The 288,358-nt window shown below is 38.3% G+C and overlaps 5 protein-coding genes across 10 annotated transcripts; 4 read left to right on the top strand and 1 right to left on the bottom strand.

Annotated features, from left to right (window-relative positions):
- Positions 1-35,062: 35,062 nt before the first annotated feature.
- On the top strand, positions 35,063-59,921 carry DAB2 (DAB adaptor protein 2). 2 transcript variants are annotated; one of them, XM_066338556.1, is made up of 14 exons: positions 35,063-35,225; positions 47,435-47,561; positions 48,727-48,866; positions 49,501-49,599; positions 49,910-50,041; positions 52,004-52,087; positions 52,619-52,666; positions 52,860-52,922; positions 53,695-54,324; positions 55,165-55,318; positions 55,937-56,458; positions 56,900-56,991; positions 57,843-57,907; positions 58,655-59,921. In XM_066338556.1, the coding sequence occupies exons 2-13, from the start codon at positions 47,468-47,470 to the stop codon at positions 57,900-57,902; spliced, it is 2,118 nt and encodes a 705-aa protein (XP_066194653.1). In that variant the 5' UTR covers positions 35,063-35,225; positions 47,435-47,467; the 3' UTR covers positions 57,903-57,907; positions 58,655-59,921. The 2 variants fall into 2 exon arrangements, with proteins under 2 accessions (XP_066194653.1, XP_066194652.1); XM_066338555.1 differs by having other exon boundaries at positions 57,840-57,907.
- A 2,026-nt stretch (positions 59,922-61,947) lies between these two features.
- On the top strand, positions 61,948-86,105 carry C9 (complement C9). 2 transcript variants are annotated; one of them, XM_066339844.1, is made up of 12 exons: positions 61,948-62,061; positions 67,524-67,641; positions 68,316-68,463; positions 69,723-69,870; positions 71,529-71,667; positions 73,143-73,361; positions 76,295-76,535; positions 77,823-77,951; positions 82,398-82,576; positions 82,785-83,013; positions 83,773-83,952; positions 85,950-86,105. In XM_066339844.1, the coding sequence occupies exons 1-11, from the start codon at positions 61,976-61,978 to the stop codon at positions 83,931-83,933; spliced, it is 1,797 nt and encodes a 598-aa protein (XP_066195941.1). In that variant the 5' UTR covers positions 61,948-61,975; the 3' UTR covers positions 83,934-83,952; positions 85,950-86,105. The 2 variants fall into 2 exon arrangements, with proteins under 2 accessions (XP_066195941.1, XP_066195942.1); XM_066339845.1 differs by lacking the exon at positions 85,950-86,105 and adding an exon at positions 85,574-85,853.
- A 31,600-nt stretch (positions 86,106-117,705) lies between these two features.
- FYB1 (FYN binding protein 1) lies at positions 117,706-156,488 on the top strand. Its single transcript, XM_066338561.1, has 18 exons — positions 117,706-118,834; positions 131,991-132,171; positions 133,807-133,856; positions 134,950-134,969; positions 135,773-135,819; positions 137,204-137,318; positions 139,575-139,731; positions 141,837-141,981; positions 144,251-144,279; positions 145,435-145,498; positions 146,023-146,163; positions 146,837-146,868; positions 147,998-148,064; positions 149,349-149,454; positions 149,757-149,919; positions 153,076-153,109; positions 154,216-154,247; positions 154,363-156,488. The coding sequence occupies exons 1-18, from the start codon at positions 117,730-117,732 to the stop codon at positions 154,401-154,403; spliced, it is 2,529 nt and encodes an 842-aa protein (XP_066194658.1). The 5' UTR covers positions 117,706-117,729; the 3' UTR covers positions 154,404-156,488.
- A 10,814-nt stretch (positions 156,489-167,302) lies between these two features.
- RICTOR (RPTOR independent companion of MTOR complex 2) lies at positions 167,303-242,950 on the top strand. 2 transcript variants are annotated; one of them, XM_066338684.1, is made up of 38 exons: positions 167,303-167,378; positions 167,533-167,580; positions 187,246-187,343; positions 195,801-195,865; positions 198,013-198,144; positions 199,105-199,168; positions 202,899-203,025; positions 203,884-204,053; positions 204,297-204,364; positions 205,419-205,486; positions 206,754-206,836; positions 207,397-207,484; positions 208,331-208,421; positions 208,565-208,631; positions 208,736-208,816; positions 210,141-210,241; positions 211,746-211,908; positions 212,306-212,407; positions 213,713-213,759; positions 215,830-215,965; positions 216,502-216,701; positions 217,689-217,815; positions 219,024-219,188; positions 219,610-219,686; positions 219,803-219,881; positions 220,727-220,836; positions 223,941-224,028; positions 224,764-224,856; positions 225,696-225,802; positions 226,432-226,661; positions 227,476-228,505; positions 231,986-232,163; positions 233,371-233,455; positions 234,738-234,971; positions 236,142-236,204; positions 236,923-237,046; positions 237,904-238,042; positions 238,192-242,950. In XM_066338684.1, the coding sequence occupies exons 1-38, from the start codon at positions 167,330-167,332 to the stop codon at positions 238,264-238,266; spliced, it is 5,052 nt and encodes a 1,683-aa protein (XP_066194781.1). In that variant the 5' UTR covers positions 167,303-167,329; the 3' UTR covers positions 238,267-242,950. The 2 variants fall into 2 exon arrangements, with proteins under 2 accessions (XP_066194781.1, XP_066194780.1); XM_066338683.1 differs by having other exon boundaries at positions 236,052-236,204.
- Positions 242,951-243,846: 896 nt separating this feature from the next.
- Positions 243,847-274,478, bottom strand: LOC136373720 (oncostatin-M-specific receptor subunit beta-like). Of its 3 annotated transcripts, none has more exons than XM_066338685.1 (19): positions 274,226-274,478; positions 272,162-272,316; positions 268,864-268,960; positions 264,350-264,513; positions 262,566-262,725; positions 260,750-261,022; positions 260,033-260,159; positions 258,621-258,778; positions 256,559-256,695; positions 255,146-255,299; positions 254,538-254,614; positions 253,910-254,132; positions 253,166-253,348; positions 251,845-251,946; positions 251,222-251,401; positions 249,392-249,556; positions 247,809-247,887; positions 247,450-247,522; positions 243,847-246,411 (listed from the first exon to the last, which is right to left on the bottom strand). In XM_066338685.1, the coding sequence occupies exons 3-19, from the start codon at positions 268,934-268,936 to the stop codon at positions 245,956-245,958; spliced, it is 2,784 nt and encodes a 927-aa protein (XP_066194782.1). In that variant the 5' UTR covers positions 268,937-268,960; positions 272,162-272,316; positions 274,226-274,478; the 3' UTR covers positions 243,847-245,955. The 3 variants fall into 3 exon arrangements, with proteins under 3 accessions (XP_066194782.1, XP_066194783.1, XP_066194784.1); XM_066338686.1 differs by having other exon boundaries at positions 272,162-272,281; XM_066338687.1 differs by lacking the exon at positions 272,162-272,316.
- Positions 274,479-288,358: the final 13,880 nt, after the last annotated feature.

Genomic DNA, 288,358 nt, shown 5'->3' with positions numbered 1-288,358 from the left:
GTCATTCTACACTGTGAAGGAAGATCTACTCACTCTGGGATCATTCTGTTCTCACTGTGCAACAGGGACAAGGAATCACTTGGAAGAAGGTACAAACAGGTGCTGGAAAATGGCAGCTCATTTGTGTTTCCCATCTGCAGCACTGTCTTTTTTCATCTCCAAGGAGACTGATTGACCCTCTCTGCCAATGCACCAGCGGCACAGAAATCCATTGCAGTGAAGCCTCGACTCAGAGATCCTCAATACAGCTTGAACTGTTAAAGAGCCAAGGATCAATACACTCTGCTGAGGAAACAAAACCAAGCACACCAACAATTGCTGCAATCAAACCATTATTTTTTTTTACTAGTATTACAAGTTCTTTACTTAAGATTTTGTGCTTGTTTGGAATAAGTAATGTTGTCCATTCAGGATGTTTCTCCCCTGTACTCTGTATGTATTTGATTGCAAAAAACAGTTTAGAGATCCTATTACCTTACAGTAGAATTGTGTCCTCAGATGTTTTTATACTTCTCTTGGGTTCTGCTGCCTGAACTCCACCAAATAGTCTAATAAGTTCCATATGCCCATTTTTTTGAAGAGCACATTTTCAAAGCAGCAAATGTTTTGACGGATTGGCTCACAGAGAGCCTGAATGCTGTTATACACATCGTTTAGCATTCCACAAGGCCCCCACTGTTAAATTCTGGGAATGTGGCCAGAGTGACCTACCTAATACTGCATTAACTAGCTTAAAAAAAAAAAAAAAAAAAAAAAAAAAAAAAAAAAAAAAAAAAGAAAAAAAAAGAAAATAAGACATTCTTAACCATTTTGCTTTACTAAAACATATTTGGGATTTGAATGTGTATTTTCTGCCCTCGTAATTTGTGTCTGAGGTGTGTGGGAATGAAGCTGACACATATCTGGACTCACAAAAAGAATGCTTTGCATAAAAATAAAAATATTTTTCAAAGCAGCTCACACCTATCATCTAAAGCAAGAGCTGGGGCCCCTGTCTTGCAAGAAGTTAAACACCACCTGAGTGTCTGAGGCTCCCACACACAGGGAATCCAGGCAAACACAAACCTATCCAACACTATCTAGAGAAAAAAAACAATTCATTAGAGTGCTCGACACTTCATTCAGAGCAAAGCCAAAAATATTTGTGAGCATGCATGAAACAAATATTTACTGTAATTAAACTATATATTACGGGTGCATACAGGATTGGGAAACAAAAACTAAAATTTATTTTGATTAAAGAAGTATTCCAATTTTTTTTTTAAAGACAAAAAACCCAGTTTTAATTTTTCCATATCTTTTTGCCATTGGAAACTTTGTATTTCTCTCTTCATATACAACCCTCAGGTCAAAACATTCAGAAAAGCTGGTGTGATTCTACCAAATTTTTTACATGTTAAAGAGAAGACACTTAAGCAGACTGAGAAAAAATGACCAGTTTGGTACTGCAGCCACTTATCTCCTATGGTGAAGCCAAATGATGCTTACTTCTTCTTCGGGCAATAAAGAAAGGAATTACAATGCATTTTTTTATTTGAAAAGAGAAACTTCCTGACCTAGCACACTTATTCTGTGTATATAATCCAGAAAAAAAATCAGTATCTAACATTAGGCCAAGGAGAGACGAGAGAAAACAGTGAGGAGGACAGATATATATGGATGAAAGATATTCTGTGTCTCCGCACACATGATGAAAAGCAAGGCAGGGTTCATGACTCAGGAGAGTTCACCAAGATCTAAATTTGATAGCAGCAGTTACTAGACATATTCACTAACTGGTGTGGGAATCAGACATGTAGTTATCACAAGCCCTACATGACGTAATTTCTTTCACTCAAGCCATTTGGATACAAATACAGTAAGAATGAAGTGTATTGTATATGTTTGTGTGCAAGCCTGAGTACATAAAAGCAACAATTTAATGTAGGAATATACGTACCTACAATAGTAAACTGGATTTCATGATCTATGCCACTGTTCCTCCACTATATTAGTGTCACGCCTCTAGACTTACTTGTTGAGGACAGCTTTCATTAATGCAATGCTTGGTCCAACAAGAGGCGCTACAGAAAGGAAATAATAGACTGTATGGCCACAGTAGACTGAATGGCTCACACAAAGTCTGGTAACATTTTATGGGCTGACCCTAATATCTGCTCTGTTTCAAATACAGATTTCTGTTGTCACCAGCAGCTATGCTGACTTGTTACCCCAGAGTGTGGAATGCTGATAGCTCTGCCTGTCACCAAGATGCAGAAGGACTGGGCAAAAATGAGACCTTTACAAGCTGCAAGCAGTCTATAATGACAAATAGACCTTGTCTGGGACACACTGTCAAAAATAAGACACCAGCTCTGGACAAAGATCAGTGGGACATATATTTCTGCTAAAGTGCAAAGGTATAAATGATGTTGAAACAATGTATTTAAATACACACAACAGCTACAAACTGGAAGAGGGAAAATGAGCAAAACCAATTAACTGGCAATACAACAACTGTTTTTTTGTAAGATCTTCTTTACGTTCTGCATGCTACCTTGCGCCTGAGCGCCTCATACAATTTACTGTGTGGGTAGAAAGGACAAAGTCAAACTTTTATCTTTTAAAAGATGAAGTCGTTGTCATCACTGCCAATCTAAGAAGATACTCATATCCTTCCCATATATTTCTGATTCTCACCCTTTGCCACTCTCCTCTGTTGTGCTGGCACAGCTGTTTGTGCAGCAGTGTCATAAGGCACTGTGAAACAGCTTGCAAACAGATCTCATTTTTAGAAACACTCCCAAAAACCTATGTTTTCTGAAACTGGTGATATCCTCAGTCTGATTCATCAACAGCTGCACAAACTATGCTGTTGGAACATCTGAAGGAGTGATGCATTAACTGGTATAATTAAATGAGGATAATTGCCAAATACTTCATTTTCTGAAGTCACAGCCTGCTTTCTATGTGTATTATAAGCTTTGTTTTCCTAAGAAACTTATTAGTATTTCTCCTTTGAGAACTGTCTGGAAATTACTAACTCAAAATATAGATCATTCTACATATGTGCAAATAAATTTATTTAGTGTCATGGATATTATTGTACTATCATTGCTCTCTTGAAATTCCTGAAAGATACAACTACTGTTGCAGCAGAAACACAGGGTTTAGAAACAATATCTTCTCTGAATCACTGGTCACCAAGAGATGCAACATACAGAATATTTGGCAATGTCAAGAAAAATAAATATAGGGATTATTCTAGAATTAAATTTAGGATGAAAAAATAGTACTGAGTTGCTCTGACCTCATTAAGCCAAATGAGTAGCAAACATTGATTTTCGGTTGGTTTTGCTGCTCCTGCTGCCATCATCCCTTCAGAATTATTCTGCTTAGAAAAGTTTAAGGAATAACTTTGAAATTGTTGTTGAATCTGTTCTGCATTTTTTCAGAACACTTGTTTTTAGAAGAAAAAGAAATCTGAACAGTGTATTTAAATAATCCACATTTCAAAAGCAAGTATTGCTTCAGGAAAATTTTTAATTATCCAAATGATATGTGATCCCAAATTGTTTGGATTTATTATGTTCAGAGTTAGGTGCAGTGGAAAGAAGCTTAATTACATGGTTTTTTTCATTCAGTAATCTATTCAGTCATTTACAGCAATGAACATTTTTTTAGATCATCTCTTAAAAGGCAGTTTTCTGTAAGGAGAAGATCAGAACAAAGTTATTCTTATGTAATTACAAGAAAAGACTTAGAATGTTTTTTTCATGCGTACAGACTGCACACATAATGCTCTGTATTTTAGATTTCTGGCTTTGGCTTTATCTGACCTCTATCATAAAATACTTGTTTATTTAAGTCCTGCATGCCACTGCTTTTTTAGTTGTATTTTGCATTTAGTAACCAGAGGTCTCCTTAATCACTGTGAAACCTTGAAAAATGACAGATTATGGTCTGTATAATCCTGGGATTCATGAACTGCCTCAAGATGAAATCCCCAGGAACCCAGCTCTTACTGAGGCTTGGGATTTTCTTTGTTACCTCACCTTTGGCCAAAGTCAAAGCCTTTCCCAGCACTAAGAGGGTGCAAGAAGAAAAAAGATAATTCCCCGCTGAGTATGGACAATGCCTGTATGTTACATAACATAACTTAAAGGGCAGTTTATCACAGTCCCCTGTAAGGTCCTACACTGTCTGACAAAACCTTCATCATGGAATATACTTTGCCTAAGTCCAGTTCTGATTTTTTCAGCTTGGTTATCAAGTTAGTCCTCTACAACAGGCCCTCCTAAGAGATGAAAGAAGGGGCAGGGATGCTATTTACATACACACTGCTGTCCATCAAGGTTCTGCCAGTAAAGGGCCAGCTAAGACCCTCAGTTCACACCATGTGCTCTAGATTGCCACTGATCTGGGGACTTTTAGCAGGTCCATGGTTATGCAGCTGGTGCCAGTGCTTCTGCGATCCTTGCTCTTAGTTTTGCTCAACAGAGGTGAAAATGTGGTACAAGTTTAGTAACCATGCATGAAAGAGTACAAGATTAAATACTTCTTTTTTAAAAAACTAAATTAATTCAGGATGCAAAAATGTAATTACGAGACATTTGAGTATTACTAGAGGACATGCATGGAGCAATTATTTGTTTAAAGAAAAGAACTCCACAAGATATTTAATTGCAAAATCTACAGGACTTAATTTTGCCACAACAAGGCCTATTATTCCTTCAGCAAATGCTTTTGCCATTCTAGAAAGTCCTCATCACCTTTGCTGTTGTTTCTTGCAGTTTTTTGGAACAAGCCATAACATTATTAACAGTCAGTGGGCTACAGAGAAGTAATGCTTAAATCTTCACTGTCTCCTCTATCTGGGAACAAGTATTTCCTCTTAAAATAATTTCAGGCATTAATTTGATCTTGTCTGGGTTTTTAAAATGTCATTTGCACGTAGAAAGAATGGTATATTTCTAAATATCTTGTACAGCAAAGAGAGCCTGAAAGAAAAAAGCAAGGAGGCTCTGTGTCCTCCACGACCTGATTTATCAGGGTGTTCACTTGGTCAAAATTTAATGTAAATAATGGTGGCTTCCTTTTGCTGACAGTCTGAGTTGTTTTGCTGGAGCAGCACTAATATGGAAAAGGGTAAGAGAAAGATTAAATGACCAGGCAACAAAGGAAAATTATGTGCAACAATGCAGTGCAGCAAGGACCTACTATCAGGAGTAGTATTTGCTTATTTCTTGAGTCTATTTAGCACTGATGTGATCTTGGAAATGAAAGCACATTGAATTAGATGCACTTCTCAGCTAACAGTCTATTAAATTGCCACATAGTGATTCCAACTGGGAGATAATTTTGAAGTGCAGAGAATGGGAAGGAAGGAGGACCACACTAACCAAGTCCTTCTGGAGGGCCTTCAAGCAGGGGGATCTGTTGGCTGAAGGGCCTGAGATAGCAGGACAAGGTGTTGGGCCCTGGAGGTTGATGGCTTGTTGTGCTTCTGCCTGGAAACCCAGAACTTCAGAGGGCAACAGCAAGGAAAATTGTGTTCCTATGTGCACCAGGAATCATTCCTGGGAGGAGTCAGGTTAGCAAGGTTCACGCACATGCAAGCATTTGCAGTCATTCAGACTTCATCCTGGGGGCTTTGACTCTTATAAGATGAAGACACTGGTCATAAGCCAGTTTCAAGCACAGCATAATACTTCATTTTCCCACTGCAGGGTAACAGTCAATCATAGTATCTAAGTTTGTGTAAAGTAAGCCTGAAACACCCACAATTTGTCTTTATACCAGAGGTGGCAGTGTTTAATTTTTCTGTAGCAGCAAGACACATGCTAGGTAAGGGAGCTTTGGGATGGTATGTGGTACCACAACTGATATGTGGTGAGTTCTGATGAGAAAAATGGTCTAGAAGGGATCAATATTTTTGAAGAGGCTGTCAAAACCTGAAGTCCCCTCCCCTACCATGACATACTTCTGCCTGCATGCTAGTGCTTCTGCTTTTAAATTATAAAGTCATCTAAGATAATTAAAGGACACTAGGATATGGATGAAAATATTTTTCTGGACATAGGGAAAGTACCTCACTTATCCAAAGAATCTGCTCAGATCTGCACACACAAATATGAACAGGTTCTCTTTCATGTGTTAAGTACATATCGATCAGAACTTTGCAAAGCAAGGTAAGACATGTACCAAGGCACCAGGTTCAAAATGTAATGATTTGTGACAGGGGCTGAGAAAAGCCTGTGTTCTAGAACCCCTCCCCAGAGGCCAGGTGGCTGAGACCTCTTACCATGTACAGGTATATCCAGCCAAGAAAAGCTTTGCACACAGGAGATCAAGACAGAGAAAAGGTAGGCTGCTACCTGCTTATGTAGGGGATGTGGTGAGAGGATGGACTGCGAGACTACTTTCAGAGCTTAAATTCCCTCACAGCCCCTTCTCCCAGCACAGTCCATAGCCCTTCCAAGCTCCTGTGTCTCCTGGGCTCCTTCCACCTCCTGAGGACTCTCCTACTGCCCAACTCCTGCCAGTAGTCTGGCACTTAGTTCTTCCAGTCACTACCCCCACAAGCCTGCCAGGACCTCACCTTGACTGGTGGCAATGGAAATAGAAAACACAGACAGATTTTCTGATACTCATCACCTCCCTCCCTTGGTGAAGGTAACTATCTTTGCTGAACCCAAATGCTGATGACTGGATGATATGGCTACCACTTTCCCATTCTTTTCTCCTTCCTTGTCTTTCTCTTACTGAGGACATCACAGGCTGCTCTGATTCCAGTCCACAATACAAGCCATATCTGTCAGAGAACCCCATGATGAGAAAAAAGTGCTAAATTATATATATTTTAGTATTTCATTTACATTTCCCAGCTTGTCATCCAACAATCATTTGCCCTTGGTGCTAACAATCGAACCCCTGTATTCTTACAGCTCACTAGCAAATGCCATGGGACCTGGATAGCAGAGCCAGTCACACAGCTCCAGCAAATCTTGGCAGGAATATTCAGCTGGCTCTCTTGCTTGTCTTTTCCTCCTCCACCTCCCTGCCCTGACTCCTCTTTTGTTAGTTTTGGACACACTCATTGACATATGTGAACATGCCACAGAAATCGATAGTGAAATTCCTCAGGGTTCTGCAGGACCTGGAAAGAACTCGTAGTGGTGCTAGGATGGGCAGCGTTACCCAATCCCATCCCCCTAGGGCTAATTGCAGAAAAATATAAAGCCAGCTCCGTCCAAAGAACGGGGCTTGAGCCAGAGCCATCATTCTCACTCCTCACCAGTCCCACTGTCCAATCCACCCCAAACACTGAGTCATCAAACTCGCTTTTAGCCTTCTTCACTGCTGGCAAACAAGCCAGATGTAACCAGGATATTGCAACACTTCCAGGACTTCATACTGCAGTCATCCAATCAGTGGAAGATGACAGGAATGAAGAAGCAATCATGCTTCTTTTTTGCTAAATAACATTTCCATTTAAAGTGACAGAAAGCAGGTACTGGTATTGCCTAGTGCTGAAAAAGGTTTTGAGGTTACTACAGTGATGTGGAACATTTTCAGTAGGAGGGAAAGTAAAAAGTATCTGGCCAAAATAACAAAACAGAAGTGCAGAAGGAAACTCACTGGCCTAAGCCTCCTCTTATTTACACTGACAGAAAGGTTTGCACTGTTTTCTGCAAGGGGGGTGTTATTACAACAGGCATGAAATGTCTAAAACACCCTTAGATCTCATAAAACAAAGGAGACTTCATAGTTTGTGATGAGCCAGAATAAATCCTGAGTCATAAAACATGGACAGCAGAAAGGGTAAGGCATTTCCATTTTTCCATTTCCATTTTGTGCCTGCAAAGTGAAGTGTGAGAGCAGCCCAGGAGCTAGCAGATCTCCCTGCCTGATTCCTTCACCCTGATGGAGACAGGATGAAGGAATGCTGTTCAGCTTGGCAACACGTGGTCACCCTTGCAGTACACAGCACTCTCCCAGCACACTGCAAGGCACACAAGGAAGCAAGTGCTTTGCTCCTCTTCCTTCCTGGCAAGAGCAGGACACAGACATTACCTCAAGAGATGTCTCTCACAGCAGGGTGAGCTCCTGGTTTAGTATGATTTTGACGAAACAGAGGCAACCAAGAGGTTAGAGCTGGAATGCTATCTGGAGGCTCTAAAATGAGAAATAAATTTATATATCTTCCCAGGGACACCATAATTTAATCATACATTTAAAGACAGAGGATTCAAAAGCTCCCAGGACTTTCTTTTGTTCATCTGTAGCAGTGTAACTTAACAGAAGAGAAGAACAGGTACTGAAAGACTTAAGCAGATATTTTTCTAAGGGAGATACCATTAGTATTTTTTCTAAAACTGAAAAAAATTTACATTGATCTCTGCAGTCATTTCCTCTTAAAAACAGCAGTTCACACCTTGTTATTTTGCTGCTTTTTCTGTTTGCTGATTCTGCAAGGAATTTTTCACTTTATGTACACAATCCTTAAGGATTAATAAACAGCTAACATTAGAAAAACCTATCAAAAATACAGATAGTCATCGGCTAGACACATTATTTTAAATGAGTAAAAAGATTTTTATAAAATGCCTTTGCTGTCATGAAAAGGATCCTATGACTCAGGCAAAGGCGTGCGAGACAGGGATATTTGTCTTATTTCATTTGATGTTATTCAGCCACATCATTATGTTGGCTGCTGAAAAATAACAAGGAAAGTCTTAGAAGAGCTGGCACAACATGCCCTGTAGACAGTGTTCTTCCTCCTGTCTACTGGAAAGAATCCCTGTTTAAATATTTAGAAGAACAAATCTTGTATTATTAACAGCTGTAGTTAAGCCAGCCCCAAGAGGGAAGGGGAGAGCAAAAAGGGGAAAGATACAAAGATGGATAGAACAAAGGATAAAAAATAAAAACAAGAAAACATTAAAAAAAGAGAAAAAAGTTAAAATAAGATCAAGATTGCTTCAGATAATGCAACCAGTATGGGTTTTCTCACATTTTAAAGTGCTTCTCAATAACGTGATGGTGAAAAAGTCATCTGGGATGCAGACAACTTTACAATACAAATCATTCACATCTCAGGAGAAATAATTTAAGAACAGGAGAGAAATGGTTCAAGACCTGAGAAAAACAAGGCTGGTGCTTCAAACAGCAACATGATTACAGTAATGTTCTGTGACTATGCCAGGCTTCGGGTCTATACTTGGGAGGCAGGAAATGCTCTCAGTGATGTGCTCACATTAGTCTTCGGGTAATTTAATTGATCTTCCTCCATTTTTCCATTTGTGAAATTGAAATAATTTTACTTGTCTCCTTTCAAATATCATTTTGTATTTAAAAGATGAAGAGTTTATACCTGATGTCAACAGAATTCCTCTCTGCAGCCTGAATAAAAACACAATTTTCACAAGGGCAGAAATTGCAGCAGATTTTTGGAAATCCATGGCTGAATGAGATGGAGCTGATTCACACTGTAAGTGTAGCTCCATATGTTTCCATTAGTACTGTCACAAAATAAACCCTTTCCAGAGTTATCTGTGGTTCAACAAGTATTTGTTATATCTATGGGTACAATATGTTTCATTAAAATATGCTTCATGTTGACAGATTTTTGTTCCCAAACATACAATACCAAACATACAATGGTGGGGAACTGTATAAAATGTAAAATGGTTATGTTAGGGGTTTTTTTCTGTATTTAAGACAGTGCTACAGAGATCCCACAGGAGATAAGGCAGAATGAAGCCTTTAAAGGCTAATCCATACTTAGTTTCTGTACAAGTCTTCAACCAGTTTTCTTTTATATTTGCATTCCTATAAATGCCTTAATTCCTGTAGTATATATCCATTGTATCCTGCTGTTAACCTAAACTGTGACTGCCTTCTTAGTTCCCTTCTTCCATAAACCCTTTTTCTAAATTGCATGTAATTAAGGGCAACAGGGCTGATGGCTGAATACAGTTGCTTACAGATGTGATGCAAGAACATGAATCTTTAGCAGGCTTGGGCCCTTGTTTGGTGGTGTTAGAATGGGTATCCATGATGGTGTCTCAAGGGAAGGAGTGTTTCAAAGACTAGGGATAGCCTGAGATGCTCAGCCCACAGAGTGCCCTCCACACCCACGAGTAAGAGAAAAGCTGCTGTGGTTCCATCTGAGTTCCACGTTCAGGGTCCAGCTCTCCATTTCAAGGAATGTCTGCCTCCACAGACTGCAAAAACTTACGGAGGCTGCAGACACTAAAGTGGGGTTGGCCCTAGAAAATGCCCCTCAGGCAGGCACTTGGAGCTGTAAAACCCCAGAGCACAGCAAGAGTTCTCTCCATCTGTACATCATGCTCCACCACTTGTAGAAAAATAAAGCTGGCAGAACAATAATCATATTACTAATGAAGCCTTCTTATTACAAACCTGTAGCATGCACTTGGAGAGCCATTGTAAATAAGCTCTCCAAATATTCTTTAAAATCACAAAAGGATACCTCACCACAGCATTTCAATAAAAAGGAGATTTTAAATTTACTCTTGTCAGTAATAGTATGTTTTTAGAAGATACTGAACAGACATTGGCTTAACACGAGTGAATAATTATTAAGGTTTATAGATTAAAAAGTAAATATTAGTGCAGGATGAAGGCAAGGTTAATTTTTGCCCCAAGGGACAATGAATTTTGGTGACTGACAAAAATCCAATTTAGCCAAGGCATCTAAAACTCCAGGTTAGTGGTATTAATACATTACCAGTCCGTGACGTAAACACAGTTTGTACCAATTTGAAAAGAAACTTATGTTAGTTTTAATGTCTTTTTCCTCAAAACAATTGCCTGATATCATGGGTATAATTTTTGAACTCTTAAAATCCTTAGTCTTATAGTAGGTTTCATTATATAGAAAGAGAAAATATGGAAGTAGATCTACTACAGTGTGACATGACTGAAGAAGCAATGCAATGAAATGTCTTTTTCCATTCTGAGATATCAACCAAAATGAAATACGTTAATTTGTAGCCCAAGTGAAATAAACAACTTAATAGTTTGAATAAACAAAACTTGCATTGAATTTTTATATGATTGTGCCTTGAGAATAATCCCAGAAATCTCATGTAAAAAAAAAAGTAGAATTGTAATTTTGAAGAGCTTTCCATCTGGCCTTTTTTAACTCATGACTAGTGATAATTTTACTTGCATTAGTATAAATGGAGATCTGTTATGATTAGGCAATCTGATTAGCTATTTTTTTACTTCAATGCCATATGGATAATTTCAACAGAATTAAACTAGCAAAACAATGGGAAAATACCATTGCAAATGAAGCAGGCTCAACTCTTTTCTGAAGTTTGTTTTTCTGCCAGAAACAACCTCCAGGTCATGTGACATAACCCCTAATTTCACAAAACAAAACAAAGCAGAAGAAAAAACCCAACCCAAACACTTTAAATGTCCTTTCAAGACTTTCTCAGAAGCAGGGATTTCCCATCATCAATGCATCAGGTTCTTGTGCAAAGGGCAGCCACGGAGGATTCTTGCAACATCAAAAACAAAGCCATCCTTGAGGGATCTTTAAAGCATTTCAAAATATGTTCTCATCAAAACAAGCAGCACACACATGGCAGAACCATTTTATTGTCACTTCTCAGCCATCAGGCATTTCTGTGTGTAAATGATTTCTTACACTGTTATTCTACTACCTGAATGTTATGGTGCTCTCCTCAGTTCCTGAAAAGATGTAAAAGAGGGTTTATTATGTCCCTTTCTTTACATGTGAGACTGATAACTTGATAAGGATTTTGCAATCGCTTTTCCAAGGACAAACAAGGAAGAAAAAACATCCAAATTCACATCACCAACGTGTATGGAGGACTTTGACACCAAACTAGTTTGCCCGACGAGTAACCTCAAAAGGCACAGCATTAGAATGAGAAAAACATAGTTATGAAAGTATATTATGTTGGTGTTGGCAATGAGTATTGCTGAACTGCTGAGAAACACAGGATGCTTCTCTGTTTCCTTTTTGAAGAATACATTTGTTTTTGGAAGGGTTCTTTCAAGGTGTTTTCTGCAAATATAAACTACCTGATGTAAATGGGTTCTTCTACTGGTTTGATTATTTATTACAAATAATTTTTTTTACTGATTCAGGAGTAATTCTGTTTGACAAGGGCATATTAAAAGTTTCAAGAAATCATGAAGGCGTTTGTTGGTTTTATTAAAATCACAAAAATTTAAGTAGTTTGTATTTGTGTATAGAAATTCAAACAGCTTGGGCCCATATCCACGTAACCTTTACCTAATATTTATTTATCCCAACAGACAATCATGTGGAAATATTCTGAGCTGAATTCATAATTCACGCTTTTACTTTTGGAAGGAATTTGTCCAGTCCAAACCAGAACTTGTACAGAACTGATCTAGAACTCACTGGTAATATTTTGCTAATGACAATGATAATTGGAAGGAATGAATAGACCATACTGAGTTCTAATTATTGGATGGTTTTAGTAGTTTGAGTCTAGCAGCCAGTCTTAAAATAGCCCAGCAGTGTATTTCTCTATGGAATAACTTGAATGGAAAAATGTCATGGAACTCTGTACTGAAGTGAACTTAAGCCTTGCCAAAGACTGTTAGTTCATGACAACTGCAAACATTTGTAGTTTTGTAGCACCTTTGTAACAAAGCGAACTTAAAATGCCTGAATTACCTCTGCAGCTGGCAGACTGGCTGACAGAATCTACAGATTTTTTGTATTTACCTCATCTGCGTGGCACATAAACTCTGGATGCACACACATAGCTTGTGCAGACCAACCAGACAGCAAGCTGACAGGGCACAGCTGACACCTGAGTTACTTCTCACACACCAACAAAAGCCCTGGACCTATGTTCCAGGAGGTGCCAGACCACCTCTGTGCTCCCCACACAACTGGCATGAGCCTGGTGTCCCAAGACAAGGGCAGCAATCAGAGAAGTTTGACAGGAAACAGTCACACTTACCAACAAAACTAAAAAGTGCCACTTCCCCTTCCCCTTTTTTCCTGAGCTTTGCAAGGGTCTTCACAAAATGTGGGACTCACTGTGCACATTCTACTGTGCCCATAAACAAAAAACAATTTGGAAACTCCCAAAGAGAGTGTGGCAGCCCTGTATAAAAATTTTTGAGTCAGCTTCCAATGTGCCAGCTGTATGTGAGAAGCCAGAGTGAAGCCACTAGCTAATGTGAAGGAAGTCTGCTTTGCACTTTCTTCTCTGCAGAGAGGACCTCCAATGCCAAAACTGGTTTCCTCAAAATCCATATTTAGTTGCTGCCAAAAGAAGAACTATCTAAAATCTGTAGTTAATCTAGTTTCTCACACTGATCATGTGTGAGAATTAGAGTTCTGCTTTTCAACATGTCTAAAAACACTTATCTCAGCCAGCCTGAGTAATTCAGCACACTACCTTCCCCATGAGCATATATTTCTTTCATGCACAGACACTAAGTTAGTCGTCTCTCAACGCAGCAGCAAATCAGAGTCTGCATAATAAATGGTCAGAAAGATACTGGACAGAGGTTCACTTTCAGCCAGAGGATCCAAGAGTGACCTGGCAGGAGCCTGACAGCAGATTCCTCCTCTGGACCTGGGAAATCAAAATACTAAACCTATCTTTTCCACAGCAGACAGAAACTCTTTCTGCCAACCTAGAGATTTAAGTGCCCCTACTTCTCCCAGGAATTTCATGTTTCCACAGTGGGTGGAAGAATTTCATTAGAAGGCATTAAACCTGATCTCTCCCTTTTTCTCCACTGAACAGTCCCTCCTCCTCTACTGAAAACATGTTCCTGTGACAAAAGAGGGGACTGATGCCTGAAACATACCTGCATGTCGACCACCCAGGTGAAAGCACTGCCTAATTTCAGGGAGGATGGATGACATTATCTCCTCTCCAGGGGCATTTTTATAAGAAATAAAGAAAGCAACACAACCCACCAACCAAACAGAAAGAACCAACCCTGCAGAAGAGCTGTCTATCTTTATAAGATGGGAATCCCAAGGCAGTTGCATGTGAAGGAAGGAATTTTGTGGCAATCCAGCACAACTATGCCCTAAAGAAAAGTGGCATTCAGTTCTTGAACACTTTATTCCCAAGTAATTTACTGAAAAATCACTTAACATGTTTTAGCTTCATTAGAAATATTAAGACCACTTGCAGGGGAAAAAGCAAGTTAACACAAAAGAGCACTGAGGATACAAATTCATGAGAAGCCCTGAAGGAGCTCAGAAGCAGAGGGCTTTCAGACCTGTTCACCTTCCCATTGTCACCCTGGGAGCACTATTCTGTCACTCTTTAAGGATAGCTGTCTCTCAGAAACCTCTGCCCTGCCGCTAATGCAGACAATGGGTCTTTGGCAACACATGAATTGAAACCTCAAAATTGGCTATTGTCTACCTACTACACCAGTCAATGGAAACATGACACTAATTTCAATTTGTCTTTCACTTTCTGAGTCAGAATCCTCTCTAGACAGAGGAATAGACTACACACAGCAATTTAAAGTTTCAGACAGTTTCAGTTTCATCAAAAGAGAGCTGAGGCATTTAAGGAAAACAAATATTGAGACAAAGATGAAAATTTCGTTTTTAAAACTGAAGTTGCTTTCATTTTCTGTAAATCACTATTTGTTATACTGTACATGTGATACACCTCATTATAATTTTATCTTATCTAATTTGGCCCTGTAGAATAAACCTTAGAATTTCAAGACTCCTAAAGTCTTTTATAGTCAGACTTATATGCATAAGCTCTTCTATTATAAATAATAAAAAGATTTCTCCAAAAACAAACTAACTGAGGCAGTAACAGTGTAACACCAAGTTCTCCAGGGCAGATTGGGCTATTTAGACACACGTTTGCATTGCTGAAGTACGGACATGTCTGATCCATTCCAGAGATATCTGAAAGAGATTGTGTATCAGAGAATACAAACATACCATGACAGATTGATTTATGCCATATATTCTGACTAAAGAAAACTGCTGTGTCACAATTGATATGGGACAATGATGTGTAAAAATAAACAATTATCGTAGGTGAGTTTTTTGGCTTTTCTGATTTATATTCTCTTCTATGAAAACACTTTAATTGTAGTTGGATACTGGAGCTCAAAGCAGGGGCATAGGCTTTCAGAGAAATAGGAACTTGAGTCTACAGTTACCATATACAGGCTGGTCATTTACAATGCAAACAGACATTTAACTAACAACAGGCTGGCACAAACTGCTGGAGAGATACTTTTATCTTTTCTTTAATTTTAACTAGAGTGGAGCTTTTCTGGTATCTCAAAAAACTCTGGTGGGATGGTCATTATTTAACACCATCTGAAAATAAAGAGACATACTCAAGGCAGATGTAGGAAGGTGATTTTGTATGAAAATCACAATCTCAGGTGTGATTATACAAAAATAGTCACATATATCATGTCTATGACTGCCTCATAACAAAAAAAAGGCCAGGTGATAAAGCCCTGAAACACAACCCTTCTTGTCTTATCATCCTTGTGCATTTTTACTTATCATTACATTAATTTTTGGAAAAGCATACAAAGGCCTTCAGTGTATACCACCATTTAATGGTGAATCCACACTAACTGAAAGACAGAATTCTTACTGTCTAAGAATTTCTTGTGCTTTAGCTGATGGTGTGTTTGGTGGCTTTTATTCATGTGGTATACTGGCCAATCATTTTGTGTTGCATGACTAGCAATAACGTAAATATCTTAGCTTCACGGAAAAGATGAGGTTTTGATGTTTGAAGGGTTTTGTTTCTGTAGTGAAATAAAGCCTAGAGGTTTTGGAAAATTTCTATGGAAGCACTAAGAAAGAAAAATTCTACAAGGGATGAAGTTGGTAACTTTTGCAGCTCAGCTGTAGAGGGAGATTTAGGAGGAGAAAGAGGCTGCTTGATATTTTCTATTTCCCAGTCTCTTCTCTGTCTGCGTTTTGCAACCTGCTGTCCCTGGTGGTGTGGTCATTTCTGGTCTATCAGACCCCTGTGCATAACATGGTTTAATCAGTAGTCTGAGTTACTCTTTTACTGTAGCAATGAAAGAAAAGCAAACAGTTAACAAGTGACTAGGAGTCTTTATAATTGCTGACCTTCAATAGTCTATATAATGTGACTTTAGGCCACTGAGTAATAAATAGACTAGTGTAATATTTACAGACATGTCTGGAATGCAGTAAGTTCCTCTCTTCTCTTTCACGAAGTCATTAATGGCTCTGTGAGGAATCAGACTACTGCTGTTCCTGTTCCCCCAAAAACACTCTTTATCTCTTGACAGTTTATGCTGACCTTTCTACTTTGTTTTGATTTGTTGTTCACGGATCCATTTCCCAAGTCCTGGAGTTCACAAACCTTTGCAAGGCGTTAAACATTTTCAGGAAATCCTTCTGTGCATTCAGTTCTAACCATGGATTCCCCAGCTCAGAGATCAGAAGACCACTTAGAGACAGTGTTTCTCAATCCATTCCTTTCAGGTGGAAAGGACCACGTTGTTTGTACGAATAGAATTTTTCCTGCTGAAAGTACACAACTCTCTCTCCTTCCCGAACCAGCAGTCAGTTTCCACTGCTTTGAAATTCTGAACACTGAGACAAACCTAGAAAAATATGAAATGTGTATGGAGAGAAGAAATGAAAACATATTGGAGAACAGTTTTTTGCTTCCCTTTTTACTTGCCTCTAAGACAAAGTCTGAACATAACAGTGTCTTCTTAAAAGTCCAGCTTTGCAGAAAGAAACTGTGGTCTCTGGTCTCTGAGAAAAATTGGGTACACAGGATTTACTTATAAGAAGAGGGTAGGGATTATTTCCAAATAATAAAAATCAGTGCTTTTGAAGAAGTATACTAGAATCATAACATTGTAAAATTCCATTAAAAAGTTCAGTAATTGTTTGCAGCTGCCCATTAAATCTATTTCCTTTAAATCCCATGGCACTGAAGGCAGGAAAAGTATTTATGCCAATTTTCATGCATGCTAGTGTTGGATATAAACCCCCCCCACTGTGATCTCCAAACCATTTTTGGTTTGTTTCTGTTTTATTCCAGATATAGACAATACACATTGTCACTTCATGTTCCAAACCAAAAATAAAATAATGAAGATGTAAGGGAATGTACAGAAAATATATTCAAGTCTTTACAAAAAACCAGAAAAGTAGTTGGAAGTCCTGAGTATTGTACAGTTCATTAAATGCTCAATCTGTATCTGCATTAGGTCATGTCTATTTTACAAAGGTAGAACTAAGTTTGGGTAGACTCCTTGACATAAAATACACACTCAGAGTCAAATCTGGTATTTATTGTTCACAGAGATTTTCATTCTAGCTTGTAGTTTGCTTTTATTTTAAATATGTGTTTTGTTGCACTATGACTCAGCGATTAATTTTTCCCATGGGTGTATTAAAGATGTTGCCCTCAGCTAAACTCATTTGCTTTGTAATATTTACATTGTGGAGTTAAGTTTGGCTTTCAGTACAATGCTTTTACCTTTCACACAATTATTCCATGGCCTAATTACCCATCTGAACCTTACCTCCTTGGAAAACAACAGCATTAGTTAGGTAAAAGCCTAAGGCATATTTAACACCACTCAGAGGTGATAAACCTAAACAGTATTTATTTTCCAAGCACTATTTGGAATGAAGACTGAATTAAAATTTTTTTGAAGGAATTTCTCTGTGAGGTTAGTATGAAAACAATTGCCAATATTCAGTCATTTTTGCACAATATCAAATAAGGAAATATGAGAAATCTGTCTCACATTATCATCTTCCTCTGATATTGGAAAAGATATTCTTGGATTTGTTCAGCAATCTCTTTCCCTTCCATTCCTACCCCCTCCATTTCTGCATATGTGCAAAAACCATCTGTGTTAAAGCAATGATACGTTTCTCACTTTGGACCCATTACTTTCCCTTTTTAGGGAGAGCTGCTAGAGTCCTCTCTAGAGGACTCAACAAGTGGCAGCATGTTAGTATTTATTTTCAATTAATATAGAAAACCCAAATTTTCAGCACTAAAATATCACTGTTTAGACAAGAGTATGAGATGCAGAGAGGACTCAGACTACAGCAAAGGTAATTTCCATTCTTGTTACTTTGCCAAATATTCATGTTACTTTGCCAAATATTTTTGTCTGACAGAACCACTACAAATGATTCAAGTGAGGAGGAAAAGAGCAAGCAGATACATCTGATGCAAAGATATCTCCATCAGGAAGGAAGGGAATGAGCTGGAGTCTCCTCAAAGTACTGTGTTGTTTGTTGGACTAGTCAATGCACTTTGAGTAGATTTCGCTGATGCAGTGATTGGGATGACACCAACAGTAGAGACTCGTTTAAATAAATTTTTCAGAAAAAGAGTTTACCACTGTGTCCCACACAGTCTGTGCAATCTTGTTTGATAACGGCTTCTGTCATGCCCAGAATGAATCAATCTTTTCATTTCAGGTTATCCTACAGTGCTCTCATTTCCATGTTACATTTTATTGCAATATCCCAAATTTAAAAATATTAGCACAGGCATTTGTAAATAAGAAGCAGATACAATCCAGCTTCTGTCTCCCATAGACAAAGAGGTTGCTTTTACTACACAGTCTAGTGTTTTCCCGTGAAATATTTTTATTTCCTTTATTACAAATACTACTATAAAAATAAAAAAAATTCCTTTTTCTAATACACCAGTAAGGAAATGAGTAGTTCACAATGTAATTGCTTGCACAACCCAAAGAGACAGAGTGCATGAGACAGAAAAGCCATGTAAACAATAAAAGTAGAGAAGCAAGAGAATAATTATGGGAAACTGACAAAACGAGAAGCAAAATATAAGCCAAGGTTTACATGGCTTCCAGTCTATTTCTACTTTGCAAAATGTATTTGCTTTTCCCTTTAGCTATTTTATTTCTTCTTAGGCTTTCCTTTGCTACTTTCTTCCTCTTTAGCAGGGTAGATGAAGGGATCTTCTGCAGTCTGTGTCTTTTCTTTGTGGTAGGTATCTGCCCATTGGCTGAAAGCATTTTTTTCATGGGCACAGATGGTTGAAGCTGCGTCTCCATTTCCCTGTCATAGTCCTACAATGAGCTCTTTTTTTTTTTTTTTTTTTTTTTTTTTTTTTTTTTTTTTTTTTTTTTCTGCAACCCCCAAAGCTTCTTGCTCATTTGCTCTTTTTTTGCATATTCTCCTTTTACCTGCATCATCTGTAGGAGCACAAGGGCTTCCTTCTGGAGCTGAGCCACCAGGACTTCATTCTGTTCACTTCAAATCTGATTATTGCTTTTTCAAGGTGACAATGCTTTGAATATTTTTATTAAATAACCCTTGGCTGTCTTGTGTTCTTTCTCTTCAAACCACAGAACATTAACACTTAATGCACAAGTACACCCAAAATCAACAGATGACTGCCTTTAATCTAGTCCAGACCTTTCATATGCTGTCAGTTGATAGAATATAAGATGGAAAATTGGGATCATTTGAGATCAGTTTAAGAAATCTGGCTTGCAGATTTGTACTGTTTCACTGTTCACGGTGATAGTTGAAAAATATCTCTATTTCTTGGTTTGCTTTCCACATTTCTTGCCTTTCTTTTTTAAACACTTGTAATCAGAAATTGCATCTTCAGTTGGTTCTCCAAAGTGTTTTGCCAATTCTATCTTTTTGAAAAGGATTTTTGAACACTCTCACAAAATTCCTTCCTCTTTCACTTGTTTGACTTAGGAAACACTGAAGCTGAAGTCTGATCTGCAATCTGCTAGACAAAGACATTTCTAGAGCTACCACAGTGCTTTTCGTATGCTAAAATCAAATAGTTTTCACAACGAAACAAATATTCTAAAATTTCAGATCATCTTTGTAAATCATGCAAAAATGCATACTTCACAACTGTCTCCTCAAAAAAAAAAAAAAAAATGTAGGAAAAGCAAGAGAAGTGATCAGGCTCCCAGGATCCTTTTTTTACCACATAAACCATTTACCCCACCATTATCACAAGAATAATCCTGAAGGTCTTGCCATCCTGTCTCCAACAGTAGCATTAAGTAGATGGTGAGGAAGTGCATAAAAGAACAAGTGTAAAGTATCACCCAGTATGACCCTCCAAGCTTCCCATGATTTCACCTCAGGATCTTCCTAAGCTGGATGTAGTTTTCACATACTTGGTTATACTTTCTGTATCCTTCCACCCTGAATTTTCAGTCATCCCTTGAGCATAGGTGATCTCCTACCTACCACACATACCATGCCTTGGTCAAGTGCTCTCTATTGTAAAGAGCCACTCCTCTGAGTCATGACTTCTGTCATTTTATAGACCACTTGAATATTGCCCCCAGGCATCTCTTTTCCACACAAAAGAATGGTGGATTGCTAAGAAATTGTTGGTTTTTGACAAGAGATCTTGGTTTTTGACAAGAGATACTCATACCTTTTAGTACTGAGTAGCCTACAAGCCTGGGAATGGTGTTTGTCCATGTAAATGCTCCGCAGCTACTTGTGGAAGTTCATCACTTTTGCCCTCTGACTCCGGAATATTTATATTCAATTTCCTTTGCCCAGTGTGCATACTTATAATTGGTCTACAAGTATCTGTGTTTGCTCCTAAAGCCTTACTGAATAAATACACTTACAGTTTTCTAGAAGTCAAATAAAAAAAAAAAAAAAAAAAAAAACTGTTCTGTGGTTTTAGTGTAAATTAGCTTTATTTACAATTAAGCATTTTATGCTCGAAAATAAACAATCTCACCAACAATTTCCAGGATACCCGAATACAGTGCATCTCATGACCCACATTAATTCACAATCAGCAGTTTCTTATATGCACAGGCAGATTGATTTGACACTCTACAGAAAGCAAATACCTCCAAAATTACATCATTACAGCCTCACAGAATAACATTCTGACTGAGGACAAAATTTCTGCTGTGTTCAAATGGTGGGCCTTCTGGTTGAAGGAGAACTACACCCAAATGTAGAAGGGCTAAATTAGACACTTCTTTCCTGCAGGCAGCAAACTGGACTCCACACTAGTCCTGCAGCTGTGCTTGCCAACACCACCCCAGGCAAACAGCTTTTTAGTATCAGGAAGTACTGCATTGCAAAACTTTCTCTTACCATGTTTTCTTTTAGTAAGGTAAGAAATTGCATGTAGTAGTCTAAATAACCCAGATTCTTGGCAAGCAGAGAATTATCTGTTCCATCTATACACCCTAGATGACACATTTTTATCTAGCTATAGAAACAGCTGCAACTTTGGAATCATTCCAAGTATTATCTGATTCGCCCAGTTGTATTCATCAGGATCTATTTCTCACAAAGGCTATCTCTCATCTACTTTTGAAAACTACTCAGATGATGGCTGGTACTGTCACCGTCCAGGCTGCATGGCACTTGCAGATAAATATTTCTTAGTACCTGAGAGACTCCTCAAAGAGAATGCTATGTGTGCCATATGACACCTGCCCCTTTATACAGTAAAAATAACAAGGTCTTAAAAATAGTCATTACTGTCTTTTTCAACATAGCCTTGACATCAAGGTTGGGGTGCAGCTGAAGGTACCCACCACACTGCTGTTGCAGAAGACATTTTTCTACCTGCCATTGCTCACAGAGGGTTACTTCATGGGCTGTGACACAACTGCAAACCCTCCAGACAGCCGGGAAATTCAGTCTGCTGCAAAAGCAGATGGATTTGCAGCAATATCTAGTCTAAGGAGCTGGATTTATCATCCTATACTGAGAGAAAAATTTTCAAAAGATCCCAAACATGCCAAGAAAACCTGAATATTTGCAGCCTTTCCGTCACAGTCTTGCAAATCCCAGCTATCTGTGAAGCAGGTTCCAGGAGCTTCCACAGGCATGAAAGGCCCAGAACAAGCCACGGGTAAGCCGGTGGCATGCTAATACTGCATCACTGTGGTCATGAAGGATAAATAGGTCCACCCCTGCTTTCAGGAGCACAGCTCAGTTAGGCACACCCTCCAGCTGAGTCAGACCCTCCACAGACTGCAATAGGTTCCCCTCTTCTTCCCAAGCTATAGATGGCTTTAACCCTTCCTTTAGGACAAATGTGCCAATTGTCTTCAATTGCAAAGATTTTGTGGAGAGACACTGAAACAGTAAAGCCCTGACCCAGAAAAAAAAAATAAAAAAAGAAGTTGTAAAGATGGCACTCTCTAAGTCTAACTTGTGTTTAAGCATTGAGAATCATCACTTTATTGGCAGACAAGAGCAGAAGACATAAATGGATAACAACATCTGTCCTAACTCCATTCACGTTTGATCAGTAGTGATTTTTTTTCCTTCGGCATCACAGCACACACCAATTAATTTTTATGAGGTCTATTTATGCAACTTCTGCATTATTTTCCAATTACATAATATTATAACAGGATTTCCTTGAAAATACTGCCAATTACTCCTATGCTTGCATGATTACCTGAATGCAGATTAGATCTTCATTGTCATTCAAATGAAAGATCAGACACTGACCAGTGTCCACAATGAATAACACAATTAACAAATTAGAATAAAATATCAAATTAAAAGTAATATCTGTGGTTACTGATGCAATTAAATGAAAAACACGAATTAGAATGTATCTTGGTTGTCACAAAATTTCACTCATTAGGTTTTGAATTTCAGTCACTAATTAAATACATTAGAAAAATTGCTTTACTAATATGCAGGTAGAAGTATCCAAATGAGAACACTGTTTCTTATTAAAATATACTATCAAATATATCTTCATTGTATATCTATACTAACTTGTCTTTTTTTATATCTGTAAGGTCTCTTCTATAGGTCTCTTCATTCACATGAATTCATGTATACTTGTACTTAACCAAATCACTTTTAGTAGTATGAGCTTAAAAGCATATAGTTACTTTCTTTGGGCCCCTTTTTCTTTTCCTTATTAAGAATGCACTTGTTAAGAATGCACTCTTACACAAACAGAAAAGCAGCAGAAATGGGATTTGCAACACACTGAAAATAGCCAGTCTAAAATCTATATAGTCTATTTGTCTTGAAAGAAAAGAAAAATTTAATGTATAATTTAATTAATTAAATGATTCACAAATTCAAAGCACTAAGTTCCCCATATTGCCACAGCTGCAATGTCAACAATAGCTGTTAATGAACAAATATACTTGTGTCATCATTATCTTGCTCAGTTTTCACTTCTTCATGAGACAAGCTTAGTCTCAGTCCTGGAAGTGGTGCATGAGTCACTCTGCACTTTCCAGGGCCAGTTGCATTCATAAAACTGCAAATTTGTGTGGCATCTAAGTAGCCTGAACCAAAATCTGAGGTCTGTCCTCACTGCTGCAGGGAAATATTCAAGGAGGACTTTGAATGTAGCTGCTGGACGGTAACAATGTGGCAGCAAAAGTCTATGAGGAGTTAACCCATGCTCATTATCTTACCTGGTAGATTCTGGTGGTCCTCCAGTTCCCCAACAGAGAGATTCTGCCATACACATACCATCCATGAAACCCAGAAAAAGGGTAGGCCAAAGAGGAAAGTGTGCTGAGAAGGTCTGGATGGGGCCCCCAGAAACCAGAGAAACAGACATTGGAGTCCCACAAAGCAAATTCTGGTCCCTCAACAAAATCAGATGGCTGGAGAACATAGAAATTATGTAGAATTAGCAAAATAATGGAAAAAATCCTCCTTGCCCCTACCCACTGCCTCCCCTCACCCCAGCTATAGCCAGTTTAATGATTTCACAATACTTTGTGGTACTGCAGTATTTTTCTTGGTATTGCTTTCGAAAAGAATTCAAGTATATCACTCATCACAACTATGTACTGATTTAGCAGAAAATCAACACAGAGTCTCACTGAACTTCAACGTCCCTACATAAACAAGCCATGAGACCCCAGAATTTGTACCCTTGGTGGAATTAATTACTAAATAATTTAATAAAAAGTTAAGGTTTTAAAGTTAAGACTTTTTAAAGAGTTGAGCAGCAGTAGAGAAGATGGAATGTTTCTCTCAAAACTGTATTCTGGAAAGAAATTAGTAGGGATAGTAAAAGGAAGGACATGGTACTCCTCATTTCTTTTTTCTGTTTAATTCTGACATGGGCTAGGGTAGATGCAAAATTGTTATGTAATGAAGGATCTTGCTCGTCTAACCTGACACTCAAGGAGGAAGCAGGCAGAAGTGGGCAGGAAGAGCAGGAAGAGATGGGCTGCTCCTGACTCAGTTCCACTGTGTGAATTTGAAATCTAGTTGGATTACACACTTCTCTTTCTTACCCGTTATTATACTTCTGAACATTTTGCCGTATATATGGAGTAGGAATCCTGTCAACTGCCATTCCAAGGTCTCCATTTCAGATACATACTCCTGTTTGCACAGGCTGGTGATTGGGTTCCAGGATATTTTTGCTGCATTGAACTTGGATGCTTTTTTCACCTTCTGGAAATAAACTGGAATCCTTCAATACTCTTTGAAACATATTTTTGTTTTATGTTGCATATTCATGCTTCAAGTGTCAACCAAAATGTGCATTATTTACAGAGCAAATACACTTAGATCTTTTAGCACAAACTGCATGTGTACATCACCCCTTACCAGGAGGAGTGATGCTGTCATCATGGTCTTCTCATCGTCCTACCTGAGGAACTAAGCTGACTAGGGCTAATTTTCATAGAAATTTGGGGTGTACCTATTAGACTGGTTATAGTGTTTGCCATGCAGACCTCACAGCTGACAGCAGCAATGACAGGCAGCTTTCAAGAAGGATCTTTTGGTAGTCTGAGTCTGAGCTGGCCCAGCACATCTGCAGTGTATCTCCAGCGAGCACCAAGAGCAGGTGTCTGATCCTGAACACGGTTCCCAGGCTGGGAGCTGCCCTAGACCAGACATCTATCAGCTGTTTTCACAGCAGCTCAATCTAAGTTTACACAGCTGTGCTCAATCAAAGCTGACCTTGAATGAATCTTCCTAGGGTGAAAAAAATCACTATTTTTCTATAAAGGCTACATTCATTTTCCCAGACAACAGGAAAAGGGTTCTCAAACAACACAAGGGGGAAAAAAAAAAAAAAAAAAACCCCACCATGGTAATGTAAAAAATAGTTTACAAACCTCTCCTTCTCCTGGTACTGTTTGTTAAGAATAATGCAGATAGACTGTATTCCATGATCAGCATGGAAACTGACAAGGAAGATGTTTTCTAAGCTCCAGACACTCTGAACAGTATACCCTCTTGGGACTTAAGCAGCAAGGAGCTGGACAGCTTGTAAGAGCTAGTGCTGTCTTGTATTCAGTTTCTTTGATTGTATCGTGAAACTTCAGGGCACAGAGAGGGTTGGAAAGAAGAAATAAAAACATGGGATGTATGGGAAGACAGGGTATTACAGCACACAGTTGCCAGCTTTTATGGAGCAGTACACAGTGAGGTGTGCATGGACACTGGGGGAAGATGCAGCACAGGATCAATAGGTTCAAAATGGAGCTTAAGATAAAGATTGTATCAGAAAAGCAACAGAGCCATTCCTACTGTGGCCCTTCTAACAGCCACTGGGAATATTAGTGTGCACTATCACTTGTTAGCAGCCCACAGACTTAAAAGATGTTCCTTATAGCAGCTTTATCAGTAGACTCTAAGCTACCTTGTTATGAATTTTCAAGTTCTGCTTACCGAATTTCTCCAAATTATGGGGAAATTCCATCCTTATAGAAGATGGACAGGCTTAAAAATGTTTGTCCTGTCACTAGTTGTGTGTAGGATACTGTTGCAGCACACTCTTCGTGCCCTTCATAATTTCCTGTGCTCTGATTCACAAGCCTGTTGGCTTTGTGAGATCTTGAAAACAGAGGATTTTGGTATTGGTACTAGGTGGTCTGATGTAAGATGATGGCTCATTATAAATCAGTGGAAGTCAAGTTCTTCTTTATAAAATTTTTGTATTAATTTGAATTTTTGAATATTATGGGTTTGTCTCCTTTGAAAAGGGATTTTAAAAAAAAAAGTTATTTAAAATCTGAATTTGCACATTTTCTAGCCCATAACCAAGACTGATTAGTTTGTACCTTCCAGACTTGGGGAGTCTCAAAGCTGAAGTGGCAGAGCCCGCCATTAAATCTTGTGAAAGGGCAACGCAACACAAGAAAAAATAATGGCTGCTGTATTTATAAGGGTCTACATGCAGCAACCTCAGCAGGGGAACACATGTCACCCTTGAGATCAACTCTATTGTGAAAGAAAGCAGTTTCCAGAAACACAGTGCTGGCAAGGACCATAAGTCCAGGCTCATACAGTCACAGACAACAATGTAAAAGACTTCTTCAGTCCAGAAGTGTCCCCACAAACCACAAAATACTTCCCAACACCCCATAACAAGCCTACAACCTATGGTGCAAAACACCAAAAGCCACAAAGACTCCAGTGTGGCACAGGAAGAGGGAAGGAAAGCTTCAGCTCACCCCCACCACCTTTGGCCTTAACAAAAGCAAAGCCCTGGGATAAGGAATATTTTTTTGAATTTACCTTTGGTAGTACCTTTTTGATCTGATAATTTTTAGTCAGAAAAATTTCCAATTGTGGTGTAAAATGCATCAAAATAGTATATGTAATTGAGAGAAAACCGCACACTCATGAGTCCCTAAAACTATTTGCCGTTTCACTCAGTTTTGTTAACTGGTGCTGTTTCTTCCCAGAGAGACTGTGTTAGTGAACATTAAATACCGAACAGTTTATACTGAAGTGTCCTTCCCTGTAAGCAGAAACTGAAGACAGCATTCCTCAGCCTTTTTTGCCAACTGCATTTGTGAAAACAATCAGAAAAAGTATTCAAGACACAAACCTGTGATTTTCCTTTTTCTATTTTAGAGCTCTCAGATTTGGAGTGAAGCCCAAATTTGGATTTTGCCCTCTCAAAATAACCTGTGAGGATGTAGTTGGGCTGGTGGTTGGTTTGTTCTGTGCTTTCTACATGATAAGTTATATTGATGGTCACATGTGACCTAACACATGTTTTTACTGCATTTTCAAAAGAAAGGCCATAACAACAGCAGCAAAAGTTTCATTCCAGAGAGATGTAGAGGCAGCTTGGACTTGGCAAGCAAATGTTGCTTTAAACATGGCTTGACAGACCTCCCAAAACATAATGAATATGGCATCAGAATATGCTGAAATGGGAACTTTGGTTTGTTACAAAATTAGCGTGTATTATTTTTCCTTCATTGCAGCTTTGCTGTCTAGTATATAGACTATTTTCTTCAAAAACTCAGAATCCTGCTGTTCTCAGTGGGAGTTGCATATTATAGCAGTGCTGTTGGAAGTCTTACTTAGAATGATTGAAATGGTTTTGCAGGGTGTCAACTTCCAAGTCATCATTAATGTTTACAGTTTCAATAGCAGTTTGCATTGCTATAGTAACTCTTAAAGGAATATTTCTAAAATAAAACTAAAAGAAAAGGAAGCCACATTTTTACCAAACACTCATAACATAGGTATTGTTCCTGGGATATTTCAGTAATTTGTACTTTAAACAAATGAGACCTAAAGAAAAAGAGGGCCTCTGGTACTAGCAAATCATTTTTCTGTATTGCCAAGTGATGGAATGTGACAGAACTTGGATAGATACCCTCTCAAAAAAATATAACTTCTGTCTGCTCTGATTGAAGTAAGTATGGGAAAGAGGTTAAGGAAAGTGAGGCTTCTTGTCAGCAGTTCTCTTGTGTGTGTTGAATTATATGGCTATTATTAAAAAAAAACAAAAAAAAACCACCCAAACAAACAAACTCTACCATGATTTTTGTATTTACTTCTAGGCCAATTTATAGACAACAAAGCTGTATTTTGAGTAATTAGTGCCATGCAATGTGGAGTGCATTGATATGGTAGTTTATGCCCTATAATGTCAATTCCTCAGCATGAGCTAGAGTATATGCAACAATAATTTTCCCAAGAAGAAGCAAATTGTGTTTAGCTCCGTATGTTTTATAGTTGGATTTACATAAACGAATTTGTTCCATGTTTCTCTAATATTTTACACTATCAAAATCCCAGTTTCTTTCATAGATCAGTAACTAGTAATCTGCATTTATTAGAAATGTCCTGAATCCATTTAGTAAACCATCTGTCTTCTAGTAATGACAGTGTGTTCTTATCTTCCAGATTGCTTGGAATGCTACAGCTGGGGAGAGGCAATAAGATTTGAATGCTCTCAGGTTTTCAAAGCATAATCATCTTATGACATTGTGAATGTTTCTCAACATTTTTTATAGCAGTTAATACAAAAAGAAGCACAAAGTGTAATTTGACTTGCAAAATATCACTCTGAAAAACAGCAAGAGAAAGCTTTTCAGAAGAAAAAATTTTGCAAACAGGAAGTTTGCAGGAATGAGCAAAGTCCAAGAAGTAAGAGTCATATCCTAACGCTGATCTTACAAGTACCCTACAAACTTTATTTAGTTTAAAATTACTCAATGGCCTTGCCCTAAATGGCCTTTCCTCCTAGTCTGAGTAAAGCAAAGACAAATTGATGTGGTCAGGACCACAAACTAAGCATCAAAACTCCAAGACCTCAGTTGTCTACAATAAAACATTCAGATTAAACAGGAATCATAGTCTGTTAAAGCTCACTACCCTAAAGATAAGTCATAAAAGATCAGTTCAGGCTTTCAACAGCTCAAATAATTGTTTTTCTCTTAGAGGAGAAGCACCAAAAGCTGAGTCTCCATTTTCTTGTATAGACTAGGAACACATAATAGGAGGTTGCATAAATGATCCTCTGTGCCCCTTTCTGATAACTAAAACAAAAAATATTAACCCTGGGTGAAACACAAACAATTTCAGATACCAGTAAGGATGAGTCAACCTGAAAAAAATATTATTAGCCAGACTTTGCAAATTTAGGATAGATTAAAAGATCCATAGAATGGAAGGAATGGGTCCATTTAGATGGTCCCAAATTTATCATTCTCGTTGAATTGGAGATGTATCAGCTCACAAATGCTGGTAGGATGAGCAGATGCCAGAGGCTGACAAAAAAAAAAAAAAAAAAAAAAAAAAAAAAAAAAAAAAAGAACAGAAAAGGAAGAGGGAGCAGTTTTGCTATATTCCTCATGATGTTCTATTTACAAGATAGAAAAGGAAGATCCTAAAGTAGGAGTTGACAATTATACTACTGAGCTACTGAGAAGAAGCTGTTCTAGAAAATTCCTTGTTCTAGGATCAAGGACAAATGGGCAATCCTAGCTGAAGATCCAAAGATTTAGAGAAACAAGAACCAGGCAACAAGCAAAGGTAGTATGTACTGCCTTATGTGAACAGTGCAGGGATAGCTCTAAGGAATGCTGAGAAACTAAAGTGAAAAGAAAAGCTTAATAAAAAATAAAGGACACAAAGAGGGTTGATTCTTTTCCATAGACAACATATCACATGACCAGCATCTAAATACTGTAAACACCCTGTTAATTTTATAGAAGTTATCACCTCTGTTGCCTTGAGGATGTTAAATAGGATTAAAAGTATAGAAGAACAAAATTTAGCCTGGGCACTGTTAGCAAACAAGTGAAGGCGTTTGTTTAAGCAGGTTAAATTCAGTACTTTTATAGGAGATTTGAGCTATATTCTATTTTGAATGTAAAGTGCCTCTGTGGCATGAACTACACCTCTGAAATCCACTCTATTTAATCTCAGTTAATAAAAGCAATTTACTTGCAAAGGGTTTTATGAATACATAATAAAAATGTTGCATTCTATGTTGAGAGGTTTACAAAAATACATTTCATTATGTTACATGTTTCTGACTTAGAGGAGAAAGGTACATGGATCAAGAGAAAAAAGATGAGCAGATAAAGAAGCGTTTAAGTCATATCGGTCCAAAGACCTGCACGGCATATTTTCATCCAAAGATGTTTTTGAAAGTATTTATGCTACTTTTTGAGTATTCTTACAGAAATATATGAGGGCTGGCCCCTCAGAGCAGTATGCTCCTTGAGCATGCACTGACTGAATCAGGGTGAAATAACCTACACAGTAAACACCATTTGAGGAAGATTTCTGAAAGTACATGAGCACTGAAAGGCTGTAATCAAAGCAGCTTCTGTAAAAAGAATAAAAGAAAGAACCAAGTGTGTTTCTTCTTTTGGATGACTGATCCCAGCAGTGTTGTTTCCTGGCCTTTACTATTTATGAGCTAAACACAAAAATAAGATCACAGTCTCATGTAGATTAAGCTGACACCTTTAGGCACTAGTTTGTACTTGTTTGGGCTCCTCAGTTACTTGTTCATTTAGTTGGATTAATTCAAAGACGAGGCTTAGTTCCTGGAATTTCAGATAAATTTATATAATCTCAGATTTCCTTCTGCTCAGCTTATATACTTCATAACTACAGAAGTAATCTTCAAAAATGAAACAGAACCCATATTGTCAAGGATGTCTACACCTGATTGTTATGTCAAATAAGACTCTGTGGATTTTAATACATTTTTCTAGATTTGGTTAGATCTAAATTGAGTATAATGCCAAATTTATGCAACTTTGCTTCAAAAACCACAGGAGTTGAGGACGAGCTTTCAGACTGACACATATAAATAAGGAATCGTGCAGAACAACAAATACAGATTTCAACTAACTGAAAGGAGCAAGACCAGATTTGTAAGAGCAGTTTGTGAAACTATCTAGATGATCAAGAATCAAAAAATTTTAACCAGAATTTGCAAACACAGCTAAAAAGTCAGCTGCCAAACTCCATTTAACAGGTTAGAAATAATGAGCTAGATCCCAGAAAAGATTCACATGTTCGGATGCTAAATATTATGAAGCCCAAAAGTCAAGCACCAGCTGTGGACTCAAGAAACAGAGCCAGAATATGTAAAACAAAAAACCAGAAGGAGCTGCAGCCAGCCAATGAAAAACACTGCCAAGAAGAATGGTCTGAAATTCTCCCTCTCTTCTGGACAAAACACCTCTCCAGGGAAGAAGCACACCATGGCCAAGATCCCTTCATGAATGCAGGAATGTATGTGCACACATACTGTCAACGAGGCCACAGATTCTGGCCATGCTTTGTCAAGAGAGAAAGAGGTCGTCTCCCACTATTTACAGGGTAGCCTCACAGTCAGAGGATGTAGCTTAGGTATTGGCTTTTCTTGATCTTGATGGCTGCCAAACAAAATACTGTGATTATTTATCTAACCTGGGTCGGGGTAATGTACTCTTTCAAATGAGATAGTATTGCCTACCAATGTATTTTCTCCCTGGACAAATTCATGGTACTACGGAAAAGCACGGCTGCAGATGAGAGGATATATATAAAACTGCTGAACAACTCAATGTGTCTCTTGTTTTGAAGAGCTGGAGGGCTGCAGCACTGGCAAAGGATTTGCTTCTAGTCCTAAAATTCACCATCTCCTCCTCAAGTATTCCTGCCTGAAGCAAGTCAGATAGTAAACTAGCGCTGGAAATTGTCCACTCTCAGCCACACAGTAGTCATCAGCTGAGTGAGCTGCAAGGTTCACCTGTTAGCAAATACCACTGAAAGCAATCTAAAGTAATTGGGTTTACCTCAGTGGTTAAGAAACTGACTAAGAGCAATTTCACCTTATTTGAGTCTCAACAGATCTTACACTTTTCCAACTCAATCACTTCTGAATGGCTGAACATATTACCAGTTTAAATCCCTATGGCAGTCTGAGTCTGAAACACCCAGGTTTGGGCCTCAAGAAGCAAGCCTTCAATTAAATTATTATTCAAGTCTATCCTTGATTCTGGGATAAAATATTTTCAAGACAAGTTTGAGTTCTTTTTGTGAACCAGCATTTGAGTACTAAGGTTATCAGCATGCATTTCCTGGAGATATGCCTAGAGTTGTACTAAAATGAACTATAGATTGTAATTTCAGATTTTAAAATAGCAAGGATGCTTTTTGCTTCAGATATTGCGTGAACTTTATCTTCAACTGAATTTATAAAAAGAAGTGGCCAGCAAGTCCAAGTCACATGAGAAACTTGGCTGAGAAGCCCAAAGGCTGAAGTACAAATTCTTCCTTCATGTTTCCTTTGTCATACTTTGCCTTTTCCAGTTGTCAGCAGTGAAGCTTCACTGAAAATGTACTTTCTAGGGCAGTTTTCCATTAACTTTTTCCCCCCATACTCCAAAGTGAGAATACTCTAGGGATAAGATGAGCATCTGAACAACTACTTAATTCCTGTCAGCTTTTCTTTAAAGGTAAGACAAAAGCTTGCACATTTTCTTACATTCAGTCATTTATTGTATGTCTGCAACATCTGTAGCAGTGCAGGGAAGTGTATGGGAGCAGACAGTTTACCTTATGGCAAATTCCAAGGAAGTATTTAAAGTTCAAATGAAATTCCTGCATTCAAAGTGGGAGGTTTAAGGAAAAAAAAGTCCCAGGTCTGTCAGTGAAAAGTTTAATTATGGACAAGATGACACACACACATAGTCAAGCACACAAAGGCAAAAACATCTCTGTGGAAGCACATTCCAATAAAATCTTAAAAGATTACTCTAATAATAAACCATGCATTCCTGAGCAAGCCATCGCAAGATTAGCTACCAGATTGCTTTGCTGCAAGCAGATTTTTCACAAACTGTTATTGATACCACTTTCGAGGCATTCATGAAAGCTGATGTCTCCAAAAGTCTCTGCACTTCGATGGGGTTTTTCATGCTGCTACCACAGTTTCCACCCAGACTGGAATCCTGGTGATCCTAATGACAGGCTGTGGTTTGGGTAGAGTTAACATCCGGAAAGCTACAGAAAAACTCACGGAGGTGAAGGGTTCCAGCTGCAACTTCAAGATTATTTTAGACCTGCTGAAAAATGGCTTGTGTTTGGAAAGTGCTGGGGCTGATATTGTTCTGCACAAAACCCAGTTAACTTACACAAAAAAATCCTTATGTGGGGGCTGAGCCTATGCCAGCAGTAGTAAAATCAGACACAAAAAAAAGGAAGAGAAAAGTCATTATCTTGAGAAACAGCACTCCCTCCCTACTATAGCTTTTAAATGGTCACTCCTAAACTCATAAAACCCTTTGTACATTTGATTTGGGATTTGCTGTAGAGAAACAGAAATAATTTTACTTTTCATAAAGTGCAAAACATGTCCTCATGCAGTGCAGTACAGATGAAATAACTGAATTCCTGTGGGGCTTTTGGCCTGGATTCCTCCCGCATTCAGAAGGCAAGGCAATCCTGTTACATACATTTAATGTAATAGTTCTGAATTTTAGCACAGCAATATGGGAGATCAGGGGAGATGCTCTTAGCCAATTTACAAAAAAAAAAAAATAAAATAGTGCATTCCTTCAAGTCTTGAGACATTTTTTATTTTTAAAGAAAACTGTAATTTTTCAAGTTAGTTAACCACTTTTCAGTTTAAAAAGAAGTTTTCTGGTGAAGCTGTTAGTGATGTTCTAAGTGCTGGTGTATATTGAAGAACCTCTTGCCATTTCTGTACTATATATAATTTCACTGGACCTAAAAAGGCCTCTTAAACTGCTCAATTTAGCAAATTAAAAGCATTTTCCTTTCTTCAAAATTCAACAACAAATAGTATAAATTGTATCTGTAATCACTATTGTGACTAGTCAAGGTATTTTCATGAAATGTGCCTGGAGTTGTTTGGGCAAAACACAGATGATAATCCTGCTTATGCCAGCTCTGGGCTGGCCTATTTCATAGAAGTTGCTTTGTTACTGCACCATGTTTAAAGTAGGCACAATATCAACCTTCATGTCAGGCAGCCTGTGTGACTCACAAACGACGCTGAGCTAAGTATTATTCTTTAAAACACGTACTGCCCCAGGACCAAGAAGCTCCAGTCCTGCTGGTGAGTGTTTAGCACAAGGTGTTCAAAACACTGTACAGTGCATTGCCAGCTGTACAAAATCAACATTGTTAAACATGAATATAACTGTGTCCCAAGGAGTTCAGATCTAATCCTGCAAATACCGACGTATGTATAGCCAGCAACCTTAATTTTAGCAAAAGCTTCCTTTACTTCTGCGGCATGCACTTCCTTCCGTGTACACTAGGCTAGAGTATAAAAAGACGTTTCTCATGTCCTTTTTGGTTAGAATTAGCCCTTCTCAAATTAAAGGCTGATACAGACAAGTGAGACACAACGGTCAGCTCCTAGTCACCCCAGTTACACGGAGGAATAGCAGGCTTTAGGTATTCATGAAAAAAAAAAAATAGTATCGCGCTGTATCTAGGAAAAGTGTTGTATCGTTTTGCAGCTTTGAATGAGGATATTTGCCAAATGCATCCACTGACTTTAAACCTTGAACTTCCCGGTGGTAAAATAAGTTTGTGTTAAATATTTCTACCTTTTGAACACGTTGAAATATCTAACAAATGTATTTAACCAACAGGGAAAAAAAAAAAAAAAAAAGACTTTTTTTTTTTCCTTTTTTTTTTTTTTTTTTTTTTTTTTAAATTGGGTATTGGTGCAGAGCAAAATGCACAGTTTTGAATAGGGGAAAAAAAAAGGTTAAGCTAGGTTTACAGTCTTGAAAATAAAAAGCATATTCTGCTACAAGGACAAAAATACGATTTTTTAAATTTTTCTTTTTAATCGGAGGTTCTTTCATACAAGTCGGAAAACAGCTGTACTACTCCGGGAAAAAAAACAAAACCAAAAACAAACAACAAACAAACAAAAATCTCAACAGGATAGTGGTTTGAATAAAGATGAGTGAGAGATACAAAGGTCAGGTCTGGATGTCACCCAGAAACTGAATTGCACTGACCCAACATTTCGGTTCCGCTGGCCACAGACTTGAGGAGGTGGAGAACGGAGAGTGTGGTACAATCTGTGGATGCCACACGATCCCGTGCCCCCGCAGGGTCCGCCTGTGTCCCCCCACTGCCCTCCTCGCGTGTCCCCCGTGGACTCCGTGTCCCCCGTGAGAGGCTGTCCGGGCTCAGCGCCCTCCCGCCCCCCTCAGCAGCGGCCCGAGCGGCGGCTCGCAAGGGGTTAAACTTGTGAGCGCCGACACGTTGAGGGGGAGTAGCCAAGACCGAGCAGCAAAAACATCACCGCGCATTCCTGGGTAGTCCTCAGCTGCCAGCATCTGATTAAAACCATATCACTCGCTGTGAGTGGCTAACTAATCTGAAGGCGAGAGTGCAACCGAGTATTTAACCGGGGCCCCGGTCCCAGCCAGGCAAGAGCTACGGTCTCCAGATCATGCACGCAGCGGCTCGGCTCTAGCTCGTAAGCAGCTTTGCGAGCTGGGTTCGGCTCTCGCACAGCCGTGGACGGGGGCGATGCGGGGGTGAGGGAGCTGTCACCGCGGGAAGAAGCTTTTTCTGCCGCGACGTGACAGTCGGTTCCTGCGGCGGGTCCCGCTGCGGCCAGGGCGCGGGGCCGGGGGCCGTGCGGGCCGGGGGCCGGGCGGGCTGGGGCCGGGGGCCGGGCGGGGCCGGGCGGGCCGGGGGCCGTGCGGGGCCGGGCGGGCCGGGGGCCGTGCGGGCTGGGGCCGGGGGCCGGGCGGGGCCGGGCGGGCCGGGGGCCGGGCGGGGCCGGGCGGGCCGGGGGCCGGGCGGGCCGGGGGCCGTGCGGGGCCGGGCGGGCCGGGGGCCGTGCGGGGCCGTGCGGGCCGGGGGCCGTGCGGGGCCGTGCGGGCCGGGGGCCGTGCGGGGCCGTGCGGGCCGGGGGCCGTGCGGGGCCGGGAGGGCCGGGGGCCGTGCGGGGCCGGGCGGGCCGGGGGCCGTGCGGGGCCGGGGCCGGGGCCGGGGGCCGTGCGGGCTGGGGCCGGGGGCCGTGCGGGCTGGGGCCGGGGGCCGTGCGGGCTGGGGCCGGGGGCCGTGCGGGCTGGGGCCGGGGGCCGTGCGGGCTGGGGCCGGGGGCCGTGCGGGGCCGGGCGGGCCGGGGGCCGTGCGGGCTGGGGCCGGGGGCCGTGCGGGGCCGGGCGGGCCGGGGCCGCGCTGAGCGCCGCTCCACAGCCCCGGACCGGAGGCGCCGCGGGGGCCGCGCTGGGCTGGGAGGCGGCGGCGCCGGCGTGGCCCCGTCCCACGGGGGTCTCGGCGCTGCCCGAGCCGGGCTGCGGGGACCGTGTCCGGCGAGGTGGGGTAGAAGCCGCCCGCATCCCGCTCCGGACTCCGGCGAGGCGAGCGAGTGGGGGAAGCATGAGAACAAGGCAGTATAAACTCGCGTTTTCGGTTTTGTGTGCGGAGAGGATGGGGTTAAGATAATTAAATAGATTAACTTTATGAACACTAAATTTGCTATTTCCTATAACTAGTTAGTTATAATAAATAAATAATATGAAAGAATCTCTCTAACAGCAGAGATGAGAACACACGTTAGGATTCTGTGAAGCAGGAGTAGAGTTTTGTTCTGGTTTTGGAGGAGTGTCCTTCCTATTTTTGATGGAGCACTCCTCTGTCTGACAATGACTTTCTGCATGCTGTTTCAGTCTGGGGGTAAGCTGTAGATGTTGACAATGATGTCTGGAATTTGTCGTCTGCTTTGAGAGAGAAACTGACTTCGCAGGTGATGAAAAGGTCTAGTGTCCGTTAAAAGGTGACACTTGATGTTGGGATGGTGCCAGTGCAGTGAGCCATAAGATAAATGCAGGTGTTGCCAACACAGACCGATTTCCTCAGCTGGACTTCTCTGTAAAGAGCTTTTACCCCTCAAAAATGTTGAGACTGGTTACTCAAATGTGTACTACAAATTCACTGGTAAGGCTGATGATTTTATTGAGAGTCAGGAATTTTTAAGTCTTCTCCTAATTAGCTAGTTTGCCTTCAAAAGGGTATGCTTTTTTCCTTCACAAGTCTTCTGTAACTTCCATAAACAAGGCTGCCCAAAATTAACTGAATCTGAGAGCATGAAGGCTTGGATTTGCACTCTGTGTTCAAGAATAGTCATAGGTATGCTCTAGGATAGCAACATCTCTGTAAACAGACAAAATTAAAGATGCAGATTCAATTAGAGAAAATTAATTATGATGGTGTGTGTTCTTGTTTCCTGTGAGGATTTGACAGACAATGTTAAATTGAAAGGATGTCATTGGGTCTGACAGTGACCTGCTAAGCAATTATAATGCTAGCAGGTCTTTGTGTCAGCTTCCATTAGGACCTTCCTGGAGGCAGGTGAGGCTGGACATGTGAAGTGTAATCCAAAGAAAATCTTTCCAGTTGAGCATTGCCTGAGGGAGTCACCCACCACATCTGTTGAAAGAATCACTGCAGTTGTATCCAGCAGTGGTATCCAATATTTCTTAAGATATAATCACCTTTTCAAAATTCCTGGATATGGTGTGAGGATGTGGTCGAGTATAAAGCAGAAATTTTTATTGAAAGTTTGCATTAGAAGGAGGATAACTAAATGGCAACAAAGGTAAGGAGGATGAGGGTGCTAAATTAAAGTCAGGTGAGCCATCAGAACAGACGGTTAACTAGCAATCATGTTTTGGTGCATAGGAAAGCTCAATGTAAAATAGAGTGAGTGCTGAGTCCTTCAAGCTTTATGTAGTTTCTTTTTGTGAAGGTCAAGGTGAGTCTTGCCTACCATATGTCTTCTACAATGCTGCTTAGTACCTCTACACAATCTATTTTCTCATTGAGAAGATCATTACTTGTTCAACTACCTGCACACTGCAGATCAGTAGCTGCTATGGATATACTTCTTACACATCTTCCTAAAGGCCTCTATTTCTCAAGCAGATATGAGAAGAGACACTTAAGCACTAACCACTGTAGGTGATTATAATGTACGGAAAGGGTAGTTGTTTTTTTTTTTTTTTAACTCTGCGGGAAAGCAAATAAATGCACTTAATGTCAAGGAAGGGTGAACCCAGGTGTGGATGCTCAAAAATCAAAGTAGAAAAGCCATAGCTTGAGATATGGTGTAAAAGTCCACCAATATACTGTACTTATTGGGTGCCAATCCTGCTGATTTTTCTCTCCTTTCCTAGTTAAACCTCACACTTACAGATAATTTGTGTGACTAGCTGGGTTAACACTGGGAATGCTTGTGGAGTTTAGTTGTCAACGATAGCAATATAAGACACTACAGAAGCATGAATTTGCCTGTACAAAGCAATAAATTCCACATCTAGAGAAAGCCAGCTTAATCTGGAAAAAGTGCTGATACAAATCCTGCTTTTTGGCTAGATTCTGTCAAAATAAATGATGAAGCAGCGTGAAGGTAACTTGTAGTCTGCAAGGATTTTGGAGAAAAACTTTAGATCTTGCATGTAGACTAATGGACTGTTGTTAGAATCATGATGATACCATTGGGATGGGGGATTGCCAAGAGGTCTTAATGAGCTTCTGCTGTAAAACACAAACAGGCATAAGATACTACTTGCTACCTCATCATGGACCCCACAGTAGTACACCCTGGGGTTGTGTTGAAGAGGTAAAATAGAGTAAGGTGTCTAAGGATTGTAACTGAAAAGAAAAACTGTCATTAGAAACCTGATTCTGAGACTGTGCCTGGGTTCAAGGGTCTCAGGGTTATAAAGAACCTGGATGAAGCACAGTGACAGGCCTAGTCAATAAACAAGAACTACCAGTTTCAACAGGATTACATTGTTTATACAAGCTAGGCAGTTGAATGCTGAAAAAAGCATCCTCTCCCATCCAGGTATTCTCAGCCCTGGCTGATGGAGACATAGACCATTCTGGTCTTCCCTCTTCTGAAAGACTGTGCCTTGCATATGCTCTGGAGTGCTTGAGGGTGAAGTGTCTCAGGTGAAATACCCTGTAGATCTTTACCCCTAATTATTTGTATGGGGTTTAAATTAGTTTTAAAAGTTTTTAATATAGCTTCATGGCTGGTGTATGTCCCCTTAAATCTAGAAGCTCTGATATTGCAGAGCCAGTTAAGGACAGATTATTGGCCTGGGAGCTGAATTTCCTGCTATTCTGTCAGTTCATGTTGCATCCTTAAGCAATAAGGTAAGGATTATCTCTTCAGCAGAAAAACTAGGTCTAAGAGACAGGATAATAGACCTTAACCTTGACAGTCAGGAGGCTCCATGACAATGTCAGCTAGGAAGTTTTGCCTCTGGTGAAGTCTGTGCAAATCCTAATGCTGATGTGCCATACACCTGATAACTTTAGCCCTATGGCAAAAATGCCTATGGATGAAACTTTCCTCTTAAGGGGGGGACAAAAGAAGTTGGGAGGACTAAGGATGTAGTTTTAATATTACAACCTGTTTTTCTACCTTACAGATCTTTTCTGTGCCCTGTCAGAATACAGTCATTTGTGCTTTGAGGCAAGGGTCAAAGGTCACTGTAGGAATAAGCACTAGTTTTCTAGTAGCTTGAATCACAGATCTGTCTGCAAACAATGGCTACCCTGGTTAATGGAAGGTAAACTCTAGATCTGACACTACTCCTTGTATGCTTTTGAGGGATGGGGACATCCCTAAAATATGCTATCAAGATTATCATATAGATGAGAATTTAGAGAGACCCTGGTCAAGATTGCTTTATGGTCTGGATTTACAAATAACAGTGAAAACTTCCTCTAATATCTGTAATTATAATTACTGGTAGGGAAACTTACTGTAGAACAGTCATCTGTGAAACTCTATTAGCTGTTCAGATGATATCTACTGTAAGAGCTGTAGTGGAAGTCTAAAATTCCTGGTTAATGCTTTGTAACCTCTGGTATAGCACTTTCTGTAACACCTTTTTAGATTTGTGAGTTGTGTGTAGTTGTTCATTGCCTTCCTTGCTTCATATAGAAGGGAGAGCTGGGGGCCTGGGTAATAACTAATCTTGAAGGCAAGTGTAACACTTAAATTAAGCAGTATGTTTTGTTACTTCCTAACAAGACTGGAACTGCTGTAGAGAAGCCTATAACAAGTAGGCTCTGTAAGCAAAATTTTCATCAGACTTCTCAGAATACATAATGAACATAATTTGCATCTCTTACAAGAGGCAGGATGGAGTGACTCCTGTGACGGTATCTGCTACAACAATTTGTGTATTGAGAGGTACAGTATCTGGGGGGTAGGTGGAATGCTCTTCAATTTCTGCTGAAATTGATGTTTAATGACAGGCTTTTGGCTGCTCATGGGATAACAAGGCTGGGTAAGCAAACTGCAGTACTCAACAACCTGGCCAGGATTACAAGGGGTTTAGGCTGTGTGAACGCAAGAATAATACAGGAAAATCCTATTTCTAATACAGATAAATTTGTGAACTGGTAGAGAACACAACTGAGAGTAAACTCTGCAGAGCATATGCAATCTCTCTCAGTACAGCTTGCATATAAGCAAACTGCAGAGAAGGATAACTGTGCCAGCAGCAGACAGTTAACTGTATGCAGCTGACATAACCTATGATAACAGCTTCAATATGTGTCAAGTTCCTGCTCTGAGAAGGAGGGGGGAAAAGCATGGTTATTGGCAAGAGTCCTTCACTATACTAACAAGCAAGAAGATCAGAACCAGGCCTTCTAGGCAGGAGGGCTTTAGGAGTACAGTTGGAAATGAAGTGTTTGATTTGTTGTTCAGTTCAAACTCAGTTGCATCTGAGTAAACACTAGATGCTTTGATTAACAACTGCTTTGCTTCCATGTTGTTTGGTATATCCAGTGAGTCTCAACAAGGAATATTGATAAAAGGTTGAGCTGTAGGCACTGCAGCCATATTGCTTGAGATTGCTCGTCCCATGGGCAGGTGATGCTTTCCTTAGCAATAACTACAGCAGACACCTGAGCTCTTGCTCAGGTGCCACTGATTGGTCAGGCTTCAGAACTGGAAACTCGAGAGGGGTATAGAGGAGTGCTCCTTTAATAGGCTGCAAAACATGCTGTCTTTCTTGAAGACTGATAGGAGGAAAATTCTTTAGAGTAATTTAAATATATAACCTAATTAGTCTCTGTTTCCAACGTAATAGCTTTCTATCAATTTGAGGTAGACTAACTAGATATCTGGGCACTACGTTTTTGATACTGAAGTTCCTGGCTGAAAAAATAGCTCTGTCAAACACCATGACAGTGCTAGTTTCCTTCATCTTGTGATCAAGTCTTCAGGGAACCAGATAGCACTAGCTCATTAAGTGCTTTTCTCTCATTAATTTATGTTACTCCATATGTTCATCAGGTACAGCTTATTTAAACTGGCCATTACTTCTCTTGAGCCCACTGCTTTAATCTTCTTGCAAAGATTTATTTCCATGAAAGGTGGAAGAAAAATCCAAAATAGAGTCACTGCTGTAGCTGGGTTGACAAGTAACTAATAGTCTTATCAGAAATCATGTGCTTAAAAGCATAGTAGAATGATAGAAAAGTACCAATCCAGTTGCAACACTTGAAGTGTGTGACCTGTTCAGTCCCGGCTGCTGGCTTTGTGATATTCTCTTGGCTGTGATTCAAGTGTGTATGAAACACTTTTGGGAACTAGGTTTGAATTTCTGTGTTCTTGCTAAAAGCCAGGAGGTTCAGAGGAGACTTGATGTGATGAGAACAGACTGTTCTGTTCAACTGATGAAATAGCAGCTGCAAGTTGGCTGAACGGTGAGATGTCTGTGTGGTTTCACAGGCATGGTCCTGCACCAGCAGTGGTACATGCCAACATCTGTAGCTGATATGGCTAATGAGTGCACTAAGACCTATATCTACTTGGTAGTTGGTACTAGGGAGGGGAGCAGCACAAAGGAGGCAGTCCCTGATGTGTCCAGTGCTGTACTTTTATCCTACTATTCAGATAAAAGTCACCCTTCCCTGTTTCTCATTTCTGGTTGTATATGATGAAGATAGCTGGACTGTGTTCCACATCCTGCAATATGTAAGTACTGTTGCAGTTTATTTCAAACTGGAATTTGTGTTGACAGAGGAAGTCCTTAGAATAAATCTGCCTCTAATACCTCAACAAAGTATCAATGCACTTATTGGATAAGAAAACAAAACATCAAACAGGGCTTGAAAAGCAAGTTGCGTACAAGAAGTTCTCTAGAGTAAAATCCTGTTATTCTAGAGATACCTGGTCCAACAGGTAAGTGCCTGGTTTATCTAAAGTCACAGTAGCAAGCAAATGATCTCTTGAACACAAAGCACATTACCAATCTGCAGCCTAAGCAGGACAGGTCAACAGGATTTTTGAACTGAGTGGTGGGTGCATTGCTAATCTATGCCTTGCTGAATTGTAGGAATGACAGTTAGTGGCACTTGCCAGGCAGTGTAGTTTAATATCATTTTCAGCTGTCTCTCTTACAAGACCAACCACAGGACCTTTGGTCATACTCTGCAGTATCTCTCTATGTATACAGTCATCTTTTTGACAAGTAATACTGCTCTTGCATTCCAGACATGGCTAAAACTGGAGGTAAATAGTTCCCAAGCTGTCTGTGAACTTTCTTCTACCACTTGCCTTCAAGCAGGTATTTGACATGTAAAAGTGTGAATACATAAGGTATAAGCTACTTGTAGGCGAGACACAATTACTTCTCAAGAGTATTAATTGCTGGATATGCTGGTTCATAACAGAATAGTTGGGGAGAAAACAGACTAATGTTAATGCTTGCATCAGAGCAAGCATCTGAAATGTTCCATCTAAATCATTGTAATCTCTTGTGTCATGTTACAGAAGGTTTATTAAACTTGAACTCTTTAGACACTGTCAGATACCAGAGCAGTGGGTGTTCTAGCAATGAAAAAAAAACATTTAAGAATATACTTTGACTCTTCAGCATGAGTGGTCCTGTTTAAAAAGAGAAAGTCTGATTAGCACTTTTATGGTTTTGATTTATTAATGCATGCCTATAGCTTCTCAAGGCTACTACCTTTGAAGCAGGAGCTAAGCAAAAAATGTGATAATCAGATGGGGAGTTGTTAGATGTAAATGTCAGTCAGCCCTACAGGCCCTCACACAAATGCACTATTATACTCCTGATGTGAGCAGAAGGCTGCCAGTCAAGATAATTTACTGACAACAGACTATCTGGCTTTACAACTTTGACTCTTGCTAGTCATTGTGTGAATTGCTGTTTAGCCTTTAGTCTATTTTCTTAGCTTGAAAACAAAAGTCTTGAATTCCAAAACACAGCCTTCTCACCAGAAGAACCTGACTAACCCTTCAAGAACAGTGGAGGAGGAAAAAACCTGCCCCAGAAGCATGTTCAGCAGTTGAACTGTTGCTGGGCTTCCTGTTACTATTTCATCCTAACAGGCTTTCACTTGGCAGTTAAAGCTTCTCTTGTCCTCTCCTGGCCTTGTAGATTCTAATTCAAGGTTAATATTTACATGTGTTAGCTCTTTAAACTGAATCATGTACTTGTAGGGACAAAGGAGAAGAGACTGTGAAGAGAACAAAGTATTGGGCTGCTGAGCAGATATTATCATTAAATTATTCTCAGATAATTTCTCATCCACTTGGAGACTTTTGGTGAGGATTCTGTTCAGTCCTTAATTCTATGACCATAATGAGTTCTATGACAGCCATAATGAAGGTTTTCAGTTCACTTGTGCACAGGACAAAAACATAATCATTAGAGATATCTATCATGTCACCACATCTTTCTCAAATAAAAGATATCTGTAAAAGCATTTCTAAGGGAAACTATATGTTGCTCAACAAAATTGTCCAGCATTTTCTTCCAAGTCTTGCTAAGAAACAGGTATTACAGGATGACTTGTCATTACTGGCAGCCCTTTCTGCAGAAGACACCAAGAGCACAGTGTGCCAAAAGTTATAACACTGACTTTCCCAAGGTAACTGTGTAGAAATGAAGTACAAGTCTTGAATGGAGAGTAGTCTGACTTGAGACAGTAGGTAACAAATTGTATATCAAGAACTGTGTGTTGAGGACCTGACTTGGTGTTTGTCTGAGGAGTCATCAGCATCTGTCTGCTCTTCACAGGATAGTCCCTGAAGGAAAGGAGGAAGATGCTGCTAATGGTCTCTTTACAAGCCCTGTCTGGAGTAAATTGAAAAGTGGGTGAGAAAAATGTGTGATATGTATGGTGATACAGCCAGAGTATTGTGCATTTCTCCCAAGGTGGCTGCATCTGTAAATCTTTGTATTTTTTGTATCTGTAGTCTTTGGATTTTTGAAACAGTGCATTAAGCATAATGCACTGTTTAATAATAAAGATGGGCCATACAACTGATCAGTGAGTAATTAAAGTATGGTAATACCAATCAATGGACTCATATATATGGACAAGATTCAAAATGCTTTAAACCTAGTTGCTGGGGGAATGATCTTGTTCTTTACTATGCCAGTATATCTGAAGGCTCAACTGTCCTTTCAACCCTTGCATAAAAGCATATTCATCTCTAACCTTGCCATGCTTGCTGGCTGATTCTTCTGAGATGACCTCAAAATTCAAGTGTAAGAGATTCTAATTTTAGTCTTGTTGCCTTCCACCTGCAGTTGCAGTAAGGAAATTCTAAGAGGCTGCGTACTGTAAAAGGAAGCCCCCAAGAAACAAATGGAAGATTTTAACTTTAGTTACTTCCATGTTAAGCACAATAGCACTTTCCATTAAGACAACACAAACTGAAGTGCGATGAAGACCTTGCTGAGCTTTAGCTTGAGTATGAAGCCCGGAATCCATATTTACTTGTGGTTGAGGCTCTTCTATAGTGAGGAGAATAGATTACTGCTAGCTCCAGCTATGTGTTTCCCCCCAGCCCCAGCAAAATTTTAAGGTGAAGCCAGAGACACTTTAGTTTTAGACATGTGGCTTCACTCAGGTTTCAAGAAGTAGTTATTCAAAATACGAACCCTTATTAAGGTTGCTTTTGTCTATCACTACATTATTAGCTTTGCTAATTTTCTTGTTTCTGAGGTGATTTTCAAAGACACCAAGTTCTCCAAAGGCATGATAAATGACCATCATGTACTGTGAAATCTCACCAGGGAACATGAGTTTTTCCAGATCTCAGATATAAGTAGGTCCTGTAAAGTAGCCAGAAGGTCCTCACTAACCTGAAATTGATTGCTAACAATAAAAATGAAGTTTTCCATAGTAACACAGGGTATTTGCACACACTTGTGTGCATCCCTGCCCATCTTCTTCCACTGTGGGTTTTTTTTTCTATCTGGTTCTATAAAAATTTGTGGTCTGACTTCCCATACAATGGAGGCAGATGTCAATGATGACCGGAGATGCCTTGAATTCAAAGATGGCAGCTGCACATACAGACCATTTTACAATTGCCAAAGTGAGGTCTTGCTTGTGCATATTTGCTCTCCCCGAAGTTATTTCTTTTTTATTGCCTCTCAATATTACTTCAGTCTGTGATACAAGTTGTATAACACCACAGCTGGATGTAGCTCTACTAATTAGAGGAGCAAAGATCACTGACAGGCAGGATTCAGTGCCTTGAGGTTCTTATTTCTTCTTTCCGGAATGGAGCTAGGCAGAATGTCTTAAAGCTTTAACTCAGCTTCTTGAGAGCAAGTCTTATTTCTCTTTTCTGGGTCTTTTCCTCTATTCTGTCAAAAGAAATCTTCCATATTGCAGTTAGTGTTTAACTAATGATCCAACTTTAATTCTTTTTCCTTTGTTATTTCTGTAGGTCTTGATAAATCTAGGTAGGAGTTTCTTATCCTTTTATCTGAAAGCTGTCTCCACCCAAAACTATACTATTAGGCCAACTAGCTTAGCTACTCTGAGAGAAGAATTCAGTTGACTTCGTTTTATCTGATTAAAATGTGGATTTCAATAGGCACAATCTGTTTTAACACTGCAGCAAGTATTTTGCAAAATCTCTGCAGGCTTAATAGCTTTCCCCTTGACCCTTTGTCAGTATGGATATACAAGCTGCTCTCTCAGTGGTAACATTTCTTAAATAACCAGGGCTTGCTAAACAAACTCTTCCTCTGACATCAATTTCTACTAAGAACCACCACTTTGAAACTTTCACAGCAATACCTTTGTTCTATTGCATCAAATGTTCCCTAACTGTGGCCAGATAAGTTGCTTACAGAGGAGAACAGGTACCATGGACTGTTCTTTCCCATTTGAGCACCCTTATCTCTGTTGATTTACTTGACCAATGCTTAATGCAATTTCCGAACCATCTGGTAAGAAGACAGGTCTAACGTTGCTTAGATTAGCTAGTTCCCTAAAGGCTTTCCTCCTGGTTAAGTGGAAATTAAGGCTTTCAGGGTGAAATTCTCTAAGATCTAGGAATTTGGTTTCTTCCTGGGTTAAGAGTCTGTTAAGAATTTATATCCATTACTCAGTTAGGGGCATGCTGGTTGAGTCAGTTTAGTTATTGACTTAGCAGTAAATCGGGGGAGGAGGAGAAGGCAGGAGTGAGAGCAAAACCCTGAAAGTACATTTCAAGTAATGGGTAAAGCATCAGCTATTACTAATGAGGAATTGGCTATTGAGAAGAACAAATTTCTAATGCAAGGAGCTATGCAATGCTTCACCACATGCATCTACATACAAATTGTGTCTCAAATGCTGGATAAAAGGGGTGGCGTTATCTGTAGCAGCTTGCCTGGATGTAGGGGGAATTGGAGGGGAGCCCAATCATTTAATCACCTAAACAATTTCTTGACTTTATTTCTTAGCCTAAAATTAGAAAGACTAATTGTGCAGCCATTGCAGTATCCCAGATAGAAGATTGGTTTCTGTAGCAGTTGTGGAGATCCAGGTCTTTCTGGCTTGATTTAGATCTTAACTCTACAAAGCTGCCCTGAGTACCTCTGTTTGGTAAGAGTGAATGCTTCAGTCATGTTGGAGCAAAGAATCATGACTAAATTATTTTCTAAATTTGTGTCTCAGAGGCAAAAAGATTGCCTGGCACAGAGGTGAGTCCTAAAAGTCCATAGTTTTTTGCCAATTTGCAGGGTTTTTGAAAATATTAAGGTTACTTCATTACTGTTAAGACAAGTGTGTGGAGGTTTGGCTTGAAGTTCTGTTGTGTTTTTACTGGAACAGTCTGCAGCCTGAAGAAATTATTTGCTTTTACCTGTTGGGTAGTATAACCTCTGACTTTGCTCATTATAGAAACATTGATAATATCTACTGGCATCTTTTGACTGTCTTGGTGTCATCCTCATGGGTGTTTGGAGCAAATCCTAGCAAATGTTTCTTTTCTCTCCTGTGCTACTTTAGAGGTGCAGCTGGCAGTGCTGAACAAGAAAAGACCAAAATACCTGAGGTTGTATAAATAGCCTTAAAAGGTAAAGAAAGCTAAAGAATGACAGGTTAAAAGATGTTGGTGCAAGTGCAGCCTGTTGATGTAGATCAGTGTGCCCTACTGCTTAAGTATTACTGAGGTGAAGGTTCATCACCTCCTGGCTGTAACTTCATGCTCTGCATAGTCTGACTTTGAGTCACACTTTCCATGTTATCACTCCTTACACTTTCAGGCTTTGTCAGGCATCAGTGCTCAGTGGAACTCAAATGGACTAAGAGCTCTAATAAGAATATTTCTTCTTCAAGGTAAAATATTATGTCTGTCTTCTAACTGTTATTTGGATTTTTAAGTCTACAGTGAACATAGCTGGCTACAATCCCATCATGTCTACTGAAGCTGAAACTGCTGCTACCAACAGCCATCCTGAACAACAGGCTCCACCAAAGGCACAATCTTCAAAGAAAGAAAAAAAGAAAGGTAAGAAATACTTACCACTTGAACCCTTCTCTATTCTGTGTCCTTAATCTTTTGCATTTGCCTAAACTAAGATCACCCTCCCACTACTGCTGGAATTTCCAGCTTTCTGAGTTTTTCAGCTGACCTAGAAGAGTGAGTAAATATGCCAGTATAATAAACTTAACCAAAAGGTAGGCTTTTGTTTTTAAAAGCTTTTTTCCTAGCCTTAAGTTCTAAAGCTGTCTGTTCCACTGTTAAGTTGTTTGCTGAGCCTGAGAGGTAAGCAAGAGCCCAGTGAAGTGAGAGCCTTCTGAGGTGACCAGACCCTGCACCATCATGGTAGCTGTTAGTCTGAACTAACCTGACTCCTACCCACCTCCAGAAAGAAGATTTGTGCTAGGTACAAGTTCTAGTCCAGGGAAGCTAGAAAACTCCTTCCATGAGAATTACTGTATATCAGATAATAGATTTTTTTGATAGATTAGATCATGTAAATACAATTACTGCACATAAAAATACATACCTAGGTACATACTTCAGCTATGTTCAGCATGCAGAGAAGAAAAGCAAGCAGTTCCTACTAGCAGAAACAGTAGAAATAACAAATTAGTTAAAATCCCAAATGTGCAGAAGGATGAGAGTACTAGGACTCATTGTAGAAATCATGGTGCTGATATCGGATTCTGGCATGGGAACTAGGAGATTATTTTTGCACAGCAAGAAGATATCTGCCTACCTCAGAATGTAGGGATAATAGCTAAAGGCATTACTGAGCACCCTGTATGGCCATGGGAAGTACCATTTCTGCATGGTGTCCGTTCTTAGCACCAGCATCTACTTGAATGCTGCTTATCCACATTTTAATCTTTTAAATCACAAACAATTGTTCTGAAGCCCCCAGACATTAAGTACTGGGGTCCACTCTGAACTGAGGTCACATTCTGCAATAGTACTGTGACCTTAAAGGAGTCTTGTAGTGCACACGGATTCTTAGTCGGCTGTACTCAAGAGACAGTTTTAACATGTACTTGGTGTATCCATATGTGTTCTATATTTTTTTTAAAGATCACAAATCTTCACATAGCCATTTCTATAATAATAAACAAACAAAAAACACCAATTCACCCAAATGTAAAAATAACCTCAAAAAACAAACAGACCCATCAGACCTTTTCTCTGTCTCCAGGTCCAGAAAAAACACATGAATCTCTCTTGGCTAGATTTAAAGATGATGGTGTAAAATACAAGGCTAAGCTGATTGGCATAGATGATGTTCCTGAGGCAAGAGGAGACAAAATGAGTCAGGATTCAATGATGAAGCTGAAGGTAAGGGCTTGATCTGTCAGACAAGAACAATCCCTGGTTAGCCTTCAAAAAGCAGATCAGACAGCCACTTTGGCAAAACTTCAAACACAGCTGGATGGTAACGTACTTACAGCAGAGTCTAGATGGATGTTGCTTCCTAAACTGGAACCTCTGTCTCAAAGGACATTTTTCTGAAAGTCTGGGAACATTCCTTTGGGTCTGTGGGCATCCAGTATATGAATGCTGGCAGTATGAATTTCATCACAAATGATGGGCTTGGTTTTAGAGGAGAAGGGCGGATTGCACGGATTGCAATTTAACACTGACCTCAAAGCATAAGCTGGCATCCTGTGTCAATTGTGACACTGAGAGATACAAACAAATTAAAAAATAATCTCTGCAGCAACAAAGAACATTATTTCTGTAGTACAGAGCATTCACATTCCTTCAATCAGACCGGAAAAGCAGGTAAAGATGCTGCTACTGCAGCAGTATTGTGGACTAAAATCTGTTTCAAAGCTCTAGAACATTTACAGAGGCAACAGTCTAGATCTGTCGTATCACTTTAAGCCTAAACAGTAATATGTTACAAAAAACAAGTTAAAGCTAAATCCAACAGAGGTCTCCTCAATAGTTTGGCATTCATTCTCTTTAGGGAATGGCAGCAGCAGCCCGTTCCCAGGGTCAACACAAGCAGAAGATCTGGGTAAACATCTCCCTCTCTGGTATCAAGATAGTAGATGAAAAAACTGGGGTAAGATATAACTTATTTTTTTAATGTGATTCTTAAAGCTAGTGAGGCACCTGGAAGTTAGACCAATATGAAATATAGATTCCTATTTGGGCACTATATCCCATATCCACATAGAAAAATTCACTTGTGAAATGTTTGTAGTGCTGAAGACTCCTGTTAGACAGCTGCATCCTGTTGTGGTTAGTCAAAAGCTGATAGATCTGAGGTTTGGACTGAAGACTTTTAACAATCTCAATCATTATAACTACAGAGAATAGCAGCTATTATATTTCCAGGAATTTAAACCAATGGGGTTTTTTCCCAATTCCAGGTTATTGAGCATGAACATCCAGTGAACAAAATCTCCTTTATTGCTCGGGATGTAACAGACAATCGTGCCTTTGGCTATATTTGTGGAGGAGAAGGCCAGCACCAATTTTTTGCCATAAAAACAGCCCAACAGGTATGAATCAGACACTTTCCTTCCCATGCTATGGATAATGCTGTTGTGTAAACATTTTAACGTGTGATAAGGGTCTAGTGTTTTGCTGGTAATCCTACAAAATTCCTTTGGAGAATACCAGCATGCATGGATAGATTTTACTGAAAGAAAAATAGGAATTGATTGTGTCATCACGGGCTTCTGTCTTGTACAGGTTTTTTGTAGCCCAGAATAAAAGCACCGAAGTAGTCTTGGTTACTGTGATTAACAATGCTTAACTTGTCTATGTACCATGAAAGTCATTAGTGAGATGAACGGAGCCATTAGCACAAGCTTCCCACTGTGAAAGTACTAATTCTTAGTAAAATAGCTGGAGCTTTGCTCTGAATTAACTGAATTAAGGAATATAGAACTACATTAGTCTAGTTCATGTGATGCTTTGCCTTGTGCAGCAGGGAAATCACTTATTCAATTGCAACAATGATTCTAGGCCCTGTAAATGGCAGGTCTGGTTCTCCTAGGACCTCCTAACCCTAACCTGCTGGGAGGTATTCTGATCTTTCTGTGGTAAGTTCCTCACATGAAGAAATCCTGTGTACAAGGTTAATCTTTGAGGGGAATCTGTACATAAGCACCACTGGAAAAAGCTACTTAAAAGTAATACTAGGAATTATGCCGCTTCACAAAATTAGGTATTTTTTATTTATTAGCTTGTCTTTATAATGATTTTATAATAGTTTCTATAATGACTTGATGAGCCCAGATTTCAAGGCTACACATTTTCCCCTGTTCTGCCTGCTCTCCTCAAGAAACTGTTGGCAGTTTTGTACCCACTACAGGTGGGACTGAGGAGCTCCATGTTGGAGCACATTACTACTTTAGCAACAGCTATAAGGCCTTCTTGTAAGTCTTTTATTATTTGTCAACATTCTGACCAATAATTGACTTCAGTGGAATTGTGAGTTAAGCACAAAAGACTCTTGTATGTACTCTGGAGTCTATTCCTTCATTTCACCACAGGATGCTGCTTGCCAGCCTCTAAGCTTAGCCAGGCCTTAGGATAGCTCTTGACTTGCTGCTGGGCATTTTGGTCAAAAACTTGTCTAGCTCAGAAGTAGGGACTACTGCAGCTCTAGTCTGCTTCAGCTGTACTCCTTGTTAAAGTTGGTAATTCTTGAAATTGCTCTTCCTGCAGCTGCGTGTTCTAAACTCTCCTTGATTAGGAGAGGATGCTGCTCAGGTGTAAGCAATGAGATCTGTTCAAAGGATTCTCTGCTTGTGCCAATGGTAATGGCTGAAGATGGGGGTGTGTCCTACTCTAGGCACTGGCAAGCTGCTGACACAAGTTTTCCAAAGCAGTGTAGCTGAACTCACCACCATCTCAACAACATTCTTGTTGATAAATGTATGGGGCACACTGATCCTTTCTATTCACATTAAACTGTCATGTCACAGATCTCATTTAAAGCTGGTCTGTACTTGACACATTTGGGGTGATGATAATTTTACCTTATGCTCACCTTGCTCATTTGCTATTTGTATACTCTTTAAAATAGAAATAGTAATATATATAGAAGCTTTCTCCACATTCAGTGCTAAAGGTGGTAGCAAATAGACAAATGAAAAATGTTCTACCTCTCAGGATACTACCAGAAAGCTTGGATAAATTCTGCACTTCTAGGACTTGCCATGTACTTAAGAAGTATTGCTACCAGCTTTTTATCAAAAACATAGCAGATTAGCACAAATTCATGTACAGCCAGTTCTGTAGAGTTAACAACAGTTCTACACTTGCTTGTGTCCCTTCCCCTTGGATTCTGCATATGCAGAGTCTTGTATGAAGACTAAACAGGTCTTTAGACTCTTGTTTTTCCTGTTATCTCAACCTAAGTTTCGCACCATTTAGGGAAGTTTAGTTTGCTGCCCAGATTGCAACAGTAGAAGTCCAGGTAAAAATGGCCTAAAATCTACATTCTTTTCCAGGCCGAGCCTCTGGTTTCTGATCTTAAGGACCTCTTCCAACTAATTTATAATATGAAGAAGAAGGAAGAAGAAGAGAAGAAAAAGGTGAGGAAAACTATAGAAACTGCATGACTCAGCATAAACCTTGTTTCAATTTTGGCTGAGTTTTGGGCTCTTTTAAGACTTGATACTAAGCTCTGCCTAAATCAAAAAACACTGGAAGCTATCGGTTGGCAGTTGTGCCAGCTGTCTGACTGCCTAGGTCTGATAAGCTCCTCCAAAGTGAGAGACTTCTGATATTCTACATGATGTTTAAGTATTAAAAGTCGCCTTTTTCCTTTAGAGTGAAAAAGCCAGTCAGACTGAGTTAGGTCACTCCCACTGATAATCTCTTGATTAGGTATGCTGCTGTGCCACATCTAACTTTGCTGGCAGCATAAAGAATGTCATTATGAAGGCAATGTCAGTTGTCCAATTACATTGAAATGGAAGTGAAAGGGGCCTATGAAACTAATACTGAGTAGTGATCTCTCTCATGCTTCCCTTCTCCATTGTTTGCTTTTTAAAGCATTTGCCTTAACTAAGGCAGATTTTGAAATTCCAAGTATTTCTGAAACTGTTATCTATCTATTACAGAATGGCGGTGAAGAACCACCTGCTGATCAAGCTGAAAAAGTGAAACTGGTAGGCTAAATTTTAAGGCTTTGTTGATGCTTTTATAGAGTTTGTGACTGACTGTCTCAATGTTGTGTAGGAAATGTAGTGTTTTATAGATAGTATTTACTGCAGATTTTACAGTAAATCTGCATGATGCTTAATTCTTTTTCTTGTGAGAGCTCTAACAGATACCAGTTCTTTCAATATTTCTGCCCTCAAGGGAGTTGACCAGATGGACTTGTTTGGGGATATGTCAACACCCCCTGATATGAGCAGTCCCACAGTAAGTAGAGTCTAGCTTACTTCCCTTGGATTTTTCTTTGAAAGCAAATTTAGTCCTATTAATAATACTGGTTTTACTAAGACATCTGCCTAGCAGTCATCACTGTACTAGTAGGCTAGGGCTATAGAAATATCCACTTAATCACTAGATATCACTCTATTATTTAATTCTACTAATGTCATTCCAGTAGCTCTAGCTCAAAATTTGGCCTAATTGCACAAAAGTGTGCATAAACCTCATCATAGCTCAGTATGACCCCAAAAATACTATGATTTTTAATCTGACACTATAAGCCACCATCAGTGCAATGCAGTTGGTGCTGTCAGCCCAGCCAGTGACCAAGTCTTACCCTCACCATGCTTGGTGGAGAATTAGCATGTTCCCTTCCACCGGCAAACAGCTCTTCAGCATTATTCTGAAGCTGAGACTGCAACTTAAAGTCATACTAAGGCAGTGTGATTTCACAACTTGTCAAAACTCAAACCGGGGTCTTTAATTCAAGTGAAAGTCTAGTTTTAATTAGTTCTTACTCTACAGTCACTAGATTGAAGAACAAGGATCTGATATTTAATTATGGGATCTGAAAACTGATGTTTCAGAAACCAAATAGCTGTCATTTGGCTAGAGACAGCAGTGTTTGCCTGTATGATTTTGAGTATTTACTGGTATAATGTATTGGATTCCTTCTTTTGCAACTATTTTCCTTGAGCTTTTTCACTATGTAGCAAAATCTGTGTATAACTAACTTCATTTTTCTCTCTGAAAAAAATAGGAAACTAAAGAGATTCTGTTAGTGGATTTTAATTCTGAAATTGAGACCAAACAAACCTTTGCAAAAGAGGATCTCTTCTTGAATGACATCACAGCCTCTCTTCCACAACCAAACGCACAGACACTCTTCTTGCCTGAGAGTCCTTTCTGTCCCAATCTCAGCTTCTTTCCTACACCTAATCCAGACCCTTTCAGTGATGATCCTTTCACACAGACAACCCAATCTGCACCACCTTCACTTGATTGTCTAAAATCTGATCAGAAGGGAAGTCTGAGTACCTTGAAATCAGCGGGTGATGATGCTTCAAATGGGGATATTGACTACTTTGATAAACAGTTTGACCAGATTTCTAACAGAACTGGCAAACAAGAAGCACTAACATCCCTGTGGCCACTTGAGAGTAAGTCACCTGCAGCAAGAATTCCCAATGTGATACCAGAGACAGAACGGAATGGTTTTCTTGAAGTCCCAACAAGCCTGTTTGTGGAAGGTGCTTCCAAAGGAACATCTTTGCAGAATGGAGTAAAGCTGAATTCTGAAAGCAATATCCAATTCATGCCACATGAGCCTATAACAATTAGCCCACCACCACAGAGTACCAAGCCAGGAAGAGGAAGGAGATCTGTCAAGGTGAACAGTGTTCAAGTAATTTATAGTGATATGCATGATTTTACTTGGAGAAGCTGGGTGAAGGAAGCTTTTTTTTTTTTACTGTGTAATTGGCTACCTAGCTTCACAACACATCTACTGCCTTGCCTACTCACACTAATCTCTCTGCAGTCATGGTACCTTCTAATATCTATGAATGCTTCACAGTAGCTATGGTCACTAAATTCTATACTCTCTTCTTTAATGCTGCCATATGCCTGAAAAGGTCTGGTAAGTATGCTGCTATGCAAATTAACACTTGATATAATGCCAGAATCTGTTATGATAGCAGTGTAACCTTTTATGATAGCAGTGTGCCCATCAACCTAGGGTTTCATAACAATACAATACTAGTATAACTTACCAAAACCCTTGTGGTTTCTCAGTATTTGCCTACTGAAGGGAATTTCAATGACTTGCCTGATAAGGCAGAGGATGGCTCTGGATCAGCTTCATTTGTTTTATACTCAAATTATGCAAAACTCTGCTGGCCTTGCCACAACCACAGGGGTTTCTGCAGACTAAGCAGTAGTGTTTAAAGGGGTAGAGTGCAGAGGGAAGCTCACTTGTAGCAAATAATTCAGCCATTTTAAGTCCTGCTCCTCTGCTATTGACTTGTGATTACTATATATTTTACATGTTTAATGATATGTATCTCCATAAGCATGAACAAAAGGGTGATATTTGAAACTTATACTCTCAATGATACATCAAAACTCCCTCTGCTATAGATGACAAAGTCTCCTAGCTCTGGACTAGGGAGCCCTAATGCTAGCATGTGTTCTGCCATGGCATCTCACTGGTTTTTTTAATTCTTTCTAGGCTGCATTGGATGACTTATTCAGGTCAGACTTCTTTGTGTCATCTCCAGAGAGCCTTGGCTTGAGCTCAAGGATACAAACAGGAGCTCTGCCAACTAGTCCACTGGACCTCTTCCAAACAAGTTCTACCACAGCTACTCCATTGGCTGGTCTAGGTTAGTTTACAAAAGTAAAGGTCTTATTCCACCCCATGCTAGCACCAAAACATGAAATCTAGTTTTTCTTTACTTGGGTAGTTCTATACCCTTGAATCCATGTGCTGTTTGCCCTAACTATTAAGTTCTGTGACTAGAGGGATAAACTCTGCATCCTTAAGTGAATCAAGACTAAAGCAATGAGCTGCTTTAACTTTGAGCGCAGATTCCTGCTTCAGGTACACAAGGCTTAAGTGAGCCAAGCACAACTTGTGAGGTTATGTTAAAATTGCTGCACACTGTCTTAATAATCATGTAAACAGAAGTAACTATATGGCAAATCCACTTGTCACTTCTGTGCTTGAATTAAGTATGTTCCTCCTTCCCTTACAACAACCTCAATTTTGTCCTTGCAACACTGAAATGCAGCAAAGTAAAACTTTGTAAAAAGTAGAAGTAAAAAAATAAACCATTTCTTCACCCCCTTTCCCCCAAATGGTTTGATTTGTATGTGCAAACCAAGAGGTTTTTTCAAACAGTACATGAAAATCTTTCACTGGTACCCTTTATGGAATTGATGTGTTCCTGCTTGTGGTCTTCAGATGACTGAAGTGCTTTCTAACAACAATCTCCCCCCAGGTGGCTTGCCATTAACTTCAACATCATGGTCCCCACAAACAGTTTCCTTCACTCAGGGTACATCAGTCTTTCACGGGTCTGTGATGCCTGCTCAGCCTCCAGGATTTACTCCACCACTTGGCTTTGGTAGTCAAGCAATGCAAAGCTGGAACCAATCTTCATCTTTTGGTGCCACTCAGTCTTCTGGTGTCTGGTCACAGTCAGCACAAGTGTCATCTAGTTCTTGGGCACAGCCAATCTGTCCTGTAAATCCCTTCCAGAGCAGTGTGTTCACATCTCCAACGCTACCCGCTCAGACAGCCTCAGCACTGCCCTCCATGTCAACAACGGCTAGCCCACCTCAGCTGCCACCCAGAACTACACTTCAGAAGGAGCTGTCCAAGAAAGAGAGTGATGCATTCATTGCTCTGGATCCACTTGGGGATAAAGAAATGAAGGATATCAAGGAAATGTTCAAAGACTTCCAGCTGACAAAGCCACCTGCAGTACCAGCAAGGAGAGGAGAACAGCAAAGCCTTTCAGGTGCTTCTGTAGTTTTCAGCAGTTATTTTAATAGTAAAGTAGGCATTTCTAAAGATAGTACGGATCATAATGAAATGGGAGCTAGCAAGCTGTCTGCCAAAATCACTTTGAAGTTAATGAGTACTGAAATAGAGGGTTGAAGGGCTATCTCAGCCAACAAATTGAAAACTTAATCAGTGGCAGTGGCTGAACACTGACACCTAGTGCCCAAATTACTTGACTAGAAAGAGTTAAACTTAAGTCTGTACAACAATGTTAGAATTTCCATCTGATTTAAGCTTAGCAAAGGATAAACAGGAGTTAATTTTGTGGCTCAAAGCCACTCCAAGCAACTTCCATGTAATTTTTTTGTGTGTTTCTAATTAGATGAGCTGCGGTGTTGCTATACAAACAGACCTGACTTCTTGTTTAATCTGTCAAGTGATTATGTCTCTTTTTTAGAACCACCAAAGCCTGTTCCTCAACAAAGTGCACTGGCAGCTGATGGCCTGTTTGAAAGTGAAGATAAAACAGACCCTTTCAGTGCCTCAACTGTAAGTAGCAAAAGCCGAGCAAAATAAATAAAAAACAACAAAACAAAAAACAAACTACAAACAAAAATAAACCCAAACACCAAAAGCCCCAAATGACATTACCACCGCAAAAAAAAAGCTATCAAAACTCATTTTTTTTTCTCCTTAACTGCTGTGCCTTTGTTTGAGCACTACTTTAATTCTGGCTTTAGAGGCTATACAGCAAAAACCTTTTGCGTCTTTGAGGCTAATATGTAATCCAGCAGAGGGTATCTGTTGCAAGAAGGTTAACAAAGCATTTTGTTAACCATTTGGCTTGGCTCCACAACCAGTTTCCCAAGGTGCAAAGTTCTGTACTATTGGGACCCTTTACAAAAGAGTATCAAATAATGTAGCCGCAGAAATACTCCATTTTGGTTATATATAACCCTCTTTAGAGCAGACTGAGCAGTGTGGATTGTGAAGCTCTCTAGCTGAACATGTTCAGGACTCTGTGGGGGAGAAAGTGGCTTGACTAGATCACTCCATTTGGGACAGAGCACTTGAAGCCCTCAGTGAAAATCCTGGGCCAATTCCAGAATGCTGGCATAAAGCTTCCAGCATTTAACTAAAAGATATCATGACTACTGGCTCCAAAGGCATGCTCAGTAGCAAACATTTTCTGTAAAATACCTTGCCTTGGACTAGCATAACTGCTAACACATCTTAGAGCCCCCTTCTTTTGTTAAAGCAGTACAAAAAATGTGTGTTTAGTAGGAACTCTGAAGTATTCTTTCTGGGTGTTTGAACAGGAAATAGTTCATAGAGCCATGCAGTGTAAATCCAGTGAAAACTGAAAATCCATTAACAGCTTATTTGTCTTTCCTTAGAAGGAATCTCCGAATCCACCTTCTGGTCCTTTTGGTGATCAATTTGGCAACCCATTTGCATAGATCAGGTAAGTCTTCCACTAAGCCAGCCTACTTCATCCTCTGAAATTTGCTGAGGAAATGTTTGGTAAAGAGACAGATCGCTAAAACCTGCAGTAGCTTACCACTAATGCTCTCTGAAATACAGCAAACAGTGCTTGGAATAATGTTTGCTAAAGTTACTCTAACAGACTTGTATGTAGCTCTATTCTGTCTAAGCCTAGTCAGCTTCACTTTCTTAGAAATAAAGACTTTATTCTTCCACAGACTTAAATCCCAAGCCCACAATAGATCTACCTTTCCTTGAGGAAAATTGATGACTAAATATTTTTTCCAGAATTCAGAGGGGCTGAGTTCTTTAATACCTTCAGATATCTGTGGGAGAATGTTAGCACAGTGTGCCTTGTATACAGCATATAGCTTTCTGAAGTTTAATCACCTCAACACCTGCAGTTTTGGGTTCTGGGTAAATTGAGATAACACTAGAACAAGGCTATTAGACTCTTACTCTGATTTTAATCAAAAGCTGTTACAAGTGCTTTTGTTGCTGAAAACTTACGTGATTTGAAATGTCATACCATTGGCTGAAGAGCATGATCTACAGATTCAGCAAATCTTCTGCCATAACTTTCAGCCTTCCCCTGAAATACTGTCTGGCTTCTGATAGAAGATAAGTGTTGGTATTTATTGCTTTAGTTTTGTTCTCGGTGGCTCTCTTTAAGCAATAAAGCTCAACTGATAACCATCCTAACACTAATTCCTTTCTGTCATATTAGGTGTAACCAGAAAAGTACAAATGGAATAACTGGACCTCTTCTCAACATGATTTTTCTACGTGTTTTACTTTGCTGTCTGCTATTCTTGCTGTTGTTTCATGATGTCTGCAATCTAAAATATATCCAGGTGGATTGAAGCATGGACCGTCAAAGAACATGCTGTGAAGATGATAATTCAGGGCAAAGCAAATGGGGATATTGACTCGCACTGAAAACCCAAATTCAAATTGGTGGATGTTACCTTTACTTTAGTTCTTTGCACACTTCTACAGAGAGGTTGGCAGCACTGAGTAATGTGTCTTGTACCATTTCCCCTTTGCATAGCACTTACTGTCCCAAATAGAGGAACTTAATGTACCTAGGGGAGAAGTGTTGCTTTTACATGGGGGTAGTGAATTGGTAGCTAAAACTCCAGAGCTTAAACAACTAGGTCAGTTGCCCGTTATGACAGCAACAGCCAGTTGTAAAGTTAAGTGGAAAGTGGATGCTACTCAGTTCTAACTGGTGATTGGACAGATAACTTGGTCTGTTAGGCATAAAAATGTAACTATGTGTAGAGGGAAATAATCTAATATTAGTCTATTTAATGAAAAGTAAAACTATCATTCCACCATAAATCTGTATTAAGGGACTGTGGAGTCTGTAACAGCACTGCTGAAGCCCTGAGTACTAGAGGCCTACGCTGTAAGCTGAAAAACTTCTTGCAGAATATTTAGGTAGTTGTGGACACTAACCATTGTCTTGGTGCTAATATGGCAGTTTTCAGGGAGGGAAATCTACTAGGATTACTTTTCTATTAAAGGTGGCTTGGCAAACAAATGAAACAAGCCGATAGGGTTCTTGCTTTTATCTCAGTGAATCCCTGATGTGCTCAGTTTGAGTTGTCACATGGTGTAGTAGGATATGTTTCCAGCATGCTGGAAAACAAAAACATGAGAATGCCTTCACTCCATGCCTAGTCTCCTTGTGAACAGGTGCATGTCTTCTGTGCCATTAATGTATGGTAGTACTCTATCTCTTGGAAAACGTTCCTTTTCTTGAGAGCCTCTTTACTAACAGGTTTTTTAAACAGTTACAGCTGATTGTAACAGCTACATTCTTGGCCAGTGGTGATGACTGATGTGTCAGAAGTTTTTCTCTTGCTAAACTGGAGAGCTAAGAAAGTCAACTTGAATTCAGCCTTAGTATCCAATTCAGCCGGTCATGCAATTATTCTTGTATACAAACTTCTCTTGCACTTTCTGTAATGAAAAATAAAAATCACAAATCTAAGTATTTGTCTCAAACTGGAAATGTAGAAATTTATTGATGTTACACTGTTAAATAAAACTGTAGTATCTGTTACTTAATGAATTAAAAAGAAGAAACTCTTCATATCAAATGCACATCAGTGTCGCTGTTAATTCTGTCCTCTGTAGCTCAGCCTGGTGCTCTAGTTGCCGTTAGAAGTTCAAACCCTGCCGAGAATTGTTCCTCACAGGTTCTGTAGCTGTCTGATGGCAATGTGTCTTTCTGCAACTTCTTGCATTGGGCCTGTTCAAGAAATGCTGTGCTATATTAAAAATAAAATCTCCAAATTATTTAGTAAAACCTGTCACTAGAACTTTTTCCCTTTGGCTTCTCAGCCTGAGCTTGTTGCTGCTGAAGATGCTTTCTTGCTTCTTTCTGCATGAACATGGGAGCTGAGTGCTTAAGTTGCATTGCACTCAGAAGTTTCAGTATTTCAGCTTGTGTATTCCAACTCTCCAGGACATCTAAACTGATGCTGAGAAATCTCAGTTACAACATGTTCTCGTGTTCAGAAGAAATTATATAACTCCTTTAACAGAGATAGTCCAAAACAGCAGCTTACTAACAGGTTTATTATTTTTTTAAACTATTTGGCTTATTTCTAATATTGTTTGATAGTTATGGGGTTAAAAGCAGCTCATTGCAAGAGATATGTTATCCATCTTGAAATATGGGTCTTAAAGGGGGGCGTTACATAATCACAGTGGGGCTTTTTTGGTTGGTCTGGGGGGGAGGGGGTAGTTTGTATTTGGGGGTTCTGTTTTGTTTGCTTTTTTGCTTTTGAGTTTTTTGGTTTTTCTCTTCTTGACTGCATGGCAACATATAATTTAGTATTAAAACTAAAAGGACAACTGACTGCCCATATGAAGAAATATGTTTACCAGCATTTGAGTTAAGAATTTAAATCACTGCTGTTCAGATTTTGAAATGGTCATCAGGATGTTCATTTAAAGCAGGGCCTTCTACAAGCTGGCCAAAGATGGTTGCTGGTCTGCTAGCTAACTTTGAATAGGTGTTTTCTCTGAGTCTCTGTCTTAAAGAACCGTGATAGCAGTTTTGATGAAAGAATACAATATTATAAGTGTCTGTGTCTTGCATTTTTGCCTAATAAATTAGTTTATTGTAACTAGACTCATCAAGCTGGACTGAGGCTACAGCAGATGAAGTTTTTTTAAAATGAAATAATCCAAATCAAGGCTTGAGCAGGGGAGAAATTTACCTGCCTAACATTACACACATCTGTCACCCTGCTGCAAAAAGCAGGGAACAGGAAAAAATAAAACTACCTTTTATTTCTATTATGGTAATAATTCATGATAATTTGGAATATCTTTACCCTGGATCATTATTTTAAGACTGTAGCCAGATATGGAATTGTTAACAGTAGGCTGTTTATGAGTGACTTGTGTCCAACACATGATGCCTTAAATCTGGATTACAGCAAACTACTGAAAAGGAATGCTCTTCTAAAGAGCTGGCTTGTGGTTTGGGTTTTTGTGACAGTGAAAGCTAAAAGAGTTTTAGTCTCATTCAAACCCACACAAAATAATGTGTTGTTCTTTTATATTGGAGGAGGAATTAAAAAAAGAATCTTGGGACTTTAGTCCTCTAGTATTCCAAATGAGGATTCCAAAGCTGTTATACTGAACTTGCTCTTGTAAAAATCTCTGCTTTAGGAACTGTTTGTTCTTTACATGAGTCACTGTTACAACAGCTTTTTTACTAGGCAGTTAACGGTTCTCTTAAATCAATACATCATGGTTTTTTCCCTATATTCAATAGACACTGTTAAAACAATTTTGTTTATTTTTAACCTTGCAAGTGCTTCACAGTATTTTCCCTTTCAGGGAAAAAGTGGAATTTTCTGGAAAGTGGACTTTAGAGTACTTACCGTAAGGCAGTTTTGGCCAGTTACTGGCATTCTTCAGCACACACTGCTTTTTGTTTGTTCTCTTGGTAATAAATAACAAAAGGAACATATAAATAAATTACAATTTCAGTCACGACAAGTCTAGTCTGTTCACCTACAAAATGAGAATCATGCATGTTATTCTGCAGCTTATAGTCATACTATGTACTGTTGAGACTGTTGCCTCAGTCTGGGGGGAAAGCAGAAGGTAAGTGCTCTTTTTCTTCTGCAGCTGTCTCCACTGTTTTGTTTCTCTAACACAGAGCATAAACATTCAGTGTGGACATTTTTAACAGTACCTTGCCCAGACAATCCTATGAAAAAGAAAACTACTTCATGCTATATTTCAAGGAGGCAGATAACAATGATATATTTGTTTATTTTGGATCTATGTGACACAATAAAGGTGCCTGATAGCAGTTAAAGGCATATTTTTGCAGGCAGGTGAAGCTCAGATTCCTTTTTTCTGTTGTGTGCTCTATGAAAATCCCTAATCTCAATCTATTTCTTTCTGAAACTGCCGAATTTTATGCTGACAATGCTTCTCTTAATATTTAAAATCTCCTAGACAGATTAGTTCTAATCCTTGGAAATACAGCCTTTGTGTTTTCACTGCAAGTATCACTAGGAGGACAACAAAGGCCTAGTCCCTACCAAACGCTTATGTGAAAACAACTAAAGAGCTGCGCTTCCAGAAATGTGTAATTCACAAGAATGGTCAAAACTAAATGATGAAAAAATGTGAGCCTTATAATAGATATATGTTGAAGCAAGTCCAGGGGAAGCCATTACATTAATTAGAAGACTAATGGAACTCCCCTATAAAAACAACAACAACAACTGAGAAATCTGGGGCTGTTCAGCCTGGAGAAGGTTGTGTGGAACCTTTATAGTCCCCAGACCTTCCAGTATCTGAAGGTGCCTACAGGGAACCTGGAGCTGTTCTCTTCATCAGGAACTACAGTGATAGGAGGAGAATTAATGGGTGCACTGAACCCATTACTGAAGGGAGAAATATGGTTAAATATTAGGAACAGGTTCTTTACTGTGGGGGTGGTGAGACACTGGAACAGGTTGCCCAGGGAAGCTACGGATTACCAACACTGGGAGTGTTAAATGCCAGGTTGGGTTAAACTTGGAGCAACCTGGTCTGGTGGGAGGTGTCTGCACACAGCAGGAAGGTAGGGACAAGATGGTCATGAAGGTCCCAGCTAGGCAGAGGGACCCTTTTCACTAGACCAAGTTGCTCAGAGCTCCATCCAGTCTGGCCCTAAACACTTCCATGGATGGGGCATACACAACTCCTCTGGGCAAGCTGTACCAATTCCTGACTATCCTCACAACAAAGAACTTCCTCCTGATACCTAATCTGTAGCTACTCTCTTTTAATCTGTTCTCCTTTATCCAGTCACTCCATGCTCTTGTAAAAAGCCCCTCTGCATCTTTCTTGTAGGCTCTCTTCAGGTATGGGATGGCTGTAGTTAGGTCACCCCTAAACTGCCTCTTTTCCAGGTTGAACAATCCCAACTCTCTCATCCTTTCCTCACAGGAGAAGTGCTCCATCCCTCTGATCATCTTAGTGGCTTCCCCTGGACTCTCTGACAGGTGCCTGTCCCCCTGTGCTGGGACCCCAGCTCTGGATGCAGAGCTCTGGGTGGGTCTCACCAGAGCAGAGCAGAGGGGCAGAGGAGAGGAGCCCCTCCCTCCCCTGCTGCCCACGGGGCTCTGGATGCAGCCCAGGACACATTTGGCTCTCTGGGCTGTCAATGCCATGGCCGGGGCATGTCCAGCCTCTCACCCACCAGCACCCCCAAGTCCTTCTGGGCAGGGCTGCTCTGGCTCTGGTCATGCCCAGCCTGTGCTGACACCAGGGGTTATCCCTGCCCAGGTGCAGCACCAGCACTTGGCCTTGTTAAACCTCATCAGATTCCCAAGGGTCACTTCTTGAGCTTGTCCAGGCCCCTCTGGATGGCATCCCACCCTTCAGGAGTGTCAACACTCAACCACTCAGCTTGGTGTCATCTGTAATTTGCTGAGGGTGCACTCAATTCCTTCATTTGTGTCATTAATGAAGATACCAAAAAACACTCAGTACAGACCCCTGAGGGATATCATTTGTCACTGATGTCCATTGGGACTCTGAGCCATTGACCTTTAACCTCTGCATGTGACCATCCAACAGCTTTCTTATCCATCTCTCAGTATGGAACTGTATCCATCTCTCTCCATTTCAGAGAGAAGAATATGGTGAGGGACCATGTCAAAGGCCATACAGAAGTCCAGATAAATGACATCTACAGCCCTTCTCTTGTCCACTGATGGAAGCAGTCCATCATAGAAGGCCACTAGATTGGGCAAGCACTTGCTTCTTATGTTTTGACGGTTATTACTGTTTTAACATTCAGATCCAATTAAAGCACAGGTCTAGCATGTTCAGTTAGAAATGGTCCAGACAGAGGATATAACTATCAGAGATAATCCATAGCAGGCAACATTGGCTAGGAGCTTGGCTCCGCAGCATACCAAAGGCTGTACAGCTTGAAGATGGTGCTAGCAACTACAGTTGGCAAATAGCATATGCTCTCATGTGAAGCTAACGTGTTCAAGAGAGATGTGCCTTATTTCTTTGACAGTGATAATTATAAAATCAAGACCTTTTTTTGAGTCATCCATTTTGTAACTGATGAAGTCAATAGCTCTCTATTCTGAAGTATGACTCAACAACTAATCACCAGAGCCATGTGGCTAGAGGGTGTATAGAGTGCAATCCAAGACAAGGTGCAATCCGTTCTGTGTACTGATTGTGAAATGGCTTTTGCTTTCCAAAGAGTACTCTTCTGTCCCTGAAACCTCTCAATAAAGGACAGCAGAGAAGGTGTTTTGATTTCCATGCCCACCTTTGAAGTTTGTGCTCTCAACTGTCACCTTCAGTGATGCTCTTCAGTTTTTACCTGAACTGTTTTTACCTTCTCTACTATTTCATTTGTGTGACATAGCATCTGTTTCAATGTGGTTTTTCAGTAACACTTTTTCTTCAAATTTAATGTGGAGGTGACAAGTTTGCAATTTTTTGTATCTTGATTATTTTAAACATTGTTGTTGAATATATGTGCCTTTGATTTCCCATATAATCTGAATAGTGGATGCATTAGTGTTGTTTCAAAGTTTATAGATAATTTGCAATGAGATTTTTCTGATTTTTATTTTTATTTCCCTGTGCTGAAGTAAATTCAAAACCCTAACCCTGAATCTGCAGCAAATCATGTCAACCTCATACACTACACTGGAGAAGGCCCATGGGTGTGTGTAGACCACCCAATAAATATTCTTGCAAAAGTTGGTAAACTTTTATTATCAAAAAATAATATAATCACTTAAGTTGGAAAAGATCTTTAATTATGTTCTTTCCTGAAAGTCAGTCAGAGACTACCATCAGCTCTTGTTTGCAGACAGTGTGTGGCAGGACTTCCATTTGCATTGGAGACATCAGTATCTTCTGCGTATGATTTTTACTTAGAATGTAAATAATGCTTTACAACCACCTCTGGGAGAATCTTTAGGACCTGAAGTAGCTTGATTCTAATCGTTTCTTTAGGCACAAGTCTGCTTTCCATGATTAATCCTTATTGCCTTTAAGGGTTTTTGGCTCTATATTTACAGCAATAATTTAACGGTTAAGAAATACATTTCAATGTAAATGTGTCTAACATCAGAATACTTTGTAATTGGTAGGAATAAGATAACTTCCAGACATTCCATCAGATGCTACAATATATCTTATGGGTCTAGCATGTAAGGGTTCTCACTTCTACTGTCTTTAAGGACAGTCTGTCTGCCTTCAACCCAAGATGCCAGAATAGATGTTGTTACTCAGAGGTTTGCAGTCTTCCATTAGTAAGAAGATGGAAAGGCATCCTGCAGATGCAGTACAAGCTGATCCTCATCCATTTACCAGAGCAGGAGATTTTAATTTTTTCCCACTGTTGATTCTACTGTCATGCTGAGTGGTGGGAAACACATAGAAAACTACAAGAACTTTTTAAGGATTACTTGCTTAGTATGAGGTACCTGTAAGATGAGCTACTTACAAATGGCAGAGTTGATTTTGAAGAGGCTAGGGAGCTACATCAAATTTCAAATACAATACTTGTCAGAATTTTGGAGAACTGCTGAATACATTGAAAAGTCTAGGTTAAAAGGAACTTCTGGAGATCTTCTGTTCAAAACAGGGCTTTTGATTAGGCTAGCCAGGGGTCCTGACAGTAGACTGGCATACTTCCAGGGAAGGACAGTCTACCATTTCCCTGGGTAACCTATTTCTGTGTTTAATAGTTGCCATGGCAAAATCTTGGGCAAGTCTGAGATCCCTGAGTTAGTTAAGGCTTGATAGCTTTGATAAGAAGTTGGTTTATTTTCTCAATAAAAACTTAGTACATATGTAAACTTAACATAGAATAAATGGCACCAGAGACTTGGATGAACTGCTGTCTTTGTTGGCCAAACTGCAGATTTCTTCATCTTATGGAATCAGGTTACATTTGTTTGGACACCTGCAGTATTTGTACTGTGTATGGGGGTCAAAGAGCTGAGAGCAGAGCCCTGCCTGCAGTGAAAACCCATAGGTACCTCCCACTGCAGGAGCTGCAGATCTGCCAAACAGCTGGGCTCAGCAAAGGTCCCATTGTACAGCAGGGGCAAGAGCATTAACTTGGAGAGATGCAGAGAGAGAATTGCTTCACAGGGAATGAATACTCATCATATAAGGCCGAATTGGAGTAAGTTACTGAGGGTAAAAAAAAAAGCAAGTCAGACTTCAATGCTCCTTTATTCCTCTGCTACTTACCATTGAAGATAAAGTCACCAGTAAGCTACCAGCCTTGGCTTTTAAACTTGATAGTCATTCCATAATGCATCAGTTTTTAAAATCTGCCAGTGGGTGCTTTAAAGAAACCTGATTTCTATTAAGTAATGGCCTTACATGTACTGCAGACTGGAAGTCTGATGATATTTAAAACTGAGCATCAAAATGAAAAGTCATTCTAAAAAAAAAAAAAAAAAAAAAAGGCCTAACTGCAAGAGTATTCAACTTGGCAAGCTGAAGAACAGTGAGATAGCTAAACATGTCTGTTTTTTCTAGCAATGAAAATTATCCTCTTACCAAGTAATACCTTTATTTATGAGTCTTCTTTCAGCTCTGGAAGGCAAATATGCTTTTATCCAGGGTTAAGAGCAGCACCATCAAAGTCAATTAGCTAAAATCACAGAGACATATTGAAGTGCTTCATGCATTTGATATGTGCTGCTGTGTGTTAGTCTTTAGCTTTACTCATTGGGGAGCACAACCACTATCTGAATGTAGGTGTTCTTTGTGTATTATTGTTTCATTCTCTTCAATAACATGACCCACCATAAGAGCATTTGTGTGCACAAAGATCTAAAAAAGAGGAAAACACCTGGCTTATTAAGTCTTCAAAGTTGTTTTTAATGTAATTTTCAACCACCAAAGAATTTAATATTAGGCAGCTGTTGATACAACTAAGTACTGCTATGAAAGTGAAACAGAAATCAGGTTGAAGATGCTTTCACAATATTGGTCTATGGTTTAAATATAAACTCACATGTGATTTTAGTATACTGCCCAGGACTGTACTGGAATGTTTTGTTTGACAGCTCTTCAGAAAAAGCTGTCCACAGGGAAACAAGGGAACTGAATGCCCCATCTCCAATACACTGCAAACTGAGCAGCTGGAGTTCATGGGGGCCCTGCGACCCATGCACCAATCAAATGGTAAGCTGTCCTTGAAAGTCTTTGTTCCAAAGTGACAAACAAAGGGCTATCTGTCTATCTGTAAGTTACGAGAAAGTGTCAGATTGCAGCTCCTAATACTTTATGTTCATGATTTGATGAATAATAATGTAAGATTTGAAGCCATAGAGTAAGACAATACTACATCCAGTAGTGCTCAAGTATACTCATTCAAAAAGTTTTCTTCATATAAAGTATCTGTTTTGGCCATATGTGTGTTTCTGTTTAAAATGTTATTTTTCAATATCTTTTTTCCTTTTTTAAATTAAAAAGACAAAAACCAAATAAACAACTAAACAACAACTAAAGAAAAACAACTAAACAAACAAACCCACGATTTCTTTCCCAAAGCAAATTTTTATTTTCTTAGGAGAGTTCTTTTAAGGCTTGAAAACATACAAAATATAAATGAGCCATTTCCACACTGGAGTGAAATAAAACAACAAAGTAAACTAAATAGTAAAAATTTAGCATATTTACATACTATCTAAGTATTATTAATAATAATTGTTAATTCAATGTTATTTTATCCATGAATTGTGCCTGTGGGTTTTCAAAATGTTTCGTTTTGAAAAGCTCTAAATTCAGCTGGAAACCCTGAAGTTCTGGTAGAGTTCTCTTTCCTCTCTGAGCAATATTAATATTTTTCTTCCAAGTTTCGCTCCAGACATGTTGAAAGATTTGGGCAGTTTGGTGGAAAAGCATGCCTGGATGCCTTAGGAGAGACACAAACCTGTAACCCCAGCGAACCCTGTCCTGAAGAACTCGAACCAGACTGTGGTGCAGACTTTCAGTGCAGTTCGGGTAGGTTTTTTTGAGCCATAGCAAGAAAACCAGTAACTCAGAAACCACATTTTAGTTCTGTGAATAAGTTACATTAGCCTCATGCTAGCATTTAAAAATAGTCCATGGACAGGTGAGTTCAAAGCCACAATGCCAAAATCACAGCAGCCAAACTGCTTAAGTAGGGGTACATTCCTCTCATCTTTCATTTTAATTTGCACCTAGTTTAAATTCTTCTGTAACTTCTACTCCATGGTAAGAAGCTGATCATACTGACCATATCCTTTCTTCTATCTTAACTGCCCCACTTGCCACTGAATCACTAGATTTTATGAAAAAACACCAGGAAAACAACTAAGACTGAAGGAATTTTAACAGAATGGATATGGATATTTACCATTCTAACTGGTATGATAGATGCTAGTTGGAGAGCAGCATGCATCTAGATCCAAAATAAGATATACATTGTAAAGAGATACAAGGCATATGAATGTAGTGCTCAAGATTCTTCATAAATTAAAATAAAGTAGGAAAAGTTAATAGTAGTAAATCTAGTAAAAACAAAACCAGAAAGATGAGATATGAATCTGAAGTTCTAAGCCATTTTTTATATTGCTTTTTACTCAAATACCGAAAAGTGCAAATAAGCAATTTAAAATTAGAAATTAGAGCTTTAACTACTAGTTCACAGGGATTGTGTGGCATTTACAGAGGAGATTGATGATATCAAAATGTTGCTTTATTATGCAACAGCTAATTTACCAAAGTCTTTAAATTCTGTAGGAAAGAAACTCTGAGTCTTTGTAAAACTTGTGATATGTAAGCTCAGAAAATTTACTGCTTCCTTGTTGCTTTGGAACACAAATCACTATATTTTAAGACACTACATGTCCATACACTACATATACATAACAACAATTTAAATTATTTAGAAATAATTTTTTGTTGATATTGAATTGATATTTCCCTGTATTCTCTTAATATAAATAAAAAAAATCAATCTACCTAACATTTGAAATCTACTATAGAAGTCTAGGATGCAACAATTTTCTTCAGATGAAAGCAGTCCTCCTGTCACTTTTCTCAGTCATCCTACTAACTTATATGTAACTGTAGTATGCAGGGTTTTTTCATTTGAAAGTGGCAGAGCATAGGACTTTAATCCCTCCTGACAACAGTAGAAATATACGTAGAGGAAGATCTTAAAGAGTAGCTGAGGGTGCCGTTTAAAGTTCATCTTGACAAAAATGCATTCAAGCAATGTTTTATTCCTTGATCAGGTCGATGTATAAAGCAAAGACTCGTGTGCAATGTAGATAATGACTGTGGAGACAATTCCGATGAAGATGACTGTGAATCTCCCCCACGATCACCATGCCGAAACCATGATATTGATGTGTCTGAAGTTGGCAGGACTGCAGGACAAGGGTAGGTAGTAAAAAGAAATATTGAGCCTAGTGAAGAGTTTGGGATTGTCTCAAAAGCCAGCTGAAAAACCTGGGGCACAGTAACATTCCCAAAAGAGGAATATGAATCATGGTAGCATTTGTATTCAGAAATGCTAAGTAGCATTTGCAAGAACACTTAACTAAGACTTTATTTTGTACACTTGTGAGGATAAAATATGCAGACTGCATAAATCAATCCTAATGTTAGTAAACAGAAACATACATACACGTCACATGAATAAACTTACATTTTATATAAATGTAAAGTTTATAAGTATACAGATTTGCTTCTAATGATATTTCACAACCAATCAGTAATTTTCAATTACTTTGCTAAAATGTATATATAAAAGGGAGAAAAATATCTCTTGACTATTTATACAACGGGATGCCTTACTTTAACAACACTTTATGTGCAGCTTTCTTCCAGTATTGCATTATCCACTTCCCAGATCTTTGTTGTTTACAGGAGCTTTCATCATTAATCTAAGTTAAAAATGAATCTTTCTGTTCTCAGACCCTGCTGGATTTCTTTCATCTCTAACAAAAAGAAAATGTGACATACTGTTTACCTACACATAGAGTTAGAAGGCAGCAATCCAAACCAAACAAAAAAGTATACCACAGCAGCACCGTATGTTTAACGAAAATCATACATCCTTCTCATTTCACTTCTTACTGTGCAAGAGGAAAAATGCTGCTTTTTTAGCACGAGGAAGTAAACCAAGTATATAGGCATTTTAGAAGTTTCTATGACAATTTGTTACTAATATCTTGCATGAGAAAACGTTTATTGTACAGGTACAGAAATGACACTGGTGACTTCGATGACTTGTTTGCCACTTTCTAGAGAAAGATACACATACATTTGCAAGATGTAAAGGGTAAAAATACTAAAAAGATATTGGAAACATCTGTAAATAGTGGAAATACTGAAGAGATTGAAATGTATGAAACAGTCACAAAAGGGCAAACAAATTATACAGAATCCTCTAAGGAGTTGTCTTTGGAAGTATTTTCTGTACATCAGTATATAGATGCATAGAGCTATACAGCTGATGTGCCTGCCTCTCTGGTTTTGTAATGGTTTAGGTTTCATCTCTTATTTTTGCTCCAGGAAATGCTGCTATTCCACTAGGTCACACACTGCTAGAAGAGACAATGCTGGAGTAGCATTTAGATTCCTTCTAAAGATTTAATGGATGTTGTATGCACTTGATAACCAAGTGCTTACCAGCAAACAAACTAATATAAGTTGTTAAAATATCTATATGGCTGTTGATATGTACATTTTAAATCTACAGGGAATGTCTTCTCACAGATGTACTTGTCAAGAACAAATATTCTTTCTCACAAATGCATTGGTCAAGGAAAAGTGCTTTTTACCTCCTTTTGTGCCTAAAGTTTTCACTGTGTTTGAGGCTTAATGCCTTTTATTTCTTTATTTTTTATACATGACCCTTCAAGAAGTTTACAAAAGATTTAACTATCTGCAGTACACAGATGAGAAACCACAAGAGATGAGTCAAGCTGCTTGGACGGAGCAGGATTCAGTTCCCCAGCTATAGTCTCCATCTCTGTCATGTGTGCTGACACCCCCTCTTTTGAAATATAACTTTTCTTGTATTTCTCTTGTAGAATCAATGTTTTAGGGATGCAGCCAATGGCGAGCCCATTTGACAATGAGTTTTTCAATGGTCTCTGTGACCGGGTGCGTGATGGGAACACGCGGACATACTACCGCAAGCCGTGGAATGTGGCTGTGCTCACTTACAATGTAAGTCTCAGTCCTTTGCAAGATAGGATGTGTTTAATTGAATTCCAACTCCTGGCACACTTTTGAAAGTATATCAGCATATCTTTTCAGTCAGGCAGCAGCTGATTAGGCTTTGCTACAGTCCAGAAGAAAAGATGTTGTTATCATATACTTTGGCAGTTAAGCTCAGTTATGCCAGAAAAACTCCCACACCTTCATGCTGCACCTGTGCACAATAAATTAAATTATCTTCCTGGAAAGCTTAAAATATCAGCAGAAGAAATGAACAGAAGATATACAGAAAGCATGACAATACCAAACTTCTGCTAGGTAGAAGAGCAAATAAGTTACATTTTCAAGGAAATAAAAAAGCCACTGATAAAAAGGCAGACATAATATTATAATATTGTGCTCCTTCTTGTTTTTTTCTTAACAGCAATGTTTTTCCCTGTCCCACTGGGAAAAAAATCATTAGGCTTTTAAGTTTCAGACTATGACTTTCACTGAGATTTGAACAAGAAAAATGTTAATGATTGTTGAAAAAAAGTCAGATGCTTTCTAGAAATCAAGCACAATTCTGTCTCCTAAATTACTGTAAGTAGGAACTTGATTAAACAAATACACTTTAAACGAGATCCCTACCAAAATGAGTACATCTGACCCAGAGATCTCTGGTTATGTTTATGCACTGTTAAGACAATTTTCAGTTGCTAAAATGTGATGTTCTACTAAAGTGTACTAAAATAAACACCACTTAAACAGGTATTCTGAATTAGTTATAGCTTGCTGTAAGAAGGCAGAGTCATAATTCTGACTTATTTCACAAGTCGGGAGCTTTTAGCAAATCTTAACTGTGTTTTAGGAAAGAGAAACTGTTATTCCTCACATAGAGTCTTAGAATCTCCCGAGCTGGAAGAACCATTGAGTCCAACTCCTGGCTCTGCACAGGACACTACAAGGGTCACACCTGAGACCATTGTCCAAACAGTTCTTTGAGCTCTGTCAGGGTGGTGCTGTGACCACCACCCTGGAGAGTCTGTTCCAGTGCCCAACCACCCTCTGGGTGAAGAAACTTTTCTAATATCCAAACTAAATCTCTCCTGACACAATTTCAGGCCATTCCCTCAGGTCCTGTCACTGGTAACCAGGGAGAAGAGATCAGTGCCTGCCCCTCCTCTTCCTCACGAGGAAGCTGTAGAGAGTGTAAAGAGGCTGTTGACACATATAAATTACCTTGACAGTGTTACATGTAGAGATTTAATATTCACTAAATTATTGTCATTGCAGTTTTCTGTTCACTTTTCAACCACTGAACTGATCCCTATGAGGCAGTTTGTGGATGGAGCGATATGTCCATTTGGTTTGGTTTAAAAGAAAAAAGAGCTGTTACAAAATATGTAGATATGCTCTGTAAAAAGTACAGTTTTAAAGTGCTATAGATTTTTCTACTACTATCTGTTGTTTTCTCATACAATCTTTTGTCTACCTTTTCTCAGACAAAAGCAGACAAAACTTTCTCATCTCTGTACTACCATGATCGTGTGAAAATGATACAAGAAGTTTACAGAGAAAAACAGAAATATTTCAGTGCTGGCTTGTCTGTGAAATACACACCTACTTATGGAATGAACAGAACTTCTTTAGAAGGAAATTTCAAATATGACTACAGAAAGAATCATACCTTTGCAAATATTCTGCAAATCTACGAAGAAAGGGTGAGAATAATTTTTTTAAGGTTTTAATGTAATTAAAATCATTATTTGTACTACAGTTTATGCAGTGCTAGAATTAGGCAATAATAATCTAAGTATTCTAGCCAGCTGCTACTTTTTTTTAAATTTTGTTTTTTTAAAAAATGAAATACTGGTGACAATAGCATTACAATTTCAGACACAGTCAAATGGCAACTCAAAGTATCTTGTTTTTCCCACTGTTTATCTTTGACAAGCAAGCACCTTCATCTTCATCAGGGGCTTGCTGTTAGAAAGGATCAAGACCTCTGGTCTCATGAGGATTAAAGAGCATTTCTGACCTAGTGTAATGTGGGCAGATTAGATCAAGCCTTGTGATCAAAAATTTTCACTGAGTAGGGCTAGAATACATAAACACAAAATAAATTTTAGGAATAATGACCAAAAGGTCAGATCTCAGACACTGCAGTACATCTGTATTAATAAACTACCCAGCACTATAAGGCATGAGCACTTTACTAGCATGCTGTCATGACTTTAGTCAGTTCAGTGCTAGTTCTCATAAGCAATGCCCATCCTGCACTTCCAAACAGTATGTTTGAAGGGAATGTTCCTGTAGACAGTCTGGAAAAAGCAAGCCCATTTTAGATTGCAGATAAGTCATACCTCTACCTGCCCTTTGAAACAGTGGGAAGACCCTACCCTATTTTATTCGATAGTAAAGAAACAGCCTTAGCATTTAGTGAGGTCAAAATTAGATAGACCACAAAAACCAATGCTAAACATGTTGTAGTTGCAGCAGACAAGCCCCAGGCAGCTGCTCCTTCACTCCCCCAGCAGCAGGCTTGGGAGAGAATGGGAAGCATAAAAACAAGAGAACTCATGAGTTGAGATAAAGACAGTTTAACAGGAAAGCAAAACCCATGCAGATGAGCAAAGCAAAATAAAGAATTCTGTCACTGCTTCCCACAGGAAGGCAGGTGCTCAGGCATCTCCAGGAAAACAGGGCTTTATCACATGTAACATTACTTGGGAGAACAAATGCCATCACTCCGAAAATCCTCCTTTCCTCCTTCTTCAATCCACTTTATATACAGAGACCAATGTCATACGGTATGGAAAATCTGTCACAGATGTGTCTCCCCCAACCTCCCAAGCACCCCAAATTTCCTTGCCAGCAGAGCAGTACAAAAATCAGAAAAGGCCTTGGCTGTATATAAGCAATGTTCACCAATAACAAAAACATCTCTGTATTATCAACCCTGTATTCAGCACAAAACCCAAACACAGTCCTGTGCTAGCCACTGTGAAGAAAATTAACCTTTCCCTCAGCCAAACTGAGCAGAACTGAGCATTATGGCCTAATCCAGAAGCTGTGTGCTAATGAAATTAACTGGTCAGGTCATATACCCTTTTCTACACTTTATGCCAAGGCCTGCAATTAAAATATGCCATCACATACAAAGCATATCAACTCCATAGAGCTGAAGTGCACCATGTGCAAGGAATACTGGGTTTGCCTCAACTAATTAAAACTTTCAAGTTTGTCACTCTTGTTGTCTAGGACCCATTCAGAGCTCTGAGGTGAAATAGATATAAGGGAAAGCTAAGATAAGTTTTATTAATGATTAATTAAAATAATGTTGAAGACAAAGATCTGCACTATAAAAATAAGCTGAATCCAGCATTGCCTTTGTACTGGTATAAGTTTTCTTGGGAGGGAAATAAATAATTTAAACCTCAAACCATGAATTTTCACAGACATAAAAGATCAAGTTCTATAACTCAGGGGGTCTTAATGTCTGCTTATAGTCTAGTGGCTTGTGACAGGAGTTTTGGACTCAAATTCTTGCTGAGAGATCATTTCAGAGAATGAGTCACAATCTGTCACAAGCAGAGTTCCATCACTGCAAAGTCAAGGAGCTGCAGGGTAGTGGAGTGACATGAGATCCCTCAAGGGCCCAAATGAAAGTTAAAATCAGTGTCCTGGAGGTGCCTGGAGAGAAACAATCTGTGTATGCTGGTTGGTAGGAATGTTGCACCTACAAAAATTTCCTCATAATGATTTCGTTGCCTGAAGATTTCTGCCAGTCTTAAGCAGACTCTGAGTCAGCAGTTTAAAATCCTTTAAATGGTTCTGGATAACGTGATGGTCTGGTGCTAGGTCCCTTTTACATTCCTCCTATTGGGCACTACTATTAAGGGAGTCACATAAATACAGCAGATAATAATGGTGTTTGGAAGAATAATGTGTTCCCTTAGAGTCTTAAGTGCAACTATTTCACAAGAATTTATTTTACAAGTTACAGCAGTAGCTACGTCTCAATTTAGAATATGATATAAAATCACCTGGAGAGTAACTTACAAAAGTATCAGTTGCTATACGTAAACTTACAATGTATGTATGGCTCAAATACATAATATGGAGCTTTTTCCTCATTAATTTTCCTTTATGGTGTTGGTTTGGGTTTGTTTTTTTTTTTTTTTTTTTTTAAATTGCAGCTGTGTCCTGACAATATGAGAATAACAGGGAAGTGAACCAAAAAGAGAGAGAAATTAGATCTGCTCTGATTATAAACAAAGAGGAAACTCCATCTGATGTGAGTGGGCAGCTTCTGCTATTTAGCAAGCCATGTAGAACTACTTTTCAACTTTATGAAAGTCAGAAAGCCACTTTTCAGTAGACATTGTGCTTCAAGAGACCTGTTGTCAAATAGATCACAAAAGTCTTGCTGAAATGAGTAAGGGAAGAGTTCTACCAAAATAGAACTAAAATAACTCTCTTGCTGCTTCCTCAGTTCAGATCAGAGAGCTTTTTAATTTTTATAAAACAAATTTGTCCCACTTCCATACTGCTAAATGGAATGCCATGTTGAAAAGTAGCTTCTTTACAGGTAAAATAGAATAGATTTTTATGCTTTTCATGCTCTCTTCTCTTTTCCTCTCCCTGCATTCAGAACCAAAGCTTTCTGCATGTAAAAGGACAGGTTCAGCTGGGAAGGTTCCAAATTCGGAGTCGTGATATCCGTCTCACAGACACCTTCCTTGATGATTTAAAACTTCTGCCTGCTGAATATGACAAGGGGGAGTATTTCAAATTCCTAGAAATTTATGGAACTCACTATGCAGTCTCTGGAACTGTAGGAGGAAAATACGAACTTGTTTACGTGTTGGATAATCATGCTATGTCTCAAGAAGGTATGTTTTCTGTTCCTATGACCAAGGTCCCAGACTTTCAGAGACGTGGTGGTAGATCTGCGTATGTGGAAAAATACTGAGAACAGCGCAGTTCAGTGCATGCTGCTTGTGGCACACCAGTAACCTTATAGAATTACATGAGTTAACAGAGAAAAGAGTCAACCTTTATAACTTACAGAACTATCTGAAATCTCTGGTTTAAATCTGTGACTGAAGGGCAAAAACACCTTAAATAAACCTCGTGAATACATTAGCAATAATTGCATTATTCACAAGAGATGTCCAAAGACAAGAAAACCTGCCTAAATCCTATTTGGAACTTTGTAGCATTTTGTGGCACAATCACTCTAAGAGCATGGAGGTGACAAAAAAAATAAAAAATTGAAGTCCTTTCTAGAAACCACATGGAGCACATGAGTGAGTTGAAATTGATTTCATAGCTTTTAACATTCACGCTGGAATATTCTGTGCCCTGATTAAAATAAGAAAGCTGAAATTTAATCTTCCCTCATGTGCAGTTTAGATATACACAGGTTTGTGCTGGATTAAAGTGATCATGCTGGAATAAAGCGAGAAAAAGCAATTCTCATATTGATTTTGGAGATCAGAAAATAAACACTTGTGGCTTGCAGCACCAATAACAATACTACTATCAAATATTCAGGCTATGAAAAGGGACATAGGACAAATTTCATTACCCACTACTAATCTGTTCAGCACCTGGAGATTGTAGTTCTGAATTTTTTAAGTCCCAATTTTAAGCAAAATTCTTTCTGAACACAGTGCTGGTTGCAGATGATATGTTTGGGTTCAATAAGGAGAAAAAGGAGGTGTTGGAAACAGCAGTGGGTAGAGGAGGGTTAGAATTAATGGAGAAAGAAGACTTTTAAGAGATCAGTGGCCTTAGAAGAGAGAGTGAAAGAATTCAGTACTTTAGTCTATAAAAAGATTAAATATTGAGCAACTGCAAAAGATAAAATTTCAATATAATAAAAGGAAAAATTGATTCCTAAAGGGAGACCTGCATGCAACGAGATAATGGAAAGCAGAAATTTATTTTTGATATTTTCCTAATCATCATAGATTTCACCTGCATCTGTTCAGGTACTTCAATCACAGTCATCCTCATATTCATTACCTAGACAAGGAAAAGTAAAAGGTAAAAAGTAAAGTAAAAGGTAAATGGGATCACAAACATTTCCAATAGCCCTGAAATGTATTCTGTAATAACAATGCCTTGTTATTTATGCTTATTCGGTCTATCTAACTACCTATTTCTAATTTCAGAATTCACTGTAGATGATGTGAAAAAATGCCTTGGCTATCACTTAGATGCCGGTCTTGCATATGAAGACATACATGGCAAGTTTAATCTTGATGGTGGTAAATGTGAACGTATTCATTCGAAGAACAATTGTAAGTATATCCTTGATTCACATTATATCTTCTGCTTAAGGAAAGATAATACCAGTAGCTTCCCTTGAATAATCAATTTAGTTATTGCTGTTAGGGAAAAGACAAATCCAGCAGAGAAATACATGTGAGATTCACATTCTTCCAAGTGCCCAAGTGAAGACAGCCTGAAAATGTGTTCTCAGCATGCACACATGAAGACACCAACATGATGCATACATACATACATATACTCATACACACATACACACATACATACATACATACATAAATACGTACATACACATATACACACATCACTGGCCACAAATAAATAGATGCAAAATACAGACAGTGCTCAGGCAAACACAAATGGCACAAGTGTGTTGGAGTCCAGGACATCCCCTTGGATGGCCTGGGACCTGAGGAAAGGAATTTGAGCCCTGGACAGGGGGGTGTGGAGCCGGTCCAGGGGGCTCGGAGACCTTGGCACAGAGCCCAGGAAAACACCGGGTTTGATTTTAATCCATGGGAAAAGCTTCCAACATTGCAAAAGGAATTACAAACCTCCAGGATGTGAAAATTGTAGTTTAGCACAGTAGATGATATAGAATTCAGTAGTTTTAGAATTCTTAGAATAGAAGTAAATGGGGACAAGATGGTGGAATTTAGGTGGTACCTCATGTGCTTCTCCTTCTTCCTCATCCTCCATTTTTTGGGGCGGTAATGGCACAAAGTAGTTAGAGTGGATTGGATTGAAATGGAATGTCATTTCTAGTGTGGGCACTGGGCACTGGCACAAAATAGTAAATAACCACTACATAGTTATCTGTATAAATGTTAGGGGACATCCCCCGAGGCGGGGAGTCACCTCGTGTCCCAGCTGCTGTCCGGATCTCGGATGGGGAGCAGAGAAAATTCTGAGATATCGAATAATAAACAACACGAGAAATCTGAAAACAGACCTTGAGGACTCTGCTTTTTTACACTGACACGACTCAGGGTTTTAGAGGGCCAAGGACTTTAAACCACCTAAAGCTCGGGTGAGGAAACCCCCCCAACAAAGTGGCTTCATCTTTTTCTCCTCTCCATCTGATCAGCGGGCAATATCACAGAATCACAGAATGGTTGAGGCTTGGGAGGGTCCTCTGGAAGCCACGTTGTCCAAGGCAATACAAGCCTCAGGTATTTCAGTCTCCCCATGATATTTATATATATTGGGTTAGTGTTATATATCTCTGTCCTGGTTTGGAATAAATTAGGGAAGAACCTGTAAAGGAGTCCCCTAAACCAAACCCTCCACCACCCCTCCCCCCAGCCCTGGGTTCACAAGGAAAAAATACCTTGGAGGAAAAGTGGAAAAAAACGGTTTATTGACAATGAAAAGAACACTCCCCAACACCAAAGTGGGAAAAGGAACTGTGTTACTGTCGGGAAGGGTACTCAGCTTCTCTTGCAGACCCAGGACTTCTCCAACTTCTCAGGTCAGGTCAGGTCCGGAGCCGGTTCAAACCTTGGGGGGGGGGGGGCGGGGGACGCGGAAGGGAAAAAGAAGGAAAAAAAACCAAACGGAAGCAGCGAGAGCCAGTGGCAGGGCAGGCCAGCAAACAGAGAGAGAGAGAGAGAGAGAGGAAGGAAAAAAAGAACAGAAGAAAGAGAAACAACAGGAAAAAAAAGGAAAATAAAAAACAAAACAGACCAAGCAATAGCAAAAGCAAGCAGCAGAGAGCAGAGAGCCAGAGCAAGCAAGCCAGCAGCAGCAAAAGTAAGAAGCCAGGAGGCCCCGCCAGAGAGGGAGGGGCAGCTGCCAGACACAACAATGTATCCAAGATATGGGACATACGGGATAGGAGGCAGGTCAACCCAGAACAATCTCTGTTAGTGAGAGAGATATATAACACCAGGCCCACAGCTCCACTCCCATTGCTGGTGCAGACTCTCTGATGCACACCAAGACACACACTGTTGATGTTTCCAGGAACTGGCCTTAGGTGCTCAGTTGGTCCAGAAATTGAACCTTAGATCTTCTTAACTCCAGTTGCCTTAGGCAGAAATGCACTCATATGCAAAGAGATCTCAGTCAAGCCTAGAATGTTGAGGTCTCTCCAGCATTTGGCCTAGAAACCCAGTATCCAGCTCCTCCACTTGTCTCACTCTGCAGACATAAAATCACAGAATGGTTCGGGTTGGAAGGGACCTTAGAGATCATCTAGTTCCAACACATCATTGAAAGGGATTCAACACACTAGATCAGGCTGTTCTAGATTAGCTGAACTAGTTCTAGCTAATCTAAATCTCTCCTCTTTAAAAGCACTCCTCCTTATTCTGTCACTATTTAACAAGTACAAATATTGCCCTCCTCTCTCTTTTTAAGATTCCTTTAAGTACTGGAGGACTGCAATGAGCCTTCTCTTTTCCAGGCTGAACAACCCCATCTCTCTCAGCATGTCCCTCATAGGAAAGGTTCTCCAGCATTCTGTCCATTTCTGTGGCCTCCTCTGGACTTTCTCCACAGGGTCCCCGTCTTCCTTGCACTTGAGACCCCTGAGCTGAATGCACGTGGGATCTCATGAAAGCAGAGTAGAGGGGCAAAATCTCTCCCCTTGCCCTACTGCCCACGGGGCTCTGGATGCAGCCCAGGACACGTTTGGCTCTCTGGGCTGTGAGCGCCATGGCTGGGCCATGTCCAACCTCTCACCCACCAGCACCCCCAAGTCCTTCAGGGCAGGGCTGCTCTCTGTGAGTTCTTCTCCTAGCCTGTGCTCAGGCCTGCTATTGCCTGACCCAAGTGCAGCACCACCACTTAGACCTCCTGAACTTCATGAGGTTTTTGTGGGCTCACTTCTCAAGTTTGTCTGGATGTTTCAGGATGGAACCCAATCCTTCTGTTGTGTTAATGGCTCAATTTTGTGTCATTTGGAAGCTTTCTGAGGGTGCACCTGACCCCACTCTCTATCACTGATAAAGATACTGATGAGCATTGGACCCAAATAGAGCCCTGAGGGACACATCCCTCACCAGCCTCCACCCAGACATAGAGCCATTGACCACAACCCTCTGGCTGTGCCAGTTTCTCGCCCACCAATAAGTCCACCATTTGGGTCCATATGTCCGTCTTCAGTTGGGAGATAAGGAAGTCATGTGGGACTGCATCAAAGGTCTTAAAGAAGGCCAGGTTGATGACATCTGTTGGTTGTCCCTTGCTGACTCTTGGTCACTGCATCACAGAAAGCCACTAGATTTAGGCTACAGGAATAGCTGCTCTGGTACTTGGTTCCCAAACCACTTATCCTATATTCACCTGCTAGTCATCACACAATGGAGTATGTATGGTCACTTGCTCCAGTTCTTAGACCACAAACACCAACTGCCTATTAGCCTTTTAAGCACGTGCTGCTTGCAGCACCAATAACAACACTACTATCAAATATTCAGGCTATGAAAAGGGACATGGGACAAATATGTTAATTTAATTTCCCATAATTAGCCGGTTCAGCAGCTCTAGCTGCTGCCACACAGGGCTCTATACACATGCATGCACACAGAATAGAGTCCTTTCAACCTAGGAAAGTTAGAATTAAATGTAATGGTAAGCCAGGACAGACTGCAAAGATGAATGACAGTACACAGCAGAGAAACTCACAGATCAGTAATTTTTCTACATGCAATCAGTCCACTTTTTTTTTTTTTTTTTTTTTACTTTATCCCTTTATATCCTCGAGTTTGTGCCTCCCAAAGCAAGGTTGAACCCCCCCCTTACCAATGGCCCTCCTGTAAATATATGCTAATTATTTAAATTTGTGTAATCCCAAAATGCCATGTTTTGCATCCAGAGAGCACTTCCACTGACACATCTTGCTGCTCCATCTTGCAGGGCTAATGGCTCCCCTGGAATAGGCTGGGGAGGAGTCAAAGCAGGGCCTCCCTTTCTCTGACTACTCTGTTTGTGTTCCCCTGCCTGTCATTGTTACCCTCTGCTCCTTTATGTGTCTAGACATGGGCTTTGTTCCACATGGAATAAAAATTGCAAAAGGGAAGGATATTTACTACTACGTGTGTAAGAGATAGTAATTTTCACTGTGTCATTTTCACTGCTTGTGTATTTTAGCTATGAAGCAAAAACTCCTACTCTTCTAATTCCTGCCCTATTTTGACTTAGCTCAGGGGATACAGTAGAATTACTCATTATCTTTTTCTTGTCATCAAAGGACTGTGATCTCTATAATGTCTTTCAGTTCGTCATATCCTTTCTTCTACTTTCATATCTAGGTTTTTTAATTTAATTGCAAAATACAAGATTTCCTTCCACATAAGAGGTATGAGCAAAGAGATATTGAATTCTCCTACAACCAACAGTTCTCTCTATAATCATTGTACAAAGACGGATTGGCTGCACTAGGAGAATAGCTGTTCTTCCAGATGCATGGACATTAAACACCCTTCTTCATCCTCTTTTATTTTTTTCTGCAGCAGAAATGAATGACGATGCTATCATTGATGATGTCCTTTCCTTAGTTGAGGGGGGGACGGTTGACTTTTCAGTTAAAATTAAAGAAATGTTACTTCGAGGATCCAAAGCAGTTGATGTAGAGGATTACGTACAGTGGGCTAAATCTTTGGTTGATGCTCCAGTGGTGATACAGCAAAGGGTGAGTACAGCTTCTTCAAAGCTGTGGCTTTTTACAGTTTGAAAGATTTTGTTCTAAGATGGAGGTGAGACTCCAAGTTTATCATGAACTTTCACACATTGTCTTTATCTTAACCATTCCTTCAGATTTCTATTCTAGTGATGGTTATATCAAAAGGATTCAGAACTTTGGAAAAGTGTGTTATGCATTGGCTTTTTTTCTTCTACAGCTTTCTCCAATACATACACTTGTTCCAGTTAAGATGAGAGATGCATATTTAAAGAAACAAAATTTGGAAAGAGCAATTGAAGACTATATTACCGAATACAGTGTGTGCAAATGTGAACCCTGTAAAAATGGAGGCACCCTTGTGCTGGTAGATGGAGTCTGTACATGCCTGTGCTCAAGTTATTTTAAGGGAATTGCTTGTCAAATTCCCAAATCTACATTAGTGAAAGGTTAGTAAATACTCCAAATAAACTAAAATTATCTTATCTCTTGTAACAATATGCTGACAAAATGAGCCTTTGTAAGACCAGAAACATTTCTTAGCACCTCCTTGTATCTATTGCTGTCATATCTCAAGGACAAGGTGTGGAAGTTAAGGTAAGTTACTGGGTTCTTTCTATAAAGAGGGTACTCTAATATGGAGTTCATTGTACCACATACATCACTGTGTCTTGGAATGACATGAAGTTCATTTAAGTACACCCGAGTATTATTGAAGCTTGGTGCAGTACAGGTAAACTCATTTCAGGCAAAAGCAATCTCACCATGTCTTAAACTATTTTTTCTTCAGTTTTCTGCAAAAGCTTGGTATCTGCTAGTACATAATCATGTTTCAAAATTACTGTGCTAGTTTAATATTAGGCTGGGGAAAAGGGAAAATGATGCAGTCCCGACAGCATAAAAAATTTACTGTGCAGTAAATTCATTCTCTATGGCCAGGTTTTTAACACAAAGGTGCCCAAAATGTGCCTTAGTGTTTGTTTCCTAGCATGATAAAAATGTTGAAAGCACAGGGCTCTTAAGCATTGCCACTGACAAATAGATTTTTAAAAGCCAAATCTTTGTGATGTGTTGGTTGAGACTGCATTGATCTGCACAATCACCATAACTGAGTTGAATCATGCTCCACCTTGAAAGAGGTAGATGGTCTAATCCTGATGTCTTAATGTCTGATGTCTAATGTCTGATATATGATGTCTTAATGCCAGTTGTGACTGATGGAGGCTGGAGCTGTTGGAGTGCCTGGTCCACCTGCATCAATGGAGAGAGCACTCGAACTCGCCAGTGTAATAATCCTGCACCAGGACCTGATGGCAGACCATGCCAGGGAGAAAGCATTGAAAAACGGCCCTGTGAAGAAGGGAAATAGTTATGCTCCTCAAAACCAAGTAAGCAGTGTCTTTAAATGTGTTAATGCGATTTAGAATGAATGCTCAGCCAACACTTGGAGGATTTCAGAAATGCAGTTGAGGAAGTGACAGGTACACATTTCACTTAAAATTCTGATTTGATGCCACCTTCAATCAACCACCGTGTATTGAATGATTATATTTGTATCTGAACATTTTGACAAGTAATGTTATATTAGAGAACTCAAGATTAGAATAGAATTCTGGATAAAAACAGACTAAAAATACAGTTCTCAAAAAACCCCCAGATTTCATCTTCAGTCAGACTACCCATCAAAAATCTTATGTCTTAAGCAAAGGGAAGAGACTTATTTTCCAGGAAAAAAATAGTAAGACAGTTTGGGAGACTGAAGTCTCTTACTTGAAAAATAGAAAGCTAAAATCCAACATACTTAGTGTTACAGCAGATTTAAAGTTTCAGCTTGAAGAAATGTATTTTTAAAAAATGTCTAAGTACATGGTTTTGTCACAGGATTTGGTGGTTTTTTTTGGTTGTTAGGGTTTATTAAATTATTATTGTTAAAATTATTATTATTTACTGAAAAGCAAAACAAAAACCAACATGAAACAGAAAACAAACAGAACAGTATTTTGAGAATGTATGCTCTGGTCTCCAAAACGGCAAGGCAGACCCAAATTTCTTCACTTGCTGAAAACAGTAGTAGTTTTTATGCCCAGAAAAAAAAGTGTTTGGGTTTTATGCTGAACGTGTTGTCATAAGAACCTTATCTTCTGAGAGGCCAAAAGAGGAAAAGTGGTGGAAAGACAGAGAAGTTGAATGTTTCCCCACTGAAACAGCTTGATAGTAAGTGTTGCAAGATGTTCTCTATCGGTACCAAATATATATAACAGAAGACTTTTACTGCCCTCTCAGCTTCAGCAGATCTCAGTTACATCTAGTATTTCACCTGTGAAGCACCTTGAAAAAATCATGGCCAGGAAGACTTAACAGCCCCATAAAAGGAAATTACAAACACCTTCCTACAGTATCACATCTCTAGACTGTTAACAGCTACTTATTCCATAAGTTATTCCACAGGTGTGAAAAATTAACATTGAGAGAAGGATATGATACAGATCTGGAAGACCAAGAGTAATATCACAAGAACAGGTATAAGTAGGGTAAATTAAATAAATCAGCAAGTGGTAGATTTTAAACAGACTGAAGACTCGTTCTTCACACAAGTAAATATGGATTTTAAAACCTCAACACAAAAAAACCTTAAGATTATTAAAGGTAGATAATTAGGGTCACTCAGAAAGTCTCTGAAGAATCAATTTTTGCAGGATTGGAAAGCATTCTGGGAATTGTATTTCTATCCATTCCCTAGGTCTGTGCTATTGCCCTCTTGTTAAATTCAGACTATGAAGTTAGCCTTTACTTGACTCAACAAAGCTGGTGTTATTAAAATAAAAACAAACTTCATAAGCAGCTTAATTTGATTCCTGCACTGTATTATTAACATGTTCCTCTTCAGCCATGACAGCAAGGACGATGATTGTTCATGACATGTACATATTCACCAATGTTTCCTCTGGTATGGCACAGAAAAAAAAAATATTAACCTAACTTTGGCTTCTGGTATTTATATGGTTTCAGACATGTGGAGTCCTCACTCTTGAAGCAGAAGTCTGATATTTAAGTCCTCTGAAAGTCTATGAAAGCCCTATGAGTTTTGATTCATCCTTCACAGAATCACACAGAGTCTCAGAATGGATCAGGCTGGAAGGGACCACACTGGGACATCAGGTCCAATCTGCCTGCTCAGGCAGGGTCATCCCAGAGCATGTAGCACATGATTGTCTCCGATTGGTTCTTCTTTAGAATTCTTTTACATCACAGTAAAATTTGGAACACAATAAAATCATGACCTTAGTGAGCTATGAGAGTAAAATTTCTTTTTAATTTTGACCAAATACATATGTTGTAGCTTCTATCTCCTATCACTTCTTTACTTTTTTTCATCTTTTTTTAGAAAACATTTATGGATTTCAGATCGGTTCCATGAATCACAGTTTCTGCTGGCCAGCTAGCTACACCAGAACGGCATCGAACGGCATGATTGAAAGTACCTGCAGCTTAATTGATCTATAATCAAAACAAAGTAATAAACTATAGCTATATTAACATAGATGTGTGATACAGTAGCTATGGTTGACGTTTTATTTGTCTGTGGCTGTCATTAGAACATGAATACTCCATCTTTGTTAGTCAATGGAGTGTTCCTTTATCAATATATTTTCATAATTATTTCTAACATGTTTTCAAACTGATTTTCAAGAACTCAAATCCAGCACAATTATGAGAATAATGTATATACATCATTTGGTTGATGGTACATTGTTACTGAAGAACTTTGAAGAGTTATAACCTTCAGCAAAATGCCTTTGGAGATTTATTTCAGCCCTATTTACATCTAATTCATGGCACAGATCACCAGGATGTTTATGAAGACATGAAGCTTCAATAGAGCTGTTACACTTGCTCCTTGCAGTATTTGCAGAATAGTCCATCACTGTATCTTGACTATGTCAATGAGTTAAAGATTTTATGTGAAATCAGAGGCACATTAAAAAGGAATAGAAGAATTTTCCTATTACCATCCATATTTTTAGAAGAACTTCCAAAACAAGGAAATGTAATTGATGTAATTTTGATGTCACTGAACCTACCTGTCTGTCTCCCTCAGTAACTTTTGAACCCAGCAGACAATTTCCAGAAAACTTGTTTAGAATGAAGAGGAAGGATAGTTCTTAATGAGATATCATTTTAAAAGGCAGGAAACTTGGGAAAACATAAATCAGTGTTGCCTTTGAGGAAAAGGTAACCATGTTAACTTAGCTATACTATTAGACATAAGAAGATTCCCTTGGAAGCAAGATATAAGGAAACAGTTAACAACAAAGATATATTTGGGCTTAGTGGTTTGGAAATACAGAAATAGTAGGTGCCATCAGATCAATGAGATCAGTCTCATATACAGTGGCAGTCCAGATCAGGAAGAGTCTCCTGGAACATTTTTTCCCCACACAAGTGGCTCTAAAGACTCTAAGTGCCCAAGATTAAACATCACAAAAGAAAGCAGGAGAGAAAACAGTGAACCACAAAATCTACTGTGCTACAAAAATTAAACCAAGAAAAGGCCTTTCATTGGTCCTGCCCCCATGAACAGTCCCTTCAGGCCACAGGAATGGCAACAGGTTTCCACCAAAAGGTTTCCACTAATTAATGTTCCTAAGTGCAAACAAGGGATATTCTCAATAGACAGAACACAAACGCACCTAGCATTCCTGCAGTCTTCCTGGGACATTTCAGAAAGACTCAAGCCTGACAGGCTTTTTACTCCACTGTGCACCTGCAATAAAGCACCTTTTGGTGAAGTTCTGGTGTCTCATTGTGGGAGCAGCAGAACTATCCACCAAGAGTAGAGCTATCAGATATTAGGAAACTTTTAAAAGACAGAGCAAATTTTAAAGAGATGGATATGAAAACATTTCTGCTTTAAAAAAGTACAAAGAGGATATACCTAGGGTAACCTACCATAATCTAAGGTTTAACACACAGTGTGACCAAGTTTCTTTCCACTACGGTTAGTAACCTATCTCTGACAAGCAGATTTTTTTTTCCTAACAGCAGAATTCTCTCTGTCCGGTTATTAATGTCTTTCCTAAACTACTCATGTAGCACATGCAAGCCTTACTGATCTCTGTCCTCCTCTGTGCTCTTTGGAAGATCATTTCTGAATATGAATTAATATAAATGAATATAAATGATAATATAATTCCCACTTTAAATGTAGTTACAACTTATTTAGACACATGTGATTTCAATTCCATATTTTTGGTATAAATACTCCTACTTCCCTGATACTTTGTCATAACTTTCCATCTTCACTTTCTTAAGTTACCCAAGGCAAGCTCTTTTCAGAAGTCAGGAAAGTCAGGAATTCCTACTCATATTGTAAGCCTTCACTTAGTCACTCAGTATAGCTGACCAGAGCTGCACACAAGACTAAACAAGCCCGTGTCAGTCCTTTACACAAATTCTTTTCCTGCCTCTCCCAAAAATCATTTGCCCAATCTGCACTCAAATTACATGTACTTTTCATATTTTTCACATGTGCATGTCATTTAAATGACTCATTGTCTCCCTGGCACAAAGCAAAAAAAAAAAAAAAAAAAAAAAAAAAAAAAAAAAAAAAAAAAAAAAAAATCTTTCTAGGCTTAAGTATATAACATTGTTATTAAAATTTGGTTGAGTTCTATCACTCCAATATACAAACTCTTCTCCTCCTTCCTGTATAACCACTTGATTCTCCCCAGGATGAGAACCACTCAGTTTAGGACACCCTCAGATAACATCAGTATAGGCCCAGCTCTTGAAACACATTCTTGACCCAAGTAATGGATCAGACAGGATCAGTCCCATGACCGATGCCTGCGGATCACTGTGAGTAATCCCAGTTAAACTCAGTAAGTCCCTTTCTGCTAAAGTGATGTAGCTATAACCATCTCCTTGTCTACCCTGCACTCTTTCTGAAAGGTCACATCTCCCAAATCCTGTCACTTAAAATTCAGCAAAGGACATCACATGAAATATCTGTTAAAGCCTAGACAAATAAAGTAAATTGTATTACCTTTGCCTTAAATGCCAGCAAAACTTTGCAAAATAGGTATTCATTTATTCATTAATTTATAATCCTACTTTAGTGAAACTACATTAGATGTAGCGACATATATGTACTGTTTTCTTATTCAAACAGTTTTTCCAAAATTGTTCTTAGAGTTACATAAGTTGTGCTCAAGAAAATAAGAATGGAGCTGCCCTAGTGATTTACTGGCTTCAGGAAGATATGTTTGCTAATTGCCCTTATAAGTATCTGTAGTTGTATTTGCTGTTATCTATATAATAGACAGTATTGATATCTTCTATTAAAAGTTTAATAGAAAGCAAATGATTTGGGACTTACAGCAATACAGTAATCTTTTCAGTGCTGTAGCACTGACATTTTAGGGAAATCCTGATTTCACCCCAGAATGCAGTTTAAACCTTGCTTCTGACACAGATATGGTATTTTCTGTTATTTTACCATCATATTTATTTATCCCTGCATTGATTCATACTGAGAAGACTCTTCACCGAAAACTCAACTGTTTTATATTTAGAAATTAGACATCACCAGTATATACCAAGACCCTCTTTCCTGTATAACCCAGGACTTCACTGCCCATCTTCCTTCTTTCACCCCTTTTCACTAAGCCCTTTGTTTTAGTTTTTCATTTTTTTCTAGATCTAAATCACTGAAGTTTATGGACATATGCCCCTTCTTCTTTTAATTTTTGTGCACAGGAATTCTGCAGCACTACAGAACTTTAATACCCTATCAGACAGGACAACCCTATTTTTCTGATAGTATCAGTTATGAAGAGCTGAATAATTAAAGGCTAATTGACAAAAATATAGTTCAGCCTATTAGAGATAGAAAATTCCTTCAGATATTAAATAGCCATGAAAGTCTAGGTCAGAAGGAGACATGCACAGCATTGATAGTGAAGTCTGATTATATGTAAATTCAGGAACTGTCTGAGTATGAAAAACAAAAGCAAACATTTGCCTTTTTAATTCAGTCAAGGATTACTGAAAAAAATAACTGTATAATTTTATCATAGGCATAGACCTGGTTTTCATTAAAATCTTGGAAGTAATTAAATAAAAGAATAAAACCTATTCATCTTTCACAGTGGTGCAATGTAACCCAAACAAATAATATTTAAAATTCCACGAGGTCTGTGATAACATGCAAAATAAGAATACTATTAATATCTTTTCTTGGGAAGCCTGCTAAACCACACACACTTTATAAAAAACTACAGTATTCACAGTGAAGAACAGAAAACATCTTATAAGCTCTCTGTTACAATGCATACTCTTTAGCAGGCCTATAAAACCAGAAAACCTGAAATTATGGTAAGTGCAGAACTTACTTTCATTTACTTTTTACTACATGATGCATTAGCACTAAAACTGCTGTGGATAGGAATGGTAAAAATTTTTATTTCTAACAGTTTTCAAATTAATCTAGCTTGAATCTGACTTTCTTCTTTTGAGGGCATGAGGAAACTTTTTATTTTTTTAGGTCCTTCATCATCCGAACTGGATTGTATATGATTTACTAATATTGGCATTCAAAATTAAGGAAAACAACTTCTTTTAAGGCCAAACTGACAAATTAGTTTGTGTACCCAGAGGAATCTGCAGTGAAGTGTCCATGTGACACTAACCAAGAAAAGGAAAGGGGTCACAGCTTCTAACTAGATTTTAAAAAAACAATTCCAATATCTTATTTTGATTCAGCAGGACTTTTTAACTAAAAAAATAAGGGAACTTATCTGTGTATCTTCAGTATAGTTGGATGGGGAGTGTGGCATGGTGTGTGTTTAGCAAACTGGTAGAATTTTTTGCCTTATAAAGTCAAAAACATATAAACTTCCTATATGCATCTCTTAATAAGTATTTTATTAATAAATCAAACTGATAATTTCAAGATTAGTGGTTTTACAGAGAAATGTTGAAAAGTGTGAAATCTACATAACTTTTCAGGCCATCTTTGCTCTTGGATATAATTTAGAACTCCTGGAGTACCTTGGATACATTTATCACAGTGCCCGTGTCCAAACAATCATCCTCCCTGAATGCAGTACTACTTAAAAAGTACTTACTTGAAACTGTCAATCCTGTTTCAGAAGAAGTTGCCTTGTGATACGTAGAGGTGGAAAAAGTTGCCTATTCCAAGTGTCACTTGAAAAATGCTATTGTGAAACAGATTGAAAAAAGAATGTGGTTCTCACTTAATACTGCTTCACAAAGTTCTGAGTGTTCTGCTTTACACTATGATTGAATTATTCCTGAATCCTAAGGGAAGTGTATACATAAGAGATAATTTTTGGTTTTAAAATATAAACTAGGTAATTTTACTTGGTTTATTTGTCGTAATCTCACTGTTAGAGTCAAGTACTAAAGGTCAAAATACTGAATTTGTTTACACCAATATTTCAAGCCACTTGACTTACTTTAGATTTACATATGAATAAACAGGATCTGAATAAAGACTACCAAAGTAGCATTTTGCAGTCTTAAAGGTATAGAACAAAACATACAGCACACACAGAACAGACGGTTGGGGATACAAGCATCATAGTCACTCCAGGACAAAAATCCTACATTAAAATTTGCACAACAAGCAGTCGGTCACTATTCTGGAATGATTCAAGTGCCTAGCTGCTTACACAAACAGGTTAATTTAGAAACAATACAATTGAGTTGATCACTGAATTTCTGCTGTTGTCCAATACAGCTTGAAAATATTAAAAAAATTACTGTTTAACTATTTTGATTAAAACTTTTCAAATTTCCAGGTTGTTTTCCCTGAATCCAAATATGAAAGACAATTCAAAGTAATGCAAACCATTAGTTCATTCCTTTAGTCTGTTTTCTTGACAATGCTATATAAAACTATGGGGAAGGAAGTGTTTTGATCTTGCATCACAGGCAACTCAAAAGCTTCACCAAGGAAGGGAATGACATGTTTTCGTCTTTGTTTTGATGCTGCAGAAGTGGAAATTTATATCACAGCAATATGAGAAGGGTTAAAAAAAAGAGAAAAAAAATTAGGGGGCAAGCAAAACAAGCAACAACAACAACAAAGGAGTGAGGAGCTCTCTAGGAAAGTTTGATTTGTGGCAGGTAGTTTTACACCAGAAAACAAACTTGTGAAAAAAAAGTATTCTTAGGAAAAAAAAAAAAAAAAAAGGAATAAACCTTTTGGACATGAAATTGGGTATAATCTGGTTTTAGTGCATACAGGAAGAGATGCAGGGAAGAAAGCTAGGCCTGCAGAGTCCAGAAATGAGGACAAATGAAATCCAAATGAGAACCAAAACATAAAATTCACTATTTCACTTCTGAATATCATCACAGAGGAAACTTTACACCAAAACACTAGTATATAATATCAGATGAAAAAAATACCAGAATTACAATAATAGCTTCAGACAGACAATACCGAAGTTTATTAACACAAAGGAAAAAAGTTGCATTTTCCTTTGATTTCAAGCCAGTATAGGCTGCATTGACTCCTGACCTAGAGAAATATACCTAAACATGTCTATCTTCTTGCAGTGATTCTGGTAATTCTCATACATTCTAAGAAGAAAAAAACTTTCCAGATATGTGAATTCAGTAATAAATATTCTGATGGAAATAAGGCCAGCCAAGGAACTTGATTGATCTATTTGGATTTACTCCTTGTTTAAAAACAAACAAACAAACAAACAAACAAACAAAAACAAAAAAAAAACCAAACCTACAGATACTGTACAAGAATACATTGTATTATAGACAATTATATGTTGGCTTTAAAATGGGCTGAATGTCTAAACACATTCAGAAGGAATCTTCTCCTAGGGACTCCATGTGAAGGGACTTCTACCTGCCAGCAAAAAAACTAAGATCACTGGATTTCTGATGCAGAAGACCAGCAGATCTTGCGTAACTGGGAACTCAGCCGACTTTTGAAACAGATTTGTGCAAAATACTCAAAAGCTCTCTGAAATAAGGACAATAAATTGTTCAGGATACTACCGCTTTTCTTAAACATTCACATGTTTTCTGTCTGTCAAGCTGAACTGAAGCAAAAGAAGTAGATATATATGCTACTTTCAAAAATTCTATAAAATTAATATCTGCCCCAATTAAATCCAAAAATACTTTTTTTACTCACTGTTTAAGAAAGTAGGAAAAGCACAATGATGGTAAAGCCAGACAAGCAGCAGATGTATTACCTGCAGCACTCAAAGACAGCTCTGCTCTGCGTATGCATAGTTCCCCCTGCTGGCACCAAGGAACACCAAGCAACAAGCTGAACTCAGAGCCTCACAAATACTCGCATCCTAGTTATCCTCTAGGGTCCTGCAGCCACTTCAGTGCCTCATCATATCGCTAAGGAAAACCATTGGCAAGCCAGGACTATTACTACATGTAACAGACAGTTCACACTAAAATCAGCCAGCGCATTTAAATATATATATATAAATGTAAATTATTTCAGCCTATTTAAGAGATTTTAAACTATTTAACCCAGCCTTCCCAACCGCTGTACTTAGCAACTTGGACAAAAGCACATTTCGAGACACCTCTGGAATACAGGACAATACCCTTCATATGATCTTTATTTGTTAAAGTTTTTCATATTTGTGGGGAATAGGGGGGAGAGAGGAGGAGGGAAAGCTAATATAGGAAAATGTGTTAGCTATGTAAATTAGGCAAAGACAAATCATATGCATAAAAACAAAGGTAAATATAATGCTGATACAGAACATATCATGTGATATTGTTAACATCTCCAGACAGCATAATGCAGATAATTCAAGGATATTTAAAGGTGCACTTTTAAATTTTTACTTTAAGTACAAGAGCAATTTTAGTGTTTATCAGTAAATCATCTGCACCTGAATCAACATTCTAGGATTAAGGACCTGCTGGGAACTGTGGATTCATTTCAACAGAAGTTCATCTTTCTAGATATTTTTTCTTACAAACTATGCATGCTAGTTTTTATCACAGTTAAGAAAAAAAAATAAAAGTAGTTCTTCAGCAGAGTTCAGGACTCTTTACAGGAAAAATATGAAATTAACAAAAAAAGCACCTGCCTTTGGCCACATCCCTCTGTGTAAAAGGTGAAGCATACAGAAAATTAGAAATGGAAAAATTACACAGAAACGTACAAAAACAACGCCACACCTATATTTCAGCACTGAAATTATGAACAATGGTCTCTCTACCTTGCAATATTCTCACTTGAAGATACTGAAAAGTGCTATAAACAGGCCAGGAGACCTGCTCCTTTGAAAAGCCTTTATTAGTCAGCTCTTTCAAGGGGGAACTCGAGGGGTCGCCTGTGCCGCCGCTGCTCCTGTCGCCGTTCTCGCTCCTGCCGCCGCTGAGGATCAGGTGTCAGGCGAATCTGCTGCTCTCGCCGCAGCAGAGTCGGGAGTTCCTGCCTCGCGGGAATCCCCAGGAACTCAACTGGGCTTGTGTGGTCTAGGGGCGTCACTTCTTCCCAGTCTCTTTGTGGTTATGGCGAGGCGGCAGAAGCAGAATTCGGTCTCTAGGTAGCTGAGGGTCTTCTCGGTGTCTCCCTTTTATCTGGATTTTGTGCTGGGTCCCGGCTTTTGGGTCCGCTTGCCGGCAACTGCACTTCGGTTTGGAGCGATGCACCATGGAAGTCCTTGGATTTTCCTATTAGGCGGGGCCAGCAGTTCGAGGAGCCGGCGGGGAATGGGGACAGCCTAGCCCGATGGAAGGGGAAGGGAACCCGGGGTTTTAGAGGGGGTATACAACTTGGAATAAGGTTTTGAGGGTACAAATTTTGGTACAAACAGCATAACTTTCTTAACAAATGACAGACTGTGTTCTTACATTTCATTCATTTCAGTCCCCCCTCTATTTCTTTGATCGGGCCTTTGCCCGCATCAATTGGCAGTTTTTGATTCATGGGAATATCTTTTATTTAGTTCTTCAGTTTGAGGTTCTAACTAAAGTAAAACTATTCTCTTATAGGGCACTTTCCAGTTAGGCGCTGCTTAAATGTTGCAGCATTTCATGCAATCTAATACTGCTTTATATCAAAACACGTGGGATTTACATGAGTGTGAACTCTTATAAGGGACTGCAGGTTCTCCCCGTCATAGATGGGATGGTGTGTATGTTTATTAATAGGACTATGATTAGTTCTCCCAAGAGTCCAGTATGAACCATTGTCTCAATCTCACCTGGTCTTGCCTCTTGGGTTGGGGAAGTGGGACAATAGCTCTTAGAGCATGCTCTTTTGATGTGTTTGCTCAATAGGACTATATTTTAGTCCTCCCAAGAGTCCAGTATGAACCATTGTCTCGATCTCACCTGGTCTTGCCTCTTGGGTTGGGGAAGGTATTTAGCTGGCCTTATGGAGTTCCTTTCAGTGTATTCCCACTTCTTTTTCAGTTTTTGATTAGCCTTTCTGTGGTGTGCCCTATGAGAGATCTGTAATGATACTATCAAAACTTTTTTAAAACAGCTTAACACTTCATGATAACTTACAGAGAACATTTTTAAATGACAGCTTTTGATAACAACTTGGAAAGATTTTGAACAACGGGTTTTTGTTGGGGTTTTTTTTGTTTGTTTGTTTGTTTGTTTCTAATTGGGCTTTGGTTGTCTTTTGAAGGTTATTTTAAGTGTGTCTGGGTCTCTAATGGTGGTCTATTTGGAGGGAGTCTTTGCTGGGGTACCAGAGTCACTGGGAAGTGGCAATGGTCTTTTTACTCGGGATAGTTGAGTATGGAAAGCCCCTATGTCTGACCTTGGTCGAACTCAGATTTTCAAGAGTGCTAGGGGCAGACATTTTAGCCAATTCATTCCAGTTTTTGTTATTAATTTAGTTAATACATTTTTGAAGGTTTTATTCATTCTCTCAACTCTTCTTGAGCTTTGAGGATGCCAGGGTGTATGTAACTGCCATTTCATCTTTAAGGCTTTAACAACATCATGCAGGACTTGTGCTACAAAGTGGGGGCCTCTGTCTGAAACGATGTTATTTACCAGTCTATATCGGGGGATGATGTGTTCTAGTAGTATCTTTATTACTACTTGTGCTGTTTCCCTTTTTGTAGGGAAGGCTTCCACCCAATGCGTTAAGTGATCAACTATAACCAAAAGATGCTTATGTCCCTGTACTGGAGGCATTTCTGTGAAGTTTGTTTGTATATTTTGAAAGGGTCTTAATGCTATTTGTCTTCCCCCTGGTGTGGGCTTTCTCATTACTTTTTGATTTACTTTTTGACAAATTAGGCATCTTTCAGTAACTGCTCTAGTCAGGTTATAGATTCCAACACATAGGTGCTCTCTCAGAAAATCATTACACAACTCTTGGGTGCCCCAGTGAGTTAAGTTGTGTATTTCTGCCAGCATTTTTCGAGCTATTGCCTTATTTAGGAATTTCTTTCCATCTGGGGCCAGCCATTCCCCTTGCTTCCTTTGGTGTAAACCTAACTTTTTTATTTTTTGTAATTAATTTTTATTATACATTCGTTTATTAATTTTGTCAGCTGGTATATCATTCAAGGTAAGAATTTTTATTGGTTCTCCCAGCTTTTGAGCTGCTAGTTTGGCTGCTTGATCAGCTACTTGGTTGCCCCTTCCTTCAAATGTGTCTCCTTTTTCATATCCTTTGACATGTACAATTGCTATTTCTTGGGGCTTTGTAAGAGATTCTAATATTAATTTAATTAATTTTTTATGTATCAGATCTTTCCCTTTTGAATTTAGGTAGCTTCTTTTTTCCCAGATCTTTCCAAATGTGTGTACTATTTTAAATACATATCGCGAGTTTGTGTAGATTGCACCTCGGTCTTGTTTTAATAAATCTAATCTCCTTTTGAGAGCATAGACTTCACAACACTGGGTAGACCAGTTTGGGGGTAGTTTTTCTTTTTCTGTAACTTTTAAATTGTTTCTTTTTCTACCTTTGACTATTGCATAGCCTGATATCCTTTTTCCTTCAGTCAGCCTAGATGATCCATCAATAAATAGCACCCTCCCATATGGTAGAGGTATATCTTCAAGATCCTCTCTTGCTTTTGTTTGTAAATCTATGATTTCTATGCAATTGTGCTGTAAGTTTGGTGTGGGTTCCCCTGAGAGGGACTGGGCAGGATTTAGACTTTTTGATGTAGTTAGCTCTAAATCACTGGTGCCGGTTAAAATCACTTCATATTTTAAAATTCTAGAGTCAGTCAGCCATTGTTGAGCTTTTTGGCTCAACACTGTCCTGAGATCATGGGGTGTGTGTGCAATGATTTTTCCTTGCAGTGTCAGCTTTTGTGCTTCCTCTACAAGAACAGCCGTGGCTGCTACAGCCTGGAGGCAAGCCGGCCACCCTCTTGCAACTGGATCCAGAAGTTTGGAAAGATATGCGACAGGCTTTTTGTGTCCTCCCTATTCTTGGGTTAATACCCCATAAGCTATTCTCCCTTCGGAGTTAATGAATAGGTTAAACTTTTTCTTAAGGTCTGGGAGACTCCGGACAGGGGCCGAAGACAATTTTGTCTTTAGGTCTTTCAACTGTTTTTCATCTCTATCTGTCCATTTCACAGGTTCAGGTTGGACTAATTTCTCATATAGAAATTTAATACTTTGGGAATTTTTTTTTTCCCCACAGCTTGCAATAACCAAATAGTCTTAATAATTTTCTTGTATCTTTCTTTGTGGTTGGAGCTGGGACTGAGAGCATACCTGAGATTCTCTCAGGGCTTAATTTCTTACACCCTTCCCCAATGAGGTGTCCGAAGCAGGTGACCCACGATTCTACAAACTGCAGTCTGTTCTTTGACACTTTGAGGCCTTTTTCCCCTAGAAAATTCAGTAGATTAATACTGGTTCCCTTCACTTCATCCTGCTTTTTCCCCGACATTAGGAGGTCATCTACATACTGCAGGATTTGCACACCGTTTTTAGGGATAAACTGTCTCAGTAACTCTTCTAGGGCTTGCCCGAAGAGGTTTGGGCTTTCAGTGGACTCCCAAGGAAGACGAGTCCATCTCAGTTGCTGCCCTCTCTTACTCTCAGGGCACTCCCACTCAAAAGCAAACCAATCTCGGCCCCCCTCTGCCAAAGGACAGGCCCAAAAAGCATCCCTTAGATCTATTACAGTAAACCAGGACTGCTCTCCAGGAATCCTGCTCAGGAGCAGGTAGAGGTTTTGTACCACCGGGTGCCTGGTAATTGTCTTTTTGTTCACTTCTCTTAGGTTTTGCACTGCCTTTTTTACAGCCAGAATAGGAGTGTTGTGGGGTGACATACAAGGTTTTAATATTCCTTCTGTGAGTAGATGGGTTATAATTGGGGTTAGTCCTTTTTTCCCTTCTAGAGAAATAGGATATTGCCTGACCCTTATAGGAGATGTCTTTTCTTGTATTTTTATTTCTATAGGTGGGATATCTAAATATCTATATTTTCTCTCCTCAGCCCAGACCTCTGGCCTGACTTCCCCTAAGTCTCTAACAGTCAGCCTCATGATTTGTAGCACCATTCTTCCTTCTCTAGGAAGAATCCTTACTCCTAACTGAACTTGCAGGTCCTTTCCCAGCAGGTTACTGTCTACTTTGGGTAGATATATTGAATTAGTGACACATCTTTTGGAATTTTCTTTAATTTCTACATTTTTTATAACTGAAGCCTTGAAAGGCTCCCCTTCTGCTCCTAGGACTTCACAAGTCTTTCTTCTAATCGCAATTCCAACTGGAAGTCGGTTAATACATGATTTATCTGCACCAGTATTCACTAAAAACTCAAACTCTTCATGTTGGGGACCTACTTCAAAATTTACTATGGGCCCTTCTTGATGTTTCATGGGGTCCCCTAACGCATAGAGCCCATGACACCCCCAATCCTCCTTGACCTCCTTCCTCAATAATTTCTCTAATGCCTCTTGTTCCCTCATGACAGTCTCATCAAATGACATTTTTTTGCAATGTTTCTTAAAGTGTCCTATTTCTCCACAATAAAAACAGGCTCGGGTCTCTCCTGGTCTCTGAAGAGTATCCCAAGGTGGTGGGTTCCTTTCTCTTACCTTTCCTGGTAAAGATTTTGTGTTTCTTTCATTCTTAGTATCCTTTTTGAGATCCTTTACACTTTCCCTGGCCACGGCTACCATAATCCTGGTTTTTGCCTTTGTTTTTTCTTCTTCTCTTCTAAGGTATACTCTTAGGGCTTCCCTTAATAATTCATTTATTTCTCGGTCTTGCCAGTCTTTCATCTTTTCAAGTTTTCTTTTGATATCTGGCCAGGATTTTGTGACAAACTGTAACTTTAATAATATCTGTCCCTCTGGGCTATCTGGATCCAAATTAGAATATTGCTGGAAATTCCATCTGAGCCTGCTCAGCCAGGCTGCTGGGGTTTCATCTTTCTCTTGCATCCTGTTAAAAGCTAATTTGGTGTTGCTACTCCGAGGAACTGATTCTTTAATACCTCTTATCATTAGGTTTCTATAATCTTCCATATTTCTCCTCCCTTCTCCTCTGTTTGGGTCCCACCCTGGGTCAGCTATTGGCAACTTCTGGTCACCGGGGGGGGCCCATTCGGTTTTCTCTTTCCCAGATGCGCATTCCTGCTGCCCTAACCAGCCGAAACTCGTCTGGATTGAATAGTGTATTTAAGATGGAGTTTAGTTCTCCCCATGTACAAATATTTGGGCCCAAAAACTGGTCAATCTGGTTGGCAATTCTCACTGGGTTTTCAACTAGATTCCCCAGCTCTTTCTTAAAACTTCTGACTTCTGACGCTGTTAAAGGTGTATTGACAAATCCTATTCTTCCAACTGCCCCACCCAATGGGACCTCCCTTAGGGGAAAGAGTTTGGTTTTTGACCTGGTGTTACTGTAAGGGTAACTTTCTGGGTTTTTTATTGCCTGACAGGATGCATTGTTAGGTGCCAGACCTAGCTCCCAGCTGTGAGGGGGTGCAGGGATTGTGGATGGTGAAGGAGAGGAGGTTAGACCAGTGTTAGGGAATGGCAGAGGGTAAGAGGGGTTATAAATTGGAGGGGGGTAAGCTGGGGAAGGAACAGGGATTACAGTTTGGGAAGGTATGATTTTTAGGTCAGGTTGGAGGATTACTTCGGGATAAACTGTAGGAGGAGGCAAATGTTCTAAGGGGTCCCAATTATGGCTAGCTTCTTTTTGGTTCTTCTGCTTTTCATTCCTTTGTTTCCCTTGCTGTAACTTACATATTTTTGTTGTTTTATTTTTGACTACTTGTTTTTGCCAACAGATAGCATAGAGCATCTGTTCAATACTTGAATCTCCTCGAGATTTCAAGTATTGAGTTAATTGTGAACACATCCAGGGGTGTCTAGTTCCACACCATGGCCATTTTGCAGGTAAATTTAGGTTAGGCCAAGCTTCTATGCAATAATGGATCATCTTGATTCTGTCTAAGCTTTTAGTGGCCTCATCAACCTCCCATAGTTCTAATATTTGTCCTAGTGGACTGTCTGGTGGAATATTTCTTATCTTTTTCTTTCTTTTGTCCTCAACTGGCTCCACTCTACTTATGTACGCCCCCATTTTCACTGGGTCTCAAATAAAAAACTACGGTGCTCTTACCCTGACAGAAACTTTACTTCAGGGCAACACAATGCAAAATTATCTGACTTTGTTTTAACTAAACTTCTTTAAGGTGCCCCTACACACACACAAGTTTAAAGGCGGGCAACCCAAATTTTAACTCTCACTCACTCTTTGAACACTCGTAAGTAGCCCCAGGGACCCTCTGTTAGGGTTTGGGCACTACCCCTGCCAGTGCTCGGAATGCTCCACAGGTAGCCTGGTGACCCGCCCTTAGGGCCTCAGCCACTACCCCTTGGCCAGCACTCCTTTTCTCTCCTGTATGTCAGGCAAATCCCCGTAAGCGGCCGGTCAACCAGGGCCCAGGGTTCCAGCCACCACCTACTGCCAGGATTTGGATATACAGCGTGCAATGTACTCACTCGCCCTACCTAAAAGTCCCTCGCACTCTGGGACTCCCCTAACTCTTACTCCTCTGCACCTGGACAGCGTACCTCTTCCCTGGGTACCTCTGACCAATGCAGACTCTTTTACCCCAGCACCCCGACAGCTACCCCAGCCAGTCTCCAAAGCACCCCGAAAGCAGCCTATCTTTGCTACCCCAGCCAGTACTCAGACATTCTGGGCCGTAGCCTCAGCCAGTGCTCTTTTTCTCTCCCCACACCCCGGTAGTTACCCCAGCCAGTGCCAACTCATAAGCCCTGAAAGTAGCCTGGGAAACCTGCCCTTAGGGTTCCAGCCGCTACCCCAGCCAGCGCTAGTCTCCTGTGACACTCCAGGCTATAACCTCAGCCAGTGTGGTGCGTGCTTCACACTGCTCGAGCCCTTTCGCACGCTTGAAATTGGCCCAAGCCTTTTCTGTCACCCACTGCTTTGACGTGCCACTCACTCTCTCCTCCGCACGTCCAGAGGGGGGCGCCTATGCCCCTGGAGACGCCTCAGTCTCTCTCAGTTCACTCGCTTCCTGCTTTGGGGGGTCCGAGCTGCCGGCCCCCCCTCCATTCACTCCACACTTGCTCGTCTCCACTCCCGCCACCGGTTGTTCTTACCGATGCTCCTCAGTGGCGTCCCACGAGGCTAGCGAGCGTCATTCTCTGGTCTGGGATGTCCAGCTGTCCTTCCTGTCCTGGTCCTCTTCTGGGCGTGGCTTAGATCCTGGCGAGCCCCCAAATTGTTATAAATGGGCCAGGAGACCTGCTCCTTTGAAAAGCCTTTATTAGTCAGCTCTTTCAAGGGGGAACTCGAGGGGTCGCCTGTGCTGCCGCTGCTCCTGTCGCCGTTCTCGCTCCTGTCGCCACTGAGGATCAGGTGTCAGGCGAATCTGCTGCTCTCGCCGCAGCAGAGTCGGGAGTTCCTGCCTCGCGGGAATCCCCAGGAACTCAACTGGGCTCGTGTGGTCTAGGGGCGTCACTTCTTCCCAGTCTCTTTGTGGTTATGGCGAGGTGGCAGAAGCAGAATTCGGTCTCTAGGTAGCTGAGGGTCTTCTCGGTGTCGTAGTGTCTCCCTTTTATCTGGATTTTGTGCTGGGTCCCGGCTTTTGGGTCCGCTTGCCGGCAACTGCACTTCGGTTTGGAGCGATGCACCATGGAAGTCCTTGGATTTTCCTATTAGGCGGGGCCAGCAGTTCGAGGAGCTGGTGGGGAATGGGGACAGCCTAGCCCGATGGAAGGGGAAGGGAACCCGGGGTTTTAGAGGGGGTATACAACTTGGAATAAGGTTTTGAGGGTACAAATTTTGGTACAAACAGTGTAACTTTCTTAACAGACAGGTTACAACTGGCATAACATTTTAAACAGCATAACTTTCTTAACAAATGACAGACTGTGTTCTTACATTTCATTCATTTCAAAAAGCATGAAAATTATTTATTGCACATTTAATAATGGACATGTAAGAAATTTGCCAAGTTCAGGCCATAATTATAGGCAAAATGATTTAATAATTTTATGGAGCACTTGTACCAGCATTTGATTTCCAACACTGTTCAAAGAAAAATAAAAGGGAAAAAACCAAAACAAAACAACCCTTAGAACTACCACCACAACAACAAAAGTAAACTAATTGGTATTTTGGTGGGTTTTTTTTTTTTTTGCATTGCTACCAGTGCCCTTTTTCACCTCCATTGCCTCTCACTCTGTCTGTGTGCATCTCTGAGATGACTATGACACATTCCATTAGACATTTGAAAACAGCAATAAGGTCTTTGCTTTGTCTACTTCTCTTAGTTTCTTGTCTGTCATGTGTCCTACTGTGCTCCCTACTGTGAGCACAGGGAATTGAGGTACTGCTGTTTTGTTTGCTCAGTGCCAGTCTGTGGCCTTGCCGAAGAGGCAGAAAAACGGTGGCTGCTTTCCTAACTTTAATCATGCAAATTTAGTTACTTACCAAGTCTGTTATTCGCGTTGTTACAGGTACTTGAACCTGCTGTTTAGACAATTTGTGTGAAGGAGAAGAGGAAATTCAGCAGTGTCTCCTCTCAGTTGTGCTGCTACCTCAGAGATGTTACAGGCCATGACAGATGGGGCAGCATATACCAGCTTTGTTTCTCTGGATGCTAAATTGTATGAAGAAAAAAAAATTCATTTTTTTGTTATTCAAGAACACACTGCCAGCCTTTTCCTGAGCACAGGCTAGATTGAAAGGAGGTAAGGTGAATCTACTGAGCATTCATCTAAGATTGGGCCATTGGATAGATCATCAATTGAACAGAGTATTTTTATTGTGGAGCACAGGACAGCTGCTTGGCTATAATAGGGAGAAGAGCAACAGGAAACAAAAATGCAGCAGTGGTCAGCTTGGAGAGGTCCATACTGCTAATTCTTGTGAGCTATTGCATAAATTTGATCCTGAACAACTTCGGTTATGGGATGATGAAAAGAGATTTGATAAAAAGCTCACCTCATGTGAGGAATATACTTGAATCTCTGGAAACTTTGGTGTGGAATGATGAATCAAAGACAGAGATTCAAAAGAAAATAAGATAAGACCACAGAAATCATAGAAACAGGACTGCTGAGGAATAAACACTTGAAGATATAAAATGCATTGACAAAAGGATTTTGAAAATAGTAAAAAAAATAATTACTAAGAGATGGAGAAGATCAAAGGTTGTACATAAATTGATGCTTTGAGAGCCTTTTTAGAAGAGAAGTAAGTGAGAGCCTGGAGACATGGTTTCTGGAAGTTTTTCTTCTCCAAAGACAAGAAAACAGGTGTCCCTACGACTCACCTTCAGAATCAAAATGCAGATGCCCTTAGAGAGGTTTAGAGAAGAATTGTGGTATTGTAGAGGTTGTGACACTTCTCTAAAACTTAGCTAAACAAGGGATTAATGGGAAGAAAAGCTGTTAGAGACTCGTCAACAGAAGTGAAAGGAACACCCAGCCATAGCTGCAAATACAAATTGCATAAGATCCTCTGATCCCTATTTCATTATTTGAAAATATTTAGAGCGTAATCAGATTTTCTACCCTTGCTCCCTACCTAAATGACGCTGGAAGGTTACGGTTTGTAACAGGAGAGGCTCCTCCATTAGAGGTCCCTGTTGTGCCAGCACCCGGGAAAGCGGGAAAGGCACCTGGGTTAGAAACAAGCAGGTGGTATTTGTACAGAGAGAACGCTGGGTGAGAGGGCTCCCTTCTGTGCAAAGATGAAAGGTGAGACCCATCTGACCGTAGGGAGGTGTGTGATGAAAGAGGGGACACACAGCTCGCTTGCCTCTCATTTCCCAGGTAGCACATTCCAAATACTGGATAAAATGGGGAAAAGTGAGGTTAGAAGAAGAGAGGAAAGTCTTAGAAAGAAACAGGAGAGTAGGATAGGAAATAAGAAATGTTCTTTTTTTAAAGAAACTCTTAGTATACCAGCAAGGCTTCAGAGTATGGGGTTTGTGTACACTCTCTAACTCTTAGCAGATGGAAAATTGAAGCTGGTTTTCTGCTGTGATTGCCAGAGGCACAGGTGGATGCATTCTCACCTTCTCCTTTCTTTTGTTGATGGATTTATACCACAGGCTAATCAGTCATTTTAAAGCCAGAAGGTGTTGTGACCAGCCTGAAACTAGCTGCTATAGAAAAGGGATCACAGATAGTCAAAGTTTTTTAAAGCATAAAGAATAGAGGCATAGAAAGGATGTCAGGCATTAAGCAAATACTAAGCAGAAGGACTTATGAAATTTTTCCTGAAACATTCTACTTAAAGAAGATTAAACTGTGTTTTCATTTTTAAACATTTTTGTCTTTGATTAAAACTGTTTCTGAAGTTACTTTGTGTTTTGAAAGGTTTATGTTGTGGGAGCATTCTCTTTGTAGTTTTTATTTAGGTCACATCATTGTCTTCCTTTTTTGTTTAAGGCTTCCCTTCCCCCATCTTGATTTAGAATATAAAAATAATAGCAGTAAAGCATACATGATTACTATAAAATTAAAATTTCAGCCCACAAGAGAACACTCTACAAGTATTAGATGTAGCCCTAATAAACAAGACTAATCACCACAGAAACACTAGGAAAGGATACAGAAGCAGAGTGGTGATAGATTACTGGCAACTGAGAATTTAATTTGAGCCTTAGCTTTCTCTTTCAGATGCGTTCAAATTTAGCCTCACTTGTGGCAGGTAACTTCTTGAGAGCACATAAAATACACAAAGGTGTAAATATGCATTCATTAAAGCTCACCCTTTTCTAAAGTTTTCTAGGGTTTGTTTGACTAATTGAACTTGACCATGAAAATCTGGAGATTTTGTTAGTTTGGGTTTTTTGAAGAAAATATCTTTAAAAAGCCAAAGCAGCATGACCCCTCTAATACAAATTGGGGAATAGCTAACAAACGTAGGTCTGATCTTCCACTCCTTAAAATGAAAAGATGGAAGAGCTATTGTTAAGAAATCATCTGACATTTAACAGACTTACTTAACTGCTCTCGCCCAAAACCTTTTATTTAAGGAGGCTACCTAGAAGGGTGAAGGCCCTTTATTACCCGCTTCTGAGCTAGGTGATACCTGAAGAGACACAGACGTCAGCTGCAAGTCCTCTCTGCCCCATTAAGCTGTTTGCAGAAGGCCAAACAGCTCAGAACAGAACCTTACCTGCAGCTTGGATGCTTTTTAGGAAATTCAAGCTTCTGTTTCGCTCCTCTGCAATAAAAGCAGGTGAGACGTCAAGAGCTGATGCATATTTAATATATGCAAGGGAAGGAAAGGAGATGGTAAATTTGTATATGAAAGCTTGGGGTGTCCCTGTCTCCCTCCCACAGGGTTTACACAACTCCTGGTGAGGTATTTGCATGGGGTTTTTGGACACCTTTTTGCTTTCCAGGAGGAGGCAGGGAGAGACATGTTGAAGAGAAGGGAAGTCAGGAGTGTTTTGCTAAAGCTGTCCCTGTTGCTTTCCCACTTCCTGCTGGTATCAGCAGCTGAGGGGAATGCCGAAGGGGAAGCCGGACCAGCTGATAACCCCCTGCCTAGCCATCCACATGAGGGTATTATAGGGTGAAAACTGAAGCAACTTCTTCCTTGAGAAAGTTTCCCTTCCTCTCTGAGGCCCCAGTTTGTGCTTCCCGCAGCTCAGGCTCCCTCCCTTCTCTCCCCGGCGCAGCTGCTGCCATCGCCGCCTCCGCGCTCTCAGGCCTGCAGCGGCTCCGTCCAGCGCCGGTCCCCCCGGGACGGCCGGGGCCCGGGCAGGGGGCACAGAGTCGGGGCTCGGTGAGCGGATGGTGTGGCAAGGCAGGGCACAGGCACAGCCATCCATGAAGGGCCCGAAGGAGGGAGACTGAGCGAGCAACACATCACCAGGGCAGACCCACCCCCCCCCCCCCCCCAGTGCCAGAGGTCCTTTCCCCACACAATCTGCTTCTGCGCAGCTCCCAGTAGTCCTGCCCTGCTCCTCTCTCCTCCCTCTCACCCCAATCTCTTCTGATTTCCTCTCATACACAGCTTCTAGCGAGTTCACAGCCAGCGGGTCTGCTTGCCTGCCAGGGTCTGAGCGGCTGGCTTGCCTTACCGAGATGGCCACCGGGTCCTCCCCAACTCCCCTTGCCTCAGACTAGGAGTAGCTGGTTGCCGCAAACTCAAGCCACCACAGCCACACTCACATCACCTGCAGTTTAGCTCCTTAAATCGTCTAACCACGCTGCCCCTGGTGATCAGTGGTGGCCCCCAGCGAGGCAGAGCTGTGGGGTGTGAGTGGCAATGGTGCACTGGCACACCCTGAGAGCTCCCTCTACCCGTGTTTCACGGGGCTGTGCCTGCATTCACCAGGGCTCTTCACCTCATAGTGAACTATCTGCGTCTCACAGGGTTTCCCTGTGGAAGGTTTAGCAAAAGCCTGGTGTTCCCATTTGGTCTGTCTGGAGTGTTTTCTGCTGAGGCAGTGTTCAGCTCCCCCTGAGCTGCTGATCCCAAGCAGACAGAGCGCGGGAGTGCCGACGTGAGCAGAACCCGCACAGTTTGCAGGGCAAAAAGCCTCGTTCAAAATCCACCTAATCTGAGAACCCCGTGTGGGTGAGCTCGGCAGCAAAAGGGGCAGAGAGCAGCCTGTGACACGGCCGTGGACGCTGAGGGTCAGCGCAGGGATAGGCGTGGAGAGGTGTGTAGGGCAGTGCAGGTGAATCCCTTGTCGAATATGACGGCTAATGCCTGAATATGAGCTTTGTGTTAAAATAAAAATTGCATGAGATTTGAGCACTCCTCAAGTCACAAGAAGGAGAAACTTTTGGTTTTTTGCATGAAAGGTTTTTCTTGTACAGCGAATGGTTTGCATCAGTTTCACCTGTCCCCAGGAAGGACTGTGATTTATTATAGTACATACACCCCAGTAGAAAATCAGGATCTTAACACACATTTGTTTGTGACGCCCTGGACTGTGCCGGGGTTTCCTTCGTGCCAAAAACGTGCCCTTCACAAGGCATAGTCAGGGGCAAAGGACACTGCCAGTGTTCTTTGACTTCTTGAGTTTTTCAGTCCTGCCTGTCTCTAGTGTAGAAAAATACAAGTAGCTGAAACAGATTTCTGCACTCCTTGTTCAGGCAAGTATAAATATATTAATAATAGGCAATGGTTATAAGATTATAGATATTGAATAACAGCAATTTAAAAGAGCCACAACATTGAGTTGAGGAGCTTCCAGGGAATCCTGTATGTCAGTAGTCCCCAAACAGCATCTGGAAAGCCATGTTGTTCCCATAAGTATGACACTGCATGTAGATAGATGCAAGGAAATGCTGTTAATTTGCTTCTGACCAAACTTCTGTCAGAAGCACTAAAGCTGCCTCCAAATGAGAATGCAATGGAAAGGCAGCAGCATGTTTGTGAGGAAGTCTAGCTCTATCTGCAGACACAAAGATAACACAGGCTGACGCTACCCTGAAATGTTGGTTCTCGTAGCGCGCTGCAGCAATTGCAGGCAGAAGCTTCTGCCAGTCCTCAGGAATATAAAGTTTATTCTGAAAATCAGGTAATTCCCAAAGTGATGTTGTAAAAGGATCACTGCCATAGCAAGATGGCACTTCAGCAAAGAACTCTGACACTGGGGAGTGGCATGGCATAGTGGAGCAGGACTGCTGGCTCTTTGCCTTGCCCTCTGATGAAGGTCATGTACTCAAAACGTTACCCCAGACGCATCATGAAACCAAGTAGTCTGAAACTTTCAGTACAAGTATGCACAAGGGATTATTGATAAATATGTTATTTTTGCTCCTGTGCCAAGTCTTCCCCCATGTCATTGAAAACTGGGAAATAAACTCTCCAACCAACTTGTTGAAGAAAAACATTATTTGCAACACTGGTTGCATGGGGAATTCTCCTGCTCTCTGTTCAGTAACCTAACAGACCAGATTATATTCCTGAAACTAACACACATTCATCATATTTCTTGAATACATATATATATTAATTGTTTCAGTTTTCTTATTTGGATGTAGTTGCAGATCTTCTGATGAAACTTTTCTCCTTGAGAGTGTCAGGTCATAATGTACTTCTCTTATCATTCTTACCTCTGACACACAATCCTTGTTCTCAAGACTAAGATATCAGCTAGTACATATTAATCACTGATAGAAGTAAACAAGGAAGCATTAGCTGGCGCAGGACTTATTAGTCACAGATGTAGGGAGTTAACACAAAGCCACATTAATCTCTGGTATTTGTACTAGGCCTGTATGGTACAAAACTAAGCATTAACCATGAATACAGGGATCACAGACTAACATGCTATAGTTAAAAGAATTTTCCAACATCTTCCCTCACTGCTGTGTAGACTACTTTTTACAGAAGTATAACCTGTTCAGTAACAAAAAACATCAAAAGCCCTGTGAGAGAGAGGAGGAAAAGGCAGGAAGCAAAGTTTCAGCAAAAAATGTTGCTAACGTTGACTTTCTCTTGCTCAGTGCTCCACATATTTGCATGTCTTATATATAACAGAGCAACACTATTCTGAATTAGGAAGGAGATTTTCAAACTATTTCAATGATATTAATGTACCTGTCCAAAGGTACATGTGTTCTCCCACATACTACCCCCCAGCCTTGTCTCCCCTTATATACACATGGTTTAAAGATTAGCTGCCCCAGGCAGTCATCTTTGCCTTTTTCTTCTCCCATCCTCCCTCACAACTAACTGTTTTGCAGTCTCTCCTTATTTGGGATTATATAATACACTTAGAATTAATGAAATGAAACTGGTTAAAAACAATGTCAAAATATAAACGTGGTTTGGGGGTTTTTTGGGATTTGGAGGTTTTTGTTGTTGTCGTTGTTTTGGTTTGGGATTTTTTTTGTGTGTGTGGTTTTTTGTTGCTGTTGTTTTGGGTTTGGTTTTTGGGTTTTGTTGTTGTTTTTCGGTTTTGGTGTGTTTTTTAGGTTTTGTGTGTGTGTGTGGTTTTTTGGGGTTTTTTTGTATCATGTTCCTTCAGTTTACAGCAACTTGAACAATAATAATGACACAACTGTGGAAGTGTCAAAATCCTGGACTAGGATATTCTTTGTGACCATTGAATTGGAAAGCAAGAGGTGTTCAGATGGAAGTGCTTGACTTTTCAAACCATTTTGGAGCAAAGAACATCAGTAGATGAAAGAAAAGTATCTTAAAAAGATGAACTAGCATTTACACAGAGACTCATAAAATCACAGAATCATTAGGGTTGGAAGGGAACTCTGGAGATTCCAGTCCAACCCTACTGATGTGTTTACACAGAAATATGTCCAGATGGGTTTTGAATATCTCCAGAGAGGGAGACTCTATGACTGCCCTGGAGGTGTTCCAGTGCTCTGCCACCCTCAATTGAAAGAAGTTCCTGCTCACATTGAGGTGGAACTTCTTGTGTTTAGTTTATGGACATTGCCCCTTGTCCCGTATCTGGTTACCACTGGAAGGAGCCTGGCACCATTTGCTGGGTGCCCACTTCTTAGATATTTTTATGCATTAGTAAGATCTCCTGGTAGTCTTTTCTTCTCCAGACTAAACACACCGAGCTCCCACAGTCTCTCCTGATAAGAGTGATGCTCCAGATCCTGAATCATCTTTCTGATCTTTGCTGCACTCTCTCCATTATCTCCTTTTCTTTCTTGTACTGTGTAGCCCAGAACTGGACACAGCACTCCAGATGTGGCCTCACTATAGCCAAGTAGAAGGGGAGGATTACCTCCCTTGGCCTGCTGTCCACACACCTCCAGAATGGACATGGTCCTGATTCTTTTTCTTCTCTTTCTTCTTTCCTTAATTTTTGACAAACTTAATTCCTAAGTAGACATTTTCCCAAAGTTACATGGAAACATCTTAATAAATGCTCTGATAAAAAATTATATTTAAGGTTGTAGTCATAACATTTCCACATAGGAGCAGTAACACAGCACTGGTGTGCTGGAATTTAGATGCTGGGTTTGGTCTATACAGAAAATATAACGGCATATGTATACATAAGAAGGCGTTATCATTATTAGTGTCCTTGTCTTGCTTGAATATGAACTAGTAATTTTGTTGCTGCTGCTCATGGTTTTGTGAAAAGTGAAAAAGGCAAAATAGGTTTACACTGCTTTCAGCCTTGCAGGTCCTGTTCCATAAAATATTAATTTATTCAGATTCTTCCTGTACCTAAAATAGCTAATTTCCCTATATCACTCACAACCTTCACAGAAATAAGCAGAAAAAAACAAAACAAAACAAAAAACCCAAAACAAAACACCAAAACTAAAACAACAAAACAAAAAAAACTGAGAGATTTCAGGAAGCTATTGCATGTGCAAATGTAAATGAGGCACATGGTGGATATTGCAGATGGGCAAGTTTCACAGAAATTTCACAGTGTAAACTTATTTTCATTGTGTTGGTTGCAATTCATATTCTCATCAGCATTCTGTCAGTTAGAGATGTACTTATTTGTGTATATTGGATGAAAAAGAAGACAACAGGAACTGCCTAGCATTCAGAGCTGTGAAGATAAGCTAGTTCTTTGATCATTGCATGATTTCTCTAGAGCTGATACTGCAAGCAAGCCCTTGCAGTGGTGTTTACCCATACAAAATGACTGTATGCTACAGTTAGCATCTTAAAACAGTCATGAGGGCTGCCTCACTTACAACAGCAAGTCACAAATTCTAATCTGCCATAGTGTTAATAATAAATGAATTATCATCTGTGATGATTTTTTCTTTTAACAAAAGAATAAAATATAACATATTTTATAAAATAATATAATATAATACAATATAAATGAAATAGTGTTTACCTCAATGAATAGCATAAAACACTGCATTTTTTCCACTGTTATATTACAAAATATTATCATTGGCATGCAGTAGTGTTTTTAACTTAAATAAGCTCCATCCAGCACCCTAATAAGCTTCTGAAGTAGCTAAGCTACAATTTTATGTGAAATTAAGCTAGAAATATCCAGCGCTTTCAATGTTTTACTTTAACACCCCAAAATATTTCAAAAATACTAAGAATTTTGTGCAGAAGGAGAATAGTAGACCATGAGGAAGATTCAGTTAACTTTTAATTAAGCTCAAAGACCCACAGCTTTTCTTCTGCCATCTCCTCCCCATGCTCTGCTCCAGCAAACTGAATGAGCTTTATTTTGTAGAGGGTTCCGCCTTTGTGGTTTTAGCACAAACACAAGTTTAGAATTTCTTATGAAGCTTTTTTACTCAGTATTGGCTTTTCTATCCTTCATTCTATTTCTATCCTATCATTCTTCAAAGTTGAACACACAGATGGAGGGACAGAAGAAATGTATGATCATAGGGTTTTTTAAAAAATATCTCCACATAACAGAAGTTTTTAAAAACTGGCCAGCAGGATCTCAAGATCCCGTCGCAAATTGTGAGGCAGCAAAGGAACCTGCTAGCTAATGCCTGAGAGTGGGCCATTGTATGCAGGGCTCTCAGTGGTAGCAGGGCACAGGACCTGTGGCCAGTCCACCTTTTTTGCCTGTCATTGCCACATGTGTCATTAGCAGCTGTTCTGTAAAGGCTCAGGCTTGTATGCACTGAGGCAGTCTCACAGGGCTATGCAATATGGGGTAAAGGCAATTCTTTTGGGTATCACATGGTGCTTACTGCTTGATGGAGGCAGCCAACCAGTCTGAACACGCTTTAGTTCCCTTTTCCTCCAGCATTTCTTGCCTAATATCCTGTGGAGAGCAGTTACTGTTCATGATAATGAAACCCACAAGTGTATCTAGTGAGAAGCAAGAACTCCTCTGTAAGAAGCAGAACTCCTCTTTAGCAAATAAGCCAGGCTGCTAAATTGATACACCCGTGGGTTGTTGCATTGAGGGAGCCAGTTTTTCTGCTTGTATCAAAATACCGGAGAGCTTTGGGATACCCAGGTAAACTGTTGTACATGTTTGTCTTAAAAATAAGCGTGGAAAGTTCCAGAAGAAATAGAATCAGTACAAGATATTGAATGTAACTTAATTGACTGAAAATCTAGTTGTAGATTTTACTTAGTATAGGAGCTGAAAAGATGCTATGCTGAAAAAATGGACTTTTCTCTCTCGGAGTTTTGTGCTTAGTTCTCTGAAATTTTACTAAAAGTGGTCCAAATTTAAGTGTACCTTTGCATTTTGAATAATAGCTGAAATTATTTCACTCAAGGACAATTATTTTTTAGCTATCCCCTTTGCATTATTTGTTGTCTGTTAAATTATTGGTAGGGTATCAATTAATATACCATACCCTGGATTGAGATGTCAGTGTATGTCTTTTGTTAGTAGTTGTTTATGGAAGATATTTTCCTTTCCAGCTATGAGTCAAAATGCTACTTAATGTCTTAAAATGGCACAAAATTTACTTTAAAATCATGTGGGATCCTGAAATTCTCAAAATAATGGCAGGAACTTTGCCATGACAGGAATTCAAATTTTTCTTCCTTGAGACTTGGAGCATTCATTTTAATGGTATAACCGGACTAATAAGACATTCATAAGACAGTGACTGTCTACACTGTATATAAATAGGATTCTGAGTGAAAAGAAATCTGTTTCATTTCTGGGCAAATCATGAGAAAATTTACATTAATCTCAAAGAAGTAATTTTTAAAGGGTATTGGAAAGCACATGAGAGAAACATAATTTTTAAAAGAAAGTTATTAAGTATCATGAAATCTTGTGTTTAAGTAAAACCATGTTACAAAAGTGCAATTGTTTTTCAGAAATGGATATTAACTACTCTCTTTATATCAGATACAAATTCTTGATGGATAAATTGCAGCCACCAGGCTTTTGTTGTTGAAGACCAAGTTGCCAGTGGTTGATAGTTCTTATTGTCAGTTAAATAGGTACCAAAAAAATCCATTACGAGAGAAACTTTATCATAAGCCTATTAGGACATAGGAGGAAGAGATGATCATACCTCCGTTAATAGTTTGACTTCATAGTCTTTTACAGAAACAATTTGGGAACAAGATGGGATATAATCTGGCTGTTCTGGTCAAGCTCTATGCCCTCACTTGTCGTGGTCTCAAACTCATCTGGAACTGTCCTTTAATTTTTCTGCAGTATAAGTAGCTGGTCTTAAATTAGATAGAAGGTGAATAAAAATGGCAGGAGAGAGATAAGAAAGGTGTTGAGGAATGCACAATGGAAAATACACAGAAACTACACTAGGCTGGAACTGCCTTGTCTAATTTTGACAACCATATGGGATCATGTGCATGCTGTTTTTTTCTTGCTGGTGTTAGGGGGATGTTTGAAATTATGCTCTCAGGGTAACATAGGGGCTATCAGCCTCTTACTGGCGAATCCCTTAGATTTCTCTTTATCCTCTCCATCCTAGAGGTCGGCCTTTCATAAAAAACACAGAAAGAACTATAGCCTGTCTCCTCATTCTTCAGTATTATCTGATGAGGGTTTATTTCTCTTTTATACCAACCATTGTATTAGCAAGTCTCGTATGAGCAAACAGTGTCTCTCTGTCTTTTTCGCATGCTTCTGCTGCACACATTCATAGGTGCAGAGCATTGCAGCATCTCTACTTTACCTTCCAAATGCTGCATTTACTCTTAGAGGGAGTCTTGAACTAGCAACTACAACTAGACTTAAGGGGAAGAAAAGCAATTTGGAAATCTTAGCTGGAAATAAGAAACTTGCACAATGATACTTCTGAGGTCTTTGGAAAATAAAGTAGTCAAGCAATAATTTATCACAAATCATAATAGCACTGCCATGTAAACAAAAAGCTAGACTGCCTCAAATCTACTAACTGCAGTAGAAGTTATATCAGACTCATATACAGTTGCAAAATAATTTTCAGATCTGTATTTTTCTATCATTCTCTGTGCAATTTCCCTTGTCATTTTTGTCCATTTTCTTATTCCTTAAATCCTGCCCATAGGTTAGAGCTCAATTCCCTTAGTGGTTATCAACTTCTCTGGTTATTTCACTATCACAGAACTCATGAGTAACCATAGTTTTCTTCCTAAAGGGATAGTTTTATAATCATTATTTTATTATTTTCTAGCAAACTCACCAAGATCTGATTTTGAGTTTTTAAAGGGTATATTTAAACTCCATCACTTGTGAATACAAATGTGAAAGTTACAATTAAGAAGAGAAAAGATGGGAGTTTTATCCTTTGTAAATCAGATCTGCATAAATTTTGAATTAATTCTTTGTGCAGTCAAAAGTTACATCTTTTTCATTTGCCTAATTAATGATCGTATGCACACACATCTGCTCTTCCGTTCACTGATCCAGTGTTGCTGTTTGAAGAAAGAGTGGCCTCAAGGGGAAGTTGAAATGAAATAATCTTTTGGCTTCAGCAAGACAGGAAAGTAAATAATAAAGTTATATTTATGCCAAGGCAAAAAAAAAAAAAAAAAGAAAAAAGAAAAACAAAACAAAACAAAACAAAAAAAAAACCCAAACAACCCAACCTCCCCTCTCAACCAAAAACAACAACCAGAAAACAAACCAACCAAACCAACCAACCCTTTTTGTTCTGTCTGCCAGTTCTGCCAGTTGAGACTGAAATATCCATACTAGACTCAGGAAGAATAAAACTGAATTTTTTTATATACTTTTTGTTCTCATTACAGTTTACTTCTGTACAGAAATGTGCAGCCATATTGTAAATGACAAAGAATTACACTTGTTAACATTGAGGTATAACTAAGATGTGGCTGTGGAACAGTTCTGTAGAAGGGTAACTTGGTATCTGTGTGAATCTCTGCTGAAGGTAGTGGAAGGCTGTGAAAGCTCTTTGTATAAAAATATATCTATTGCATGGGAGCTAAGACCTAGGTATTGATCTAGATTCAAGCAAACACGTCTGAATAATGCAACCGTCTTGTATCAAAGAAAATCTTACTGCACTTCTTGTGTGCTGCTTGCAATTCAGATCAAAAGTTGAAAAGCCAAAATATTTTGCTCTGGGTTTCCAATAGAGATCAAAGAGAAAGTTTAGAAAATAACCCAAATAGCTCTTGCATGAGACTCTTCTTTTGCACAGACACTTTGAACTTTAGAGGGGAAGGATAGGGGGAACTTAACCTCTTTTCAGAATCTTTTCAAGTTCCCATTTCATGATTTACAGCCTACTGTATGTAATAATGAAGTAGGTAACTGCTGTCGCTTCTGGGAAGTGAAGCACAGAAACTGTGGTGATTACTCTATGAGCAGGGCCACAGACAAAAAAATTTCTTTTTTCTCCAGTTCCCCTCTGTCTCCCTGACCAGTCAGGCTCTGCATTAGAATCTGCATGGCTCCTAATGTAGCACAGCTTATGAAGGCAGAAACTGGTGATGTACATTAAAGAGACGCAGAAAGATTACATAGAGTTTTATACTCTGTTTTGATTCTTTTTATTACCTTTACCAAGTAAATGAAAGAAGCTTTACTGTTAATTGTAAACTCTTCCACCTGTCCAGGTGCCTTTTCCTCTCGCTGAGTTTGTAAATATGCAAGACTAAGGCAAGGTTTATTCACAGTGTTGGGAAGAACTTTATATTAAAAAATTCATTGACACTCCTAATATGGCAGTAGTTGATAGTTCAGTGCATTTGAAAACATGTATGAATGTAATTAATGTAATCTTGCTATTGCAAGTGTAGAAAACCTCTCAAAAACCATACATCATAATAATAAAATTTTCTTCAAAGTCACATTCCCAGCTTCCTAAAGGTGTCTATACTGAATGCCTCTTGCTTGTAAAAGGTATTGCCATTTGCACAGTACATTTCCTTATATCTCAGAAGAAGTAGCAAAGAAATCAGTTTATTGGTATGACTTTCAAAAGAAATGAGTTGCTGAGTTGGCCAAGCAGCTGATCAAATCCTGACTTAGAAGGTCTGAAGATTTCAGACATAAGCTGTAATTACAGTATCGCTGGTGGTCTAGATTTTTTTGCAGACCTTAAAAAAAATCATGAATTAGTACCAAATCAAAAGAGATCAGAGACAAAAGGCTCAAACAAGTGGGTGAAACCAGTGCCTTGTGAGGTACTGTGGGACAAATCTTGAATGATTAGTGATTCATATACACACCTCTGCAATGTAATTGTGTGTATGTGAGTGTGTATGCATTAAACAGCAGTAGGTGGCTTAACCCTGATAATCTCCATAGTAAATGTGTTCTTCATCTCATCTCTATATGTGCAAAAATACCCAGCAGTGTGGTCTCTGGGTATAAGTTTCATTATGTCCATCTTGTTTTGGCTACATTTAATGTAAGTAATCTGTAGCTCAACACAATCAGTTTGGAAAGACTGAATTTCTTGGCAATGCCAAAATACTGGGATAGTTACCTTTAAGTTGAAGAAGTCTCTCTGTATATATAACTACTCTAACATAACAAGCCACTTATGTAATGAGATACAATCAAATGGAAGGCAAAAGGAGCAAAAGTCCAATTGAGAAGCTCTTGTTGAAGTAAAAAAGAAAATCACTGAGCACTTGCTGAACAATAGTAAGTTAAGACACTCATTCTTAAACCTCTAGGTTTTTTTAAAAACACCTATTTATTATGTTTAGTAGCAATACTCCTTTGTTTACAAACAGATGATTCAGAACTTTACCTAGTTATAACATTCCTGCTTTATACCATGAGTTTTACACAGGATTTCACACAAGAAATCCAGGTCCTACTTGCGAATTGTCTGTATCAGTGTATCTGCCATAGCATCACAACTGCTGTCATGTGGGAAGAGGACTTCTTGCTCCAGGGGGCTCCTAGAACCCAAAGGTGGCCCCTGCCCAGTGCAGCTCCCTGCCTTTTTCTCCCATCCTGAACTGTGATGTGCTTTATTTTTCCAGAATTCAAATGTATTAAACTTTTGGGTTCACTTCATAATTAAGACTGGTCCTGAAAGTTACTGAATTGGGCTGACTAATTAAACCATATATTTTTAAATGAAGCTGGGTTTTATTCTCTTGGAATTACACAGCTTCTTTTTTTACAAGAAAGTTAGTAACTTTGACAATATCTGGGGGTATTGATTGTAATTTATTTCAATTTTACTTCATATATCTTCATTTGCTACCCACACATGCACAGTTTTATTCAGATGCAAAATGGAGAAGAGAAACAAGGACAAAGTAAGGGTGGGGGAGCAGAAAATTTAAAAATTGCTGAGAAAGGAAAGAAAAATTGACACACACATACACCAAACAGAAGAATTTGTTTCGGCAGAGGAGCTTGCAGTTCTCCAGAGTTATCAGGAATAACATGAATCTGGTACATTTCCCCAGGTTCCAGTACTATCTATGCTTCTCATCACAGGACAATCAAATTTTTAGATATGTTGATTTTAAAGTCATATGTAATTTCTTACATTTATTATGTGTTCAGTTCACAGTTCCAGAAGTAAACAGAAGTTATAATATACCCTAAAGAACCTGAAGTGCCAGAAAGGCAGCATCTGAATAAAAATTTTAAAATATTGTATAAATGCTGCAAGGATACACCAAAATGCTCAGCTTCTCTTAACCCTACAGGAAGATGAGCTGTATCATCTCCTCAGCCAATCAGCAGTACTAAAGCCTCAGACCAGGAAACTCTTTACAGTATTGGTGAACATTGCAACAGAACTTTCCCATTGCTGTCTTTTTTTCTTTTTCTCTTCCTTATGTTTACAGAATAAAAGGACACGTGTGAAGTTACTAATGGAGAAATTTGAGAGATGTAACAGAAACGCAGAGGATGCCTCAAGCAGCCGACCTCTGAAAATGCCAAGACAAGATAGCCCTACAGGAATACAGACAAGGAAAGCAGCACTTGAGAAATTGGCAAGTCAAGGACTTGCTGTGTGTTCTTCAGGACCCAGCACCCTTCACAAACCTGGTCAGCCTAAGCCTCCTTCAGCAGTCAAGCCTTCAAGTGATGATAAAACAGAGAAAGATCCAAACCCACCTCATCTGAACCCAGTGGCACAAAGGTTTGGTGTTCAGCTTCAGCCTACTAAAAGGGGAAGAGATGAAAAAACTGGATGCACTAAACTCTCTGTCAAAACCAATGACCTGTCAAAAGAGGACCCAAAGCCTTCGAACCCAAAACCTGCACGGGACAAGTTCCTTGCTCCTCCAGATAAAGAAAAAAATCCTCTGGGACCAAAACCCAATTTTAATTTTGCATCACAAGAGAATGAGGCAAAACCAGAATTTTCAAGAGTAGCTGCAGTTAAGGAAAAATTACGGTCTGCAACACAAGAAAATGAGCCCAAGCCTTCTGTTTCTAAACCACCTCTTGCACAGAAATGTTCTCTAAACAAGGTATCTCAGAATGAAGACACTTCTAATAAAAGTGGTTTTCTGCAAAGACAGTCAGGAGGACCTAGAACAAATATACACAGACTCCAAGAAGCAAAGGAAATGGGTGAAAGTAGTAACTCTGCTGCAGAAGATGCAGGCAGTCATTTTCCTAAAATCACTCTGAAGCCTACTAGCCACAGGTCCAGCTTATCAAAAGTAACCAAAACTGTGGTGGATAACACTGAAGAAAAGGGAATGAGTGCTGCCAGGAACATCTTTGTCAACAAAATCATGCCGGAAGAAGCAGGGTCTTCTCGTAAATTCAATAAGACAAATACGACATTTGCTGCAGGAAGAACATCAGGTGAACCTCAAGAGAAAGCCAATGGGGACAAGGGTTCTGGAATGCCCAAGCGGATAATCTTGCCTGCAGTGTTCAAGCTGGACCAGCCCCCGCAAAAGCCCAGCAGACCCTCCACCGTGCACCTGGGAGCATTCCAGAGAAGCTGCCCAAAAAAGAGTAAGTCCACTCTGTTCTTGCTTCTTTGGGTATTAGCTTTTGATTCATTTAGAACCAGGTTTATTTCAGATGGATTATCTTATTCTGCTCAGAAATAACATTTCACTTGTGCATCAGAAAACCCCTTAAAGCTGTAACTTAGGCTTCTGTCTCTTCCATACAGGACAGAAATTAAAATTATATTCTCTATCTCTCAGCTATGAAGTTCAGGATGAATATTTATGTATTTGGTTCACCTGTTTCTCAAAACTACTCAGATACAGCTATAACTTGGGTCAGGGAGTATTTTCTCAATGAACATTTAAGTCCTAATTTAATGAAAGAGATTAATTTAGATTAGATTCTTCAGTTAGATTCTTCATTTTTAAGTGTAGTTAAGGAGAAAGGGTGTGATTCAGAGCTCTAAAGTTGCTGACGCTGGATGCTCTAACTCCACAGTGTGCACGTGTGGTACATCAGGTACATTCATAAGTTGGTTGATACATAAATTGTCCTTGTACCTTCTGTGTCTAGAATACAGCATGGCTTGAGTTTCAGCCGTTCTGAATACACATAAGGCTGGTCTTCCTGGGGCAGAAGAGGTTCAGAGAGGCTATGGCAGCATGAAAAAGCTCAGAGCTGATTTCTCTCAAGAGAAAAAGCCTCACTAAAGTCACATGCAGCAAATATGTTGTGTTACTATTAATTCCACTCAAAGATTAGGAGTGTATCAGTAATAAAAATGTACTTTCTTGTCAGCTGCTGTGTACTGGTTTTCCTCTGTTACCCTACAGTTAAGGAAATGTTCTCACAAATCGAAATCAGGACAAGATCCTCAAAAGATGCAAATTTGTATGTATCTTTAAAACAAATATGCCCATATACAATCTCAATACAGAAAGACAGCATTCTCAGCCAGCTGCACCAGTAAATGTTTTGGTTATATAAAAAGAGTAAGAGTTTAGCTAATTAAAAGTTTGAGAAGTCCTGACAAAGGCTGGAAATACAGGAAATGACAATTTATTTAAAATACATTCTTAAAATTTATTTTAGTGATTAGGGGCAGAATTTTTACTGTGTTGTTCTGCTCATTGTTTATTCAGATTTTTTTTTCCTGGTTCCCATTAAGTTATAGACACAAAGCATTTTTAATCCTCTCTTTAAAACTGAGCATAAGAAATATTTATCCTGTGCATTTTAAATTAACACTGTGAGCAGGGTTGTAAGAGTAATATCAGAATTTTTGTTAGAAGGAGAGTGTCCAGTTGTCATTAACTGGGGATAAGAGCAGCCACCACCCTGAAAGTCATGGGAACATGAGCTAAAGATGGAGCTGCTCAGCATGGTGGCACAGGTGGTTTTCCAGTTATGTTGCAAAACTCACACACAACTAAATAGAAATGAAGGATTAGACATGGTCTTCTCCATCTCAAAGTCATAGGGGCTGGTCAAGAGAGAAATATTTAGAAATCACATCCATGAGAAGCTGTCCATAGTGTCCCTGAACTTCTGCCTTCCCCCACAGAGCTGGCATATAGACCTTGATATTCTGTTTGGCTTTAATTAATGCATCCCATTTCTTTGTGGTCAGAAGTCCACACAGAACATTTCTGGTGGATATACAAGTTGTTGTTCTAGATTGAATCCTGAAAAAAATCCTTTTCAGCTCAACAGTTACTCATTGTGAATGGGTTTCTTGGAACAAAAATAACAAAATCTACCTGCTTTGTAAGGGCAGTTAAACTGAATTGTATTTTTTTTTCTTAACTGTCATTTCAAGAATCAAAGTCATATCAGGAAGATGCAAGCCTCACAGCACGATTCTTCCTGTTCATTACTGTGCCCTGTTGAACAGAAGCTTTCCATAGTTGTTAAATTTACTGCTGTGATTCAAGTGCTGAAAGTAAAGAAGACTAATCAAATTAAAATAATTTTTCCATGCAACAAAGCTTTCTGAGATCTAACCTTTGGAGCTTTTGGTAATAGGGCAAAAGTTAGGCTTTGTGTTGTCCTTTGAGAAGAGAAAACCTCAACACAGTGGTTTTTACACTTGTGTAAGGGGCATGTGCCTGCACTATAGAAAAGCTTGTATCACCTGATTTAAAGCAGAGTTTGAATTCTGCTTTCTCAGAAGTATCAATTCACACCTTTTTCTTTAGTTGGTATCCTTTCCCATGAAACCTGTTCTACTGGTTTTTGAAAATAAGTGTTCACTGAGCATGAAATGACCAGTAAGTACTTTTTAAACTTTAGAGACTGAAGGACTTAGCTTTGACACAGCAGTTTTAGTTGAGTGTGGGAGAAGGATTTAAATCATCCACTATGCCTGCATGAGTACTAAGGGATGTTAGTTTGATTTTGGCCTTGCTGCAGATTACAATTTTTCACCTAGTCCTGAAAAGCTTTTCATGATTAAACTTCTGTAGATACAAATGTCTTTTTCAGGAAAGTCTGACTATTAAAGTGCTATTTTTCAGTGAAAGCAGGCTTTAGGAAATTCTCGTCTGGGCCTGCAAATGCATGGCAGTATAGTAAATTCCTGTGTTATGTCCCATTACTGCAATTTTCCCTGACAGATCATATTTACCTCAGCTAAGAATCAATGAGATGCACATGCCTTCTTTGTTCAGGAAACAATACCAACTATATTGTTTTATAAATAAACACCCAAGGTCTTAGAAAAAAAAGAAGAGAAACAAAGTCATTTTGCTGACAGCTTTCCATGGGAGGCCACAACTGTAATGTTGCTTCCCGAGGAGAACCACACTCAGCACAGTGGGATTATGCAGGTACAGGTGGCCACACACACAAAGCCAGCCAGAGGCTGAGCCCCCTGAGCTCTACACACCTCTGCACAACTTCTGAACAACAAACACTAAGTCTTCAGTTTTTGAATGCATATGCTGCCAGTCTGCTTCAGTCAGGAGAAAATTCCTCAGAATTTTTAAGAGCCTCCACAACAAAGAATATTAAGGCTATGGAGGAAACCCTACCACTCTGGAGTTTTTGAAGCATTACCTTCAAAGGTCAAGGATTTGCCACATAATTCTGCTAAAATATGTGGACAAAACTGTACAGTAAACTACCAGTATGGCTTAAAACATTAAAAAAGATAAATAACTGCAATTTAAAAGTTAATTCAACCATCCTGAGAGAAATATGAATGAGAGACTTATGTGTCTTAGTTAGTTAGTTAGTTAATTAGTTAGTTAATCTGCCTAAGAAAACAGATCAACCAACACTGAGTGTTTCCTTGCAAGTGATTGCTTGGAGTACAACTTGCTGCTGTTGTGTATAAGGAAGCAAAAGTACACAAAACCCATTGCAAATTAATATTTAAACTCTATATGCTTGATTATTGTCTTAGCTACAACAGTCTGCAACATTTTCCAAATGTCTTAGCATCTGGTTTTATTTTTAAAGGAATAAATTGTATCAATTTAACATCATAAGACAGCTCTGCATAGTGAATTGTCAAAGCTTCTGCAATTGGCAGAAGATCTTCCCCTATGTATCTCGATTTTTGTTTGTTATGGCTTATGTGCCACACTTGTTTCCTTCAAGATTATCTGATTCTAGTAAATTAACAGTAAGATGTAAGTTGTTTGTATCACGGGATGGAGGCACTGAAATCTATTTTTCTCATGTGTACAATTGCTATAGTGTACACATGCATTCTGGAGTTGTTCCTGCAGCTGATTGCTCTAAATCCCATTGAGTCAGCTATAACCACTCCTGAGTGGAGGCTTCTGAAACTAAGATCAGAATTTAGGACTCAGAAGAGAAAGTGGACTCATGTGAGTGCACCTGTTAATTTTGGTAAAAAGTTTGACATGTAGTTTGAACTGCTTTGAGGCCCCTTCTGTTTTGAATCAAAGGATATGCATAACATAACTCAATAGGTCTGGTGCTCTGCAACGGCCTGAATGAAGCACGTGACGTGTTATGCTCTACTTGAAATCACTGCCCACCTTCCAACAGAGTCAGTGCTGAATGGATTTAACACAGTGCCTTGAGGATTATACTACATGCAAGGGAAGTCTTTGAGAAGAAATGCTAAGAGTAGTGATTAAAATGAAAATTCATAAGGATGAAGAAAAAAGACAGCCATGAGTTTCTCATGGGATTTGACAGAAAGGAAGCTGCTGGAGAAAAAAAAGTAAAACTGACGGAACTGAGTAATTCTTTTTGCTTAGTGAAATTTCCTCAATTTAATTTCTGGAATCTTGTTATTATGTACAAATATTTTGATCCACAAGAAGAAACACCTATTTATGCACCCTCATCATGTGGTTGCATTATATCAGTCACAACACAAAAGCATCTCTGCTATACCAATGCTTCAAGTGCTCTGACATCTGTCCAGATTCCAGAAAATTATGTGACCACTGAGCATATCAATAAATTTAATTTAGAGTTTGACAAAAGTGATAAGAACTGGCTGAAAGTTTCCCATTCTTTAAGTTGATACATATTTTACTTGAAGCCTACTTTACAATTATTTTTAGCAGGAGAGTGTATCAGCATATCACATTATTTTATAGAAACCTTTATGTCAAGTTGGAAAATATCTTGTTTGCCCTGATACGCAGAAGTACTGTGGTGGTGGAGTTCTGGACATGTTTCTGGTACTATTACTGGAGAATGCATCTTGAACCAAAAGGTGTCTAGCTTTAAAAAAAAGCTTTGTAGTCTGTTTACTTTAATTACAAGAATGATTAGCATATACTTCTCATGTTTGGAGTTTGATATGTACTGAAATTTCTCCCTAAGCTGAACATTCTAATTTCTCTCTACTCTTAAATATTTCTTCACCAGCTCACAGAGGTAAAACCTATGCAGTATGCATAATGTTTGAATTTGAAATAATCTGTGCCCTACTGGTGCAAGTATTTTCACCATGTAATTTTCTAGACATATTTTGGCTGACAGGGAAAAATGCTCATGATAGATCTTCATCATTTGGTAGGACTTACATGGGTAATAACACAGCAAAAATTGATAAGTTTCATTATAAAAATATATTTCATTATAAAAATATATTAAAATCATAGTTCATTGTAATTCTTATATAGAAAATTTCCAATCATTCTTGAAAGTTTTAATAATAAACACTACAATGAATATTTAGTATTAGTTGACACAAAAAATCCCTAGGCCTTTCATAGTAAAGCTTTTAGGAAGATTTTGAAATCATATCTAACAAATTTTTTTTTAATCCTAAAAGGTTCCTTTTAATAAAGAACATTCCTGAGGTCATTGGTTTCCTCTTGAAATTGAACCCTCCTCAGATATGTGCATTTGGAACAATGGTGTTCCTTATTTGCAAATTCTGAAGAGAAAATCTGCAAACTTCCACTATCCAAATGCAAGACTTTGCTGCATGGGAAATTTTTATGAAAATTATTTTTATATACCATGTTATGTATGATGCAATTATTTCTCACATTGAAAAAATTTAAAACCCCTCATGATTTTTTAGTTTAGGAAATAGTCACATTTTAAGAAAACTTTTCCAGTGCATTTTCTTTTAGTTGCCTTTGCATCATGGTAGACATTTTCTTTTGCCTTCTCTTTCAAATATAAATTAATGACAAAAGATTAGTTTTAAATTATTGCTATCTTACATGTCCTCCATCTCTGAATGCTTTCAATTTTTATTCTTTTTTCTTTCATGTGAAATGATACCATGCAACTTAAAATTAATTGACTCAGGTTTATAAATATTTTTAGTAGAACCAGAAGCAGTCATTAAGGCTTTTTAGCAGACAAATTAAAAGTTTGAACTGCAGTTCAATTTGGGATTAATTTTATGTTCCTCTTTAGACAAGGATAGACTTTTGTCTGTGATAACATATCTGCAGTTGGGAATAACTTTCTTTATGCCAGTCAGCACTGCCCAGGTGAAGAGTTAGGAATATCTAACCTCATATTTAGTCACCACAAGGCTCAGTCCTGTGCAACCTTTACGTAGCTTGAAGTACTTCGCGTGAAACTGTGAACCTTCTTTTGGGAGTTATACTATGTGCATGCTTAATATTTTTCAGCCATCAAACTTAAATGTAGATTTAGATGCTCATTTTCATGTGCTATATATTCTTCATCTCTTTGTCCCTACATTTATGCAAGGGGAAAAATCCCCTACCAGGTATGGGGCCTAGGACTTACTATGTCAACTCTATGCTATTTTTGAGAAAATAAGGGTTAGAATAGGTGTTAAACGTTATGTGAAACACTCTTAAGTAGTCTGTGCATCTCTTGTGGCAGGATTTTCCAGTTGAGACAAATGAGAAGTTTTACATAAAAAAGGACAGATTCTCCACCTGCTTTGATCATCTTTTTCATGATGTATGAGCAACCATCAGCAAAGTGATCTGTAAAAGTATGGAGACTTAGATCTTCATTTCCTGCTTTTTCCATTTAAGATTCCACCCTTTGGAGATGTAATTTTGTTTGCACACAGGAGGAAAAAAAAAAAAGCCTGACCACATAACTGTGAGGAGAATTAGGCGAGATGAGAACAAATTAAAATAAAAGAAAATTTATAAGAGACTGTACCTAGGCATTTTTAAAAGTAAGATCTGGACTCAAGGAGAGCAACAATCAGAAAATTTCTGTGCTCCTTGTTTTCAAGGTGTGAGCGGTGTTGCAACTGAACTTTGTTGCTACAGTATGTGTAACAACAGCATTATCAAAAGCCCTGAGCTTCAGCTCTGCTTTGAGTTTACCTGCTCACTCTAAGCAGCTCCAAAGCAGCATAATAGTGAAACCTGAAACCATGGCTTATATCTAAACGAAAATGTGGTTAGGGAAGCAGAGCAGAGCACAGCTCTCTGCATATTACCGATGAAGTAGGAAGTGGCTGATCAGCTGCTGCAGATACTGTTGCAGGTTCCTAGTAAACCCTCTGTAAAACCCAGAAAGCTTCCCAGGTCTTGCATGTAGAAGTGGTGAAGTGCTTTGCCGTAAAACTGAAAAGCATGTTGAATTTGCAGAGTAACTCAAAAGCACTTTGCATTGTAAAAGGATTCTTTTAAAGTGCAAGACTTTCTGATGTGTAACTGCTTTAAAAATCCTGAAGTAATTTTATGATGAAAAATATAAAAATTCACGAAGAATTTTAAAATTATAAGCCTTTTTTTCTTCAGAATATTTGAAATTTCCTTGTGGTACTTGCTCATTGTCAGGTTTTCTTAACATTACTAAAAGCAGGAGTCAATAACACACCAGGAACTCACTGCATGAGGGGTCAAAGGGAGTAAGGTCTCTCCAAATGCCATACTCTAGCCAAAGAAATAAAGTGTGTTTTTTTTAGAATGCAAAGTCAAGAATCAGTTTTTCCTTGCCTGTGCAAGGGATTGCATTGTTATAGAAAGGATTTTCTTAGATATGTGTGTGTATTTATGCTGTCTATTTATGGTAAAGCAGGTACGATGAGACCAGTCAAAATGGAACGTGCTTTGCTGTTCAGTTTCAGTTTTATTTATGATGTAGCCTTGGACCAGAAATTTCTGGATCGAGGCAATGGATCAGGTGAATGCTATAGCTGATACCTTAAACATCATTAACAGTTCAGTCTTTGTAGTTAAGTCTGGACTGTTTGCAGACTGGAGGCTAGACTAATGCATTTGCAAGAGTGTGTGTTGCAGATAAGATCAACACAGCTGCTGTGTGCTCTCTGGGCTTTCTGAAGTGCTGCCGACCTTGGGAACAGGTATACATTGCTGCTGCAGTCCAGCCAAGGGTGAGAAAAATATGAATGGCTGAAGCCAGACCACACTCTGCTAGAACGGAATACTTTCCTGTTTCAAGGGAGATTATCAATATTATTATCTGTCATTGTTGCCAATTAAAAGCTTTGTGCCAAATAAATACATTCTATTGCAGTACTGATTGTATTGAACTGATGTGTTTGTATCTTCAGCTGATAGACGTAGAACTGTGGGTGTGAGTACTAAAAAATATGTGAGTTTTTTTCTCTTTGACAGCTTCTATTCTTCTCAGGTTGATAATTGGATGTTCACCTTCTTCTGTGTGCCAATCTCTCACCCATACATCGAGATACCCTGGTATTTAGGGAGGCAATAAATGGAGACATGTCATTTAAGCTCTATTAGTACTGGAGCCAAAATCACTCTTGCACGTGGGTCCAATTAATTTTACAATTTTCTAAAACAGAGAACCATCTGTGACCAGAGGGCTGGTTCCCGTAAGATTCCCATCCCACCAAGTAATGTTCCAGGTGTACTCCATTATGGATTTTGGGCAATCCTAGAGCTTCCCTCCACTTTACCACATATTTATGGTGTTAGCATCTCAGGACACAGTGATAAAGTATCTCAGGACAGCACTGAAAGTTTTAGTAGGGTGATAATGGCTTTTTCTCATTCTGCCCTCAGTGCTTTTGCCCACAGAATTCATAAGTTCCAAAAGAGATGGAATTCTAATTTCTCTTTGAGTTCAGATGGGAGAGGCATAGAAATTATGCTCTTTTATGCAAGCTGATGTCATCTGCTGTTGAACACAATATCTGGACATGAAGGGAAGATGGGATCTTCCTCTAGATGTCATACTGGCTATCAAAGATGTATCAATGTTTCTCTTTCACAAGCCAAGAATGGCAAGGGTCAAAGTCACAAGTATTGCATCAAGACAACTTCAGTGTCCTTCACTTCTCAATAAACAAATATTCCCAAGAATCTAAGTGACTTTTTGGCCAGTGGGCATATGGAAGCTGTTTGAGAAGGTCCTCCAAGAACACAAGATAGATTTTTGCAGTGTTCTTCTGCATAGTTGTACTGTTAGTGCTGAGGATCTGGGCATGATTAAAGAAGTTTAATCCCACAAGCAGCAGTGGAATGGGATATTTGGGGCATTCTGTGGAGTTTTTATGGCAGGTTTCTCTATATACCTGCAGTCTCTTTTCTTCTGTTCTTTGGTTTCTTTTTGAAGAGCTTCAGTTCTGCCTCAGTTTTTTCACATGTTGTGCTGCACTGAATACACAGAGTCCTAAGAAGAGAGGAGAGCCTATTTGGAAACTGAGGTGTTAGCTGTCAAAGCTGTGACACTGTGACCACCCTTGACTGTTTACTGTGATGAGAGTGCATCAGGGGCATGTGAAGCCAGGATGTATTTTCCGTTTAATTTCTTGATCTGAATGTTTGCAGCTGACTGCTTTTCCACTACCTCCGCAGAGCTTTTGCATGCTTTTATAGTACCAAGTGTCCCAGAATAAAAAAAAAAAAAAAAAAAAAAAAAAAAAAAAAATAAAAAGTGCTGGATTCAAAATTAAATGCTCAATTAAAATAGGGAAAAAAACCCTATTTTTGAAATGTTATGATAGCTTTGGCTCAGCAGGCCTGATTATAACACCTTTTTTTCCAAACAGCCTTTCAGCATGTCTCTTTCCTACCTAAATCATTCCGCTATTTGTGGTATTAGAATTAAAGTATTTTACAGCTACATCTCTCTCAGTCATAAGTGTAACTAATTAAGCTACTTAAAACTCTAAAGGCAGAGAAGTGTCAATTATATTAGTTAGAAAATAAAAAAGCAGTACTTCCATGAATATGATGATCATTTAGTTACTGTTAGATTATAAAAAAACGACAAAAATAAAAAGGACAGGTTGTTCAGCCTTTATACTTAAAAATAAGCACTTAATCTAAAATGCATGTGGTGTCTTTTCCTGGCTCAGTTTCCTATTGCAAGGATTTGGCTCTCAAGAGACATCAGATGAAAGAAGTATTATGCACAGAGACTTAGGAAGAAATTTTACCTTAGTCCTACAAATTTATCACAAGAGGTAATACAGTATTATGACAAAAAGTTATATGCATGTTATGCACATACACAACATTTTGTTAGACCAATGTAGATATAACCACAGAAAAACTGATATATGATTCCCTAATAGGACACAAAAATAAATTTGAGAGTATCATTAATATCAATTAACATGGCTTTCAGGAAAACAAAACAAAACAGCAACAAAAAACCCCAACCAAGCAAACAAAAAACCAGACTTCTTTCCAGTTGCTTTCTTTGATTAGAATTTAGAATTCAGCTGGAGATACATGTTGTCAGTGGTACTCATCTTTATCAAAAGTTTTAGGGCAATGAGAAATTATAGCTCGTAGTCTGTGGATGAATAAAGACTGTGAAGAATTACATGCTAAGACATAATCTGCAGATACCCAGATACAACAATAGCACAGTCATGTAAGCTTGGCTCATTTAAGCAAAGTTTGCTTTTATTCAAATGCGATTGTACATGTATTATGAAGAAATGTAAGCTATACCTGTGAAACAAGGTTGTGTAATGATCTGGAAGAAATAAATCAAGTTATAAGCAACTGTACAATTGGGTAAGGAAAATGATGAGACATAAGAGTATAATGCATAAGGGTTATCAGCTTGTAACTCTAAATTCTTGGAGTTTTACCCTTAAAGAATTTTTATAGTTACAAAGTTTTCGAATAAAAGCTTTTTGCTCATGATCATTAGTTTAATAGTCAGGAGAGTGCACTTCCAAAACAGGAGAGATGACAATTGGAGAAAATACTGAAACTCCTTGGATGCAATCAGCAGAGATATGGCCAGATGAAGAATGACTTGCAATTTTCATCACTACAAGTGGCAGACAAGTGCATGCTCTGTAGAATTCCAGTGCCAGGTTTTCTACAGTGTTGGACAGGTTGGAGAGATAACAGCTGTGAATTAATTGCTGCATGGGGCGGGGGAAAGCGCTGATGGGGAAAGCACACCCTTAATAGAGATTTAAAAAGCTGAGTCTTTAAAGTCACTGAAAAGAAATCTGAGGTATGTATTAATTTCAGTGGTGTCAATACCTTTTGAATGCAAAACAGTGGTGATAAAAAGGCTTTTTTGACCCTGTGTGCAAAGGTTAAAAAAAAAAAAAAATAGAACCTGAAGCCTGAGGAACTTAGAAAACAGTAAGATGCAGATTTTAATAGCAAGCAAACTTAAACAAACAAGTACCACTACAAAAACTCTGTAGTATTCTTTTTCTTGTAAACACCCCTCAAACAAATGAAATACATATTTTAGCCAAAATGTTGTTTTAGTATAGCTCTGCTGTTGATCTCAATATAGCAGCAAATATTTCAAATGGGATGTAACACACAGGACAGCAATCAGAGGATGTCAGCATTTGATTGCAAAGGATATAAAGAAGTTATTTGTCACTATGTTGATATCCATCCCAATGTATAGGGTAAGAACAATTGTACTAGAACTTATTCATGCCATAAACTTATCCTACTTGTTCAACATGGACCCCAAGGCATGGAAATTCCATTTTCACTGCTAGAAAATGCCTCCTAAGAAATGTTGCTGGCCTTTAAACATGTTACCTATTGTCTCTTCACTGTGGAAAAGAAGAGGGGAAAAGTATAAATTATCTCCTTCTTCACTACCAGAGACTTAGATATTAATTTTATTCTACCTCAGTCTTACCATGTTTCCCTAAACAACCACCATTTGTTTAATATATTCAGGAATCCATGTGTTCTACACCTCATTCTCACTATTCTCCTTTGGGTAGTATCCAGCTGGCATATGCTAACCCTGCTATAGCCTCCTCAGTGCTATTTCACTTGACTTTTCGGCTATATTTTTTAGTAAAATGTTAGAAAGATAAGTGGTACAAATTTAATCTTGGCATATCTTAAATTGTAAGGATCTTCTTTTGTAAAATGCGCATTCCTTAATGCAGAAACCACAAAAGAATCCACCTGCACTATCATCCATGTTGGAACTATCAGTATTTTGATGTTTAAGTAATGGAGGAACTTAACAGGTTTAAAATGCATCATTGTTCATAATAGTCAGTCCAAGAATCCATGAAGAAATATTTCGCCATCAATTTTTGAGTTGTGTTGTAGTAAGTAGAAAAACTGTCAAGGCTTGATAATTCCACTTTGATTTCCATGTGGGATATGGAAAGGTTCATCCTATAGTCATTAATTCCCCTTCTCCTGTCTATCATAAGGACAGAATTCCAGACACCAAATAAGCTAAAAAAACTCTTTCAATAGCTTCTTGCAATTTTCAGTCTTGATATTAAACTTCAGAAAATATTCGTTGTTGTTCTGTGTTTTGAGCCACTTTTTTTCCGTGTGGTTGACATTTCCTTTAGCTGACAAGATTTTAATCTCTCACAGGTGTGAACTTAAATAACATCTCCAGAAGACAAAGGGTTTCTTCTCAGCTGTAATTGATTTTAATAGAACTCTGCATTTGTTTTTTCTCTCTGTTTTTCCTCTTCCTTGGGTTTTCCTTGATTTGTCTCCATACAGCTGGGGACAATTCTTTCTAGGTGGATTTTAGTCCACTAATGATACTTAAAAAAACAATGATACTCCAAAAACATCATGGCATCCAAACTCTGACTTAATTTGCTTGTGTAGAATAATTTCTCTCAACCCTCAGAGCAATGGTTGCTATGGTTTGGTTGTGGTTTGTGCAGGGAGCATGAATTCAGTGCAGCACACATGCACACCACCTCACTCATGTAATTGTGACTTCTGTGCCAGGTTCACAGCACCATTGGTTTTTAAGGCTACACATGACTGTTGAGGGTGTTGCTTCTGTGCAGCTTTGCAGGCTGAAGCTTTCCTATTCTGAGTTTGCTAGAAAATTAAGTCCAGACTTTTACAACTTACATTAAAAATGTATTTGAAGATGTTCAGAGACATTTACCTTTCTTTATAAACGCCTAAATGTATTTTCGTCTCTCATCCCTTCCCTTAAAATTCTTTCTCTGAGCAAGAAAAACTCAGCAAGACTACATCAGTGCTCATATGAAACTCTGCAGCTGGTCTTTTAAAGCAAATTGTGGAATTAAATTATATTTTTTTTAAAAACACAATTGTTAAAATATTATATATATGTGCTGGTTTTGTGTCTTGTTCATGACTTGGCAAAGACATTTTCGAGGCCTTCTACAGATAGGGCATTCTTGAATGCAGAGTCTCCTCTCCTTCTCTCTACTTCTTACTCTGATATCTAAGAGCAGGTTCAAGAAAATATACCTTCTTTGGGGTGTGTGCAGTACTGATATCTTACCCAATACTTCATCAAACACAGCAAAGTTCCTCCCTCAGATGTTTGCTTGATAAGCTTGACAAATACAGTCTGTTCTGCCTCGTTTCAGATCCTGAAAATGAAGATTCGAAACAGAAAGTGCCTTCCTCTGCAGCACTTGCCCCACCAGTACCTCCGTCACACTCTACTGTGCAGTTGCCACCTCTTCCACCAGCCTCTCACCCATCACTGCAGATGCCAGCAGCTCCCAGTCTGCCTCCTAGAAACGTCAAGCCTGTCTCTGAAACAATGTGAGTGAAGATAAGCCACAAGGTCTTTATTTGCTCCCCTTTCTCACCTATCACTGTATTTCCTCCTGCAGCAGCAGGCGAAGGCTGCATAAGTTCCAGGTTTCTGAGAGAGGGGTGTCTCACACTACTTTCCTTATCCCACCCTGTACTTGGCCCGTTTACAATTAGCTTTTATTAGTTTGAACCCTCCATCTATTCACTTGTTTCCCTGAATTGTCTTGTCTATAACTTTTTTTTGCCTTTGTTGCTGAGGGTAGGGGTTAGAGAACAGACTTTTTTATTCCAGAAAAATCCAAAGACTTTAAACACCGATAGAAAATCAGTTGCCTAAATAGCTGAAGGTTTTCCCTGAATTTTTCTGGGCAAAGAGGGTGAGGAGGGTGAAGGTCTATGAGCCAATAGCCCAGGAAGCAGCTTTGCAAGCTGGAGGAACTAAACTCAGCATTGGTTGGGAAACTGCACCGAGGCCATGTTGTGACCTTGTGTGATAACCCTGAGAAGCCATCCTTCTTTGAAGAGCTGCCTACAAAAGTGAAACTTCTGTTGACAGTTATAAGTACTTGAGGCCAGCATCAAAACTGACCAGAATGGAGCTGAGCCTGAATAATGAGCTGGTCTCTGGCCAGCAGGTACTGCAAAGAGCATCAAACAGCAGGCAGGGAGAGTTAGTGAGGCGTGTCTAGATCAGTGCTATGTGACAGCATCAGTCCTGCCTCACAGCCACAGTACCTGCAGCAGCCATGCTGGGTATCCTCCTCATTTACCAAGGCATGAGAGCCAAGTTTGACATCAGACACCTGTGAAATGTACCTCCAGATGCTCTGTCTGCTCTCCCATTCCCGTGTTCCCTGTAAACTCTTCCCTCTCCTGAAAATTTGTGCCTGGGTGCTGCCACCTTTGATTTCATCTGTCTCCATGCTTCCCCATCATGTCAATTACAGAACATCCCATTTTCCTTTCAAGTCCTTTTTTGATTGCACTTCTTTGATTGCTGTCAGCCCTTGTTTCCTTTCTGCTGTTACAAGGCCTTATAAAGTTAAAAATCCCTGATAATATTAGTTATATTCTTAATTCTATATTCAATTTCTTGTTTCTCTCATTTGGACAACATTTTAAATTTAAATTTAAATTAATTTGCACTGGTGACATTTTACCTACCTAGCCTTTACTCCATTGTTTCTCTTATGCATTGTTTAGTCTTTAAGCCCAACAAGTCAAAGTCTCAGAGCTATGTTTAGCATTGAACAAAAGTCTGACATTGTACTTTCACACTGTATGAGAAGCCTGCACCTGCAAAAAAATGGTTAAAAAGGCCAACAGATTATTTCCATTCAATTAGCCCATCTGCCTATAATATTTTTCATACCATGCTCATCTTCATGGTATCTTGAGTGCCTTTGCTTTACTTCAATGCTTTTTTACTCATGATCAAGGTGGCCCCATCTGAAACACTGAGTGACAGTCAGGGAGAACAATTTGGAAAATCTTGTGTACTTAGGTAGGATATAGGGCTCAACAGACTGTTCAGCCTTTCTGTAAAAGAGATAATAAAAAGCATCAGAAACATAGTGAATAAAATACAATCATAAAACCATCTTCACAGGTTTCACATGTCTTTTCTTTTCAAACTTACAGAAACCTGGATAATGAAGAAAATTATGATGATGTTGAATTTGTTTCACAAGGTAAGATGCATACATTTATACAGTTTAATTAATGGCTACTGTGAGAAGCTGTAAGCATGTTGTATTTATAAGAAAAAAAGTTTATTGTATTCACGAGTGATTTGTGTAACTAATTATACTGGTTCTGCAGATTTATGGGTGAAGATGGTTGTCTCATCCCACTAACAGATCTACTGTTCCGTGATTCTTCTTTTTTTCTTTCTTTTTGTTTTTGTTTGGTAAGAAATATGGTGGGACTTTAAATCATCAGATTTTCAAACCTGAACCAAAATGAATATTGCTCTTTCAGAGCTGACATTGTCTGGTTTGGTGGAGGAGACACTGTTTTATACTTGATAAAAAAAATTAGTTGACTGTACTTTTACTGTCACTTTGTGTTCTGAGGCAGTGAGCTGTACCAAGAGCAGCAGAAGCAGATTGCAGTACAAAGAATTTCAATCTGCCTTCTGATCCCTCCTTGGTGGCACTTGGTCTGTGCCAGGCACACTGTGCATCCTTTAGTGTGCAAACCATCCACAACTCACAGCGCTGCAAGCTGTGCAGCTGAAACAGAGCTTTTCTTACCTACCTGCCTGCAGAGTAAGGAGGAGACAGGAGATTCACAGAATATCTTCTCCTGCTGTCCAGAGCAGAGGCTGGATTAGGAAAAGAGCTTTTGGCCTACTTATTCAGTTGTTGGGTTGGTGCAAGCAAGTTCTTTGAGGTCTGTTTGGATTAATTGGGTTTTTTACAATTACTTTTTAATATGAATAGTGATTTTGTAAACAAATAGCATATGTAATTTCACCAGTGTTATAAGATATTTTTTAAAACAAATTTTCCACTTTTAAATACACACTAAATTTTAAATTTCGACTAAAATACACAGTGAAATATGCTGTTTGGTAGATACTTTTAGTTTACAGTGTCCTGCAAAAGCAACCTAGAAAAACTGAATTTCGCATTCATACCTTCATCAAGAAACAGAAGCCTGCAAATATTTCTAGTTAACATTACTGATGTTTAGGCAGTTTTAAATAGTTAATGCTAGAATGAATTGGTTTTTGTACAAGAAAAGAATAAATATCCTGGTTTTATTTTTTTGTACCTGTAGGTCATGGAAATACACAGACGGTAAGTACTATCCACCAACATAAACCTATCCTTTTTTAGCAAAAAATTTACAAATTTAGTAAAACTTCATCAAGACATTAGCCAATTACTTGCAGATTTAATCCAGTGTATTCACAGTAAGTTGTAGAAGCAATTATTTGTTGTGAAGGATAGAAATAAAATCAGGGAAGCAGAGTAAACTGGAACAAATTATCAAAGCTGGCTACATACCAAAAATTGATTAAAAAATAAATAAAATGCAAAACTATGCCTTCTATTTATTACCACTGACATTTCATTTCACTTGAATTTTCCAGAAATAATAGAAATAATGGCCCTGTTTCATTCTAGTAATAGAATATTTCAGTTAATCACAGAATTTTATCAGTATGTTCAAACCCCTGGCTATAGAAGGACTAAGACAATCTGTCAGATCCTAATCTGAGTCCCATTTAGATCCTTAGCATTCCAGTTTAAATGGGGCTAACCCTGATACCTTCATCATAGCAGTGCAATCATCAGTAATAATGAAGACTTTACAGGACACACTTTGCAATTAAAACATCCACTTTGAATTAAGAAATGTGCTCATGTGATTTTAACAATCCAAGTCTTTATAGGTGTGATATTGTAAAAAAAATAGCAGAAATAAAAGAATAGTGTGTTTGAATAATGGAGTAACTTGTTTTGGGAAGAATAAAGGTATTTGCATTTTGCTATAAATGTTTTTTATAAAATTTTTATAAAGCTTATATAGCAGACCAATTTTCTTCATGTTTTTTCCAATTGTACTTAGACCATTGAAAATAGATTATTTTTTATAGGGTCAAGAAAGTGATGGAGAGATGTATGAAGACATTAATGACATCAGGTAGTAATTTTAAACTCTTTAACCTATCGTATCTTTTCTATCTATCTAAGCTATCTTTTATAAGAAATGTATTTCATCTGGTACAAAACTGTCATTCCACTGCAGTCCCTGCCAGGGATTACTGTCTTCATTCATTTCACCCGGAGAAAGTTTGGTTGGTCACAAGTTCTTTCCCAGTTAGACTTGCCATGCCTTAGCATGGCAAAACTCCTGCAATTAAATAATGTATTTGTGATCAAGATAAGAGAATTCTGACTTCTGATCTAAGAAGTATGTCTGAACCACTGGTTGGAATTACAGCCTAGGAGGAAAAATAAGGTCAGTCCCAAGGTATTATGGTCCCAGACAGATCTTTTGTTGTGTTTTTTTAAAATTGCGTTTTAGATAAATGTCTTAGAACTCCTATGAGAGGATGGACTGACAACTTTCATTGCCTGAGTCAACTAGTCAACTAGTATAGCTACAGAGACAGAATACAAGATCTGCTTATTCTTATTCCATTTAAATCTTTCCTTTGATGACTCTCCTGTATAAATGTATGGGATTTATTGTATTACAGTAGCCAAAGAAAAACTCTAATTCCCTCTGAATAAATTGATGTAGAATATTTCAGCTGTATAACAATTTTCAGCAAAAATTTATTGTTGAATTTCCTTTGATTTCTAACCCAAGTGGTCCTCATTTCAGGCTTCTTTTTTAGCAATTTGAGCCCGTTGAGCAGAAGTATTTGAAAAAAAAAAAAAAAAAAAAAAAAAAAAAAAAAGCTCACTTAATCAATAATCAGTTCCATAGGGTTTCTACAACATAGATCTTCCAGCCAAATCGCAGAACTGGAGATCTAGTCCTGGTTCCATCCCAAGTTCTCAGAACCCAGTAATTTTCAATACATGAGGCACAGCATGCAGTGTACCCTGGTGTGAAGAAATGAGTGCAGAAGGCTGACTCATTTGTGTAGGCTGCTGGAATCGGTTGCAATCAGGTTTAAAAACACAGTCCAGTGGCTGCTCAGGCTTCAGGTCAGCCTGCATCAACTGCTGGCGGCCTGGGTAAATATTTAACAGCTGCATCAAGTACAACACCTAGACTGCTTCCAGTTCACAAGCATACTCAACAAAATTAGCTCAGAGACATTTGGACACACACATGTGGATCCAGATAACCCTTTCTGGTGTGTTGTCCTCATAGGGACAGAAACTTTAACTTAGGTATGTAATAAAGGGCTGCTTACTCTATCTGTTGCAGTTGCATTATGGTTTAGAATCTGTAGCTTTGTTATCCCTTGGAGAAGTATTTTTTCATCATCTGCAGTTTTATGTCAGCCTTGGATAAAGTAGCTCTAAGGAAGATTTGCTTCACACATTCTGTCCTTGCAATGCACTTTCAGATCAACAAGGCCAAAAGAAAAGTGGCAGAAAGAAGATAAGAGAAGAATGGAGCAAGAGAAGAAAGAACAAAAGGAAAAAGAAAAGAAAGAGCAGGAACTGAGGAAAAAGTTCAAAGTAAGCTTTTTATTTGGTAATGTGAACAAAGGTATGCAAGAAACATTATTTAGCATTGTCAAGTTCGAAATATAGTTTTCACCTGGCTACAAAACTATTTGTTATGGTAGGTAGTTTAAACACTTTCATAAATTCTGAATAAGAGTTTAAGCTACCTTTTTTTGTTTGCATTCATATGTTTGAATGCAAGCTCTGCACTCATGGATGACAAAGACTATGTGCTTACAGTTTTCATGAAATTACTTTCTCACGTTTTTTCTATGTAAGAAAGCCTTAAAATAATTTGTTTTCACTTTCCTGTTTCTAATAATTTATTTCATTAGAATAGCATCAAAAGCCCTTAATAAAAGTGGGAATTGAATCCCATACACATAGTGTTATTCATTCGCTTCATTGTAGTCAGACACAAAAGTATTTAGCCCTTTAAAGATTTCAAAATTGTATTGCAACACATTTCCCTTGCCTTGGTAGAAAGGGACATACAGTAAATTCCAGCCTAAATGAGGAGGAGGAAAATAAGTCTTGTATAGGAGAGCTACCATCTTTCTCTGGGGATAAATGATGAGACAGTTCTTTCTGTTTTATATAATTTTTGCATGGCTGGTGGTCAGCATGCTCTCACAGTTTAAAAGTCTGCCAGTCAGTTATTCTTAACTAATGCCCATTCACAATTCTCCATTCTGCTACTTTCAGTGTCACTGTACACAGTGGGCAGCTTTGTTTTTCTTCTTATTATGCTCTCTACACAGAAAGCCATAGTGATTCACATCATGGCCTTGGTATGCTGTGCAGAGCCTGACATGAGTTAAGAAGCACACTATGTGTGTTTCATACTAAAGGTACACATTGTTAATAATAGTGAGTTAGCTGGTGTTAATTAGGCACCAAGTCTATTTTTTAGACCATTCACAAGAAGCATAGGCATTAGTGCACAGAAAGCTTTTAGCTTATAGACTATTGCTACTGCAGCCATTAAGGTATTTTATTATTCTTAAACAAATATATTAGGGGACATTTTCTTTCCCATTTGTTGGCCACTTATACAGGATAGACATTCCTGAGTTAGTCTGTAATTGGCAAGAGCAATATGCCTCTGAAATACATATCTTAAAGTCACAAATACTAAACACCAAAATGGTTTCTTCATAACATAATGTAAAGGCCTCACAAAGTGAATCCTGAACATCAGTAAACTGTGATCATCTCCTGTGAGTACTTGCAAGATCATTTATAGAGTAGAATTGTAAACACAAAGCATTATGTGGCAGGCTCATTAACGTTAATGTTAATAAATATTTACTCATATTACTTGTGTCAGGAATAGTGTGGCCAGCAGGATGAGGGATTGTCTTATTGTCTCCCTGTACTTGGCACTGGTGAGGCCGCACCTCAAATCCCATGTCCAGTTTTGGGCCCCTTGTCATTCCAAGAAAGACACAGGGTCTGGAGTGAATCCAGAGAAGGGCAATGGACCTGGGGAATGGTCTGGAGGCTGAATCCTGTGAGGAGGAGCTGAGGGAGCTGGGTGTTTTTAGTCTGGAGAAAAGGTGGTTCAAGGGGGACCTTATCACACTGGCTGATAGGGAATTGTAACCAGGTGGTTACTGTCTCTTCTCTCAAGTGACAAGGGATAGGAAAAGAGGAAATGGCCACAAGTTGTTACAGGGGATGTTTAGTTTAGATATCAGGGAAAACTTCTTCATAGAAAGGGTTGTAAAGGATTGGCAGAGGGGCCTGGTGAAGTGGTAGAATCACTTTCCATGAAGGTATTTAAAACATGTGTAGATGTGGTGCTTAGGGACATGGTTTAGTTGAACTTGTCAGTGTTAGGTTAATGGTAGAGCTCAGTGATCTTAGAGGTCTTTTCCAACCTAAAAGATTCTATGATTTAATGAGCAGTTCTGCTGGAAATAAATGGAGACACCCATTGAAATTAAATACATCTCTTCTGTGAACTCATAAAAGGTGTTGTAGGCTAGTTTGTTGATTTTAATCACAGTTTTTCTGTGATTTTGCCAATCAGTTCTTCAATTGCTCTATCGCCATGCCATTCTCCTCTCTTTTAATCTCTGATTTTTAATTTAAACAGTATAATTGGGAGGGGAGGAAGCCTTTCTGTTTATTTACCCACACTCTTTTAAATATCAATGAAACAAATAACCATTATTATTATTATTATTATGTTTACTTTTTTCTGAATGTTGAGGAAAGAACTCCATTTTTCCACATCTGTGATATCTTCTGTTTTTTCTTCAGTTAACAGGACCCATCGAAGTCCTTCATCAGGCACGAGCTTGCACTGACCACAAGGGACGGAAGGGAGAACTGACTTTCAAACAGGGAGATAAAATAGAAATCATTCGACTCACAGACAACCCAGAAGGAAAATGGCTCGGAAGGATAAAAGGATGCTGTGAGTTCTATTTCTTCACTGTGCTCCTGAATGTTTTCACTGCATGACAGCAAACATGTGAGCATTACACCAAGGACTATCCCCTACCATGGCTGAGTCACTGGCCACCAAAGTAAATAATTACTCCAACTCACCCTTCCATCCTCAGCTGGCATATGAGGCATGGTTCATAGCAGGGAGTTATTGCAGAATACAGTATAGCACCTACAGGTGCTGGAATAGGTTAGGCACAGTATGCTGGGACCTTCACTGAAATACTAGGGTTAATTCCCTGTCAGCAGCCTTCAAAATAGCATCAGAACTCAACTCCTTGCAAGTAACAAGTATCAAATTCTTTCATGTCTTTGTAATAAACATAACATGAGTGTTCTTAAAACAGAATTAGAGAATGTAAGGGCGTGTTTAAAGTGGTTTTCTTGTTCATATTCTTATGGAAAGTTTCTCACTGAATTCTAGATTTTATTTTCTCTGAAATCCAAGATGTTTCTCCTATTGTATGAATACCATCAGTGGATCGTTGAGTATAAAGGAGTTGATGATCTGGCTCCTGGGTTATAAAAGGTTGATCTATAAAATCAATCAAAATTATTAAAAGCTTTTGCTTGATCTTTAGGGGGACTAAAATTATAAGAAAATTAGTAAGACAGTTCAGATATGTAGAATAGAGTTCTACCAAATTGTAGGTGATACCCGCTGATCCATTTGTAGTGATAGATATATACAGATAGTAAGGAACTGAGTGTATCTTCTACAAAGAGAATCTGAGAGAGCTAGGACTGTTCAGCCTGCTGAAAGGAAAACTAAGGGGTATCTTTTAATTGTTCATAAATACCTGGTGGGAGGATGTAAGGAAAACGGACCCACACTCTTTCCAGTTACCCAGTGACAGGCAACAGGCACACACTGAAACATATTCTATTCAAACAGCAGAAAACATGTTTTTTTTACTGTGAGGGTGACCAAGCAATGGAAAAGGTTGCTCAAAGAGGTGGTGGAGTCTTCATTTTTGGAGATCTTCAAAACCTGACAGGACACAGTCCTGGCCAACTTGCTCTAATGGAGGATCATGTTTGTTTAGAGGGATTGGCCAAGATGATCTCAAGAAGCTAGTTCCAATAAAAGATTTTCTATGATACCTTGAAGTTGTAAAAATAAGTCAACTACATAGATCATTTTGTACACAGAAAACCAAAACTTGGTGAGAGATGGGAGAATTTTCTATTATTTTCTAGAGCATGTGCAGTCCATTAATTAACTTGCCATGAATTAATTCTTGTGTCAGCAAAGCTTGAAGCTGTACAAGGCTTCTCATTGAAATGTTCCAATAATGCAGACCAATTCATTACACCAATGCTTTGGCCTTCCATGTTCACAGGCCAGGTCTGTGAAGAACACCAAACAGAAAAGGAAAACCAGTTCTTATCATCTGAGTAAGAGGAAAGATCAATGTCTTACATTTGAGAGGAAACACACTAAAAACTGCACTCATTTTCAAAGAAATGCATGAGCATTTTTCACATTGGAGAAATTCATTTGTGCACTCTTCTGTACAGGCAGTATACCTGTCTAAAATTATCCTCAGAAGAGACAGAGTTCCTCATCTCAAGTCAACTGCTTTGGTCAATGCAACTACAGTGTCTGTCAACCTCAAGAAAAATCAATGCACACGGTCCTCCTAATGACCTGTCAGGAACTTTATGGCATGGACTGCCCTAAAATATGCCACAGGCATGCAGCACTGTTACGAATGGATGCAAGGGTTTGTATAAGTCCTTGCCTTTTGCCCAGGCCCCTGGCAGCAGCCAGTAGCTTTATTGAGCCAGCACCTCAATGCCCACTCTTCATTTGTAAGTTCTTTTATAATGGCTGATTCAGTCTACTGTAGAATGAATTATTTATTCAATAGATAAAACTAACAGACAAAAAACTTAAACTAACACTACACAGGAATAAAAAAGACAACTAGTAGGTAAATACAGCATGAGGTTGAAGACACCTGTTAATGTTACAGACAGCAAAGAAATAATATAACTTAGGATTCAATACCTCTTGTTAAAGTCATTCCTTTATAATGACCCTTAAACTGCATGGTTTCATTTATTTAGATGGGTACATTAAAACAACCATGGTGGAGATTGATTACGATTCTTTAAAAAGAAAGCAAAAATCATCAACCAGAGCTGCTGTGAAACATACAGAGAGTGACCAAGAAACGTATGATGATGTTGGAAATCAGGACACTACTAGCAGGTATGTATAAGGAATGCATGAAAAGAAACAAGTGATTCACTTGGGTCAGGCTAGACAGGGGAAGTTTTACAGCAACAAACCCAACTCTCATCACAAAAATTTATATAAGAAATGTGTAACTATTATATGTAGCTGTTCAGATTGATGTGTTCAGAGGGTTTAAACAAATTTTGAAATCTAGCATCTGGAAGCACTCATATTTAGGAGGAACCTATACTATTGGAAGAGGATCTATTTCATTGAAATCCAAAGAAGAAAAAGTGCAAGCCATGCAGGATTACAAATCATCTGCAGACGTCCAATTCTCTTCCCTCTCTCTCTCTCTCTCTCTCTACTTCATCTGTCTTTTGGAACTACATGCTCCCTTTTCTAAGATGCAAGAATAAAAGATTATAAGAGCAATGGAAACACTGCACCAGGGAACTCCTGGTCACCCTCATTGATCTCATGAGCCTTAGCATGAGTCTTTAAGTCTTACTATGTCTTCCATTTCAACAAGAAGAGACTTCTGGAATCATGTCTAGGGTAACCCTTCAGAAAAGAGTATGGCTTATGAATTTAACCTTGAATAAAAGGCCTCTCAAATTCCATAAGATAGGTATGAGCTATATTTTTTTGACTTCATCAGAAGCTTCTCTATGGCACAGTCTCCATGCATTTGCAGTGCAGTGCTACATTGCAGATTATCTACTTCAACATGTCTTTTTCAAGTCAAATAGATCTGCAACTGGAGATCTGAAATATCCAGCAGCAGATCAGACATGCTGGCAGGGAAATACCTTAGTGGTCTTGTCACAAGAGCCAAAGCTATCACATAACCTAGCATGACAGTGGTACTTATGTTACCAGACTTCACAGGAAAATTTGCTTCTTATATTTGCTTCTTATATTCAACAAACTGTTCTCCATTAAATGTCCTGATGTGCAGAGAGGGATCCTGGGATTCAGATAAGAGATCTTCATATGGGTGTGAAGGATTTCAATATGTAGGACAACCATCTTGAAGCACTCAGCCATTACACAGCTCTTGCTTCTTCCCGTGAGGCTCCTTAGCTTAGAGGCCTACCTGGAATGAAACGACTGGAATAAAAGGACTGCAGCTGGCTGGCTGCAGCATGTGGAAAACTCAGCCTTCAGGCTGGCATTTTTCATGCAACCAATATAATTTTGTGTCTGATATTTTTCCAGGTTGCTCAGTATTAATTTTCCTCCCTGCACATTAGTCTCATAGCATCATGGCCTATCCATGAGAGCCATGTTAGTTGTTTCAGGTAATCTCAGCATTAGTTACTTCATTGCAGAAGTATCTTTGGCCAATTCTTTTCAGTAGGGTAAGCATTACAATTAGTCACCTCAATGCAAAGAATTTAGAAAGTGTACTGAATTCAAAAGTGAACAACTGCACTTACACTGTTGCATACTAAAATAACAGCATATTCCAAGGAACTTCGAAGGATGAATAATTGGCTCAGATTAATTAAATCCTTTAAGCTGTATTTTGACATTTTTATCTTCTCTAGTGATTAATAGCACTCTCTTCAGTTCATGAGCATGAATTGTTGAAAGGTCTGACATACATCAACATGTTTTGAAGCCACTGTAAAAATGTCATTCCAAAAAAAAAAAAAAATGCTCTTGACCAAATAGTATCATCTCGGTATCAGTAGTATTGCTAATATTCCAAAATTAATAACTGACTAGAGGTGTTGTATTTCAGTACTTCTTGGCACAAGAGTTAAACAAACTCTTTGGTTTATAATTTTAGCTAAGCCTTTGACCTGGAAATAATCTCACCTACTATGAACCTCTCAGGCTTTTTTCAACAACTGTTAGACCATTGAGATAACACAGAATCCTTTCATATGGTTAGAAACATACACTTATACCCACTGAAAGCTAGTTGAGCAATAAATTAACTCATTTACCATTTTGTTTCAAGAAAATTGCCTCATAAGAAATGAATATAAAGGGTCTGGATCTACTCTCCAATGCTCAGTCAGATTATAGTTTTTATTCCCATCAAGTCTGACTACATGATCTCCTGAGATCTCCTCCAACACAAATTATCCTATGATCCAAAATTATATTTCGTGGTTTAATTTAAAGATATCAACAGGAATATAAAATACATTCTAAATCTTTTTGGCCAAAATGTTTAGAATTAATAATTGGAGAAATTATGGGTGATCATGTTCATGAATGATCATGATCATTCTTTTTCTTACGGATGACTGCTTTTCTCTAAAATGTCTTTTTTTTGCTTTTCCAGTCAAAGTGGTGACCAAGGTGGAGATGGAAGTAAGTTCTACTTACATGTTTAGGAGGGAGCTGTTTCTGTATGTTTCTTACCCTCACATTCTGACTTCTGCAGCTTCCACATAATGCAGTAATTATCCATAAGCAAGTTAAATGTTAGCTAACAGGCAAGAAACAAGGAAGGGTAGTAGCCAATTTAACTTCCCCACCACCTGTGGGAACTTGAGTGAGACAGAACTTTTGTGTTCAGATAATGTAAATCACCAGCATGCCAGCTGTTCAAACTTTAACTTTTTATTTGTGTATGAAGGCAAATCATCCCACAAAACAGGACAGATATAACTGGAAAAAATACCAACATGAACAAGAGTTTTTTGTATGGGAGAAATCCAGTTCTGAAGCAGCCAGCACTACTATCAATTAAGGCTTCATTTTGCTGACATAGTTAAGGGGAACTTCAGTTACAGCTGCCCATTGGTGGCTCAACTGCAGCAGCTTCATGCTGTCAAGCTGACACAGTCAAACCCAGTTTCCCCTTTGTTAGCATATATATTTATGTAGCATTCTCTGTTAATCCCAAGAGCACAGCTCATCTTCCCAGCTTCAAGTTTAGATACTGGTCATGGCAGAAGCATTCCTTGGCAGTACTGAATGGAGCTTCTGCCAGCTGAGTACAGATTTCAGTGCCTACGCTGATCAGTGCCTAGAACTGGACATGCAAACCAAGCTAATCCTGCCCTGAAGGAGGTGGGGCACAAAGGTCAAAACTGAGACCAAATGGGGAGTTTATATTCCTCTTGTCTCTGATTTCTCTGGATGAAAACAAGAGACCTTGTGATGATTAGAGTGTTAGTCCGACATGTTCAATCATCTCTTGAGTCACATATGAAAACTTAAAAGTCATCATAAGGTCTGTGTCAAAATCAGCCATTTAGAATTTCATTGACTACAATGTAGAGACATTTGTTTTCAGTATCCATGCTCTTGTGATTGGCAGTGTCACATTTAAATGCTGTGGATGGCATTCTAAACTGGGATAAATGAAAAATTCTGTTTTAATAAAGGGTCTGGCTGGTTTTCAGAAGGAATTTTGCATAAACTGCATGCACATCTGATACAGTAAAGAAGCCTTTAATGAATACCTTAGTCAGCAGAATGAAATATAATTGCATTAATTCACTATTTGATCTTTTAAAGGCATGGTCCAATCTCCTCCTTCTGATCAAGACATTTATGATGAAATTGATGATAAAGATGCTAGGTATGTTTTTTATATATTTTAAATAATTTGTTTCTTTGACAGAATGGTTCCAGTTTTTAGTGGTTTTGAATCCAGCATAACAATTAGCAGGTACTAGGATGATCAGTAAGCGAGTATACATCAAAATGGATATGTGAAGCCAGAGAAAAGGGTTCTTCAGTTTTTTTAAGAAGTTTTGTTCTGTATTTTTGATATGTCAGCAAAAGCAGCTTGTAATCTATAAAATCTCCCAATCTCCAACTAGACAGAATAAGTCTGAAATGAAAATAACAAACTAAAATACTAGGTTGCTGAGTAACAACATGAAAACAGTAAGCCACTAGATTAATATCTATACTACAAATATATCTCGGTACCTACAAGTGGCCTAACACTCATATATCTAGTTTAGCATGTTAGCATTTGGGTAAGCAATTTCACTCTGGGAATTAATGATAATTATGTGCATCAATGGAGAATTTAACTGGGCCTTTTAAGAAGAACATTACATTTTACATTGTGATAATCACATGCATACTCCAAAGGTCTGTATCGCAGGATGAAGATAAGAATGGTATCTGGCCTTGGGGAATCTTGAAGAGGCTAAAGGTCAAAGATGACAAAAAGAAAAGTGTACGAGAAAAAACAGCCAAAGTCAATGAGGCAGAAGAAAATGAAAATTTGTTGTAAGAATCTGCGAGGAAATCAAAGTGCACATTAACTAATTCTAATAAAGCATTGATCACATGCTACTAACATATCCTTGCAGCAGTCTAATGAATCATGCATCAAATTGCAGCTCAGGATGATACTTTTCTGCAAAAACACTGAGCTTTCTTTTCACCTTCATAATTATTCTCTTAACAAGATGTATTTCTTGCAAAAGTCTGGTAATCAAAATATGCTGAATTCTTTTTTTGGTGAAAAGCACCAGAATAATCTATCATCTTTGTGCCACTGGTCATGTAAATTTGCTGCATACACTGTTAAAATTTACTTTTCTCACCAGTACAATGTAACTGATATAAACTGGTAAACCTAGACACATTAATCAAAATTTTAGGAATAACACGCCAAATAGAAAAATGCAAAGATTGTCTTCTATCCATCTTACCTAGAGAATAAGTCAGCAAGTGGTGTTTTTGCCACATTCTTCAGTCAAACTGGTTCTGAACCAGTTTATTTTAATTCAGTGATAAAAATATATTTAGTCCTTAAGTTCTGCTGGTGTCAGTGGCACTTCAAAATGTCTGGAGATTATTTGAAACCCTTGTGTTGCAAGTTTTTAAAATTATTTAGGTTACAAAAAAGGCTATTAATGTGATATAAATACTTAATGAGCTTTTTTTTTCCCTCCAGCATCTCTTCTTCAACAAAGCAGTCTGGAAAAGGTAATTAATAGCCTCTTTTTCAGTCTCCGTATTGATTCCTGATTCTTTTCTGTATACATTCCTGATTCTTTTCTGTATACTCTGTATCGTGCTAGTAGCAAAAATACATCCAAGGAATGAAACAGGACTTCCTATTGCTTACCTAGTTGCAGTAAATAAATTTCAAATATTGTGATATGATATGATATGATATGATATGATATGATATGATATGATATGATATGATATGATCTGGCTGCAGACAAGGTGATACATATACATTGCAAGCTCTCTGGTAAACAATTTAATGTATTTAATGTGATTTTTCTACCTGAGATTTACACTAGTGCATTTTATTTTGCATTAAATATGAACAGATACACCTGGAAAGAAGCACTCAGTGAAAGACCCCAGAAGTAAAGAGAAATTATTTTTTTCTATTTTTATCACTTGCAGTGTCTCTGTAAAAAAACATATAAGCATCAGCTCAGTTGTGGAATAAAAAGCAAGTTTTCAGAATTTCTGAGTCTGCTTCAACTGAGTTCTGAATTTTAAGTCCTGAGTTTAGAACTGAGTTCTAAACCTTCTGTATCCTGCTGATTTTTCTAGCCATTGGTTTGATGAGTCGAACAATTGCTTCCCCTCCACAAATATGCTGAACATGATTGAAAAAGTATTCTTGGGCTAAGAATTCTCTTCACAGCTTTGGCATTGCAAGATGGCCTAAAAACCAACATACCCATGATTCATATCCACTTCTAAGCAATGTTGCATTGACCAGGGGGCTACAGAAGGTATTGAATGTGCATTAAAATCAAACTCAACAAATGTACTTAGTACAATACAGTAGTAATTTGATTAATTAAAATTAAAGGCTATCTCATGGGCTAAATCTTGCTTCACCTTCAAAAGATTAAAATTTCAGTGAATATCTGTTATTATTAATAAAGAATCTTAATCTGAAAAGGTTAAGTGGTGTTGCACATGTTCTGAAAAACAGAACCCAGAGTTACCATAGGCAGTAAATGACTACAGTACTTGGCATAATTTCTTATCAATTTAGCTAAAATACCATACATTGTCACACAATGTATCCAGTTCTCGATTTTTACAAAATAATATTTCATTCTTTTAAACACTGTTGTTTCAGATTATGGAGATGATGTTTATGATGACGTAGATTCTTCAGACTTTCCTCCCCCCCCACTTGATCCCAGGCAAGTGAAAATATTACATCCCTGATTAAAAATCTAATATGCTGAGAGACATTTTTAAAGTATATACTAGAGGCAGATTTCCACTGATACCTGCTTTATTTGGTGTTGTCAGGTTTTTAGTTCTTATAAACCTACTACTGATAATAGCAGTTAGATGCTCTCGCTTCCATTATAGACTGAAATATTAATTAGACTATAGAGTAAGTAAGCATGTTTTGCATGCCAACATATTGAGTCCCTGATGGAAAAGAGGTAGAAAATCATGCATGGTCTAAAGGAACTTAATTACACATTGTACCTCTTGTTCTATCAAAATTTGGGGACTGTTAGGATAGATACTTTATCTCAGCTGCTGCAGTATTTTAAGAGAAAAGGAGGCAATGCCCGTGTTTAAAGTATGAAACGTATTTGGAGGTGTAAGTTCAACTTGAAAAAGTTATCCTGAACCAGAAAATTATGGTCATCTCTGGAGCGCAGTGTTATAGGCACAGTTGCATCTGTGAGGATGACTGTGACATGTCACATCCTATTGCCACTTACTCCACTCAGGTGGAGTGACAGTGCATTACAATAATGTAATCTGGAGACAAGAAAAGAGAGAGATCTCTTTGGACTGCGTATCCAAAGGAAAATATGTGGACCTTCTAAGCTAAATCTAGAGTAGGTCACACATGCATACATTCATCGTCAATGAAACTGTCATCCTGCCGAGATCAGCAAGGATCAAAAAGTAGAGTCAGACTTAACATTCCCAGCCACATGCTCAGAAAGGGCATGAAACCCTTTCGTGCTCTTTGGCAAAAGCTAGTGGTATCAGGGATGTGCAAAAAGAACCAGCACTTGAAATAGGTCATGTAATGCAGATTCCCTGGTGTAGCAAAGTGTACAGGCACATAGGACTAGCATACACAAGGCTAAGATGTTCCAGCTGCCTCCACAGTGTGACCTGTCATTCAGCTTATTGCCCAAAGCTGCACAGTCTTCACAAAAAGTTCTTCTTGCTGAGAGATTCTCCTACAGATAGATACTTAAAATTAATTTTCGATATTTGCTTTTGTGATAGATATTAGAGAGAAGTAGGAAAGACAGTCCCAACTTTTTTACTTCTTTTGAAGTCAAATCTGTATTTTATTATGTATTGTATTCTCAATATTAGTTTTTCAGAGCAAAGAAATATTATAAAAACACGTGAAGACAAATGCATTTTCTCCAAAATTATCAGAAAGCATGCCAGTGCTTCGGATGTGTTGCTAATTTTGTTTTATTTGTAACCTCTTGGTTTAGTCCATCAGCCTCAGGAAGCTTTGGAAAAACTAAGTCAGATGAAAAAGATGTACAAAAGCTCAAGAAGATGGAAAAAGAAGAGAAAGAGTTCAGAAAAAAGTTCAAAGTAAGTTTTGTTCAAAGTGTCTTCTTCACATAAATTATAAAAACAAAGTATCTGTCTTCTAATTTGTTCCCCATAACTTGCTTTTGAAAGGGAAAGTATTACTACAAGTGAAAATAATGATCTGAGCATCTCTAAGTCCAAATAGCAAGTATGGGCACATACATATTGTAGCATATACAAATAATTGTTAATTTGTTTATTTGTTAATTAATTTGTTAATTCCCATTTTTTAAAATGGGAATATTAATGGAAAAAATTAATGGATTTTAACCATAGTTTGTCGATGTTTTCCTCCTTTTCAGTTTGATGGTGAAATAAAAGTTCTTTACTCTACAACCACAGTCCAGGAATTGTCTCAGAAAAGATGGGGATATAAAGACTTACAAATTAAACCAGGGGAATCTCTTGACATTATTGAAAGTACAGATGATACCAAGGTCCTCTGCAGGAATGAAGAAGGAAAATGTAAGTTTTGTTGAAAAACTGTAGTACATATCAAATTGTCAGAGAATGGTTGAGTAGGATGTGTAAAACCTTTCTTCCCTGGTTTACCAAGGTTTACCTTGCATGGTGGTTGACAAGAGGCAATTTGTTTTTATCTTATTATTGTGTTTTAACACTGATTTGCCTTAAAAGAATCCAAAACACTTCCAATGGACAAGATATACTAAGTATTAGAAAAAAGGACCTTTTTTGGTACAGTTTTTCTTTGCAGCTAGGATCAACAGATGTTTCTTCTGTCTCTCTCCTATTGCCAAAAGGAGTGTAGCTATGATAACCCACTGAGTCTAGTAAAAGTAAAATCGTTGCTGCACCTCTGGATAGCACTAGCCCACTGATTGAAGCCAAGAGAAAAATCAGTAACAATATCCTAACTTTGGATTGGTAAGAGATGCAGTTTAATCTTTTCAACAGGCTGGGGGGAACATTTCTTAGGAGTCTTCCCCTCAGCTGCCAGCTAATCCAAGGCATATGTCCTTGCTGGCATATCTGTTTGTTCTGGGAGCTGCACGAGGTCTTTCAGTGTTTCTTTGAAGTCCTTGGCCAGGGTTTACACTGGCAGAAATTTTTAAATTTTTGGAGAAGTCCAAAACCATCTCCTGATGGTTTCAATTTCTTAATGAGCTTCTGTTACGACACTTTCCAAATCTAGTGAAAATTCACTTTGTGCTGGAACAGCCTGCTTTCAAAATAGCAGCATCCCCCTGCTCATCTTTCCTTTTTACCTCTGACCTATGTAGGAGACAGTCCAATGCTATAAACCTCCAAAGGGGATTCAGCTACCTTCCTTTTAGTTTTTCCTTCCTGAAATCAACTGTTACAGTCTGGAGTAGAGCCTTCTTCCTGGCAGGCCTGGAGGGTGAGGAAGAATTTCTTGCGTAACAACACATATGTTTTTCAAAATATGGATTGCACTAGTCCAGCTACTTCCCAAAAAAAAAAAAAAAAAAGAGCTTTCAAAGCCACATTTTTTGAATCAAACTAATAACAAAGTAGAAAGTAGTTCATGTTGGCTGTTTTCCTCTGGTAGTCTTCAAAGCCTCTCGAATAATGACAGGAGCTACTGCTTTGCTATGCATAAAAGAGCAAAACAAATAAAAATATCTTCCCTGAAAACCTCTGAATAGATCCCAGTCAATTTACACATTATTTAGCAAAGTTTGAATCCTACTTTAGTTAAGTGCATGACAGTTTTGTTTATTTGCTCCAGTTGTTACTCTGATCTTAAAGCTGTGATTTTACTTTCTGAAGGCTAGGTAGACTAAAAATCCACAGGTTTTGTTATTTCTTGCACATAAATTCTTTGATTTAATCATTAACTTATGAAGCAGTTCCATAGTTTCAAGCCTCTACCAACAGTTTAACAAAACCACAAATCATATTTCAACGTGTTCTCACCTTTTTAAGCAAGGGCTGATGATCTTAGGAACATATTATGCTATGGCTTATTTTAAATGTTATGAAATTATTTGAAATGTCAAAAGTGAAACAAAGAACTGATTTTCATCTACCATCTCAAAATCCTTCTTGGTCTGAACACGCGCATTTTGAAATACACAAAAGCTTTCAATTCAGCTTTGTAGATTTTGTTTAATCAGTAGGAAATAAATGGATTTCAGTGGCCCAAAGTTTAAGTTTTGACCTCTCTGAGCTTCCTTTACATTGTCAGTGAGCAGCTGGCAAGATTTGTTATAGCTTTCAGTGGTTTCTAAGTAATCAATGTGGAGGATGCTGACTTGCTAGCTTCTTCTTTATTTGGAAGCACTATAAAAACTAATAAATTATTTAGAAACTGAAATTTTGGACATGTAACTTTAGCTTAGTAAATGTGAAAGAGCGTGAAACCAGCAGGGGTTCTATCTCCCATGTATTTAAGGGCTCAGGATCATCAGAAGAACCAAGATAATGCTTTGCAATGGTAGAAGCATTGTCACAAGCACATGACTTCCAAGAACAAGGTGTTTGTATGCTCATGACTATCAGCAAAGAAGTTTTGCTTTTATGTATTTCACTTGAGAAAATTTTATGAACAAGCAGAGGAGCTTAGATTAGCCAAATGATTTTAAATTATTTCCTGGAGACTTCAAGAGTCATGGAAATTATTGGACTGCTCTAAAAACAATTTTGAAAAGACAATGTCTTTAAAAAAAAACTCAAAACATAATTTTCCATGTCTTTATTCCAGAAAATAAAAACTGGGGAAAGACAACTGAGCTAAGATATCATGAATAGAAACTGCTAATGATTAAAAGAAGGAAATATGCATAAAAATAATAATAATAAGACAAGATCACATTTATTCTTTAGAACTCTTCTAATTTTGTACCAGCGTGCTAGTGTTTACTAACAAACATGTAATTACTGTTATGGCTCTCTCTTTCTTTGTATTCATTATACCAATTGACAAGTATCTCTGTAGATGTCTTTGACCAAAGATAGGAAGTAATTTTTTAGGGTAATTATATACATTAAAAAAGAATATGTGTAGTTTTATCTGATTTCATTAGTAATGCACCAGACTAATTGAATAATAGTCAGTAGTCTTTCTAAGTTATTTCCATTATAATATCCATTATTGGTCTTATTAATGTCACAGTTAAAATTGTAAACAGTTACGGGTATTTAATTTAATTAATTTTAATAATTTAATTTAATAATTTAAATAATATTTATTTTGTACACATCCTGAAATAAATTTTTGTCTCTGTATGAAACTAAATATTTCTGTTACTTAATATTACTGCAAATATTACTATGTTGTTTTTATTATACTGCATTTTTGTGCTGTAGTTTGTGAATTGAACGACCTTTTTTGCTAATAACTGTTGTATCACACTCCTCTCATGCAACCAGGAAACTGAAATACAAGTTGAAAACATAATCTTCCAATCTTCCATTCTTCCCCTATTACTATTTAAGTAGGCAAATAAGAATAAGCAAAACATTGCACATAGCAAACTCTTCATCAACTAGGCATCCATTGTACATTGTTTTCTATCTATTATGTCTTTCTGTCTGAAGTATGTAAAAGAGAAAAGCTGCATTTCATTAATGCTAGCAACAGAGGTAATAACGAGTATTTCAATTTAAATTAAATACGTCTATATTTCACTTTTACAGATGGCTATGTTCTGAGAAGCAATTTAGTTCAGAAGTAAGTATAAAGGGATTTTTTTAAAAAATTTGTAACACTTAATTTTGTTCTAAATGGTCCGATATAAAAAGTGAAATATAATTATTTTAGTCTATCTTTCTAAACTTGCAAATTGACTTATTTTAAAGCAGTTAGAATTTGTCAAAAATTAATCACATACATCCATGCAGGAAATTTGCCAGAGCTTCATTCCTCATTGCTTAACCATAAACTCTGGTAAAACCCTGAAAAATCACATAAATTAAGCATTATTGGTGCTAGACTCTATTACTGAGCAGTAAGTTAATGTGATTAGGTGTATTGATGCCTTTTTCATATGTTTAACTGAAATGGACCCAATTTTCTTTAGGTTTGTTTGCACTTCAGTGTTAGTGGGATAGAAGTTTTGGCTCAGGTTTGCTCCAAGTAATTGCAGGGAACTCATTATTTTGGTTATAATCCAAAACTCCTGTCAGACAAAGCCGCTCCATTCCCTTCAAGAGGCCCTTTATATTAGACCCTTAAATATCAAATCAAATGTCCCTTTTAGAATTGTCACATTTATAAGCATTTAAAACTTACACACATTTGAATTATATATATAAGCAGTCTTACTGTCTTTCAAGGGCCTGTCCATGTATCTAAGTCATATATTTGAAAATTCCTTTTTATGGAGCATATACCTTTTATAGACATTACCTAAATTCATTACCTAAAAAATAACACCTCCAGAACTATTATGTAATTGTGGAGTAGAGAAATTTAAAAAATTTCAAATGCATGCTGATTGGATATCTGATGATCATTTTTTAAGAAAGATTAAGTATTTAATTTCTTTATGGAAATAACTTTAGGAGAATATCTATGTAAAAATGTAATAAATAAAACAGACTTTTAATAAAGCAACCCTTTCATGTTATGAAGAAATGTATCCAAGTCTACCCTTCCCTGAAAATACTTTGACCTGACCATCTTGCTCAACATAGTTCTGTTACCACAAAGATTCTTTTCCTAATTAGCAAGTTAATTATTTGATAGATTGCCTGCACCATACTGCTACTGTATTTTTTAATACATTTCTGATGTCTCAACTTTTAAATATATTATTTGTCTTTTTTAACTTACAGTGATGGAGAGATTTATGATGATATTGGAGATGGTACGTTGAACATTTGGAACAATACTTCTTTTATATTCAATTACAACAAATAACTTTGTCTTTGTGTTGAAGTACTACACAATGTTCATAGTTTGGCATTTTATTTCCATTTCAGATTGCATCTATGATAACGAGTCTGATGCTGAATTATCTTGAAATAACAACTTCATTGAAGATCAAACTCTAGTTTGGAATCCCACTTGTGAAAGACAGAAGCAAGAAGAGTCACGAACTCTGATTGCACATTAACTGGTTGCTTTTTAAAATGTACAATTAATCTTTTTTTCAGCTTTTTGTCCTCCAGTGCTTTGTACAAATTTGTATTCCCATTTATCTGAGCGTTTAAAATTCAGGTAATATGAGCCAAAGTCAGGGTTATAATTTTTCACTTCCTTTTAACATTTCTGACAGTCCATGTAAAAACACTTATTTAATTATCTATTGCTAAAGAGGCCAGTTCATATCTGTGAAGGGTACTGAGGACAACAATCCCTGGCAAGAGGTTACTCTGGCTTTCACTTATTAAACACCAAAGACAGTCATTCTGCATAGGACAGTATTCAAAAAAAGAAATGGTGATAGCATCCTGTTGTGAAAAGAAGAAATCAAAAGTGGGTGTCAGTGAAGGCAATACATCACTGACTTGCCATTCCAACTGCAATAATATTAGCTACACTGACATGGGAAACCATGTTCCACTATTGCAAAAGTCTCTTTTTCTTTGTTGTATTAATGATAGGATATCATTCTCTAAAATTTATCTGAAGTTTACTTTAGGGTATAGTGTTCTACTTTATATTGTAGTGTTGCTCAAAGTATACTCAGAACATTTAGGTTTAGATTTAATTTCTGTTTAGTTCGAAGTTAAGTTGCCAGTATAGCAGAAGGTATTATAAGCTATAAACTGATGATAAACTCTTTGGAAATCACTTCAAGGCTAAATATATAGGAGTATTTATCACTCTGTTTTGATAATATCTTTTTTTTCAAAGTCCCATAGTTTAATCCTAGATTTGGCTAAGAAAGAGTACAGAAATCAAACATTTCCATGCTTATCCATTTTAGAAATAACATTTATTCCTAAAGTTCATTTTTGATGCTGTTGACTGAATGATTAAGTTGCAAATAAAAGCAAAATCAACAGGTAGCTCATAATAATAAATATCAGTTTACATATTTAATATATTATTCTGATATATTATTAATATATCAGAAGTCACTGCAAATCAAAACATATTTAGAGTAAGCTCCCAAAAAAGAGGGTGAGCATGTTCAAAAAACAGAACATCTGTTGCTTTTGCTGTAGTACAGGTTAATCAAAAACCTGTAACAACCCATGTGGTTGGATCAGTGTAAGCAGCTCCTTTTGATGATCAAGTCTCATATAATCCTGAAGGGAAGCTAGGTACCTTGTGCAACACAGCAAGTTTTGTTTATAAACATAAAAACATCAGCTGTTAAGTCAGTGACTTTTGGTCTCACTTTCAATAGGGCTGAGATTCTGTCTTTTAAAAGTGTCTTTTATTGCTGCTTCACAATACAGGAAATTGCAAAGGAGGCATACTGGAGTGGGGATATCAAACATAAAATTAGGGAATAGTAGCCTATAAGCTATTTTGTACTGTATGTAAAATCACTGATAGTATACTGAAAAGCTGTATACAAACTTGACTTCCTCTTTCTATTTGCTATTTCTCTTATCTATTTGCTATTCAACCAAATACTAGGCAAATTCATCCAGGCATCAAATACCCATTCTATGTGTAAACATCAGCAGTAGCACCCAAATATAAAACATGATCATGCATATAAAGTGCAAGGAATATGTCTGACTATTTGACTGTGCCTGCTAATAGATTATTTATTTTTCAGTGGCATTCAAGAGGCTGTCTCCATTAAATTAGTGATATACCAAAGAATTAGGTCAGCATGCCGGAAACAACACAACTACACAGTTTTCCTATGTTCTTAGTATTAATGTGTGTTGGCACTGCAATTCTGTATCAATAATACTAAATTTGTCTTATGATACATTAAAAAAAAAAAAAGAAAAAATATACTTGTAGCTAAAACTCTATCCATTGCTTGTTCAAATAAAATAAAATGTGATTGCTGCTGGGATTTAAAATGAATCTGTATGGTTTTACTCACTGAAAAATAACTAGTGTTAACTTTGACCAATGCTGGATGCTTTTTTGTAGTTCTTCTGAATAAATGTTGGTTTTGTTTTGTTTTGTTTTTGACAAGCAGTGGCAGTACACTGTCTTCTGTCAAAACAGAACAATAGCTGAACGATAACTTCTGCAAATTATCACTGAGCAGCTAACAGAGTGAAGATCAACTTTATTACTGTTGCAAAGGCTGCAGAAACGCATCATGGCATTTATTAGTAACTGCTACCCAGAAAGTGAAATGTAAGCAGAAAATCTTCCAGACAGGAAAATCCATACATAAGCAGTCTATATTCTAAGGGTTTCTCACCTGTAATTTATTCTAGTACCTTTTAAAAGACCTTTAAAAGACCTCTAGTACCTTTTCTAAAGAAAGAAAAGGAAATCTGTTCACTTGATATTTTTCCACCTCCAAATTCTGTCTATAATTCTGCAGTGTTTGACTGTGCCTGCTAAAACAGTCAGCAGTGAAAACATCAAAATATTGACATAAAAATTAGGTTTCAGCATGAACATCCTAGTTAGGGTAAACAGAGCTGGTTTCCATCTGTGTTGTACCTCTGTGCTGTCCCAGTAAACAGGCTAAGCAAAACCAGAACTGGGAGGGCAAAAAAGACTTCTCTAATTCAGTAGCTTTACAACACTTCTCTGCTGTTACCGCAGGCTCTGGACTGAAGGAATGCAGCTGATCTCCTGCACATTCCTGTGTAAGAGGTTTATATTCTCGATCCACATAATTGCAGATCCCCTGGCTACCCGTCCCACAGTCGTAACAAAATTTCTTCTGTGTGTGATCACTTTGCATAATCCATTCTCCACTGTAAAGATCAGCACTTTAGTAAGAGCATGGAAATTCAGGGGTGGAATGTAGATTCTCTGTGTGAATTAGAACACCCCTTACCACTACATTACTTTACAGCAGACACTGTTGTAATCACATGTGTGCACCTGTTGTGTGTGAGTATACTTTATCTATATATTAAGGAAAATTCTGAGAAAACTAATGGACCCATAAAGGGTACCTTTATAATTTCTGTACAGCAGCCCCAGACCATCCTGCATGGAAAAGCTTTTACATCTACCAAAAAGAACTCAAATCCTCGGAGAGTCAATAGATGTGCTTGTATTTGGACAGCCTCTGTTCTGACTCCTCATGTGGATTCATCGTTAACTGTGTGCACCGTCTATAATTACATGATGGCTCAGTATTTTTTTCCACAGGATCCTCATCTCATTTAGTGCATGGGCTGGATGAGAATTAATAGAAAGGGCAGCTCATTCAGTTTCTGGCCACTCCTTCATTTAGTGCAAATCTTCCCAAGCTTATGCTGCATCCTGAATTAATAGTTTCTCATGGGATTCATCACAATGATATCACACATTCCCTTGAATAGGAATGGATTTATCTTGTGAGAGAGGAAAACATTTTATCCTCATTTTAATGTATGAAAAGAAGGCACAAACATAGAACAAATTGTGGCACATATCCATTAATCCCAGATATAAAACCAAACCACTGAAGCTAATTTTTTTTTTTTTGTACTTTCCTGCACTAGGACTCTCCCTATTTTATCTTCCTCTTCTTTGCCTCTGCTTATGATTACATAGAAAGATAAGAGAGACAACATCTTGTGTTTAAAAAGTATTATCAGCATGCAAAATTTGTACTGTAAATGGACTACAGAGTCAGAATCTTCAAATGCTTCTTGAATTCTGGCAGACTTGGTTCTGTGCCCACTTCTCTGGGAAGCTTGTTCCAATGCTCAACGAACCTCCGTGTGAAGAACCTTTTGCTAACATTTAAATCTTCCCTGACTCATCTTCACGGGATTCCCTCAGGTCCTGTCACTGATCACCACACAGAAGTGATCAGTTCTGCCCCTTTGCTTCCATTCATGAGGATGCTGTAACTGCAGTGAGGCCTCCCCTCAGTCTCCTCTGGTCCCGGCTGAACAGACCAAGTGACTTCACACGACTTCCCCTCCAGACCCTGCACCACCCTCATGGCCCTCCTTTGGACACTCTCTAATAGTTCAATGCCTTTCTTACACTGTGGCACCCAAACCTGCCCCCAGCCCTGGAGGTGAGGCCGCCCCAGCACAGAGCAGAGCAGGACAATCCCCTCCCTTGCCCGGCTGGCCAGTGCTGTCCCTGATGTCCCCAGGACAGGGCTGGCCCTCCTGGCTGCCAGGGCACTGCTGGCTCATGTTCAGCTTGCCATCGATCTGTACCCCTTTATGCAGTGCCGCTTTTTCCAGCATCTCATTCTCCAGTTTATCCAAGCATCCACAGTTGCCTCTTCCCAGGCACAGAATCTTCTCTGCCTTAGAGGGCAGAGGGAGCCAACAGCTCCTCCCAGTTTTGTATCATCTGTGAACTTGCTCAGTATTCATCCAGTCCTGAGTCCAAGTAATTTCTGAAGAGGTTGAAGAGCACAGGGCTGAGGATAGAGTCCTGGAGAACCCCACCAGTTACTGGTCACCAGCCTGATGTCACCCCAGTCACTTTAACCCTTTGTGTCTGACCCATAAGAATCTGCTCACCCATCACAGGATGTTTATCCAGCTGCGGGCTGGATATTTTGTCCAGAAGGATCCTGTGAGAGTATCAAAAGCTTTGCTGAAATCCAAAAGGATTATATCAACTGGCTTCTCTTGATCAACAAGGTGGGTTATCTTGTCATAACGGAAAATCAGATTTGAACTATGTTTACAGTAATAAAAAGGTAAGTAGATAGGGAATAGTGATTAAAATTTAATGTAAATAATAGGTTAGGCTATACTGTGAAACTAATGAAAAGTAAGAACTAACAGTAGAATTTAGTGGCCCACATTATTACACCTTATATAATTTGCTATCTTTCAGCTCCCATGTTGGCAGGCAGTTTGTTGGTATGGTTTTGAGTGATGTCTATGGCTCTCAGCAGAATTATACCATTATGTGTATATGGTCTGAGTATATCCATGGCTGAGACATCTAAACCAGTTCTGAAAGAGCTAACTTACCTACCCAGAAGCAATTCACTCAGGATAGCAGCACAACCCTACAAACCCTCCACCATGACTGCTTAGCCTGGCTAAGAAATAAGATGATAGTGCAGATGAAGGGTCATCTTAAGAAATTTCAAGAAGCCCACTTGGGTTCCCACTTGGGAACCATTTCAGTGCCATGGTACTGCAGAACGCCACCTAGCACATGTTCTAATCTTGTGCTAAGCAGCAGTGTGGTACCTCCCAGTCCTCTGGGTGCAGCAAAATACAATTGTCTCAGAGTTTTCCTTTTCTGTGTTTCATTCTAGATAGATGACTCGTGGACATACACAGAATTTGGTAAATCATTTCTATTTGCTGTCTTCAAAAACACTGTGAGAGAGAAGATTAACATGATAAAAATGTACAATGTTTCTTGCTGGAGGCTTTTTATATTGTGAGGCTTGCTACAAAAATATCTGCAAAACTGGGTATCTTTTCTCTTAACACACAGACACGTAAATATTGCTTGAATTTAAAATATTCAGTACTAGGCAGAAAGTAAGTGTTCAAAATGTCAATACAAACATGAATGAAATGTGAATTAGATGGATACCAAGGGTTTTAAGAAATATTATACTATTTGCATTACTTCAGTAATATCACTAAATCCTACTGCTCAGGCATGTAGATCATGAGACAAAGAAAGGGAAAATTAGCCCTGGCTTTTCCCCCTGCTTTTTAATTTTTTTTTCCTTTGGCCTGATTCCTGATTTTCAAGTTCTTAAGAGGAAAAGCTGCCTGATCCTTCATTTACGTGTGAGTGTGCTTCAGAAGGAAAATGTACACAAAACACAGACACAAAATACAGGGCTCTCATCCATTTTTGCTGCTGACAGAAGGGACACACTGCCAAGCTCTCTTCCCCTCTCCTGTGTCTCAGCTTCTTCCATGTTCTCCTGCCTTGGAAAATGTTGTCACACACCTTCCAGCTCACACAGGTAAGCCCAGTTTCTTCATCTGTATTGATCCAAAGAAATCCTGTATTTTATCATCATTACCTCCTTTCACTGCCTGAGATGTCCTCCATATTTTTTTACTCAATTACTTCCTGTTCCCCATAATTATTCCTCTTTTCCTTGATCATCTGACCATTGCATTCTGTTCTTTGCTTTTCTGCTTCCTTGTTCCTTTCTCTTTTCATCCTTTTAAGCTCTTCCCCTACTTCTGCACCTGCCACTTTCATTTTTATTTCATTTTGAGAATCTGTTTTGTTTAAATTCCTTTTTTTTTTTTTTTTTTTTTTTTTTTTTTTTTTTTTTTTTTTTGTGCAAGATTCCTAACTCTGTGGGTGACACCAGCAGAGGTTTAATTACTCAACAGGCTGAGAAGACTTATAATTCTTGTATTTTGAGTTCTAGGTTGTTTATCCCACAACATTTAAAACAGGTCAAACATACTTTCCTCTGCCCTCAGTATTTGGGGGAGTTTTCTTTAGTACTCAGGTTGGGATGTTATATATAACTAAACCATACAATTGCCAGTTTAAACTTTTTAAAAGTTTCTTTTCTGCATCTATATTCATAGTTAGCTACTTGCTACCATGTAAGAGACTGAAGCATATTCTAATGGCAGTCACTGGCTGCTGCAAATCTCCAATATAACAGCATTGCTGTTAAAATGTTAGCCAATGTTTGTCAGTCAGCACCCAAAGAAGATATTAATGGGCTTCTTCAGTTTTTAAAAAAAGACTGTGAGTCACAAAAAATAGTTTCTGCTGCCATATAGATTTTGTATCAGTAGATGATAAATTATCCCTACATAGAGCTTCAGCACTGTTACCAGAGTTTATTTGGACAGAAACAGCATCTGTGTTTTGTTAAAGTCTTTTCCTCAGGTGTAATTATTATGACAAACATACACAAACTAAACACCTGCTGCTTTTCACAGTTTCAATAGGATTATACAGTGTGGAATGCTGGGAAAAAATCTCACATGAACAGGTGCCTAAGTGTAAGGTTGTACTAATTAACAATCTAGTTAGCAACCTGCTCAGTTAATCAGGAAGACTTGTTGCATGACTTGACATTCTATTATTTTGCCACTGATTTTTATTGCTTTAGTACAATACTTACTGCTACTCTTGCTTAATTTTCTGATATGCCATTTATGTTAATTTTTAAAATTTCTTCTGTTATGGGGTACTGAAGAAATATTAACACTACAAAAAACTGCAATCAATTCTGATTTTTATTATTACCTTTTCTTTCTTTCTTTTTTTAAGTATACTATCTTTATGAATTAACTTATATTATGATGGATTCCAAAATCAGAGCAATTTTAGGAAAAAATAAAAAAAGAAATGTACTGAGCTAAAAAATTTGTTAGGTATTGGTCGTTAGGTATAGGGTCATTTATAGCCAATCATGTTACTTTTGACAACTACATTAGTGATACTTAAAATACTGCTTTTATAACTCATTTTCCATAACAATATATGTAGAAATATACCTAGCTAATTGTATTTGAAAAGGTTAGCAGAGGAATATAGTATATAAGCCAGAAGAGCATTCACACCCCAAAAAGCAAGCCCAGTAGAAGCAACTGCAAATTTCCTATTTATTTTTTCTCCAAGTTGGTTGGTGAACATGAGACTAAATTGGTCAAATCAAAAAATCGAACATATGGATCAAAAGCTCAGCAGAAAAATATTTAGCATCCACTTAAATTCCAGTACTTACACACTAAGGTCTTCCTTGCTTGACTTACTCTCTGCACTATGCCAGTCTGGGCAATTTGGCAACCCACACCTTGCCTATAACCAGATGCAGCCCATAGCTGCATCCACACTAGTAATTTAAAACTCTGCCAGGGAACATCCCTGGGCACTGGACCTTGATGGCCTTTGCTGTCACATTGCCTAAATCAGACAGTTTTGGCTCAAGACCAGTGCAAGGCTGTCCAAAGAACTCCCATCACATATTTGCAGGATATCCATGTCACCTCTTCTCTCCCCAGGTGACCCCACGAGCCAGATGTGTGTAAAATGCATTATCCCTGCTTTCATACTGCAATTTTGTTTCAAGACCTCTGTCCTTCCCAATATTCCAGATTCTGCTAGGTTTTCAACCCAGTTCTGGCCGCATTGAGTTCTTCTCAGATTCTCTGGTAGCACCCAAAGCAAAAAGACTGTTCCCAGGAGACAGATGAATTTACATTCTGGAGGAAGGACCCTTCTATTTCTGCTTGTTGCTGTACTATGGAGATACAGAACCAAATCTCAAGAACGGCACATTAAAGGACTTTGATTTTTGTAGATTGAGCTGCAGCTAATGGGGCCACCTTTTCCCCCTTGCTTCCTTCCTCACATCCTCTGAAGAAGAAGTGTTTTCAATCTTGAAGCACAACCCTTTCCCTAACAGGTCCTTCTGTTGCACAACAGGCACACAAGCCCAAAGCTGCAGCTGCATCTTCCCACACACTGCTCTGTATCTGGCTGGAGACGTAACATTCAGGCTTGTACCACTTTGTGCCAACTGTGAAGCACAGGGAGGTGGGAGAATTTCAGTGCATGGCTGCCCAGGGTCAGGCCTTGTGCAGGTCTGCTCTAGGATCTGTGTGCTGCTTCAGAATGACCACTGATTGTTCAGAGCTGACAATAATTTAATTTGATACTATACATTTGTCCAGCCGCTAAAAATGTGCTGATGAGGTGAATTTGATTTGGCTGAAACAGTGGAACCTCTTAACCAAAAGTCTACCAGGACCCATTCTTAGACTCACAGAATTGTTTAAGTTGGAAAAGAGATCTAAGATCATTGAGTTCAACTGTTAACCCAGCACTGCCAAGTCCACCACTACAGCGTGTCCCTAAACATCATGTCTAGACAGCTCTAAAATACCTCCAGGAGTGGTGATTCCACCAATCCTTTGGGCAGCTTGTTCCAACGCTTGACCAGCTTTTCAGTGAAGAAATCTTTCCTATTATCCATACTAAGTCTCCCCTGCTGAAACTTGAGGCCATTTCTTCTTGTCCTATTGCATGGGATAAGAGGCTGACCCCCATCTCACTAGATACAACCCCTGTCAGGAAGCTGTAGAGAGTGATAAGGTCTCTCCCAAGCCTCCTTTTCTCCAGGCCAACATGCCCAGCTCCCTCAGCTGCTCCTCACAGGACTCCAGACCCTTCCCTAGCTCCACTGCACTTCTTTGGACTCATTCAAGTACCTCAGTGTCTTTCTTGACATGATTCTGAGCTGCTGCTCAGACGGACATTTTTACAGACTGATATATAGATACAGATATACATATAAATATATATTTACAAAAGAAAAATCAGGTCAAATGATTTTTGTAATATTATATGGACAAACCAGTATCTGATAAACTTCTGAGATACTTCATTCAGCGATGGCTTCTTTATACCTTTCTATTTTATACCTCCATTGTCAGTATTTCTTAACTGCAGAGAACAGAGCTCATGTTTTATCATGTTCTATGCAGTTTGATGGGCTTCATATCAAGAATAAGACTAAAGAAATAGTGATTACAAAAAATCCTGCTAACAATATAGAAATAGTAAAGAAGGATGATTATTTTAACCTTTTGATCCCATTCACTAGATTTTCTCCTCTTCCTGTTTGTCTGATGTCATTCGGTATTTATCATTTATTTATAGCAAATTTTATGATATTGCAAATTAAGGAAGAGTATTACAAGTACATTAGCATAAGATAAAATGCTCTTGAGCTACAAAACACAGTAGCTCAGTTGAATTCAGTAAGTTAGCATCTTGTCTGCATGGCTTGATACAAGTTTATGTTTTTTCTTCTCCTACATTTATATGATGGACAGGCTGCAGCTGGTGTACACTGCATATTCATATTAATTTCTATGGAGTTTAAATGATTCAAGACTGTAAAGGCTCTGCCACTAACTTTCTTTATTCGACTCCAAACAACTAAAAAGTTTTTTTTGTTTTGTTTTTATTTTGGATTTTAATTCTTGAAGATCTTATAATTCACACAGTAGTATCTTCTACAGCATATGGCATATCCCTGTTCAGTATGTAAAAGGGCTGCCCCACACATGAGGGAGCAAAACAACAACTTTGTGATTGGAAAAGGAAGGAACAAAGCAGTTTCTTTTTGAGTCCTTTGCATGCATGCACAGAAATGTGACTCAAGTTTTAGAAGTCCCTCTCCAGTCCTTGAACATGTAGAAATGTTTTATCCTGTTTTCAAGACCAGCCTGCTTCTGCAAACTTCCAGGGGACACTAGAAGATTATTATGGTCTTATATGTCACGCTTTGCAGGGGGGAAACGAAATACACCAGCAGCTTACAGGAAAGCCTGCTTTCACGGTGTGCCCCTGTGTCTCCTTTTGGAGATTTACTATCTTTAGATAGAAAACTAAACTATATACTTTCACATAAAATTATAAAAGAAGAATTAAATTGAAGCTTTCTGATTCCCCATGTGGCCAATAATATATCTTTTCTCTGATTGGATTTATAGTGATTTGAAGTATTATGTTTTAGAGACTGAAGACAAAAAAAAAAAAAAAAAAAAAAAAAAAAAAAAAAGGAAAAAGGAAGAGGCTGCTATACACTGGATCCGCTGTAATCTATGACACACAAGCCAAGTGCAGAAGTTAATTTTCTCTTTGGTATTAATTTTCCCCTTCCAAATGGCAGGAAGAGATATTTTTTCCCTTCCATATTGCTCCTCTTTTGCACACTCAACAGCAATAGCAGTTGATAAAAGTGTGTTAAAAATTGAGAGGTAAGGAACCTTTAAGAATTTTTAAATAAACTTTTTTTATTCTTCCCCCACATTTGTGTGAAGACTAAAACATAGGAAAAGCTCCAAAAACGGATCCAAAAATGTTCTCCACTCTCCTAGGGTGACAACTTCTCATGCCAGTGATGACTACACATTTTAAGGCCCTGACTCTCCTTGCAGCCTTATGTATGGGGTATTGGTTCGTTGGTTGGTTTTGAGGGGATCTAAATTATAGTTCAGTTTAATGCATGCTCACTCTTTTCCATTTCACCATAATGAAAAATTAAAAATCTAATGTTTCTTTCCTTCTTATTTTTTTCCAGTTGTGGCAAATATTAATTATATCTCTAACTTCTTTTAACACAGTCTTGTGGGTTAGCACTTATAACTGCCATTATGACATTCTTTTATGTGTCATTATCAGAGACAACCTCAATTTTGCCTGCAGAATCCAAATATAATTAGGGCGAAGAAGACAGAAGAAACTGAAGCCCCCCAAGATAAATGTAATATTTTGATTATTAAAGAGTGTCTGCAGGAAAAAAGCTGTAAAATCTGGGATTAAAACATTACTCCTTTCTTATTCTTTCTTGTTGAAATACAGTGTCTGGGTTCTCTTGAAATACCTCACGTCTCCTAGACTTAGTATCTCTTGGGGAAGAAGCAAGTGCTGAATGGCAGAAGCATTTAGCATGAGTGTCCAAAGCACTTTACATAGAGAATATAAGTTCAAATCCAATCCAGACAGGGCCAATGTTTAGGGGTGAATCAAAGTTACGTAAAAATAATTAGACAAGACCAGAATTTGTAGTAAATAGGATGCAGCATTACTACCAACAGCAACAATTAATTTGGCACTTTCAGGAAGTCAGGGGTTCCCTGGACATGAAATCCTAAACTACAGCCCTGAGGCATATTGAAAACTGCTCAAGGAAGTTTGACCTGCTCTTGTGTCATGGACAGATGAGGTTTTATTGTTTAGAGCTTTTAATTTTCAGAATCTTTGGTTCCTCCAGACCATTAGCTTCATACTTAGCAAGCAAAATTATGATGCAGAAGTTTTTGAAAATAATATTTTAAATTAATTATACTTGATATAGCAAGATTCTTATATGTCTAGCATTAACTGATAGGCCAAAAAGGTTTTCCACTTCGCCTTACCAAATAGTTATTCTACTTTCCTAATATTTTAGAAGTGCACCCATAAGTGTTAAAAATTTGAGATGAAACTTAATGTTCATGAATATTTAAAACCACCTAATTTTTGTAAGTGATACTGAATCTGAATTGAAAGACCTCAAGAAAAGAGGGAAAATTCAGAATGGAAAATCCTTGACCAGAAATCAGGAAAACAGTTATCTAATCTTGCAGAGGTATTTTTATATGGCTGGCTACTTCCAGACATCAATTCATAATTATTTGCTGGATTTGGTAGGGAGAATTTGAGATGTCAGAATGCAAGGATTTGCCTTGTCTGTGGCTGTCCATAGCACCAGGGCCTGATGTGGAGTGCTATCAGCAAATTCAAACTTCTCCCTAAAGAGGAGCCAGTATGTCAGTGGATGATTTCTTGTAGTGGGACTTCTTTACCATTTACCACATTGGGAGGGAGTTGTTTTGTTTGGTTTGGGGTTTTGTGGGGTTTTTGTTTTGTTTTGCTTTAAAAAAAAATGCATTTATTAAGTAAGTTTCACAAATGTAAAAGCAGTAAGAAGTAGATTAGCATTTGAGCCTACAGAGAGGCCCGCTGCGCAAAAACCAAACAAGCGACGAAAAGCTATTTCTTTTTTCCTGTTTTTAATTACTTCACGCTTAAAAAAGCAGAAAACATCCGGCATACAAAGCCCACGGTCACGCCGCACCCACGTGAATTACCACCTCATCACAAGGACGAGAAACCGGGCGGGCAAATCCCGAAAGAAACAAAGAAACAAACAAAAATACAACAAAACCAAAACCAACCACCACCCCCGCGGCCAATAACAATAAAAGGGGGCGGGCGGAAGCGTGACCTCTGCCGTGAGGCCGCTCCCGCGCGCCCCGCGCCCGCCGTCAGGGGGGAGGTGCCGGGGGGGCGCCCTTCGCCTCGGCGGCTCCGCGCGCCTCCCCTCGCGAGAGCGGGCGAGGTTTCCGGTGTTGTGGCTGCGGGGCCGCAAACATGGCGGCGACGCTCCGCGCCCGTTCGCTGAGGCACCTCCGCATCCGAGGTGAGGAGCGTCCCGCGGGCCGCCCCGCCGGCTCCCGCCCGGCCGCGGTGCCCGCCGGCGCCCCCTCCCCCCACCTTTCCTCTCTTTCTCCTCCCTGTCTCCGGCTTCTTCCTCCCCGCCCGTCTAACGCGCTTCTCTCCCCCCGTCCCCGCAGGTCGGAACGACAGCGGCGAGGAGAACGTGTCCCTCGATCTCAGCCGAGGTAGGGGTGGGGCGGGGGAGCGGCCCGGGCCTCGCTGCGCCCGAGGCGGGCGGGGGGCGCGGCGGAGCGGAGCGGCCTGGTGGTGCCGTGGGGCGGGCGCGGGGGCCGGGGCCGCCGCCGGGGGCTGCGCGGAGCCGCCCGCGGGTGGGACCCGCTCCTCGGGTACCGCGGGGCCGCGCCGGGGCCGTGCCCGGGCCTCTTCGGGGCCGCGGGGCTCTCTTCTGCCCCGGTGTGCGTGCTGAGGCTGCTTGGCCGCCGCTCGGGCTGTCCTTGAAGCCCCTGTGGCTCGTAGACAGGGTCGTTCCCAGTGCCCGACCCTCCGGCCGATCGTGCCGGGCGCCTCCGAGAAGCACCTCGGCAGCGGCGACCGTTCCTGTCTCCGTCCCCTTTTTGTGTATCCTTGCCTGCCCTAGGCCGGCTGGCCACCCCGCTTGCCCTGAGCCTCTTGCTCCAAGAGCAGCAGCTACTCATCTCCCCTTTGCTTGTTAAATTGCTCGAAACATCCTCTCCTACTCTCAGATGTGTCTGTGTGTGTCTGGTGGGGGGGGAGGGGGCGGTTAAGAAGAAGGAAGCAACGCTGATACCTGCTACATGCAAAGTTTTGTCTCAGAGAAACAGGTACTCGTCCCCTACACACATGTATAGGGTACAAAATGTGATTTTGCCTTGCTGAGTACTGAGGTAAGGGTCCTCTCAAAGACGGGTCCTCTCCTTTTGAAGAGCCTCTCAAAGAGACGCGTAAAATTCAAAAAGCAAACTGGAATGTTATTGCTCTGGAAGCAGTGGGATTTCATGGGACAGAGGATTCTGGTCTGGGAAGGGAATGAAGTTGGTGCTGGTGTTCTGCTTCAGGAGATCCAGGACGGGTATTACGCTGAATAGATCCATTTTACGGGGAAGTAGGCAGGGAAATGACAGAATCAATGAGATAAAAGTGGCGTGTGAAATGGAAAGGAAGTAAAAATACCAGCAGTAGAAGTAGTGTTTTCATTTTGGAATTGTTGACACTGCATCATACTTTCTCTAATTCTCTTTTCTCACAAAGTAAGCTGTGTTTGGAATTATTGTATTGTGCAGTTTTGTCGTGGCCTGCAAGTTATCTCTGTGTATACTTATTTACAAGTATGTTTTAATAACCAGGAAAGCTGCACGGTTTTCCTCAGTTTAAAGAAACAGACTCTAATCATTCTATCTCCCAACAGAGAAATCATGATTGCTTTAGAGAAATGCTATCTTTAAAAATTAAAACATCACCAAAATGTGGAACAAAGATCTTAACAGTTTAAATGCATGACAAAGTTATTACTGTAAGGAATATTACCTGTTCATGAAATATACAGAATTAGAATTTTAATGAATGGGTTTAATTTTTTTATGTTCTGTAGCATACTGAAATGTTTTGAGATGACAGAAAAATACACAAAATCTAAATGCTGGAGTGGTAATTTTGAGATGTGGTCTATTTGAAGTCTTCTAATCAGAATTCGATAGGTGACTATCATTCTCATATTGATTTTTGGCATGAGGTGTTTTCAGCTGCCTGCTGATTCCAAGAGACCTGTAGTAGTAGCAGTACAACTATTACAGATGTATCGTGTTGTAAAAAGAGGTTCTTAAGTAAAATGCAAATCACATTTTTAACATGCGTTTTCATTACTTTAAAATAAAAAAAGGTATTTTGCACTGTGGCAATATATCCTCTATTAACAAATTAAAAATCATTGGGTAAATCAAATAAGCTGCTTTAAATTTGGATGCCAAAACCGGAGCGGTTTTGGTTTTTCTGTTAGAAAAACTACAGCTGACTGATCAGTAGCCATATAGTGCTGTATATCCATGGTAGATATGAAGTGCATTTTAAAGAGGAAACAAAAGTAAGGAGCTTAAAAGTCTCAGCAAGATATTAACTAAGCTAGATGATAACTTGATTTCCACGGTGAACACAATGAGTATTTGTTTTTCCAGCTGTTACAAGGGTTATGTAAGCAATTATTTTAAATATTTTGTCACCCTAATTTGGTACTAACAGCACAATGTTTTGTTTCACTGTGTTGTGCAGATCACTTAGTTTTCTACAGGACTCACATTTGCATTAGCTTAAAAGAATGTTCTAATGTTTTTTTGTTTCTGATGCAACTGAACTTTGTGTTGATTAATGTGAAATATCTGATTTGGGCAAAGTAGAGAATCACCATAAACAGAGCCTCAGCCATATGCTTTTAGTTACAGAGGCCTCTTTGTTACAAACACAAGAAATTATGTTGGCACTGACTTACTTTGAATAAGCTCCTGTTAGTAGTGGCATGACTTAGCATACAGGTTAGACCTTTACTTGTCCATACCTGTGGACTGTATAGTGACTACACTTTCCATGCAAGAGGCCAGTGCTGTTATTAAGAATTTCAAAACAAATAATAGATGTAGAGAGAGCACTCCAGTTTGTGCTGCTCTGGGTTCTGCTTCTTCCTGGCTTTTTGAGCAGTAAGGCTTGAGGAGTGCCTTGCTGCTTGCGAAGTGATCTACATTTCTCTGTATGTGTTTGGTTTTTTGTATGTGTATGCTCTTTTCTCTGGTCCTGTAGTTATAGGGTTGCTTATGTTTTTCCAGAAGACACCAAGCTTTTTACAAATTTTTACCATGGTTGCTATACTAGATTTACTTTTTGGAGCTCCTTTGTGCTTTGTTTTTTAAAAATGATACATTATGTTCATGAAAGCCATTTTGTATGATGGTGGATGCTGCGTTTTGTGTGTTTGTGTAGGTATGTGTGAGCTTTCTGTTTACACTTATTCGCCTGCTTAAAGATGATGATGTAAAGTAAGTATGTGGTTTGCTTTTTCTGGTTATTTTTTACTTTTTTGGTGGGGGTTGGTTCTTGAGGGGTTTTTGGTATGTTTTTTGTTTGATTGGGGTTTTTTTTAATTTGCTTTTTTTTGTTTGGTGTGCTTTTTTTTTATGTGTGTGTGTGTGTTTGTTTTGAGATTTTTGTATTTATTTTGTTTCTGTGCCCTGCCCATCTTCTAAGGGAATTTAGATAAATCTTTTTTAAGAAAAGCACTTTGCTAAAAGGCTGATCAACTCTGGTAAAATTGTCCTTAGGATAAACATTTTTGTGTATAATGTTGGTATAGTAATAAAAAATAGTGCAGATACAGAGTAGACTCATTGCTTTTGTCTACTTAAAATCATACGTCATGTATTCTGTTGATTACAAAATTGCGATTAATAATTGGGGTTTAGAACACTCCTGTTTTGGCCTTATGTTATATTACCTGCTCAGAATAGCGAAGGAAAAGGAGGACAGAGTCACCAATAGTACAACTCCCACTGCAGTCATCTGGAAGGATTTAGCAGTGGGATGAGAGAGATTGGTTTAATTAGGCTACTGAAATTAAGCTCGTAACTTCCTAAGGCCAGAAATGACAGTTGGAGGTAGCAGTCAGACTACTGCATTTGGTAGGAATTTTTCCACTAACTTTGTCCATGGTTGCATATATACCCATAATACAAATATTGTGCACCTTTTCTTTGTTTCTGACTCTTACGGGCTTTCAAAGCTGAATCACAGAAGCATATATACCTCCTGGAGCTCTGGGCACTATTAAAGGTGTGTGTAATCCACACTTCGTTTGCTCCTGAGTTTTTGCAGGGAGGTTGGACTAGGTGACCTTGAAAGGGCCTTCTCAACCCTAGCCATTCTGTGATTCTTTGCTCACCTCTGTAACTGAATCACTTTATGCTGGTGGGTGACCAGCACCTCTTCCTTTGTTGGAATTTTGGCTGTTGTCCTTGGGTCTTGAAGGCCTAAGTAGTTTGGAACTTGGTTAGTTGAGAGCAAATCTCATGTTCCTTATCTGTAGTCAGGCTTATCTTCCTTCAAGGGATCCATGTTTTTTTGGAATCCTGTAGCTTAGGGGTGGCTATTAGTAACTTTTCAGAGCTTGCTTGCTTACCAGTGCAGAGGTTCCAACTGCATACTGGAGCTGGGTAGAGTGCTGTTCGTGTCTGTATGTGTTCAGTTCCTCCTTTTTGAAGGCAGCAGTCTTCACTTGCTCATAGTGTACTATTTAAGAAACTGAAATGTACCTATCCCAAGTGTTAGTACTTTCATTTATTATTCAAAAACATGCATTACAAGATTCTGCTTTGGTTTATCAACTTCTCTTGTACAGCCAATTCTCTGTATTTTGTAGATGTTGATTCTTCTGACTAACACAGGACATACATGAACAAAGGAGCAGCTGAGAAAACTGGCTTTTTTTTCTCGCTGAGACTGATACCACAAAACTGACTAGTGTTACCCAAGAAAATACTCTTTTTCCTTTTTTGTCTTCATTTCCTTCTGCAATGTAGGTAGTAATAAAACATAAAGGAGTTCCATTTAACTTCATGAGGTCTAAATGGTGTTACTTTTCTTACTGTGCTTGCATAATTTTAAACCATGTAGTATTTGACTCCATGTTCCCACATGGTAAATCATAATGCATTGCATGCAGGGCAAACATCTCAGGATGCTATTTGCAGTTTACAGCCCACAGAAATGTCGGGCATTTTTAAGGGTTATTTGTGGGATAGTTAAAGAAGGCTGGATGAATTCTGTTTCCAAAATCAGCATGAGATTTGATGACCGTACTGTTTTCAGCTTTCTTCATCAGTGTGGAAGAAGCAGGGAGGAACAGAGCACACATCTGATACTGAACACTTGAATAGTTGGGGAAGGGAGAAAAAAGCCCTTTTGGATTTCTTGCAGCATGGCAGTAGGGAAACCACTGCAGAGGTGGCAGCTGGTGCATACTTTTTGATGGCTCAGAGGCAGTTCTTCCACTCTAATGGCAAGTCTGTTAAAAAAACCTTTAGGTGGTTCTCTGTATACTCGTGGGAAATGTAGCCTGGCTTGAAAATGTGGAGAAGTGGGGCTGCACCACGCCATAGAAACAGCATTTTTAAAATAGCCAAATAATCAGAATATGTGGACACTTTTCACCCTCACTTTCCCATGTGCCATCATTTTCATGGCGGGCTATAGCAGGATGTTGTGCTTGAGCAGGTCACACAGAGCAGTGACTGTTTTTTGCTCCCTTGTTTTCGAATCTGTAACAAAAACTGTAACAGTCATAAGAAGGTAATTAGTAACATTTTTTATTCAGTCTCCTGAGGCACTAAGTATGCAACAATGGGGCAAAAACTGTTGGAGAGACCGCTTACTGTGCTGACGAAGAAACGTCGTGCTGCATTATATTTGTGTGTGGAAGGTTTTTTTAATATAAGGGGAGCAAAGAGAAAGTGATCAGGGATGGTGGCCTGCTAGCTATTTTGGCAGTCTGTAAGCTTCTGATAGTTTTAAAAGTAAGAGAGTTAAAGTGCTGAATACATGCACTTCAGAATTACACTTAACTTTCCTGTCTGCACTTGTGCTTGCACTTGTGCTTTGGTTCACCGTTGTTTCGGAATTGTATAGTGCATTGTCCCAGTTAGAATAATAACACTTTTGTACCTTTGGCTTTGCTTCCTAAACACTGCTTTTGTAATCTTAAGACTTCTCAGAACTACTAAGATGTGTGTGCTTAAAATACTTCCACTTTCCATTTCTTCAAAACAGGAACAATATTTTTGATGAAGGAGAAATTTTAGCAAAAGACCACTTTAAAACCATATGGCTTGCTTATCTATTGTTAAAATTTCTCTAGGAATTGGGTACTACCATGTCTTTGAAGATCTGCACTCATATTTATCTTTAAAGTTTTTGTGTACAGCACCTCTAAATTTGTGTTTTTGCGTGGGTTCTTTGTTCTTGCTGCTGTGGTCAGAGAAGAAAATGACTATTCAAAGATCTTTTACTTTCTGTTACAAGAGATTATTCTGTGATTTGGGTCAGTATCAATATGCCAATCCAAACACTGTCTTAGATGTTTAAGCAATGCTGTGTTTTCACAACTTTGTTCAACATGCTTCCTTCCTCCCCGAGTGCTGAAGTATCAAAATCTCCTGCTGCCTTCTTGATATATTTGAGTTGTTGTCATAAACCTTATTCAGGCTTTTTTTTCTGTTTCCCAGCATCCCACATAAAGATTAGGGCAATGCTTAGTTTCAGCATTTTCTTCTGTTAAAGCCTATCCCGTATAGATGCTGTGTAAAGGAACACACCTCTCATCATAAGTACAGTAAACAAGGAAGCTGTGTCAACCGTCTTCTGTCCATAAAGAAATGCATTGCTTGCCCAAGCTGATGACCTTCATCTGTACTTTACCAGTTACCTAGCAGTCTCAGGAGTTTTACCCTAATGACATAGAAGAGACGTTTAACATCAGGTACAGTTAGTTTTCTTTAAAGTGGAAAGAAGTGAAATAGTCATGGTTAAAATTGCAGTTTTCCTACTCTTAATATCCATACAAATTCAGACACTGCAGAAAAGAGCAATGCTTAAGAGCATTTTACAGGACAGCTTAAGAGCTGGATGTTGAAATTATTACTGATTTGGGGAAATGTACTGAAAAATCAGGTAAGTTTTTCTTAACTTCTATACTAATAGAAACTCGTCCAGAGATTTCATTTTAAAAACAGTAAATGGCACAAGTCATCTACTTGTAATACTAACTACCTTCTTGCAACAAGACAAGAGCATGTGTCTTGGGGCTTAGATAACTACACAAAAGATCAGATAAAGTAAGAAGTTTGCTTTTCTTTGAAGGTGTTCTACCTGCATGCGGATAGACAGATGTTTATACAGGAGCAGAGGTGAATTTGCACACCGAGCAGTGCTCCTGTGAGTGGTTCTGATACAGAAGCATGGATGACATAACACTGCTACACTAGTGCTGGCTGGTATTTGTCAGATTTTTAACTAGGGCACTTGTAACTGTCACAATAAAATGTATTTATTCTAGTTTAAGAGTCTGTAATGTTGGTGTATTTGTATGTGTTGCAGAAATAACTTTTTTTCATTTTTCTATTATCTGGTGTGATGATGGAAAATTTTGGAAGCAGAATTTCAGAACATGGTTAGATTCATCAAATCTTTGCATCCGATGTAAAGGAGGAACACTAGTAAAGATGTGTAACTGAGAAAAAGTAGTGAAAGAAAAATTAAACCAAACAAAACCCAATCTCAGAGAAGAGAAAAAAAAATACTTACAGTTGTATTTTTTAGTTAATGTGACTGAATTTTACTGCCACAGTCATGAAAGCTTTCTAGCTGTCAGTGGTGGCCTGCATAAGTTTGGGTAAATAAATACAATGAGGAAATCTCTTCACCTAAATTTTGCTTAAACAGCACTACCCTTTGAATCAATGTTGCTCATTAAAAAATTAACCTGAGTGAAAGCCTTTATGAATGTTTTCCTAAAAGGGGAGCTCTTTTTTTTCTTAATTTACTGGTTTTGTTCTTCACTAGACTTCTCTAAGCTCATTTTAGTTAAACTGCTATTTGGTATCATGGTTTTGGTGAAATGGTTTGGGAAAATTCACTTAGGTGGTTGCTAAACGCAGTATAAAGTCTATTTATTTATTTGCTTGTTTACTAGAAATATGCTTATTGTCTGAGATGCAAAATGAAAAATTTTTATTCTGTTTCAAATGGAAAAATGGTTAGGGAACCATCATGCTTTTTATAAATGATACTTTCAGTAACCATTTAAGTCCAAGAGAAGAAGGGTGGCAAAATGGTAAATATTGTCCAATCCTTGCCATCTTTGAAATGGCTTGTGTGAGTTTGCAGTTGTTTGGCTGAAATGAAGTAAGTGCATCTCTGTGCCCTTTTGGCATAAGTGTTCATTGTGAAATGAACTGCCTCTGTTGATTTGAGAATATAGAATGATTGGTAGGAGATATTTATGCATACAGTTAAGGTATTTAAAGCAAAACAATATGGCCTTGATTTATGGAAAAATACACAATGATTTTAAGAGTAACAAAGAATAATTTCATTAGTCTCTTCATGTAAAGGTGTATGGTGAACATCACAGGGATTTTGTTTGGCTTTTTTTAGCTGCATAGAAGATTGTTTGAGGTGCACATAGACTATAAATAAATACATATATTTAAAAATAATTACTTCATAAGAATGGAGGACTATCAAGAACAGCTGTTGCCTAGAAATCACTTGTTTAAAAACAAATTATTAAATCTGTAAGTAATCTTATTCCTTTGTTACCTCATGAGCATCAGTGAAGTCAGAATTCAGTTTGAGCAACCTCATATCTAGAGAATTTAGGACATGTTCATCTCCTCTTTTATGCAAACCATATGTGTGTGTCATGGGTAGAGTTCTAGGTTTTTTTCATGAAGTACAAAAAACGAAATAGAAAAAAATCTTGCTGTTTCTATAAATGTGGCATTTGCAGCTCAGTTTTTAGCTTAGCCTGTAACTTCAGCAGGATAGGTTTTTCTAAGTTGAGATTGACCAACAGATTAGGTGTCTTCTGTCTTCAGAGAATTGTATTTAGATCTCATGAAATTTATAAATATGACTGACACTTCCTGTCCTTTTTCAGGAGAAAGAGTAGAAGTCTTAAATGGTTGCAGCAAAGTGACTGTATTACCTTTGTGACAAAAGGACATGTCCTATTCCTTGCTATGAGGGAATGAAGCTCACAAATATCAATCAGCACTGTTTTGAAATCTTCTGGTTATAGCATTTTAGGATGGGGAAATTAGCACATGACATTTACCGCAGTTTAAATGTTTCCTGCTGCAGTCAGTGCTGTTTGTGCATTACTTGTAGCTTAGAGTTGTGTCCCTGTGTTGATGTTTGAATTTGAGGATGTTGCTACGTTGGTGTTTCCATGTCATGCAAATTGCCCTTCATGTCTTGATTGGCAAACTGAGTGATCCTATGTCTGCTAGTGTTGGTGGACTTCTTACATGATACCCTATGTAACAGGATATTTCTGAGGACAGTGGCTAATTCCTGACAGCTTTGAGTTTATTAGTAAGAACCATGTAACATTTATGCTCTCAGGTTCTTGAACATATTAAAATGATGCTGAGAAGAATCAGAATGCTAATTGAGAAAATAGTCTTAGAATAGGATTATATTTCACTTTGATACTATTCGGAAAAATATGTTATCAAAATTCTCTTGAGTGATTTTGAAAGCAGATATCCCTGGTCCACTGTCCAAGTATTAGTTACAAGGTGTCAGAAAGGCACAGCATTTTGTTAAAACAACTGAAAATTACAACCATCCTGTTATTTTTACGTCTAGAAGTGGTGGCAGAAAGAAGAAAATGGTTTGGAAGAATGGATGATCATTTTATAAACCATTACAATACACTTCTGTTTACCATTGAGGTTTGTAGTTGATGTTCTGGGAAGTATTAATTTGATTTGTGTACTGACATAAGCATTTTTGTAAATCTGGGAAAGGCTTTTACTGGCTCTTGACCATAAGAACAGTTGTACTGGGTCACTCCAACCTTGGCAGTAGTTGACAATAGTTGCAGAGAAGAGAGCAGAAGAACAGGGCAAACAAATGCATAGTCACACAATTATGGAATGTTCGCCATCCTCCAGCATTTTGACCCTCTGTTTTTTGTCTCTTTTTTTTCTTTCTCGTTTAAGCGTCTGAACTTTTTTGAAAGTTTAGAGGAAGTTCTTACTGAATTTAACTGGATCCCAGAATAATTTATATTTCTGTATTGTTAAGTGGTCATGATAGAAATTTTAAGAGATTATTATTCCGGTTTGGTTTTAGTCGTGATAATATGCAGTAGTTATGCTTGCATATTTTGTAGTGCAGAGAGATGACACTGTGGTGGGATTTTTTTGAGGGGTGAGAGGCAGGGGAAGTTTGTAATTCACAATGACTCAGTACGTATCAAAAATCAAATATTGCTGTGGTTTTTGTTATCAACATCATGTCTTCCTGGGAGTTGAGGATATAACTGTAAATTTAAATGGAGGACTAAATTAAACATTTTCCCTCTATGAATAGACAAGGGTTTTTTAAATAACTGGTTTTTTAATATACCTTGGTACCTTACATAGTTTTAACTAATATCGTTTAATACTATTTTCATAATTGGTCTTCGGGGAAGCTTATGCTGGACACTAGATTTGTATTGCTATAAGGGGTTTAAACAACAATTTATTTGTCAAAAATTACTTGTAATTAATTTTCAAGTCAGCCTTGTACTTATCCTTTGGAATGGTTCTTCAGTTTTCTTTTTCTGTCCTGGGAAGACTCTTAACATTTCATCTATGAAACCCATTTTTTAGAAGTTTCAGCACTAAAGCAATGCTGTTTAGAAAGTTGCTATACAAGATCGCATATTAGGGATGATTAACATAATTCCAAGGATGTAAGAATAGCTTTTCTGCAGATATAATCTCAGTGTCTTGGTTAGAAAAATAATATTATAAGACAACATTTTGGAAAGTGGTCCATTTTGGAGCTGCTCTTCAAACTAACTGCAACATCACACTGTTTATTTCCTGTCCTTTAATTTACAACATTCATGCAGATCTGCAAAAGAGAAATCTGTACAATCACAGTAGGCATTTAGATTTTACTTACTTGTTTTCAGAATCACACCTGCACTAAAGTAATCCTTACATATAATTTCCTGTTTATCTGAAGTTCTAGTGATTCCTGGATCCTACCTTGAATATGCTGTCTTTTCCATTGATTCCTAGTTCATAGGCATTTTTGTATATGTGATGGTTAATATCTACCTGCGTGATATAGGAAGAATGGTTTTGTGACTTTCTTTGCTGACTGCTGACTGGAAGAGAGGATGTGTACTTTTTTCCATATTAGTGAGCCAGTTTCATATATTCATAGCTTTCTTAAACAACAAGGGTGAAAAGAGTCTGAGTTCTTAGGTTTTGTTCGCTTTCTGCTTTCATGAACATGAGTTATTGGAATTTACCTATGTTCAAAATAAAGTGCTCTTTATATGGCTCCCCCTGAAAGCTAGGGTAATCAAACTGAATAAATCTCTAGGTACGTTCTGCTGAAATCACTCTTTTAGTCATAGGTACTTTTGAAGGGGTTACTGTTAATTGTTAAAACTTGGTATGTGTATGGATTTTTTTAATCTAAAATTTTCAGTTCTTATTTGGCAAAACTTTTACAGTATTTCCCACCTAATGGCTTCAAGTGTAATAGCAGAATTTTAACTATGATCATAGAAGATATCTATCTGGCTTAGTATTCAGTCCGTTTTTCAGCATAGCTACATTAACTCGATACTAGTACATTAACATGATACTTCAGACAGACTGGTTTTTATGTTTTTACGCTATAAATTGAGACATACCATCAGCCTAAGCATGTGTTACTGTGTTTTTGAAAATCACACATTGAATATAAGTATTCACATGCTTATTAAGGAATACTTTAATATCAAGAAGCTTACACAATTGTCTGGGGGTTTTTTGCAATGAGTTGATAATGGTAGAATATGACTTAACATTGATGTCTCATTTCATTTTTAAAGGTCTTGATTAAAATGTGTTTTAGGAGGCTGATTACTTGTCATATAGTCTTATATAGGCATCTCTAAGTGATTTCTGATGTTTCACTGCTTTCAATAACTGATAAGTCATTGGTGTTTCAGTGGAAGTGGAGGACAGTGCATTAATGTTTCTAGTTGGTGTATTTCACTCAACTTCCTTCCTTTTGGCAGCATGTACTTTAATGAGCTATTAAGAACAGCTTAACATTACGCAACTGCATAGCATTTACACTTAAAAAAATCTAATAAATGTACAGGTGTATAGGAGGTTCACCAGAATTATCCAGTCATTACTGTGATTCTTTCAGTAAGAGGAAGATACCTCTCATGTTCTTAGTAAATGGTAAGATGCTTGACTGTAGTTAAGTTCAGCTCCCTTCTTTAAAGGAAGTATTTAGAAGTATTTAATCTTTTATTTCACTTTTTGGCCTTATGTTACACCCACTAGAATCATTAGCTTCTAGTGCAGTTGCTGGCTTGAGAGTTACTGCATATAAATTCATTGGCTACTGTGTACAGTACTGTGCTGTTTTAGCACCTACCAAGTGATGCATATAATACACACTCCTCAGTTTAACTCATGCCCGACTTTAGAGATACTGAATAATTTGTGTGCTAAAGCCTACCATTCTTTTTTTTGTTTCTTTTCCATTCATATGTGCATAACAGAACAGCAAATTGGCATGCTTCTAGCATACTGAATGTGGTCAAACAATGCTGCTAAATCTGTCAGGCAAAAGGAGTCGTCACTTGTGCTAATATAGCTATTGCTAGTCCTGTTTCATCCCTGCATTAGATGGAGCACTAGCTGTTTTGTGTAGCAGGACTTCTGTCGTGTTCTTTCACTCTGGAGAATGGGATCTGTCAGAATGCATCATGGTTCTCACTGGGAAAAAACAATGTCACAGTCCTGAAGGGGTGAAAAAATGAGTCAAGCCTTAAAAGGTCATGAGAGTTTAAAAACAACTCAACATTGGAGATTTTTAATATACAGTATCTGTGAATTACTTTTAGGCATAGAGAATCATGGAGTTCTTGAGGCTAGAATTTAAAAAAAAACCCAGCAGCTTGCTCTTTGCTAAAGATTATAATTTTAAGTACAGGGTGTTAGTGCAAAGAATTGTGGGTGAGAAACTGTGCTTAGTGTAACAGAAGTAAACAGAACAACTACTGCTACTTCAAAGCTTTGCTGTCCAACAAAGAGCAGACAGAAAATGAGAATAATCATGAGTAAACTAAGCTGTTGCTGCAGGACACAAATGGGCTGACTTGCAATTTTTATTTGTATCAACAAATTTCTTAATGACATTTGAGCGAAGTGACTTTGGTTATAATAATTAGGAAAACTTGCCAGTTAAAGTCCAGGTTTAAAAAAAAAAAAAAAGTTTCTTTTTTCTACCGGGTGTTACGTGGAACCGGTATGTTTTGCTTCCACCATTCTACCTGTGAATGGCTCAGTGGCGCAGGTACTTCTGAGTGTGTTTTGTAAGAATTGAGTACTCAGTTTGAGTCAGTAACTCAGTAGAGAACTGGCATAGTCAGAACAACAAAAGGATTCTGTTGAGATACTTGGCAGGATAATTTTATTGTGAATTTGAAGATGGGTACTGAAGTAATGTAAAGAATAAGAGTGGGACAGGAGAGGGAAGGAAAGTAAGGGAAGGGGTTGTGCATCTCTTGTCAGAAGAAAGCTGTAAGATTGGTTTAGTCATTTTGCACACCCTCAGAAGCACCATGGGGAAGATTGTGAAGATATTTGGTTGTTGCTGTGGCCAGCTGGAGACTACAGAATTGTTTTGGTTGGAATAGACCCTTAGTCATCCAGTTCAACTCTAAACCTGACATTGCCAAGTTCATCACTAAACTGTGTCCCTAAGTGCCATGTCTGTGCATCTTTTAACTACCTCAGGAGTGGTGACTCAACTACTTCCCTGGGCAGCTTGTTTCAGTGCTTGACAGTCCTTTTGGTGAAGATATTTCTCCCAATAAGAGTGAGCATATCAGTAATAAATGAAGTGAGTCAGGCAGGGGGGCCTGAGGGGGCCTTAAAATAATAAGTAGCTTCTCTTCTTGATTTTTTTAGTCACAGAACAGGAATTTCTGAGAAGCTAAAGAGTAAGAGCTAAGAAATCTCTGCAGAAGTGATATGGGCTGGGGTCCTTAAAACAACACATACAATACCAGTTAGCTTAATGGGCTAGAGCATGGTGCTAATAACACCAGGGTTTTGAGTTCAATCACTATATGATACTTCTACCGAAGAGTTAATCAGCAATTCTTGTGGGTCCCTTCCAATTTAGAATATTCTGTGAACCTGTGCAACACCAAAAACAGCCCCTTCCTCTCTCCTCACAACCCCCCAAAACAAAAAACTCCACCCCCAACAAACCCAAACAAGCAGAAAACCAAACAACAACAACAAAGTCTTTGTCAGCACTAAGATAAACTGTTAACCTTTACAATGAAATGTTAGGTCTGTGATACTTCTTTGGAAGATCAGTCTGTGATTTTGCACCATGCTTTTTGCTATTTCTGTGTTACTCAGTGTTTTATAGTGCCTTTGTAAGATTTTATGACAGGAAGATAGACTGTGATATGTGATTACAGGAAAGCCACATGGCTTAGTTTTTTGAATCCAGAATGTATTTAGTCTATTTCCAAGCCCATTTCAATATGAAGGACAAACCAGCAAATGACCAAATCGCCACTTGTTGGTGATATGAAGTCATATTGGTTTGTTTAAATTCTTTTGACGTGAAGTTTTCTTAGGCCTGCCTACCTTCCTTACTGGGTTTACTTATACTAAAAATGAGTAACACTTAAGTAATATAAGTTTTCTACATCTTTGTAATGTATGATGCATTTGCAGAAGAGGGAAAAAGATAGCCGGTCTTTCCTTGAAGTTAGTATGTCACAGTTATTTTGTTAAAATTTTTATAGGATACTTTCTGTGAGAAGGTTCAAAACAAGACTTCACCTGTTCTGGTATTTAAGTTCCTTCTGAGTTAATATACTGTGAGAGGGTCTTTATTTCTTTACTGTCTTGTTTTTCTGCAGCGGTATTGGTTTTGATACAATTGAAGAGTGAGACAGCTAACTTGCTCTGTATTTACACAGGATTTCACACAGACTCACTGGGTTAGAAAAGACTTTCAAGATCGAGTCCAGCCCGACCCTAACACCTCAGCTAGCCCATGGCACTGTGTGGCTTTTTATATACATGCAGGAATGGTGACTCCACCATCTCTGTGGGGAAACCATTCCAATACTTTATCACTCTCTCTGTAAAATACTTTTTCCTAATATCCAGCTTATGTTTCCCTTGGTGCAGCTTAAGACTGTGTGCTCTTGTTCTGTCAGTTGTTGATTGGTGAGGAGACGGACCCCACCTGACTACAGCCGCCTTTCAGGAGGCTGTAGAGAGTGATAAGGTCACTACTGAGTCTCCTTTTCTCCAGGCTAAACAGCCCCAGCTCCCTCAGTCGTTCCTGACAGAGTTTCTGTTCCCAGCCCCTCACCAGCCTTATTGCCTCCTCTGGACATGCTCAAGTGTCCCAATGTCCTTCCTAAACTGAGGTGCCAGAGCTGGACACAGCACTCCACGTGTGGCCTCACCACTGCCAAGTACAGGGGAAGAATGACCTCCCTGCTCCTGCTGGTCACACCATTTCTGATCCAGGCCGGGATGCCACTGGCCTTCTTGGCCACCCGGGCACAGCCTGGCTCATGTTCAGTCGGCTGTCACCAGCACCTCCAGATCCCCTTCTGGGCAATGTCCAGCCACACCATCCCCAGCCTGTAACATTGCAGGGAATTGTAACCAAAATGCAGTACTCAGCACTTGGACTTACTAAGCGTTGTCTTAGTGGATTCCACCCATTCATCCCGCTTAAGGTTCTCTACAGGTCTCTCTACAGAGCCCTCCTACCTTCCAACAGATTGACACACGCTTCCAGCTTAATGTCATCTGCAAATTTACTCATGAATGACTCAATACCCTCATTCATGTTGTCAGTAAAAATATTGAACAGAGTTGGTCCCAGCACAGACCACTGAGGGACACCAATAGAGAACGAAGGTTGCTCTTTCCCTTCTTTTTACCATTAATATATTTGTAAAAACATTTTTTTATTATCCTTTACAAAGTTGCCAAATTAAGTTTGAGTTGAGCTTTGGCCTCTGTACATGGCCTCCCTCCCCATTTTCTTCCTACATGCCCTAGCAAGCCCCTTAAATACTTCCTGAGAAACCTGACCCTCCTTCCAAAGATGATATGTCTTCCTTTTATTCCTAAGTTCATTCAAAGCCTCCTTGCCCATCCAGGCCAGACGTTTGCCTCATCAACTCATCTTTTGGCACAAAGGGACAGTCTGTTCCTGTGCCCTCAGGATCTCTGTTTTGAAGCAAGCCCACCTTTCCTGGACTCCTTTGTTTTTAAGGGCTGCTTCCCAAGGAACTGTCTGAATAAATCTCCTAAATAGTCAAAGTCTGCCTCCAGAGGTCTAACGTAAAAGTCTCATTGACGTTCCTCCCGATTTCACCAAATATCGAGAATTCTGCAATTTCATAGTCACTGTTCCTCAAGCAGCCTCCAACCATCACATCTCCCAGCAGCCCATCTCTGTTTGCAAACAGGTCTAACATCATCCCTCTCCTGGTGGCCTCACTCACCAGCTATGACAAAAAGTTATCCTCCACACACTCTAGAAACTTCCTGGACTGCCTGTTTTCTGCTTATTAAGTTCCCAGCTGATGCCTGGTGGGTTGAAGTCACCTGCAAGAACAAGGGCTGGTGATCCTGAAACATTCTCTAACTGCTTCTAGAATAAGTTGTCCACCTCTTCTTCCTGATTGGGTGGATGATAACAGACTTCCAGGAGGATTTCAGCCTTGTGGCCTTCCCCTTAATTCTTACCCATAGGAATTCAACTCCATCATCATTAGCTTCAATACCTATGGCATCAAAAGCTTCCTTAATATGAAAGGCCACCCCTCCACTTCTATCTCTTGTCTCTTCTGAAGAGCCTGTAGCCATCCAGTGCAGTGCTCCAGCTATGTGAGTTGTCCCACCGTGTTTCTGTGATGGTGACTACATCTTAGCTTTGCTGTAGTACCATGGCTTCCAGCTCCTCTTGTTTTATTATCAGTTCAGTAGTGGAGATGGCTGTCACGTTCAGAGTTTTCTCACAGTTTAGTAGCTTTGCTATGGAGTCCCCAGTTTGCTTTTAATTACTTACCTGCTAATAAAGCTTCTGAGAAATACCTGACTTAGCCCTGCTAAGCACCACGAACATATCTTTTCTCAAAATTTTCAGTCTCTAAAAATGAGTTTTCCTCAACTGAAAGAGGACACAGTGAGGAAAAGGTTGCTGAACCTGCAGTTTTTCATGCAAAAATAGAGGAAAATGGTTTTAGTGTACGTTTATTTAGGTGGCCTTATTTTACAGATAATAATTATGCTACAGAATTGTTAAATGGGAAACTGGTGTGTCATTGTGTCTTTATCTCTTCATATCCAAACTGGCTGCCTTTTTCCACAGGAAAACTTGGGCACTTCTGAGTTAATGCCAGCTTTATGAGATAGCCGAATAAGAATGTCCATTGCCATTGCACAGAGAGGTTTTCTGGGCTAGTCCCATGTTCTTTCCTGTCCACACGGCGAGCTTAGTTTTGGTAGGTGTTTATTGTGAATATGTAGCCATCTACACTGTCAAAACATACTTTCAGTCATTTTTGGAAGTTATATTGCTCTAAAACGGCTCACCTGGGAGCTTTCTTGTGGCATAACAGGTCCAAAAGTGTGAGTGGGAAATTCCCACACATTACCTGAGGCTGCCCAAAGCAGAACCAAACTGCATTTTCAATGAAACCAGATTATGAAGAAGTTATCCTCCTCTCCTGTTGCGTTGTCTTAAAATTAAGGGGCTATATGACGCAAACTATTTGTAGTGCCATAGCTAATCTGAACTACTTGCTTGTGGTGTGCCCCATCCCTGAAAGTGTTGTAGGCCAGGTTAGATGAGGCACTGAGCAATCTGGTTTAATGAAAGATTCCCTGCCCATGGTGAGGGGATTTGGACTAGGTGATTTTTAAGGTCCTTCCCAGTCCAAACTATCTCATTATTTTATGCTTGTGCTATTGCGAACTCTAAAACTGAGTTAAGCCCTGGAAAAGCAGGAATCCTAAACCTTGTATAGATCCAGTAAAATTCTCACTGTCTTTAATTTACATATTCATACCAAAGATTTCTTTTTTTTTTTTTTCCTAGGGATGCAAAATGGCCCATGCACATATTCCAATTTTAATTCAAAGTTATTAGATCTCTGGTTTTCCTGTGCATACTGTACAGCAGTGCTAGATAGCTGTGTCAATACTTGTTTGTCTGATGGTTGACTTTGTGTGTGCTGTGAGTAGATTTGTGAAAAAGGATCTTTCCCAGCAAGCTGGTGCTAGTAGAAATTGATGCCCACGTTTAAGAACTTACCTTGTCTTCCCAAAATCTCACTGATCCTTTCTTTTAAAATTGCCAGAACTATATGGTGTGAAAACAGCATATCTCTACATGTGTTGAAGTTTATTGTAAACACCATAGTCAATACAATCGATTTCTTACACTTGAATAGGCATCTAGGAGCTAATCAAGCTGATGGCATTTGATTTCATTGCCTGATAGACAAAATCTTCATTGACTGTAGTGGATTAACAGGTTTGTACACCTTAATTGGGTTGCCTACCTGTAAGTGTCATCATTTTAAATAATGTCTTGATTCCTGATGATGGTGCAAATACAGGTCTTGTCTATCCAAATACATTCTGGATATATCCTAGCAAGATTGCTACTTATGTTTGTTTTTTACATTTAAGTTTTTAAAGTACAGGGAGTGATGTAAAAGCATAGTTTGTAGAGAGGTAGTGAAGATGATGATTTAAGTCTCCAGTGCTTGATTTCCTTTGTGTAATGAAAAATGCACAAACACACTTTTACAAAGAACAGGAAGGTGAAAAACTGTATATACCACAGACTCAGCTGTAAGTGTTCCGTTCTGCAGTAGGAGGCAATTTTTTTTTACTCAAGTTAGTGTGGGACACCACACACAAAAGCTCTCTTAGCTGCTTTTTAGATGTCTGGTGTTTAGTCTTGTTCTAAAGACTTCATTTTATGTAGTGCAGTTATTTCTTCTTTTTGGTAATGTATTACTTTTAATAGTTTATGTCTTCAGGATAGCCTTGGTTTTTCATTTATCTCAACTGCTGATACCTACCTTCAGTGTCTAATCTAAACCTCCATGAGAATCCTATATCAAATACATCCCTTTAAAAACTGCCCTGCCACAGTACCACCAGGTACAGAACTTACTACAGTGTCTTCCTGTGCAGCTCCCTGGGCCCAGCCCCACTCTGTGCTTGCTGTTTGTTCCACTCTGCCTCAATTCCTCTGCCTTAATTCCAAAAGTGGGACAAGAGTGTCTCTTCTGGTCATGGTACTCATTTACTCTTTTGTGGCAGAATGCAGGGTCATCAGTTGGTGAGTGAATAGTGGTTTGTGGGTGGTGGTCTTTTTTTGTCTGCTTTTGTTGGGATGATGGACCTTTAAGAAGAAATAGGACATTCTTAAGCCTTTTGTTTACCTTGTAGTTCACTTCCTATTTCTCTGGAAAGGCCTAGCTGCAATGATTTAAAGAATCATTGTGGAAAGCAGTTTATGTGGAGAGCAGAAGAGAGGTCTCATCTTTCCAAAATCCCACCAACCCTTTGTCTGGAGGAAAAAAAAAAGAAATAATGTGGTGTGCCAGTAACATGTTATATTTTAACTTATGTTTTTCAGCTTACATTGTCTTTAAATTACAGGGGAATTAAAGGTAAAGTTGTTCACTTAAAAGATGTAGGGATTGGCATTTCAGACACTAAATGGATTTCTTTGTCTACTGCAAATCTAAATAGTGATGAAAATCTGCTTTAAAGTAGGAATATCTCTTTCATGGCCTTTGCCATTTATTATGCAGAGCTGAGGTATGCCTGGATTTGGTCTCTAACATAAAGCAGATTGATGCTTCTTGGAGCAAAAGTACTCTACATCCCTAACTGCGACCAGGAGGGTGTGTGTTATATTTGTGAAACTCCATGTTGAATGCATATTTAGATTTTTCTTCTTTTTTATTTTTCTTTTACTGTTATCTGCTAATACCCTCTTTTTTTTTTTTTTTGCAGACCCTTGTGATAATATGAGAGAAATTCTCCAAAATGTGGCCAAATTACAAGGCGTGTCAAATATGAGAAAACTAGGTCACTTGAATAATTTTACTAAGGTAAGAGCTCAAATAGTGTCGTAGAACAAGTGATTGTACAGGTAAAATGCTTTGTTTTTACTCAGACATTGGCTGGGATGTTGATAAAATTGCTTAATATCACAGAACAGTACTCAAAGCCTACATACTGTGGGAAAGGAAGGTATCAAATAAGGACAAGCAAATATGCGAATGCAGAGTTATGCTGATTGCATACCTGTCCTGCTGGCTGAATTTTTGTAGTATTTTAGTGCTTAGAAGATGGAAATACCTCCCAATTAATTGGTTAAGTTGCATAACTAGAGCTAAAGAATTGGTTCCTGCTGTTCAGAATTGAAATAAAAAATGTAAAATGCCAGACTTTCTGAATGTAAACTGATGGACTATGATGAATGGAGAGGACTGTATCAATGCACATTATGTGCAATGTTTTGGACACAAATAGAATAGGAACTGCAACTTTCACTGCAGTTTTAAAGGGTCCATTTCTGGAATATGTCTCTAATGATCATTTTAGTCTTCCAAATTGTGGACATGTGACAGGTACACACTGAAAATACAACAGATACATTGGAAGCTGTCATTGTGAGCTGATGAGGCAAGAATTGAAAACTTACTGCAGTTTGAGGGTGTTAAGCTGAAGAAGCAAACCCTGAAAGATGTTCAGAAGGACAGCAAGTACCATTTTTTCGCTAAAAGAGAAACCTGTGGAGAGAAGCTGAGACAACTAATGGGAAGTGGTCAGGGAATTAGGGAAAACCTGTTCATCATAGGATGGTGAGTGGTTTTGCTTTGACCAGTGTTCCATTTGTCAGTGTGAGGGAAACATGCATTGCAGTCAGTGAGGGCGGACACGCTGAAGCTTCAGTGTGAGCCTTAGCCAAACTGATGGACTGATATAGGGACGTGGTGTGTTTTACACCTTTCTGATAGAGATAGGGCAACACACCCGAAAATGAAAACTGAGTTCCCATGGCTGAGGATGGATCCTGCAACCAGCAGCAGCCAAGAAATAACACATGGGAGAATGTGGAGGATAAAGTAAGGTTTAAATTATGGTTGCAAATAAGTTTGTTACAAAAAATTGAGTAAGATTGCCAGGAGTTCAGTTGACATTTTTGAGCCAATCTTAAGTGAAAGAGTGAATACTCAAGGGAAGGTGTGGGGAACCAGCTGATATGAGAAGGACAAACATGCATGATAACCTTTGAAGTACGCACCTTGGCTGCTAAAGGCACTCCTTGTGAGATTAACCACTTCAGTGGTGATGTGTAAGATTGACTAAACAGGAGGGTGTGTACTGAGAACAAAATTACAGTAACAAATGAATTCAACTTTTAATGCATTAATAGCAAACCTGTAAGTGCTCAATTTTCTAGGTTGGTTCGGAACACCTGTAGGTGCATAGCATTCACTAAAGAACGGAATTTCACACTGAAAAATCTTCATTGGCCTATTGCCTTGTGTCTTTGAGACATCAGCTGTTGACAAAATGCTGCTGTTTTCACTAGAATTCATAAACGTGTTGCAGGAAAGCTGTTTATACTGCTAGAAAAGTCCGACGTATAGCTAGGTTTCCTTTTTGTGATAATCAGGAATTTTTGAAATGTGAATGCTTCCAAATTCTCTAGTTGTCTTAAAATTAAAGAGCTGAGTTAGGTTTGTAGATGCATGATTTGTGGTGAAAAGTCAATATTTGAAACTACAGATCTTAAAACAGGTTCAATTTGCTATTGAAAATCAGATCTTAAGCATCCATAACTGTGTTAAATGAATAAATATGCATGTTGAAATTTAAAGATGAACTATTTTTGAGATATTGCATAATTCTATAGTCGAATATTTGAAGAATATTTGGGGGTTTTGTTAAACCCAGTATTGAAAATGGAAAATACTTACAGAAATGGAAGTACAATTTTCAAAAATTGGACTTAAGACTGGCAGGAAATTATGAGTTTGCGAAAAGCAACTTAAGGAAATTAAATATGATGTTTGAAGATGGAGACTGTATTTCATAACTTGATTTTGATTCTAAATCAGAATCACCCTGCATTAGGGAACCATACTATTCAATTTAATTTTGAACACTTGTTCTTATATTCATCCCCTGGAATATGTACTTTGTAAGTGTATAACTTAGTGCATTTGTTTTAAAAACAGTTCCTATTTTTGTTTGTACTGTAAATGTAGTTATGAGAATAGAATAAAAGTTGCAAGTAGTACTGTATTGTCTGCATTGTGGTTGGAACAATTCTGTGTTTTTCATTCCAGCGGTTAAAAGTGAAAGCCTGGAGCTTGGCGAGATGGTTTTATTTCCTTTTAGCACACTGTTCTTCTACCATGAGTTGGTATAGTCTCAGTTCCTCCTTTGCGAGACAGGAGTGTGAGTAAGATTGATATGCTAAGGGCTGAGAGTGTTTGTATCCTGTCTTGGAATCACAGTGAATCTGAACTTGATTTATTTATAAATTGTTGCAGTTTTGTTCCATTTTTGAAGGGCTACTTGTTGTCTGGGATATTTGTACTATGGACAGGGAAAGGACCTTTGAAAATTTCTATTTCAGATAGAAAAATACGGAAAATCTATTATTCTCTTGCTAGAAATATTATTATGCTTTAAAGAAAATATCTGAACTAGTCTAAGCAGTTGCTTCCAACTACTTTGCATTTTTCCTTCAAAGACTGTGAATCTTACTGTTTTAGTTCTTCAGTCAGGGAAAGCAAAATGTTTGTATCACATGGAAACAAGTAATGTTATTTACTCCAAATATGGAGTTTCCCAGTAAGGGTCATGATAGACACCAAATTTTGTATTATTTTCAGGATATCTGAGGTGTGTTACTTCGGGGTTTCTTTACTTGTTATGTCTGGGTTTCTTTACTGGACTGGATTTTTAAGGCGATACCTGTTCCACTCGCCTCCATTTTTTAAGGAGCAGGAACATAGTCATCCTTTTATGAATTACTGAACTAGTACTGAACTAGGCTCCTGGGCTTTAAGTAGTAGTTAAATTCTTCAAGGGTTTTTTGGGGTTCTTTTAATAATCGTGATCAGAAGTCAACATGAGTTACTAGTTCATCTGCAGGAATGAGACAGTAGATACTTTATATGATACTTTATACTTGTGTGCTTAGGTGCTGTAACTCCTGTTTAATTGCTGCTTCCCTTAAAGAGAAATGTAAAGTAGTCGCATTCAGGTTTCCAAAGAACCCACTGCTACTGTGCAAAGTATGCTTTATACATGATATTCTACAAAAACTTGCATTTCATTTATCAAATTTTTGCTAGTACTACCTATTAGCAAGTCATTAGTGTCTGAGTTTTTTGCCCTTTATCTGCAGAACATAAGTTGTTCTTACTCAACAGATGGTCGAAGTTTTCTGTTCCAGAAAATTAGCACTCCCAGTCTGGTGATGCACATAAAGGTATGCTTAGTTCTGAACTGCAGCAGCATCAGACTTAGAAATTTTATCTGCTTTGAATGAGAGCACACTCCTCCTGTGCTTCTCATAACCTAGTAAATGAAGCTGCAGTTTTGTGGGCAAAAACTTTTATGAAATACTGCCTCAATCTATATTACTTTCAAGCCACCCTATTTAAGCTAACTGATATTCTGACCTGAAAACTGTTCAAGGATTTGACCTCCGGTAAATGGTCAGTGCCACTTGCACTGTCACAAGCAGTTCACACGTTTGATATATGGATTTAGCTCCAGTAAGTCAAGTAGGATTACCCATCCTTAATTTATATGGCTACCTACATAAGGCAAGCACTTTAGATTTTCCCAGCTTCTGCTGATTAGTACCATCACAGTTACATCTTTTGGGTTTTCCCCATCCCCGTGCAAAGTTGTAAGTGATAAATCACTGAAAACTGGAAGAAACTGTACAATTGCATTTACCTGGATGAAAATATCTTGGTGATTTGAAGTACTTATTTATAATCCTCTGTTATAGGAGGTTTATCTCACTGGGAACTTCTGAGAGGTCGTTCATTCCTTTGTAAAACTAATAGGGTATTTTAATAACAAGCTGAAAAAAATCCACAGATATTGTAGGAATTTCTTACTTTCTTTCAAAGAGAAAGGTACTTCTTAAAAGACAAAATCAAGCAATAAATTTTAGATATGAACTTGGCAATGGAACATGTTCAGTCATATAGTGATATGGAAAATTATGTTTTCAGTCTGTTTGAAACGAATTGACATTATTTAAGCGCGACTGTGCTGCTCTATATATCTCTTAGCTTTTTACCATGCTGCTGCTGCATGACTTTCACTAGGACAACATACATTGAGTGGCTTGGATATGGCCATAGAGGCTTTCCTGTGTCTCTGATTCATAGTCTGTCATTTTAGAGTGTGTTTTGCAAAACCCAGATATGTTAGACTGAATGTACTGCCTGACTGTAACATTCATGCAAGTAGAGAAACCACTGGCAAAACCTGAAATCTCAGAATGATGTAGCAGATAGGAACAGAACATACACTTAGAGCCATTCAGCTGTGTAACAAATGTGTCTAAATCCAGAGTCCACAGTTTCAGTAGGAGATTCTCTTAAGACTAGGATCTGCAAAGTAGTCTTTGCTTAAATGTTACCAGTGGTGGCTCAAGCTGTATTTCCAAAGTTATAATGCAATAATTACATCCTGAATGCACAGAATAATATAATATTTTTATCTAGTAATTGCTGTGGCTATTTTGCTAAGTATAAATTTGAATGGTCTCAAATGTGCATTCCACTTGTGCATGCTGTTGACCTCCTATGGTTTTGTTGTTCTGAGCTACTGTTTCCAAGACATGTTGATATGTTACTCATATTGCTGTGACTCATCTGAGTAGTATGAAAAACTCATAGCTGACAGTAAACATGAAAAAACCCTTCACTGTAAGTTAGTCACTGTCTGGCCTAATGTACGTAGCATTTTGTCCTAATATTTAATCTTACCCTCAGAGAGTCTTTGCTATGCCCAGTCACTTTATATTTGATCACAGAATTTTAATTTTGAAATGGACTCATTTGCAGTTTTTCAACTCAGAAAGTATGGTCTGTTTGGTTTTGTGTGTACCTGTATAAAAATATATAAAATTTATTGTGTACCTTTAAAATTTTGTAGGTAGGATCTATATATGGAAAATATAAGTAGTATAAAAAGAGAAATAAATTCATAATTGCAGGTATTATATAATAATCCACTGCCATTTTAATGTGCAATGTATAGCCAAAATTTCATTGTCAATGTATAGCCAAAAATAGATTTTGGTATTCTGGTACTACTTACCTGCAGAGTTATACTATTGTGGTATGTATGTTAATTTTTAAATTTTACAGTCACACATATGACAGTTACTTGACTTTGTCAGGAATTCAGCCATCTACAAATACTACTGCATTTGGGCCAGAATCATTGATCTCCTTAATGTTGTTTGAAGATGAAATGAGAAGAAAACAGTAACATTTTTTAGTATAATCTATTTAAGGACAGACATTTATAACATAGCAAATACCCAAGGAATTGGAACCAGCTGAACAGTTTGTTCTTTATAGCAGCTTCCATATTTTTTCCCTCTTTCAAACTTAGACAAATCCAGCCTTACCAGCCAGTTGTTTTTTTTCCCCCTAGATAAAATAAACCTAATGGCTCAGCCTTCATGGGTATCCACTGATTTTCTATGTACATTTTTCTGCTGCACTTTTTCCACTTTGCTTTTAAAATGTAACATACAAAATGGTGTTCTTACAGAGAGCAACCTGTGAAATGGAAAAAAAGTCTTTGAATCTCAAATATAATGCAGTCCCATTAGTATTTCCAGAGATAAAATTTGGTGGGTTTTTTAAGTTAACATTCTGAATGTTAATTTCTGGACATTCTCTTTCTCTGCTGACTATTTCCATTTCTTATATGTCTGTTAATGTGTGGTATCCTGAAGGATATGATATGCTGTTCCTATTATTTAGTTGAATCTTCTTGTTAGGTTTGGGCACTCCTTTCAAGTCCCTGAGACATTTTTGAATTCTGATCTTGCTGTCCATCTTTTTAGGCCCTTTTCTATGGAACATACATAAATTTATGGAACATACATAAATTACAAAGAAAGCGAGTTCATAAGTACTAGTGTCCCATTAGAGGGAGAATAAACTATAGCTGGTTTTTTTTCTGTGGGAGAAGTATTTCAGATGTACGCAGAGACACCATCAAACTCTTCTATAATTATTACTGTCAAATTTGAAATTTATATCTCAACAGCACTTAAACTTGATGAAAGTTTTAACTTGTCAGGTTACATGACTGTGTTTGAATTTCAAGATAAGGTCAAGTTCTTTGCTGCATTGGTGAAGATGTGTGCAGTGGGATATATAGGTGTGCAGACAGTTGGTGTTGAGGAGCTTATAATCACTGTATCTATTTGGTGAGAGTGAAAGCCAGACTAGAATTGGTCCAGTGAGCTAAATGGTTTTTAGCAGTGCTGCAAGTTAGGTGGGTTCCTGGAACACGAAAAATGTTTCAGTCTAACCTCAGGACTGCTCAAGATCCAAACCAGTGGTAAGTGTGTAATAAGAGACTAGTTTCATTAATGCACTAGTGCACACTATAGCAGCTTTCAGAAAAATGGGGTTTTCCTACATCAGAATTACAATTCTATGTTTATTTCTAAAGTAAGAAAAACAGACTGTTGAGGACAGTCTTTTATGTTAGGTTAGGATTTCTCGTTTATGTCTAGAGTGGAATGCTGTGGAGAAGTTTAGATGTATAGATGATTAGCCTAAACAACTATTGATGTAACTGTCTGCAGCTGAACAATGAACTGTTTTTACTCACTATCTTCTCACACTGTTTTGCTTACACTCTGCCTTCCAATTTTTACAGTTCATAAGATGTCAATAGAAATGCTAAAGCAGCAGTGGTAGCCTTACGCAGTCCAACAACATCGCATAAAAATAGATTGATGTTAGGAAGTGACATACTGTGATTACCAGTTAGTGCATCAATTGTCTAGTTTTATTATCACTTTTTGAATGATGGTAAAAAAAGGTTATGTAAAAACTTTCCTTATGTTTTATAAAATAGTCTTTGGCTAAGAAAAATGCAAAATACAAAATGCTTCAATTAACTTCAATTATTTGAACCCAAATGTGGAGCTGATCGAGGCCTCTCTCATTAGTAGTCTTAAATTTCAGTATTATCACTAGTTCTTTTGATTGAAAGACAATTTCATAAGACATAATGTGATCACCGAATGAATTTCTACTTGTTGAGCATAAATCTAAGTACTGTTTGAATTTTAATGATGTTGCTAATAAAATGGTTTTACTTAGAAACAGAGTTTCTGTGCAATATGCCATTTTTTCAGATGAAAGTGAACAGTAGAACTGAAGCATGGAACACACTAAATATTTTAACTTACAGTAGCCTTGATTTGGCTGTTGATGTTGTTTATTATAAATTTCATATTATTAGCAGTAAATACACATAGAGAATGTGTTACAGGGTTTGATGTATTACGATATTTTCAGAGCAGAGGTAATGGCTGGTTAGCACAAATACTTCCTGAATTCCTCACTGAGGAGAAACTTAATACAGGCACTGACTTAGAACAGAACACGTGCCTATTTTGAAAACAGAGGACAAAGTGCAAAGTTACTGCAATCAGTATTAGTCACTTCAATTTTTGGAAGTGCTTAGAAAAGTGCTTTGGGATTTCAACATGATAATACTTTATAATTTTAGCCAGGAGTAGTAAGTGAGATTACTAGGAATTTCTTTGCTGCTCTTGAAAAGAAGAACAGCATCAGCTTCTTACGGAAGAGATTGTTTTCTCAAGAGGCTGAAACATTGGCAACTTAGGTTGCTCCTTTTAAGCATGATTTTGGGCTTTAAAACTGTGCTTTTAAATCTTTTCTGGTCACAATGACAAGATATGGTTGAAGCGTCCAGTTTGTGACAGTTTATAGTTGTGTTTTTGTGTGCATAAATTCAACCTTTGCTCTCATTTTTCAGAGGTACAAATTCTGTAGAAAGGATGGCAGGCCAAGACCAAATGTCAGTTACGGGACACTTAGTAATGCCTTCTGATTTTTTTGTGTTTCTGTGCTACTGTGACAAAATATGACATAGACCATCATCATCAGTCTTTGTTTTAGAGCTCTTACCTGAGTTCCCTGCAGATTTGCTTTGACTTTGGTCTTTTTTGCTCTCTGCTGAAATTACCAGTTGCCAGCTAGCAATCCCAGTACACAGCTTACACAACTGTGCCACCTTTTTCTGGTATGAAAATCCACAGGTGAGTCTCCATATCTAATGTGTGTAAGAACACCATACAGATGGCAGAAATTCTCAGGGAAGTCTGAAGCTGGTAGCCTCTCCCTTGCTACAAAGCAAATTACTCAGATTTTTTTGAAAGCATTTCCCAAAATCAACAGTTTTTCATGGTTGTTTTTGGGGAGCTATAAATAATAGCTATTTTCTTTTATTTTCAGCTTCTTTGTAATACTGGCCATGCTGAAGAAAAGTTAGGTTTTACCTATGACAGCATCATAATATGGTAAGTGGAGAAGCATGCTAGAGCAAGCCTAGGGAACTTCAGTTGTTTTGGTGCAATTAAATGAACTTCATTTGTACTTTTGAACTAGTATTTTTTATTTATAATATGTTTAAAATTTCATAATGCAAGTATATAACCTGAAATATTTTAATGGGTAAAATCAGAAATACAGTATTCACTTTTGAGCAGAGACAAACCCTCCAAGTTAGAAGTGTAGATTTCTTTATTACATTCCTCAAAGATGTAAAAGTGTGTCTGAATATTTCAGTACTTGGAGAAGTAACTTCTAATAAAAATGTACATCTGCAAAATACAAAGTGTGCTCTTAATACAGAATCAGGATTTAAAGATCAATATTTTATGTTGTATTGATATGTCTATGTCCATGTAGCTCTGCTTTTCCTGCTACAGACATGCCCTGTTTATATACTTTTAAGTGGAATTTCTGTCTATTTTGTGGCCATTTCTGACTGTCAAATATAACTACATGCTTATTTCCGTATGAAAATTTGTAAATATTTCTGAGGACCAGCACTAGTAACAAAAGCAAATAAGATCTAATATTTAATGCATTTCTGTGTTTTCAATTTAGATCTCAGTTAAGGAAAAAAGCTTAGGAAAGCTAATTGCTCTCTGAGCAAAATATTGGGAAACCTTATGTAATTGTTTTCTTTCCTAAAACTAATGTCTTTATCATTTGACTAGCTGTATGGTTAAGTACTAACTGTACTTAAAGACAGTGGTACATCTCTTTTTGGTAGCTATTGGTTTTGGATGTTGGATCTCATGATAGTCTTGTCCTTTGTAGTGGTTTCAATTGTGCCAGTTCTTTGGTGGTCTGCAGCTTCCTTGTGAGGGGAGGAGGAGGGGCAAGCACTGATCTCGTCTTTCCATTGATCAGTGACAGTGCCCCAGGGACTGGCTTGAAGGTGTCAGGGGAGGTTTATGTTAGATATCAGGAAAAGACTGTTTACCCAGAGGTTGGTTGGGTAGTGGTCCAGCAGCTCCTCAGGGCAGTGGTCACAGCCCCAGGCTTGGCAGAGTTCGTGAGGTTGGCCAACATTCTCAGGCACATGGTGTGACCCTTGGGATTGTCCTGTGCAGGAGTTGGACTCAAAGGTCCTTGGTATCAAGAATACAGCCAGTATCAATGCAGGCTGTGGGGCTTGAGCTGATTGAGAGCAGCCCTGTTGAGAAGGACTTGGAGGTGCTGCCAGATGAGAGGCTGGGCATGAGTCAGCAGTCCAGTCTTGGAAGTCCAGAAATCAGCTGTGTCCTGAACTGAGCATATTCATATTACAGGAAGGATGGTCTTGAAACAATTCCCTACTTGGTACTGAAAGTAATAATCAGTTCGTCTTTATTGCAAATGATGTGGCAGTCTTTCTACTTTGTCTAGGTACCACCTGAGAATAGGTTCCTGTTACAGTGACTTACCCAAGATGGGTATACACCAAGAGATTATAAAAATGTTTTGCCTTGAAGTAGCTGATTACCATGTATGACAACCCTAGGATAAGGAAATAAAAAGGGCTTATTTTATGTATTTTTTTAAAAATAAGCCCTTTGTAGAAGTAGAAATTCAGTCTCACTGGCTGAAGTATTTACATTCTTAGATGTACAGTGAAAAATCCTACTAGAAAATGTTATTGGGAGGTTAAGGATTTCACCCCACCCTGCATGTTGTTGCGGAAGAGGGGACAAATCTCTTGAGGGCCTTCAAAAGGGCGGTGTACTACTTCATGATTTCTAACTCCCTTTCTGGAGTTCTGCCATATCTCTTCTTCTTACTTACCTTATTCTACCTCTTAATTTTCTTGGACTAATATTGTGCTCAGCTGTTTTGTCAAATAACAAGTTGTATACAGGTTTTGGTTCTATGTCATTTCATGGATGTACAAGCTGTTATTTGGTGGAGAAATAAATTTGTGGCTTTTTAAGATTACTGTATTGTCTGTGTCTGCTGACCAGGTGAGGGCTTGCCTTCAGGATTGCACATGAGAAGACCTCAGAAAATGAGTTCAGAACATTTCTTTTTAAAAATAATATTGTTTTGTCTTAAATGGGTGAATAGTAGTTGCATGTCAAATGGTGAAGTGTACCTTCTGCTTAATGGTTGTTTATCCCTCTTGTTTTCTTCATTCTAGTCTAAGGTTAGCCTTACTAAATGAAGCAAAAGAGGTGCGAGCAGCAGGATTGCGAGCCCTCCGCTATCTTATTCGAGACTCCAGTATTCTCCAGAAGGTGCTAAAGTTGAAAGTGGATTATTTGATAGCCAGGTATTTTTTCTCTTTCTTCTTGTTGTAAATTGTAAAATTCTAGATCACTTGCTTTTTCACAACTGCAACGGGAGTGAATTTATATTCTCTTATGTTCTTAGTAAGCAGTTTTATAAAAGACTTATTTCTTCAACAAACTATTTCATCACACTAGCTAATCCAAATAAAATGCTGTCCTAATATATATTACAAGTAATCCAAAGAATTTCTTATTTTAAGAATAAGTGGCATTAACTATAAATTAATAATGTTGAAATATTAATAATTTTCATGTCTCATGTTTTTGTATCAGGGTTGTTTGATTCTTTGTACTATTACAGTGCTGTGGAGACTCAGTACAAAGTCAGAGTTAAAAAATAATTGATGTCCAAGAATTTGTAGACTAAATATAATCAATGACACAGCAAAAGAATGACAGAGAGCAAACCAACAGTGAGATAATAGAAACAGCATGATAAATAGATGTAAATAATAGCATTTCTAGTGCTTCCTGTAATGAAATTTTTTATTTAATATACTGATACAGGTGTGTGAATTTCTGTTTACAAATATGCACATACAGTTTTAGTGTGCTGTTCAATTTTTTTAGAGCTAAAGGACTTTTCTGATCTGAGGACACTCAAAGTGTGTTCATGTGAAACATTACAAGTAGTTGGTGTGGTCTCATTTGCAAATTACAAATGCAGCTGGCTTGGAAAATAATAGTTGAAGCATTATGCTTTGCCATTTTATATTTGAGAACATTCTACTGACTTAATTGTAATGACAATAGCTGGGAAAATATAAACCAAAGCTAACTGATAGAATATAATGAGTATATTTGCTGAAAAGTGTAGTTTTTAAACTGTAAGTCAATTCTTTTTGTTTTGTACTCATATGCATAAAAGTTAATGAGTTGTTAACAGTTAAGGTGAAAGTTACTGTTGTTATAAATAAAATGTGTTTTTTAACTAACTTTAGGTGCATTGACATACAGCAGAGTAATGAAGTAGAAAGAACACAAGCACTTCGATTAGTCAGAAAGGTAAAATCTTGTATGTATGGTTGTATCTGCTGTGCCGCTCAATTGTGCTGACTCCTGGTTGTCTCCATCAGCAGTGTTTTTTCCCAGTCTCTAATATCTTGCTTTACCTTTATCATGTAATATAGCTGATAATTTAAAAGGCAGAAAAATGTAGTGAAGAGAGTTGTTTTCATTTTATATTTTCACCATTTAGAATCTCAAGTGCACTAGAAAAATCTTGCTTATTGGACAAGGTTTGGGAAACAGTTACCAAAGAGTGAATGCAACAGCATAAAAACAACTTCAAGTTTCAATATTGAAATTACTACTTCATTGTATAGTTTATTTAATCATCCGTGAGTCAGAGATTGGGAGAGTTTTGCCCTCTGAGAAATGAGACAATTCGTCACTGAAGTAATCATTCAAGAAATACCTACAGACTTCTTTGTTTGTGGCAGTTGATGCTATCTGTAGGATTTTGTCTCAGATACTCAATAGAATATGGTTAGTCTGTGATGGTTACTGTACTGTGTACCCATGGATGTGAGATTTGGAAGTATGATAGCCGGATTTTCAAGTTCATCCTAGAGAAATTGGCGTATAGAGGTACCAAATGTATTCAGCAGACATAATATCCTGCCTTCCTGCTAGGCTTCACTTTTCTTTATTGTTCTCATATTCTTATAAAAACTACTAAAGAGTGGAGTAAAGTTTGAAGTAATTGAAGAATGGTTCCCCAGGAGCGCTGTCTGTGTTAAATCTGTCTTTGTATTTTAAATCTACCTAAATATGCTTTCTGTCTTACAGAAGATAAAATGTACTTGAATAACAGTTGTGCCAAGGAAGAGTTTTAAATATTAAACATGGCTACCTTCAAACCCAAACAGGCAGAAAAAAAGAAGAGAGAAATAAAGAAATAGATCCTTGAGGAAGTTGCACTTTATAAAAGTTCTTTGCAAATCTATTTTGACATAAGAGCTTCACTGTAGACTCAGATTAATATAAATTGGAAGATGGAAACACATCCATAATTGGTTTTATTTGTGCCAGAAATTTGTCTTCTTTATTTGTGGGCCTTTTTGAGCATTTCCTATTGAGCAAAAACTTCAGTTTTGCATGAAAGAAGAGACAGCAAGATAAATTAATTCATTAGTTTGATCTGAAGAAGTGATGGTCAAAGAGAAACATCAAAGAAATCATACAACTTATCCTTGGTGGGTTTTTTCCTCCATTGTGATGCAAGGGTTTTGGCATGCACCAGGTTTGTGCATCAAATACTTGGGCTGTGCAGCCACGCTTCTGGTCCGTTAATGCTGTGAACTGTGTTGATGGAAAGCCTTTTCTAGCATCTTTTGCTACTTACTTTCTGTTTTTTACTTACATTCTGTTTTCTTAAAAGACAGTGCCAGACCAACAAGAAGCCACCCAGCCTGCTACCACTAAAGTTAACAGCTTTCTCATGTGCTGTCTAGGCTACAGCAGTTAAGCATGCATTGGCACAGAGCAGTATGTACTCAAGAAATTCTCTCACAAGAAATACTTCCTGAATAGCACATTCTGTATTTTCACACTGTCTTTTCGTTACCCTGCTCTTGCCTTTTTTCCACCTCTGTCTTCATCCCCCTCAGTGTCTCAGATTTAGTGATTTGATATGAGGATTCCTGAAAGATTATTTAAAGGTCTAGAAGGGAAGAATGAAGGGCAAAAAAAACGTGGAAAAGCTAACAAAATTGTTTAGAAGATAATTTATTGTGAAACTGATCTCGATTTTTCCAGTATCACAGAACTGTTGTTTTCATGTTCAAGATTTCTCTTTAACCTCATCTTTGGTAGTAAAAAGATGTCTTTGAGAATTGCATAGATTAAAATAAAAACCTTCTCTTTTCTTTCTTTTCATAGAGAAGAGCTTCAAAATATTAATCCTAACAATCGTAAACTTTGTTTTAAAAATACTAGGTTTAAATGGTGTGGGAAGACTTTAAAAAAATCTGATTTTTTTAAAACTTGATGTCAAATGGTTTTTGAAGGCTGAGTGCTCACTCCCTGTTTTGACTGTAATCACCTGTACATTTACTGGTAAAAGATTTACAGTTTAGTAATATCTTCAGCCTTGAAAAGGATGGCATGAAGTTGTTTCAGGAAGCATTTTTCTATCTCATAGAAGTCAGTAAGACTTTTTTTAAAATGTAATAGTCCAAGTGGGTTTTTTTTAAAGCAGAAGTCAGGGTTAGATGCAATGTGAACCATCTTCTTTCTTCCTCTTTTCTAAAGGAGTCTTTGAAGTCCAAATTTGTAGTCTTTATTACTTATTTCATCTTAGATACTTGTAGGTAGCTTTCCATTACCTGACCTTGGTATTGAGAACTGCATTTTAATACCTAAAGCAGATACAAAGTAAATACAAAAATTTGTTTATTTTACTGATTTGTTTAAAATTGAGTATTACAAGAAACCTTTTCTTGTCCTGGCTTATAAAGAAAGAAGACCGTGAAGCAGAATGGCTTGTGTCCTCACAGGCTGCTTGTGTCCTCACAGGAAGTAGTCTGTCAATATTAGTAGTAAACAGCTTGCAGTTTCTAGAATGGATTGGTGCACCTGTTCTATTGTTATTCTTGTTTCTTCTTGCCTGTGCAAAAGTGAAAGACTGTGTGGGCGGGAGAGAATTTGTTTTTTCTTTAAAGTCCTATCTTAAAGCTTCCTGTTTTGTTGGCACTGAAATTAGGTATAACCAGAAGCTTCTCAAAAACACATATTTAAAGATAGATTTGTTAAAACACTTCCAATATTTTGGTCGTCATAGTTTATACCCTCTCATTTTAACATCTCTGAAATAAAAGGTAAAAAACTAGTTGTCTTTGCACAAATACCTATAACACATTATGTAAAATGGATATAGGACAAAACGATTTTGGAAGAATTACAAAGATAAACCTGGTTTTGCTGAAAACTAAAAAGATACTCTTAAATTTTTAGGTGTTTGATGTATATTGAGTATTTTTTATGTCTAATTTTTATTTATTATTGGAAGAAAAAAGATGACACACTTTAGTGGACTATAAAACATTGCACTGTTCCCATTTCAGGTAGTCAGACAAAAACCTTCTTCCTCCTTAGTAATCCATCTGTTTAGCGATATTCTTATTTCGGAAGGATATGTGTATTTAATTTTCACAAATGGAAAAAATGTGAACAAGCAGTTGCTCAGCCTTTTGAATTAATCAAAGCCTGACTTGAGTGCAGTGAAGAGTTGGTGGTATTGGTTGGTTGTTCAGGAGTGGCTTTCTTTACCTTTAATACGTCTTGCTCCTTAATCTGGTGTGAATTCTGGCTGTTCCAAACTGACAGCTGAGCCTTTCCGTGGTGCAAAACGTCCTTAATAGTAGATGAGTTTGTAGTTAACGCTGTGTCATTGGATAATGTTCTTTGTCAATAAAGATATTCTAGAGAAAAAAAAACTATGATGAAGGTAGTCTTAATTCTTACTGCAAAAATACTTTTAAATTCTTCCTTATTGAGATAAATTATAAAAATAAAAAACTGAAGCAAGAAGAGAATGGTAAACTTAGTTGACAAAAACACTGAAATGGTAAAAATTTCAAGTGCAGAAGAAATAGTTTTGAAGATTCACTAGATACAACCAAGTAGCAAGCTGTATGTAGGAAGATAGCTGTATGTAGGAAACAGAGCTGGTGAATATATAAGTGTATTTAGAGAAATATGAAGAAACCAGAGGGCTTTTTCTTTTTGGCAGATGATCACTGTGAATGCTTCATTGTTCCCCAGTTCTATTACTAATTCTTTGATAGCAGTTGGAAATGATGGTCTTCAAGAAAGAGACAGAATGGTTCGAGCATGTATAGCCATTATCTGTGAACTAGGTAAGATAATTTTTCTTAATTAGTGTTCAGTTTTGATGTGGCTGACATTCACAGTATTTATTTAATAAGGAATTAGATGTTAAGTGTTCTTAAGTTTCATGGATTTTAGTTATTAGCATGATATTAACCAAAATGACTGAAAATCTACTTATGTATCATAGGCAAAGGTTTCAGGTTTTCATCTTTCCTTCAAGATCTGACAGTTTTTAGTTTGCCTTAAAAACATTTCTCTACTGCAGTTCATGTTTTTTTTAGACTAATGGGTTTGAAATAGGAAGATTTCCATGCACAAGATGCTGACAAATTTAGAAGAGTTCAGAGAACTACAAAGTATCTTCCTTTTTAAAATTTTTTGGGGTAGGTGCTGTAGTTATCAGGACAGTGGTTTATACTGACTCCCTAAACTTTTATTTGGCTGCTGATTTTTGAAGTTTTTTCAAAACCAGTCAGTGGGGAATAACTTCAGCAATTTGTTTTCAAGAATAAAACTTCTGATTTTAAGAAATAAACAAAATGTTACTCTTATTTTAGTATAAATATTTTATATGTGTCAGTTCAGTGAAGCATGAAAACTCTTTATGGGGAAATCTAGAAACTACTATATGGAAACTTGGTTGGGAGTTAAGTTGGGAATGGCCATATGCTGGAGACTGAATGGACCAGTATTTTTGTTTATAATAAATCAATCCAAAACCACAATTCATTGTGAGTGTCAGCCAGTTCCATTAAAAGCTTTACATGTGCCTCAGCAGTGTTCAGGACAAATAAGATATCCATACTTGATGACAAGTTTGTCATATACTATGAAATGTTTTGTCTTTGATTGCTATTCAAAATGACTTCTTTTCCTTTATGTAGCACTTCAGAATCCTGAGGTGGTAGCTCTTCGGGGTGGCTTAAGTACCATCTTGAAAAATGTCATTGACTGTCAGCTAAGCCGAATAAATGAGGCTCTGATAACTACGGTTTTGCACCTCATTAATCATCCAAAGACCCGGCAGTATGTGCGAGCAGATGTAGAATTAGAGGTGAGTGCAGTTCTACTTGTTTAGTGACAGAAATTAAACATTTATTACTCAATAAAATGTTTCACTTTTGTCTCAGATTTCTTCTGTGTTAAAAGATAATGTGTCTGAAAGATGTTTTAAGCTAAGAGCCTAAGATTTATAAAGTAAGAATAATACCACAGTTCGGAGAGACACTGAGGAAAGGGCAATAGTGATTTAACTGTATTTTCATGTGAAAATAATGCATGTCTTTCTTTTGTTTAGCGAATTTTAGCCCCTTACACAGATTTTCACTACAGGCATAATCCAGACACAGCAGAAGGACAGCTCAAGTAAGTGTTAGTGCTGCTATTTGTGCTATCAGTTGTGTTCATAGCATTGGAAATAAGCTGTACTTCCTTCCAAATATACTGAATTTCTAGAAGTTGAATATAGTAGGCCAGAGTCTATTTCTAAAATACTGTTAAGCATTGAACATTTAAAAGAGCTTGTTTAGCCTAGAGAGGATGGAGTTGAGGGACACAGTCTGCTGAATAGTAGCAGTTTTGCTACCTATGAAAATGTGTTCAGGATGATGTAGCCAGGGCCCTTCATGTTGGTGTAAGGTGGGGACAAGAAGCAGCAGAAACAAATTGAAGCAAGAAAGATTTCAACTTGATATAATGGGCAGGGGGGTGGTTTTGTATAGAATAGGTTGTCCAGAGAGGTCTTGCTGCCTTGAATGAATTCTTGAAAGCTTCTAGTACCCATCTGAGTAAAAGCCTTGAGTTTTTTTGCAGGTATTCCAAGCTGAGTTACAGAAGCTTGTTTGCCTCCTAAAGCTCTGGACACTGTAAAAGGAGTGTGTACTACACACTGTATGTGTTGAGTTCTTGCAGAGGGGTTGAACTAGATGACCTTTAAAGGTGCCTTTCAACCCAAACCATTCTGTGTTTCTATAATCTGGCCTAGTCTGGTAACTGGTGCAGTAATTTGGACTAGAAAGAGATCTCCTGAGATGGCTTCCAACTTGAATTATTCAGGATTTTTTAATTATCAAATGTGATTAGATGATTAGATGTGGGTAACTGAATATGGTCTTTACAACTCTGCTGTAGATTTAGTGTCAGTGGAGGTGCAGAATGATTCATCTGACTCTCTATAGGTGTTTTTCATGTTATCCTCCTCCTATGAAAACTCCCCTGGAAAAATACCAATAATTAAAAATTCTAATCTTTTCTGTGTGTATATACCTTGTTTAAATACATATGTACACATATATGCATACATAAAATATTTATTTTACTCTGAGTTTTGTCCCACATCTGAGTTAACGACCTTTTAATACTAATACTGTTTGTTTTGTAATTATTACCTGCATTGTGATATTTGTTGTTTTAACGGCAGAGAGGACAGAGAAGCACGATTCCTAGCTAGTAAAATGGGAATAGTGGCAGCGTTTCGATCATGGGCAGGTAAGATTCGATTGTTTGTTTGAAACTGTATGATTGGAAGTGTGATTTTACTTTCTAGTATAAATGACACAGGATCTGTCTCATTTGATATGTCTGATTTCTATCAGTACCTTCCTACAGTCCTACTTTGTACGTGTTTTGAGACTGTAAAATTGGAGGATGCAATACACAGTTTTCTTAGGCTCCTGACAAGTTGCAGCTTTTCCCCTCCCTGTGTAAAATGCCTTGATGATCATTCTTGAAATCTAGTAGGTAAAAGGATGTTTAAAATAACATCATAAGAATTTGCATTTGAGGTGGTTCTGTCACTGTAAATGAAATATTTTTGTCTGTATTAAGAAATATTGGCAAATAATTTACCTGCTTTTACCAGCTGCCATAGCTGAAGAGAAATTGGAAATAGACATGGTTTGCAATTTTTCATGTAGAAGATATTTCTAAATCAAAAAAGTTTTGTTATTTTTTCGTTTTACAAATTATTTCTCTGCAGTATTACAATATGTAAGATGAAGGTACTGCCTTGGGGATTACTTCGTTTATAGTCAAGACACTGTCTTGCAAATTTATATGAGTGAATATAAACATTTACCAAAATTTTGTGGTATTTTTCCAGGATGTACTTAGGCTGTTTTGTGTCACTACTTGTGTTACTTTTTAAGTTCTGAAAATGATCACTAAGCTTAATTTTATTATCCAGCTATCCTTCAAGTTTCTTGTCTGTTCTCACATGCTTGGAGAGAGAAGCATGTGATGACTTTGAAACTTCCAGAAAAGAGTTTCTGATAGTTATATGGCTGCATCTTCCTACACTCAGGCACTTAGATCTAACAGCTATTAGAATTCACCTGAGGCAAAAAGGTAGTGAATTAATGTGTTAATTTAAGATACAGCTTTTGGTTGAATTTCCTTAGATTTCTACTCAGATGATGAAAACTCTTCAGGTTTAAGAGTTACTCATTACAGACAGTTTTGTTCTTTTGTTATTTCTTCCATGCATATGTTGTTTTCATAGATAACTTTAGAGTACTGTTCACAGTGGGAAGGACAAAAGTAGCACAGTTTTTTAAATATGGATATAAAATTTTGTGATTAAGAAGTTCTATTTAATATTATTGGTTGGGAAGGAGATAATATTATGAAGGTGAAAATGCTTATGGGTTTTTTTTTAATGTGTGCTTGTTTTTAAACTGGAAATCTAATTTAGCACTGTCTATTGTCCTTTCTTTTGTTGATGAGGGAGTATTATTATACATTAAATGTTTTCCAGGTATTATCAGCCTGTGCAAACCTGGAAATTCTGGGATTCAGTCTCTTATTGGGGTACTCTGTATACCAAATATGGAAATCCGGGTAGGTGGTGAATATTTGGTACTGATGTAGAAATACGGTTTATTATTTTAATTAAGTTATTCTTAACTTTTTAACTATTTAATTGTCTAAATAAACACAGACTCCAGTTATGAGATAGCTGTCCTTAAGTTTATTTAACCCCCAAAGTTAGTACATAAACTAATTGTTGCTCTGTTCACAAGTCAAAGCAAGTTTATAGTAGCTGCAGTTGCAAGTTTAAAGCATAATAATCAGAGCTGAATTCCAGGTAAATAAAAATGTTTCTTCACAAATTAAGCTTACTAGACAAAAGTTGATGGTTCCAGATATAACTATTCTAAAATTCTGCAGTCTAAGCACTGAAGTATTATAGCATTCATAGTGACAGTAAGGGACAATTCAAAACTAAAAAAGCCCCATCCTCTCTTCTCCAGTTTATTTCAGTTTGTGAAAAAAAAAAAAAAATTGCAACAAATGCACCAGTGTTAGCACTCTCAATCTCAAGGTCAGTATTAACAGTGATAAAAGGGACAATTTTGTAAATCTGTAAAATTCCTCTTGTGTTATGTTCTATTTGGTAGCGAGGTCTGCTTGAAGTTCTCTACGATATATTTCGCCTTCCTCTCCCTGTTATTGCAGAAGAATTTATTGAGGCACTTCTCAGTGTAGGTAAGTATTTACAACATTCATATAACAGTTCTGTCTGTTAAACTTCCTTGCAAATTTGAAACCTTTGCTGTCTCCTGTATACTGTAAGTTTCTCTCATGTTTACTGTTTTCTGTACCCACTGACTTCACTGGGTGCTCTGAAGTCCTGTTTACAATTCTTTATCACCTGTTAAGTTTTTAGGTTTGATGAAAGATCAGCGTAGTTAGGCATTAACACTGTAGCGTTAGGCATAAAGACTGTAAGGTCAGCACCACAGATTAGACTTTTGAACTGTTATGAGTATTCAGAATTGTCGATATGGTAGTGAATACTACAGTTATTAGTCTTTTCTATATATTGTCCATCTGGTAGCTGTCCCCACTGTCCTTAGACTTCTGCTTTTTTGAGGGCAAGTGCATGATTTTTTGTGTCTTTAAATTTAACCAAGTTAGTATTTTACGTTTAGAATTACTGCTTTGTAAACCGAAGAGAATTCTCTTTTTTTTAATTTATGAGTAAACAAAATATTCTTTGTGGCAGACTTCCTACTTCTATATACGGATGCACCTTGTAACAGTGTAGGTGCTAATGGTATTTTCTGTTAAACATATTTAATGTGTTTATGAATTGGAAATATCACTATTTCTGTGGACACTGAGATACAATCCTGTCTTTCAAGGCACTCTTGCTTTTTTCAGCACTGTGGAATAGATTGCTTGTTAGAAATCTCCTATGACAAACTTTTCTGTAATTTGAAACCACTTGAAATAATATTTGCAGGCAAGGATTATTTGCATACTAACTGCCATTAAAATAATACTGTGATAGTAATTGTAATTACCATTGTCCATATTTTCTTGTTCTAGATCCAGGCAGATTTCAGGACTGCTGGAGACTTTCTGATGGCTTTGTAGCTGCTGAGGCTAAGACTGTTTTACCCCATCGAGCCAGGTCAAGGTGAGGATTTAATGAACTTAACTTGGTCTAAACCATTCTTCTTGTTTTGTTTTGTGGCAGTGTGGACAAAACATTTCCTGTTTTCTTGCAGGAAGAATAAGAAATATACTTTCTAAACTGTTCCCATACTTTTTTGTCCGTAGGCCTGATCTCATGGATAATTACTTGGCTTTAGTGCTTTCTGCTTTTATTACCAATGGACTTCTAGAGGTAACTAATGACTTTCAGTTTTAATAGATGCTTGCGTTTTTTTTCCTGCATGAGTTCGAGTAAGATGTTGTACATTAAATGTACTATTTTTTTACTTTTTGAAGGGTCTGGTTGAAGTGATCACAAGCAGTGATGACCATGTATCTGTCAGAGCAACTATCCTTTTGGGAGAGCTTTTGCACATGGTAAATACCACTCTTTGTAACTCTTGTAAATAGATATTTGCTATTACAGCATTAATTTGTATTCCAAGCTTGAAACATGTAGTTTTCATCTGAATTAATTTCACATTACATCTTCTGGCACTTCATATATTAAAACCAATATTATTCAACAGGAAGACTGTTTGGAAAGTATTGAAAATGCTAGGGCTTCTGCTCCAAGGCTATATGTAGCTCTGACTCTCACAAGGACACTTGCTTGGCATGGCAGCAGTTGTATTTTTAAGCTGGAACCCTGCAAACGCACCCATCAGTAACTGTGTTTGGGAAAAGAAACATTGCTAATTTATACTTGTCTTAGAATAGTCATCAGTAGGCCTCTGACAGTGTGTTTAGGTTTCTGCCTCACAGGGGAGACAGCTGAAAATTTTTTTCATTTTCAGCTGGATGTGTTTCTGGTACTTGATGTTACTCATTCAGGCAACTCCATCTTGGTGGAGTGTTCCTGCTGCAGGGAAACTTCAGCTTCATTCCACTCCTGTCAACCTCAGATAGCTTTTACAGTATCTTCTCTCTTTTAAAGTAATCTTGTACTGAGATGATGATACTGTTTTCATAAATGGTCCAGTGCTACATTTCAGCCTTCGATTTTTATTATATGCGGTTTTTCTGGTTTCCTGAATACTTACGAATGGGAGTGATTGTGATCTCACATTGGAGTATGATGTAAAGCACAGGTATAGGCATTTTTTGATTTTCTGAAGAGATGATCTGTTAATTGGATATGACTACTGTTTCTCAAAAAGTGAAAAAAGTAGCTACCTGTTTGTTTAGTGTTTGGAAATGTGAGTAATTTATTTATACTTTCGTTCTTAAATTTTCAAAAATACTTTTGGAACTACATATGTTCATCAAAAGCAGTTAAGTGTCTAGCAACTTAGAATGTTAATTAATCAAGGTTTTTTTTTCAGTAATACTTTTGTAGAAATCATCAGCTTTAATTTGCTTTCTGATTTTAGGGTTTTAATACTGTTATATGCATGACATAAGCACATCTGATGCTTTGGAAGTTTTTGCATGTTACTGCTTAAACTCCAATATGTATTGTAAAACTCTGAAATTGTTTCAATTTACTTTCTAGTTTAGTTCAGGCTACTTAGTTAGATCACTAATTCAAAATAGTGTGTAATCATGCTCTGACATTAAGCAAGATACAATTTTGTTGTCAAAAATGTGTGAAAATCTTGTGAAAAGTGGTAGATTCTTTAAATGTTGATCCCAAAAAGATGGATGAAATTGTTGTACTAAGTTAGTCTAACTGATCTTTTATTGGGGTTTTTTTTTGTAGGCAAACACAATTCTTCCTCATTCTCACAGCCATCACTTGCACTGCTTACCAACACTGATGAATATGGCAGCATCCTTTGACATCATGAAAGAGAAAAGACTGTAAGAATTCTGTGTTACGTTTGAAAGCATAAAATTATGTCACAAACTGCCATCTTCTAGGTACTTTACACAATTGAAACTTCCTAATGGAAGAAGTCAAATAATTTGATAAATTCATGTCTTTAATGTGTATTTCTTCAACGTTATGTTCTTAGTTGCTTTTCTTTGTAGAGGACAAAATGAGTTTGTTGAGTTTTCTTTCACCTATAAAATGTATTTGTTAATTATTCTTGCAATTTCTGATCAGTATTCTGTATCAGTATTCTGATACCCGACAATATCTTGTCGGATCAGTATTCTGATCAATGTATTGTAATGTTCTGTCTTTCATTGTGTTCTCAGTGATAAATTACATCATTTTTCCAAACTGCTAGTGTGAAATGATAAATGCTGCTTGTAGAGTACTTTCTAAAAGTGTAGTCCTCTTCTGATTTTTAGTTTTGAAGGTTTCATATATGTCAGTGGAAGATTTTGACATGCAATTACACTATTAGTTTCCAAAAAGGCATATCTGAAATTTCAGGAGAGTATATTGGCCAGAGTGGTCATGTGAAAGAAGAGATAAAGGGCAGGAGACAGATGCTTGTGTTTTTACCTGGAATTGTTGTGCTTTTTGGCATTTCTGGACATACCTGATAAAGTGCTAAGAATTCCCATTTCTGTTGAAATAAAGTGATTTTTTTAGAAGTAGTATTTTTTACTTGAGGACCTTTGCATTCTCCACCATTTTGTAGTCTGAAAAATTGTAATCTGTTAGAATAAATTTAAATAATTTAGATAAGTTACTAAATTCAAAGGTATTTGTTTGAAAACAAAATGAAAGAACTCTCCTGCACTATGCTAATTTTTGTTTATGGGAAAGAACGACTTAACTCCTCTTTTTTAGAGTTCCTTATTTTTATTTGCTCAGTAGGTAGGGTTTTTTTCTGCTACCACTGTTTTGTAATGAACTCGTTTTACCCCTGTAGGGTGTCATTTATGTTACTCCCTCTCTTTTCCCAGAAAACATGCTGTTGCTGAAGTATTTAGATATCCAAGCAGGAAGTGTGATATTGATACTCCTGCCGCCCTTATGGAGAGGAGGGGTGGGGGTGAGAATGTATGAGAGACTCTTTGTTCCTCTAAATTGAAGCTAATGCTCTCAACTACCAACTTTACTGCAGGGTGTTGATCTCTCATTGTGACATCTCACAATGGAAATCAACTTTAAACTTTCTAATATCCTTGCTGGACTGTGACAGACACCACTAATTGCAAAGCAAAATAAAAGTTATCGGTAAGGACAATATTTCTGTCCTAGAAATTCTAAAAGATATTTTTCTGCATAATTTGGCTATGAGACTGAGTCTTACAGATGTACAAAAATGTCTCTCAAGAAAATATTTTTCTTTACTTCAGAATTGTTGGTCAGATCTTTCTTGAACTGTTATTCAGGAAGTGGTTGTCCTCCTTTGTCTGATAATAATTGCCAAATATAAATTATGACATTTATTTTTACTTCTAGGCGAGCAAGTGCAGCACTGAACTGCTTGAAACGTTTTCACGAGATGAAGAAAAGAGGCCCTAAACCTTACAGCCTCCATTTAGATCATATTATTCAGAAAGCAATCTCAACACACCAAAAAAGAGATCAGTACCGTGTGCAGAAAGACATCTTTATTTTAAAGGTATTACAGTAATTCATTTTTCAAACCTCAATTTGACACTGTGTTCCAGAGACTTGGATCCTACCCCTGACGCTTCACTCAGTGTAATTCAGAATCATTTGTATGATTCTGTTAGTACTTTTTTTAATCTCACTTGCCTTGTGGGTACTTGTGGATACTAAACTGCATTTCTAGAAATGGAGAAATGAAATTCAAATAACCTTTAATGCTTTTTGGGACCAGTTATGATCTCTTACTGTTAGGTTCTTAATGCAGTACTATAACCATACAACTTACCTTCAGATGCACATTATTGCCCTTTTAATGATTTTTCCATGAGCAGTAAGTATTTCTTGTGGCAAGACTGAAAAAGATGATTCAGGGAAACCTGTTGTAATTTTTCATGTTGGTGTTCCAGGATACAGAAGAAGCGCTGATTATGAATCTTCGAGACAGCCAAGTTCTCAATCACAAAGAGAACCTTGACTGGAATTGGAATCTGATAGGGACCATACTGAAGGTGAGCTTACAAAGGCCATGATAATATGTTGCAGAAGTTGTCTGGGAGAAAAGTGTGTTTCACATGTGAGCTTTGGCTTTCTAATAGTCATTCCAGAGCACATCTAATAATTTGTTTTATTTCAGGAAATGAGAATCTCCTGGGTTTAGTCAGTGCTGCTGTAGTCTCTTTATATACAACCCTTAAACTATATTAAAAGACACACAATAGTTAAATTCACAGTGTTCCTAAGAAGCATGTATTAAATGTTATATGTCTTTATTGGTATGGAAATGAACTTTATAGAATTAGGCATATTGTCTTTAAAGCTAGTAGTACTTTAGACTGCAGATGGATATTGCTATGTTCAGATTCATAGCAGATTTTTTTAAAATAAAAAGGCCACTCACCTCCCCCTCGTCTGTTGCAGCCTTGAATCTGTAGAGCATCAGCTCCCTAGCCACCTCATTGTGTGCATCTCAGGTGGTGCCTTACTGCCTTTTTCACTTGTTCTGCTTGCTAAGGTGCTAAAAGATCAGCAAAAGTGTCATTCTCATCTGTATCTGGCACTGTTACTTGACGTAGTCAGTTTTACTGATCATTAGCTAATGCCGTGTGTGCTTGATACTGGAATTCCAACTGGAAATGTAGAACTGTGTCACGTAGATAGGAAAGAAGAATGTTTGATGCACTTTTTTCCATTCCTGACAAGAAAATATTCGCTACTAGCAACAAAAAAGAATCTGAAACCGTAGACAGGAGACCGCTGTAAAGACAGAGGAAACTGTAATAGGATGAAAGAATAAGTCCTGAGTAGAGTATTATTTTTCATGTGGCTCTTCTTGATACATCTTACTAAGTATCAACAAGAGAATTTAAATAGCATTTTAATAATCATCATTTGAGTGATCTGTAACAGAATTATTACTTTTAAACCAAATCTGATGAATATTCAAAACAGCAGCAAAAAATTATTTCCCTGTTATGCATATCAAATATTTGTTGGTTGCAGAAAAGAAATTAAGCAAAATTGTTTATTTTGCATCAGCTTCTCATAGCATTTTTGTTTTCATTAGAATTGTGGTCTTGTACGTGTAGCATGTGCCAACATTCCCTGTCCTTCTCTAGAAAAAAGTGAAGAATTCTTGAAGCAGGCAGTGTGGGCTTTTCAGTAAAATAATGTCTTTTTTTAAGATGTAACATTAGGTGCAAGAAAACTTTTGAAATATTAGGTAAATACAATTGATAGAAATTAGTGAACTTTACTATCTAATCAAGGACTGATGTACAAGTTTCATATAATGTTATATTTGCTGTTTTTTCTAGTGGCCAAATATAAATCTAAGGAACTACAAAGATGAACAATTGCACAGGTATGTAAAAATAATGTAGACCTTCTTTGAAGAAATAAATTTGGAAAACTGGTTTTTACTATTGCAATGAAATATTCCCTAGATATATTACATTTCTAAAACTTAATCTATAGAAACAAAGTTACGGTGTAAATTTGGATAATTAGGTTGCTATATTTGCTTTAAATAGACAGGTGTTTAAGCTTCTTTTCCATGCATAAGTACTTTACACATTTAGTCCCTTAGGAATCATACCACCCTTGCAAATGCTAAATTTAATTTTAAACCTTAGAATTGTTGCTGCTTGATATTTCAAACAGTAGTGTTTTATATCAGAGCTTGGGAAATTTTTACAGAGTTAAGTCTATAGTTGTACAGTTTTTTTAATTACAGCTTTCATCAAAAAACAAGGGGAAATTATTTCTAGTTGCTGTTAATGGCAAGAGAAGCATGTGTAATTTGGAAAAAAAAAAGGCAACCAACCAAACAAAAAGCCTCCAGTACAGCTCTGGTTCCTTTCATGTCTGTTGTCAATAAGACATTTTTATTACTTTTGTGCCTGTGTGGTTATAGTGTTACTAATTAGATCTTGGATGTGCCTTTTAGGTTGTGTTTCAGAAATAGATTACATTATGTTGAAGAATAGGTCTGTATTTGTGGGCATGAAAAGCTGCTTCCTGAGTTGGGGGAAAACCCAAAAGATAGAATATATGGTGAAAGGCTCGTGTTTTTAGTTTTTACCAGGCAATAGTCAGAGTCCTTTTATGAAGTATTTACCACATAAGCAGTTGTCCCATTGTTATCATAACCATTATTTAATTTTACATGTACATTTTTTCTGAGTTTTCCTGAGGTGTTAATTGCCAGTCTGTACTTTGGGGTAAGGAATTATTTTCGAAATCTGGTAGTTTATAACATTGCTTCTCTAAAGCAGTGTCTGCAGTACTGACTGTGATACCAACACACACTCTTCAACCCACCTCTGTAGGACAGTGTTTGTATTCCATGGTTTTGTGCTGTACTCAAGCATTGGTCAGTGCCTAAATAATTTAATTCTGAATCAGATGGGAAAATCTAGAACTGAATTGGTCTGAAGGTTCTGTAGTTCATTGATCCCTTCTGCAGGATTAGGAACTGTTGTTCCTGTTTACTTGTAAGTAACTAAGCCCCAAATCTCTCAGGCTAAATGTCCCCAGCTCCCTCAGCTGCTCCTCACAGGACTGGTCCAAGCTCCATTGCCCTTCTCTGGACTCTCCAGCACATCAATGTCCTTCCTGTAGTGAGGCCCCAGGGGCCCCAAAAGTGAATGCATACACATTGATAAGCACACACACATGCTTAAATATACACATAAACAGATGTGTATAAATTTGTATATAGACATGTATAAATTTGTATGTCAATATATGTTTATTGCTAGTAACCTAGAATAAAATACATTTTATTTGACAAAACTTAATTCAGCCTTCAGGTTTCCTTGGTCCTGTGTTTGGAGTTAGGGGTAGTGGATTATTCTGACTTTTTCAAATATGAGTGCAGTTCTGTAGTAATTTTTCTTAATGCCTGACAGCCTGAATGACCCTCAGGTGAAATATTTTGTGTTATTTTAAGGCACAAATGTATGTTTATTTTTTGAAGAATTTTCTGTCAGAACATGAAAATCTATTTTTCCCAGTAGCAGTAACTATAATAGCTGAAGAAAACTCAGGTCACTGGTTTATTTTTTAAGCTGTTTGTTACTCTAGATACTACAATCTTTGAAATTTGCTGCAGGATAAATTATAAAGAAAATTATAAAGAAAAAATTATGAGAATGAGAAGGAAGCTATAGCTTCTGAGAGCATAGAGATTTTAAGTTCCTTTGCTTATATTAAGTAATAGTATAAAGAACCCTTTATAACACACAGTACAGTAACATCTCTAAAATTGTGTCTGGATGGAGTTACTACTGCTAACTGCTACTCTTTTGATAATTTTTTATGACTTAGTGCCAAGAAACCAAGTATAACCCATTTCTTCTACTAGCATTTTGTATTGCGAGACTGTCCTTGTCATACTGAATAATAGCCAAATCTGTTTTACTTTCTGTAGGTTTGTAAGGAGATTGCTGTATTTTTACAAGCCTAGCAGTAAACTCTATGCTAACCTGGATCTGGACTATGCCAAGGCAAAGCAGCTCACTGTTGTGGGTTGTCAATTTACTGAATTTCTTCTTGAGTCAGAGGAGGTAAGAAATTTTCAGCTACAAGACTGAAGTAGAATTAGTCTTGCTGAATGCCACGTGGAAAAACCTTAATTTTTGGTGAAGACTTCAGAGATTTTGGGTGTTAAATCTAAAATTATCAGTGTAATTAAGAAATACAATCTGAAAAATTGAGGAAGAATACTATGTTTATGTAGAAGGTTTGTTAAATGAAACTTAGAGTTTGAAAGAATTTTTTGTATTATTTATGCTGTGTATAACCTTCCTTTTCTAACTCCTTTTGTGCTAAAGATTTCTATGCCTCAGGTTAGAGGAAAATGTCATTGAATAATACTTTACCCTTTTCCTCAAAAGAAAGAATTAGTCCTAAGATGTCTCCGTGCTTAGTTCCTATTATTTGCCTTGAAACTTTTTCTTTAGTCTGAATTGCTTTCCAGCCTTCATTTCTATTTTGTTTCTGTGTTGTGTTTGTACATTTAAGAAATTTAAATTAATGAGTTTCAGTAAAGAAAAGACACATTTCTACTACTGACAGATGCTGTTCCTCTTTATTTTGCTAGGATGGACAAGGTTACCTGGAGGAATTGGTTAAAGATATTGTACTTTGGCTCAACTCTTCATCAGGCATGAAACCTGAACGTAGTCTTCAGAATAATGGGTTACTGAACACCCTTAGCCAGCACTACTTCCTGTTTTTTGGTACTTTATCTTGTCACCCTCATGGAGTGAAAATGCTTGAAAAATGTAATGTGTTTCAGTGGTGAGTGCTTTTATTTGGCTTGAACTGTACTTGCAGTGTAATAGTAGTGCAAATTTTAAACTCTGTGAGGGCCACCATCTGAAAAGCTGAAAACTTTATTTTTGGTGTATTTACATGTAAAGACTCCCATTTTTTTTTCCTATGGCCTTCTAGTCTGTCATTACTAAGCAGACAGAGGTGATTATGGCATAAACTGCTTACTGTTTCCTATCCACACCTGCGTGACATAGATCAGTATCAGGAAGAATTATAGTGTACTGAAAAATGCAGTGTGGGGGAAATAGGAAAACAAACAAAACTCAAAACACACAAACCATAAAAAAATGGCAGGTGCCATACTATTTGTGAAATGTTGATGTTTGTTGCACTTTAACCTTCAAATCAGTATATTTGAGTGAAGTTCTGAAGCTCAAAACTTTGTTCAGTACAAATAAACTTAGCTTCCTTTGGGAATAAATTGGCTGGTGACTAGGTACTAATTTATCAACACGTAATAAACTTTAAGTAAAAATGGAAGTGTTTCAGTATACTCATTTTTATCTTTTATTGTTGATTTTCTTGAAGTTTAGAAAGCAACCTTTTAACTGGCTTAGAAAACTTGGTGTACAATAAAATAGAGACAGTTAGCAGGACTAACTTAATGGCAGGCTGTATACACAATGTTTTTCAATGAAGAATTGTTCACAGAGCTTCATGGGCATTAGTTTTTATACTTATAATCATTGATTATGCTGACAGCATTTTTACAGAGCCATTATAAAAGGTGTTGGTTTGGGATTTGCCCCTTGCAGTTCAGTGCATTATTTCATCCCTATTTGACTTTATATGTAAAACAATTTAAAGTTCCTCCATTTTATACAAGAACATACTTTGTATTCTGCATTTATATTAATAAAAGTATAATTCAAACTACTTAAGTTTAAATTATTGATAGTTCAAGTGAGTTCAAATACTAATTTTCTTCTTCCTCCCCTTCCATGCCTCCAGTCTTCTTAATCTTTGTTCTTTGAAGAACCAAGATCACTTGTTAAAATTGACTGTTTCTAGTCTGGATTATAGCAGAGATGGATTGGCAAGAGTCATCCTTTCTAAAATCCTGACAGCAGCTACTGATGTAAGTTCAGTTCAGCTTAAGTTCCTTTCTTATTATCCTCCACACATTTACTTGATTATTCAAGGTTTATGACTTTATTTTTAAGCTGTTATGTTTGAGAAGGGTTCTCATTTTTGTATTCAGAGAACTGAAGCTCCTACAAGTGTAGCTTTTAAATATGTTGTAAACTTCATACCCTGTATTGTATTTGTGTTCAAGAAATGAATTCCTTCAAATACAGCTTTCTCTGATGTAAGATGGGGGCTAAAGTCTTGATATGTATAATTAAATGCAATTGATTGTGATTGTTTAGGTCAATGGCATCTTAAACCAGTTGTGAAGGCATTGTTGTCACAAATAGAAATCTGTATTTCCAGCAGAACAAAGCATGTTAGCATTCTAGAAGTCAGTACTGTTCTGATAATGATTGAGGTAACTCAGTGCATTGGAACTAAGTAGATGCTATAGCTACTGGAATGGTGCAGAAATAGGCGTTGGGATTTATTCTTCTGAATCAAAGGTGAGTGTGGATAAAAAAATACAGGTGGACTTGGGAGAGCAAACTTGACTTTTAAGGTAATATTGTTAGACAAGCAAGCAGTGATGTCAGGGAGATAGATGACAAGAAGTTGAAATGTTACTAGGAAAGAATGTTCATTACTTCGAATGAAGTTGTTTCTGTCCTCTGAACAGACAGAATGTGTTCTACAGTAGATACTAGAGAGAAAAATGTAGGTACTAGATTTATATCTCGCTGTATTTTGGAAGAGGAGGACCTAAATTGAGAGTATTTCTCTGAAACTGTCAGTGGTATGATTCTTATGGATAAAGAGTGGATTCTGAAGGTAATGAAGGCAGCTGAGGTTGAAGGAATGACTCATTGAAAGATGAAGCTCCCTACTGACTGTAATTGTTTTAATTGGCTTCTAAATTCTCTTCAAAAGATACAATTGTACAATAATAAAAGAGATAGGATTGGACACTTACAGTGACCAATTTACTTGTGATATTAGATTCAATTTTCCCATTTGCTAAGATAGAAATAATTTAAAAAATTTAAATAGATAAGGTGTGTATCACAGTTGCTTGCTGCAAAATACAGTAATTGGAAGGTATTTTTAGGAATTGAAAATCATTAGCCATTAGTTATGATGAAGTAGATATGAAAAGCTAAAACTTAAGGCATTTATTTTTCTTCCATTCAAGCAAACATTTTCCTTACTTTGCAGAGCTGCAGGTTGTATGCAACAAAACACTTGAGAGTGTTGCTGAGAGCTAATGTAGAGTTCTTCAGCAACTGGGGGATTGAGTTACTGGTGACCCAGTTACATGATAAAAATAAAACTATTTCGTCTGAGGCACTTGATATTCTAGATGAAGCATGTGAAGACAAGGTAAGCATCCCTTCTCTTTTTAACTTCTTTTTGCTATCCTGCTCTTATGCACTTTCCCACTACCTTCCCTAGTAGCAAAGTACAAATATGCAAGAAGCTACTGGTTTCCTTTTTCAGTTATCATTGATGGACTTAAAATAGTTTTTAGGCCCCTTTGATGAAGCTACTGAAATATTGCTTACAAGAAAACAGAGAATTCTGGATTGTGCGTTGCAGCTTATTTTGTTCATTATACTTCTTGTAAAGTAATTTATATTTAATGACAGAAGATACCTCAGATTGGTATTATTAGGAATAATTTGGCATTTGGTACTTCTTGTGAAAAACATATTGCTTCATTGCAAGCAGAGTGTCATAGTTATTGCAGTTCTCAGAATTATATAATGCTCAAGTACTCTTCATATGTTCTTAATTATTTTAGGCCAATCTTCATGCCCTTATCCAAATGAAACCAGCTCTTTCTCATCTGGGAGACAAGGGTTTGCTTCTACTTCTAAGGTAAATGTTGCATATGTTTTTTGACTTCACTCTGTGGAAACAAATAAATGTTCTTTTTATTCAAAGTCTGGGAGCTGTTTAAATTAAAATGTTAACTGTCTCATGTCTTTTTACAGATTTCTGTCTATCCCAAAAGGGTTTTCGTATCTAAATGAAAGAGGTTATGTAACAAAACAAATGGAAAAGTGGCAAAAGGTAATGCTAAGAAGAAAAAGTTTGCTAGATATTAGGAGGAGTTTTGTAAATACATAGTTTTAGAACAGAGATTCTTAAAAATAATTGCATTTTAATGTACCTGTAAAGCTTATGCAAATACATTTATTGCATCGGTGACAAAACATTTTTTGCTGGGAAAGTTTGACAGAGACTTAGAGTTCCACAGCTTCTCTGTACCTGAGCACTTTTGATTTACCAAGACCTTTATATAATTCTGATTTTTCAGCAAGTATTTCAGGAATGTAGTGACCTTTTAAAATCAGTTGTTGTGGAAGGTCATTATTTAGAGAAGTATGCAAAGGAATGCTACTTTTCAAGATACCTGTTATCTCTGGTTATTGGCAATTAAACATAGAGCTCATGAAGACAGAATTGGCTGATGGTGTTAGGAAGTAAAGAGGAATACATGACCATTAAGAAAAATTCATTATTGTCATAACTTGCATAAAACTCTCCATATGTTACTTTGGTTTTATAATTGATGATAAGAGATTGGTTGCATTCCTGTTGCTAACTTTTTACAAGTGTCACTTCTTGAGTACTGAAATGCATGATGATATACTGAAATTGAGTTTGTCAGATGTGAAGTATTTCTTTCTTCTTTTAACAAATTCCCTGAAATAATTATGAAATCAATTGTTGGCTCTGCAAACTCACTGTATGTGTGAAGTGCATTCATTTTCTTGAGCCCCGCCTTCAGATCATAAAAAAATTCAGTGTTTCTTAAGGTACTTTCCTCAATTATTTCTTCCTTATAAAGTCTCATGCTGTAACACCATAAACCACTAAATGTACTGTGTCAGCCCTCATCTGTCTTCTTACAGGAATATAACTTAAAATATGTTGAATTGATTGAAGAACAGCTTAATGAAGCACTTACAACATACCGCAAGCCTGTTGATGGGGATAACTATGTTCGTCGGAGCAACCAAAGGTAAATTTGGGAAAATGCATTTTGAGGCACAAGCTGGTGGGACTGATCAGAGAGAGAGTAAACTGAAGAGAGAGTAAACTGGAGAACTGTAAACTGAAATGTATGAGGGAGAGGGGTTCCAACAGGATTTCGGTTTATTCTGCTCCTGGAGCAGTACGTCAGCACAGTATGAGAAACACACAGGATCAACTGGATGCATTGCTTAGCTCCCAGAGTGTTAACATAATTTATTTCACAGCTTTTATGTAATTAGTTTTAGAGCTTTAATAGAATTCTGTTCACTTTATTAAGACTTGGTGGATTGAGTCCCATTATTGGAGTGCTGGAATGGAGGTCTGCAGGCTTTTCAGGAGGGATGGGCAGATGAATGTGTCACTCTATATAAGGAAGAAGTTTGATTATACAGCCCTTACAGTTAGTGGTGATGTGGTTGAGAATCTCTGGGTGAGGATTAAGGGGATGGAAAACAAAGGAAATTATGTAGTGGATGATGTCTGCTAGCGATTGCTCAGCCAGGATGTTAGTACTGATGAGTCATTCTATAGACAATTAGGAGAAACTTCTGGATCAGTAGCTCTTGTTCTTATGGGCTTCCTGTGGAAGATTTCAACTTCTAGGCATCAAGTGCAAGTACCGTAGTGCAATTATAAACAGCCTTGGAAATTCTCTGTAGGAGAAAGTCTGTAGGAGATACAGACTCCGTTCACAGATACTCAGTGAGCCAGCTAGGAAAGAAGCCCTCCTCTTTCACAAACTTGCTGTTTGTGAATATAGGGCTTGTGGGTGATGTAATGGAGGGGGTTTCTCTAGGCTGCTGTGATCGTGGCATGGTTAAGTTTAAAATCTTCAATGTAATGAGACAAAGCACAGCAGAATTGCTACCCAGAACTTCAGGAGAGCAAACTTGGGGAGCTGCTTTAGCAGAGCACATTTTTGAGGGTCAAGGAGTCCAGAAGTGCTGGTCCATCATTAGGAACTGTCTTTCAGAAGCACGGGAGTAGGCAATCACATGGTGTTGTAAGTCAAGCAAGCAGGACAGAAGAAGATTCACTTTAGCTGAGCAGGGAACTCTTCATGGAGCTCAAGAGGAAAAAGAAATTATATGATTTATAGGTTACCCTTCACAGGAAGACTATAAAACTGTGATTCACATAAACTGGGAGAAGGTACAAAAGGCCAAAGCTCATTCAGGACTGAAACGTAGCAATGTTCTGTCGTACAACAAGAAGGAGGAAGTCTGAAGGATACACTGGATCAATACTTGCATGAGATGGTCACCTGACATACAGGGATGAAGGAAAACAGAAAAGAATTAAAATTCTGTGTGTTTTTTGCCTCAGTCTTCAGCAATATTGATAGAGCTTGGGCTGCCTGGTTCCCTGAGCCAGAGGTCCACAAATGTGGAAACTCTGACTTTCCATTTGTGGACACTAACATTTTAGGGAGGACCATCTGTGTCAGTTGAATGTTCACCAGGTCAGCCTGGTTCCCACAAGGCTGAGGGACTAGCCTCGTCAGTACTACCCTAGCAGTACTGAGGGAGCTAGCAGATGTATCAAGACCCATCTCTTATCATCTACAAAAACAAAAGTCTTGTGAGTCTAGGGAAGTCCCTGCTGACTGGAGTCTAACCGGTTTATTCCAGTTTGCAAAGAAGCACATAAGGGAAGACCCAGAGAAGTACAGACCTGTTAGTCCAACCTCAGTTTCTGGAAAAATTACGTAGGTTACTTCTACATATACCCAATACTGGGTATTGTTGAAAGACATTTGAAGAACAATGCAGTCATCATAGTTAGCATGGGTTCACAAAGGGAAAGTTTTCAGTTAAACTAAATTATTAGCCTTCTATGATAAGGTCACCCATCTCTTGGGTGAAGGGAAAGGTGGTGGATGTTGTTTTCCTGGATCTTGGCAGGATTGTTGATGCTGTTCTTCACAGAGTCCTTCTGGACATGTTGTCAGGCTGTGGGATGAGCAGGGTCACAGTGTGATGAGTGAAGAACTGGCTGAAAGGCTGAACTGAAAGGGTTGTAGTGAATGAGGCAACATCTGGTTGGTGACTGGTCACACCAATGTTGTTCTCAGGGCTCCTATCCAGGGCCAGTTTTTATCAATGATCTGGATGCTGAGGGTGAATGCACCAGTAGCAGGTTTGCTGATGGTCAGACTGGGACCTGCTGTGGATTCTTTTGAGGGACAAGAGGCCTTTGCAGAGGGATCTAGGCAGACTGGAGCAGTGAGCAACGGTAACTGGGGTAAAATTTGCCGAGTCCAAATGCTGAATTCTGCACCCGGGATGGAGTGACCCCGGGCACAGGGGTAAAGCGGGAGAGGAGCGTGTGGACAGCTGTGAGGGAGGTGGGGCCGGCGGTGCCGGGCTCAGGCGGGTCAGCGGTGGCCGGGCAGCCCCGAGGACAAAGCCCATCCCAGAGCACGGAGCGCGGCACGGCCCGGGCCGGGGATGGCCCCGCTGGGCTCGGCCTGGGGCGGCCTCCGCTGGGCCCCGCCGCCGAGCGGGGGAAGCTCCTTCGGCCTGTCCTGAGGAAGGAGACAGGGCTGGAACCTCCTGTGAGGAGCAGCTGAAGTCTTTGGGCTTGTCCACTTTGGAGAAAAGGAGGCTGGGAGGTAATCTCCCTGCTCTCCACAGCCTCATGAGGAAGGGAGGGGCACAGGGAGGTGCTGAGCTCTTCTCCCTGGCATCCAAGCACAGGATGCATGGGAATGGTTCAGAGCTGAAGCAGGAGAGGTTCAGACTGGATACTAGGAAGCATTTCCTTACTACAAGAGTTGTGAGTGGTCACATAGAAGAACAGGCATTTTGGAGCCGTGGTCAGTACCCTGAGCCTCTCAAGTGTTCAAGAGGCATTTGGACAGTGTCCTTAATAACAGGCTTTTAGTCAGCCCTGAAGTGGTCTGGCTGTTGGATTAGATGATGATTGTACATCCCTTCCAATTGAAACAATTTGCTCCTTTCTAAATTCCTCAAAAGAATTCTCTGAAAAAAATTAAGGGTAAGTCATTGTATTATATTGCAGCGTAATTTACTTTTAGAATAAAATATTTGAAGTGTTGGGAAACCTATGTATGTTTCTCTTTCCCAGATTACAGCGACCACATGTCTACCTGCCAGTTCACCTTTATGGTCAACTGGTGCACCATAAGACAGGCTGCCATTTATTGGAGTCTCAGGTGAGGATAATAATTGTTTACAACTTTAAATATTTTAAAGTTCACTGTAAAACGTTTGAAAAAAGGTTTTAAAAGAGATATTTAAATAGGCATTGCAGAAGAAGTTGATTATGAGTCTTAAGTTGTGAAGACAGTCTGCCATCTAATCTCATGTGAAATTCCTTCCTGACACTGAAATATCAACAAAATACCTTTCAACATTTTTCTTAAAATGACTAGCAAAATCTTTGCATGGAAAGCCAATTCATAAATAGAAAAAATTCTTTTTGGATTGTTTATTGACAGTTATACATGTGGTAAAACTATCCTTTTAAGCATACAAAAATGGAATATGAGGGAGTAAAATCTTTCTAATATTTTGAGAATCTAAGAAAACAAAACCTAAGCCATAATTGCTTAAATTCACTTTTTATGTGGGTTAGTAAAATGATTTAATGAATTGAAGATGCTCTTTGTAAAGTTTGAGAAAAAATGTATATATTGCAGTGTGTTAGTTTGACTAATCTGTCATCTTTATAATACCTAAATTAACTTCATGCAATCTGTGATTTCATTAAAATTTTCGTTTGCATTATCACTGCTGTTAATTTATGGTTATTATTCCAGAACTACCACTTTCTTCCTACAGTGCATGATTTAAATTATTGCTTTAACTTCTACTATAAATGCTAGAGAACCTGTTAGACTGAAGTCTCCTATTCATAGTTTTTTTCTTTTTCTGTTTTTCTCCTTCAGAGTATTGTTACAGATCTAAGTTACACTGTTCGTTCCCCAATGCTGGATAAGTGGGAAGGAATTAAGCAGCTGAAAGCAGCCCTTTGGGCCTTGGTTAGTAATATATTTACAAAGTTTTGCAGTTGTTTAGTTTCTGTTATAACTGTTGATTCTTAAATAACTAAGTAAAATTTTATAAAAATTAGAAATTAGGGGTTTTTTTCAAAAACTGTGTGATTTTTTTTCAAGTTGGAATTTTGTTCCATAACTATACTTTCAGTTTAAAATGATTCACTGTGCCTGTTTCGTTCTGAGGTTTTTAATAATCAGTTTGTATTTTTTTCTTTTTAACAAATAAGAATAACACATTGCCATATGACTATTAGTATGGGACTGGTTAAAAGTTGCCATGGTCTGAGTTTAATGTATTTACTGTGGTAGTCCTTAATGTTTGTGCAAGGATGTTGGCTGCCAGTGTTGATCCATGTGGTCACGACACCCTGGTACTTGGGACAGGCAAAAATCGAGTTTTGGTGTGTATCCAAGCTACACTCCTAAATGTGCTTCTTGTCTTCCCCGAAGTTAATTTTGAAACATTTGTCCAAGGTGACTATTACTGGAAGGTACTGTAAGTATGTAACAAGATGCCTGTGTAAGAGGAATGTAAAATGAATAAACCAAGATCATGCTGCAGGCTATAGCAGGACTTGAAAAGTGAGGAATACACAGTAGTTCTAACTTTGAGTGGCTTTAGTTATTATACACAGTGTGCTGAGGGCTCTTCTGTATTAGCACAGCTAGGAAATGCTAGAAAGGATACTCAGATCTTCTAAGTGCTTTGAGAAGATGTGGCTTCAAACTCTACTACCAACAAACAAAATTGTCATAGCTTTACATTGATAGTGCTGCAGATCACATTAAGATCAAAACTTACTTGACAAATTTCATTCCAGGGCAATATCGGATCATCAAATTGGGGTCTTAACTTACTTCAAGAAGAGAATGTAATTCCTGATATAATGGCACTTGCTCAGCATTGTGAGGTTCTGTCTGTTAGAGGGTATGTGTATCTCATCTATACATAAAACTTACAGATGGTAGTTGTGATCAGTTTTCAGATAGCTTTATCTGATTTACGTGAGTACAGATTTGTACTTTATTGGAAACTAGTTACTAAAGTCACTGATGATCAGCCTTAGTTCTGTGCAGCTGCAAAATTGTGTAGGAAGTCTGAAAGAACATGCAGTAAACAAATCTATGAAAAAGGTGGAAACAACTTTTCTCCTGTTCTGTAAAACAAAGTGCTTGCTGCTTATATCTCTGTGAGAATTTATTATTCCATCTTTTTTATTAAATATATTTTTTAAATATTTAAAAGCATAAGTAGATGGTATTTTATAAAATATTGTTAGTACATTAATGTGTAGCCTTTTTTTTCAAACGGTACTTTCCTACTTCATGTAGTCAGGCTCTTGTGATAATTTTTATTTTTTAATAGTATCTTGTTCTCAGATATATTAATGAATTTCTTAAGCTTACATTGATTTTCAAATAGCAGTATACTATTTGTAAGTTTTGTGATATTTCTCTTGAATTGCTTTGAAACTGTTTCCTTTCAAATGTGAAGTAAGTTTAGTTAATTAGGTGCTATTATTGTTGCTCTTTTTTCTTTATATACATTAAATACAGAACCTGTGTCTACGTGCTTGGTCTAATAGCCAAAACTAAACAAGGATGTGACATTTTGAAGCATCACAACTGGGATGCAGTGAGACACAGTCGTAGACAGCCTTGGCCAGTGGTCCCTGATGATATGGAGCAGCTCTGCAATGAACTTTCTTCAATACCCAGCACTCTTAGCTTAAACTCTGAGTCTACCAGTTCTAGGCACAACAGTGAAAGTGAATCTGCTCCATCAAGTAAGTAACCAGAACACCAAAACAAGCAAGCAAGAGAAAAATGAACAAGCAAACAAAAAAACCCTGCCAGGAGCCCAACCCACCAGAAACAATATTTTGGCATTCTTACCAACCTTTTGGCAGGATGAGATTCAAACCAATTGTGCAAAGGTGGTGTTGCAATAAAACAGTACAACCAGTAGGACAGGTATGTCCATTCAGAGAGATGCAGACAAGTCAGAGGGAGTAAAGCAGTGTCTTAGCTTCACATTTGGTGTAGAAGAAAAATTTTCACGTGAGCTAAGTTATTAATTTTTATGTTAGGTCATGGCAGTTTGCTATAGCATGTTGCAGAACCACCATGTTTAGGTATAAAGATACACTTGGTTGTCCTCAAAGGAATATCTTATAAAATAAGTGTTTATGTTCTCTAGATGTACACACACCCCCAAAATTTTGCTGTATTTAAACTACTGTGTATTTCAAGTACTAAAGTATTTTATTTTTTCTATGGATACTTGGAATTTAAATTAAGACTGATGCCATATTTAGATATCATTAAAGGAGTTCTTAGGTTGTAATCCTAGTAGCTGGATGTTTGCACTGAAATAAGATAGTGTGGCTTTTCTTTTGAAGCAATGAGATCTTCAGCTCACTTACTCCTCGAGATAGTGAATTTGCACCAAGTTCTGCAGAAAAAAAGACGAACTAAAGTTACAGTAAATTGCATGGACCCCAAGCTGGGCTTCTGTAGAATATTGCTCTATATTGCAACATAGTTTATAGACTTTAAAGAAATGCCTATTTTGTGTGACAAAGTCTTGTATAATTTCAGGTATGTTCATCATGGAGGATGACCGTTTTGGTAGTACTTCCACCAGTACTTTCTTCCTGGATATTACTGAGGATGCAGAGCAAATATTTTATGACAGACCTGGACCTTCAAAGGACAAAGACCGTAGTCCCTTTCCTTTCTTTTCTTCTAGCAGACTTGTGAAAAATCGCATTCTAAACTCTCTTACTCTACCTAATAAAAAACACAGAAGTAGCAGTGATCCAAAAGGAGGAAAGCTGACGTCATCTGACAGTAAATCAGGCCTGAGGCGAAATCGTACAGTAACAGAACCTAGTGGTAGCATAGACTTTCCTCCTGGGGAAGAATTGACCCCTGTTTTCAGAGTTCCAAAAATCCAGACTTTACGATTAGAAACTTCTTTTGTTGGAAGTAAGCATGTGGAAGATACTGATTGTACTCAGAGTATTGGAGAAAATGACTTGAAACTGCCAAAAGGTCTCGGAAATGAAATTCATCGGGAAAACACAAGCAAAGAAAGGCTAATAGGAGATGGTACTACACAAACACATTTTAAGAGCCGTAGCTTAAGTTTTAATACAGATACCACAACAAGTGGCATAAGTTCAATGAGCTCTAGCCCTTCAAGAGAGACTGTAGGTGTGGACACTACGAATGTCGATACTGACTGCGGAAGTTTGAGTACTGTTGTAAGCACAAAAACAGTTAAACCAAGTCACTGTTCAACACCACAGTCTAACCACCTGCCTCTCTCAAAATCCAACTCTGTATCCCTGGTTCCACCAGGGTCTTCTCATACCCTTCCTAGAAGAGCCCAGTCTCTTAAAGCTCCTTCTCTTGCTACGATAAAAAGCCTTGCTGACTATAACTTCAGCTACACAAGTTCTCGAGATGCATTTGGCTATGCTACACTAAAGCGCCTGCAGCAGCAGAGGATGCATCCCTCGCTGTCTCACTCAGAAGCCCTGGCATCTCCAGCAAAAGATGTGCTGTTTACTGACACTATCACCATGAAGTCTGGCAGCCTGGATTCTCGACTAACCCCAAGCCGGTAAGACATTATTATGGGCTCATTTCTTACTTGAGTGCTGTAAGAGCAACTTAAATGTCTTCTGATATTTTTATTTATTTAATTTTTTAAAATTTATTTTATTTGTTTTTGTTGCAAGGTGATTCCTAATTCAGTAAAGGAAAGCAGTACTGGTATTAAGTAAATAACAGAAGGATAATTCTCAACTTTGTAAGTGCTGTCAGAGAAGCCCAGCTTTCATAGCTCTCCTCAATCCTTCATAATGGTGGTGCTGTTGACAAATGAAAAGATTTCCTTTTACCACTTTTGCTTCCTGTTTTAATTTTTATAATATAAAAAATGCAGTTACATTGCTAACATTATTAAAGTTTCTAACATTGAAGTTGCAAACACGCTGAATTGCTCATGAAGTCAGAGCAATATTTCAGAAGAGAATTTTCCCTGTGTCACTTGGGGAGGTTTTAGGACAGGGCCTTCTGCCAATATGCTATATTTGTGTTCACTGTGGCACTGGGGCCGGTGATAAGATACTACTACCACTGATAGGAACGTCAGCTTGGGTTCTTAGCTACAGCAGATCAAAGATTTTACTCATAGCGTTTATTTTTAGATGGCAGTGTCACCTCTTTATTTTTGAGCAATATTAGATGTTCTGAAGACTAATTAGATAGTTACATAAGATGTCTAGCTCTTTACATTGACACTGTTCCCAGCTGCAACAGTCACTGCTTAATAACCTGCCCTTTAAAGCTCTTGTATGGAATTTTTCCTTCACATCATCTTTTAGCTAGTGCATTAGATTTTCACATTTCTGTTGAAATGGAAAAGGCACTTCTTTTCTCTGTTCTTACCTTATCTCTCAAATTAGAGAAGGGGTGGGAGGGAGGGGACACTACTGATACATAAGTCATCTGCGTACTGCAGAAAAAGCAGATGCTCGGTCCTTGAGCTGCCCTCCTCATACACAGTTGAGTGCATATGTCCTGATTAAAAGAAACATCCATTTATTGGTATTTTCACGTCATTCTGGGAAGATGCCGTGGAAAATGCCTTTGTTGAAGTAAGTTAGAGCTAGACTGAGTACGCTGATTAGATTAAGGGTGATACAGTAGCTCCCCCTCACTGTCCTAGAAATTGGAAGTGCCATTCCTTGCTGTTGCTGGCATCCTGTGCTAGTGCAGAAAGAGGTGGGTGTCATTTCAGTGGTAGTACAGGTTCTGTAACGGCTGTAAGTAATGTTTTACCATTCCTTGCAGTCATGCCCTTAATGTGCAGAGCCTTGCTGCAGTGGACTTTGATCCTTCACGTCGTGTCATACTGACTATTCCTGTTGCTTAGCTGTTCATGTTCTCTTGTGTCAGTGGACAGAGTCAAGGATTTGAGCTGACCTGCTTAACACTGAACTGAAATGTCTGTAGTGCTTGTATCTCTGAGAAGGTTAAATAATTGCAGACATGAATACTCAAAGAGAGATTCAGATTGTGTTAGTTGCTAATATAATTGACTGGAAAGACTGCAGTGAAACTAGTACATGTGTTTTTCTTGCTGGTTATGCTGTGTCCCCACTAAAAAATAATGGTTCTTATAATTTACTAATAAATTCAGAGTATGTTTACTGGTCCAGCTAAAACTGTCCTTATGTGCTTTTTAAAAATAAAGTAGAAAGAAAAATTTTGTCCTTTTTAACTGCCAAATCAATTTTTCTGTCAGTCTTCAGAAAACTTTTATTTATGGTTTATTCAAAAGTTCATGTGTTAGTAGCAACTAACAGTCATAGATTTACTTTTGTGATGTTTTTAGTTGTTCTTTTTATTAAGAAGGTTAAAAAGCCTTTTTCTATGAGTAAATTTTGTGAGGCTGAATTTCCCACCTTTGTCTTTAAAAACTAGCCAGAAATACTAACGTGCATATCTTAGATCTTAAGATGGTGGCTCTCACCCTATTGCCTGCAGACATTCTTTCATGAAAACTTGGTGGTGTTTATCACTGCTGATGCTGTATCTGTTAGCTTTTCTAGGAAAAGCAGGGAGTTCTATCTTTAATTTCTGTTGAGAGTAATTATAGAATGTTTTATTATTAAGCATTTGATACAGTTAATAATTTTTTGAGTTTTATGGTTACACAATTATTTAGGTTGGAAAAGACCCTTAAGATTGAGTCCAGCTATTAACACAACACGCCCGAGTCCTCCACTAAACCATGTCCTTAAGTGCCACATCTACACATCTTTTAAATGTCTTCAGGGATGGTGACTCAAGTACTTCCCTGGGCAGACTGTTCCAATGCTTGACAGCTGTTTCAGTGAAGAAGGGTTTTTTTTAATATCCGATCCAAACCTCCTCTGGCACAACTTGAGGTCTTTTCCCTCTTTTTTTGAACTGTGGTCTAACTCCTGTTGTGAGTCCACTGCTACTGTCACTAGCATTGGTCAGAATTACCAACAAGAAAACTACTGATATCCTCTCAGTTGTATTTTGTGCATTTCCATTGCATAATAATTTCTTGAACCTTCCATGGTCAAACTTTGATAATTTAATTTTATCTCAGTATAAATCCCATCTATAGGGGTAAGTGAACACTTTGTTACCCATCTAAAAAATTGATAGAAAACTTCATCCAAGGCAAAAGTCAAAAATTCAAATGTTCACTTTACCCTCCAGTGTGTCATAATTTGCAGTAAAAATTCACTGTTCCTGAGGTGTGTATTTTTATTAGGAAGCTTCAGCCCATGCATATAGACCATCTACATAGATTGGTTATCGGAAAGCATTCTTAGGTGTTTATGTTTGATGAAAAGTAAAATGACAGGTGGCCAAATGTGAAATTTCCATCATTAGGGCTCTGGTCAGCACCTAGGGCTTGTTCTCCAGCCTCCTCTCTCCTGTCTCCTTTTCCAGTCCTATTTCTTTCTGTATTCAAGCTATTTGTCACAGTCAGCTCCACTCACTGTGCAGGTTTAAGTTTTTCTTTGTGTGTTCATGTTGACCAAATACTTTCTCCATGCTTGGGTGACCTGCTGAGTGGCTCCTTTGGAGTACGGGAGAAAAAATGTTCCTTGTATCACTGTAGGCTCAAGGTGTGCCTTTTGCAGGGATGTGCCTGCTCAGCTCAGAATTTGTGAATATCCAGGAAATACATGTTCAGTGCATAGGTACATTTCAAAATTAGGTAGTTAGTAGTTTAGAAGCCCAAGTCTTTCTTTGCTGTGTCTGGGCTGTATTCAAAGCTAGAATGCTGAAGAAAATGCATGAGTTTGCAGGACAGGCAGGAGTTCCTGTGCCAAGAATTATAAAGAAGAAATTTGTACTCCAGGAACTGCCAAACCATGCAAGACAATATGAGGCAAAAGAAGCAATATGCCTATAACTATAATTTGTCCTAACAGACTCTGAGATCTGCAATGGGAAGATGAGGATGGTCTTCGTGGAAGCAGTCCTAAGATTCAATGTGCCAGAATGAGAGAGGAACTGCAATTGTGATTTATTTGTTTCCATGTTACAGGTTCATGAAAGCTTTAAGTTATGCTTCGTTAGATAAAGAAGATTTATTAAGTCCTATTAACCAAAACACACTTCAGCGTTCCTCCTCCGTTCGCTCCATGGTTTCTAATGCTACCTATGGTAGCTCTGATGATTATATTGGCCTTGCTCTCCCAGTGGATATCAACGAAATATTCCAGGTATGTATGTGTTAACTGACTTGGTTCCTTTGCATTTTCATACTGAAAGGCAGTCAACTGTTGACTTTTCATCAGAATAGCTTAAATCTAGGGAAATGAGGAAAAATGGATGTGGTACTTTAAAGAAATGGATTTTGGACTAAAGTTTCTTTTCTAACTGTTCTGACTTGTTTACGTAAGATTATTAGACTGGTTTATGTTAAAAGCAAATAATGGCAAAGACTATTAGAGAAGTGGTGACAAATTTGCTGTCACAAGATTTTTAGTAGACATCTGGCTTTTTTGCTAAAATTGTCATAGTCTGTGTGCATTTGTTAATTCTGCTTTAGCCAACCAATAATTGACATATTCATGAGTCACCTATAAATTATGTGCATAATCACACTCTACTACCGTGATCAATATTAAATAATAGATTATTTTTATATATATGTCATTATAGTATTAAATTACACTGTCTTAACTTTGAAGATGCATGTATTTAAATTAGAAAATATTATTTTCAGTGTCTTAGCAAATCCCTTCCTCTTTCTATTCAGTGGAAAGACATTCCCATTTAACAAACCGATGCATCATAGGGCTTAATATTCTGTTACTTAGTTATCAAAACCAGGATGTGTTCTATGTCAAAGGTAAAAGTGGACTACCTTATCTTTATTTTAACTAGTCTTTGCCTTTCAAATCTAAATAAATTTCTTACTAATCTCAAATAAATTGCTAAACATGATGCAAAATCATGTCATATCATGTGTCTGCTTCTGGTTTTCCTTTGTAAAATGACTACTTTTTCTCTTTCCTTCACAGTCTTTGCGGCATATTTGTTACGTCATTTCATCCCTCTCAGATCTTTCTGTAGTTGAGACATCAGCTCTACATCCTACAGGCAGCATTTTAAATGTCCTGGTCGCCTTTTGTACTGCATTCCCAAGATCTCCATTGGTGTAGCATGATCGTGGACAGATTATGAATGGCCCTTGTGGGTCACTGGTTTCCTTACAGCTTGTCCACCACCATTTTAACATTTCTTAACTATTCATGAGCCTTTGTTAATAAATGTTCATTCACAAATGTATATTTTTCTCATTTGTCTTTTCTTTTGTACTTAGGAGCTCATTCTTAATTTCTTCCTCTTATATTTTTCCTGAAGTGAAAAATAGGAAACATTTAATTTCCTCATAAAATCGATTTTCTTTCTTGTGTATTCCAGGTAAAGGAAACTCCATATTTCCAGAAGAAAACTACACCTCCATTTGATGAGCAGGGATCTAGGGTCTTTACATCTGATGCAGGAGGTACTGGTTCCTCTCCTGTAGCTTTCTGTTGTTTACTGGCATATTGGGTTGGTTGTTGATCAATTTGTTAATGTTTCTTTACAGAAAACATTGTTTTAGCTGTAAAGCTTTGAGGACTGTTTTCTGTAATCAGGATAGCAGGCCATTAATTCCCTGGGATTTTTTGTTTGAGCTAATGTGTTGCTTCAAAATTTGGTCCTGCTCTAAAAAATAAAGGAGGAAAGCCTGCACATTTCTGATAACATGAGATAATGCTGCTCAAAGTCTGGTAGTGATGCTTTTAGAATTGCATAAAGTAACAAAATTTAAGCTTAGAAAAATATGAATGCCACATATTGAACTATATCCCTTTGATTACACATTCATTTAGAGCAACTTACCACAGTGTTAGATGTGTATTTCAGAAAGTAAATTGTCTTTCTGAGATGTGTCCATGACAGTTGATCAATGAAAGTGATGGGACACGGAATTGCAAGTGCTCTAATGCTTGGCTTACTCTGGAATGTGCCTCCTATTTAGTCCAGAGAAGTCAGAAATCTGTAGGGTCTTAGTATGTGTTTTTTCAACTGAAAAAAGGAAGGCTTGACGCTGTTTGTTTAATAGTTTATTGAGATAGCTGTTGTCCTACATTTCGGTTTTTCTCCCTTTCCCTATACACAAAGTTGCCTTTGCTGGAAGTGTGTTTCTGTAGATTGCTACGGTTCAGTGTTAAGTAACTCTTGTTCAAAATTGTATTTGTTTGTTTTTTCTACCCAGGGAAGAGCATGTCCCTAAAGTGTCTTCTGCTTGTTTCTGCATTGCTGAGTCTAGTTTCTTCCTGTCACGGCCACTAAGTTACAGTTTTTTAAATTGTGTTTGTTTTTGCATTGGTGCATGTGTAATTTCAACATCTGGTATATTGTTGTATTAATCTCATTTGACAGTATGAAAATTGGTAATGTATTGGTGTTATGTGGGTATTGTTAATGTTGTTACCGTGTCAGGATTTACCACTTACCTTCTTACAGTGTGTACTTAGAGGTTGCATTCTGTCCTTTGCAATGTTTCGTAACGTACAGTAAGTTGAGACTAAAACTTTCTCTCTTTCTCAAATGCTAGCACTCTTGGGAGCTTAACCACTCAAAAAAAAACCAAACCAAAAAAACCCATCAAAACTCCATAGGTCTTCACATGCACTCCATCCTCAGCCTTAAAAGGCTTGGAAGTGAAAATTAATTAATAGAGTTAGTATTGGTTGCTTGGTTTTGTGGGGAGTTTTTTGATAATTGAATTTCATCTACAGGTCTTCCATCAGGTGGGAGTGATGTTGTCAAAAGCCCTTTTCAGATGCTCCGCCAGCAGATCAGTCTGACAGAAATAATGAACACCAGCCGTTCAGATGCCTGTCAGTTCCTAGAAGGTACCGAGGACACCGGGCTCCAGGAGCACACAGATGAGAACTGTCTTTACTGTGTCTGCATTCACATCCTGGGTTATCAGCCCAGCACCAAAGTGAGCTCTTCCTATAATCGTACAGGTTAGTGTTTCCTGTGGAGAAGTGTGATAAAACTGAGTGAACATATTGGCTTTTGTTTATCTTTAAATAATCTGGAAAGGTTTTTTTAAACTGAGTGTTGACCTTAAGAGATTGTTTCTCTAATAAGTTCATTGTGCAACCAGTGGTATTGTTATGGTCATTTCAAGCTCTCTACTTTTTAGTGTTAGTAGGATTAGGTGCCTGCATTTTTCTTTAATATTCGTAAGAGCATGTCAAAATAAAAATCTTATTTAGTACTTAACATGCATGTTCTGAAAGCTGACACTTGCTGTTGAACTAATGAAAAGTCTGACATCAAATCAAGTCTGTGCCACAAAATACAACAAAGGAAATGTGTGGAGTCTGTTGAAGCCGAGCTGTCATTTCTGGGATTTAGTCATCTTCTGTCTTATTTTGAGATTCAGATGAGATTCAGAGTTATTTTTTCTAACCTCTGCAGAGCTTGCAGTTGCATGTGTTTTGTCAGTTCCTGAGATGGAAAGATAATCTGGTAGTGGACACTTAGTAGGAATCCTCACTGCATCACAACACCGTTACACATTTATTAGTAGCAGTGTTGGCCAGGGGGTGATGCACAAATGTGAGGAATGGCTCAGAGAACTCAGCTGGAGGTTGAGTGCAGTAGCAAGAAGGGGTGGCAGATAAAATCCTAGCTATAGTTAGAGGTGCAGCAGAGCCTGGCTCTTGCCACATCCCTTCCTGCAAACACCTGTGACAGTTGCGTGAACCAAAAAAAGTCTGCACATGCAGGTGCATCTCTATTGTGTTACATAGAACATGGATATATCAGTAACAGTACAATGTGTGATGGCTTCTTAGGCTTCCATCAGTGTCTGGAAAAGACTCCACTCATATATTTTAAGATTTTTTTAAAAAAATCAATTTTGGAAGAGTTTGAGATGATTTGTCCAGAATATGCCATCTAGTTCTGGGCTGATTTTATGCATCGTACTTAGTGCATCAGTATCTTGCATGTTTGCCATTGTTGAAAAATAGTGAAAGCATATGAAATGAAGGAGAAGTGTGAATAATAAAGGTACAACATCTTGTTTATGTCAGATTTTTCAGACATTCCATATACTGACTGGTGTGGGCAGACCATTCACAATCACTTAGATGTGCATTCCTCCAAATTTTCTGGAATTTCAGGCTGTAGTGATGCAGTATCCCATGGTTCAGCCAGCAGCACCAAGAGTACAGAGCTTGTGTTAGGTAAGTTTGAAAGCTTTATGATTACTAGAGACTATAACCAATGAAGTATATTTTAGGCATTGTGAAAAAATTATATTTCACTTATGTACACTGCAACTAATAAATGCTCTTTATTAGACAAAAGCAAATCTGAATAAAACCATCATCCATCTCCAGGTGGGAGAATATAGCTCTAAAATCTTCTCCCTCTGCTATACAGCATTTTTGCAGATTATTCAATACCTGACATTACAAGCAAATTGATTGCCTTTTTTTTTCTACAGATGTTAATGTAAAAAAGGCTTAGAATTACTGAATTACTGTAAATTACTACATTACTTTTATATACTTGTGTGTTGTATTTTGAATTATGATGGTTTCTTATGAGGTAGCTGGTTTTTAAATTCTCATAGAAGCTAATTTAATTTTTAGCTTCTATGATAGAAGCTCATCCAGTTTGCAGCATGATTTAGTGGTAACAATAGCACAGTAACTTTATCTTGCAGGTTGTTTTTCTTTTAAATCGTAGAAATATTTTTGAAAAGGTAAACTTTAAATTCCTGGAAATAATGGTGTTTTAAGTTCTGATTTCAATAGAAATATTTTTGATAGCTCAGAATCCGTATGTAAATATGTGTGTTCATGTGTGTATGGAATGCATAAACAGACTTAGAGTGTAAGATTAGCTCAGTCAGAGACAATTCTGTTTAAATCCTCACTGTTTTATTTGTTTTTCCAGGAGTAAAGTCAATCCCAGATGACACACCAGTGTGCAGGATTCTTCTGCGGAAGGAGGTCTTACGTTTAGTTATCAACTTGAGCAGTTCAGTAGGAACTAAAGGCCATGAAACTGGACTTCTGACGTAAGTTCAGTACATTACAGATGCTTTAGCAACACAAGTGTTCTCTTAGGTCTCAAGGACAGTAAATAATCTCATTTCTCAAAAGTTGTCAGGCAGGTATGATTCAATGTAACATAAAAGCTAAACAAATCATCTTAACGTTTTTGCTATGTTAGTATTTTACTCTTGACCAAACTTTTTAACATCAGTAATTCAGCTGTAGCTGATTACATACCTAGTGTAGCATGTATCTTTAAAAAGGAAACATTTTTTTTTAAATTGCTGAGTAATAGATAAGTGCAATAACAAACTGAAAGTAATTTCATGAGAAATCCAGCTCTACTTTAAGCAGCAGTACAGCTCCTGAAAATAGTTTATTTAAAAAAATTCAAATATGGGAATATAAATCGAGAAACTAAATGTTATAAGCTGTGGGTTTCTGGGCTAGTGACATTAAAAACAGACATCTGCTAAAAGAAAATGCAGAAATGTGTGGTTTAGTTTCAAAACTGCTTACAAGTTTAAAAGATTATTTTAATCTTTTTCCGAATTTTTATGACTGCTCTACATGTGGATGCCAATCATTTGATATACTGTTCTCTTTTGAAATCTGTTATTTTAAGCCTAGGCAATCACAATAATTCTGTATAACCTACAAGTTGTATATTCTGTTTCATCTCATTAGTGTAGATTTCTTCAAGTTTTGTACTAAGTAATGCTGTCGTGATTTTCTTACTTTGACAGTTCTAGGATTTATAATACCTACTACTGAAGAATTAATGATGGCAATCTTACTGAAATTTTTGGGTTTTTTTAATACAAAAACAAATACAAAATCTGTTGAAGACCTACAAAATTTTGTTTATTCTCTTGTTCAGAATTAAGGAGAAGTATCCCCAAGCATTTGATGACATATGCCTTTACTCTGAGGTGTCCTACTTGCTAGCACATTGTACATTTCGACTTCCATCCCGAAGGTTCATTCAGGAACTATTTCAAGATGTTCAGTTCTTGCAGGTAAGTGTAGGGTGCATATGCACTGAATGTACCAAAGTGGTTGGCTGGGTGCAGGTCCATATCCTGAGTAAAAGTTGCTTTGAAATGATTTTGTGATGTCTCCTGAGGAAAATCTCTAGCAGTATTAATGCTCCATCTTTTCCTTTTAGATGCATGAGGAAGCAGAGGCTATTTTGGCAACCCCAACGAAGCAGCCTGTAATTGATGCATCAGCTGAGTCCTGACCTCTGCTCAGGCAGTGCTCTGCATATGGACTTTGAAATGCTCAGACAACCTCCCACTGACTGGATAAAAAGTTAGGAACATCATCTTTGAAACCTTCCAGAAGCTACTGGTACCTGAAGACTGAACTGAAAACATTTTCTTCCTCAACCAAGTACTGGCACAGTCATTTGAGCCCTTTGGGGATTAATTAGACATTACCATAGTTTTAATAATAGTAATTACCAGTATATGCAAGAGCCAAGCACTGAACACCTCCACAAGTTTTCATTTCATTTTCTACCATAAATTACAATGAAATAGTACAACTTGCAGAGACATTTTTAAGTGACTTCCGATTCTGTTCCAGAGAAGCAGAACGATGCCTTGCTTTTTAAACCCTGGATACCAGGAATCAGAGAGATGGGGGTGCATTCCACTGCCAGCAATGAGGAGCCATGCTGTAGTTGTGGGCACCAGGGGATTAATGTTAGCCCTTCTCTGTTGATTTTTGTACTGTTTATAACACTACTTTGGGGATTTGTAACTTCAGACAGAAAGAAATGCCTCTGAATCTGAGGTTTCATTAAGTTATTTTAATATTGCTATAGTTGTAAGACATTTTATTAGCAGTCTCTTCGATTTCATTGCATTTACATACATGTATCTTATCTGAAGCAGTTAAGGATTTTCACTACAATTTGAATTTCAAAACAAGTAATTTAAAACTTAATATGCTGAAATCAGATTGTTTTCCCTGAATACTATGCATGTGTTTGCAGTTTCTAACTCATGCTTATATAATACAAATGTGGGTCTTACGCAACTACAATCCTTTAAAAAGCATGATTTGTATCAGATAAGCAAATATTGTATAAACTGAACTTGAAGACATTTAATCATTGCAGGTTTTGTGAGGAGACTTAGGTATGAGTTCCAAGTTCCACAGAAACAGCTTTTTATAAAAACAAAGGTTTATTTGAATTTAAAATGGATTAGTGATCAAGCATCAGATAGTACTAATAATTGTAGTGAAAAGCCTTAAGTAACAAATTTTGGAGCAGCCGTACTTAAAATTTTGTACTAGTATTTAAGACTTGTTGCAAAAGTTAAATGATACAGTGACTGGTAATAATTGAAGTAGTTGCCTCTATCATGTTACTAGTGCTGTTTCTAAACTAGGAAGTGCAAGCTAAGAAAAAAAAACTAGTAGGAATCCCTGTCACTTTCATCATGGATCTAAAGATTCAGAAGCCTTTATATAAAGGTAGTATAAATATATGCAAATGTGTATATACAGTAGCATGGCCACCTTTGTTAGAATGCCTGTAATAGAAGGGATTACCCTTTGATTTTGATATAGGTAAATAATTCAGCTGGACTGTACTAAGTAGAACGTATTTTTATCCATTCACTCCTACCATTTTTTATAATTGTCAGATTAATACTTAAGTGAAATTTATCCTGATGCTCATATCTCTGTTCTTACTAGCTATGCTACTGGAGATTTCAATAAGTAAGTCATGTGAACAGTAACACACAATTCCTAGTGAAATGTAGAATTTATTTGTTCTTACTGGAAATTTCATCGTGCTACATAAGCACTGCTTTGCAGCTATCACTTCACTGAATTCTTATGTGCACTGCATACCATCAGGTTCTAGGAAAGCAGACTGTACGTTGCTGCTCATAGTCAGATTTAGTTCCTAAGATTGTCTTTTCATGAGTTCCCACTGAAAGGAGCAAAAAGAAACAGATTGAACTCTTCTATGGTCATTGACACAAATAATACATCTGTGTGGCAAGACATGTTTGAAATGTTTAGGAAATACACCACACCAGTAACTATTGGACTTCTGGTCATAAGAAATAAATGCTTCTGTAAAACCAAAATGTCAATCACAGTAGACCAAATAGTGGTATAAACTCCAAAGGAAAATAATGTAGTTTTCCCACAAATGGGGATAGCGTATGTTATACAGTAGTTTCAAACACTACCTCAGTTAGGCTAGAGTAGAAGAGATTTGTTTTAATAACTAAATGGGGTTACATTGAACAACTCCATGTTATTTTTCTGCAGTTAAGGCAAAATAAACAAGTTTTATCACCTGTATTTAAAAAAAAAAAAAACACCTCTGTTCATCTGTTAAATTTAACCCATAGCACTTAATGTAGAAAACATCATAGGAAGGCCTCTGATTATAGACAGGTAAGCAAATATACTTTTGAAAGAATCTCCATCCTGAAATGCTCATGTATTCTGAATTACGCGCTTGTGTGGGGATCCATGACAACAGAAACTTGACATAAAAAATTATGGCTGCAAATTCAGTTATAAAGCGTGATTTTTCTTCTGAAAGTGTATGAGTGTCAGTAGATTTCAACAAGTATGCATCAAGAATGTTAAGTCTGTATTGTACATAGCATACATTTCTAGGAAATTAATTTACACACTGACATTAAGCTCACATTGATGTTTCACTTTAATTGGCAGATGAAGGGGATACTGTTACTGAAGGAAATTTATATTGGCGTAGTTATAAACTGTGAATTTCTAATTTTATAGTTCTCTTTCTTTTTAAATGTCCCTTTCAAAGTCCTTATTTTGGGGTTTTATTTGTATCATGATAAAACTTCGAAAGAAATCTGTAGTAAATAATTATTGTGCTTACATTAGCCCTAATAAAGAATCTCTTCCACTTCTCATAGGGAAGCTGACAGACCACCAACTTTATATTTTCAGTCTCAGTGATTGGTGATACTTATCAATAAATGATAATGTGTGTAGCATTCACTTACACTGTATGCAGATGCAGTTTGGTTGCTGTGGCAAAGAAAACTCAAGGACTCAACTTGCTTACACACAGCTCAGCGGGGGGAGCCACTCTGGGAAGGAGAGGCTGCTTGTGGAACCAGTCACAATTATCATCAGCTCAGCTGCCTGATTCTCTTGGTCTGCTCTTAGAGGCAGGGGAAAGGGGAGCCCTTTCCAAAGAGCAGAGAGCTGACTGACAGGCACCCGGGCACCTCAATGAGGGCCTAGTCCTCTCCATGGAGGAAAGGAGGCTGGGGGCTGACTGTCTCCTTTTGGAGAACTTTTCACCTCTCTGAAATTTAGAAACGCAGAACACTCCAAGCTGTTGTGGACATCACTTGAAGCTGGAGATGATCAGGCTTTGAAGTTCCCTACTCCTGTCTGGGGCCCCTAGCATGTTGTGCTTGAAACAGTTGCTTTTCCTCATCTGACAGCTCTTACTTTACTGAGGTCTTGACAAAGGTACCCTAAATGCACTCTTTGCAGGGTGGTGGTGGTTTTTCCCTAAGTGAGGTTCTAAACAATTCACTAGTTTTGGGTGCAGTGGCTCAGCACACTGGGGTAAGCTGCCCTTATAAGTATTTATAAGGCACCTGTGAGAATCCTGCTTGTCTTTCTGATTTCACTTTGAAACATACATAGTGGTCTGGAAACAGTTGTGGTTTGCAGTGAGACTGAAAACAAAACCAAAGCGCCTCTCCTAGGTAGGTGTCTGAAGGGTCAGGTAGCTGTTCTATACTGTAACCAAAACCTAGTGAGGGATGGAAGAGTTGCTGCTTTATCGTCTGTGCCTTGGACTTGGTGTTTGGCAGTTGGGGCAGCAGGAAGCTGGCAAAGCTTGTAAGTGAATGTGAGCTCAGGTGCAGCAATTGCAGTGGGAGAATTCTCACCAGGCCCTGAGGTCCTGCTCACCTCCCTGCAGTCCTGCTGCTGAGCTGCACTGGAGCCACTTAAAAGCAGGTCCAGCAACGTTTTTTTAAGTCACGCTTGTATTATTTTGTACTTATGACAGGTATATGATATGAGAGCAAAATCTTAACAACTGTAGAAGACCTTTGAGGACACGGTAGAAACGATGTTTTTATTTTTCTGGAGGTCTTTGATCTCCTGGGTTTTTGCTTAACTCCCAATGCTGGTTCCCTGAATAGTTTTGTTTTCAACAGATTTATAGTCATTAAAGAATGTGGATTTTCTTTGAGTAATGTTTGTAGCGTAGATGGACAGCAATGCCTCAGCATGCGGAAATTGCACATTTTGCTTGAGTTGCTTTTTAAAATACACTATTTTTTTGCAAAACCTAATTTATGCCAAAAAATGTAAAATCATTTTGCCACTAAATAGGGTGTTTCAGCACAAGATGCTATGTCTAAAGGGGAAAAAGGCTTTACACTTTGTAAATCTAATTGAAAAATTGTTCCAATACTGGGCTGTCAGCATCCCTAAAACTGCGTTAAAAGAGATTATCTAAATCATTCTGATCTGAGGGAAGGGATCAAGAAAAATCTCAATACTTAACTCTCCCTGTCCTGTGTGGTCTTTTTTTTGTTTAGTAATACGCTGCTACATATTTGGAGGTTCTAGTGTTTGTAGGTCACTGAACAGACATTGAAATCTGATTTATATTGTATACCTGTAACATAGAAAGAGAAAGTATTTATATATTTTACGTAAGAATATTGCATTGAGCTGTGTATAATTTAAACAGAGGCTTGTCCCAAAATGGTATTGCCCACCTTGATTTTTTTTCTGTTTTGTTTTGTTTTGGTTTTTTTTGGTTTTTTTTGGGTTTTTTTTGTATACTGTGTACAGTTCATGTCAACAAGCATTAAAGGCCTCCTGAAGCGTAGTCTTATCAAAGGGATGCGTTGTTAATAAAATGTACTTAAACTTCTTATAGTTGTTCTGGTCTCCTGTTTACCTCTCAACGTTAGAAAGGAGTTGGAATTTAATTAATATTTCTAAGTTACTGGTTAAGTAAAACAATCAGAAGCTTCCCAAATAAATTTTTTTGTCAAAAATACATTTTACATTAATATTTTATAAGATACAGGACTCTTTAATAGTTCACACACAGTTTTATTTTAAAAATTTAACATACTGAGAATGATTTTCTATTATGTGATGGTTTAAGTATTAGCATTTCAACAACAGCTGTGGAAGTTGCATTATGAACAACAACAAAAAAAGATTACAGTTTTGAACTCATTCAACCATTAATGCAAGACAGATGTTTTAATATGTAAAAATTATACACACTGCTCCACGTAGGACAAAATACTTCTCAGATCTTCAGTTCTGGTTCCCAGACTGCCCTTTGACTGGCACAGAGGCATTATCCTTCCTGGAATCCTCCATCTGTGTGCTTTTTATGCACAGGTGGTTTCACAGAGCACCACCCATCAGAGCCAGGAAGCAGAAGAGTTTATAGGGAAAGAGGAGCCAGCTTCTCCTTCCCTCACCCAGCAGTCTGAAACATGGTCAAATCTGTCACTGCATCCAGATAACAGAATTTCATGAGAGCAGGATCTTTCCAGGAATGACCAGGGGACTGAGAAGTGGAAACTCAACCAGGCCCATATGTCTTACCCCACCATCAGGAAGGCACAACTGGCTGAACCCACAAACCCCTTCATTCACTTCCTGAGTGGGATTGCTGCAGCCAGGCCTCAGTCACAGCAGCTTTTTCAAAGCAGGGAGTTGTGTGTGGTTGCAGCTGTCACCCTGGCAGGAGGAACTGTAGCAATGTCGAAACTTAAAATGCTTTGTGTGATATTCTGATTTCTTTGACTGACATATATGTCTGAATTCCTTAGTATATAACTCTTGATTTAGGATACCTTTTCAGCATTTTAGGATAAATACATCTTTTTCTGAAATGTACAGCTCAGAAGTTTTGTATTGGTTGTGACAAAGCAGCTCCCCTATGTTTATGGCCTTTTTTTCCAGCAGTAAACTTTTAAGCTACATAAGGACGTAAAATGTGATGAAGCACTCTGGAGAAGCAAGTATTCCATGCTGTAAAGATACTGTGGTATCAAGCTTTTACATGCATTGTTCCTCAGAGAAGAGGTTAAGATAAAGGGAGGAAGTTTGCCCAGGATGTATCTGTCAAATAACATCAGCCTTCTCCCTTACCCTCCCTGTTCCCCTGCCCTTCAGCAGAATAGGCCCAGCCATGTTTCTTTATTCAGCTGGCTGGAGGCTGAAAGGAAGGACCATGCTGTAAATTCTTCTCTACTTCTCAAGTCTGTGAGCCATCTGCACCTGTGCACAGCACACAGATGGATGTGACACAGTGTGCACTGAACACCTCTGGCCACACCTGCCCATCTCTCCCTGTATCTTTATACCTTCCCTCTTCCGGCTGAAGGTTCCTCCCTCTGCTTGCAGTCAGTGCTTGTCACTTTGCTAAAATGCAGTTACTTGCCTTCCCTGTGTTTAACTAGCTAATCTCACTCCTCGAAACCAAGCAGCTGCAGACAAAGTGAGTTCTGACACTAAATCACATCTTGTTCTTATAGTGTTGTTACAGATATTGTCATGTCACAAGCTGTGTTGCAACAGGAAAACCAGTAAAACCTTGCACAGGAAACTAGCTGAACATGCAATTGTCAGACACCATTTTTTTCACCTTCAAGAATCATTTGTGCTGTGCCATTAAGTTGAAACCATCTCTGTGACAGATTCCAAACAGCATAAGGAGGCAAAACCAAAGGGTTCCTTGTGCACTGAGGTACATCTGACAAGACGTTAAACTACATTTCTAACTTGTACTGCTTCATTACAAGTGTACGATTTCCTGAAATCAAAATGAAAGGCCAAACTCACTGCTGCCTACTGCGGGAATTCTGAGTCTAACAATAAATATTTTTTTGGTTTTGCTTTCTTTAACACATGAAAAAGTAGTGTTGGAGATCTACATGTATGCAGCCTGAATATGATGTCCCTCACAATTGGGATTCATACACGTGTGCTTCTGACCAGCCTGACTGGTTGCTTGTTCAGTTGGTTGGCTGACTGGGGCTTGCTATGGAATGGTCAATGCCAAAAGTTCAGTTCATGTGCACAAGCAGAGAGATCATGCCATGTGGTACTACCTCTGGAAAATTAACTCTTTTCCACCCAATGCCAAATAGTTAAGACAATTTTTAAGGGTCTTTAGGCAGAGAACACAGAAGTGTGAGGAGCCCCAGTTACAAAAACAGAAGCAGGGTCTTCCCCTGTGAAGATCTGTCTTCTGTACTTTTTCACACATCAAGTGTATTTAGGACACAGGTGAGAAAGCAGGATGATCACTGGATTTGCATGCCCTGGGCAGCACTCCTGGGGAAGTCAAAGTTCCTCCAAATCTTGTAGGAATGAGCCACAGTGTGTGCCAGGAATGATTCCTACGATGATTCTTTACATCGTTTGAGAGAGGGAAAATACAACCCAGCCCCTAAAGGGTTGGGGCTGAGTAATGCTCCATGCCCAGCAGCACTGCACCCATTGGCTGGGGTGGCCATGGTACACAGAACACTGCAAGAGAAATGCACTCCTAGAGCAGCACAACTTTCCCACTTGTTTCACATGCTCCTCTACTTTATGAATAAAGTTCTAATCTCTGCAAGATAAAGTGTTTCTCTGCCTGTGACAGATTGCTCTGATATAACTTTCTGCATAATATAGGCCACAAACAAGCCTATAAATCTCATCTAATGCCAGAAAGTTGTAATGGAACCAATAACACACATAAATCAGTACTCAAAACTAGCCTAGAAACAACAGATTTCCCATATTAATGGAATCCCAGGCAGCTGGGATTGTGAGAGCCCTGATCAAAAGAAGTTGTGGTTTTAGAAATTCTCATTTATAGTATGTAGCAAAGCACTGAATGGACTCACTGGAGGGCAGAACATCAAATCCTGCCCCCCAGGCAGTGCTCATCTGTTTGTGAGCTGTATCTCAGACTGTTCTTTCTTTGAGCTGTTTCTCTGGTGGTTGAGGCTGCATCCTCATGAAAAATATCTAAATAGCATTGTGGCTGGTAAAGCACCACTGCCTGATTTGTCTTGCCTACTCTCAGTGTCTCTTGTACTTGGTAGAGATTAGATTCAGCCTTAAGTGGAGAAGAATAAGCAAAATTCTCAAAACAAGTATGAGTTTGAGGTGTAGGTGTGGGTGGAAAGTCTCTCTCAGCATTTTCACTGGGGTAAATCCAGGAAGAATTGTGACCATCAGTCTTATCTTCAGTTGGTGTTGAAGATAACGGGCTCCAGGTAACAGGATGCGATTTCTGAACTTCAGTATTACTGTCCATGGCTAGCACATCAGGAAGGCAGTCATTTATCTTCAGCACTTTCTCAGAATCAATCTGCAAAAGATTTAGTAAACAAAAAAACTACTCAATGAAAGAAGCCTGAAGTAGAGAAGAGAGAGTGAGTACTTCAAGGAATTCTAACATTCCTACATTCTTTTTTATGGTTTGCATTTTTCAATTAAACTAATTTGAAGGAAAACCTACATAGAGGATGCTCGATGGAAGCTATGTTTTATGTGAAATTTATCAGATTATTATTTGGAGATTTCTTTTTTAACAAACTCACAATGACTGTATTTGAGGAAGGAACTCATCCCTCTACTGTAAAGACTTGGCTAGGTTTTCATGTGTGCTGGTTTTAGTTTGAGGCAGAAGCAACTGGAAGACAGCAGAACCAGCTGTTAAGTGTACTCCAGTCCTCATTCTTGTGCTACTCTTCAGTGAACACCAGCAGCCCCCATGTGCCAGGGCAAAGGCTTTGGAGCCCCCTGCATGCAGCACAGAAGCAGCAGCTCCCAGTTCAAAGGGGCTACAGAAGAAGCTGGAGGCCTTTTGCCAAGCCTGTTCTCCCAGCCAGGCCTGGCAGTGCCTGGGAGAACCCCCTGCATCCTCCCAGGGCCAGCAAGTGGCCGGGCCCGCACTGTCCTCCTGATGGAACCGGGGCACACACAGCTCACGGGCTGCAAGGAAGTCCCACAGCCTCTGGGCTGTGAGTTAACACAGTGCAGGAGTTTGAACAGTAACAGTGGAGGAATCACCTGCTGATCAAAAGATTTCATTTATTCTCCAGCTGTTTGGTTGGTTTTGGCTTTTGTTGTTTGGGTTTTTGTTGGGGTTTTTTTGTTCTTTTATTTTTTTGCAGTAACAGACTGGAATATAACTGGTCATTGCAGAGTCACATGAATGCCAAAAGAAATGTTTTCCACTAAAAGATAATATCAAACTGTGTTAATTTGTGTATAATGATTAAATGTAGTCAACACAAAAACTGACAAGAAGTTAATTTTTAAATGCAGTCAACACAAGAATTTTTTTTAATCTATTAAGCAAAGAATGGACAAATTAAAAACTCTAGATTTTCAGTGATCTTACCTTAAACTCTTTGAATGACAGCACTTTACTCTTGTTAGGACTAGGTATTACAGGACAGAAACACTCCTTCACCCTGGAAATAAGAGACCAAAATAAATTACCTTTTTATTCTCTTATCAAAGCATACTGTCAGCAGAAGCCATCCATAGATGTGTGGCACACCACAGGCACAGCGGCAGATGACCAGTGTCTCAGAAATGCCACAAGCCAAGTACTGGAAACATCCACACAGTCAGAGAGCCAAAGGAAGAAATTAATGAGGCCTTGCAATGGGCTGGAAGAAACCAGCTGCAGGAGTGGTTTGTGAATTAGATTAGTGATATTCTCTGTCTACAACAGAAGCATGCATTACAACTTACCACTCCATCTTCCAGTGGCATATAGCTGCTACTAGGACTGGAACTATCACTAGCAGGAATACAAAATACAGCATGTTTGCTGTGGAAGAAAAATACTTTAAAATTTTGGCTTTAATATATCACAAGTTAAAGTCAATATAGATTAAGATTCTGAGGCAAAAATAACATCAAGTCTGTGTAGGATGCCTGCCACTAAATCAGCAGTAAAACTCTGTGGTCCATTGTTGCAAAGCAGCTTGGCTGAAATGCTCTGGGATATCTCTGTAAGTCTTTAGACCTTGATTCCCTTTACCAGAATGGAATTATAACTAGATTGCTTTTTATTTGCCCCCATTTTGGCACGTTAGCTATAAGAGTAATTTACAAAAGTTAAGGCAATGATAACTTCATTTAAGTATTGTTCTAGTTTTTCTCTCATACTCACAGAGAAGACAGGTTTTTAGTGTGAGACAATGAGCAACATCTATACTTCCATTTCAGACTCACTATAGCAAGAAAACACCACACAAGTGTTCAGGTCTCCTAGGATTTATGCTGATACAGGCATCTCAGTATTTCCTTCTAGCTGGAAGACAGCCTTGGGCTATGTTGCTCACAGCTGAGACTGTAGGTAGGCTAAGGAGAGCACTAGTTAGAGCCTGCTCTCCTTGTCCAGTGCCCTCCTGCCCTATGCCAGAGAGTTTGTGTGTCCCCATCACACATCACAGGAGAGAATTGACACATTACATTCTCCTCTTATCTCTTTAGGGTTAATTAAGCCCTTGTTTTTATTCTCTGCTTGGCTGTACAAGCATCTGGCTGGTTGATGGGGGCCAGTACTTGTGTATTAGAACCAGAACTGTGCCTGTGAGGGTACCATGATGGTCAGACACTGGAGTAGTTAACCTAAAACATGGAGATTCCCTGTGTAAGCCAATGCTTCCCCCGTCCCACCCCTTCCCTCCTGCCCCAACAAGCTTTTCAAAACCAGGCATCTCTAGTTTGGATCCTAAATTTCACAACCATGCTGACTAGCATTTTCAAGGGACAAAGTAACGGGCAAGTGATTTCCTCTTCTGCTTTGGTGATCAAATCTGCCCATTTAGCATATAATGTGCCCATGCCAACAACCTTTCTGTATTGGCTTATGAAGGAGTGAACTTGGCAATGGTTTTACAGACTGATGAGAGTAAGAATCAACATCAGAAATTCAAGAGTCCATACAGGAATTACCTCTTTGAATATAGGTTTGTAGGTTTTCCTATACTAAAAAACCAGTTAAATCCAAACACAATTCTACAACAAGTTCTAACAAAAACGACTCACTAGGCATGCAAATGTGCATATATTGATCTAATTCCCAGAAGGATATAAAACTTAAATAAGGATGTAAATTACGATTGTTCTAAAATTTAGAAAAAATCCCTTCTACTTAGAAGTATCAAAATGCCATGCTGGTATGCTTGTACCATTCTCAGTTGGATTCTTTCTTAAGTGAATGTTGCACTGAATTAAATGTTCTCCCTTAAGAAAGGTTGATTATTATAACATTTTAAATCATCCCATCCTTCTCCTAGAGGACATTATTCATAGCCAGTACTCACAGTTAGATGGTGTATCTATGTATCTAAAGTTACCAATGGGAGTCTCTCCTCCACCTGTAAATGCTTTAACAACTATTTTGTATTTTGTGTTTGGCATCAGGTGGTTCACGGTGTATTGCTTTTCTTCTGGGTTTTCAATTGTGTATTTACATAGCTCTGATTCATCTAAAACAAAACAGGTAAGATAGAATCATGGGATCACAGACTGCTCTGGGTTAGAAGGGTCCCTAAGGATCACCTAGTTCCACCTCCCCTGCCATGGATAGGGACACCTTTCACTAGATCAGGTTACTCAGCCCCATCCAGCCTGGCCTCCAACACCTCCAGACATGGAGCATCCACAGCCTCTCTGGGCAACCTGTTCCAGAGCCTCACTGCCCTCACAATAAATCTAATAGCTAATCTAAACCTACATTCTTTCAGTTTAAAACTATTATCACTTGTCCTATCACTGCAAGCTCTGGTGAAAAGTCTCTCTCTATCTTTTTTATAAGCCCCCTGTTAGGTACTGAAAAGTTGAAACAAGTTCTCCCCAAAATATTACAAAACCAGTTAACTGAAATAACAATGCATTTGCAATCTGCCTTCTTTGTAATTTGCACGCTTTCTTCCAGGAAGAATGATGCATCCTGACTCACTGCCACTGGCTGAACTCACATCCCTCCTAACTGGACTGGCCACAGCATTGCCCTCCTCTGGCAGAATCCTAATAACTTGTTGTCAAAGGCTGAACCTTGTTTACTGTAATTTCTTCTTCTTCAAGCATTGTACCAGAATTATTTGCATTTTGCCATTTCTTTTTTTTACCACAATCCTGTAGTCCTTAAACTTATGTCAACTTCCTTGAAAGTAATCAAAAGCAAGAAATCTGCCTGAAAAAAAAGAGCTCCATTGCCTCTCTATTTTGCAACTCCCAAACCCCAGGGAGAAAAAGGTTAGCTTATTTCTGCTGTTTGCAGTCACACCCCTTGTCTGCCAGCAGAAGCAATGAAGCAGAAAATATTTGATTTAAACTTTTTAAAGTCTAACTGGTATTAATTACAGAATTATAGTACTTAAATGGTTAGTTTAGTTCTGACTAGAACTTCTACATAAGACTCCCTCAGTTCAAAATATGCTTTTTACCCTGCCACTAGTCTAATCAGCAGAAAAACACAGTACATGACCCAAGCAGAAGAAGAGGTAAGGAAAAAAATAAAATATATTCTTTTAATGTGCTGGAAACATCTGAAAACTACAATGGAGCAAAGTCATCTGGCGCAGTTTTGCATGTGGAAAGGTCTGATATAAATTTGTGGGTTTGTGACACTTCACAGCTCAGTTCTGCTGAAGGAACTCCACTGTAGAGTACACACACGAATACTTTCACTAAAAAAGAATTTACATGGGGAGTTTATAAAGTGCTCCAATTTTGAAGGAAATAAATTGTATCCCATATGTTTCTAAAATACCCCAAATCCTAGTAAGACTAACATGCCTCCTATGACTTTTATACAAGTAGACCACAAACAGATGTTTTTCAGCATTCATCCAGAGCTCCTATCACACGAGACAGAACTCGTCCTATAGTACTAAATGAGTAATTTCTGGAGCTAAGAAGGAGTCATGGACAACAGGATGTGGGCTGTAAATCACTAAAAGCCAGGAATCATTTCTGCCTACCAGCATCCCAAGCACAGAGAGGAACTAAGAACAACAGGTGTTGAAATCTAGAGATGGCTGAATGAGCCAGCCAGACTGCCTAATGTGAACCCTGTAAGATGTCACAATACCAATAAATCTTTCAGCTGTATCAATGACACAACTTTCTGTATTAGAGAGTTCACTTACCTGAAAGAATGTGCTTTTTTGATCCTTTCAAATTGCAGTTCCCTTCTACAGGTGACACATAAACATGGTAGCCTCTTACAAAACCAGGATGTGACTCATTTGTGAAATAAGAATCCCATGAAAGTGTTACTGAATTGTAAGTCAGGTCAACTTTTCTCACAACAGGGTCAAGATGAGGAGCTGGAGAAATGAAATTTGAGTTAAACTTGGAATTATTCTTCAAGAGTAATTATTCTTTTCTCTTATAATTTGAAAAATCTACATTCCCCTGTGGTATTTATGTTTACATCTTTCTTGTCAAAGCTGAAGAAAGACAAAGTTCTGTACAAAAACCATCAGCTTCACAGAGCCTTCATGCATACATGTAATACACGAAGCAAAAACTGATGATCACAGCTTTGTTCAGCTCTCCTAATAAACATGGGATATACCTGGTCACTGCACTAGCCAAACATCCTCCATGTAGGGCCTGCATGTTGATATAGGACTTTTAAGTGCCTCACTGAAGATATAGAAAGAACACAAAAAATCCGATTTTATTTAGCTGTAGGAGGAGGCAATTACTCTATTTGAGACAGATCAATTTAGCAAATGCACAAGCCCCAAATCTGTTGCAAACTTACGCAGCTCCTTGAGATAACCAATCTTCTTTTCCAGTAAGAAGGCTCTATCAGCAACAGATCCATAGATGCAGAATTTGTATCTCACCCCTGGAACAAAAGCATCTAGAAAACAGTTGAACAAAAATAGGCTATGGATTGTCTTTCAGTATTACTTTTACTTAATTGCTTTCTACAGAGGTCAGTAACATATTAGACACCTTCTCTGAGTGCTATTATGCTATTAAAGCAACTGAAAGAGAGGTCAAGCCAATTCTTGGTGAGCATTATGTGAATTAAACACACTTATTCTGTCTGAAAGAGAGAATTGAGAGAGAGGTTTATATATATTTTTTTTTTCTTTTTGCCATACAGAATTCAAGGTGACTGAACAATAGACTTCAAATTCACCAAAAAAGAAGACAATTTTATTTATGTTTCTGGCACAGGCAAAGGCTGTGTTTTGGAGTATTTGATGCAGACACATATCCAGGTATCAGGATTCCTTGCTATACTCACTGACATCCATTCCTATTCACATTAAGCAAGTGCACACTGCTGAAGAATTTGACAATACTCTTCCCATGTGTTACCACAGTCCTCTTCATTACATGCAGGAGACATTTGTATGAATTGAGGTGCCGTTCCTTACTTGCAAATTTATGTGTGTTCAATCAAATTTTGTTCAAACAAAAGTTTGATTCCAGAGCGAGCTCTCAGCTTGAGAGACTCCAGGAAAGCTAAATCTTTGCAGCTCTAGAAGCATATCAGAGCAACTTCCACCTAGACAGAAAGGATTTAGGTCTACTGGCCACAACCAGGACAAAAGACATGTAAGGGATCCTAAGCAAGGACTGGTGCTGAGACCCATCATTTGTGGCACACTGACGGCACCAAATCTCTCACTACACCATGGGTTTAAATTGTCTGAGTCTAAACTTCTGATCCATGTTACAGACAGGATAAAGCTCCCTTCTGCATCTCTCTTGCTAAATTGTTTTAACCCTTTCATTAACCTCACCGTCCTCCTTCAAGATGCTGCCATAAGGCACTCAGAAGTTTTGTCCAGAATACTTGGACTTCCAATACTTGGAAAAGTGTTGACTTTTCTAATATAGTATGCTGATTTCCAAGGCTTAATGGTGCTGGTACATTTGTTTTGTCTAATTAATTTGGTAGGAAAAATGTGATGTCATATGTCTTTTAAGAATTACATCTGCACAGCAGGTGTAACAGAATTCAATATTCGAAATATTAAAAAAAATATTTGTTTCCTAAATTCAATTAATGCCCACAGCTTGAAGGACTGCTGCACAGTCAGAAAGAACAGTTGTTTGGCTTTCACCTGAGCTGATGACAGCACTGGAAGTGCTGGGTCCAAATCTCTTCCACTTTAAATCACAAGGCTGCAACCTGGGGAAGTTACACCAATCAATAATGTAACTGTCATATATACTTCTGGGCTCCCAGGAGATAAAAATGCCATCCTCTGTACCATTAACTTGTCCTTCCTTAACCTCTTTGGTGCCTATGAATGAAGAAAACAGAATCTCTTATTATTGTCCTGCATGACACTTCAGATTCTTGAAGTCTGATAAACGAAGATCAATACATTTCCTATACTAAGCAGTTGAAAACAACAATTAAAGAGTTGCATTCCTTCACTAAATGATATATGAGGTCTTCCACATGCTGAAGGCTGACAGCTTAGAAACCATCCAGTAATTGTTATTACATATTCACAAAAAAAAAAAAAAAAAATCAGCTGCAGAAACCTAGAGTCAAAGAGTCACAAGAGGCTAATCACACTGACACTGGCTGCACCATCAAGGCACCTACTACAGGTCTTAGGCCCTAGTTTTAGGCTAAATATGTTTTTGCTCTGTGAAGACACTCTCCTGTACTTAACCTTAATAAACAGACAGCTGCCACCCTGTAGCAGACAATGAAGTTGTAATTTTCACACAGCACTGGCATGAGTTAAGAGGTAAGGTTAATTTGTTGCCCAAGATGACAAATTATGACTTCACTCAAAACAGGTAGAAACAAATTACTCTAATAATGTAATTTCAACTGAAAATACTCCTACTGTTATCTGTAGCTTTAGAGATGATCAGTACTGAAGGAAGTGAAAAATTAACACTGTTCTTTGCCATGATACTGATTCTGTAGAAATGGTTGTCAATGAAAATCCTCATGCTCTTGTAGACTGAAGAAATAGAAATACTTTCAGGCTCAGAGCCATCTTCTATTTTTTCCCAGGTTACTTCATATGAAATAATTTTCCCATTTGCTTGAAAACTTGGTGTTTGCTGAGGAAAAAATTGTGGAGGAAGAGAACAAAAACTTAGTAAACTTTAGTGGAAAAGTATGAGGATGACTTAAAATTTTAAATAACTAACAGGATGTGTTATTTCTGTAAGAATATAAACACTTGTTTCCATACATTCATACACATACTGGATGAAATGGAAATGCAGAAATCTTGGTAATGGGATCTGTCTTGTTCTAATACTTAGAAAAACAGAATTGTATGTCTGAAATTCCAGGACAGCACACCATCATATATGTGTTTTGAGATATTTTATATACAATCTGTTTTAGATTTGTAGAAGACATTTTCATACTGAATTGCTGTCAGCTGCATACAAATCATGGGAGAATTTTCCAACCTCTTTATGAAGAGCTTTGTTTCTATTTCTGCAGGCATGTCTCACCTTCCAGAACAAGGTCACATTTCGTCCCCCCAGAACTGGTGTAATTTCTCTCCATATGTCCAGTTTCCCTGATGGAGCTGTGATAAATATAACAAAACAAGAAAATGAGAATGCTCTGGCTGTTGAAAGGATAGGCAGTTTAATTGCTTTCTCCCATTTGAAGAAATTCTTCTCACAACACCTCCTTTTTCCCATTACCTCCAGGTCTTGCCCAAGCATTATCCTTTAACACCACCTTCCCTTTATTCCTTTTTCTGAATTAAGTCTGCTTAATTTCCCTAGAAAATCTTTGCTTGCATTCACCAGACTCTTTTTCCCACCTCTGCACCATTCCTCCAGGCCTCACAAGGGCACTGTAACTCAGTCTGTCCATCTTTCCAGTCAACTCGATTTCTCACTGCCTACCCAGGAGGGAATGTCCGAGACTAGCAGGTAGGCTGACAGCTATTTAAGAAGTCATCTTCTTGAAGTTTGCTTAAAGTGTTTCTTTCACACATGCAGGAGGCCTCTGCTTTAGCTACACAGTAGAAGAGCAACAACAAACAGCAAAGAGAGGTGGCGAGCAAGGAACATCCCTCAAATTTTGCTTCTCAACGGGTTGGACATACTTCCTTCCTTGGTTCTGGTGGTCAGGGGCTGGCTCCACTCACTCCACCTCCAGAAGTGCTCGGCGGCCCCGCAGCGCACCCTGGCCGTGTACTCCGTGTACGGCTGCAGCCCGCGCACCGTGACGCGCTTTGAGCCCGCGACGGAGCTGTTGTGCTGCAAAACACAAAGACACAACAGGACCGCTCAGAACAGCATCCTAAGCAAGGTGTCCTTCTCCGAGAAAAAGGCTTCTCCTCTAGATCCCGCAAGAGCCAGTTAAGTTTCAATTGGGGAAGACGGTCATGGAACAACGATCAAAAAAGGCAAATAACGCACAAGGTCTAAACAGTGGGAGTTCCAAAAAGAGGGATGGAAGCCACCTCTGTGTAACTGTCTGAGTCACTCAGAACCCTCTACATCAGTATGTTTTACGTCCGGGAGGGAATTTACTGAGACCTTGCACTCTTAGAGTCTTGTGCTAACACCTCATATAAAAGGTATGATGTTGTTCCAGATCTATGCAGAGCAATCTACAGCCACCTTTTCTTTGCATATTTTTTTCCCAGTCTTCACCCCACTCTCTCCTAAGAGACAGGGTGAGTTCTGGTAAGAATCGAAAAACCAGCATGCTTTTTAAGCCTCTCTTCAAAACTGTCTCCTGGAATGGCCAGCTGCAGTGGTCACTTGATCTGACAGCACTTAAGCTACAATCAAGATAGAATGCAGCTTGACTGTGAGCTTCACTGTGCCTTTTTAATGTGCTAGAGGCAAGCTGCCGTCCAAGAAAAGAGCTACAGAGAAGTCATAGTAAAAGGGCAAGGAATTAACTTCACTGTTTGTGGAAGAGGTGGAACAAGATAAGGAATCTACTCAAATAATCTTCAAGGAGGTTGAAGAGGAAGGGAAGGAAAGCTGTTCTTGGATTCCACTATTAGAAACCAGACTTACTACTATATACTACAGTCAATAGCAAACAGAAAGAGCTTAGAGTGATGCAAAAGAAATCTACAACACTGTTCTGTTGTATGTGAAATAGCATAAGCAATGGAAACAAATCAAGATTACCAGTCACTAATATTAATTAATTAATTAATAATACAACTTTACAATTATTAAGCCCTTCAGTGTTTTCACTAACTTCAACAAATCTCAGAACCCATTCAGCAGAGCACTGAGCCCCACAGTGAGACCAGTCACACCATGTACTTCTGCCAGAGTACAGGCAGTGTTTGGAGTGTGAATTACAGCCAACGGGGGCTGCTCACATAGATTGCATAAGCCGCGCAGAGCCTGGGAAGCAAACAAATCCAGAAAACAGACACATCAACATGCCCACAAGATTAACAAAGTATTTGTATTTCCTGGGAATTATTTTTTAATCACATCAGAAAGATCCTTACTATGCTTTTGTTTAGGAAATTCAGGTTTCATACCCGTTCTACTTTGCCATCAGGATGGAGCACTTCGGTCTGACAAAAGAGTTCAATTTCATTGTTTTCATAATTCCAATGTAATGTAATTTCTGTATCTGTGCAATCTTCCCAAACCTGGAAAGGTGCAGTGGGATACACTGCCAAGGGAAAATTTGAGTTAGCTCTTAAAACATAAAATATGCAAAAGTATGTTACTTTAGCTGAGTAGTAAAAGCAAATAAAAAATACAGAATTTTCTCCTAATCTAGAAGAAACACATATAAAATATAAAACTTCATTTCAGAATGTAAATACAAGCAAATGTTACACAAGGTTTAAAAAACTCCTTGTGCTGACTTAGAAATGTTTTAAAACATCATGGACAAAAGTAAGAGAGACATTTATTGCAAACCATAAAAATTCTCTAATTCAGGACCTGGCAGAAGCTTCTTTAACATGGTAACATTTGACACATTTCTACAACCCAGAACTGGGCCTCTGACAGAAATTTTATTCACAACTCTAACACTGACTCCTGTCAGTAGTTACCCTGTGGTAAACAGTGTCAATGCCACTTCTTACAAAAGATTTTCGAGATCCTTTACAGCACACTGTGTGAGAGTATTCAGCAAGTGAAGTAAACCTCAAACTCTCCCATATTATCAGTATAATAGTAAGGGCTGCAATGCAATATGAGGGCACACAAATGCAAGTGAGGGGTATGCTTACACCCTTGGCCATTTATCCTAAAACTTCACTAATTACGTTATTGAATTACACTACTCCATGAAGTACAATTTAAGGACTTTCATACTCGAAAGAGTTTTATTTGATAAAGAAGGTTCAAACTACCACATGCAGAATTTGAAACAATGGATTTACATTTTCCTATACTTAGTGTCACCCTTTAAGTAAGGAAAATTATAACGTAAGTATTTGCAGGACCAGAGAAAACATGAAGGATTTACAGGAACCACTGTTTAAAAGCTTAACCTATCACACATATTATACATAATTTCTTAAACTTGCAACTATCACTAGGACTGGAAAAAGACTATTGTAGTAAAATTTTAATGTACTTATCACATTGAATATAAACTATTCTAGCATGACTTCCAATAAAAACTTAGTTTATGAAATTGTGTTGTCTCCCTACAAGCTGTCAGTTTACTCCTCTACTTTCATGACCTGTTTCTTCCACTTCCAAATAACCAGAAAATTATATTTTAGAATTCTCATGCCTCTCTGAGACAAATCTAACACAGACACTTAGCATAAGTTCCTTCATATAAAAAAAAGTGTCTAGCAAAACTGTCAGCAATGCCTCTGAGGAAGAAAACAGTGCCAGGACGCAGCAGTTACACCAACGGCCTCCTAGGCCATGGTCCTGTCAGCTTTCGAGCTGCACAAAGCACATGTTGCCTCCTGCTTCTTCAAACAGGTAAGACAGCCACAGAATCTGGAGAACACTGAAGAAGACTCAAAAGGAACTGGAAATACTGCTGGAGACTGAAGAAATTGTTTTGAGGCAGGAGTAGGAAGGAACATATGGGACCAACCATTAGATACTGCTCAGAAAAAAACTTGACTTTTGTCACCAATGTACTCTTCCTCCCTTACAGTAGCCCAGTGGAGGTTACTGTCCCATGTTAGGAGCAAGAGCAAGTTAGCACTATCACTTCTTTCCCAGCAATAGCTCTTCATGTGTACCACATCTCAAATCATACCAACTCCAAAGTAACCTACACAGATACTTTGCTTAAACTGCCCATTTTATATTATTGCATCATTTTGCTTTCTCTTCCATTAAACAGCTTCAGCAAAGCAGCAAATTCTGAAACATTAAGAGGTCATTCCAATAACCAAAGCTGACCTTTGGAGTAAAGCTGTTTCCTACTATTAATACAATTTTCCAAAACTGGAACTGAAGAGAGAGCAGGTTACTATAGCACAGGGACAGATAAGTAATTGAACTGTGAAGATAAAAATCAAGGACTTCCATACTTTAAACTGGGACACAGAAGTATCAAGCTCAGAAGTAGGAACAAAAAGCCCTAAACAAAGACAAAAAAAAAAACCTTACTTCTGTGATTTACATCAAAAGCATCTGTGGCAGTTTTCTTTCCCAGTGGATTTTCCACAGTCAGTGTGACATTCCAGATCCGCTGCTGCCCTATATCCCAAGAGCATGAGCACTGCTTCAAACAACTTGCTTTGCACAGAGCTGTTTTCTGGGATGACCTATCAAAGAAAGGGAGAGGTAGGAGGCAGGGCAAAGAGAGAAAAAGATGTTTTCCATAATTTACAATCAACATAGATCTTGGAAATTTATGATGTTCAACTAGAATTCAGCAGCATAAAAATAAGGCTGAGAGGCCTTATTTAAGAAGTCATCCACTCCTTTCCCTTAGCCTGAAGTATGATGAGTACAAATACACCTAAAAGAAAGTTTGCTCTGAAATCAAGGTTTGTGTTTTTAAGATACAGCTGTATTGCTTTTAGAAATTTCCTAATGGATAATCTAAACCAGAGACTTATTTGCCAGGACTTAAATAATTTACATGTTAGCCATTAAGCTTTGAAATGAAGTTGTAATTTCAACTGCATCTTGAAGTGCATCTTCTAACCTTCCACCTTTAAATCACCATTACAGTATCCTAATAGAAGTGAAGGATGCAGAGACCAGGAAGGTATGTGCAATGCTGGCCTGTTTTCTGTTGAGATCTTTTGATGAAAGTTTGTTGTGATTATGCGGTATCTGTCCTGTTTATGAGTTTACTTTTCTGTGCAGGCTTTGCTGTAAAGCCCCTCTCCTCATGTAAGGGCCATGTCTGATATGCCACAGCTGTGAAGTCTAGACTCAGAGCTAAGAAAGAGCTATGAGAAAGTCTGCAGATATTTTTTAAAATAAAGTAAAGAAGCCAGCTGGAACTACAGAAATTATAGACACAAGAAAAACAATTGAGATAGGATTGTCAGTAACTTAAGGACTTAAGAAGGAAAACATCAGCATGTAAAGCTCTAAAATCCTAAAGGAAAATTACTAGGGAGGTTAATCAGGAAGAGTGCTAACTTTGAGTCAGCATTACTGTCAATGGGTGATGAACACGCATGATCCCAGCCTATCAGCTGATCAGATCCTAGTTATCTATGTATGTGCTACTCAATTATTATGTTATGCTTTTAAGTTATCTACATCCTGATTTCAGAATATCTTAATACCTACTGAACAATATCCAAACCTATTACCTCAAAAGAATGGTTAGAATAAACTTCATCAGGCAGAACTTGATCTAAAGTACTGTCAACTTTGTTAGAGCTAATCTAATTCAGAGCAATTATGCACTGCTCAAGCTTTGTTAAATAAGTGATCAGTGAGGTGGAAAAAAGCAAGCAGCTAATTGCATGGACAAAAAGCATTTCCAGAGATTCTAAGGGAAAGAAGGAACTGTTTGGTACAGCACAGATCAGGATTGATATAACAATGAGACTTACATTTTAGACAAGGTGTATCGAGGTAAATTCTGTCCATAGAGATAGGTCTCTCCTTCTCTCCAAGTACATGTTACTCTTTTCATGTCTTGAGTTTGGCAGGAAAAATCTTCAGGTGTATCAGGTGGCTCTTGTCAGACAAAATAACCAAAAAAACCAACATCATGGCAGTCAAAGCAAAACTCATCAACCTTTTTAATACATTAACAAGCTAGAAATAATAAGCATGAAGCATAATAATAAGCATGAATTTACTGGTTTACTTTAGATCTTATTACTGAAATTACACTTAATCAATGACCACTCTGCAGATATAGTCAGGATAATACCATGAGTCAATAGCACTCAAACACTTTTATACTCTATTATCTTTTCTTTGTACACTCATCCTTTCATTTATTCAATCTGTATTTTTTTCTAGCTTTAAAGTTGCTGTTAGTCTTTGAAAAGGAGAATGTGCTGAGCTTTTACCAGGTGCACACAGACAGAAGCTGAACTCCTAAATGGGTGGGTACATTCACCTGTCATGGGGTCATTTAATTTAATGCTATTCTTTCCTGCTTTCTCTATATAAGTTTACAGATCTCAAGTCAGAGTTCAGCCAGACATGATAAGACCATGGCAACTTACAGCAAGCTTTTTTTCCCCATCCACTTTTCTACAGTCATTCTTGAGTTTTTAACAACAGGAAAATAAAACTGTAACAAGGTATTCACTTACTACCCACAAAGAAAGCTGCCTGATGCAACTGTTCATCTTCATCATAACAGTAGACATGAATGTTAGACCCTTTGTCATGTGAGAGATTTGCCACAGTGAGAAGTCTGACTTGACTGTTTGTGTGACTGAAAACATCAACAGCTGGGTATACGGAGAATTCCTTAATGGGTTGACCTTTCCCTCCTATGCAGCAAAGAGTGATATCAGAACCTTCTGCTAAAAATTTTTCTTTTGGAAAGATTTGTGGCCCACTTCTATTTGAAGTATCCAGGCCTGCAAATTAAAAACAAACAAACAAACAAACAACAACAACAACAACAACAACAAACACATTTCAAAATCTGCTCAGGGCAGCAGCCTTCAGCCAGAACACAAAACTAAGCATTTACACAAGAAATCACTAATGTTATATTATCCATTGATAGTCTTTTATTTAGTATTCTTCCCAATACAGAGGTGAATTTCACATGTAGTAATACCTTTCTCTTAAACTCGTAAATATGTAATGTAGTCAAACAAACTATCTAAGATACTAAATCTGTTTTACTGTCTTTCACTTAGAGAAAACAAGTGTTCCATCAAGAACTGCCTTTACGAAAGAACACCATCTCCTGCTCCTATGCACATGCTGTTGCTTATATCCAAAATGCCTGCTTTTGAACACTTGGAGCAGGGGGCTACAAAAATATCATGGTCCAGTGCTCATGCAGAGCTGAGCTAAGAGGAGTCAACATTAACTGAATCAGATCAGTGAGGGGATAATCAACTTGGAATGAGACTCCCATAGGTTTCTATGTTGGACTGTTTATTGGATGGAAAAGTTCGTGGAATTTAAGTTTTTTACACATATTGCACAGGTAAAATCTACTCTCAAGAATCTGATTGAAAAACCTGATGACATCTAGAGTTTCTAACTTTCAGACAGCTCTAAATCAGGTCTGTAATGTGGGATCAGTTTGTATTTTTGAGCCTCATACACTTGCAACTGAAAAAAATAGTATCTCCAAGATTGAGGAGATTGTGGGACAAAAAATAATCTTGCATTATTTTCAAGATTACTGCCCATTATATAACAAGAGGGAGATGAATGTCACAATCTGTGTATGAACACCTGTGATGCCTCTTCTATACACATGATGTCTCCAATATCTAAAAGCTCTTGCTGCTCCAAACGAGCATTCCACTATAAAATCACTACATATTTTGTAAAGTAGTTACATATTTTGTTTAAACAAGATTATCTGAAAACCAAACCGCTCTAGTAAGACTCAAAAAAAGGATAAATTTTGTGATGTCACTAATTGCATTATTGCTTCTCTGTTTATTCTCATAAAATTCACAAGACATTCATTCCAAGTGAAATAAGGAGCTGACTTGCTCCTTTCTCTCTCTTTCTGTAATACCAATTCAAGCTATGAATCCCAGACAAAAGCAACACATTCATCAGATCACGCAGCCCCTAGCTACATGCTTCTCCTCCTTCCCTGAGTCTGGGCCAGGGATGTGCCTATCCAAGATCCCATGACAATCCATCTACTACATTTTTTTTAGGTGTGAGTACAAAAAAAGCTCTAAAACTTCTTGTCTACTAGCTTAAGAAGAGTCTACAAATTATAGCAATAAACACAATAGCTGAAGCACTGGTATTATTGCCAGCAAAATATAAGGAACTAGTTAGTGCTTAGAGCAAATGGATTCTTGATGTAATGCCATCTGTCCTGAATTGTCCTCCATGATTACCTTCACTGGCGAATTACAAACTAGCTTTATTGAAAGAAACTTGAAAGAAACTCCAATATTGTTTTGTTTTGCTTACCTGGAACAATCTCCCACAAACTCCACCGACTCCAGATTTTTGACGCTTCTGCCTTGCTCCTGATTCTCACAGCATGTGACATACATTCCAAAGGTATGTCTGAATCCCATGTCCAATGAAGAGGCTTTCTCATTTTATCAAGCGTGACATTATGAAACTCCTTCAAAGAGCAGTAAGGCAAAGTATTGAAAACACAGCAACACGAAGATTTGGAAATACAATCAGAACCAGTGAGAAAGTTCAAAGGAGAAAAATGTTTTTGAAAATGAATGTCTTAAACTCTACTAGCTACATGTGATCTCACACTAAGTAACTAGTCCGCTAATCAGCTGCTTACAGATCTGTGCCACCAATGGTAGGAGTGATTGATGTGCTGACATATGTGGGAGTGAGACCCTGTTTCTCAAGACATGGATTTGCTCTCAGAGACTTTCAGCAGGTTATTTGTGTCTGCTGTTGCATAAACTGCTGTCGACAAGTGCATCCTAATGCTGTGGCATACATATCCCTCTGGTGGAGTCACCATTCCTGGAGTGATTTAAAAGATGTGCTGATTCAGCATTTAGAGAGGTGGTTTAGTGTGGACTTGGTAGTGCTGGATTAACGGCTGGACTCAATGATCGTAAAGAATTTTTCCAACCCATGACATTCTATCATTCTACATCTTTTAGTACTTCTTATAGCAACCATTCCAGATTCTCAGGACACAGATCTGTGCTGCTCATATGCTTCTGTACTAAAGCCGTGACTCACACTCACCAGGCAAGAAGTTCTCTACAGTACTGCTTTCCATTGGCAACACCTGCACTTCCATATTGCCACTGCTCTGAGAAAAACTCTGCCATCAGTTCAAAATTTAATTCCCCAGTTACAGCCCTGAGGAATGTGGCAGCTGCTCTAGAAGTTATATGGGCTGTCCACGCTTTGTTATGAGCAGATTCATAGAGTTTCTTTATTGGTACCCATTCTTCAGAAAAACACACAACCAAATATATTCCTGTATGGTAGTGACATCCAAAGTAACTGGTCATGTTTATTACGAATAACAGAACAGTCTACATTATTGGATTTGAAGCACTTTTACTTCCTTCCAACAAGTTAATAAGATTTTGTTGAAGGACACTTAAAAAACCCAAAACTTAATTGTTTGTAGCTATATGGCCCCAGTTACTGACTTCAGGGTCAGATCTGCTCACAGGCCTAAAAATCCTATCCAGCGTATCAAAGCAATAAAAATCTTCAGAACTGCATAAAGCTCATTTGCAGTGAAGATATGGTTCTTAAAATCAGAGACAAAACACCACCAGCTAGGATGATCAAAGTAAGCTGTGATTTTTATCAACACCTATCTTATTTTATTGATCACTAATTTCAGAAAACTAAGCCCTTGTCTGTTTTATATATTTTCTGATATATATCAACTCTAAATGAGGTAGTGTGGTTTTTCAGTTTTTACTAAGTGTCTTGGTTTGAAAAGACGCGTGTCTGCCAGGGAAAGCTGGAGCTTCCCTTGGAATGTAGAATGTAAACTCCCTCTCTCCAACAAGCCAAAGACACTAAGTTTTAAATTTTGTTTGGAGACTGTTCCTATACAGAAGTCACAAACAGAAAAACACCCAGAACAGGCCTAAGGCTAGGATTATTTGGGTAATCTCATCTTCAAAAAATGTTGCTGGTTTAGATGTTAAGGAACACTATCAGGACAGGGACTTTTTGCAAAGAGACATCCATACATCTTCCATCATTGCAAATGACTAGTACACTTCTTTTGTAAGTACACCTACTGTCCATAGAGTAGTAGCTTCATCAGTTCGACGGACTTGTATCTCAAAACATATTGTAAGCTCAGCATCATGGGCTGACTTGTCAACATCCCATTCCACCAGCAGCTGCTGAAGATCTGAATCCTTGGAAACTTTAAGGTATGTTACTGGAAACACATCAGGTTCTAGGAGCACAGAAAGGCACAAAAATATTACTGTCTAGCTAAGTTACAAAGCAGATCTGAAAAAACAGTGGTTAGAGGTAAGGTAGGTTCCATAGCAGATGGTTCTGAAGGAAAAAACAAAAGTGATCAGGACCCGTGCTGACGATGACAAAAGGAATGACAATTACTCTTAAGGAATCAGTAGGCCAAAATGAGGTTCCTGAATCTATTCAGTAGCTCCCCACCATGATATTTGGTATGCTGTTTCATTTCCTTATCTCTCAATTTACTAGTTGTTTTATGGAAATACAGATCCATCCCTTCATAATCTATGAAGAACAACAACATAATGTATTAAGAGGGACTAAATCCCAGAAAATCCCCAAACCCAGCAAGCCTTCATATCATTAGGGCAGAAACTCTGGGCTCAGTTTTGATCTCTGACTTGATCCAGACTATGGGAGTTAATGCAAAACCATTATTTGAACAGAATATGTTAAGGGTTTCCTTCCAGTAGGTATCTTAGACGATAATCTAGTATTAAGTACATTCCTAGTGGCTCTACACAGAGTTTCGCTTGTAGATTCTTCTACTGGAATTAGGCACCTGGTTCTAATGGCGCTTGCATCCTTCTCTTGCTCTGGGTTTAATTCCAGACCATAACATGATAAAGTAAAGTTTAAAAGTCAGACTGAAGTCCCTTCTGGTGTTGAGATATAAAAGTCCCTGTAAGATTGTTCTGCTAAAAACTACAAATAACTCTGTAAGTGGTTCCTCTTCTTAGATGATTCCTTTGTGACCCCTCCCTAAAACCCTAACTGCTGGAAGAGAAGAAATACAGCAGTCACTGATTTGTCATTTCTCTACTTCCTGAAAACTAAACAAACAAACACAAACCCCCTCAATTTGATCTGGTGGTTAATGAAGCCAGAGAGCTGAAACATCCGAGTAACTAGGCCTTTTGTTTTGCCACAAGTTCTTTCCAAGGTGCTTCTGCTTGCTACAAAAGGACAAGTTAGAATGTTTTTCCTAACCAAGACACAGAAAAAAAAGTCACAAAAACAGCTGCATCTTTTAATAAAATAGAATTTATTCTGTGCATTCCTGCCACATTACAGCCAGACTCACCACAGACACAATGGATTAAGTGACCCCAGCAGCCCCCTCTCATAAAACTGCCACCTCCACTCCTGTTTCCCACATACACTTCACCCACTGAACTACCTGAGACTTTGACCAGGTATCATCAGCAGAAACACAAGCATTCAGAAGATTTAGATTGAGAATCTATATTTTGGTAGATTCTGGTAGCCATCATGTATCTAAATCATTCTGCAATTTATCCTGCAGTATCTGCATTACCCTAGCCTCTGTGCAGCAGTTTTCCAACACAAGAATTTTTACATTAGGAGAAGGAATGAAAGGCTCAAGAGAAGCAGCAGTTATAATAATCTCTAGTCAACCAAAGGAAGCAAATAAAACTTTATAAGCGTATTTGTTAATTATGAGAATACAGACACAACTTTGCTGTTTATATAAGTCCAGACTATAATTAAAGAATAAATGGAAGAAAGAATGCATTTTATCATTAATACAAAGTTATTAAAAGCTGCTGGAAAAAAATAATTCTCTTTTTAGTAAATCATCCAAAAACTCTGTAGAGATATTTTTAACCTATTCCATTTTCAAGGGTACTAGAAATCAGAGCAAAATGAAAACCACATGCTTTCCATCCAGAGGAATGGAAACTGGTACAGGCATTTTCAGATAAGCTTGGAGAAGAAATCAAGTTTCACTGTTCAAACATATGGTCTCAGAACCAGGACTTGGTATCTTCAAATGTTTTGGAGGAAGAAATAAATGTAACACAGCTTCTATGAAGTCTCACTGCAGTCTTAATATATAATTAACAGGAAATTATTAACGTGTAAATTATGTGAAAGCAGAATTGATAGCCTTAGTGATTCTGTGAGGTAAGTGGAAAATGTAGCACATGCAGAAATAAAATTTCCTTTTTTGTCTATGGGAATGACATGGTCCTTAAAAAGCGTATCTGCTGCTTTCACAGCTGCTTTTGTAAAACAGTGGCCATCAGTTTTATACTGCCATCAGGAAACCCAGTACCTATGACAATTACTGTCTGAAACTGAATAAACGAGGTTAGGGGCATGGGGATAAATAAACAAGGCTTTGGGATAAATTTCACTGAATGATGACAAAGCATCAATTTTAGTTTTTACTGGAAAAAAGAAATATTATTAGCTTTACTGCAAACAACTGACTAGGCAAGGAGCCAGAACAACCAAAACAACACAGTGATTCATAAAATTAACTGTGGAAGTGGAGTATCACTTTATTTTGGGAAGACAGGACAAAACACACTTCATTTCCCCACATTTTACAGACTTTCACCATTAAAACAAGATAAACACTGTTAAAATCCATTTATGCTAAAGAATTGACTCTAATGTTGTTTGTCTCCAGTACGTAATCTTAGCTGCTCATTTTCTGGTCAACCTTACTTGTATGTTCATCATCTGTTTACCTGAAGCACCAAGATCTCTTGGGAGATCTAATTTCACATACACAAGCTGATCTAGATACTCTGGGCCTTGCCATAATTGTTTTTTCTGTCTGCACAGCTGAAGCAACAGAGGAAAAGCTGAACTGGGAGAAGGAAAGGACCCTGTTAGTCTCTCAATGAAATTAAATGGCACTAAGTAAGAACCCAGGGAAAGGAAATAAATACACCTGAAAGAAAAGCCAGCTAGTTGGCAGAAACCCCCTTCTTTTTCAGGGTGCACCATTAAAAGAAACTTCTATATATCTTCTGAACCTCCTTATCCTCTTTCTGCTCTTTTTCTAGCAAATTCTAATTGCAAGTGTCACTATTATGCCTATTGCATTGATGATGAGCCTGCATCTCCTCTCTGCATCTGTTTCTTTTTGTGCAAATGAAAACATCCCTTTTCTCACTGTAAAGAATAATTCCACCTCCAACACTTAATTAACTTGATAAAAAAACTACAAAGGAATAATTAGTTTCTCAGTTTTTTCCATCTGTACAAGCGCCCCCCTCTTCAGCTAGATGACGTATCACTGCACACCCCACACTATTTTGTTTTCCACAGAGTCTGGCATAAGACAGTCTAGACCGTCAGTTGGAGCTTATACACAGTACTAAAAAATAGAAGAAACATTATAGTTAAGGATATATCAAAAATGTTGATGACCACCAAGTTACAATATAGGTATTAAAGAATTCTGTAGAATAATTTTAACATGTGGAAGTATTTGCAGCATTCAGTTACAATATTATCTCCAGCAAAATTAAGTAATTAAGACATCTGAAGACTTGTTTTAACTTGCAAGCTAACTCAAGACTATGTGAATAGCTGTGATTAACAACAGAGACTAATTTTATTCCTGAAAAATTGCATGTGAAAACAAGTGACCAGGTTACTGTAATGAAGTAACAGTTCGGACTTGCCTGCATTACAAAGTTTTGCCATTCTAGCAGCCCTAGTAAAAGGTCTCAAAACTGAGACTTATTAGTGAGTGGTGTGTGAACACAAGAATTTCAAAGTTGAAGAGAGACAAAATGTCTGAAAGAGATATATTATCCCTTCAGTATGATAATAAATATATTTTATAAAACACACACATCTCTCTTCCTTCTTCACCAATTTAAAAAAGGGCAGTAAAATTTCCATAATGCAGACTAGAGCCTGGTAAGGTCTACCTTCTTAGTTGTGGACACAGAAAGCTCAACTAAATTTTTTCTTTTTTCTTTTAATGGAGCTATTGCTAACAGCAAGTACACAAGTATTTTTACCTCAAAAAACACAGCCTTCTGTAAAGTTATCATTATATGCAACTTTTTCCCCTTCAAATACATATATTTACTTTTCGTATTTGTATTGGATAAATACGTGAAGTGTAAAAAATAAAAATCTGGTCCTGGAATATTGTGGCTCAATCATAAAAGACCAAATAGAAATGAGAAAGTTTTCAGAATGAGACAAAAAAGGAAGGACAGAAGTAAAAAAACCATAAAAGTTGTCAAAGAGGAAATAAATTACTTGAAGATGATAGTACAGATCACAGGAGAAAGAGGAGGAGCAAATAAATAAATACACTTTGGCTTCACACAATTTCAAGTTGTTGATTCAACAGGCAATTTTGAGTAATTTTGTATAATAGGGTCACAAAGGGCAATAATGAAAGTTGCTCCATCACCTTACCAAAGAGAATAATTTGATTCATTGTGTGACATGTTGCCTAATCAGAGACTTACAAATCAGGAAGTTGAAAGCTTCTGTTGCTGTAGATTGCTTCCAAATTAAAAAAATCAAACATTCAGACATTTACCTTGCTGTAAGTATGCAGCGTAGCACGTCCTCAGGGGAATCAGTAGTGCTAGAATCATGAAGTGATTCATCATTCATCCACCTTTTCCTGCATAAGACTTAACAGCAAAGAAAACATTTTTATTTATTTGTTTCTTTCAGAAGAAATGCAGCATGCCAAACAATAGTCCAGATAACACTGCTATATTTAAGAATGAATAAATAAAAACTCAATTGCATAGACTCCAGGATACTTAGAGAAATTCAGGAAGAACACACAAAGATAAGGAATGAAAAAAAAAATAAACCTCTTGTTCTTAGGATCTAGTTATAGCAAAGTAGCACTATAACCATAAAGTTCAATTGAATCTAAATAAATCACACAATATCTTTAATGGTTTTTATCCACTTATTTCAAATAAATATTGAAGTAGAAGTTTGTCCTAATATATTTTGGCTTTCTTCCTGCACAAGTAAGAAGATACCCAACCCAACAAGAGGAAAAGAGTATTAAAGGTACAAAACACCTTGTGATTTCTGCTCCACCTACAGCCTGACTGATCCAGCAGATTCCTCTGTCAGAACCCAGGACACTACATATGGAGAGCTTTAGGTAGGCTGGAGCTGAAACACACAATCAAGTCTTAGCAAGTTCCAATCCCAGATGGACTGTCATCTCAAGAACCACAGAGCTCTATCTTGCATTCCATTTACAGCTTTAACACTCAAGGGGTGCCAGGATGAAACTCTTTGACTCACACAGCCCAGTTCTGAAGGACTGATTGTACCTTAGATCTCAGAAGACATGAATCACCAGCAAATTCCCCCATGAAGAAAGGAGAGCTAGACATCAGGCTGCAGTATGGTTAAAGCTCTAAGGCACAGAGGGTACAAGGAGTACAAACAACAGGAACAGGACAACGGATACAGCTATCTTTAACATAAAACTTGTACATTTTAGATGTCTGAAGCTGTGCAGAATATTGATAGTTTTCTATCACTACTTCCACAACAGAGGTTGCAAATGCTTAACAGGAGATTAACCAAAATGACCTGTACCCACTGAAGCTAAGAACAGAACATTTAAAGATTTCAGAAGAGCCAGGAATTTACCATGGAATTTATTTCTAGCAGAAAACTTCTGATTTAATACCTCAGAGCTGCAGACTCTTAAGTCTAATAAGTTTAATTAGATTCAACAGTTTTGGGAAGCTCTGAATTCCTCTGAAGGATAAAAGGAAAGAATTCAAACTTTTTTTCAAATATGTTTCTAAAGATCACACGAACACTGTAGAGGAATCCTGCATGTAGCATTGCAACCCAGGGCTCAATGCACACAAGTAACCTTGCTGCAGTGTGCCCAAACTTCTCCTTGTGAGTCAAATGCTTCACATGGAGGCCCCTATATTTACCAGTGAGTGTTGTCTTGCCTAATGCATAAACTTCTGCAGTCTCTCCTGCCACTCAACAAATATCCTCAGAAGAATTTATATAACACTAAGATCACCATGTATGAAGAATCTAAATATTTTTGAGAAGATAGGCTTAATTCAGATGCAGCTACTAGACTATTCCAAGAACTGATTTAGTGAAATCTTAATTTTTCTAGATTTTCCAAGGGTTTTTAAGCACCTAAAAGGTGCTAAAAGGGAAAATAACTTGTTACGTATTGTCTGGAATAAACAAGACAATACAGAGAAGAGAGTGGTGAGTAAATGACAAAAAAAGACTTTTTTTCCAAGGCAGATCATGTTAAAACTTCTGGTAACTCCTTCAGCAGATTGTTTTTTGAGTTATATGAAATTATACTAAGATACAAAACCAAATCTTACAAACCCTTTTTTTTTCCATCCAGGAAAAACGTGAAACAAATCTGCTTCCGAAGTCAAAGGACTCAACTCTGCTGGGTTGAGTGGTCGGTTCGGTTCAGCGGCATATCTCCTGACTTAATTATATCAGCATGATAAAAATCTGGCCCTGCAAGACTCCTAATTTTGTAAATATCTCTGGGGTTGAACACACAAAATTTGCCCCACCCATTGGTTATGAATCTTTTAAATCCAACATTAAAAACAGTGGGAAGGTAGTCTGGTACAGTCACATATTAGATTATTTGTTTAAGTTATTTCCTATTCAGAAAAAAATCCAAACTTTTTTTATGCTCTTAAGAACCATTCTCAACTATTGTCATGAAACCAATGTCTAAGTTAACTTTCTAGCTCCAGTCATTTACACCACCAGTTCACTAATGGCACAGCCTAGATCACTTTTATTGATGCAAAAGCCTCTGCTGCTAAAGGGTAGTGTAATATAATAAATGATTACCAAAATATAACTATATTTTGGATAGTGACAATGGTTTTCACTACTCAGTATGCTAGTAATCTAGTTTAATAGTGCATAATAAACAAATTGCGGTAATATACGCAATTGTAGGCAACAAACTGGTTTTCATCAAAAAAGTCCTAGAATTCTCTAGCAAAAGAGAATATGAAGTAATTCTAAATAAATTAAAAACTAGATGAGAAAAAAGAAATATGGTCCTTAATATATAGTAATATTTTGAATTAAATCATCTTTATTCAGAAACATCTGTCTGTGACTAACAAATTAATCACACTGAATAATTACCACCAATGAATATCAAGCACTTATACTGTATTATCAATAATTAAGTACTTTTATAAAATCATAATTTATATTTCTGTGTCTTGGCTACAGTTTTACAAAATACATTACCGATTTAATAAAAAAAAAAAAAAGGCAACAGCAAAATTATGATTATGTTAACAACATCCTTGCCAAAAGTGAAGATAGAACAACAAAGGCAATGAAGACAGGTAACCAGAAAAGGGGAGATACTGAGTAGCAAGTTGAAGTCAGTTTGGCAAATGATCTGTCAGAACTACAGAAGTTAGCTGAGTAATAAATCTTTCATTTTTAGCATACATTCTTTCCTCTTACAAAAGCTCAAATTCTCTGGGAGAAATAAAGGAGAGTTGCTTAGTTTTATCAGTCTTCAGGCTATAACACCAGTTGTTGGGCTTTTTTTAAGTCATAGCTTCAAAGTCTACTTATAATTGTCCTGTTGTAAAAATGTAACCTGGGATGTGACAATACAAATACAGAGGGATTCAGGACTTCCCTGCCTAACTTGAAATTAATCAGCACTGATAGATACTTAAATAGAACAGAATTATTTTGGAGACCTGACAGCAGCTGAAATAATGTTCAGCAACAACAAAATTGTTCAGATTAAACATAATTAAAGAGGAGTCAGTCTTCTTTAAAGAAGTGGAGACAGCAAAGAAACAAATTACCTTTGAGAAAATGAAATTTCCTTAAGTAGGTGGTCTGTGAATATTTTAAATAAATATCTCCAGGTAGACAGACAACTTCTCCTTCAGAGTTAAAGGCTGGCTTACACGATCCCCGAAGTCCTGTCAGAGCCAAAGTTTTTGTCATGCCACGGAAACTAAAAAGAAATTATCATTATTTACCTAGTAAACACACCAAAGATTAACATTTCATCAAACCCCACTTCAAAGTCACTGAAGCACCAAAATTAAATTGACTGGGAGTTGGAGCTATACAGCACACATTCTGTTTCAGCACCTGAAACACCTCTGTGTGTAAGGAAAGGAAGCCCATGCTATGAACAACTAGTCAAAGCTGACTGCAGAGTCAATCTGTTTTGCAGAAATCTTCCTAAAGGCACATATTTCGAATCATACTTAATACAACTTTGTTTTCTCTGTGCCCTTTGCTTTGCTTATTTGAAACAGCTGCCAGGCACAAGCCAAATCCTTAAATGAACCTGAACATGTACACAGGCTGAGAAAAGAAGTGTTTCCAGTTGCAGAATACTTAATCTATTTAATGTTGACTACTTCATAAGGATAACAACTCACAACCATCATGAACAAGCTTTTCTAAACCAGATGTGGAAGAAGACTGTCAATGAGGCAAATCAAATAATAATACTTAACACGTTCATCCTATGTTGTTATTCCCTTTACTTCATAAACAAACTGAGGATCAGAATCACAATTCAAGTTTCTACTATTCAACACAAGACTTAAAAAATAAGTGACGTTTCAGTGCCAAAATCTAATAAATTTTATCCACAGCCTACAAAAAGGCACCCCTAGAAATAAACAGAGCACAGGCTAACTAATCCTCCTGATCAGTTTTCTGTCTTCTAAATAAAGAGATAATTAGGTAACTGTCAAAAGGAACTGGAAGGCCCTAAGCAAATGATTTGCACGAAGACTACAACACAGAGTGTGCATCTGCTCTCCTGATTTCTGCACTTTCCAATAGATGCCTTGCAAAACCAACAGTGCAGAGATGACATCCAGCTGAATTTTCTTGAAACAGGCAGAAGTGTCAAGCCATCAGGAACCTGTGGAGTGTTGGTAAAGTAGTATCTGCTAAAACATCCCAGCTAAATAGACCCCTTCTAAAAGCAAGTATCACACTTAATATAAAAATTTGAGAATGTGATTGTCAACAGTCCTGAATGCTAAAATTAAAACAAATATCTGAGGTAATCACACTGTAAAGTGGATTAATCTTTCCTTTAGTTCTTGCACTTGCTTTTTTCTCCTAAGCAATTTTAAAGGTGGTTTCAATTACACTTCGTACTCAAAATACATCTGTATACAAGACACTGAAAGCTCCTAATAAAGGCTTTGTAATTTAATGAACACGTTTAAAAGGCTGCATAAGAAAGAAACAAAGTAATTTCTATAATTAAGGTCTGATATACATGTAGTAATTTGACTGCTGAGGGGTAGTTTTATCTCCTGTGTTTTGATAAACAGGAAGCTCTTTGATGCATGCTGTTGCTTTCCTAAAAATCCCTGCCAAAAGAGAAAAACATGCACTTCATGGTCCCACAAAGACAAGAATCCAAACAAAAAAACCCAGTTGAAATAGCAGGAAATAGGATCTAAAACTATAAGGCAATTCATGAACTTGATTAAACTACTCCTGCTCCATCAGAAAAGAAATGTCAGCAATTGTAGAGAAACAATTTTTCAGGCATTATCTACTTTTATCTCTGTTAGGATCTATCGGGTTTGCTGTGCTGGAGTTTGGTCCAGGCATGCAAAATTTAGATAAAAGGAGAGGCAAAAAAAGTTATGCCAAAAAAATAGTCAAACTCCGAAAGATTCAGGAACCACACCAGAACTATGTTTTCTTGTTTACGTGAATGACCTCGAGATCAACCAGTGGATTTCAGCTGCTTAAAAGAAAGCAGGAGCAACAACTTTTCTCAATGTGATGCCAGATTTAAAGATCTGGGTCGCATTTCTGAGCAAGTCATTATCTTCTTGAAGCAGTGGGCACAGAAGATGTTGAAACCAAACCCTAATCACCTCTGGCAGGTGCAGCATCCTCATCCCACGAGGTACCCCACCTAAGTAATTTTCGCTCAAGTCAAATCAGCAGCTTTTATGCTGTAGCTAAGCAGCGTCATCCTGAAAGCAGCGGAGACTAGACGGTCATGAAGCGCTTTAAATTCATCGGTATGCGATAATGCGGGTTTCAGGAAGACAGAGATGCGGTACGAGGCGTCGCTCCTGCTCTCCCGCGACGCCGTGCCCAGGGGTGCCTGCAAAAAACGGGAGAAGGGGCGGGTAAACGGTAGAGAGGGCATCAGAAATGCTAAAATTCAAAGTAAAAACTCCTCAGCGCGCTTCGAAACAAGCGCCGGAGCGGCGCGGTGGGTGTTCCTCAGCGGGGCAGGCAGAGCTCCCCTCAGCGAGGGCGGACGGGGCGCCCGCGGACGGAGAAGGAGAAACGGACGGGTCCCGAGGGAACGGGGGTCTGCCGAGACGGGGAGACAGCGGCACCACTCACCTGCACACAGCGGGAGCCCCCTCAGCCCGCGGTCAGCCAGCTCCCGGCGCCGGCCCCCCCGGTCAGTGCCGGGAAGCGGCTCGGCCGCCCCTCCCCGGGCAGGGCGGCGCCTCCTCCCGCCTCGAGGAGCAGGGTGAGCCGCTTCCCGGGACTTTCCCGCCGGCTGCGGGGAGCGCGGCGCTTGGCTGCGCTCCCGGGGGCTGAGCGCGGGCCGCCCCCTCCTCGGCGCCTCAGGGCTGCGGGGGCGGGCAGGGGTAGCCCGGGAGGGGCGTGGGGGACAGAGAACGGACAGGGACCGGTCTGCCCCGTCCCCGGCGGGCCGCAGTGATGTCCCCAGGCCATCTTCATCACAGGGTTCCTGTGTCTCGGGGAGCAGGGACGGTCTCCCTGGCCGGGGTGAGGAGGTGCCCGGGGCCCGCGGCGGGGCTCGGGGCCAGGCCGTAACCGGGTGCAGTGCTGTATTCATATAAATCATATAAAACATGAGGGGAGAGCAGGAGTTGACCGTGTTTCTGTTATGGGTTCCCATATGACTGGCCTCATTCAGGGAGGTACAGTATGCCAAAAGCAGTCCGGCTAAATCTGATGTACTCATAGGAAAGTTTTTTTTTAAATTGTTGCTCATCCCTTCGAGGACATTCATGGTGAAGGTTTTTCCAGTTTATAGCACTTCTACATGAAAGAGGTCTTGTGTATATTTTGTTTCTTTTCTATTTATTTTTAGGTTAGACATAATGTACCTGTTAAGAAACTTTTCCTTGCTTTCTTCTGGATTGTCTCAAATTCTTGAAGCTTGGTTGCTCTTCATTAGGGGGATGTAATCTGCAAAGTTTTCAACTTACTGGCTATCTTATTTTGTACCTCATGATACATAGTCTGTACATTTTTTGTACTAGCGTGGCGTTGCTGACATACACTTGTCCACTTCAGCACCTTGATCCTTCTCTTCTGAACTGCTGTATAGCCAGTTGTTCCCTGCCTCATTGTATTTCAGGGTTTCCTCATACTTCCCTCTGCCAAGTAATATCCTGTTCCTTAGTCAGGCGTTCCATTTTCTTGCAACGCTTTTGCTTTTAAGTCAAGCAAATGATTTCTAGTCAAAGGATAGTTCTATTCTTCAGAACTGTATTCCAAATAATTGCATGTATTTCTTCCACAGAGTTCTTGTGCATGTGTTGTGAGTCATATAAACTGAACTTTTCACAGAGAGTCACTCATTTTTTATTGCCTGCATGTGGTCTGGAGGCACCACAGCTGGACGTTTGTGGTTGTTTCAGAATTCAGAGCAGTACACACATGAAAGGTCATCTAACTGCTAAGTTTTACTGAAAATGCAAATCACAGATGTCCATGGTCAAATGCCAAAGTTTTAGCTTTTCTTATTTCTTATGTTTGTTAACAAGTCTCTGCAATATGCTAGTAAGTTCTTTCTTCTAATGTTTCTAGACAGTATAATTAATAAAGCTTTCTCAAAATTTATCAATTACATATTGGAAAGTAGATTTCTATTTATGTTCAATAAATAAAATATGGGGTAGAAAATCTTTGCACATAATATACTAAAGATATTAACTTGTTTTTGTGCTTTGAGCACTCTCATCTGTGTTTGAAAATATTTATTCTTTTCGGTCTCTAGTGGAGATAGCTTTTAAAATCTATCAATATATTTAACATTTTCAACCCTGCTCTGTTTGGGTACCAGCAACAATCTCTGATGTTGCTTTTACTGATCCACATGATCCTTAAGTTCCAGAATGAATAATGTATTCGCTTATACTATGAATGCTTCCTTATAACCATATGAATTCACTGCTATTTATAAATAATGTTCAAGGTACTAATTAGAACCAAAAAGACCCTAAAGAATTATTGAATAATGTTTAAAGGAATTTCATGCCTGGTCAGAAACTGTTTCAAAGAGCAAGTTGTCCATTTCCTGGTATTTGAGCAAGAAAAAATGACAAAGAGAAGAACAAAGGTAAATTCACAAATCAGCCTGGAAGGTCAATGTGTCAAGTGTTACAGAATCTAGAGAATTTAAAATCCCAAGTCAACTACCAGACTTTTCTATATACACCAAGTTATAGCAATGTAGTTTGGAAAGACCCAGAAGGCATCCAATCCAACCTGATACCCTCTTTGTTAGAACAGCTCTGTGTTACATCCCACTTTTCTGGGTTTTTCGTTGCCTGTGTACATGTATCTTAAAGCCCATCTCTGACACAAAACACCTGCAGGGCCTTGATCCAGATTGCTATGAAAGTCTGTCATCTGTAGAGAGTTTTGGAAGAAGGGCTGTGGACATGAGATTGTTCATGGATTTCAGAGGGAAAGCACCAGCATGAAAAGGTATATAATCATAAAGGTAAAGATAACTGAGGGAAGCCTGGTCAAGCTAGACAGTCTAGTTGAGGGCTAGCTGTGAACCCTTGTGTTGTGTTTGAAGTGTTGATGGAAGACTGCAAGTTAGAAATGCTGGGATTCCTCTCCAAAGAGCCATGGAAAGTGACCCTTACCCTTTTGACTCATGCTTGCCTGCTCAGCAAAGACTTGAGTAGCTTAACATAAGTGGCGAGTATAGTAATGCTTTGTCTAGCAGCTCATTAAACTCTAGCTAGTTCCTCTCCGTTAGCCAACAACTAACTGCTTTATTTTCAATTATGTGTATTTTCCTTGCAGAGTCTCTGTGCCTGGCTAAAATACCTGAACAAACTGACCAAGTGTGACAAATGCACTCAACTCGTTAACCAAAGTAAGTGCAGCTATTACAGGGTCCAAAGAAGGTAAAGACCTAGGGCATAACCAGCCCAAGAACTTCTCTATTTCCAGTCTGTTCTGTAAAGATACACAAAAGAGCAGAGTGACAGAGGTGAGCACTGCTGCATATGAGCTTGGGTCACTGATCATTTAAATAATGCTTGAAGAGCAGGTAGCTTTTCTAGGACTCATTTATCAAGGAACAAAGAAAGCTGTGGGTGCAAGGATTCTCACACATACCTTTCCCATTGTATGTAGTTTGACTACAAGCCAACCACTTTATTCCAGAAATATGTTAGCCTAAATGAGCATTTTTTAAGCTCTCTCTGCAAAGCACCTTGTTGTGTGGAATCTCCCCTTGAGCAGGGTTACCTTTTGAGGTTGGTGTTCAAAGCATAGAAACTTCCCACCAAAAGCATATGCTCAGTAACTGACAGATACCGTGCATAATCTGGTATTATAGTGCACAGAGATTTTTGTATTGGCAGCTTTGTTTTTTGTATTGGCAGCTTTAAAGCATTATTATATCCTTTGTGCAGTAATACAGTGAACCTTGCCACTGAATTTTGTTGTAAAAGGTACACTTTTACAATATATTTCAATAAACTCAATTTTGCTGATACCTTTGGTAGTAGTTCTTAATTTTCCATATTTTAGTGTCAGCTGTTCCTAAAATAAAATATTTCCTCTTTCATATGTCAAGTGTTTGTAGCATCTTGGCATCAAAAACTAATTTTTCTCTGTTGAGGTCTGTTACACAATGTTATGTAATGCTACATAACTTACTTGCATAATTTACAAAAACTAACCCTTATGTTGGTATATTAATAATTTCTACCCATTACACGATGCAGTAAATCTGCCCCTTATGAGTAATAAAAGGTTATTTTCTTATTTATCCACCCCTCAGGAAGAAAGTAAGCCAGTGGAACAATACTATCTATGTTACCATGACCATTTCAAAGGTAAAAAAAAAAAAATCTGCAAACGTATGGTACAAAACACAATTCTCTTTGAGAGGCACTGAATCAAAGACTTGAAACAAGAAAACTGGGATAGTTTAATATTTCTCATTAACCCATGTAATGAAAACTTTACTATGTTGTTTAAAGTAAAGCAGAAATATTTGTATTTCAAGAGTTTCTGATTCCAGTTAGTGATCATATGCATGAGCTTCTGCACAGTTTAGTAGGGGTGTTGATTCTTTTATTAAAATCTAGTAATTTGTTTGAAAAATCTGAAGTTCTTTCAAGTGCAAATTAATATTCAAAATAGTGTGAAAGATGTCATCTTTAGCCCCAAAACAGGATGAATGCTACCCACTTCCTGATTGTCAAATTTATTTCTTAACATCTCCCATTCCCAGGAGTTCCACTGCTTTCCAAGACAGCCCCTGGCTAGGAACTCACTATCCTTAGTGGTAAAAAGTTCTCTTCTCAAAAAGGCTTAGTAGGACTTTATACCCACTTCTCTCTGCCTGCAAACTAATAGAAACCATGTTATTATTTCCTGCAGCGGCTTTTGAAGCATCGAAGATTAATAACAGGACCCCCTCAGCCCTCTCTAGATTAAACAAACTTAATTCTTTTCATGATTTACAGAATGTTGATTGTGTTCACTACTATTCACATGTCTCTTGAGTCCAGTTTCAGAGAAGAGTTGATGGACACAGCACTCCTTTTAAGAGGAGCCTTATTAACACAGTATTTACTCACAGGTGACACTTCTGTTCCTACCTGTCTCTCTGTTTGCTGTTTCCTCATAAACAAAACATTGTTTATTTCAGATCTAGCTGTGACATTCTGTAAGTCACAGATCATTTTAATCTTGCCAAGTGTTCTCTTTCCATCTTTAATTATTTCTGCTTAACACTACAACATTGCTCTTTCCCTTTTGACACACCATTTCTTTAACTTGTCAAGATGCTTTTGAATATTAATCCTGTTTTCTGATATGATTGTGATCCCTCATATCTTCATGTCACTTGGAAGTCCTGAGCATCTTCTGTTTTATCTGACAGATTGTTGGCTGTGTAGAGCCCAGACAGATGTTTTTAGCTCCACTATTATAGTGCACAAAGATTTTTTTCTTTCTTTTTAGCAGTGAGCCACTGCTAATTGCTTTCTGACTGCACAGTGGCAAATTCCAAACCCAAAGTAAAGCAAACCACTGTTTTCCACAAACAGTATTCCTCATACATCATTTAATTCCTAGCCAGAAACAATTTCTATTTAGTCAGAAGTTGCAGAAGTACTCAACAGAATGAAAGAGTTCAGAGATAAGTTATTGAGCTGAACTGCGCTGAACTGAACTATTTCAGATGTACATTTTAGTGCATTCAGAATGCTAAGAGGTTTTCATAAATATTCATGGCGTTTCTCTGGGAGTAATTTTGGTCATCCAGCAGCTGCAGAGGAGTCATTGAAACTGTACAACCCTGTTGCATTAGGACAGTGCTCTTTATTTCTCAACAGGTGTCTCAGCTTGGAGTCAAACTAGGACTCCTCAGTGCTAATCTGAATTTTCTCACAAAATGTAGGAGGCAGGAATGGTCTAATTGCATTTGTTTTGCAGGTGCGTCCTGCGTGCCCTACACAAATAAGGTTTGAGCTTTCTGTAGGCATTTCCATTGTGGTTGTGGTAGGTCACTGTGAAGGGAAAGCCTGACCTTGTATCAAATTGCAGTTTGTTGTGCGCCAGCATGTCTGGTTGTAGCAATAGTCTCTCCTCCAAGTGTATCTCTTTGATCAAGTAATAATTGTGGTTCCTGACAAGAGATGGTGTTATATGTGTATTATCTGATATGATCTTAACTAAGAAGTGGCAAGTGTATGTTTGTTCTAAAGAATTAAAATATCAGTAGCATAAATTAGTTACAGAGTTTATGAAGAAGAAATTATCAGTTACTTGCCTTTAACTAATGATTTTCCAACAATCCCTATTGTAAACAATTGCTATTTAGATGAAAAAGCAGTGAAATGTAGGAAGTACCAACATTAGAATTAATAAGTCACTTCAAGTGTCTTTTAATGTATATACCTGGTTGTATTGTGCTAAATTATGTCAGGTCTGCTTTTATTCACAAACTTCAGTTTCATGGCGAACGCTGAGATACAGTTCACTTATTCTGTGGATCCTCTGTATTTTATTTTCTCCCAAATGTCAAGTGGAAAAAAACAACAGTATCTTTTTTTTCTGTGGTCCTTCATCCATAGTGTAAAATAAGCCAAATTTATGTACATCAATTTAATAGTAATCTCTCATCTTTTCCCCACCTAACTTGGAAACTAAAGTCACCAGAATTTTCTGGTGTTACTAGAAATGCAGTTGGGACCAACAGTGCAAGATAAAAGATTCATTACTAGCTAGTAACCACTTACAATATTTAGGCATTTATTTACCACTGAAATTGTTTGTGGTTTAGAGAACAGCACCTTCCAAGAATCTTTAAAAGTCCTAGGTTCTCCTCTGAGTAAACAAATTGCAGCCTAATCATGTTCCAGAACTATTCTGTCCCATTTGATTGATGAGGTACAAGTAGTGTGCCTCTCCAGGTCACATGTTTCTGTGTCTTTCTGAAGAGTGACAGCTTTAAATGGAGGGCAGTGGCTGTATCCAGTTACACTACTGGTAAATCTGTGCCATCGGTAATTCCTTGGGGTCATTCCAAGCATATATTTTAACTTCTTCCAATTGAAGAGGGAATTGAATCCTTCTCTTTACTTTCAGATTGAGCACTCTGGTCAGTAGGCTATTATAAAAGGGCTGTGTGCCTTAGCATTTTAGAAGTGTGGGCCTCAACATCTTCCTATGAAGGATAAGTGCATGCAACATGCAATAGTTATACTCTGAGAATGAGCTTCCTGGGAATCCCCACACCCAGTTTTGGACCCCAAAAGCATTTTTGCAGGCTGCGTACTCCTCACACTGCAACGATTCTGTACATGTGAAGTCTAGTTCTTCAAGGAATTTGAGTGTAGAGATGTCAAGTGTATTCAGATTTTCAGGTTAATGGTGAGCTAGGTGGGATTCCAGAAGGGAAATAAGCTTCTGCCTAAGAGCCTCGATATGTAATTGCCTAGTTTCCTGGCTCATCGGAAGCAGAGTAAGCCCCAAAACATGCACTCTCTGGGTCCCAAATTTGAGACAATTCAGTGACTGCAGATCAGTTTTTCTTAGGAGAAACTCTCTGCTACCATCTTGTGGTAGTTTAGAAGAAGAGACCTCAAAAGCAAACATTCTCGGTTCACATGGGAGTCAAGGTTAAAATTAATTTCGTATTTGGACTAATAAAACGTGGAGAGTGTGATGTACCATTTCAGGAGAGAAAACAGCACGGTGTGGTAGAACCGTAGTTGTAGTTGTCCAGTTTTGTATATTGAGACTGTATGCTCAAATATAGTGGATACATATTTGTTTTGTTATTGGATTTGTAGGGTTTTTTCTGTGAGCTAATTTGTTAGGATGAGAAAGAGCACAGTATTTCTCTCTGTGTGATCAGAATATTACTTATAGCAGTAGCAGGGCTACTTGATAGCCTTTATGGTTATATTAAACTTATTCAGAACATATCTAAAGTCCTGAAGTCCTATCTGTGTCCAGATAAAACTGCTTTTTTTGAGTGGATAATGGAGTTGCACCTACTCAGGAGGAGAAGGTTAGCTGTAGATATTTTCTGTGGGCCCTCACACTGTTGTAAGAACAGATCTGCCTGGTGTCTGATGGAGAAATCCCATCAGTGTTGGAACAGTAGTGCTTTCAGATGCAAATCCAGCATTTCAGTTGGAGATAACAGCTAGCAGGAGATGACAGGAAGACAAGAAAAAGTTGCTCTGGTGGCACAGGACTAGCCTAAAGTTATTCCTGAGTTCTGGGACACAGCAATCCACTGATAAGGTGTGATGGAGTACAGGCAACAACTGAGACTGAGGCAAAGGACTGTTTTCCACAGGGTAAGGGTAGGAAGTGAAGCTACAAAAACTGGTTGTTTCCAGTTTTTATAGATGCTCCACTTTACGGAATTAATACTATACTATTATAATTCATAAGACAATTATTTGCTTTACACAGTTTGAGGTTATATCTACTGTAGACCACATAGAAAAATCTGAATTAGTAGCTTGAATGGGCTACTGCAACTAGATAGTTTCAGTCTTCTTAGCTAGTTATTTAAATCAAGTGTAGGGATTTCCAGTCAAGCACTTGAGATAGTGGGACAGCTCTAAACAAATCTCTAGATTTCCATGCCTACTAGAAACTGCAAAGTCAGTTGGACTGAAGTTTAAGAAAACAAACAGGCCTGCAAGATATAACTGGCATAGAAAATTTCAATCTTGCTGAGTTTTTCAACTGAATAAATGACTGACAGTAGCATCTTGAAAAGGTAGTGCCACCTTTTTATGCCTGTTTGTCAGTTCAGAGTAGTCAATTAAATGAATTGCTGAAGGACTTCATAGGCCCATTAGTGATGCAAAATGGGAAGAAAAAACGTTTGTTTTGTTCCATGTATTGGCTTCGAATTGCTGTATTCAACATTCTTGTTCCTGAAAATCTTTTTCAGTAGAAAGTCTGTGGGAAGTGGATCAAGCTCCAAAAGATCAGGAAGGCTGAAGATGAGGTAGGCTTTCTCAGATGGGATACTTCGGAAACAATCAGGATCTTTTCTTTACACAGTGTTGAAACATCTTGGATGAAAAACATACTGCATTTACTGCAAAAATAAAAAAAGCTGAGTGTTATGTGGAGGTGCCAGAAGTAGAAATTCAAATTCCCACCAGTGAGAATCAATGAGTTATCTTTTTCCCCTTTTTTCCCAAAATATATAGTCTGGCCTAGGATGTGCGAAATGTAAAGAAATTGGAGGGCAGAAATTTGAGACCAGAAATCTTGTAATTTTAAGTAAATTTGTGCCATGTACTATATCTTTAATAAGCTAAGATGCCTAGATTTAAAATATACATCATGAATAATGTTATTACTTGTTTAAGCTTGACTATTTAGTGAATGAATAGGTAATTAATCAATTAGAAATTAATCATAAATTCACAATAGAAGTGAATTTCTGTTTCTTTGAATAGAAGAATATAGTGTGAATTCACAATGCATGGATAAAAGGCTGGCTTTATTATTTAAAGAAAATTGCAGCTTTGATTCCTTGGATGCTTAGGCTCAGTGGTTTGATGAAATTTAGTGCAGTGTTTCCTATCTGCCATACTGAAAGAATCTATTGTGTTGTCTTTTGTTGCACAGTACACTTAGGCGAGGCTGAGGAAGTCTGGCTTCTGGAGGCATTAGAAGCACATCCTGGATTGTGGAGGATATATCCTGGCTCCTGGAGACCACCAAGCAGTCATTTCTGAGTGTGGAGTGGTAGGAGTTGGGAACATTGTGGCTGAAATGACCATCAAGTAGGGAGGAGGCAGGCTCGGAAAGGAGCTGCCCAAAGAATATGTCATTAGAGCTGCTCAAGGGCACGTTCTCAAGCGTTGTCCATGCATCAGGGGTTTGTGGGTATTCTGAAAACAGCTGTTCCAGCCCTAAAGTGGTATCAGCAAGCCTCTGCTGGAGACAGAGCTTCATCATTGTATAACCGGAGCAAGCAGCTAAGCACCACTCAGCCACTCACCCACCCACCATCCCAGCGGAATGGGAGGGAAAATCAAAAGTAAAAATAGGTTGAGATAACTAAAGTTTAGTAACCAAAATGTAAATTCAAAAGTAAAAAGTAAAATGCATGAATGACAGTAAATAAAAACGGGAAGAAGCAAAACTCAAGGAGAACTAATTGATGCCCAATAGAGTTACTCACCCCCTACTGAGCCATGCTAGACCCACGTTAATGTGTTATCAACATGATTCTCATCCTGAATCCTAAACACAGCACTGTACCAGCTATGGAGAAGAAATCAACTGTATCCCAGACAAAACCAGAAAACAAAAGTTCTGTTTTCTTCACACTGCTTCCCCTGAGAAAAAAGAATTGCTGCCAGCCGGTGGCTTTTCTGGTGATGTAGAGAGTGTTCACATAGGGTGTAAGTCCCACACAAGGTTACACTTGTGCCACTTAGCAGTATGATGATTTTTTTTATCTGATGACATACATGTAGAGGTTTGCAGATCACATCTTTTCGTGAAAGGGTAGCTTTTCTTATTTAGTTATAAAGCCTTTGGAGATGGGAAACACAAGCTTCAACTCATGTTTAACCCATGGAAGTACTCCACTGTGTACGCAATATTTAAATACACTTATTGATAGATTCGCATTGTTCCATAACAGATTCCAGGGGGAAATATCTTGCAGACAAGGCTAGATGGCGCAGTAGCTCAATGCATCAAAGTTTTTCAGATGTTTTAAGGTCTGCAAATTCCTGTAAATTTCCACAGCCTCATATGTTTATTGACATATTGATGCATTGATTAATGTTGAAGAATCTCTTTACCTTTTGTGGCTTTTCTGAGTCATTATTTTTCGTACTCATCCAAGTAAAAGTCCACATGGAAAAGCTTTCAAGGTACTTTCTGGACTAAACAACATAAATACTTTCCTCATTTTTTCTACCTTGCCTTCCAAGTAGAAGTGTAGTTAAAGGCAAACAGAGTCTGGCTGCTTCTAATTTGGGAAAATTAGAGTTTATTTCATTCTTACTGCTCTCTTGAATACCACAGTAGTGTGTTTATAGATGTTTTGTATACCAATAAACCACTGTCTCCAAATACTTACCAAACATTAAAGAAATCTTCAGTGTCAGCTGTTTCCTCTATGGAAAAGGAAATATTTTTGAAAATACATTATTAGTGTGCCCTCAGTTCTTCTGTCTACCATGAAAAAGAAAGTTGAGTCTAGTAGTGAAAAAATTCTGTTTTGTTTAGAAAACCTCAGGAGAGTTACACAGACAGTTTTGTGAAGCTGCTTAGTAAGCATTAAGTGGAATATTTTTTAGTTGCCAAATTAAGTTGCAGCAAACTGCCAGTTTCTCAGATAGAGAATGTTGTGTACATAAAAAGTTCATGATAAGTGTTCATCTCATGCATTGTTATTTGCAGATGATAACTAAGTAATGATTAGTGAGTTATTTATATTATTTAGAAAAGGTCAGGAGAAGAGTTATTAATATTTGAGCAGCAGTATGTGACATTTTAAATAACCTCTATTATCAAAGAGGCTGAGGGTAACAGTGAGATGGTTAATGTACTGAGCATTTAGCATCTGCTCCTGTGAGGTGTCAAGTGCCTTTGCAAGGCACTGAGTGCACTCAAATTACATTAAAATAATGAGAGAACTCACTTCCTTACAGGAGTACAGGAGATTCTTACCACTGGCAGTACAAAGCTATTATCATGCAGGCAGTAATGGATAGTAGAAGCCATTTCCTTTCCTCTCTCTCCTCTCTCTCTCTCTCTCTCTCTCTCCTTTTTTTTTTTTTTTTTTTTTCCCCCGATGTGTATGTCGCTTTCTTCTCCTGAAGTGGCTTGTGGAAGTTACAAATGCTCTGTAAACACCAATGTGAAAGCTGAGTGCCTGCAAGCAAAATATCTTCTGCCTGCTCTGATACACAGGGTAAGCACAAAAGCTGAAGACAACAGAGGGAAATTGAAGACAGCAAGAGGCCACGAAAACCTTTATGTGCTAGATTTAAGCCCTACCCTGCAATCTGTTTCCATTGCATAGTGGAGCTCCAGACATCTCTGTGCAATGTGGCCACTCCTTTGTGTGCGGACACTGGTGGGAGCTCTCTGCTGCCGGCCTCTGCCCCGAGATAGAAATGCAGTTGCTCAACAACCTAACTGCACAAATCACAGGAATCAGAGCACACTGCTTATCAGCATTCACAGCTCATATTCCTGACTTGTTCCAGGATAATCTGCTTGTCCTGTCATGGGATTGAGGAAGGTGCTGGTTTAGATCCACTTTGTGAGGGTTCCTACTCTCAAAATAGCAAGCACTGTGCCAGCTGCTGTGGTATTTTCCATTGTCACAACACTGATTTTGGAAGATTTAAACCAGAAGGAAAGTAACAGCTATAATCCACAGAAAAGAGACAGCAACTGAAAGAATCTGTGAAGATTTAATGAAGGGTGAAGCAAGGTGATGCTTCTTTAGAAAAGCAAATACCTCCAACTTAAGTAGCAGCATTTTTATTGAGACAGTGTCCATACATTTCATACAGTATAATCCTAAGAGATACATGCAGAACTTTGCAGGAGGAAATACTCTGGAGTTTGAGTGACACTCTGGTGAAAGAGCCAGCAATAGGTGAGTGTTTAAATTATTCAGGAAACTCTCTCCTGAAGCCTACATTTCTTCTATGCCAGGTCCTACACAAATAATGGAAAAAATAAATGGAAATTTGAAATAAAAGCTGATGATTATGCAGAGAGGGAAGCACAAAGAAACAATTTTTTTAATGTGATAAGTAGTGATAGCAGGATTATATGATACTCCAGCTATAGCTGAAATTTCAATGACTTTATAATATTGAGTGTGAAGTTACTCTGGGGCAGCAAACTGACTACATGAATTTCTCAAGTTATTGAAGCATGGAGTCCATTCTCAGTCTATGTCATGTCATCAGGGCTGAACAGAAGCAGTGTGCTGAGTATTCTCAGTTCATCTCTAGGAGAAAGTAAGCCAGCAAGGGTTTCTGAAGTTGGCACTGTGAGATAATGCTAGAACCCAGCTTAGCCCCAAACCACAGACAGAAATGTGGGTCTTCTAGCTAGCTACTGTCATCTTTTTAGGACAATGGTCTAGCTCTGCTCAGATCTTGGAGGGATATGGTGAGTATCTTATAATTCCTAATTCTGTAGTTTAATTCTGTAGTTTAGCAATGGTGTCTGTGCTTGGGTTCATGAAAGTCCATGAAAGGCCTTGAAAGACAAGGAAGGAAAATCAGAGATGTGGTACTGAAAGAAAGATAACCAGTCAAAATGAAAGATGAAGATAAAATGCTGGCAGTAATAATAAATGGACAGATATGAGCAGGTCAATCTGGACAAGGCCAGGGAGAAAAGTTTCTTAGGAACTGACATGAGATGCAGCAGTTTTTTGGAGGAGTTTTAGCTAGCTATGCAGATAGAGGAGCCTAAGATGTAGAAATGTTACGTGTAAATGATGCTCAGAATTTAGATCTAACCAGTCAGTAAAGACATAGGTATGTGTAGTCAATGATAATTTGTGGGTTATTGACTTGAGAGACTAAGTGGTGTTATCTCAGAAAAGGAGAGTGGAGGTCATGTAGTAAATTTATAAGAAGGTTAAGAGTGTCATCAATTTACCAGAAAATGGTTTAAGATTGGAAAAATTATGAGTAATATGGGGAAGTAAATATCAATAAAAAAGAACTGGATAAATTATTAGTATGTCTGGCATCTTCTGCTGAACGGGCCACACAGCAAGCTTGTTTTTACAGATTGGGTAAATGGGCTTTAGTTCATCCTGTATCTATGCTAGGAATTGTTATTCATATTCTATGGTGCATGGCAGCATCAAGACTATGCCAGGGAAGTTATAATTTCTGAGAGTTTCCTACCATGGTTTATAACTCAAAACTTACCTTTTAAACCCCATGGATGCCATTGAAACACCAAGGCTTACTCATTGATGACATAATCATGTATTGTGCCCTTTTTTCACTTTCCCTCAACATCTTTCTCTGTGCTACGCTGTGTCATTTTCTGATCAATTAGAGCAATCCTTTGTGTATCATTACTCATCCGCTGTTTCACTGTCAACTTCTGTCTTCTGTCCCAGACATTGAATATTCTGCTAGTTACTAGCTTAAATTTTTACATGTTTAAAAATTTGCTCTTATTCTTAGCAGTCACAGAAGAAATGAAGAATTCCTCTCAAATTCATGTAACTTTCTCTTTACACCTTTACAAAAGTAGCAAAG

This window comes from Sylvia atricapilla, chromosome Z, assembly GCF_009819655.1.
Source record: "Sylvia atricapilla isolate bSylAtr1 chromosome Z, bSylAtr1.pri, whole genome shotgun sequence".
NCBI lineage: Eukaryota > Metazoa > Chordata > Aves > Passeriformes > Sylviidae > Sylvia > Sylvia atricapilla.
This window is presented reverse-complemented; position numbering and strand designations above follow the sequence as displayed.

What these genes read in the sequence shown, in the direction of transcription:
- C9 (XM_066339844.1), top strand. Translation starts at nt 61,976, where the DNA reads ATGAGAATCATGCATGTTATTCTGCAGCTTATAGTCATACTATGTACT. An exon ending in TGCAAATCTACGAAGAAAGG is followed by an intron (nt 73,362 to 76,294) that starts GTGAGAATAATT and finishes CCCTGCATTCAG; the next exon opens with AACCAAAGCTTTCTGCATGT. An exon ending in CAGTGGTGATACAGCAAAGG is followed by an intron (nt 82,577 to 82,784) that starts GTGAGTACAGCT and finishes TTTCTTCTACAG; the next exon opens with CTTTCTCCAATACATACACT.
- DAB2 (XM_066338555.1), top strand. Translation starts at nt 47,468, where the DNA reads ATGTCTACTGAAGCTGAAACTGCTGCTACCAACAGCCATCCTGAACAA. An exon ending in CCATAAAAACAGCCCAACAG is followed by an intron (nt 50,042 to 52,003) that starts GTATGAATCAGA and finishes ATTCTTTTCCAG; the next exon opens with GCCGAGCCTCTGGTTTCTGA. An exon ending in TACTCCATTGGCTGGTCTAG is followed by an intron (nt 55,319 to 55,936) that starts GTTAGTTTACAA and finishes ATCTCCCCCCAG; the next exon opens with GTGGCTTGCCATTAACTTCA.
- RICTOR (XM_066338683.1), top strand. Translation starts at nt 167,330, where the DNA reads ATGGCGGCGACGCTCCGCGCCCGTTCGCTGAGGCACCTCCGCATCCGA. An exon ending in ACAGCAGAAGGACAGCTCAA is followed by an intron (nt 204,365 to 205,418) that starts GTAAGTGTTAGT and finishes TTTTAACGGCAG; the next exon opens with AGAGGACAGAGAAGCACGAT. An exon ending in CTTTACATCTGATGCAGGAG is followed by an intron (nt 233,456 to 234,737) that starts GTACTGGTTCCT and finishes TTTCATCTACAG; the next exon opens with GTCTTCCATCAGGTGGGAGT.
- LOC136373720 (XM_066338685.1), bottom strand. Translation starts at nt 268,936, where the DNA reads ATGATGAATCACTTCATGATTCTAGCACTACTGATTCCCCTGAGGACG. An exon ending in CTGATGGCAAAGTAGAACGG is followed by an intron (nt 255,300 to 256,558) that starts GTATGAAACCTG and finishes TGTGTTTTGCAG; the next exon opens with CACAACAGCTCCGTCGCGGG. An exon ending in TGTCATTCAAAGAGTTTAAG is followed by an intron (nt 246,412 to 247,449) that starts GTAAGATCACTG and finishes AATCTTTTGCAG; the next exon opens with ATTGATTCTGAGAAAGTGCT.
- FYB1 (XM_066338561.1), top strand. Translation starts at nt 117,730, where the DNA reads ATGGAGAAATTTGAGAGATGTAACAGAAACGCAGAGGATGCCTCAAGC. An exon ending in GTCATGGAAATACACAGACG is followed by an intron (nt 134,970 to 135,772) that starts GTAAGTACTATC and finishes TATTTTTTATAG; the next exon opens with GGTCAAGAAAGTGATGGAGA. An exon ending in AATCAGGACACTACTAGCAG is followed by an intron (nt 141,982 to 144,250) that starts GTATGTATAAGG and finishes TTGCTTTTCCAG; the next exon opens with TCAAAGTGGTGACCAAGGTG.